The sequence below is a fragment of the Pogona vitticeps genome, chromosome 10, assembly GCF_051106095.1.
Source record: "Pogona vitticeps strain Pit_001003342236 chromosome 10, PviZW2.1, whole genome shotgun sequence".
Taxonomy (NCBI): Eukaryota; Metazoa; Chordata; class Lepidosauria; order Squamata; family Agamidae; genus Pogona; species Pogona vitticeps.
Window position 1 is genome coordinate 20,964,297 of NC_135792.1, and position 244,768 is coordinate 21,209,064.

The window sequence follows — 244,768 nt, forward strand, 5'->3', positions numbered from 1 at the left end:
TTTAATTACTCAGCTTGATAGCTTGATGATGAAAGCAAGAAGAGATTCCATTGAGACGTCTTGAGTTTGGGGTGAAATAAGGAGATGCTGATGTTTGTGACCTGTAATAGATATTGGGTTAGTTGTTGTAATATTTATTTGTTTGTTTGTTTGTTTGTGTCCTGCCTTTCTCCTTGAAAGGCCCCAGTTTTCTATACAAAGTGGCTTACAAACAAAAAGACTGTATTTATACTGTGCAAACAGTGCAAATAAAATTGTCAAAGCTTGAACTAGAACTAAAGGTTCAGATGCATCTCGAGCAAAGCTAATTAGATCAAAGCAATGGATGTCAGACCACATGTTAGAAGCCTTGCATAATATATAAACTATATATATCTTAGAACTATCAGAAGAAAAATTGGTCACTGAACTACTAATGCAGTTATTTATTTACACCAAGTCGATTCCAAACCTTCCAGGCCTTTCTTAGTTATTTATACACCTACCTTTTTGCAGAAAACACTTAAGGTGGCTTCTTAAAGAATCATAAAACAATGGAGTTGGAAGGCGCCTATAAGGCCATTGAGTCCATACCCTTGGATTTGAGTATAACTGAAATCTCCCATTGTGTCTCTTCGAAATTCTTGCAATTTGTCTTTCACAGATTTCATCCACATCTTCTCCTTGATTGGGCAGTCAGTTGTCCCACTGAGAACATCTGTATTAATCCAGATGCAAGCACACCCCACTGTACTTCTATACAGATATACAGTGGTGCCTCGCTTAGCGATTGCTCCATTTAGCAACGAAATCGCTTAGTGATGCTGTTTTTGCGATCGCAAAAGCGATCGCTTTGCAGTGTTCTCTATGGGGTATTTTTGCTTTGCGATGCTCGCTTCACTGTGATCATCAGATTTCAGTTATCCCTCTCAAGTCATATTTAACCTCCTGAACTAAGATTTCCAGTTATTCTTGTTTCCCACCACATTTTTGCACTGCTGATTGGCAGTTTCAAAATGGCCACCGGGATAAAAACATGGCTGCCCGCTGTTTTTTGGGATGGATTCCTCGCTTTAGAGGCACCGAAAATGGCGGCGCTATGGAGGATCTTCACTCAACAGTGAGTTTTAAGCCCACAGGAATGCATTGAAGGGGTTTCAATGCATTCCTATGGGCTTTTTAATATCGCATAGCAACGTTTTCATTCTTCAGCGATTTTTGCGGAACAAATTAACATCGCTAAGCGAGGCACCACTATATGTATTCTTGAGATGTAGTATGACTCCACCTCCCTTTTCATTATTTCTATTCTTTTTGAATAGTTTATTTCCTTCAGTTGCTATATGCCAGTCATGGGAGTCATCCCATCAGATTTCAGTTATCCCTCTCAAGTCATATTTACCCTCCTGAACTAAGATTTCCAGTTATTCCTGTTTCCCATATTCCTTTCATCCATATAAAGATGTGGGAGACTGTGTGAGCTGAGACCTGCTTTCCTTGCCCTCCCAACCCCGGAATTAAACGCAAGACATAGATATGGGTTAAATTTGGACAACACTTTATTAATATACATTCATATTCAAAATTACCATTCCTTTTTCAGAAGGAGGGGGCCTGCTGTAGTGCGGAAACAGTTAGATGACTTGAGTATCCAAATACTCCTAGATCCATGAAAGGGCGAGTCCCCAGCCCCCAGGCTCCAGCGATCTTAAGGATAGCCGGATCCTGGCCGGCCACTAACAAACACCCCCAGACCTCGATCCCCTTTAATTTGAGGGGTGATGGTCCAGAAGTGGCCCAGCACATCTTCCCGCCACAGGCACTGTAATTGCACGATCCGCAGTGCCAGGCGGTCAGATGTACTGTTGGCTTACTTGAAATTACAGCGGGACCCACTGTAAATACCTGTTTTTTCCCCACTACCCGCTAGTGTCACCAAAATTTATTCCACCAACTTTCCACAACTCTTTTTCAGTGTGGGATAGGCTAAAGCTCTCCCATCCAAAGGCCAAAATTCCTATCCAGCCCCATAACGGCAACCAGAATAACTCACACTAGAAATAGGGAGAGCAGGAGGGTGCCTGAAAATAAGAGGGCATTCTAGAGAGGAAATCCTCCTTAAATACCCTGGCTTTCCCCTCCCACCTAGGAGTCACATGAGACTAATCCGTCTTGCGAGGATTCGTTGTTCGAGGTCCGCGGACCCTCCAGCGGCTGGATCATTTGTACCTTTTATAAAAATCAGTCTTGGGCTCACTAGAGTTGTTCAGATTTTGCACAATCTCTCTTTACCTCTGAGCTTGTGTAACCTTCTTCTTTTTGTAGGGTGTGGGTTCAGTGATTCTGCTTGGCTGAGCTTGAACCTCTCTCATGTCCTCCCATGGGGGTCTCCTCTATGGCTTTCGCAGTATACTCTCTGGTAGACTCCTCTTCAAGAATCTGGAAGTGGTTTTGTAGTCTTTTGCTCCTATGACTCTTTTCCATGGTGTCTCTTCTATTATATTTGTTCTCTCCTCAGCATTTTCCTGTTTTGCTTTGTCTTGCTGTTCTTCCATCTCCAGTGTCTCTCTTGGTGGCGGCTGCCCAAGAATTCTATCTACTATGTACTCTTCGTCTTCTCATATAGCCTTGATGGTGGCCACTCATGGTTTCAGCTCTCTCACTTTCTTTTCCAACATTGCAACCAGTTTGCACTTGCTACACATGTACATCATGTTGTTCTCAGGCACAACATTGCAAACCCATTATAGTTCATCACCCACTTAAGTGTCTTGTCCCTCCATAATCATTGTTACCTTTTCAGTTTCTTCTGTTCGTCTATGAGTGCCTTTTCCTCTTGCCTTGTCTGCCTTGAAGGACGCTGTGAAAGTCCACTGATATATAAATCTCTGCCTTTGTCACCTTGGTGTCCCTTTGTCTTTTGTGCCCCTCCCCAATCCAGTAGACCTTTTCCTTACTAGCTTTATCATGTCAAATTCCTGTCATCTCTCACTGTTCACTCATCTGGTCATTCAATTCTTTGGGATTTCTTTCAGGTTTGTTCCTCTGCCGTGTTCTGTCAGGAGTCAGGGAACAGAAACATTGCTGTTAATATTGTCATTATATGCTAACAAGCACAAATTGGAAGCACAGCTGTCTCCACACCTCATTCCCACTACAACAACATGATGAGGTAGGTCATGCTAAAAGTGAGTGGTAAGCACATGGTCACACAGTGAGTTTCATGGAAGTTCAACCATATGAGATACGAGCCTTGCAGCTCCACAAACTAGAAAGTGGCAGGAGGATGATTGCCACATTGCAGCACAGAGGCCACCAAATCAAGCTCTAGGCCTGGAGTAGGTGGGAGGTGAGACTCTTAACAATGAATAAAACAGTTGTAAGTGACTCAATAAATCCTTGATAGACATGCAAGCTTGCCAAGTTTGCTTTCTCTAGAAATTCCTCCTTAATAAAAAGCAGTTCTTTGTGTCAGAAGGATGAACTCTCTGCTTTGGTTCACTCATAATAAAGAAACATTTTTGGTGTCATAAAAGATGTTGTTCGGTTCTGGTAATGAGCACCATACAATTTCATGATCCTACTGAGCTTCTGTTTGAGAGCTCCTTGGAAACAGTTGCCACTTTCTCAAAGGGAACATGAAGCGTAACCCCACCAATTTATTGAATAATTCATTAGAGGGAATAAATAAAAGAGGCTGCGAGAGAGTGAAAAAGCAAGAGAGAGATGCTCTGTGTGTGTGTGTGCGTGGTGGCTGAGGAGAGGCGGTGGTTGCTTTCACCGATAGCTGTACTCATTTGTGCGTTTTTCCCCATATGGAAGATCCCATTTCACCGATCAAGAATCAAACTCATCAAGAAAAGGAGATATCGAAGCGCAAGAAATGTGGAGTTTCTGAGATTGCATTCTCCTCTTCTTAAATCTTATTTTAACATGAGGTAAAACATGCCTTTGACAATGTGCAGAGAGTAAATAAAGATCAGAGAGGAAGAAGGAGAGGAAATTATTCAAGTACTAGAGGAAAAATTGCTGCGGGCCACTCTTTCACACATTGCTGCTCAAGTCAGGATTACGATATGACAGTTCTAACTCTCCTGCTGACATTCACAGAGACTCCATTATATTATTTACTTCTTGTAAAATAACACTCTATTACAGCTCCTTCAAGTCCTGCTGCTATTCCGAGTTCAAGGGGAAAAGATTCCGCTCGCCCATAATTCTGGGCTTCCAGCTTACTAATACAACTCTGTGGAGACTGCTATTAAGAAGACTGATACACAGCCTCTATTTCATGCCTCATTTTCTGTTTCGGAAAATACTGCGTACCTTGCTGGTTGGGCTTGCATTAAGCCACAATGTCACGATGAATGCATGTTGTCATGCCTTTGTTATTAAGAAATATAGTTTGCCCAAAAACACTGCACACATTTTCAAGGGTAATTTAGAGTATACAGGTTTGACATTGTACTTCTTCATAATTACACTCTGTCCTGAAAGCAGACACCAAGGTGCTTTCCAGATGTTATGGGATACAGTGTCCATAAGCCCTCAGTGTAGCTTGCGCTCAATAATGATAGTTAGTCCTGTCCAAAACATCTAGAGGGCATCAGGTTGCCTACTTCCGGGCTACACAATGAATTCATGAAATTTCCCGCTAGCAGGCTTTGCTTCTTCAGTTGGAGCACTGTTATCCTTCCTTTCTTCCAACCCTCTCAAGGAGGTTTGACTCTTCCTCCTCAGTTTATCTTCACAGCAACCCTCTGGCATAGGTCAGGCCCAAAGAACATGGCTGATACAAGGACACATAGGAAGCTTCACAACTCACTGGGGATTCAAAGCTCATCACAGTCCAACAGGGCAATCCATATACTCCTGTGGATGTTGACTTTGGGCCAAACTTGAATAAGACTGGGTGACTTCTGAACCAACAATTATTTTGGACTCTGTTTCCCACCCATCACCACGACCTTTTGTCACTGCTTAGACCATCGTTTTTGCATTCTGCAACAGTCTTCTTTTTCTTCCTGTGCTCACTCAGCCTAGTTTACTAGACTCTACCAAAATATTATTCCTCCCCTGCAGCTGCTGTTCCTGCATACTGTGCATCTGTAGAGCACAATGGAGGACCAGTTATCATTGTTTGGCTAACTTTTTTTGTTTTTTGCATTCTGAAATATTATTATTTTTTATTTTCTGGGTGAAAGGACTCACTCCACTTTTGTTAATAACATTTACTGAAATATTTTACACTACCGTGATTGGTTCTGCAAATGGTTGCAGAAGGATGATTGTTGTGAGAAGTTATGAATGAATGAATGAATGAATGAATGAATGAATGAATGAATGAATGAATGAATGAATGAATGAATTTAAGGCATTCAGGTTTTTCCTGCCTGTACTATCCCCCTTCCCGTTTAACTTTTTGCTGTGCAGCTGCAAATATCAGCCAGAAATATGATGAGACACAACAGTTTCTTTAAAAGATAGAAGTCCCCATGAACCAAGTTTCAAACGAAGATGGCAGGTGAAAGATGTCAGTCTAGAAGGAAGCAATCAGAGTCCTGTCAGTGGCCACATTCAAGGTTTCCATAACTTGCTGTCGCTAAGTGCCACTAATTGCTGAAGTGCTGGGGCAGGTTTCAGTCACATGCCCAACTATATAACCACCATTAGCCACAGTAAGCTATACACCAGTAAATTCACAGCCAGCAAGTGTCAGTTTGCCCTCCCCCCGTCCCAACCCCCCCCCCCCAAAGTATGCTGCTTATGTATTGCCCCATAGCACTTAAAGCACTCTCTGGGTGGTTTGCAATTTAATTATGCAGGCAACACATTGCTTCCCCCTCTTAGCAAGCTGGGTACTCAATTTACTGACCTCGGAAGGGTGGAAGACTTGAATGGACAGTGAAAGCCACATTTTTGGTCACAGTGGCAGGTAGTGCAAGGGGAAAAGTTGGGGTGAATTCATGGAAGACACATGGTGCAAAAATATTCCATCTCTCTGTCAGGTGGAGCCAATAGGGCCTCTGAGGAGAGGTGTGTTTTTTTTTTCCATAAGGGACCTCCCGCACAGCCGTTCACCTGGGGTCACGAGGCTTGGCGGGCTGAAACAGTGAGGGTACCCCTATCACCGGGCACCTGAAGACGTGCTGTACAGATGACAGCACGATTCATAAAGAGGAACTTGCCCTGCTCTGGAACGGTCCGGAGGTAAAGGCTACACCGGATTTGGAGAAATATTGCAACACGTAAGGCCCCCTTGTAGATGGGGGATTTAGTTTAAACAGTTAATAAAGTTGTGTCCCAAGTTTTAACCCAACAACCTGTGCCTCACCTCTTTATTCCGGGCTGGGAGGGCCAAGGCGGGACAGGCTCTGACTTCAGGGCCATCATCATCCCCCAGTAATTGATTTCTGAGGCAATTGACTCTCTTTTGCTCATAATGCAGCTGGACCTGCCATTAGCGGACAAGAAAACTGAGAGTAAGCCCACACAAGTGACAGGCTCACTACGTATGTGAAAATGTCACAAATAATGGGAATTCATAGTTAGGTTTTGGCATCTGGAGTAGTGGCTATGTACGGCAACCTACAAAATATGTAAATACTAGCAACCGGGATCCCCTTTCATTTATCGCAAAGGCTAGCACGTTCATCAACTTGCCTAATTAAAACTTAGCAATTAACGAGCAAGGGTAAAATGGCACCATGAAGTCAGGAATGACCGAAGCCAACCTATCATAAATGCAGGGCCTTTCGGAGCTTCTAAAAAGTTCATTCTTTGCTTAATTAACAGATCTAATTACAGTCCTGACATAACAGAATGCAAAATGTTCTCATCAAAAGGGAAGAAGTCAAAGGTTTAATGGAGCAGATAAACTTCGTAGTCAAACCCAGAGAGGAGCGGAAAGGAAAGTGGCAGGGGGCCGGGAGAAATCTTTTACCAAGCAGTCGACAGAGTTGATGTAATGGCTTTGATAGAAATTAAAGTGGAGCAATACACGGGAAGCCCAGCACAACAAAAGAATTGAGAGGAAATAAAAACTCCTGCATATCTGGGGATCTGAACTAACACCAAGTCAAAGGCATTTGATAATCTCCTTTCCTGGCAAGATGTTGGTTCTTATTTTGTGACCTCCACTGAGTAGTTGTGGGAAATACCTTTTTATGCCACAGCGGGAAGAAGTTTTGTAATTATTTCACTGAACTAAAATGCAAAAGGTAGAGGTATTTGTTTTCACTATCACCCTCCTGTTCATTAAAGAAGGATATATAAGGAGTAAACAACACATCAGACTCAGACTCCCCACCTTGTGTATTTGATGCTTGCTGAGTATAAGGTTTCAGAATCTCATTCCAAGAGAGATTATAGTGAATTCAGTTTTGTCCAGATTTAGCTGTGTGGTCTCGGAAAAAGAATAGAATGTTGATTGGAAACTTATAGGAGTCAAAGCAGCTTCTTTGCTGAGCAAACTTAATGAAAAGTAATTTATTTCAAGAGAGACAAAAGTTTTGAAACTCCTATGAGCAAAAATCACAGACACGGGTACTGTGCAAGTCACATGGTTGGCAACTAAGAATGCAATTTTACCTGAACATATCTGGGAGCAAAACGCCACCGACAGCCACAGGCTTTCCTATGTAAATATCAGAAGGATTGTACTGTTCATTAGAATGTGGAAGGTTTGGTGCTTGGAGGAGAAAATCCCAATATAGGGACTTCAACCGTCAACCCCTGGAGGGCCCATAGGAAGGTGCAAGCTATGGGCTTAAAGCAGGTGCTGAGGCCAAATCGCTGGCCCCAGGCAGAGAGAAGAAGCAGAGAACTCAGCAAGCTGAGGAGGTGGAGGCCAGGGGCCGGTGGACAGCTGTAGGGAATAAAAGGAAAGAAGGAGAGGGGCTGGACAGGAATGGGGATTGTGATTGAGACCAGTATGCTCAGAACTGGGAGCCAGGAGCCCAGAGCTGGGAGCCAGACTTCATTTTCTGCATGGCCAGCATAGTCCGAATAGTCAAAAGCCATGGTTTTTCCTGTAGTGTTGTATGGAAGTGAGAGCTGGACCATAAAGAAAGCTGACCGCCGAAGAATTGATGCCTTTGAATTGTGGTGCTGGAGGAGACTCTTGAGAGTTCCCTGCAAAGAGAACAAACCTATCTAAAGGAAATCAACCCCGAGTGCTCATTGGAAGGACAGATCCTGAAGCTGAGGCTCCAGTACTTTGGCCATCTCATGAGAGGAGAAGACTCCTTGGAAAAGACTTTGATGTTGGGAAAGTGTGAAGGCAAGAGGAGAAGGGGACGACAGAGGATGAGATGGTTGGACAGTGTCATCAAAGCAACCAACATGAATTTGACACAACTCTGGGAGGCGGTGGAAGATAGGAGGGCCTGGCGTGCTCTGGTCCATGGGGTCACGAAGAGTCGGACACGACTAAACGACTGAACAAACAAAGCATTGTTGATTATGCCTATGTGAAAGAGTCTTGGACAGACCTCCTCATGCAGATACAGCTTTCTGAAGGAAGGAGATGATGATGAACTGCCCTGAACCGGACACCCCTGAAACTACCCATGTTCAGTGGAGGTCTCAACCTCCATCCGGGTACTCGTCCCCATCCCCACACAGAGGAGGTAAAGGCGTCAAAAGCACTGGGAGCAGTGCCTTCGAGAGGGGACAGGGGCCTACAGATCCTACCTGGGAGCTGGCATTTCAACTCATCCATAAAGGGTGTCAGATGGCTTTGAACACTATTAAATCCTTGACACCCACCTCAGCCCAACACCGGGTTGATGATCCCAGTGGTACCAGCTTGGGGTTGAACAGAGACTGCATGACTTGGGGGACTACTGACAACAACTCAGCCCCCTGAAGGATTTGGGAGAGGAAGTGGCACCTCTTCTTTTCTTGCTCTACATTCCCCAGCCCTATTAAAGTCTAATCTTGAGTTCATGGAGCTCACAGCTTATGAGGCTTTGCCCATCACCTTGACATTTGGAAGTGGGGGCAGTGGAGGTCATAGTGCCTCAATATAAGTGAGAGACAATATGGTCTAGCGTATTGAGTGACAGACAACAACTCAAGAGACCTGAGTTTAAATCCCCTCTTGGTAACAAAAAAAATCACTGAGGGACGGCATCAGTAAAACCACTCCTTAAATATTTCACACACCTTGAAAACACTATTAGAGTCATGGTTAGCAAGATGCACTTTGACAGCACACATATAGATGTCAATGAGTGTGCGAATCTATGTAGGTAAACAAAATCTCTGAACATATCTCTTTTTCTTATGCCTATCTACCTCTTGAGGATGCTAATCATATGAGCTATATATCCTAGGAAACATCTATTAGATTTCCTGAATTTATGGGAGGGTACAAAGCAGCAAGTTCTGCTCTCAATCTCCCTCTCTCTTTGTGGCCCCCTCCCACTCTCCCCTCCCCCCTTTTTTAATGTTCTGGCATTGAAAAGCTTTCAGTTTTCAGACAGTATCATTTTTTTAATAGTAATACGAGCAAGCAAAGTTGTTAGAGATAACATATAGCCCAAGAACGCTGTATGAAAGGGCAATAAATTGGATTACAGTGAAAATAGACACTTATATCACAACAACAACAACCATCCCCCTGTTTAGTGATCAATCAGATTTAGCACTTTACCAGTTGATATATACCGAGTTTGGGCATGGGTAAAATATTTGGCTTCTCCGGTGACAGTCCTCTCTTCTTTTTATTGAAATGCAAGTCTTGCGGAATGACATTGATCAACCCCTGTGATCACTCATTTTCCTTTGCTTCCCTCTCTGCAACAATGGCTGTAGGAGAGCGATTATCATAGGATAGCATCTTTTTAAAATATGGTTCAATGTCTTTTAATGACTTCTTGCCCCTGTAATTGAATGTCTGTAACAGGACAAAAACAAAAAACAACAAGCAAGATGTTGTTGTTTAGTCATTTAGTCGTGTCCGACTCTTGGTGACCCCATGGACCAGAGCACACCAGGCCCTCCTGTCTTCCACTGCCTCCCTGAGTTTGGTGAAATTCACGTTGGTTGCTTCGGTGACACTGTCCGACCATCTCGTCTTCTGTCATCCCCTTCTCCTCTTGCCTCCACACTTTCCCAACATCAGGGTCTTTTCCAGGGAGTCTTCTCTTCTCGTGAGATGGCCAAAGTACTGGAGCCTCAGTTTCAGGATCTGTCCTTCCAGTGAGCACTCAGGGTTGATGTCCTTCAGAATGTTTGTTCTCCTTAGTCATACGATGTAAACGCCAGACCCTTCTGATGAAGACAGGAGGGCCTGTCGTGCTCTGGTCCATGGGGTCATGAAGAGTCAGACACGACTTAACGACTAAACAACAACAGCAACATGCTGGGGTATGGCCACAAAATTTTAAAGCAACTTCAGGATCAAATGACACAAGGCTGAGTTGAGATCCTTATGGAGTAAAGCTGCACATTCTGCAACAATTTACAGACTATGGCATATCACTGGTGCCACGGTGCTGGAATATGTTATCTTACCCATGCATAACTCTACATTATGTTGTTTTCCATGAGTCAGAAATCTTGGCATCAATCTTTTTAATGCAAGTTTGGCATTATGGCGTCTCTCGCCCCCCCCCACCCTTTCTGCCCCTGAGGATGTTGAGCTGCCAGCAGAATTGCTACTTAGAAAATATAAAATAGGATTTATTTCCCACTTGCTCAAAATGTGGGAAAGGGTTTTATCACTGCTGTTAACACAGGCAGTTAAAGGAAGACAGGAAGTGTGAAGAAGTCACATATTATCCTATGGTTTATATGCAGCAATGTTTTCTAGGTTTTAGGTATGTTTAGGGATTTGCCTGATTATAGATGCTGCTGCTGCTGGAAATGCATTCACCAACATACAAAGTGGTTGTACGCTAAGCCAGACAGTATACGAAGACCAATATTGTCTCTTCCGACTGGTAGCCATTCTCTAGAATGGAGCTCAGAAACATTATTTTTTCCCCTCTGCAACTCCAAGAATCCCCCAAGCAACATGGCCTTTTTCTAGCTCTGCTCCAGGTTCTTTCAGAAAACACTTCTCCCATCCTTTTGGCTGGGGATGGGAACCACTTCCACACGATGAATTTTGAAGGATACCATTTCAGATTTCTATGTAACTTCAAAAGCAGGTAAGAAAGGATCCTGCATTCTCCACCCACAAAGAAAAGAACGCCTCTGCATCGCCAAAAGAACTAGATCTGGTTAGGAGCGACTGTTTGATTAGTTTCACATTAATTTCAGGACAACACAATAAAAACTTTGTCTGAAAGTGAAGTCTTTAAAAAAAAGAGGTGTTTACTTCCTTTCACCCACTCGTACTCTCCTATAGGCTCTATAGTTCCAGAAACTCTGCTCTTTGTTGTGCTTACTAAGGAACCTGGAGATCATAATCTAAAAGAATTTAAAGTGCCAATTTCTTGCTTAGAGCAAGTTCTCATGGTGAAATGATGAGTGTCTTCTTTCTCGGGAGGAGGAGCATGGACTCACAGCGGTCTTCTGCATGATGCTTTTGTTCTTAAAGTGCCATGTTCCTCACAGACACTTATTGATATATTTCCCATCAGCCGTGTGATGTTCCTCCGATTTTCTTTGTCCAGTGCTTATTTTTCATGATTTCCCAGTTCTGTCTAAGCACCACAAGAGAGCTCTTAGGCAGTGTTTAGGCAGCAAGAAATTCCTGTTTAGAAACTTTTCCTGAGCACGAAACCCCAGCTCAACACTAAAACATAACATAGCAGAGAAGTTCATTTATTAAAGATTTCTTCAAGATGTGAAAACAAAACAAAACCAGAGGTTTCTATTTCCTCAATAGAACAGAATTTGCAGTGGATACTTATGGTGAGAGATTCCCAATAGGGAGATTTCGATTAACATGACATTACCACACTAAAACAACAAAACCAATCAAACACAATTATTTTAGAAGGTTTCCTCAAGATTTGTTGCAGATTGCTTTAAAAGATGCTCATTTATTCAAGAAAAGAAAAGTGGGGGTTAGAGAAAAGTTTGGACATAAATCTGAATAAACCCCTCACTCATTCTGCACCAATTTGCAGAAAATGAGGTGGAACAGATGCTGTGTGGAGAAGCCCAAAAGCATAGCACAAATACCTATTTTAATGCACTCAAATTCTTTCCAAAGAGTTATTTTCAAAGCATTGGATCAATTGATGCTTTGATTCTGTTTGATGGGGAATATAATTTATCATTAATATTTTAATTTTTAACACTTTGTTTCTAGACTCTGGGTAGAATATAGACATGTATGACCACACATATACATAGAACTCTTATAAAGTGTGCCAGTCAGAAATCTTGCCCTGTTCTTTAGCTAAGAAAGGTTCCCAAAGTGATGTATTGCAATTAGTGATAAGATTATGGTATTAAAAAAAATTAAAATTGCCTTATACAAAATCAGACAATTCACCAATCTAGTCCAGTATGATTAACTCTGGTTGCCCACAGTTCTCCAGAGTTTCAAGTAGGCCTTCTTTCCTAGGTATATCTGGATTTCTGTAGTATTATCTAAAGCTCTTCTATCTTAGTACTAATCAAGCTGGCATTGCTTAGCCCCTGCCATTAGTTTATACTGGGTGGATTTATGGCAGTACGGTGGAGCAACACAACACAAAAGGAAAAGTGAGTAAGAGGAGTGGGGGAATCAAACTGTGCCTTACATCCTTAAAGGCAAATATTACGGTAGCTTAAAGAGAAGACAACATCTAAGCTGGCTTTTCAACATTCATTTTGCTTCTTCATTCAGGTTGTCTGTGGCTCAAGCTACACATCAAGGAGAATGGCTCTTTTCACCAATCAAGTCCACCCCCCAAAAAAAAATTGCCACTGTATTTCCTCAAAGACAGATGTCTCAGTAACCAGACTTATTAATTAAGCCTATGTTCATCTTCAGTGGTCAATAACAATGCCAAAAGACCAATGTTCAAAATCACAAGTCCCTTCACCAGTCACAAAAAAACAAGGCACTTGAAATGCAGGAAGTAGGGAAAATGACAAAGTATTGTATGTTTTTTCATACCAACTAACGAATACCACTGCGCGGGGAGGGGGGGGAGATGTCAAATATGTAGTCCAGTTCTACCAAAACCATTGTTTACATTGTCACTTCAGCTGCAGAATCCAGCGAGGTGATCCACACACCCAAGAGGAAGAAAATAATTCATAGATCATTAATACACTAAAGCTAAATCAGTAATAAAATAAATAATAAGAGGCGGATGCTTTTTTTAAAGTGCTTTGAAGAAGGAAAATAGGTTTACGACGTATGACATTTAAACTGGGAAATGAAAGATAACAGTCTCACTTTGTTCTATCTGCTCCATTGTAGAAGTTGGGTTCATTGTATGAAAGGCAGAAGGACAAGATAAGCTATATGGTGAAGGGTTCTTTTTGTCTAGCCATCTATTCTTTTTATGGCTCTCATCCTTCTGTCTTTGAGCAGCTTCGTGATTGTATCAGGTGCCACTGTAAGTGCAGTTGCTAAATGTCAAGGAAGCTACATTGTGCTTGTCTTCCCTGTTTTCTCCCCCCTGCCATTTCTGTTAAAGGGGCATTTTGACTTGGAGCAGTGCTTCAAACATATGTATAAAGGATTTCACCCCACTGAGCATGATGAGGCTTACAACCGAGCAATCAGGTTTCGGATTAGAATGCATAAAATATGCTTCTGACAGGAAAGTCCTTAACTGAACCTCATCTAGGTAGGAAATGTTGCAGTAACATGGTTAAAATATTCAGAGCTTTCTATTTCTTGCTAGTTCCTCTTGAATATGAATTGAAACTTATTTAAAAGCACCAGGGAGTTGAGGTCGTGTTTGAAGCATGCCACAGAATGTAATTGTGATGGCTAAATGGCCAATATAATTAAAGAGATGTAAACCCAGAAAAATTCCCACACCCCCAAAACACCGTATTCCTTCCTTCCTTCCTTCCTTCCTTCCTTCCTTCCTTCCTTCCTTCCTTCCTTCCTTCCTTCCTTCCTTCCTTCCTTCCTTCCTTCCTTCCTTCCTTCCTTCCTTCCTTCCTTCCTTCCTTCCTTCCTTCCTTCCTTCCTTCCTTCCTTCCTTCCTTCCTTCCTTCCTTCCTTCCTGGTCAGGCAGTATTTCCAAATTTATGAGATTGTTATATGCACCTTCGTGGAGGTTATTTCCAAGCAATCAGCCTGTCCTTTTTTGCTAGCACTGTATGTCTACTTGCTTGCTTGCTTGCTTGCTTGCTTGCTTGCTTGCTTATTTATTTATTTATTTATTTATTTATTTATTTATTTATTTATTTATTTATTTATTTATTTATTTATTTATTTATTTATTTATTTATTTAACCCCAACTTTCTCTTTAGAAAAGGGCCCAAGGCAGCTGACCTCATTGAATGACAATAGTTAAGAACAAAACCATGAGTATACAAAGGTGGCGTGCATCGTTAAAAGGCAATATTTAAAGCTAAAAACACCAAGTGTAGAAATATTAAAACAAGCACCACTCTGAAGAATGGGAAACACAAGCAATACTAAAAACACAGTCAAAGCAGTAATGCTTAATAGTCAATTTAAAAAGATGACACTCAGGCAGCAAGTCTCTTAGGGAAAGGTCTTCACCTGCTTAAAAAGAACAGCAAAGATGGGGCCAGTTTGGTCTCCTGTGGGAGGGAGTTCCAAAGGCTGGAGGAGTGACAGAGAAGTGTCCCCACCAAATGCATCTTTGAATGTAGTGGGATCAAGAGAAAGGCCTCCCCTGACTATCCTAATACATAATTCATAACAGGAGACATGACCTTTGAGGTAGCTTGGCCCCATGCTGTTAAAGGCTGTCTAGGTTAAAGCCAAAATTGTGCCCCAAAACAGATTGGCAGCCAGTGGACCTGTTGCTAACTTTCCACAAAAGGGGAGGAAGACATTTTGTGCAAATTCTCCAACCCTGAAACAAACAAAAAGCACTGGTGCTCTCTGTCTCAGGCTGGACATGATCCTCAACATACCAGCATCCTCAACCGCCTTAAGTGAGACGCTGGCGACATTTCCTCACACCTGTTTATTAAAGTGAAATGTTTTCGTTATGTTTTTGCCATCCTGAGAAACGCTGTTAATGAAGTAATATTGGCTCCTGCCAAGATAATTATTTCTATCCCATTCATACCAGTCATGCTAATAGGCAGCACATCAGAGAACATGATCACAGCCATGTGGCCCCTTTGCATCCAATCATCAACAGGTCAGTAGGTCCTGCTTCCCCACCTGTAATAGCCAAATTCATTATGAACAGCTATTTTAAGCAAATATACCCATCAAAGGGTCAAGAGTGATCCGGGTACCACTGCTCCACCACATCCTACAACCCTGTGGCCCGTTGTGTTGGTTTTTGCAACTTTCTGTGTGCTGGCTGACTTTTGTAGTTAAAAACAAGAGTAAATACAGATCCCACTCGTGTTTTTTAATCAGTGACAGGAATGGGTTTCATTGATCAAATATTATTATTTTTTAATTCTATACTGACTTTTATTTAATCCTCAAGGGATGCATTGCAATTAAATCAAAAAGCAGAAAAGCAATTACTGGACACTAAAATTGATACGAATGCACGCATCATTTATTTAATCTCTTTCATGGTGAATTTGATTTAATAATAAAAATCTGAAATAAAATACTTCAAAGTATTTCATCATCATTATTTTTTAAATCTAAGCTCTTCCGACTTCCCCTTCTATTCTATTCTGGCTATGCCCAGTTTTGGAAATAAGGCTGCCAAGCAGTTTTGCTCAACCTGAAGAATAGTTTCTGGCCCTACAGAACCCCCACCCACACCCTTTTCTCAAGCTGTCTGAACTTGATGGGATACCTTATGATCCCTCACAGAGTGAAAGAAGGAGTAATTCTTTTTCCCAACATCAATGTGCCCACTGCATCAGTGTTTGTCTTATCTGCACAAAACAGGTTTCCTTTTTCTCTGGAGGTGAAGGGCACACTCAAAGCAAGCACACAAGAACTGGTTGTGTGTGTGTGTGTGTGTGTGTGTGTGTGTGTGTGTGTGTGTGTGTGTGTGTGTGTGTGTGAAATGCAAACAACTCTATCTAGGCTTCCAGTCCTTAAATATCAATGCAAGAAATCAGCAGCCACGTTTATATTGCTGGATTTGCACAATTTGCATTATTTGTGGGATTCGCAGAATTTGTCCAATTTCAGCAAAAACAAAAAAGAGTTCTTTTACCACAAAATAACTCAAATGAATTGTGATTCCTCTGCCTGGCATGAAAGGATGAGCCATCTCTAATGTTCATCTCACTCGTCCATGTAGTGAATAGAATCCACACTGGAGATATATTTATTACATTCATTTATGATTTTGCTCTTTTCATGCAGGGCATCTACCTAACCTAATGCCTGTCTGGGAAATGAGTACTGAGGACAGGACTGATTAAGTTGCAATTTGGCACCGAGGCATAGTAACAGATGGATGCAGGTAGCCAGGGGTGAGGCAGGCTCAGGAATATGCATGAATGTTACAGCAGGGCTTGAAGACCTGCTTCCCGTATGACTATGCAAAAGCAGCTGTCTGGTTCTTATGGACCCTAAGAGGAAATGCCACCTTTAATCCAGATCTGCTTCCCATTCGCTTGTCTCAGGAAAAAAAAATGTAATAAAATAGCATCTGTCGCAACTTAAGACAGGTTATTCGCCCCTGCTGAGCCAAAGAGAACGAATGGAATAAATAAAGAGAGCAGACATTCCCGGGGAGTTTAGCAGTTTGGGTTTGATGGATTGCATGTGAAAAGGAAGCTGTGGCTGGCAAACAGCATTCTACAGCTATTTGGCCAGAAAACAGCAAATAATTTATTAAAAATGAAGGCACGAGGCAGTGATAATTTTTTTAACAGCCTGATGGTGACAAGACATCTTTTTTTGCTCTCTCTCTCTCTCTCTCTCGGCAAGAGCTGATTATTAATACCTCAAACACATTTGGGTGAAAGTTGGAACTGAACGCTAAAGTTGTGATAACACATCTCAATTCTAGGGCTGTAAACGCTTTCCTCTCTCATTCTTCTGTGTGAGAATAAGAAACTGCTATTTTTCCCCTCCTTCTTCATGAATGGGGAAGACATTAGTTGTATGCAGAAATATTTTATGTGTGTTCTGGAATCTCCCTTGGGAGAGAGGGGCCTACTCCTTGTCTTGTGCTCACAACTGAAGGGACAAGATCTTTAGGGGTCAGCAATTTTTCAGAAAACTAGTTTACCTCCCAAGAGAGGTTTTCTCACCAGGAATGAACAATTAGGAAAGCTTTCTCCATGTTTATTTTGGTCCTCAACTATGGATTTTCAAATTCCCCCAAACTGGCCTTACTACGTGATAAGTTCAGGGCTATGCCCGGGGGGGGGGGAGCTCTGCAAAGCTCAGACAACGAAGGATGAGAGGAAAGATGCTGGAAGTGGGAAAAGGAGCAGCAGTGTCTCATACCAAGAAACTTTGGAGGAAGTTCATAGCAAGAAACTTTTGAGGGAGGAGGAATAGCTAAAGCCACCTGTTTGTCTCCTAGTCCATTTGTTCTGCCCCTCTCTTTGGTAGAGACATGCCTTGGAGACTCCTTCACTTCCTTCCCAACTAGCACTCTTCCAGCTCTCTTCTGGGCCCACAACACAGAGTAGTATCCAAAGTGATAGTAGTAATTTTAGTTTCCAAGGAAACATTGACCTTTCCATGAATTTTCACACAACCGGGCCACATTCTCCTTCGGCCGTTGCCGGAACCTCCTTGGCATCTTTCAGCTCCTTAAATCTACTCGCCTAAGGACCAGTAGGAAAAGCGTTAACCCAAAGGGACCGTCACCACGTCTAAAAGCCACAACCATCTCTTCTGCTCCCAACCTGATTCCCCTTGTCCCAAGCTGGTCCCTTAGATTACTCAGATGTTTAGTGTGAAAGGATTTTTCTATTTTAAATTAATTTTATTGATTGATTGATTGATTGATTGATTGATTGATTGATTGATTGATTGATTGATTGATTGATTGATTGATTGATTGATTGATTGATGGATTGATGGATGGATGGATGGATGGATGGATGGATGGATGGATGGATGGATGGATGGATGGATGGATGGATGGATGGATGGATGGATTGGATTGGATTGGATTGGATTTGTATCCCGCCCATCTGCTCTATACGACCACTCTGAGCAACTTTGTTCCTATTGGTAGAATGCAGCCTCATGTGACATTGGTGTTTTATGGTCTGTTTGTTGTAGCTTGCTGTATTTCTTCGAAATGACATATACATAGTCAAACATGAATTTGACCCAACTCCGGGAGGCAGTGGAAGACAGGAGGGCCTGGCGTGCTCTGGTCCATGGGGTCACAAAGAGTCGGACACGACTTAACGACTAAACAAAGTCGAACATAGTTATATGTTAAGAAGGGACAGAATTGTGAAACTATCCTGTTCAACCTGAGTTCTTATAATAAAGTGTATGTGTTTTGTTTCTCCTAAGCTGGTCTTTTGCTCCTTAATTACAATTCTGGCACCTTCCACACCTTCTGCATGTTACCAGCGTCAACTTGCCTTATCTCTCTGGACAACAGTTTGTTGAGTCTGTTATTCCAGCCAGATTATTTTTTGTTTTCTTCACTATGGAAGTACACAACTATTGAAATCTGTGTCTCCAATCCCACGCCATTGAGATTGGAACTCAGGATAGCTCCCTGGCTTGAAAAAGCTTGGCATGCATATCAATATATTTCCTAAGTGTTCCTAATAGGGTTGTGCACGCGTTCTCCAATTTGGTTTGTAGGCTACTTCATAGTTTTTTGCCATATAAACTGATTTGGTATGGAGTGATTTATGACCCTTGATAAACCCAGATCTTGGCTGGTTTGTAAACCTCCCTTAAGGTTACACTGCAAAACCAAAATTGCAATTTTTCTATTCTTTTCTTAAATAGACACATAAATGAGCATATATTCCCTACAAAAGGAGGCACATTTGTCTACAATTTAAAAATCTTGGCAATGTTTTTTCTAGGGAAATAGTGTTTCTGGGTCTGAGAGTCTTGAGGCATATCTCATTTCTGCATATCCTTAGATGTGTTTGGAGGAAAAATGTTCTCAATGTTGAGGATTCACACAACTAGCAAGACATAAGAGGCACTTGGAAAAATGAAGTACACACAAATCAGCACAAACATTTTCAAGTGTGGATGGCTAAAATGCATACAATATGAAAATGATCACTTATAAAGCCCTTAACGGTTTGGGACCTCAATATTTGGCAGATCGTCTTCTCCCACCCAGATCTACCCAAATCACCCGTCATCGCCAGCAGGGACTGCTGAGGGGTCTCACGCCAAGAGAGGCTCAGAAGGAAAAAACTAGAAACCGGGCCTTCTCGGCAGTGGCCCCTCGGCTGTGGAATGCCCTCCCAACAGAAATCCGGCTGCCACCCTCGCTGGGTGTCTTTAAAAGACAGTTAAAAACCTGGTTATTTAACCAGGCCTTCCCTCCAGTCAGCTAAGTCTTATATTTTTTTCCTATTTTATCCCATCTTGGTAATCTTTCCTCTAACTAATTGTATTAATTAACATATCAATTGTATTTTATGATTATCTGTATTTTATATTGACTTTTTATGCTGTAAGCCGCCCCGAGTAGACATGGTCTAGAGGGGTGGGGTATAAATGTAATAAATAAATAAATAAATAAATAAATAAATAAATAAATAAATAAATAAAGTATAAAAACATGGACACTTTCATCAATAGACTGGAAGGCATGGCTTATGCAAAATGCATAAATGAATGTGTACATTAGGAAAAATTTACCTGAATGTGTATGGATTTCAACACAGTCTCACAAAGAATCACAACATATGCAAACAAAGAAGAGAGAAAAAAATGAAATTTGCATTCAGAAAAACATGGTGAAATCAAAGCTGGAGGATATTCATATCTCTAGGATCTGTGAAAAAAATGTGTCTGCATTTATTTTCCATCCACAAGTGCATTAAAATTTAGAATTCAGTCCAGGATGTGCAAAAACAAATAAAGCTGTTTGGGAAGAGAGCAACAGCCGCAGTGAATTTATCATGCATCCCTAAATCAGAATGTCTGCAACGATTTCATAACAAAATTATTATCAGCTATTAACATTTACGGGCACCACATTCTAGGCTGTCTTCCTGATCTTTTAAGCTTAGCAATTGCTTCTGAAATAGAACACTTTCCTTTTAAAATAAAGACCACTCAACAAGATCAGTGAAGAAAGAGTTGTCTCACATGAAGAATGTGAAATATGAAAGTCAACAAGCAAAGCCTCTTTTATCATCTGATTGACCTTGTGGTGGCTGTTTTCACATTTTGCCAAGTTTCAGAAGCCTTGTGATTTCAGTCTCCTAAATTGCTGTTATACCACAAGCCTTTTCTCTGGCTTAGATATTGGCTGCAGTGATAGCTAAGACATCAACAGATGCTAGGTGTGGTGTGAGGTGGGGGTGAATATCATCTCCTTTGCCCAAATCATTCACCTTTTAGATCACATTCACAACCAATGGTTTTGAATCTATTTGTTTCGATCTGTATTGGAAGATTCTGAAATATTGGTATGTATTTGTATATGCCCAAATAGTGGGCGCGGGGAAGATAAAGGGTGGGAAGGGTTCTGATTAGAGAGGAACATGAATGAAAAAGCGAAGTTGAAAATTCATGGAAAATCACTAATTTGGCTATTCATATTCATCAAATGTGACAACCCCCAACAAATACGAATTGATGGATTTTTAGCAATTTTTGATTTGTTGGTTCGTCTACCCATGTTCATGTCATTTTTTGCCCCCGTTGCTGTCTGTAATCTCCTCCTGTCAATCGGAGGCTCCTGGAAACCATGGGAGGGACCTAGAGACTCCTGAATTGACAGGTCGGGCAGCCAAACTCGTGGCTCAAAAGGATCTGCGGCAACTGCTTGTTAAGAGGCTTTATAAGCAGTTATCTTGCAGCCATTTACCACTCTGAGTGGTTGCTGGGGTCTGTCGCCTCAGTCAGAGTACAGTGGTGCCTCGCTAGACGATGATAATCCATTCCACTGAAATCGCTGTTTAGCAAAATCATTGTCTAGGGAAAAGCATTTCCCCACTGGAATGCATTGAAACCTGTTTAATGTGTTCCAATGGGAAAGAATGGTCGTTGTCTAGCGAAGATTGGCCATAGGAAAGCCACTTTGCGAACCGCCAATCAGCTGTTTAAATCACTGTCTTGCGACGCTTAGGTCCCGAAAACACCTGTTTGCGAGCACGGAGGGAGCTGTCAACATCGTCGTCTAGCAAAAATCGGTTTGCGAAGCAGGGACCAAACACTGTCCAGCGAAATTCCTCCATAGGAATCACTGTTTTGTGAATTGCTATAGCGATCGCAAAAAGCCAATGTCTAGCAAAAAAACTGTCATGAGGGGTAACTGTCTAGCGAGGCACCACTGTATTCAGGCCACAGTTGTTGTTAGTCATACTGTGCTCAATGAAATTCATTACACTTTTATTTCATTCTTTGCAACAGAAGGAATTTGGGCAGGGCTTTCTTTAGCAGAATATATTTTACTTTCAATTTTTTTTTGAAAGTGTAAATTAGGATGGGTGAACTCTGTGTGTGTTTATTCACTAGGTCATTTTACCCAGTCCCCCCTCCCCCCAGCCTCTGGTTTAAGTGGTTTACCTAACCATACTTTTTAAAATTTCATTTCAAGTTTCTGTTAGTGATTTAAAAATCTCTCCCTGTGTGTGGGGGGGGGGGGACTTGGTGGGGCTTTATGGTATTTGGGATATTTTTCCTGACCCCTCCCATCCTGATTCTCTTCTTTTTTAAAAAAAACATTATTTTTCCCTCCATAAAATTTAACTTGGCTCCCGTTCTGAGTTAGGGTGGGTGCTTTGGGATATTTTTTTCAACTCCTCCCCTACCGTCCTGTTTCTCCACTCTGAGGACAATCACTTTTAAAAAAATATATCTTCTTTTCTCTCCCCTCCCCTTTATTCATACATTCAAGGGTGCCTGTGGTTCAGGTGTAGAGGTATTAGAGTACCTGAAAACGAGCGACATTCTCTAATCTTTAAGGGAAAGAACCCTTTCATTTCAAGCCACCACCATTCCTTCCCATTCATCAGGCGATGCAGGTCCTCCCATAGAACCTGTCAATCTTGTTCTTCTTCTGGTGGGCTTGGAGGTCCAAGTGGAAGCTCAGCTTCCTCAGGAGACTGAAGATTAGTAGCTGCTTTTCATCAAGAATTCTGAGGAGTTATTGGTGGAAGGGGGCCCACAAGCATCCTAGTCTCCTGAACTGGAAGAGACAGGCCATGTTTCCCACCGCCAGCAGCGCCCCCGTCCCCAGACGCCTCTCCTTGCAGCACACCCCAGTCGCCACAGACCAATATGTAACAAGCCAGCAAGAGACAGGTGCAGTCAGTGGCCCATCATTGCAAACATGGCAGAGATTCCCTATGGGACCATTTCAGCACTCTGAATGATGACCCATGGATGGCACGCTTCTGTTTGTCCAAGCTGCAACAACCCCCTCTACTTTGAAACCCACTGATCCTGGCTCCATGGATGAGGGAATGGAGGAGGGACCACCCATCAACCTCTGAGGGTACTGATGGGGCTTACTGCTCTTCAATCCTCTTTGATGAGTAATGTGCTTAATTTTTTTAAAAAAAATCTATTTTGTAGTATTTTAAATTATTTTATCCCGTGTTTCTTAAAATTTCTTTTTAAGCTTCCTTGGGTCCATTGGCTGGGAGAAAGTTGAGCCATAAATTAAAGAAATGAATGGATAAATAAGATCTGCAACTTTCTCTTCTTTTCTGCCACCCCGCAGCCTAACAGAAGTTCCTGATATGTTTTCTCAGGCTGTTTCTTGCACCAAACATTTGGCATGTGTTCCAATTCAGTTCAGTTTGTGGTCCCGTCCCGTTTGATCTGTAGCCTGCATCCAAGTCATTTTGCAAAATATCCATTGAATTACATTGGCTAACCAAAACAGCTGTAACTGTTTTGTGTTTGCATTGATATACATAATAGTTGGACAGTTTTTGGACTCTGAAAAGGGGAGTAAATCTGAGAAATTGCATACAGATAGCTTTGGCAGATTATATAGTAGCAATATCTAAATGTTGCTTTGCAAAAATTGGGAAGCAATCTGACTCAATTTGTATTCTAGATGTAAAGTGATTTGTAAATTTGCTTTGTTGTGCCCAGAACTGAACCTTATTCTGGACCTCATACTAATCAGGTCAATTTGTTTTGCAGTTTGGGCTTCAGCTAAATCTGGTGCACAGCTGTAATCCATATTGACTTTGTCAATGTATATGGCACCATTTCTCAGAAGAACTGTGTGTAGCTTCAAATTTCTGAAAATGCAGTCAAGCCTAGATTAGGAATGCTGAAAATCCAACAGGGAAGCACACTACCTCACCAGGAGAAAACAAAGAGAAGGTGGAAAGTGTAGAGGTGGAAGTCCTATACAAAAGAAATAAAAGGATGACAGATTCCTTCAAAAAGGAATTCTATGATGAAGGACATGCAGTTCTAGAAAGTGAAGTGAAAGCTGCTCTGAAAGCACTAGGAAGAAATGGATCACCATCAGTGAATGAGATACAGATAGAACTGTTGAAAGAGACTGAACCTCTCAAAATTCTAACAAGAATATGTCAACAAATATGGAAAGCAAAGCAATGGCCCGCAGAATGTAAATGCTCAATATATATTCCAATACCTAAGAAAGGAGATGCCAAGGAGTGCAGTAGCTGTAAGAACATTGCTTTAATTTCTCGTGCAAGCAAAGTGATGTTCAAGGTGTTGCAAGAAAGTCTTTTAACTTACATGGTGTGAGAAATGCCTGGTGCTGGATTTCAAAAAGGGCCAAATGTGAGCAATGAAAGATAACAGGAGTTTGACATAGAATCATGACGTTGGAAGGGCCTATAAGGGATCAAATCCAACCCCCTGCTCAATGTAGGAATAGAAATCAAAGCAGATCTGCAAGGTCGTTGTATAAATTTGTCTTGAACACGAGCACACACCACCTCTCAAGGTCATTGATTCCATTGCTGTCCAATTCAGTTTAAAGCTCTCCCGATGAAGTTCTTCATGCTGTGGCCAAACACATTCTTCGCAGCCCTTGTGAGGGGCACACCATCTCTTGCTAGCAGTCCATCTTCCAGGAATTTGCGGGAATCGTATGCCTGCATGCAGCACCAAGACTAAATAACTAGCCTGTGTGCCATGTGCAGGTATATGATTCCTGCAACTATTCCAGGAGTCACAGAAGAAGGCCAGAAAGTAAACAAAGGTTGCAGTAGCGAAGCAGATTAGATTGGATTCCCATCACCCCCAGGCAAGCACAGAAAATGATGAGAGAGAATCTGCAGCTCAACGTTCTCGGGCAGGCCATCCATTTTGCAACCTGGAAGGAGAGATGCGTGCAATAGAAAAACAAGAGTGTTGCAAAGTTGCCTAGGGTCAAGCAAGGACAGATTTGAGAGAGCAGGAGAAAAGGAGGCAACGGAATGAATGGGTTCCTGCTTGATCAACATGAAGACGACGAGACTGTTGGTGAATTACAAAACGGTTAATGAATATGCACAGTGACATATGAGGAAATGACATTGGAGGAAAGATAAGTTCAGTCCGTAAGGTATGATCATGGCTGGAATATAAACAACCACATGTATGTGAGAGTCTGGGTTGATTTTCCTTCAGTTATCTGGCAGCCTGCAGACACGCGCTGCCTTCAGCTGACGGAAAGAAAGGGCAGGTTATAACACAATGTAAAAGCTCTCACTTCAGTTTTTCACAGCCATTGCTCCACATGACCACATGGTGTCAGGCTAGGAAAACATATTTTTTCCACAGAGGGAAGGAATAATTTGAAAACTTAATTCCATGTTTTTCTCCAGTTGTGCACTAGAGGGCAGAAAAATCATGGAACGGCGGCACCATAAATTCATGCATCCAACGTTTGGTTCTGTTATTTGTAAAAACAAATACTTTGATTACCTCTTGGCAGTCCTTTCACTGGCAGGTGAAAAATCTTCCATTTTAAGTTGTCTTTTAGCCTGTAAAATATACAGAACTGTATTTTTAAATAAAGGAACGCAGCACATCTTTATAAATATATATTTCCTTAAATCAGGGATTTTGAATTGAACATTTAAAACTAATAATGTTTGTAATGTTCTTTTGGCTTAATTCAGTTTTAAAGCAGGCCTCTTTATTATTGTGGTATTTACATATATTGTGTGGCTCACCTGGGAGAAAAGGCTTCAGCTGGAAGGCTGTGAGGTTTGGCTAGGCCCAGCTCCACTCAAACTTCCTGTTCATGCCCTGATGCTAGCTGGGAGCTTTCTTCCTGAACAGGAACCTTTTTAAAACAAATTCCTGGTGGAATAGCAGAGTTGTCACTCTATTAACACAATAGTTTAATGCTCATATCCATTTCAGGGTCCTGTTGTGATTTGTTGTGGAATATTAATTCTTATTAAGAGAAAAAAATGTTTTTTACTTGTGTTATCCGGAGGGACGTGGTGGTGCTGCGGGATAAACCACAGAAGCCTCTGTGCTGCAAGGTCAGAAGACCAAGCAGTCGTAAGATTGAATCCACACGACAGAGTGAGCCCCCGTCGCTTGTCCCAGCTCCTGCCAACCTAGTGGTTCGAAAGCATGTAAATGCAAGTAGATAAATAGGTACCATCTCGGTGGGAAGGTAAAACAGTGTTCCCTAGTCACACTGGCCACGTGAGAAGTACGATGTTGCAGTAGTTGTTCCTCCATGCTTCTGAAAATGAGGACACTGTATCCCATCTCGAGAGTCCCCTGGACTGCAAGGAGAACAAACCTATCCATTCTAAAGGAAATCAAGCCTGATTGCTCCCTGGAAGGACAGATCCTGAAGCTGAGGCTCCAGTACTTTGGCCATCTCATGAGAAGAAAAGACTCCCTGGAAAAGACCCTGATGTTGGGAAAGTGTGAAGGCAAGAGGACAAGGGGACGACAGAAGACGAGATGGTCGGACAGGGTCATCGAAGCAACCAACATGAATTTGACTCAGCTCCAGGAGGCAGTGGGCCCAGTGTGCTCTGGTCCATGGGGTCACGGAGAGTCAGACACGACTTAACGGCTAAACAACAAGAAATCCCATCTTCATGCCTGCTGGAGTTCTCCATGCCTACAAGATAGCTTGCTATTCTGCTGGTTCTCTATTCCACTAATAAAAGATGAGGGAAATTTGCTTCCTTCCTGTATGGGAGTGACCCTTCTGTGCAGAATATCACCCAAAATGGTGTGGGGTTAAGGAAAACCTTGTTTGAAAACCACTTGGACTAATGCAAGAAAATTAAACCATTCTATTACAACTGATTAAATCTCTAAAGCTAACGCCTGAGGGGGATTTTTTTTTCCTTCAAAGCCAGTACAAAATGTGTTCTCACTTCCTCTTTCATTAGGGATGACTGCCAAAGGATACATGGAAATCAGCCTCTAGTGTTGTTCAGAAGGTAGTGGCAGAACCTTTGTTTTCAAAGCCATGTGTTCTAATCATCATAAGGTGCTCATCAGAATGGATTAGTGTAGGATTATTTGGTAGACAATGCTTCCCCCAGGGTAGAGGAACAATGGAAGAAATCAGAGTAAGCGTAGTGCAGAGTGTTCATATCCCTTAGCATTTAAAATACAAATAAAGTAATAATTTATCGGCAGTCAGAAACAAGAAGAACAGCACTCTGACTTAAATAGCTGGTTTTAGCTCCGTAGGTATGTTATCAGGAGTACTTTCTTCAGAGAGATATTTTGGGGAAATAATGGTTAGATAAAACTGGCCTGACACCAATTGACAAGCTGTTTAGAAAATGTCATAGCAGTATCAAGACAAAACATGTATTAAACAGCCAGCCCCAAGAATAACAACTCTACTCAGCTGCTCTCTGTTTACCTCAGGGGAGGAAGATTTGTACCATCTTAAGATAATGAGGTTGGTGATTTTGCCTTTTCTGATAGTATCTATTCTGCCTTTTTACGAAATGGTGGTGCTCAAGGCAGATAACAATTATCTTAAATTGCAATAAAAACAGTAGTTAGAAAACTGGCTCAGCCATAAAAACATTAATATCACTTTTTGCACAAAAGCAGATAAAATCATCACTATAAATACTGAACAGCTTCATAATCAAGTTTTTAGAACATGCTTCTTCATGATGCTCCTTAACACAGTAAGAGTGGACACTGATCAGACCTCTATGGGGCTGCTTCCCACAATATGGAAACAATGGACAGCTGTCCATCCAAGCTGCCTTAATTATACAATTTCAGAATTATATGCTCAGGCTTCTAAATTTCCATCATCTACAAAGACAGGATCTGTGACTATAGCTACAAAGTATACTTGTATAAACAAATCTTTGGCCCTCTGGATATTTGCTCTCTTGACATCTATCAGTTCCCATCAGTGTTGGAATACATAGTCCCTCATAGATGGGCAACAAGTAGAGATGGGGACAAATTTAAAAAATGGCAATTCGTTTTGGGCATTTATCCATCAAGGTCAACAGATCAATGAATATGAATATACGAATATTCTTCAATGAATCGCTGAATCAATCCATTGATTCATCTGCACTTTAAATGGTGATAACAGTGGTTCCCAATGACTTAGAGACACCAAATTTGAAGGGAAGGTACCTCAGATGCCTTTCTACAAGTCCTGAAAGATTGGTGAACATTGGGTCAAATACCCCCATGTTATTTAGTCACAAAGAGGACCATCCAGGAAAGCTTCCCCCAGATACTTAGAGACTCCAGAATCACAACGGAGCTTCCTATGTCTTTCCCCAACCAGCCTACCAACTTTGGTGAAGATTGGATATTAGACATCCGAGTTTCCCCAGGAGAGTTTACCACACTGTACAGAAGTCCATTCTGCCTACTGGCTGCGGATCAACTGATCAGAAGCCAATAAGCAGCCAGACCATGCGCACACAGCCAGCCACCCCAACAGCCTACCCCCACATCCCCTTCCTTTCCCCACCTTAGCCTCCACCCCACCGACACCCCCTTATCTTAATAGCTGTTGCCAATGTCTCCATCAGGCCTTCGCAGCCACGGCATGTAAAAATGAAGACTGGCTTCCCTTTGCAAAGATGGCAGTGGTGGTTTCATTTTGGGTAGGAAAGCTGCAGCCACCCTCTTTGTAAAGGGCAGCCAGTCTCCATTTTTACATGCATGGCTCCGAGGCCAGAAGACCTTAGCAGCAGCAATTAAGGTAAGAGGGTGTCAGTGGTGGTGGTGGTGGTGGTGGTGGTGTGGGGCCTAAGTTAGGGAAGGGAAGGGGTGGGTGGGTAGACTATAGTATTGGTTGGCTGTATGGGGTGGTGGCTGCCTTTTTGCGGCTGATCAGATGATCAGCGGCTGGTAGGCAGAATGGTGGGTTGTTGTTTTTTTTAATATGAAGGATGAATTAAAATGGATAAATATTCATCCCTTCATATTCATGAGGGTCTCTGGAACCCACAAATATGGATCGACAAATATTTAATGAATCGGCTATATTCATCAGAAAAAGCGATCCAGTTTTAGATTCATCCCCGTCTCTAGTAACAAGTCCCACCGTGGTCTTTGTCCATTGTTCCCTCTCAGTATCGTTGAAGGAGGGAGGGAACTTCCCATCATGCACTTCAAGATCAAGAAATCGCTTAGGGTAATCTTTATGCCTCAAGCAAAAATGTGATCTAGTTGAAGATGTAGATCCTTGGAATCTTTAAAAGTGCCTCGCCACATAGACACATATGTAATTTTGGTGCTGCTTTAAAAAAAAAAACATGGACACACAAGAAAACACCAAACCTTAGTAATTTTAGAAATGGATAAAATAAAGTTGGCTACAAGAAAGTGGTGAGAGGAATATTTTGACAGTGACTATATTTAAGAAATCTGAGACTCCAGGAGTGGTTTTGTGTGCTTCAAAGACACTTCCACTAAACATGGGTGGGTTTTGATAATAATACCAGCCATGCTCCAGAAAAAGCAGCATGGTCATTGGTCTTTTAAAAAAACACCAGTCGCTGTCCCTGTCCAATATGTGTGTTATTGTTTTGCAACAGATGGTTGCAGATGGTCCCTTTTGAGGGACACATAATTCTCCATTTTTGGAAGTTAAATATCAACCCTCGATGCTCTATTTGAATGGCTATAACATAAATTAAGACTGCGGGAACCTGCTGATCTGATGTCCTTGGACTGCTTATCTAATTGGCAGACGGTACAAAATTGGGTGGAAGAGCAAATACTCTGGAAGACAGAAGCAAAATTTGAAAAAATAATCTTAATACACTTGAGCACTGGGCTGAAAAGAACAGAACGAAATTCAACAGGGATCAGTGCGAAGTTCTACACCAAGGAACAAACAAACAAACAAACAAATACAGTGGTGCCTCGCTTAACGAGCGCACCGTACAACGAAAGCGCATAGCGATCCCTTTTTTGGGATCGCTAATGCGATTGCTCAATGAGTTTTAGATAGGGCGAAACTCGCTCTATGAAGGTCGGTAAGTGGTTCGCTTACCGACCTTCGCTTTGTGACTCGCCGATCAGCTGTTCAGTGGGTCCAAAATGGCCACCGGAAGCCCCAAAATGGCCGCACGCAGCGTTTTCGCACCCTCGTTAAGCGAGGGGAGGGCGCGAAAATGGCTGCCGGCCATCCTGGAACATCGCTGAACGGTGAGTAAAGGAGCCTTTTGGAACACATTAAACGATGTTTAATGTGTTCCAATGGCTTTTCCTCCCCGTTCAGCGATGTTTCGCTGAACGGAACGGATTAACCTCGCTATGTGAGGCACCACTGTACACACTTACAAAATGTGCCATCATTGGCTCAGTTAAAACTAGAAGTGAGGAGGATTGTGGAATTGTAGTAGATTGCAAGCTGAATATGAGCCAGCAGTGTGACATAGCTGCAAAATAGGCAAATGCTGTTCTAGGCTGCATTAGCTGAAGTATAGTCTCGAAATCCTATGAAGTGCTAGTTCCCCTCTATTCGGCACTGGTTAGGCCTCACCTTGAATACTGTGTCTGGTTTTGGACACTGTACTTCAAGAACAATGTTGACAAACTGCAACAAGTTCAGAGGAAAGCAAGAAGGATGATCAGGGGGCTGGAAACCAAGCCCTATGAGGAAAGACTGGAAGAACTGGGCATGTGTATCCTTGAAAAAAGAAGACTAAAGGGAGATATGATAACACTCTTCAAATTCTTAAATGCTTGAAAAGTAGACAACTGTCAGCTATACAGTACTTTGATCTGGATTCCTGTACTGAGAAAGGGGTTGAACTCAATAGTTTTATAAGTCCCTTTCAATCCCATTATTCTATTAATCTACAGTTTCCATTAGCCCTGGCCAGCACAGCCAACGATGAACTCTAACATAACAGGAGGTGCAATCCAGCATCTGGGATGGGGCACACATTTTTTAAATTTTCAATAGAAACAGTGGACCAGATTTTCTTTCCATTGCTTGATTGCAGATTTTCTTTCCACAGCACAGCACCCGTTCTGACCAGTCCAAATCAGCTAGCTATAGAAGCCCCTATAGCTGGGGTCCATGTTTGCCTGTCCCCTGCTCTGCAGGGAAGTGAGAAGAAAAAGGAAATTGACTCAGAGTGGGGAGAAGTAGGAAGGAAGATAGCCTGACAATAAGAATGTAACAAATAAACTATAGGAAGCAAGGGTGCAGGATATTTGGGCCTATCTCTCTAGCTATAGGTAAAGGTTCTAGCTATAGGTAAAGGTCCCTTGACATTTAGTTCAGTCGTGTCCAACTCTAGGGCGCAATGCTCATCCCTGTCTCCAAGCTGTAGAGCCAGAGTTTGTCCGTAGACAGTTTCCATGGTCACGTAGCCAGCATGACTAGACACGGAACGCCATTACCTTCCCACCGAGGTGGTCCCTATTTATCTACTTGCATTTTTACATGCTTTCGAACTGCTAGGTTGGCAGGAGCTGGGATGAGCAACGGGAGCTCCCTCCATTGTGTGGATTCGATCTTACGATGGCTGGTCTTCTGACCTTGCAGCACAGAGGCTTCTGCAGTTTAACCCACAGTGCCACCACGTCCCTTTTTCTCTAGCTAGACTGAACCTTTGCTGGTTCAGATCACTATCTCTGTGCCTTGGTTTTCTCTTCCAACAAATTAAGAGTTGTCAAATAATTTTAAGTGGCAACCCTAGCTAGTGGAATCTGTCAAAAGCACAGATCTGCTTGTCAACCAAATCATTTGCAGTGCAATACAAGCACCCTTCATCCCATGTTTCTTTCCCTAAAAGCCATCCATGCACAGATGTGTCCGTTTCACCATCTGCGCATTTTGGGCCAAACCACTCACCTCCTGTTGTGGTGCTTCATTTCATTTCACTGTGGCTGTCCACTTCTTTTATGGGATGTGGGTTCTCTCTGACTCGGACCTCTTGTTTTTCTTCAGGGTTATGAGGAACTCCACAATTTCCATGTAAGAAATGTAATATATGTTTTGGTTTGGTTTGGTTTGGTTTTGAGCTTTTTTCTTTTTTCTTTTTTGCCTCGGAACATCCTTGTAATGAAACAAGCTAACATTTAAGAGGATATGTAGTGGGCAGGAAATAATGTCTGCGCTGTAGAAAATCAGAAATGGATTCTGCTTCTGGAGGCTGCATCTATTTCTTGGTTCTACATTTCTCTCTTGAAAGTGTTTTTCTTAAACTTTAAGGTAACTCAAAATTCGGCAAGCAGTTGATAAAGAAGCACATGGCAGCTGAAGGCATTTCACATTCTGCAGACCTTACAGTGATGAAGAAATTTCCTCTCATTTTATATTCATCTTAGAACTGCAAACCCGGGGCCCTATTGATCATTGGGAGCCAAAGGTGAAGACATTGGGAATAACAGCCATGTTCAGGAGTGAGCAAGTTGTCTCTTCTTAGCCTCAGGGCATTTAATAAAGACTGTTTACTGGCTTTATCTGAAACCTGAACCACTAACTGAATTAGCCCGATACGGTTTATTTTCATGACATCTGGACTGAAGTGGAATGCCTTGATTCCATCCAAGTTTGAAAGCAACTGATTTTACAAATGAGTTTGGTTCTGGGTGACAAATCAGATTGTATGGGAGAACAAATCATATTAACCAGGGTTTTTTTTTAAAGGAAGTACAACATGTGCCTAGTATATAAACCCTAAAGGTAGTTGTCTGAATCCTGGCCGAACTAACCCCCTCGTTGGGGGTCTATGATGGCTTCACGTTTCATGTATAGCCAGGCAAAGGGGAAGGAAGGAAGGAAGGAAGGAAGGAAGGAAGGAAGGAAGGAAGGAAGGAAGGAAGGAAGGAAGGAAGGAAGGAAGGAAGGAAGGAAGGAAGGAAGGAAGGAAGGAAGGAAGGAAGGAAGGAAGGAAGGAAGGAATCGCTTATGGTTTCCCAGTGCAAGCAGATGGGAAGATGGCGATCTAAATTTACAATTTGATGTGGGACCCAAACTGGAATGGAGGAGGCACAAACAAATCAAGATCCATTCCAGAGCTCCAAATTGGTCTCTGAAGTGATGTTTCCTCTGAGAAGGGACTGAATCTATCCTGCTATGTGATTGCTCTTTTCACGTGGAAAACTCTAGTCTGATATGGGGACCACTTGCTTTCACGCTGTCCATGCAATCCCAAGCCATTGCTTATTGAATTGGAAAGAGGCTGCCTCTGTGAAAGGTATTTCCACTCCCTGCCTTCTGCAAACTCAATTTTAATACAGCCAACCCTGCAAAGTTTCTATTGGTTCTCTTCCCTTTCCGTTTTGGCAGAAATATGTCAATTTAAATGCATACATGGGGGAAGGAGGACAGGTAAGTAGCCTCCGAAGTAATATGAAGCCTAATTCTGACTGCATAGCACGATACGATAGGCTGGCTTCTATTCTCCAAGCAAATGGGAGGAAATTAAGTTCTACTGGGAGAAAAGAGCAGCCTTGAGGGACAGGGATGTGGCAACCCTCCAATTTTCCTTCATGGGACAACACCACACCCAGGTGCGGGAACTAAAGGCATGCACACAGTTTAAAACAGAGATAGAGAAATTACTTTTCGGGAATGCAAAACCCAGAAACCTCCAGCTAGCATGACAGCTGGGTGTTTTAGGAGTTGTAATTCAAAAGAAGGGGGAAAATGAGTTTTCCCATCTTTGCCTTTAAAAAAAGAGGAAGCCAGAACTGGATATATTGGAGCGACCTTAAGAGATGGGATTTTTATTGGAACCAGGGCGAAAAGAGGAATAGTTAAAATCCTCGGCACAATCTCAGAGCTGCTCAGGATCCCTCAAGAAGATTCTTAGTTCCTTACGAAACATACCGGCAGACCAGTTGCATTTGTGCAGTTCAGTGTCACAACTAGCCTGGTTCTAATATCAACCACATGTCAATTTCTTCTTCTTCTTCTTCTTCTTCTTCTTCTTCTTCTTCTTTTGCTTCTTTACCTTAAAGGAGATCTTGGGAAAGCCGAATATCTTATTTACACTCTTTAATGAGAATCCAAGTATGTACAAGGAGATGGAGTGTTCAGAGGGAGGTTGAGAGATAAGCCACCCTAATTAGTGATGCTTAAATTGGTTTAACCCACATTTGTCATGTTCTTCCCACCAAATTATAACCTTTTGATTGTAAGCCTTTCTGTGCCTGCCTCGGCTCAGCTGGAAGCTAAATAAGGAAGGGAAGATCTTCCCAGTGTGTGGCAAATATTCTTGGGTTGGAAAAAAAAGTACAAACAAAAATGAAACTTGGAAAGTGGCTGCAGAAAAGAAAGGAATGGTAAATGTGGTTGACTTTCAGCGACTGGACATGACTGGCATAAAACACAACTTTAATCTGTTGTGCAGACCAACTTTGCATGCAGGGTTTCATGCTGCTGCTAAACATCATGTGCTCTTAGAGTAGATCCACAAATTGCCAGCTTTTGAGCCTGCCCAGAAATTTGACATCTTTGGCAGAGGTATGTAGAGAAGGGCACAAACCTTGGTTTGTTGGACCAGCACCAGATGTGCTGTGTTCTCTTCCCCCACTCACTCCAACCAGCTCCCCCACTCATCAGCTGGCATGTGCTGCTCTTCTCCTCTTCAAGCATTCAACCAATCCCAGCAGGAGTGTGTGCTTCCCTCTTCTGCCTCCCCTGGCAGCAGCTCACTCAAAGGCGGGACTGCAGGAATCCCTCCCCTGCCTCCTTGTCTGAGTGGGTAGTTGCTGGAGGAGGCAGCGGAGGGAAACACACACTTCTGCTGGGACAGGTCAAACACCCAAAGAGAAGAGCAGCATGCACTGGCTAGTGAGTAGGAGAGTCAGCTGGGGGTAGTGCTCATTACAATTCACAAAGTAACATCAAGTGGGGGAAATCCCAGGACGTGACTCCTTTTTTTGAACAGTTAACTGCTTCTCACCCAAACACAAAGCAATTTTTTTTTAATTGCATTATAGAATGTTGATTTGCTCTGCCATACATTTCAACCATATGCACCATATGAAGGTGTAATTGTGTGGATAGTTTGGCAGGTTGAACTTTTGCCCGTTATGATGCTCATTCAATCATGGAATCAAGAGGAGGAAATGTAAGTCAGAAATGTGTATAATTATTCAGTTGGCTTCTGGCCATTAACGGATATGTTTTCAGCACAAAAGACACAAAACATGGACACAGATGATATCAGAGCTTCCATAGTTTATTCAAGACTTGTACAGGTACCAAACATAATGAAACAGAGTATTTCTTATTTAAAAACTTATAAAATAATTAAATAGTACACTTTATACTTTGCTTTTTTTTACTTTTACACCCTAAACCATACTTTTATGTAACAATCCTTTGTATTGCTGCCGCTTGCTTGAGAAGCAAGTGATGACATTTTTAAGAGGGTCAGGGAAAGCTACACATTAATAAATTAATTATTTTTTTACATCAAATAATAAAACCCACACAATTCTAAAACAAAACTTGGAATTTATGACAAGGAGGCAATGGTCCCCCAGAAATTTTTAGTTCAAGAAGGTATTTAGAAGTGAGATGTGGTTCTAGGAATCACTTCTTGAGTAATTAAATGATGAGTGTGTTTGTGTTTTAATTGGTACCAAAGCAACTGCTAATTTTAGTTGACCAAGTTCTACCATTAGTGTTAATATGGCTTATTTTCATCCGGTAATAATACATTACAAAGTAGTGAAAGGGAAGTTCATTAACCAAATGAAGCCGAGGGTTTGTGTAGAAAGATACAAGGAAAGAAAGTCCTTGTATCTTTTGAACTGTTTCTCAGAAAATTGCAACAGGACAAACGCTCAATTTGGTGAAACGTGTTTTGGCAGGAAAGAATTTAATTTGTTTAAATCCTCACCCTCTAGCTTGAAGCTATAGTTTGCAAAATAGATCTGCCCGAATTCTGTTACATATTTGCACCACTGTAAATCAAATGGTGTAAATCTGAGTGGTCAATTGTGGTTAGTTAAAAAGTTGGCGTTTGTATTCCTCACTGGGCACCACTCACACAACTTATTATGCAACAAGGAACTCAAGTGTTGACTTCTCAACTGGGGGCAATCTGATGCTGCAAGTTACACCCTTTGACAAAAGTAAGCCTATCCTATGTTCACAACTGGATACAGGCACAAATTGGCGGTTCAATGGATGGCCACCACTGCCAAACTGACAGTGCATGCCCATCTCTTTGCAATGCAGCAAAAATGACTGAATGTGACATAAAAACAAACACAGCTGTGTGTTACTGTGTTCAGAGACAGAATGTATGCTTTGCATGCAGAGGATCAGATCCTGGCATATTCAGGTAGGGCTGGAGAAAGGCACCCTTCAGAAGCATGGAAGAGCCGATACTAAACAAGGTTGAGTAAAAACATAGAAGGTTCATAGCTCTAAGGTAGATGCTGGTGTTTAATTAGAAGAAGACTTATGTGTGAGTGTCACAGCAGGAGTTCACTCACTACCCCCAGGGTTGCTTTGTTTTATGTCTGGTCTGCAATCATAAGAGTTCTTTGAAATGTCTATGTTCCTTAAAACAAAACAAAAACTGCCTGAATCGCGTCTCTCCAACACTTTGAGATCTAATTAAGCATCCTCTCTCATGGCTGGTCTTTCCTTCATATTCCTATGCCATTGTTTTAGAAATGACAAACCAAACAGATCTGTAAAGGCATCTTATACAAACTCATGCAAAGACTGTTTTATTTGCTGTCAGTCAATTGCCCTTTTGTTGCAATATGTCACTTCAGGTACCCCAGATTGCTCTAACATAGCAACCTCCAAGTGAATAAAGATCTTTCTTGGATGTCATAACAGACATAAGAATCCCTTTGTCACTGTGCCGTGCAGCTACTATCCCACAATATTCGCTGTAGTAGTGACAATAATTGGTGACCCATAGTGCCAGTCGGTGTTGGCCTTTTGCTGGCTGGTGACACAGTCGCACTGACCACAAGCTTCAAAGATTGCTCTGTTTGAGCAAAAGACACTTATGAGGCTGCAGTGGATGTTTACAAAAAAAAAATCAGCTTGATTTTACTAACATTTTTCAGAATTTGCAAATTTCTTCATTTGTTGGATGGAAAAGCAAATGATATTGCTTAAGAACAGCATGAAAATTAACATGATGCTCAGGGTCACAGACCATATAACTACCATTCCTCAGTTGTGGAAAGCTACACTATGGAGTTAATTCTTCTTTAAATAACTTTCAAGCTTCTAGGAGAAGTTGAAGCAAATGAGTGTATCCATGTAGTTGAGTACTCAGTTTCTTAAAATCTAGATTTGGAACTGCTGGTATTCATTTATATTTATGATATTAATTACAGTTGTCACTTCTTTTTCTCGAACACAGAAAAGGACTTGCTTGTCTTTAACATCTTATGGTAGGTAGGAATAATATGGCCCTCTCTGTGTTGCAAATAGAGGCATCAATTAAATTTGGCTAATGCATGTAAGGATTTTGTTCATTCACTAAAATTTGCAAATGTCTTCATAAGTGCCTGCTTCATATAAAGCATGCAGGGCTTGACAAAAACAAACATCAAATGAGAGGACGAGTGATTGCTTTTTTCCCCATCAGACAGACCCTCCAGAATAGCATTTTCAATGGAGAAAAGTTGGAAGAATTGGGGGAGGAAAACCACTGACTGAATTTGCATTAGCAAATATCCTTTCTGTTTATGCAACGATGGCTTGGATCAAGATGACAGTTATGCTAGTGCAGTTGTTCCCAATCTTGAGTCCTCAGATGTTCTTGGACTACAACTCCCAGAAAGCTTGATCAGCACAGTTAGTGGTGAAGACTTCTAGGAGTTTTATTCCAAAAACATCTGGGGACCTAAGGTAGGGACCCACTGTACTAAAGCAACAATCACAACTGAACCACATATTTCTCTTTCTTTTATATCTTGATGTTGCCCCTTGCAACTTCCACACCAAAACAGGTCAAATGGGTTTTCCATTTTTTTTAGCAACAATTGGGTTTTTCCACATATATTTTATGTTTGAAGCCTCAGGTTTTGTTTATGAAGAACCCCCCCCCCCACGTCTTTATTTCCAACAAACGACACCCCATTAGTCCAAGAGGCACTGTTTTTCAAAACCACGCTCAATAGTAGCATATGCAAGATGTTCGTGAAATTTTTAAAATTCTGACAAGTAATTGGTTTCAGCACTAACGACAACGAGGCATAACAGCAATTGTGTGAGTTTCATGAGTTAACTTAAGTATGACATTCTAGTTCACTTATCCTACACAGGAAAAAAAAAACTATAAATAAAATCTCTGTGGTGTTCTACTGGATGATCAACTCAAGGAGTGCCTGCCTCAAGTGGTTAGTAAAGTATGCCTCAGTTACTATTCAAAGCAGAAAGGGGAAGAAAATAAAGTTATATGTCTTACAAGATGTAACCCTTGCTTTCCCAGCAGCAAGTGGAATAGAAAAGCACCTTTTATATCCTGAATGAGGAACTTCAGGGCCTCCAGAGTTCTTGGTTTCAGTTCCTAGAAGGCCTTGCTACCATCACCAATGGTAAAGGATTGCTGCATGTGTTCGTACTTCAAGACCTCTGGTGGGCCAAAGATTCTTCACCTCTGGTTTATCTTGCTAGTGCAGCTCATGTCCTTACTGTTGATAGCTTCATGTCTATGTTATGCATGGCAATGCATGGTCATAGTAGCCACATAATAACCACCGTGTCTCTTTTATAGCGCTTTCATTCTGCTTGATCTCAGGCTCTGTGTAAGCTCTTGAGTAAAGTAGAAGCACCATGAAAAATATGTAACTCCGTTTTGGAGGCTGACTTTGGCCATGGGTGTAAGCAGGGATTTTTTTTTCACCCCACCTTCAACAGAAGACACTGGAGAAGACAAACTGAAGAAAGGCAGAACATTATTACATCTTCTAGTGTTCAAAAATACCCTGTGTGGTCTGGTAGTCATCCAGTCCTTCTACACTCATTGATCACTTAAATCTGTACCATCACAAAATATTGACCTATGATATCCTAGTCTGTTTCATCGGCAATTTCTGTGATGTTTGGCTTAAGTTGGCCCTATCGGAACATTTGTCATCTCCTGAAAGAGTGACTCACGCCATGGAAGTATCACACTGAAACCACTTCTATCAGTTTTTCTGTGTGCAGGATTTGCAGCATTGCTTGCCATAAAATTTGTGATTGCAGACACCATGTTGGGGGACCAGGTGGCACCAAGTGAAGAAGTCCACACAAGAGGGATCATCTGAAATGGAAAAATACCAGCCATGTTAGCTTCCAGTGAGAGTTCAGGCTTGATTTGATCTAGAACCACTTACTTGTCCTCCTAATGACCCATGGTGCCTGCAAATATCTCCTCCAATATCACAGTTTATGATAGACCACTTAATCTGTGTGCATCTATGCCTTTAATTGCTCCCAAGAGCACGTTGTTTATGCAAATCACACTGACATGGAATGAAAGTGTTCTGTGAAGATAGCAAAGTTACAGAGAACATATAATACAGTAGCCCCCCACCCCATATCTGCAGGGGATTGGTTACAAGTCATCCCACGGATACTGAAAACCACGGGCAATAATGAACACTATACATAGCATGGTAAAAGAAAAAAAAATCCAGAAATATTAATTTTCACCATGCATTACCAGAAATGGCCATTAGAAAGAGCCACAGACCATGCTTTATATTTTAAACAAAAATAATACATAGAGTGGTCTCTTGCTCCATCTTGTGGCCAGTTCTGGTAAATGCACGATGAAAATATGTATTTCTAGGGTTTTTTCTTTTTTCTTTTAATATGTTCAGACCACGGATAAGTGAAACCATAGATACTGAACCCACAGGTATGGGGGTTCTACTGTACTTCTGAAATGCCTACTTGCTTGATCCACAAACTTCTCCTAGTCTACTTTGCAGATAAAAAGCTCATTCTTGAGATAATCTAAATGCTTACATTTGCTAGTTTTCATTGGGAGACTGAGCTTTTTTCTCTTGTTGCATTGGTTGCCTCAGTCAATACCTGTCAAGCTCCATTGTGTAGCAATGGGTGGAGTAAGAACCAAAACTGGGTGGAGAGAGAAGCTAAGCAGGTAGGGTCAGAGTGCCAGTGAGCAAAATTTGCAGTGAGCTCAGATCTATGTGTAATTAAGGGTCAAATTACTCATGAAGGCAATTGTGTGTTTCTTTCTCTTGCAGTATTATCTCTCCAAACATTCAAATCTTTACAAATTCCATGCCTAAAACATCAGAGATGCAAATGGAGCTGTTATTATCTCTCAGCTGATCAACAAGAAAACAAAAAGCAGGCTAATTTGCAAAATGTGGACGGAGACAATGTGATATTAGTAGGGAAAAAATCCAGTAGTCCTCTCTTAAGGAAACTCCGCTTGCAGTAATTTAAATAAATAAATAAGCTAATCGAAGGGCTGTACTGTTACACAAGGGCTAAAATCCAATAATGAGTCCCAAATAGAGTATGCCCACTGAATCAGTGGGAATTTGATGTATCATTTCCTCCACACGTTCCATGGATTCAGTGGGCCTAATCTAGGGAGGGGTGGGTGGGTTTCAAATTGAGTCTAAGTCATGGGGAGGGGGACACGAGTCGAGTCTGAGTCAAGTCACCACTGTGACTTAAGTCCAACTTCATTACAAGTCCCGAAGGTCGGGTCCTCATCCCTAAAACATACAATTGCACTGATATGTTTTCTTGGACTGTAAGAAATGTTTTCTACATCCATATAACAACTGTCCAGAGACGAGCAGCAGATTTGAGACACCAAAGAACTGATAGTCATTTTATCACTATCTTAGTGTTCTAAGTGGAATGTGTAAGGGGGATTTTCTGCCCCATATGTCAAAATAATGGGGCTGCTTTAAAGTGCTATGATGCTTTGAAGGATGGCTGGGGGGGGTACTTGCTATCTGAGAGCTTGTACCCCCCAGTGAATTAGGATGTCATTGCATAGAGTGCAGCATCAGTGTGCCTGGTTGAGAGTGGTGAGGGGAGAGTAAAACAACTGTCTAGGGAGGTTGTAGGAACCTAGTCCTGCATTTCATTTACTTTGAAGTAGAAATGGGCACAAATTGAGTTGTGCCACATTTATGAAGCTGTCAGCATGGCACCACAGCCAACAACTCATTGTCCCACTTCCTTGTCAGAGTGGTCGGCTGCTGGAGGAGGCAGGGAAGGGCAGAGGGAGCTCCTGACCAAAATGGAGCACTACCAGAGAAGAATGGATGGTGAGTGGGCCAGCTGGCCCTCAGGGGGAGGGGAGGGTCCGTGTGGCATCTGTGCTGCCTCACAGCCATCATTGTACAACACAACATGACTGAATTCATGCCCATCTCTACTTTGAAGATGATGTTCACAAGTTCAATTGGTTTAAAATATCTTGTGGCCAAATCATCCTGCTGTACTGTCAGATTTGATTTATACTTTGCATTTTGTTCTTAAAGCACATAATAATGAATCAGGTGGATACTCTATAAATTTAAACATATTTTTTTTAAAAAGACTAGGAACATTAAAGCAGAGAAGTGAGGCTCAGAAAGATTTATGGCTAAGTTAACTTCTTACTGGAAAATGTGAAAAGCCCAACTACTGCTAGAGCTTATTGTAAAGAAAAGGGGAAAGGATTTGGATATTTTTTTTTTAATCCTTTCAACATACAGAGAGAAAGACAGACAATCCCATATACTTTGGAACAACAGTTTAAAAACGATGGCCCAGAAGAAAACATCTCATTTGTAAATCTCACTTAACCATTGATAGAACATATAAGTTCTGGGGCTCAAAGTTCCAAAAAATTTTCCTTCATCTTTAATAACTTTTTGGTAGAAGAAAGCCTATGTATTTCACTTTCCTCAAGACAAATCTGTATGGTGGGGAAACCCACATGGCTTTGCATCCATGTATTCACCCAGAAGCACAATATAAAACTATGTTATTTAATACCATTTTTGAGGGCATAATTCCATCAGATCTTGGGATCTGTAGTTTGCCAGGAAGGTCTAGTTCAGTGATTCCTAACTTTGGGTAACCCAGGTGTTCTTGAACTGCAACTTTCAGAAACCCTGGCTAGCACAGCTGGTGATGGAGGCTTCTGGCATTGCAGTCCAAGATGCAATGCCCAAGCTTGAGAAACACTGGTTAGTCCATAACACTGAACTACAGCACAGAATTCCAAGTACCCCACTAAACTACAAATTCCAGAATTCTATAGGATGGAGCCAATTAAAGTGCTTATCCAACCATTGTATCTGTGTAATGTAGCCTCCAATATTTCTCATGTTCTTCTGAACTGTCTCTATCCAGTTACATCAATTTCATAGGGGGGAAAAACACATCTATTCAATGGGAAGCTTGCTCTTTTATCTTTGGCCTAGCCAATGGAATGCATGACTTTCCTTTCAGTAATATTTTCTTTCTACTTCCAAGAGAACTGAGCTGACTTATAGGCTATGAATTACAGTCCCAAATAGAGTTGGTGAAAATGAGGAAAAATGAGCAGAGGACCAGACTTAGCTTGTCCAAGGAAGCATGTTAACTCTCCCTGAAAGGCTCATTTCTTTCCAATGATTTCTCCCCAATGACTCACTGGGCTGGAACTGTGTGGTGGGTAATTGTGAGTGATTGGCTTCACTACAGGTCCAGCACAGCTGGCCGTGCTCACTGGTGGAGACAGAGACTTAAAGCGCAGCAAAGAGATAATTGATCTCCAGGGTCCCGAAGACCTATTTACAATAAAGTCAAATGCACTTCTACAGCTGTAGGGAAGGGGAAAGGACCAGGCTGAAGGAAAATGAATAACAGGCACCAAGTAAGGAATCCGGCTAGAGGAAAAAGAAGGGGAAAAGATCATACCAATATAGAAATTGGGGTGTTAAAAGCAGAGAGACAGAAAATAAAGAAACCCAAACTCAAAGCTAAAAGGCACTGCTGGAGTATGAGTGTGTCTAAATATGATGGTCCTCAAAAGTGGTCATCTTGAGAAGGCCACCTCAGGCAGAAGCCCACCTGATGGGCATGCAGGACATGTCTTTTTCTTGTTTTGCTCCTGGCACTGTGATCCGTTTCCACTTTGGCTGCTTTTAGGAAGGCCATGTCATGATAGTTGGACCCTATACCCATTCTGCCATGCTACTCCATTGCCCCATCAGCATGCGTGAGGCCTTTTTCAATCTGGCCATTGAAACACTTACGAGTGGGAACTGATTATGGTGATGATTTCAATGGTGTTTTGTTAGATTATTTTTAAGTGATGTTTCTTAGTCATCATAAACATATTTGCCTAAGACAGAATGGCGGCGGGGGGGGGATGGAAATGAATGCATAATTCACTCACTGGTAGGAAGTGTGTGTGTGTGTAGACATGTACACAAAAAACATGTATATGGTATTGTAATGAATGAGGAAGGAATGCTATCAGGCAGTAAACTATCTGTTGATTCCTCAAGAGAAGTGAGGTTGACTCCCCCTGTTGCGTTTCTGCCAACAGATAAAGAACTCTCTGGTCAGATGAGCATTTACCATCTGATCAGTTGCCATGTGTCACAGTCCCACTGGATGAGTCCTCCAGCACAGATGTTCTGGACCCCCTCAAAGCTGAGAAGGCAATGCTGGATTCTACAGGCCCCGGATCTTTTGTAGGGCAGGGGGTCTGAACTCCTAGAAGAAGGGGGCTCTGCACCTGAATCAAAGGAGGATGCATAACTGCCTCTCAGTCTGTGATGATGCTACTGGATAAGGGCCCTGGATCAGGCTAGATTTTCCCCCAGGCAGAGCGCTCAGCGACAGAGAAAGGATCTTCAGGGAAAGAAGTCTCCTCAAGAGCAGGGGTAACCTTGAGGGAAAGCCCTCTTCCCAGGGAAAACAGCATGCTAATTCTATGGCTGTGTGTTCTTCCTAGCTGGCCAAGTGTCTGAAGCTGAACACTGGGTGGGTTCCAATTATATAACTCTGTTATATAAACCTTAGTTCAGGATTGTGACTTTGTCCTTGATGATAACTCTTCTTGCTTCAGACACTGCTTGCTTTGTATCCTGATCCTTTGACTGCAGACCACTTGCTGTGCATGACTTTTGGACCGCTTGGCTAGGCTTCTTGGACTTCCCTTGTTTCTTTTTTTGCATGGCTGGGCCATTTTTATTCTAGACTGCTCTTGAATTTTGCTTTTTTGGGCCTGAATTAGGATTCTGCTCCCGAAAACTCCATGTAGCCTTCATGCTGATTCTGGGCTCCCTCGGTCGGCTTTGTTTTTGTGCTTCAGCCTTCCAAGATCTTGCCCTTCGGCCCAGTCTGGCCAAGGTTAGCACACTAAGGAAAAAAAATTCTTGCCTGGGGATATTGATCTTCTCCAAACAAAACAAAACAAAAAACGTATTTTTAAATTGTCTTAAAATATTCATTGGCTTTAATACAACATTATGCATGCTGCTTTATAATAGTGTCATTTCTTGCCTTTTAAAAATTTAGTTGCTATTCAAGTATTTTGTAAGCCACCTCGAGTTCCTTGGGGATACAACTCAATATTTGGCCAACATGTGACAAATGTGATGAGCAAGCCAGCCATGGAGAAACAGACTCTTCTGCTTTGACATTTCCTGACCCAAAGGGGAAAAAGGTAGGCAGGAAAGATTTAGATACCTCTGGCTGGTGGATCTGCTCTATGTATTGGGGTCTACAGCTTGGGTGCTTCAGGTCTGAGGGGCCTCCAACTGGCATTGTGTTAACTATTTTGCCTCCTAGTATAGGCAGTAGGCTGGAGAGCAGAATGTTGAACAATTCACTTGATAGGTTTTTGGACAAATTATAATTTAGTGAAAGCATGTATGGTTTGCATGGAGATGATCCTAGATTCTACAACCACCATCCCCATTTTAATAGAGTAAGGTTGCAGATACCCACGTGAGCTGCTCTTTGTTGGTGCAGATGAAACTTTACGAGATGTGCAAAAAAGTTTGACCTGGGACCATCATGGAATGACCAATCACAGACGAATCTTTCATGTCACCCAAGATCCTCCGAAATGACTTAAATTTTGATAAAGACACCCCAAGTGTTCAACAACGACTAACAAGAAACACTCATAAATGGACACAACAACTCTTCACATGATTGCTATCCCAGGACCTTGTTGGTGATAATGTTGGTGACGTGGCTTCATTCCTCCACTAGTCGAGATAATTGCTATGCAAAGAATTTCCAAGGAATATTTCAATCATTGCTATTTAATTTGACACAAAGAAATCCCCTTCAAAAAGAATTTCAAAGGAGGAAAAATACTGATGGATGAGTGCCAGGATTCTTGTATTTACTTTACTTTTGAGGTGCCTGAGGAGTATCCATCAATCTCTGAAGCAGCCGTAAGTCCCCTCCCCCAGCCCCAGCCTAGAGAAAGATATCTTTCCCAAAAGAAAGATCAAAAAGCGTGAACACTCAAGGAAACTGGAGAGTAAGAGAGGGATGTGTAACAGAAGGAAGAGAGAAGTGCATAAATTCCAAAAGGCTGAGGGCAAATCGAGCAAGAGCCATTAATATCATCTTCTTCCTGAAGCTGAGCACAACGTGTTTCTTCCTTGTACCCACTCACTGCAAGGCTTACAGGGAAGTAGTAGTGTTATAACCATCTTCAGTAGAGTTTTAAAAAATGTTTCTAACATAACCCCTCAAAACTGAGCAATTTGAGGAACATGCTGAATCCTGGTGGATGAAAACTGCTGCTGAGCTGAGATTCTCAGCAGAGATTTTTCTGAGAAACATTCTGGGATGTTTTTTCCTACTCCTCCAGAAAGAGAAGGGAAGACCATTTTGGAGCTTGTCCCCAACTTCAAAACAGGTAGACCCGATACGTTCTACATCTCTTTTCTCCTCTCTGCATCCTCAGAGATAGCCAAACAGGTGTTCCCTGGTTTGATGCCCTGCCCTCTTTGGTGGTTGGAAGCAGTATCCGAGCTTCCCTGCCCTGCCTCCTCCAGCAGCCCCCTCTGAGTGAGTGCCCAACGGAGGAGGTGGGGCACCGAACCGCAGAACCCCTGTTCAGCCATCCGCTGAACCAGCATGAACCCTTGAGCCATCTCTACAGCTAAGGCTGCAAAATTCTGCACAGTAAGAAAACGGATGATTAAATTACTTCAGTAATCAGATTTAGAATTCATACTCAATTTTAATTTGAATTTCAGTCTGTTTTATAGTGATTGTAAATATTATACAATTTATTATTGTATTTTAATCTTGCATATCTAATTATGCTGACCTATGCTTATAATAATAATGTGTGCATAGGCATCCTTCAGTCTTGAGAGACTATGGTAATAATAATAATAATAATAATAATAATAATAATAATAATAATAATAATAATAATAATAATAATAATAATAATAATAATAATAATAATAATAACAACAACAACAACAACAACAACAACAACAACAACAACAACAACAATAATAATAATAATAATAATAATAATAATAATAATAATAATAATAATAATAATAATAATAATAATAATAATAATAATAATAATAATAATAATAATAATAAAAGTAAGTAATAAGGTATGAGTTTGTACTTCAAGCTTACCGAGGAGGGCTGCATTACATTCTATCACTATTCACTAACCCAGTTGCTATTGCAAATAAATAAATAAATAAATAAATAAATAAATAAACAAATAAACAAACAAACAAACAAACAAACAAACAAACAAACAAACAAACAAACAAGTAGGTAGGGAGGGAGGGAGGGAGGGAGGGAGGGAGGGAGGTAAGTAAGTAAGTAAGTAAGTAAGTAAGTAAGTAAGTAAGTAAGTAAGTAAGTAAGTAAGTAAAATTCAACACAAAATTTCGTGACATTGTTCCTGTACCTTACTTTTTTCTGCCTACAAAGATAATGGAGAATTTCAAAATGGCATTTGTGCACAGCTCTAAGTCTGACAGAATAGCTTTAAGAAATCAGAGATTCAGGTATAAATGGTTATTGTGCATCAACTCTGAGAAACAAGAAAAGCTTGAGGGATTCATTCCGGTATGGATTTGCCTTTGAAATGTACAGCATTGTTACCTTTTTTCTCAGGAGCAAGGCAGAAGTTTGTATTGCAGGCTCGAGACACGGCAGGCTTTTGATGAGGCAGACAACCTGTGGCTGGCTGACCCTGGCGGAGACACTGCACCCTCCGTGTTTGCACCCCTCCTCCACAGGTCACAGTACACTGCAAGGAGGGTGAAAACATAAGGGTTTGTCCCAGTAATAGTGGTCCTTTGAATCAACCAAGCTTTTGAATCACCAAACATTTTCATCTGTTCTTCATAAGGTCTTCTCCACTGTGAATAGTCTGGCATAGATTTCACACTGACCTCTACAACCATCGTCGGAAGAATTCATTCATTCATTCATTCATTCATTCATTCATTCATTCATTCATTCATTCATTCATTCATTCATTCATTCATTCAAATTTTTGGTCCACCCATCTAGTGGCCCGGACACTACTCTGGGCTGCTTACAATAGGAACATCCACAACATAATCTGCAATTCAATAATCATGAGAAATAAGACCTTAAGCAAGAAAAAAAATCAACCTAAACATGTAATAATATCTATACTAAAATACAAGATGGAAGCAAACCGAACAGATCAACTTCTAAACATGCTGGTCATCGAAAAATCAGATAGACAAAAATATAAATAAATTGGGAATTTGACCTTTGGGCCGGGAGATTGCGAGAAGGGACAGGATTTGGCAGATTATGCCAATCTGTCCTTCAGATGTACAGGCGTCCGGAGCTTCCCAGCCCTGCCTCCTCTGGCAGGTGCCCACTCAGAGGCAGTGCCTGGAGGAGGCAGGGCAGAAAAGCCTGTTCATCTGAAGGAGAAACCAGCACGAACTGCCAAACCAGTGGTTTGTGGGCATCTCTGTTTATGAGTCTATGAAGCCACCCTTATTAGCAGCGAACCTTATCAGTTGAAAACCTAGCAGTAAGTCATAACTAGAGTAGATTCATTAAATTAGTGGGGATATGGTGAATCAACTCCTCTGTAAATTCCATTGATTCAATAGGCTTACTTTAGTTGTGACTTGCTATTGGATTTCAGCTATAGTGCTTTATTCCCAAGTAAATAGAGTTAAGACTGAGATGGAAGTCAACTTTGTTCCATTGGCAATCTGATTTAACACTACTGGCTCAGTGTTTCACAGCTGCAGACGACAATAAACTCCAAGCTTTCAAACCCAATCATGAAACAGCCTTATCTGGAGTCAGAACATTGGTTCATCTAGGGCAGCTTTGGTCAAAATAATACTCCAGGATCGTACAGGCAGGTCTCCCCAACACACACAGACCAACTTGCTGCCTAAAACTCTGGAATTGGAAATGTTTAATAGTGAATGTTGACAGAAGATGAATTATGTGCCCTAACGCTGAAATATAGTCTCTCTCCTTCAGAAGTCTTCATCTGCTCTCCCTCACTGCCGAGTCTTGGAAGTTGCCAGCCCTGTAGCATGTCCTGATTCTGAGCACATATTTAAGTGTGGAAAGACAGGCACTTAAAAGTGTTGTTTATTTATTTATCCAAGGCAATTTATATCCCCAGGGCAGTGAAGACATTTTAGGAACTTTCCTGCTGTGCTAGACATGGCAGGAGTGGGAAATTGAGTTATTGCAAGCGATAGGAACACTCTGCTTTTATTTTTGCAGCACCCCTTGAAACACTGAAGCTGTCCATGAATCTATCCATGAACATCAACTGTGCAAGACAAATGGCACGGCTCCTGTCTAATTACAAAGCTTCGTGGTAAAGTTGCATATCTGTATGGCCAAGAAATGTTTGTCTCGGGGATATCTGAGTCATACAAGCCAAGCCAGTTCCCAAAATACAGAAGCCTGTTTGCGAGACTGGAAACAAATACAGCCCGATCCCAGGAATCAATCAAACGATTTAAAGAATTCCAGACAGTCTCTGCAGATCCCTAAGGACCCTGCACAGAGAGATGTGTCCTGGTTCAACTACAGTACAGCCATCTGACGAATGATATGGAAAGGAACATGGAACGTAGCAAAGAAGTAACAGCAGGAACATGGTTATATAAGTAGCTCTCTTTGTTTTCTAGACAAATGAATCTTATGCCAATATGATGCTGCTGTTATTATTGCCTCTCTGCTAGTACTTCTCGTTCCTGCAAGCAATGTGCACATACTTTAGCAATCTGGCCAAGTCTAACCCTACAAGGAGGCAGACTTGTGAAAAGGGTAGCATAGTGTCAGTTACATGCTATGTTATTTTTCTAATTCTAATGCCTGGGGTAAGTTGCTGGATAGCTCGGTGAGTTAGGTATCTGGCTGTGGAGCCAGAGGTTGGGAGTTTGATTCCCCCACTGTGCCTCCTGGGAGTAAAGCCAGCTTGGGTGACCTTGGGCAAGCTGCACAGTCCTGAGTTGTCCCCAGAAGAGGGAATGGGAAACCACTTCTGCATATTCTCGACCCGGAAAACCTAGAAAAGGGTCTCCATAAATCAGAACGGACTTGATGTCACATCATTATCATTTCACTGCCTGGGATGGAATGTATTTGCAGGAACTCCTATTTCATGTTCTAAGTAACTTGCTTGGCTTTGCATCTAGGCTTGAGTGAACAATGGGAAACAAACACCATTTGCTGCTCCATCTCAGGTAGAAAATCAGTCTTGGGCTGCTGTCTGGTTAAATCCTTCCTGCATGGTACCATTTTGCAATAGAGATGTTAAGGAAATGTCCATGCATCGGCTGCCGTTGGCAGGCAGCTGTGTATGAACAGCTGCTTGTACGTAAGTTCTCGATAGAGTGGAGAACCAAAGTGCTCCCATTCTGCGGTAACAACAAGCTGCTCTCTTCCTTTCAATAATGTATTGAGAGTGCTCAAATGTACTTTCCTCTAGAGTAGTAATTCCCAACCCAGGTATTCTTGCACTGCAGCTCCCAGAAGCCTTTGCCACTAGCTGTGCTGGCCAGAGTTTCTGAGAATGACAGTCCAAGAATCACCCAAGAATTACTGCTCTAGAACAGAGTTGGGTAAGATGTCATTCTGCTCCCTCCAGCCCTAGTAAAGGATGATGGGAGCTGTAGTCAACTAATATCTGAAGAGTCACACTTGGCCCACCCGTGATCTACCGATGAATGAAACACTGGGTCAGGATCCCATTCTCTTACCTGCTGCCAAGGTGAAGAATACCACCCTGATATTCTGGTATACAAATAGTGTAAAGGGCATGCTCCTTTGTTGCACACTTCTTCCAGTTCAATGTTCGGTTTCTTAAGATTTCGGCAACGTCGCTGTGGGAAAGTGATCAGCTTGCCACTGATGCTCTTCTCGCTGCACTGCATTTCTCGTCTCCTTATGCCTGGGCCACAGGTGACGGAACACTGTGGAGGGAAATCCATGGAAGTGACACGGAATAACTAACTCCATTGGTAGCTGGCAAGATTATGAGGCTGACCCAGAGCAGTTAAGGCCAGTCTCCAGAGGTCCATGAACTGTAGATGTCCATGCCTGGACTTGGAGAACCACATCCACTCCTGTGACCTCCTATACACACATGTACAGTGGTGCCTCGCTAGATGATGATAATCCGTTCCACTGAAATCGCTGTTTAGTGAAATAAATGTCTAGTGGAAAGCATTTCCCCATTGGAATGCATTGAAACCTGTTTAATGCATTCCAATGGGGAAGAATCGTCATTGTCTAGCGAAGATCAGCCATAGGAAAGCCACTTTGCGAACTGCCAATCAGCTGTTTAAATCGCTGTCTTGCAAAGCTTAGTTCCCCGAAAATATCTGTTTTGTGAGCACGGACGGAGCTGTCAAAATCATTGTCTAGCGAAAACTGGTTTGCGAAGCAGGGACCAAACATTGTCCAGCGAAATTCCCCCACAGGAATCACTGTTTTGCTAGTGAAAAAAACTGTCATGTGGGGTAACTGTCTAGCGAGGCACCACTGTATATGGGGCTACATTTTCCCTCTGGGTTTATGCTGTATGTGGCCTACATGCTGCATATTTCCCACCCTTGTCTAGATGGATCAGGTATGTCTGCAATGACGGGCAATGGCTCTCCCAGAACTTACCTCCTTCCTATTCCTTTTAAGTGATTTTTGACATGAAGATCTCTGCACTTTACCAGGCATTCTTCCTTTCTATTAAAGACATCAGTTCTGCTGATACTTCAGTGATGTCTCACAAAATGTATATTTCACAAACCTGAAAGTGTTTAGACTCTACAGGCCCTACTCTTCTAAAGTTTGTGGGGGGGGGAGTGCCAATATGCATTGAAAAATACAAACACACACACAAAAAAGTACACTCACTGAAAAATATACACAAGAGGTCTCTGCTGGGATTTATGGCAGTGCACTTCCACCAGCATAGCTAATCAACACGATTGTGGCTGTTAGGTTATCAGCTGATTGCCAGTGATGCAATATGGGAGAATTTGTAAAGGATTCTCTAGGATTCTTCTAGAGTTTCACTAAAACTTGATGTTGTTGTTCCTTTTATTGGGGGGGGGGACAGGCTGTGCCATGTGCCCCAATGCCTTTCTAAATAAGAAAAGAACCCCCTTGCCATTCAGGTTTATCATAAAAAGAACATTATTCACTAGCACATTTCTGCTAACGGAAGTCTTAATGGCAGAAAATCCTGCCAGTCCTTTGAATACAAAGCACAAATTCCAAGGTGAACAAACACAAGACTGTTTCCGGCCAGTCTCTCAGAACTGGGCTGAGCTTGCCTGTGATCTTACCTCGCTCCAAGCAGAAATCACCCACTGGAGCCGATCGTTCTTAGGACACCTTCCCAAAACACACATCTGTTGCGTCTCTGGCTTTGTTTCCCGGTTGCACATCTCCTTGGGCAGGATTTTCACTGTGGAAACTCCTACGCTTTTGCAGACAATGTCACGTTTCACGATGCCTCTTCCACACGTTTTGGAGCACTTTATGAAATTGGAAGAAAGTCTGACATTAGAAACTGATGCTGGCATTGCCATGTCACAGAAGAATAGTAAACTAAAAAAAGCCTCAAGACCGGCCATTATTCTACTTTTAGACAGGTCATAATCCTACTTTTGCTTACTTGTGAAATTCAGTGTAGTCCTCAGGGTTTGGGTTGGGAGATTCACCTATCCAGGCAGTGACCCCACCCCACCCCGATTTGCCTGGTTTCCTAATACTGAATACATTGTGTGACTCTGTACTATGCTAAAGTCTGTACTCAAGTTTAGTCATCTCCTTCAGAGCCTAGATTAGAACTGAGTATTGCTGGGTAACAGCTGGAGCCACCCTCCCCTGCAAGGGACCCTTCACTTCCCTGAATCTTTTGGAAACCAAAGAGATAAATTTGTTCACCAGCCCAAACTGGCGGCAGCACAGGTGGTGTTGGGCAGATGGGGTGACGATCTTTCAGGACCATCAGAATCAGAAATGTAAGCCCCAACATGGGCCTTCAAAACTCTCAGGGAGGCATATTTGGGTCCTTTTCCCAAGATTTCCCTTGGGTAAACCATCATTATCTATTTTGGGTTATTCAGATAGAACGTCCTGGTTTCTACCTCTCTCTAATGGCACCATGCGCTCAGGAATCTAAGATACCTCCATCACCTGAAATGCTCATTAAGCAAGGAAACAAACAAAACCCACAACACATTTTTTTCTTTCTTTCTCACTTTTACAGCTGATTTTTAGATTATGGCAGATGGTTTTTACATCAGCGCATTCACTTTAATAAATATGTGTGGTATGCCGGCCTTGGCAATGTTACAAAATACCAATTGTGTGTTTCATTTTAGTGTGAAGGCAGTCAGACTTGTAATACTTTTCTATCAGAGGTGTGTGTGTGTGTAAGTTGGAATTTGCCTGAGGCTCTCTGCTACCAGCTATGCTTCTAAGTGTGGTGTTTAAGTGCAATGTGATATTTAGTTCTTTGAAATGATACCTTATCAAAGACAACATCCATCATGGTTTTGGATGTTCACACTTCTCTCACAATGAAGATCTCCCTTTTGCAGGGTGAGAGGGTAGGATGTATTTGCTTCTGAAACCTAATAAAAACCCTTTCTACTTATCAGGTCTAATTCTCTAATTCCCATCAAGCTGGAGATGTTCTGAATGACAACTACCATAAGCTCCAGTCATCACAACCAATGGTCAATGATTATGGGATTTGGAGGCCACCAGGGCATGCACTGGAAGGACAGATCCTGAAGCTGAGGTTCCAATACTTTGGCCATCTCATGAGAAGAGGAGACTCCCTGGAAAAGACCCTGATGTTGGGAAAGTGTGAAGGCAAGAGGAGAAGTGGACAACAAAGGATGAGATGGCTGGACAGGGTCACCAAAGCGACTGACATGAATTTGACCCAACTCCGGGAGGCAGTGGAAGACAGGAGGGCCTGGTGTGCTCTGGTCCATGGGGCCACAAAGAATCGGACACAACTAAACAACAACAGGACATGCAGGCCTTCTGTAAGCACTACAACAACTGATCATTTTAGGTCTCTCTTTTTTTGTCCTTTCAGAGGTCTTCTTCCCTACATCTGCAGGACACACAACACTGTGGACACAAATGTTTCTTGGGTCTCAGAAAGATGGCCTTCTCCCCTCGCTTCCCAATATCTCTCCTAAATAATTATTGCTAATTTTTAAAAGCCATTTTCCACTTATTTTTTTGGGGGGGGGAACCATTCTGATTCTAAAAAAGGCCAGTGAGAAAACATCTGGCAAAATCACTGCCTGTATCTCCCACTGGGTGCCAGGGGTCTTTCTAAGGACAAAACATGTGTTTGTGTGTCTGGGAACACGGGAGAAATGTATAGTTCTTGAGTTGCACTTTGCTCATCCCTGATATGGCACTATTTCCACTTTATTACATACACTAACCTGATACATGAATACAAAGCTAACAACTGAATTGCACCTGCCCCCAAATTTTGCAGTATTGTTCTTAACTCCAAACTGCACGCTGTAAAGAAAAATGCATGCACACATGCATATGACAAGGATAATATGCATTTTAAAAGGTGCATTTTCGGGGACGGTGCAGGAAAGATGCATACGTTAAGGTGGCATATTCAGTTTAGATGGAAATCTGTCTCTGTTTTTGTTGTACGAAACAAGATGAAAGAAAACAATCAGGGAAAAATTACATGGACTGGAAATAAAATGATCTAAGGTTTCTAAGATGAGACGGACTTCTGGACTAGTTCAAGAGATCTCTCTGTAAAAGAACAGTGGGAAATGAACTAAAGCCTTTGTCTTAAGTACCTGTGACCATGGGCCGGGACTCCATTCTGGTGGGCAGTCCTGTGTATTACATGCTTGTATTTGTGCTGGGGTCGTCACTGGGCAAAGAGCATGCGCCACAATGTCATCCTTCTGAAAAGCTTTCTTCTGAAGACACTGGATTGGACGGGTTTGCTGCCCTCCACCACATGATTGGCTGCACACACTCCAATCACCTGTTGACCAACTTTTTAAAAAAAAGAACGTGCTTGTTAATTACAGTCGTCTGAGGAAAAGACAATGAAATTAAAATGGATGCTGGACCCTATGGGTCAGTTGTGGTTAACAGTGAATGAAGACTTATGACAGCAGCTCTGAAACTGATTTACCCGTATTTTTTCCGTGTATAAGAATGTCACAGGCTGAAGGCACTTTTCTAATCCAAAATTAAGAAAAATAAGTGGGGCTTGGCAAGTGTAGGGGGAAAGGGATCAAAGTGCTGCAGGATCGCTTTGATCCCTGCTTTCCCCTCCACTTGTTTTTGTTCTATCCTCAGCTTACTTCAGCATATAAGACGATCCTCAATTTTTAGTCTAAAGATTTTAGACAAAAGTATAGTCTTATACACAGAAAAATATGGTAACTCTGGTGTACCTCTGTGACTGGAATCATGATCAGGAAAAAAGAGCATTAAAACCCTGAAGAAGTCTGGCTACCCAATATATATCTTCTAGTTACCTGAAGAATGTATCCTAAACTTTTCACCTGTTCCAACTTGACAAGACACCTTGACAAGGATTTTTCAACTCCAGTGAGTTTCCTTTCAAGTCCAGTTGAGAGTGAGATCAGGAGGGCTATTTTTTTCCCCATTAAAGTCTCCGTAACATGCACAAACATGTCTTTGTGCAAAACGAATGGCCTTTTCTTTGGACAGCAAAGCACACACATGCAGCAAACACAGGGCTGGTCATGTTAAAAAGATACAAATAACCCTGTGATGCTTCTGGTTCATGCCATTTGATGCAGCAAACCAACAAACACAGCAGAGTTTTCTCTTCTCTTTTTCTTTTTCTCCTTTTTTTTGCCATTCACATTACTTGTGCAAGTATGTTCTGAAAATCATTCTTCCTGGGTTTGGCAGTGCCCCATGGTGACACTGCACACAGTTTAGGAACCCCTTACTTAGACTATTGTTTCCACCACCTTTAGAGGGACGTGGTGGTGCTGTGGGTTAAACCGCTGAAGCCTCTGCGCTGCAAGGTCAGAAGACCTGTAGTCGTAAGATTGAATCCACACGACGGAGTGAGCCCCTGTCGTTTGTCGCAGCTCCCGCCAACCTAGCGGTTCTAAAGCATGCAAAATGCAGAATGCGAGCAGATAAATAGGTACCACCCTGGTGGGAAGGTAAACAGCATTCCATGTCTAGTGGCCACATGACCACAGAGGATTGTCTGCGGACAAACGCTAGCTCTATGGGTTGGAAACGGAGATGAGCACCACCCCCTAGAGTCGGACATGACTGGATAAATTGTCAAGGGGAACCTTTACCTTTACCTTTCCACCACCTTTGACCACTGGCCAAGTTCCCAGTGGCTTCAGAGATTCCATTTTTTAAAAAAAAATCCCCAAAGAAAATCTGATGTGCAACATCTGAAGTATAAAATGGATTATAACATAGGTTTACTTTTCTAAGTGAAATTGTACACCATTTATTCTGGTAACACTGCTTTGGTGGAGCCAGCTAGAGCGGTAAAAATGGCCATGGGCCAAATAAGGCCCACAAGCTATACATAATATAACAACCTTTGAACTACAGAGCTGGGAAGGGACCCTATGGATCATCAAGTCCATCCCCTCTCAAGGAGGCCCGGTGGGGAATCGAACTCCCAGCCTCTAACTTTGCAGCCAGAGACCTAAACCACTGAGCTATCCATATTGTATTCCCCAGCATCAGCCACACAAAACTATCTCTGTGAGATAAAAGGGACATTCAATGTCACCGGCATTGAGCCCATCCCTAATGCCATTTTTCAGAAATGTGCTCAGCAAAGGTCTCCAGGGGTGGGCGGAGCTACCCCTATTTGTGGAAGATTCTCTACACGACTGGGACTTTGGACAGTCATGAAAGGGTTTTGGTTGCAGGGAGTCACATGTCTGCAAATGCAGCATTTTGTATCCACACACCCAGTTTTAAAGTGCACACAGTTTCCAATAATGGCAGAGGCATGCCTTGATAGCTACTTGTGTGGCTTTTCCACCGATTAAAATAAACACTATGTTTAAGGAGTTGCCAACCACAATTAAAAGGCAAATACAAACAACCCAGGGAAAACTGCAGGAAATGTAATAGAAGGCTGTTCTGTCTGCAGGGATCAGAGCCCATGGGTACAGAAATAAACATCTGGCAGAAGATTAATCACATGCAAATAGATTATTTGGCTAGGGAAATTACTTCAAATAAGTTTGCAGACAATGGGGTGGCTTCAGGCAAGACAATAAAAATTCTGAAGCTCTCACATGATCTGTCACCCCAATTAAGCATTATCTCTGCCTCCTTACGGTTCCGCCATAATATTGTCTAGGGGTTTATGCTAGACATGTGTGTGTGTGCCTATGCAGCTATATAATTATGTAAATATAGCTAGATTTAGACAAACATACATACACAGAAGCATATGCAGAGACACAGTTCTCTAAAATTCTACTCTGTTGGAGAGCTGTGTGAGGATATGTAAAATGTCCTACTGCTTTTACACTGTATACTTTAAAAAAAACAAACCGCAGAAAATACAGTTATTATCCATCTGTTTAAGGTGTTTGAGACGCAGAAATAATTTGAATTAGGATTATGCCAGTTCGACAGGGTTTAGGGGAAGAAACAGTTGGCTTAAACAGCCCCTGTTTAAACATCACCCTCTTTTGTTTCCCACCAGTAGTCAGTTGCCTTTCAAGAAGATGTTAAAATACCCCCATGAAAACCAACGGAGACACTTCATCCATTCTTTTATTTTGGAAAGGAAGAGAGCCATAGTCATCTGGCCAAAGTCTTCACAGAATGGCCTTTGGCGAGATGCGTGGTAGAGAACTCAAGTCATATCAATCAATCAATCAATCAATCAATCAATCAATCAATCAATCAATCAATCAATCAATCAATCAATCAATCAATCAATCAATCAATCAATCAATCAATCAATCAATCATATTCGTGCACGCAATTAAAAATATTTTTTCTTCCTCATCTACAAGATATTTTTGGTGCTTTGATGCATTTGAAGAAATAGGTAAAGGTTCCCCTTGACATTCAGTCTAGTTGTGTCCGACTCTAGGGGTCGGTGGTCATCCCCGTTCCCAAGGCATAGAGCCAGTGTTTGTCCGAAGACAGTTTCCGTGGTCATGTGGCCAGTGCGACTAGACACAGAACGCCGTTATGTTCCAACCGTGGTGGTCCCTATCTATATACTTGCATTTTTACATGTTTTTGAACTGCTAGGTTGGCAGGAGCTGGGACAAGCGACAGGAGCTCACTCCGTCCCATAGATTCGATCTTATGACTGCTGGTCTTCTGACCTTGCAGCACAGAGTCTTCTGCGGTTTAACCTGCAGCGCCACCACGTCCCTTACATTTGAAGAAATACCTCTATGCAAATTGTGTAAAATGCACATATTAATTTATAGTGTGTAAATTGCTCATCTGGGACTAAACTGTCACAACTGCACCCTGGTTGCATGGGATATTTTTCAAAAATAGAAGCATCATATAGATTATTTGCATCGTTAATCAAGTGACCAGTCTTCCAGTGCTCACGGTATGTGTACTTTGCTTCACAAATGGAAAGGAAGACAGTAACTCTGCAGAGATGTAATTTTGCCAAAATTACAGAGATGTTAAGAGGTGGGGGAGGGGACACCATTCTCTGGCTCTTTCCCATACCTGAGACAAGAAATTCAAAGAGGCTAGTGATTTCTGAACAGCCTTGAGTGGGATCTACCCAGGTGGGTGGCATAAGCAAGCTCAAGGTTGACTGCCTTGATCATCTTGAAAGCTTTTGCACATAGACTCCTCCTACTAGCTCCACTCCTCATCTCTGCACATCAGGCATTTAAGCTTTCTGAACACAAAGAAAAGAAAGAAAGAAATAGAGAATATGAAGTTGTGACACTTACTAGGCTGGGCAAGGATCTGCATTGCATATCTTCGTCTCCATCAAGGGTTTTGTCCTTGGGCCACAGAGAGAGGAATTGACCCGGGTACGATGATCTTGTAAACATACAGCTTTTGCTATCAAGTGCCCTGTGGAAAAAACCAAGAGAAAACAAAGCAAACCATGATTCAAATGAGGAATCTGAGAAAGAAAATAATTATTTCTGAAAGGTAAAAACACATTGCCCACAAGGTCACAATTAGTCAAGAAGTTCATTGAATTAGTCAAGAGCCATGTTTGGACTTCCATACCTGAGGAAGAGACACCCTTACAACCCTAAAGAGAGAGAGATTCTCAAGGCTTCAGATATTAAAGAGCAATAGACATAACAACTATGTTTGTCTCAAGGAATTCAGTAACAGATGATGGGTAGGCTACTAGTTAGCCTTAACTATTCTTAGTACTTTTAAAGCATGTTCTGCTTTGGGTCTCAGAATATCTTGAACACCCTTGTTTCCTCTGAGAAATACTTAGGTTAACTTTAAAGCATGATTTTCAGTAACCTGCAGACAATTTCCTGAGGTACTTTGGGGAACTATTTTTAATGCAATTGGATTTTCAATAGTAAACACCAATTTTAAGAGGGATTCAAGGATATCAAACCATTAATTAATGTTTTCAAGTACCTGTACATTGATTAATACCTTCAAGTAAAGAAATGTCTCACAGCAACTTCTTCAACCTTAGGTTGTCCAGATATTTTGGAGTATAACTGCTACCAACCTCACCCACTATGACAATGTTAAAGCCTAAAACATTTGAAGGGCACCCAGATGGGGGAAGTTGCTTCATAGATAGAGTCAACAAAGTGTGGCCAATCGGGCACCTGCAGAGATCCAAATGTGGCCCACGGTCCCCTCACACACACTGCTATAATCCTGGTCACAACACCACACCATTTTAAGTTTGCCTTAAATGGCACAAGAAGTCCCCTTATCGGCAACTAGACTTCTTTCTGATTAGGTTGAAATGTTTTGCTTCTCATCCATGTAGCTTTTTCAGTCTGAGGAGAGTTGGTAGGAGAGCCTTGATATATCCCCCATGTTTGTTTCACTTCCTGCTGGTCTGAATATGCTCATTAGATGGATGATGGATGGGGGAGGGGAGAGAAAATCCCACCTCTGCGGTCCTTCTCTACCCGTTGTCATGGGTCGTTAACAGTCATTAATGTGGAGGATATATCAGGGTTCTCCTACCAACTCTCCTCAGACTGAAGAAGCTACGTGGATGAGTAGTAAAACGTTTCAGCCTAATCAGAAAGAAGTCCAGTTGCCATGACCCAACTTCTAGATAATCTCACCTGGATGACTGAGAATCTTCACAGACCTTAAGAAGTCCTCTCTGGGCCTCTAGGGACATAGAAGAGTATTTTACTGTGTCTGAGGTCTTACTTGCCACCATCTCTCCTCCCAGACACAATTTGTCTTTTTTTTAAAAATGGAAATGCATGAAGAAACTACTTCAAATTTATTAAAAGATTTGTAAAGCAAAAAGCATTTTGGGAGTATGAGCTAGGAGATTGTGTGCAGGCCCTCTTAAGTCCAGGAGTGTGTTGGTGGAGCACTCAGTTCTGTAGCACTTATTAATCCATGCTAGAGTGGATTAAGCCGCCTAGAGTGGTTTTAACCGACCAGATAGGCGGGATATAAATAAATAAATAAATAAATAAATAAATAAATAAATAAATAAATAAATAAATAAATAAATAAATAAATAAATGTTCTGATAAATAAATTGATAAATAAATTGATGAATGAATGAATGAATAAATGAATGAATGAATGAATGAATGAATGAATGAATGAATAAATAAATAAATAAATAAATAAATAAATAAATAAATAAATAAATAAATAAATAAATAAATAAATAAATAAATAAATAAATGCTCTGTCATATTGAACTGCAGTAGAGGGAAGCTATCACTACTAAATAATAAAATATTGTAGCTTTTCCACAGATGATAAGCCAAAGAGAAGTAAATGGGCCGTAGAAAAGAGGGGAATGAAATTGATTGATTCAGAATGGACATTGATTCAGAATGAATTCACAACTTTTAGAGAGACAAGAATCAGGAATGCAAAGAGAGGTGGAAAGAAGAAGACGGTGAATAAGAAGAATGACACAAGAACTGGATGGTAGAAGGAATGCAGTGATGGAAATTATAGGACAGTGTGAAAGGAAATGTGAAGCTCTAGGAAAATTCAGCGCTAAAGTGGCAAGCAAAGGTAGGAAAAAGTCAAAGAGGATATCCAAGAGGAAAGAAAGACAATGGGTAGCAAGCACTGAATAAAAACAGTAACCATTAATTAATTCAAGCAACTATATAGGGAACTGGCTGAAAAAGAAAATGTAGCATAAAACTGAAAGTGTGAGCTATGGGGATAAGTAAGGGGCATTAATCAAAATTATCAGTGTCACTGTCTGTTGTGCTTGGAAGTGCAGGAAACTTGTGGAGTCTGTAGAGAGAAGGTATTTAAGATGAGTTCTGGTTTGGTTTTGCTCTTTATAGCATCGAAATCAGATGAGCATCACCCACATCCAAACTATACAGATCAGTTTGAACGTTGGAGGGGCCATATTGCATTGCGTGTGCCATGGCAGCAAAGAATACGGGTTTGAAATCATGGCAGATACCAGTCCAGAAATACTAGCCTAATGACAAAGATCTAAATTGCTGATACATAAGTTTAGATGGTTAACCATTCAATGCTAAGGGATGGTAGAGGAAAAGATGTTAAAGCAAGCCTAGTAACTGATAGGCCATAATTCTGAAGCCATTGCAGAGACATCAAAGCATGGCCCCTACCACCAAAGGCTTCACCACCAAAGACTTGAACCCAGCCAAATTTAAGCCTTTCTACAAAGGGTTACTATTTTAAGAGAGGTCTATTTTTCTGTTATTGAATTATCTGTTTCTTTGAATGGCATCTTTGCAACAGTAAACAAAGCACACAATACTACATGGCATATGGGGGGGGGAGAGAGAAAGTGAATGGAATACTGGTTTATACACCATGCTGTTGTTTTAACCTTAACTATGATGCTAATCTAGCAGCTAATGTTAGTGGTAAGCTTATGTGAAATTTAGAACAGCACAGTGCTGAGAACTGGTGCTGAACTTGTGCCTGTTCAACAGAAGCCATCATTCTAGAAATCATTCCACAGGAGGAGGAGGAGGAGGAGGAGGAGGAGGAGGAGGAGGAGGAGGAGGAGGAGGAGGAGGAGGAGAAGAAGAAGAAGAAGAAGAAGAAGAAGAAGAAGAAGAAGAAGAAGAAGAAGAAGAAGAAGAAGAAGAAGAAGAAGAAGAAGAAGAAATGATGAGGGATTATGAGATTTATTATCCCCTCACCACTTTCATTATCTCAGTTAATCTATTTTGAGACAGTGCAGGGGGGGGGAGTTATCTAAAGTTAATTACAGATCTCTAGAGAAAGATTTGGCGTAACGGCTGTTCAGACAGCCATTATGGAAAACCCACAGGTTGCTGCCTCTCAATGGTTAAAAAGGAGAGAGAGGGGGAAAGGGAGAGAGAACGAGAGAAAGAGGGAGAGGGAGGAAGAGGAGCAATGAAGTACATAAACTTAGAAGGAGAGGAAGGAAGGAAGCCTGAGATTAGCAGTCTGCACAAAGTTCATGGAAAAGACAATGGTGGAGCCAACATCTGCCTCTCTATACATTCATCACTCTCAACCAATTCATATAACTATCTGCTTTCGATGGCAAGAATTATCTGTAGGAATTGGGAGTGTAGGCAAAGCTGCATAATGAGCAGAATCTACACATTTAGTACATGACACTACAATGTGGTTTATTTGTTGGTGCACTTCCAAGTGATATATGAATTTAGGATCCAGGGGCAAGCCTCCCTATCCAACACTCATCTACAGACATTCATGTTGGTGCTTAAATTCCAGTGTTTGAGATGTAACGAATAAATGCATTGTGGACTCTAACTGCAAAGTGCACATGACTAAACTGAAATCTTTGAACTGACTATGAAAAGGAAAAGAAAAAAAACATTAGTTCAGGATTTTGTGGGTTTTTAAAGCTACTGGATTCTAAGATATCAAAACCGATTTCAAAGTTGTAAAAATTATCTGAAAGCAGTTACAGGGCAATAGAAAATTTCTTATATGGAACAAAAGTATCCCTTTCTGTAAGCAAGGTAATGCTCAGAGTTTTATTCTTTCCTTCATTCCACTGCTTCCCATGTTGTTGTTCTGATTTGAAAAGATATTTGCAGGGGAAACTCCTGTTGTTTTCCTGTTGATTCTTCCTTGCAAATGCACTTCCCCCTCTGCATCTTAAATAAACCAAACAAATAACGGAATACTACATACAGCATGGAGGATCAGTAGCAAAAATACTAAATAGGCAATAAATCAATTAACAAATTCAACCAGCAATCCAAGCACATCTTTATTAACTAATAAGAGGCATGTCTACTCAGAAGTAAATCCAGATGCATTCAACGGGACTTGCTTCCAAGTAGAAAAATATTCCTGTCATGATGACAATCCTGCAGAAAATGTTTCACTTGAAGTAAGGACAAAAAAGTTGAAAATCACATTTTGTGATAGTTAGAAATGTGTCTGGAATCCAGATTTTGTGAATAGGTTACTCACCTCCACCGCATGTGACTGAACATTCAGACTGCACTGTCACCCACGAGTAGCTGTGTCTTTGTGTGGAAATTTTGTTCTCGTTGATCGCCTTTGAGAAGGTGTACTGCCAGGCAATGCCCGGGTTTTTACCTTGCAACAGAAGCTAGTAGTGTGGAGAGAAAACATCATGATCAATTGAGAAACAAATGAACTAAACTATTAAAGATATCATATCCTAATCTGATCATTGAACAGACACTTCTTGAAATTCTAGATACTCCAAAAGTCATCTTTATTTATAGGGAGGAGATTCTCATATAGAGATTAATGGACATGAAAAGATCCACTGTTCACCTGTAAAGGATTTCTTTCTTCATTGAAGTCTGAGGTATATGTTAATCCACCCTTTCCCACCTCCTTTCAAACTACATTTCTTTCTGTCGGTCCTTTTAAAAATCTGTGAAAGTCTAGTAAATGCTACTAGCGGCCACCAGGGTGTGCTCATTTTACATCATTCTTCAAAGCTAAAACACAAATAGGTTTTTTTAAATGTCCTTACAATCTTAAAATTAGTCTCCTGTTGTGTGTTTTTCAGCATTACAGTCCACTTCCTCTGACATTTGGAGTACACAATTTAAGCCATAGGCTTATGTGCTCAGTGTACATGCTTGTGAGTAAATTAGAATGAAATGAGATAGCGTGAAATAACAATAACATTTTTACCATTGGCAGTATATCTTTGGAGTGCTGATTATGTAAACATCCTGGCAATAAGTACATTAGGAAATGCTAATTGTCATATATACCAGTGCAATTTTAGCAAATTAAAACCACAGCTGCAATCAGCACTGACATGCACCATGTTTTAAACCTCAAATAGCTTGTAGGTGGGTTTTTTTTCAAGCAGTGTACCAAAAGAGGTGGATGTGAATTTGGTGGGTTTGAAAACCTTCTTCCCCCATTTTGTTTTCATATGTCCAATGAAGTGGACATGTCCATGAAAGCTCCCATTAAAATACAATAGTGTCACATTCCCAGGGAATTCAGCAGGCGAAAGTCCAATATGCCAGTCCAAGGTCAGAAGTCCAGGAGATACAAAACAGATGCCAAATTGTCAAAGCCAAAACACAAACCATAGTCAGAAGTCAGAGTCCAAAAGCCAAGGGTCAAGAGAGCAAGGTTCAAGAAAAGCAGGAGTGTGAGTGCAAGCCAGAGAATTGACTTGTTGCTTCCACAAGCTTCCAAGTCACTGAGTACAAATTATATAGCAGCAACAATCATCTAATTCCTAGAAGCATTCCATCCTGTTAAAACTCTGGGCTGGTCAACCTGATGTTCCTGTGAGAAGCATGCATGTGAGTCTCAGTCCTCCATGTTGTGAGTCTCTGTCGATGCTTATCTCTCACTCTGCTAGTGGGGGAGGAGAATCTGGCGGTGATTCAGTAGTCTGTGATACTAATTGCCCAGCATTTTCCTCAGTTGATAATTAACCCCTCTGATTACATGCCTTTTTTGGCTGAACTCATAACAAATAGTTAGTCTTTAGGTGCCACATGTTTTTGTCTTTTTTGTTATTTTGTGTTGTTTTGCTTCTTTGCATTCTGCCTGATATTCCTCTCCCATGTGTACCTCCCAGAGAGGAAAATTCAAGTCATGGAACTCGCTGTCAAATAAGACTTAAGTTGCTCTGGTTACTTTATTCAGACTCAACTTGGGTTTTTTTTTCCCTTGTTTTTTCAATTACTTGGACTCAGCTCATGACAGGAAAACCACCCACCCTTCCTTTTTTCTGGGTAATACCTTGCTTTTAATAGGGACTCAGACTTGAGGCTTGGGACTTCATACCAAAGACTCGGACTTGGATTTGGAACTCAGACCCAAAGACTTATCAAGATTCCTGGTATCTCCAGTAAAGTTTGTTTTATAGTACAGATAGGATTCCCACTGAAGTAAAAGGCAAAGTACTGCACACAGGAACTTCTTCTGTGCAGTGGGCTACCTGGGATAACCCCATAATTTAAAAACACACGAATATACACACATCTCCTGTGCATATGCGTGGAATGCTACAGTTGGATCTGGCCCTTGTTTTACAGGGCACTGGTGATGTTCTATAGTATACACAGTGATGTTCTACAATAGATGGGAATGGCCATGGGCTGTTCATTCTGCTTCTCCATCCAACCATGGATTAACCGTCGCTATGGGGAAACATCGCTATACGGAACGGAAAATGCCATAGGAACGCATTAAACTTCATTTAATGCGTTCCTATGGCTTCTAAACTCACCGTTAAGCGAAGTTTCCCCATCCGGCCGCCATTTTTGCACCCTTGGTAAGCGAGGGCAGGGCACAAAAATGCTGCGTGTGACCATTTTTGGGCGTCCGGCGGCCATTTTGGAACCGCCAAACAGCTGATTTTAAAAAATCGCTATGCGAAAATCGGTAAGCGAAACGCTTACCAATTGTCGCAAAGCAATTTTTGCCCTATTAAATCATCGCAATGCGATCGCATTAGCAATTCCAAAAAACGGATCGCTGTGCGACTTCGGCGTTAAACAGTGCACTCATTATGCGAGGCAATACTGTACTTTGTAAGGTAGTGAATGCTCCAACACTGGATGCATTCAAGGGAAAGTCAGACAACCATCTGTCAGATCTGCTTTGATTTGGATTCTTGCATTAAGCAGGGGGTTGGACTCCATGGCCGTATAGGCCCCTTCTAACTCCATTATTCTAGGATTTTGTGATCCCACCCCACCATTTGCTGCTTCAGGCCTCATTCTGCCTGAGAAAAGCACAAATCCTGAAAACCATTTCTCTCAGCATTCCTGCCTGAAGCCAGCCTTGGCTTTATAACCTCATTTAATGACAAGACCTCTGTTTAACCTTTTTTCACAGAGATTGTGTGAGGATAAAAAAGAGATAACCCACCATATTGCCAGAGCTCCCTAAAGGAAAGGTTGGAGATCCATGTAATAAAGAAAGAAACTCAGGCCTCCCAGTTTATAAGCCCTGCACACTGTCCACTCTAAATGACATTTCATTTTTGCACATGTCAACATCTCTTTCTTTTCCATCATGGACCATTTAATTTTCCACAGTTCTAAATTTATTGGGTGGGGACAGGAAGGGAGAAAATGTTTCTCTTTCAGCTTGGATAAGAAGAAACCCAGGCCACACCATGCGGATGGAGGAACATTCCCTTCCATCCCATTAAAGAGAATTCCAATAATTTTAGATTGTGCATTTAGAAGATAGAATGAATAAAACTAGGTAGATGAAGCCTAGCAAATAATTCAAGTTTAAATGCAAACTAGGGAAGAGCCGATGTATTTTCCTACTCCTTGACACGTTCACATCCAGAACTGCTGGATAGTTCGGTGGTTTAGGTCTCTGGCAGTGGAGCTGAAGGTTGGGAGTTCGATTCCCCAATCAAACTCCCATGGAGTCCAGCCTCCTAAACGGGGGCTGGACTCAATGATCCATAGGGTCTCTTCCAACTCTATAGTTCTAAGATTCTAAGATGATGATGATTAACACACCGATAAATACATTCAGTTGTCTTTTGATATTAATATACATTCTAATGCAGTCTAGAATGTAAAAACCACTGGATAACTGAATTCTAATTCATGCATGGTTTTAGAAGGTGTTGATGAGGCCAGTTAACAGCATAATTCAGCAGGACTGATTTCTCTAATACAAATGCTTGTACTATTCGATTTACAATATAATTTTACTTCCCAAGAATTGTCACATTACAGTCTTTAACAAACCACATTTCATAAATGTTCAGCAGAAAACAAATACATTAGTCAGAAAACATGTGGAATTAGCTGTCAAACCCCACATGCTACTCCACAGCAACCTGTGATTAAATTTACCTCCCCATAAGATCATCAACCTATGGAAGTGTGAACTCTATGTACTTTAAAACTATCTCAGTGGACATTAAGGAAATACTCTATGGGGGTTTGCCAATATGAACCAAATGTTACCTTGATTAAATCTAGGGAGAGATGCAAGTTTTATTGCAGGACTAGTGAAGAGAAAAGCTAGTGAAAAATCACCAACATGGCTTAATTTTTTTTTCAAAAGTCCACTCAATTATTTTTAAGACCAGAAAGGTATTTAGCTGTTTATGAATTAAACAGAAATTAGAAAGCATAGAACAGAGAGTGAGAAGCCACCAGCCATGGCAATGAGAAACATCAACAAAAGTTGACATAAATTCCATGCCAATAACATGAAACAGACAAAAGATATGATACTTTATAGAAAATGTATTTGATGGGAGAAAAGATATAACAGGGGGCAATTTATTTTCCAATCCTATTAGTTAGATTAGATTTCAATCCAAGACTTCTGATAGAGATCAAAGCTAGAAATATACAACTGACTCCAGGAATATGCATCCTTCCCCAAAAATAAGAGCTTGGCTTTCTGCTTTATTGCATGACCTAGGGCTGATAAACACCCAATATTAGGTAAATATGAAACAATTTATGATATTTTTAAGGTGCTGGAGGCACAACCAGTTTCTCTTTGGCATGCACCTGCATTGAAAATAAACTTGTATATATCATATAGATTTGTGAGAGAAACGTGTGGAGAAAAATGATAATGGTAGCAATAAGAAAATCCAACCGTACATCATAAACCATAAACTGCAATAATTCTATGTCACCAAATGAATTTTGACCACTGGGGATCTTCTCAGATTTTCTTAAGTATACTCAGAAGGAGTTTATCCTACCCTTCTGGTGCTACTCTATAACCATGTAGTTTGCCCATGCTGATTCTAAAATCAGTCATTCACAGATATCAGACATCATTGCTGGAATTTTTATAACCACACATGCTGCCTATGGTTAGGGTGACTGGGAGGGACTTTTCTTGGCTGGGGTATCTGTCAATTTATCCAGCACTCACCAATCATTCCCTCCTGCCTATGAATTCAAAGAGAGCCCCGCCTCTCTGTTGAGTGTTCCTTTCCCTCTCTTTAGTCTGCTGCAAGTCAAAGTCTGTTTGCTGTTGGTCTGTTCACAACAGTAATGAAACACTCTATTCTTTCTCCTTTGGACATCTTAGAGTGAGTTATCGGGACCTTAATTACCAGTTAATGAGAAAGGAGAATAATCTGGGGAACCTGAGCTATTCTTCTCTGTGAATCTCTGTATTTCTACTGTGTAGCCTAAAGAATTTTATGAGAAATTTGAAACTCCACAACAATTATTTCACTGCAGTTTCTGTCAAGGAGAAGGTCATCAATGGCATAATTTTTCACAAGGTCTCCAAAACTGGGACTCTGGGAAACTGAAGGGACAGGATCCATATTCCACCATCTGCCATCACTGATAAACAATCTTGCTGGGATATTTATGTAGAATCTCTTTGCTGATGGTTCCCACAAACACGAGACCGTCCCTTCCTGGCGCCATGTTTCCTCTACATAATCGTTCACAGTCATAGTCATTCCATGATATGTCAAAATGCTTTCTATGATCTTCATAGGTCAAGCAGTGCCAGCCAGAGATGATTCTCAATAGCCTTCAGTGGGTTTTTTTAAAAGGAAAGACACCTAATTCTTTTCTATGGAGCAATAAATCATCAATGGCTGATGGAGAATCTATATACCTCAGGCAGTTACTCCCAGAGGCCTCGCCATCACCACAAAATTGGTGTCTTGCCAAACAGTAGAGCATAGTGCAATGTAAGAAACTTGAATTGACTTTGAGTTACATCCAAAATATAGCATAATATTTATTTTCCATTATGAAGGCAGAGCTATTGCCAAGGTGTCATTCTCATCCCCAAAGTGACAAGAACTCTCAGAATATTAAATATTATCTCTTCTGACAATAGTGTCAAACATTCGCTTGAAAAGAAGCTTTTCCACAGCAATCCTCGATCTACCGCTGGCGAACGTCATCATGTTATTAAACCTACAAATCTGCTTCAGTCTTCTTCACTGGATACTTTCCAGAAATACTCTGGCCAACTGACATTTGCTCCCAAATTTACAGCTGGGGGAAAAAAATTCTCCTTAAACATTTCCAGGTCCTTAATGCCTACCTTAAACTCACCAACCACCTGACTTCAGACACAACACTCGGCAGCTTTTAACCACAGGGCACAGAGTTATAAAATTTACTGCTTTGTACATTCAGAAACCACAGACTCTATGACTAAGATCTGCCAGATCTATTTGGAAGAACAAAACATCGCTCAGGGCAAAAGAAAGTTAAACAACAGCCAAACTGAACTTTCTTAAGTAAACAGTCCCTTTTCTTTTTCTGCTAATTTTGATTTCATAGTTAAAATAATATATACCCTAAACCACCTGTGTATCTATTTCTTTGTTTCGTTTATCTCCCCATTTCTGGGTCAGGTGAACAATTCCTTTGTTTCTGATTACATCATTAGGGCAATTTCTTTTCCGTGCAAGTCAACAGATTTGTTAGATTGTCAGCTTTCAATGGACTTTCTTTAGAGCGTTAGCTTCCTACCATGTCTCTTACTTTAGACTGCCAATTTCCTATGGATCCTTGTTGAAATAACTATGTATCTAGCCATTAGTGCTACAACTTATTATACTGGAGGCTCAGTACAGTAAACAAAATGGAAGGATGAATTCTCAAGATTGCTGGAGTACATTAAATTTGTTGGCATAGATACTAGGCATATTATATTTTACTTGGCAGTAATGACATATAGCACCATTGTGGGGCTGCAGTCTTAATAACTAAATAAGAAAGTGATGCCATTACAAATTTCACTCCACAGTGAGATCAACTAATGCTTGTCCAACCAAAGGGAAATGGCACAAACAACAATATTGTACACATATGTGCCCTAATGAAGATTTTTTTAAAAAAAGCATAGAAAAAACCTATGAAGAATTCAGAGCTGCTGAATTTTCTTGAGGTTTTCTTAGAAGTAAAAATGGCAGAATTTGCAAGAAGTGTGAAGAGGCACAGATTTCACCTTGGATTCAGATTCTGCATACAGGTACTTAGGCAAAGGTTCTGTGTCATAAATGCGGATATGTATATTTCATTTATTGACAGCCTTTGACAAAGTCTAACATGAGTTTACTTAATTGTTGATAAGCAAACATGCAAGAGATATCCATAAAATTAGTAACCTGTAGTGAATGGCCCAAAAAAAATCCGCTAAAAATTGAAGACCACATGACAGAGGGCATGCCAAAATGGAAAGTACAATAATGACGCATACTGTATACTCTTGCTACTGCTATTTGGGATACAATTTTTTAAAAAACGAAGCCCCCATTGGTTTAAATGACATACCTATGATTGGAGAAATGGTCAAAAATATCTGATTTTTAGATTACTAGCTGACAGTTACAGCAGTTGAGAGATGTGAAAGAATATTCAGGAATGGAACTGGGAATTGATTCATTGGTAAGATTCTTGCCTGGAAAAAATGTATATAATGATGTGTGAGAGAGTGAAATAGAGATTTCAGTTAATTATAAGTTAGCTGGATTCAATAAGAACTATGTGTTAGGGTTAATGCTATTAGTTAGAGGTGAACAACAGCTGTTTTTTGAAGAAGCTGAAAATAACAGCCTGGTCTTGTTGAAACCTGTGTCAAAACAAGTATCCTTTTATCAATATATATAAAGGACTGAAAGTGTTTAAATCCACAAAAGGTAAAGTAAAACCTTATGGATGTATGATAAAGAACATGACAGCTTGAACACTGCTCATAGAGTTTGTTTTTACCTGTTAACTGAACCTTCTTGCTCCATTGTGTGTTTGTTCTTAAAATAAACTTCTCTTTTGATTTACAAATCCTATTTATTATTTCTGAGGACAACAGTCACAAGACAATATATCCACATGTACTGCTTGACAGTGCCAAGCCTCACAGTTAATGTAGTGTTACCAAAATAACTATGGCTGTGTATTTCACAATAAGCATTCACACCTCTTTTAAGAGGACAGAGTAAAGTCATCTGTTAGCTTTGGCAGTAGGGTTTTTTTTGTATCAGTTATATGCCCCCTTTTCCCTGGTGAGAGGACCCAATGTAGGTCACAATATTAAAACCACAATAAATGACAAATCAAAAAGCAATTACACTGTAATAATTAAAATCCAGTATATGAAAACATGTTAAACTTTTTAAAAAGCAATTTACAAAAGTAAAGCCCAGCAACCAGAGACTCAGTTATTAAAAATTTGCCGGAAGAGATGGGTATTCAACTGGATATAATGAAGGTATGTGTCAAGGTAGCGAAATCAAGACATCTCAAGGAACGGGCAGAGCTGGTGCATCAGTTTTAGCTGTGCAGATGCACTCTGGGCCACCAACAATAGCTGGACATCCAGGCTCAGGGATGAATCCAGGAATACACCCAAGTTGCAGACCTGAGGTTTCAAGGGCAGTGAAACAGTATCCAGTACAAGTTGCATTCCTATTCCTTTATCGGTGTTCGAACACCAGTGTAAAATGGGACACTGGCTATTTGCCAGGTGAGAAGGACAATCCAGGAGAAGAAATACCTATTCACAGGTTAAACAGCAGCCCCAAATTTACCAAAGGGAGGTGGTGGTTGTTTGGATAGTGGTGCACATGGCTCAGAAGTTCTTCCTAACATTTAGTCAAAATCTCCTTTCTTGTACAGTCGTGCCCTGCTTTACGATTGCCCCGCATTACAACGAAACCACATTATGACAATGTTTTTGTAATCGCTTTTCCAATCGCAAAACAATGGTCTGAATAGGGGTTTTTTGCTTTGCGATGATCGGTTCCCTGCTTCAGGAACCGATTCTTCGCAAAATAACTATTTACCTACAGCTGATCAGCAGTTTCAAAATGGCCACCGGGTAAATAAAATGGCTCCCCGTTGTTTTCTGGGACGGATTCCTCGCTGCACAGACACCGAAAATGGCCACCCTATGGAAGATCTTTGCTGGACAGTGAGTTTCCAGCCCATTGAAACACATTGAAGGGGTTTCAATGCGTTTCAATGGGCTTTTTATTTTCGTATTACGACATTTTCGTTCTACAGCGATTTCGCTGGAACGAATTAACATCGCAATGTGAGGCACCACTGTAATCTGAATCTATTCATTTGCTGCTGCAGAAAATATGTTTGCTTCTTGGACTAGGTATTATTTGTTATGGGGCACAGAAGTTAGAGGATAGAAGGTCTTTGCACAATGATTAGGGGGCATGTTCTGAGAAATGAGATTCAGATGTCTCATGCTGGATTGTGTGAAGAACAGTGATTTTGGTTTGTCCATACAAAAGTGTTTCTGGACTTCAACCCATTGAGGGTTGAATGCCTTGGATTTTCTAGAAAGCATTTTAAAAGCAGTCTTTAAATGACATGAACATGTTGAGCGCACATAATCCTACCAAGGCATGGATGAGCAAATGTACCTTTGAAAAATCCTCCTATGATCTCATTCCTGCCTTAGCTGGCTTATATTTGTCATGGTATGTATTTTTCACTCTCTTTTCAGTAAACATCATGTGCTCAAATACAGCCGTTTAAGGATGCATCTCATCTAATCTCTTTTACTTAAGTGGAACCCTTTTATCCCTTACATTGAATTTACATCTGTATCTCATAAGCAGGGCTTTGCTTGGTCCAACACACCCTCTTTAGGAGAAATCAGAGTGAATTTATCATCTGGTAGCAAATAATAAAAGTAAAGCTTTCAAACGCCAAGCTGGCTTTCACCCAGCAGCCACTAAATTATCAGCAAAGTCCTTCCACCTGGTTGATTCCTCCATTTTTTGCATTTAAAAAAGGTCGGGGAAATGATTTATCAATTTAATTAGCCACCTTTTCCTGCTTTGAAGAGAAGTTCCTTCTGCTTCTTTGGAGTGATTGTCCATCTTTTACCTGTTGCAGTGGAGATAAACACCTCTTAGTTTTATGGGGACTTTCTAATTCTTCTGTTCTGTTTCAGACAGCGTTAGAATAAAAACATGAAGTTGGAAGGGGCCTATAAAGGCCATCACATCCAACTCCCTGTTTAATGCAGAATACAAATCAAAGGATGTTTGTCAAAGGCTGTATTATTCCCATCAATTCTCAAACAGATTGCAGTCTTAGAAAGCTAAATAAAAACCCAGCCACCTCCCAAATGATTTTGGCAGCAATATTTGAACAACAAAAACCAACCAACCTCAATGTTCTCCCTGTGGCTATTTAAATCATGTGTGATAAGTAAACCTGGTTGGCTTGTTTTATTCAGAGTTGCTCTTCCTAGCTATTTTGTTCTGTTCCAACTGGTTTGGGGACATTAGAGAGCTAACAAAGGAGTAATATGTGATTTGATTTCTAAATTTTTTTTAAGTGGGTCCATTATATCCTGACAGTTTGGGCATCATCTTTACTATAAAGCGCCCATTCTGGTCCATTCCATTCCAGCTTTTACCTGTTCCCTTGTATTTCATTGCCCTTGACACTATTTTGATATTGGAATTTATTGTGTTTTTTAGCTGAATCAATTTTTAAAACATATAAACACCTTGAAACCTGCAAGCAGGGAATGCAGGAGATAGAACGCAGGGTTAGGGCAACTTAGAGCAGATCCTAGAGACAACAAATCATCCTCTAGACATCTAGAGCTTGCCCATCCAGTATTACGCTGACACTAAAGAGTATTTTCCAGCAGGGATGTGCAGAGGGAAAAGTCCAGTCTTTCATTTCAGAAGGCTCCTTTTTCTTGGTTTTGAGTCCTTTCAGGCATAAACTTGTCTGGTAAACCCGAAAGTGCCCAAATCATTTGGGTTCTTTTGCTTCTTTGTTCTCATTCCGGTTTATTTATTTATTTATTTATTTATTTATTTATTTATTTATTTATTTATTTATTTATTTATTTATTTATTTATTTATTTATTTATTCGATTTATATCCCGCCCACCTGGTATATTCTACCACTCTGTTTCCAGTGCTAGACCCAATGAAGCCCCACAGAACACTCAAAATCAGATCCCACAAACAAGACAACAAACATCCATTTCAAAAGTGGGCGCCAACAATGGTACATGAGAAAGAGGGGGGAAAAACACATCCACAGACCTACAAACAATACTTTTAAATTCATATTTATCACCACATTGCTTCCTTCATCAATTCGTCAGCCAGCAACCTTACAGGTCAGAAAGAGAAATCACCACTGCCGTCATCATCAAACTAAAAGACACGTACACCCGCTAAGGTCAATATTATCAAACCTTCCCAACCCACAACCTCAAACTATGGGAAACTGGAGAGACAGATCTGTCTTCTGTCACTTTGGTGACTTCTGTTCAGCAGTGTTGGGAAAAGTCAGGCACTCCAGACAACAGTAAAGGAAATGAGAAATCCCTACAAATCTTACTTCACAAACAGATGGGGGGTAGGCATGGGAGAAAAAAAAAGTAGTATGAGTCCAATGTCGATTGCCCCTTCAATTGACTTTCTAATGCCTTGATTTCTCTAAGCTCCAGTTCAAGCAATGATGCACCTGCACTAAAGTCTTTTCTGTCAAAATCCATCACTACCCTGCATTTCTTTGAACAAGTTCTGCAGATTTAAACCAGATGGCCTTAAACGACCTATACCGGAATCCCAACAAAACGTTTCAGTGTTAAGCTAATTAGTACCTAACAAAATGTTTAAGTCTTGAGCTAACCAATTGTAAACTAGATTTATGATTTTTTTTTAAAAGCCTCCTGCCTGTCTTCATTTAAGACGACACAATGATATTACTAAAACCATATGCTAAAAGCTGGGATTAGTTTACAGTTCCAGATGATCATCATCCTATCACATGCTTTGGCCTTTTTTCCTCTTCTCTCCTCTTGCCAGAATCTGCCTCTTTTGCAGAGTTATATTCAGAATTAACTACCGTGATTCTGTGCTTTTGTTATATCATTTTTCACTGGCTTCTGTAAACTCTCACTTAGTTTGCTATACATAATAGCCTGAATCCTACTGTTTTAATTTGTTAATGGCCCAATAAAGGCATCACCTATTCCTGCATTTGTATTGTCTTGAGGATCATATGGCCTTGTCTTGATTTTTTTCTGAGCTTTGTAAGATACCGCCGGTCAAGGCACCTGAAGACGAGCATGAGTTCATGGACTTTTAAGACCAGACAAGCAGAACTGCATGCCGAGGAAAGCATCCACCAGGTAAAACTATTGATTTGGCTTTATTTTGGCTAAAATTGGCTTTTCCTGGTGGTTTTACTCAATTTTTAATCCCAATTCAGATGAAGCCTGTCCATGCTTCTTTCACCCTGCTGATTTTCTCTAGCCCAACAGAAATTCTTTGGATATTTCCATACAGGATCCCTGAGAATGTCAAAACCATCATGCTGTGATCCATTATATGAGCAGTCCCATTGGATCCAAGCCATCTTATGCCAGATCCCCCCTGCCAGGAATACCCTTTCTCCTTTCAGTTTTGCTGCAATCCTGAGTGTATCTGAAGTTAAAGAAAAAAGATTTTTCCCGCAGCAATCTATTGTTGTAAGGTGGGTCCCTTCTGCAGTGTTTTGGCCTTGACTGGGTAAATAAGACCCATTAGTTTTACAAATAAACTGTTCCTGGTGGAACTGACTACTTCTAGGATTGGTTTATTGGTATGAATTAATACAGCTGCCTGCAGGTTTGGATTCTCCATTATGATGTGGCTCTAGGGACTTCTCTGATTAGTACCTACACTTAAATTTACCATTCCACCATGGAGCATCGCTTTCCAATCAATCCCACACAGGGTCATAAGTCACTGCTCTTCTGTACATTTACTCTGTGGCACAGATGTTTCAGTGAGCAATAGCAATGTGAATTCTGAAACAGCAAGAATAAAATGGGGAGAAGGAAGCTTACTTCAAAGACGAGTGTCTCATTTGTTGGTCCAGCTGCAGAGATCCTTTCCAGATGGTTAAAAGAACGTTGATAGTCAAACACTGTCCCAGCAAAATAGAATTTCCCAGGCCAATCGATGGTCCAGTCTTTTGTTAGGTAATATTTCTTGCTCAAGTTCCGCACTGCAAGGTAGCTGGTGGACATCTGCAGTTCTTGGATTTCAATACTATGAGCTCCTGCTGGAATCGTCACAATGTGGTAATAATCTGAAAGGAGCCCAAAAATAAAGTGTGGTATTTCATTCCAGTTGTAATTTGAGTGGCTTCTTTTCATAATAGTGACACAGCCCGAGGGTTTATCTATTGTGAATATTTATAACGATAATCCCAAATTACAACATTATCCTTTGTTGCCCTGGTAAATAGTTCCAAAATTTGAAGAGAAATTCAGCAGAACAGAATGTTTCAAGCGACATGATCATCTTTTGAATTATGGCAAAAGCAAAGCCTGAACCAGGGCGTTCTTGAACAGAGTTCAGTCTCTCAACCGCTTTGCTGAAGTCTGTTGTGGTAACATGTCTCAAGATGTAGAGATGGGAAAACTACTTGAAAAGATTACTTGTCCTTGATGCCACAGTCAGCAGGTCAAGACTGCCCCTCAAAAACTGCTATCCTCCGAGTGAGGTCGAGACAAAAAGTTGAAATAGTGGAATCACCAAAGATATTGCAATAACTGCTTTTCCTGCTTGCCCTCCCAGGTCCCAAAATGAAGACGCGAGACAGTGATATGGATTAAATACAGGCCACACTTTATTAAATCAATTCTGATTATAGATATCATTGTCCTCATAAAATGAGGGGCCCTGCGGCAGTGCGGAGAACTAAATTCAGGGCGAGTCTCAGGCCCCAGGTTCCAGTAGTCTTGACAACAGCAGGAACCCGGGCAGCCTCTATTAAATACCCCAGACCTCAAGCCATCTATATTTGATGACTGTCGGTCCGAAAGTGGCCCAGCACATCTCCCGCCGCCGGCCCTGTAATCTCATGATCCACAGAGCCGGGAGGTCGGATGCGCTGTTGGCTTAGCATAATTATCAAAGGGACACAGCAAGACAACCAGTTTTTTTCCCGCACTACCCGCCAGTGTGACCAAGAATAACCACTAATCAAATGCCAACAACCCTTCTCCAGGGTGGGATAGGCGAAAAATCCCTCTATCCAATAGCCAATCAGGATAAAGGTCAAAAATTCCTATCCGGCCCCATAAAGACAACCAAAATCACACTAGAAAGAGGGCAGGCGAGTGGGTGCCCAAACAAGAAAGAGGACCCGCCAGGGGTGCCCATTCCTTTAAATAATTGCTCACCCCCTCCTTCTTTACACATGACCAGAGCTTGCCTCACGTCCTCCGGATCCGAGGAGGGCAAACCCGATCCTGCAGTTCAAGGACGTTGAAACGTCCTTCGTGCAGCCGGAACCTTGTGAAGCTAAGCACACACAGAGGAAGTACAGGAGGACTGTCTGATAGATCAAAAGGATGTGACCAACCCACTAAATGCCTGACGTTTGTAGAAGTCCATGAAAGAAGGATGTGGAAGTCCATGAACAAGATTGCTTGCCATTCCTACATTTTTTTTCTGCAATGCCCACAATTTGTATAGGTATCATTCTCACAAACGTGGTGATTCTTGTTGAGGGTAGCAGAAATTCTTTGTACCAATTCACAGGCAAGGAGAAACATACAGTGTTTTTGGAGTTTGTGCATGAAAAGAAGTCAAGGGATTACTTACATGAGTTCTGCTATGTTTCCCACTCACAAATACACAGATACTATATGACCAAACACATGTCTCCAACTGCTGAATCCTAAATTTATTATTATTTTAATCTGTGCAAACAGAAGCACTATGTAGGCTATAGTGCTAAGTGAATATAACGTGTACCCTTATGCAGCATTGCCCTTCGGAAATATTCCTGCAGATACAGTTACATAGACATAGTTCAAGAGAAGGACCAAAATAATACCTAACTTCTGTTAGTTCACTTATAACTGCTTGCAGGGATGAGGACTCGTGACTCGCAACTAGAGATGGACACGAATTTTTAAAAAAACCACAAATCACCAAGTTTGTTCAAAAACTGCTAATTTGTCAATTTGTATTCAATGCCCCCAATGAATATGTATCAATGAATTTTTGGCAATTTTGACCCATTGATTCATTTGGTTATAAAATGCCATCCTAGACACCAAGAGACACCAAAATTGCAGGGATATTTCACCTGACTTTCCTCTACAATCCCTCTAAGTTTGGTGAAGATTGAATTTCTGATACACCCACAAATAACACTCCTTGCATAGTTCATCCAGGCACGTAGAGACACCAAATTCCAGAGAAGTTTCTACTGATGCTCCTCCACAATCCGTCCAAGTTTGGTGAAGACTAGGTTCCCCCAAGCCAGCTGCTAAAGGGCACTTTCTCCTGGGGGGGACCCATTTTGTGGATGGACAACTTGGATACCCAAAACCCAATCTTCACCAAACCTGTAGGAATTGCAGAGAAGAGGCAGTTGAAGCTTCTCTGTAATTTTGGTGTCTCTAGGTGCCTAGGGGGAGCTTTCCTGGGGGCACCCTCCTTGTGGGTGACTAACTCAGACATCCGAAACCCAAACTTCACCAAACATGCAGGGCTTGTGGAGGAGAGTCAGGGGAAGGTGGTATCTCTAGGTGCTTGGCAAAGAGTTTTATAGTATTTTAAAATAAAAAATAAAAAACCATGCATTTGTAATTCTTGATTTGTTGACTTTGGTGAATCATGTATCAAAATGAATCACTATTTTTCTGATTCGTGCCCATCTCTACTCGTGACTCACAATCAAGTCTGACTTAAGTCTCACCTGACTTGGACTTTTTTTAAAAAAGACTCTGACTTGACTTGCAACTTGGACCCATTTTTCTGAGCCGGAAGTCAGCGGGGACCTCAACAGGAGGGTCTGCTACCTCCCAAGCCATGTCTCTTTTCTGTGTCAGAGCCTTTCACATTCATTAGATAGATTTTTATGGAAACAACTCAATAAGGCAAACTACACAGATTTTTGTTTGTTTGCTTGCATGTTTTAAAACAAAAACCTTCTATGTTTTCTGTGTGCGTGGTCTGTTCTCAAATGGGAGGGCCGCCAGTTTTGTGTCGGGACATATTGTGCAAATTGTACAGAAACTGATAGAAAAAAAATAACTCCTTATATTGTTCTTGTTCTGCAATGGAGGAATCTCAAGAAGCTTAAATGTTCCACATCAAAGTGGCTCATTGTATCAAGACAGCCTAAATTGATGACAGTGATTATTTTAGTTAGTGCTTTTTACATTTCTGGTCCAGATCCTTTAACACATGGAGTTAGTCTGTGTATTCAGTTGCCAGTTGCCAGATATACATCAGTGCAAACACACATGTGAAAACTGGCTCTTTTGGATGATCCCATGTTTGTACTACAGTATTCCTTTTCTGAATGTGGAAAGTCAGGAAGAATTGGTAGCCTATGATTATATCAATTAGTGCTGCTGGTTACTATATCCTCTTTTGCTGATGTTTTATTCTTTCTTCCTAACTATTCTATCTTCTGATTTTAGTGTAAACCAGGTCAGTAGAGAAAAAATGTGTTCTTTTATTGTCAGAGTCCTTGGAGGGTCCTTTATCATCCATAAAAATGATTTTTATCTCTCAATTTCTTTAGAACCGAAGAAAATGAGATAAAAATACGAAACAATATACAATTCCTATATGCACCTCTAATCTTTATCTCCATTTTCAACATCTGGAATCATGAAGTACAAGCAGTTATATTGAAAGAAGAGATTTTGGAGGGGGAAAAAAAACTGACTTATGTGCCACAAGAAATGTGTTTTCCCTTACCATTAGTTTTATGCTGTGTCAAATAACGGCCCGAGAAGAACGTACATGTAGAATTATCTCCTTTACAGATTCCGCAAGAATCCAGAACAGCTTTGGATCCAAGTTGATGGTCACATCCAACTGGCTGCAATAAAGAAAGCCAATGTCAATGTCTAAAAGGGAACACAGTATTCTCCTTTCTTCGCAGGGAAGGTCAGCTGTATGTCATTGCTGTTTTTCCTTTTAAAATGACACTATGAACATGGATGGAAGAGAAATAATTTGCCCAATATTTTAATGCAAGCATACTTAACATTATACTTTTGAACAAATAAGCATATAGAACTACTATTACCGAAATTCACACTTCTGCAGATTTTGTAATAAATTTGCTCAATCAAAAAGTTAAAGCAAAGTGTGCTGCTTATATAAGACCCCATGGTGCTTATAGCACTCTCTGGGAGTTTTACAAGTTAATTATACTCATTTCAGCAACCTCCAGAAGGATAGAACCATTGGTTTTCCTATACATGTCCATCTTTATCCATGATGAAATGAATATACAGTGGTGCCACGCTTAACGAGAATAATCCATTCCAGCGAAATCACTGTAGAGCGAAATCCTCGTTAAGCTATCAAACCTAGATCTACCCGTGTCACTCGCGCGAGCCAGGAGATAAGGCTGAGGAGCCTAACGCTGAGAGAGGCCCGAAAGGAAAAGACCAGAAACCGGGCCTTCTCGGCGGTGGCTCCTCGCCTTTGGAACAACTTGCCCCCTGAGATTCGCGCGGCTCCCTCCCTGGGCATTTTTAAGAAACAACTAAAAACATTGATGTATAGGCGGGCCTTCCCAACAGAAAACCCTTGACGATCTTTTTTCTTATTCTGTTCTTTATTTTTATTTTTTTTATTTACGTTTCTGCTGTAAAGTTTTAAAATTACATTGTTGTTTTTACTGTAAGCCGCCTAGAGTGGTCTAATATGATCAGATAGGTGGGATAGAAATAAAATAAATAAATAAAAATAAATAAATAAGCGAAATAAAAAATCCCATTGAAACGCATTGAAAACCCGTTCAATGCATTCCAGTGGGCTGAAAAACTCACCGTCCAGCGAAGATCCTCCTTAGGGGTGGCCATTTTTGGTGCCTGTAAAGGGAGGAATCCGTCCAAAAACACAGCGGGTAGCCATTTTACACAGCGGGCGGCCATTTTGAAGCCGCCGATCAGCTGTTTTAAAAACGTCATAATGCGAAGAATCGGATCCCAAAGCAGGGAACCGATCATCGCAAAGCAGATTTTGCCTATTAAAACATTGTTTTGTGATTGCAAAAGCGATCGCAAAACAGTCATCGTATGGCGGTTTTCTTTTTTAATAAGGCAATCGTTAAGTGAGGCACCACTGTAACACTGGAAAAATGAGAAACCAGGAGAAGTGAAAGTTGACCGATCTGTCTATTCTGCTTGTCAAGTAGCCCAATCCTGGCCCAGTCCATTGATCTATCCAGCTTAGCAGAAGCTCTTTCTCCTCTGTGGTGAGCATCTCTCCCAGCCCTGCACTTTGAGATCCTTTAACTATAAAGGGCAAAGGTTAAACCTGGGACCTTCTTCATGAAAAACATGCCCTTCACCATGGAGCCAAAAACCTTTGCTTTGGAGGGAATGTTTAGCTTACTTCACAAACTCCATCGATGCACACATCATCTCTATATGGGGAGCAGAGGGTTCCGTCTTTCACTCGGTTGGACATGGCAAAGAAAAAGTCAAAATCTTCAGCAGTGCAGTAAAGCTTGCATCGGTCTTCCTCTGGGGGAAAAAAACATGAAAAGTATGGGACCAGTTTTGGACAGACAGAGTGTGTGTGTGCGCGCGCATGCCATTGATATTCCATCTTGGAGACTGTGGGCAGCACAGAGGATTAAAAGTCAAAGGGGCGGGAAGGAATACATTTTAAAGATAACCATACTGTTCCTGAACAGACTGAGAAATGGAAATGCTTAAAATAACTTATCTGTTTTACAGTTTATTTCTGGATATAAATCAAAGTGCTGGTTTTGATCACTAAGGTCCTAGATTGAGATTAATGTAAGGTTCTTATAAAACTACTTTCTCCCACAGAAGAATGGCTATTAATATAATCCTCTGTCTTGGCGTGTGCTAGACAGGGTTGTCAGGTCAGTGCTCTTCCTAACAATAGCAGCAGTTGCTGCTAGAGAGGGAGTGAACGTGCAGGCTTTAATGAAATCTCACACATTAAAATTAAGCTTTGCCCTCCTCCAATGCTACTCACCCTGAGATTTCCCTCCCCGTCTGGAAACTGAATAAAGCAGAGCAATTTCCTGAAAGTTTATTCAGCATCCAAGGACCTTACGTGCAATTGTCCAACAAGGTGATCCATATAATGGCTACATTGCTACGGTGGCACCTTAATTGTGGAAAGTATTTCCATGAAATGCAATAATAAGTCAAGAGATGGGGACAAATTTTTTAAAAATGGCAATTCGTTTTGATCCGTTATTTGTCAACGAATACGGATATACGAATATTCGTTGACGAATCGACAAATCGATCTGTTGATTCATCTGCACTTTAAACCGCTATAACACTGGCCCCCAATGTCCTAGAGGCACCATATTTGCAGGGAAGCATCCTCAGACACTTTTATACAACTCCTGAAAGTTTGGTGAACATTGGATCATGAACCTCTGAGTTATATAGTCACAAAGAGGACCCCCCCAGGAAAGCTCCCCCCAGGTATTTAAGGCAGGCTAAGGGAATCCAGGCTGCCCTTTGCAAAGATGGCAGCTGCACAACTTTTCCTTCAGTAATTTGATTTCAAAATGGAAATAATGTATTTGCCTTGCTCTTCATGAAAGATATTTCACCATGCTCTTCCTGTTTATTATTAAATATGATTTGATCCTTCCACCCTTCTCCCCCTCCAAAATGCCTAACTCTGCTGGGTAGACCTCCTGACTCAATTGCAGGTAAATCAGCATAATATATAAAGCCTACGGATTTACTAAGGCTACTTTAGATAGAACCGCCACAGAGCTTTTAGGCTGAAAACCCTCCAGGTAATTAGCAACGTACGTAACTCAAAGCCCAATACAAAACAGACATGAAGAAGAGAAACTGGTAAGATAAAATAAATAAAACAAATGTTAAAAGTGCCTATCTTCTAAGGCTGGACAAAAAGATGGATTTTTAGCCATGGTGGTACCTATTCATCTCCTCACAATATTTACATTATTTATTGAGCATGTGCATGGTCAAATAAGGATTCAATTTACCCATGTGATTCTTAAGTATTTTCTTACTTTTCTATCACTTAAGGTTCCCCTTGACATTTAGTCCGGTCGTGTCCAACTCTAGGGCACGGTGCTCATCCCCCATCTCCAAGCCATATAGCCAGCATTTGTGCAAAGACAGTTTCTGTGGTCATGTGGCCAGCACAACTAGACACGGAATGCCGTGACCTTCCCACTGAGGTGGTACCTATTTATCTACTTGCATTTACATGTTTTCGAACTGCTAGGTTGGCAGGAGCTGGGACAAGCGATGGGAGTTCCCTCCGTCATGTGGATTTGATCTTACGACTGCTGGTCTTCTGATTTTGCAGCACAGAGGCTTCTGTGGTTTAACCCATAGCACCACCACATCCCCTAAATAATATTTTACTTTGACTTTTTAAAATCCTCTATAAACGAGTTTGCAAGTCTGTTAAGCAACACTTCAATAAGCTATATAAAATGTACAAGAAAATTAGCTGCTGGTGGTGGGATCAAGTTACCTTCTACTTTTGTGTAGGGTTTCCATTTGTAGTACCATCCCCGGAAAGGTTTGCTGTTATATTCCGCACATTGCTGGGCACGGAAGTCGGGGCCATTTGATAGGCATGGCTGAATGTTGCAGAGCTGGTAAATGCGACTGGAGCCCAGGCAGAACTTGCCTCCATACTGAGGCCTACAAAGAAAACCGAAAATTGCTTTTCCATAAATGAACACAGTGAAAGACTGAAAGCGTTTGTGTCAAAGGCGCTCTAGAACATCTGTGAACTTGAAGTAACAGCAGAAAAATGGCCAGCCATGATGTGGATCAATCAAAAAGCACTTCTTTATCATGCATATATGTTGGCCTAGTTTAACTTTCCTTCCATTATCAAGATCTTAACAATGCTGAATACATGCAGACACAGGAATGTATGCATAAAGTCTCAGTTTCCTAACCCAGTTTCAACCGACTGGCCAAAATCTTGTTGGGATTTTGCACGGCTAGAAGAAAAATTACTTAGGTTGTTGTGGTTCATTGCAGCTAATAGTCAAAGATCTTGATGTGTGCTGGGTGCACATTGCATGCAAAACAAGGAGTGCAATGACTGATAGCCATGAAAATGTATCAGCTAGCCATCAGTTAAGTTGTGCCTTTCCTTCTCCATGCATGCAAAATCCTAACAGGATTTTGGCCTTAACAAAAAACAAGACCTAAAAGCAGCCAGCATGTCGTCTCAGTTCCTTTTGAGAGGTGGTGCTGAGGGATGGGAAATGCATAGATTGTTTCCCACCTTAAAGCAATTCTGAGTTCCAACAGTGATATTGTTTAGATCATGGATGCCATGGAGGTGAAGAAGGGTCAACTCTGACCTTTGTCCTGATCAAATCTGGTTGCTCACACAGCTGTTTTTCAGGTAAAAAATAAACATGGATTCTGCACATTTCATACCTTCTGATGTGTGGCACAGAACATTGTTAAACCAAAGGAGCAGCTCAAAGAGGCCAAAGATATTTTGACATCACTAGCCAGTGGCCTTCTATGAATCATACAATCATTGGTTTCTGACTCTCTCAGAGGTTTGACTGCAGGATGAATTTATAGACCAAACGTTACAAATTTTTTCCAGCTTTTTTTCAGCAAACGTCATCACCCATCCAAGCATGTCTCCTAAATATACATATGTCATGTAATAATCTCCAAGCAAAGCTTTGTTAGGACTCATCTAGGACCTACTACATTGTACAAAATCACCCGGTTACATCATGGTTAGCGGGCGGGCGGATGTATTCAAACTAATATACAGTGTTTACACAATGATGTCTAAATCCCTCCATGATTAGTTATCCACCAGGCTCTTAGTCCATGACATTCACTTGTGTTCATCCCTTAATATAGTGTTCAATCCAATCCACAAGTAGTATTTGCTAAGATTTGTAACACAGAAATCCAGGTGCAGTTTAATACAATTGCAGAGCCCTCTGTACAGAATCAGCATTCTTATTGTCATATATTTACAAAACAAGCTGGTACATCTTCTCATGTTTACCATGCATTGAAGACTACGATACTGATTGAAACAAACTTCTTACCAAATGCCCTTCCTCTTACAAAGTATTTTGCAAAATAAATGCCTATTATAGGGGCAAGGGAGCACACCTTTGGTTAACATGGTCTCCTTAGGAATGGGGATCTTGGACTGTGGGAAAGTCACCCACACCCACATCTAGACTAGATGGGCATTTAGTGTGAACCACTTGAACATAGTTTTTCTTACATCCTTGTGGACGTAAGACTTTTAAAAACACATTTCTTCAAAGCAAACATAATTAAGACCAGGCCATTAAAGCTCTCTATATTTTCTATATAAAAGAAAAGGTTTACTGAATTCCATTCTCCTTCCATCTTTCCAGTATTAAATTAATTATCGTTATATTTTTGCACTCAGATTTCATTTTTAACTGTTATGATCACTCGTCAAGCAAAACCATACAAGAAATAGAAGAAGTACATATGTTGAAACAATTGTGTAGCTTGGTTAGTTTCTTAAAGTATATGGACATCTACAATTGCATTCTGATGTTTGAGAGAACAATGCGCTATTATGAAGCAGGTAAGGCTGAGCCCCACAGATATGAGTAACTATGACCTTACGTCTCCTGGGCACTCTTCATGTTCTTTACAGCCAAGCCATTAAATTATGTAATCTATTTCTTTCTCAGGAAAAAAAAAATCTAGATTGTAAAATGTTGTGATGTATGAAAAACAGATCCATGAATATATTCTGCAGCAGCTTGTACAAACATAATGATTTTAGCAAATCTGCATAGCCTGGTTGTACTGTGAATGACCTCCAAAGGTGTTGGGTGTTATAAGGATATGTCTACCGCTGAGAAATAGTCAGAATGCGTAACCAAATTTCTTATAAGCGCAACACATTCCAATTGGATTGGACATTCTTATTATAGAATGGCTGTTTATGCCCAGCAGAAGATCGTAATTGTATCATTTGACATGAGACAGTAAAGGGAAATAGTGGGTTTGGACAATGCATTTCTTCTAAACTAGGAGGAGATGCATTCACCATGTGGTAAGAATCAAGTGGATCTAGGATTCTTTGATTATTTGTGATATTGAAGATACTCTTTTTCTTTCTTTCTTTCTTTCTTTCTTTCTTTCTTTCTTTCTTTCTTTCTTTCTTTCTTTCTTTCTTTCTTTCTTTCTGATTTTTGGTGACCGTTTTCAGGATTTTCTAGGTCTACAGTACTCAGAAATGATTTACAGTCATGCCCCGCTTTACGATTGCCCCGCATTATGACGAAACCACATTACAACGACGTTTTTGCGATGGTCTGAATAGGCTTTTTTTGCTTTGCAATGATCGGTTCCCTGCTTCAGGAACCGATTCTTCACAAAATGACAATTTTCCTACAGCTGATTGGCGGTTCCAAAATGGCCACCGGGTAAGTAAAATGGCTCCCCGCTGTTTTCTGGAACAGATTCCTTACAAGACAGCCACCGAAAATGGCCCCCCTATGGAGGATCTTCACTGGACAGTGAGTTTTTAGCCCACTGGAATGCATTAAACAGGTTTTAATGCGTTTCAATGGGTTTTTTATTTTTGCATTACGACGTTTTTGTTCTACAGCGATTTCGCTGGAGCACATTAGCGTCGTAATGTGAGGCACCACCGTATTATTCCCTTCTTCTGGGGGCACCCTGAGATTATGCAGCTTGCCCATGAACACAGAGAGCAATCTTCTCTACAAACTCCCAATATCTGGATCCATAACCAGAAACTTTGTCTCATGGAGTTATCCAGCCACTCAGCAGACACCACCAGATATCAGGAATCAACACAACAAGTGTCAGCAATCAGCAAGGAAAGATAAGTAACAAAAACCCTGCATAATATGCTGCCCACCTATTACAGCTGGACCATGGTTAAAATGCATTCTACAGTAATCCTCCCCACACATAGTTGACACAATGTAAGATGTGTCGTTGAACTTCAAAGAAAGTGTGCTACACACTCACGTTGGTTAGAGCTCTACTGCCAGAGGATCCCAGGGCCATTGGTTACCACGGATCTGCCAGAGAACACACAAACAAACGCCACGACAATACCAGAAGATCACTTCCAGACTAAGGAAGAAGAACTTCCTTAAAAAGGAAAACAACTTTTCTGGCATGGTAAAACAAAATGTGTGTGGCCCACCTTGTTTAAGAGGAGAATTGGGCCCCAGAATCTTCGAGAGACAGAATTCTCCATTATTTTTCAAAGAGGAGGGGCAGTGGAGAAATCTGGGGGCCACAGAACAGTCTTGAGGTGGCACATGTGGGCCTTAAGCTGCACAGTTCCAGCCCTTGGCTCACAATACTCTGCACGTTGGCTGGCCGGAACCTGAAAAAAGTGGCTGTTGTTCTGTGCTGTCAAGTCAGAACCAACGTACAGCAACCCTAATAGGATTGTCAAGATATTTAAGGAGCAGCTTTAGCAGTTCCACACCCACAATGAATGAATATATTTAAACATTTTTGATGGCTCATTTTTATTATACATTCTGTTAGACCAGTGGTTCCCAACCTTTCACCACCAGTTATGCAGGCCACGGTTACTGGGAGTTGCAGTCCAAGGACACATGGATTACCCAAGGTTGGGAGCTGTTGCATTTTTCTATTACATCAGACACATAAAATATCTCTCTCATGCCCAGTCTGAATCTGCCATTGTGCCTTTCTCATTAGGATAACAAATAATGAAAACGATAATATCTTTTCAGTATCAATGTCTTACTTTGGATTGTTGCAGTGCCTCTCTTGGTACATCACTCCGCCCCCACATGTCCTGGAGCAATCAGACCACTCAGACCATGTGGACCACTGGCCATTGACAGGTTTGGGGCCATGGTCTCCATATCTTACACACTGACCTCTTCGACACCACTGTAGGAAAGAACATGAACAAACCAATATTTCATCAGAGTTTGCCAAGATGTCTGGGTAAGAATTGAAAAGAGCCAGATGTAAGCAATTATGTACTAGAATGGAAAGGAAGATAAAGGTCAGAGGAGGTGGGAAGGGGAAAACAAACTTGATTCAAATGTCTCTTGAAACTTTGCGATGAAGAGAACAGGAGAAATGGAGTTAGTAGCAGAGATCTGAGTCATGCTTCTTTGCCCCTTTTGTATGCTTGAATTTACTTGATTCCAGCTTCATTTTCCTTGAGTACTCCCATCAGGAGTAAGAATGCATCTCCTGTCCTTGCCTATCTGTTGAGAACAGTCTACCTCCAAGATCATGAGCATCGGTCGGCATATAAAATCCGACATGCATATGCCTGAATATGCATAGGTCTATTCCTGGACATTAGCTTGGATCAGTGCTGGACTTTTGCACAAGCTAAATTAATTACAGTTTAGAGATCTGGGTGTGTTTAGCCTGGAGAAGACTGACAGGTAGTATGATCGCTATCTTCAAATATTGGAAGGCCTGTCACATGGCAGATGGAGAAAGTCTGTTTTCTGCAGCTCCGGAGGGAAGCTACAGAATGGATTTTAATTATAAGAAATTAGATTGTGCCTAAACATTAGGAAGACTTCCCTTCCAAGAAGTGATGTTGGGCAATGGAATGGACTGTTGTGGAAGGAAACTCCTTCATCAAAGCTGGGTGGTCATCAACTACGAATGCTAAGTTGTGGATTTTCCCTTGCTTTAAATAGGAGGTGGATTTGATGACTCTTGTGGTTTCTCCTAGCTCTTGAATTCTATGTCTATGGGGAGCCTCTAAATAAAATAAAAACTATGTTATTTTGTAACTTGATAGGCTTTTAAAATTTGACACACTTTAGGGCCTCAACATCTTAATCTCCTCATGGTTAGGATGCTGTTGATAACATGGATCAGCGCCATGCACAATGGATTTTAAGAACATTTATGCTTCACCACGTTATGCTGAAGTGAGGATATTGGGTGGCCTTATCAATGCTTGACTATTGTTTTGTTTTCATGTGTTACACCCAGTGTGAGGATCTGTTTCTCCCTGCTCCAGAATTTCTTCCTCATGAAGAGAAAATTTCCAATCAGATTACCCATCAAGAGGTGAAAGCAAGAATCCAGTACAAAGGTGGCCAATGGGTACAGAGCACTGTTTATAAACTGAAACATATGGCCATTGCCTCCTGAGCTGTATCAATTTCTGACTACAGGTATGTGTGTGTATGTATAGGGTGATGCCATATTTCCATGCTTGTTCTAATTAGCATTGAGTCCTTGTACACAGAGAAACAGCATGGTATGCAGAAGGCTAGGCTAGAAGGCTAGGCTTTTGATCTGCTAGATTCCTATGTGTTTGAAACATGGCTGGTGCCTCCAGGCTGAGTTGGTGCACCTTGCAAGAGTAATATAATGCTATTCTGTAGTTCTAACCAGTACCCAGTTCCCATTCCTGTTTATCTGGAATTAAGCCCTTGTATTCAATGGTGCTTAGCCCTAAGGAAGATGATAGCTCTAGTAACTTACCATGCTTATCCCACAGGGGGTCCCTTCTGCAGCTGGCATGAACTTTGTCTCACATCGATGGCCTACTTTATGGCACCACAGTGATTTACATATATCCTGAAATATAATTTTTTAAAAAAAACAACATTGTTATTCATCTTAAACTCTTCTGCCAGCAATACTTTCATTTCCCATGTGTTTTACCCTCAAAAGATCAAAACCAACAAAGGAGAAAAAGAGTAGAGATTTGTAGTTGTTTGCTTAATATGTTTTTTTTTTAAAAAAAAATTGGAGTCTCTTTCATTTTTCTATGTTAATTACACAAAGCAACTAACAATACCAAATTGAGTGGGCTTTGAGGTACATCCTTTTAATCTATGTTTTTGTAGATTAAATGATGGTGCTTCCAGTTTTGCTTGAATTGTTCCAATCACAATTTGGTAAGCAACGCAGGACTCTAGATATAGGAAATAGGCTCCTCCGATGAACATCCGCAGGCACCTGTAGGTTCAAGGGTCACTTACATTGTCTCTCATTGCCTGCTGACTCAAGAGAATGAAAGGGGAAAGCTTCTCAGCCACTGTCCAGTGACATTGGACTGAATGAGTCAAAGAAGCCCTTGACCTTTTTAGTGGTGGTCAAGAGCCAAAACTCTTGACCACAATGGAGTCCACCTCAACACTTTAATCACTGCCCCACAGGCAATGAGGCAGTGATTAAAGTGTTGGGGTGGACTCCATTGCATCATGAAGTCACTATGTGACCTTATGCCTCTTGGTCTCAGCCTGACCTACCTCACACGACTTTTGTGAAGCTCCTAAATTCATTGCAGGGAAATTCAGACTAGAGGCTTCCTGAGCTACTTCTCTGACTCTCAGTTATGATGCAACACACATTCTTAGAGTTATATATCCCTAGCTTAAAATGCTGCAATAAAGGAAGCATGCTGGATAAAATCCTATTGATAATTTGTGCATGCACTAATTAGATCACATTAGTTTGCAGTGATAAATTTCCACAAATTAACAAGAGGCATGCATTCTTGAATATATTATTATTATTATTATTATTATTATTATTATTATTATTATTATTATTATTATTATTATTATTATTATTATTATTATTATTATTATTATTATTATTATTATTATTGTTGTTGTTGTTGTTGTTGTTGTTGTTGTTGTTGTTGTTGTTGTTGTTGTTGTTGTTGTTGTTGTTGTTGCTTTTTATGTTATTATATTGTTCTTATTCTGTTTTTATTGTTATCCACCCAGAGTAGACATATGTCTAGATGGGTGGGGTATAAATTTAATAAATAAATAAAATATAAATATGACAATCAGTCTGTTAATTAGCACCCATTTGCCATCCTGACTCGTACATGCATTAATCATCAATAGGATTCTGGGCATTCTTTCTAAGGAAGTAGCCATGCTACTCATTGGCAGAAGAACACCAAAGAGTATCATGGAACCTTTTATCATGGAACAGTTTATTTAGTCTGAGGAAGTGGACTTGTCCACAAAAGCTCACGTTAAAATATAGCAATCTGCTTTTAAGGTGCCACAGCATTTTTGTCTTCTTTAATTTTTTTTCTTTTGTTCTTGCCTGCTATACTACACCACACTGGCTCTCACAACTTTTTTTTTTGAGTCATGATGACCTTATTTTATATTAACTGAATAATCTGTGACCCCCTCCCACCATATTTGCATTAAAAAGTTTTTTTTAAAATGCGGTAAAGAAAAAACATGAAGAAAAAAAAAACAGATTTTTCAGAACATAATTCTAACTTAATATTTAATGTAATGTACTTGCATCTGGGCCATATATAAGTCTTTGGAAACCCTTGTGGTGAAATTTCCTATAAAAACAAATTCCTATTTTTAAAAAAATGTTCATGGCAACCCCCCAGAAAACACTTTGCGACCCCCTCGGGTGTCACAGCCCACAGGCGGGGGACCAGTGTTTTAGAGTAACATATTTTATTTAGTCTGAGGAAATGGACTTGTCCACAAAAATATAGCAATTTTTCTTTAAGGTGCTGCAACATTTTTGTCTCCTTTATTTGTTATTTTGTTTTGGCTTTATATAGCAAAAGTCTTTATGGATGCTGGCCAACATATCACATCATCCTAGTCCTGGTAAACCATGCTTTCCACAAGAATACATGGAATGACAACCTTGTTACTTCTCTGACACAAATATATTGTTGTTCCAACTAAGATGAGAAATCACATAATCCTCTCCAGGTCTAGTCAAAATGGGTTACAGAGAACTATACAGACAACAAATATTACTGCATTTTAATGGCACAATCTTCTCTATGAGTACTCCGAAATAAGACCCATTGAACTCAATGGAGATTATCCCCAGGAAACTGGATATGAGGGGTTGAAGCCTAAAATCAGTCTTAATGCACAATGACATCTGGGCATTCGCTACCCCACCCACCCCAGCTCCTTATGTTCCTTGCAATTAAATTTCACATCCTGGAAGCACAGTCTTTTCCTGCAGCTATGCTGGACCACCTTGACTTTCATCCAAGCCAACACCTTCAAAGCAAGCAATGTCTTTGCCAAGCAATTTACAGTTTAAAATAGCACAGAAGACCCTGGAGCTTATTGGAACCCCTCCACTCATTCATAAATTCGTATTTGCAACTCATTGTGTGCTATTCCCCTGTGCAAGTCCTAACAATGTCTGGAAGTACCAAAATAATAATAATAAAAAAATAGTACCTTTACAAAACTCAAGTTGCACAGTTTGGCTTTTGCTCCAAACTGCCATTTACACTGTGTGTCGGCATCGTAGATCTGCCCTGGGAGCTTATCAGGGTATTTGTATTGTCCGGCTTGCTTGGGTTCATCTATCAAGCAAGCTGCTTGAGCGGTACTGTAAGGAAGACAATGTAGGGAAGACAATGCCTCTATTAATGATGTACTTGATCATTGGGTTGCTGTTATTAGTTGGCCATAGAAGGACATGGTGTGATGTGCAACTCAAATTGTATTCTTTACCTATATTGTTTTCAAAAAGCGTAAGTATATTCTAGTTCAGTGCTCAACGCGAAGAGTGTATTTCTCATAATTATACCCTATCTTTTCACCAGTGAGCATCTCCAGCACATACAGTCTTCTCTACTTTATCTTCATAGCAACCCTGTGAGGTGATACAACCTGAGAGTCTGTGACTAACCCAAGATCATTCAATGAGTTTCAGACTCAACAGGCATTAGAATTCATATCTCCTGAGGCCCAGTCCAGCCCTCTAAGCAGTACACCTCCGGCTCAAAAGCTTAGTTAAGAAATCATTATATAAACATGTGGCATTATTTTTTTTCCCAGCCACACATTTCCAGAAGCTTTTTTCTTTATCATTTGATTCATTTGTTTATATTTATATATCTCCCAGTAACAGAAAGATCCCTGGGTGGTTTACAATACATAGAACACCAAGGTGAATGATATAGTGGGATTCTGCCCACTATTGGTTACAAGCAGAACATCCCAAAACGTGTCCCCCAAAAGCTCTGTGAAGGGGAAGAATGAACTAGAAAAGACATTTGGAGCATGAGATTCACAAAATGACTTGGGTAGTTGATTGTGTAACCTGTTGATTGTGTAACCTGCAAAAGACACACCCGCCTATTTTCTGTTTCCTGCCCATAAAGCAATTTTTAAAAAGGTGTGTGAGCATGTGTACATCAATCTTTTATGACCTACCACAAAATTTGCATAATAAGCAAGTAATCTGCATAAGTTGTGCACATGGCTGCCTGGATTCAGAGAAGACCGTGGCAGCCTTCAGATAGAAGGATTCCTTGAGGGAGAGGGGGAGAGAGAGAGAGAGAGAGAGAGAGAGAGAGAGAGAGAGAGAGAGAGAGAGAACTTATGGTCCTTGATTGGGAAGAGAGGTAACAGAGGAGAATACTGAATGAGAGGTAGAGGGAGATAAAGGGTAAGGAGAATGAAAGAGCAGGGAGAGAGAAAAAGCAGCATTGACATGAGGGTAATGAAAGGCTTTCTAACTGAGTCAAAATGGATGCCAGCTGAATTATTAGCAGTTTTTGGGGGGAGAGAAAGAGATAGGTGAGAAATAAAAGCCAGGAGGAGGAGAGAGGCAATGGGAATGAGAGTTTTTAACCCTGGCAAAATCTACGTCCCCTAATTATTTAGAAGTAGGTTCATGGCACCATGTAGTATTTCAAATTTCAAAAAACAATAGATTCAGGTTATCCTACCTGAGAAATTTGTTAAGATACTGCTGGCTGCACACTGACCATGAAAACACTCCGTTGTTTCCTGTGAGGGTGGGAGACATGATGTTACCTTCAGCTTTCCTGCAAGGATTCCCTTCTCCATCATGGATCATGCCAAAACTACAGAGACCAAAAGATAAAAATAACATAAACGATGAAAAGGATAATAAGAGAACTGAAGACCAAGAATAAAGGGGAAAAAATTGTCGGTGGAATGTAAATGATTATTGCAGCAACTTCATATGGGAAACTAGAAAGAAACAATAAGCGGTCCAGAATACAGGAACATCAACAATATTTCTCAAGGAATGTACAATGAACCACAGAAAATCAATACTGGTAACTTGGTTATTCCCATGTAATTTATATGCCCAGTTAGAAATATTGATTTGTAAGGTCCTGAACAATCTGAGGTCCGGAGGATATGTTAAAAACAATCTTTCCAATGTGAACTAGCTTCTTCTTTAGGAAGCTAGCATGATGTGGTTGTTGTGGGTTTTTTGGGCTCTTTCTGAAGGTTGTTCTTCCTGACATTTTGCCAGTCTCTGTGGCCGGCATCTTCAGAGGACTGGAGTAGGAACTCTGTCCATGCTCTGTCTGGAGAGTCTGTTCCATCTTTGTTTACTTCTAGAAGAAACACATGGAACATATGTATGCTATCAATTCTAACCTGTCCACAAAACCATAACATTACAGCCCCTGGGTTCAATCCAGTTGGTAGGCCCAAAAAAGAGCAAACCCACTGAGTCAGTGGGACTTACATAAATGTTGACTTATCTAAGTCCCATTGATTTAATGGATCTATTCTTGTTGGAGCTGACAATTGGATGTAAACCATGGGTTTTCATAATTCAACTTGAGCCCATCTGTGTTCTCCTTCATCTTATAGGGAAGGAAATTCTATTAATCCTTAAGTGACTTATTTGACAAAAAATCCTAGAACTCTTTCAAACACTCCCTCATGTCCTTATGTATTATCTCACTGCTACTACGATCATTAGGCAACATTTCTAAGGATCATCTGCCTCCAGGCATCTGAAGGACACAGCTGCCAATTTCTCATATTATCCAGCTGAAAAGGCACATGTTTAGACAAATGACAATGGAGGAAATTTTGAACAGCTATTGCCAAATGAAAGCATTGCAGTCTCTCCAAGATACTTGGGGGGGGGGGGGGCTTTTATAAATCCTTCCTGTCCGGATATCAATATGTACATGCCAAGCTGAAAAGAAACGTTATAACAGAAAAAAGGGGAGGATAATGCCAAAAAATGAATGAGAAACTAGTGAATATTACTGGAACAGCAAATAGAACCTTTAATTTTATTTATTAGCTATAGCCCAGTCTTCCCGCAGTGAGCTTAAGATGGTGTGGTCTCTCCCATATTCACTTTATCACCCAACAAACCTGTGAAGTAGGTAAACTGGAATAAGAGTAATAAGAGTAACTGGCCCAAGGCCCAAATACTTCATGGCATACCCATCTGGATTAGTGTGCTTAATTCTGAGATAGAGAATATACAAACCTCCTCCCTGAGTCGTATCCCAGGTGTTCCTAATTGTGTTGGATATGCACCCCTATACTTACAGTAGAAGTTGAAGTTGGCCAACTAGAAACCAGAGCATGGATCCAGACTCTAATATTCTGGTTATGGCAACTTCTTACCTGAGTTTACCTTAGTTATGTGTACCGTATGCTAACTGATTCCTATTCCAGCAAGTTTCTATCTCTGACCCAACGTAAAATTAGGTCCATGGGTATGTTCCTTGATTCTATGCTTGGACAGCAACAGGCCTGTGGAACACTTACCCAGAAACTTCACCATCTCGAGAAACAAAAATTCATCTTCCCCTTTGCCTCTTCCTCTTTGGCAAGTGGCGCCTTCCCATCATATGAGACTCCAACAGGTTATCTAACCACATTTCGATTATCCCGGATTTAATGCCCTACTGTCAGCCTTAAACATAGATTTCAGGAAATCCCACATCAAGAAAGACACTGTCCATGCGGAGGTGGTGCGCCCGAATTTCTGTCACATACTCTTTTGCTCTGTACATTTTACAAACAAATTGGGATCATCTGCTTTGCCACCAGCTGCATAAATGTCAAGGTTGCTCAGATACGTTGGCTGGTCTTATACTGCCTTGTCAGACCAGAACTCTCACAAAACAGCTCAAGTTGCTATAATTTTTTCCTAGCTTCAATATGAAGAAGGGTTTAGCTGCTTACGGATGCCTGAATACTGTATGTGTTCCTTGTTTCCTCTCTCTCTCTCTCTCTCTCTCTTTCTCTCTCTCAGTTTTTATAAGCCGAGACAGGCAAGGGTCTAGCAGACAAGAGGTAGCCTTCACCTGTCCAAGAGTCCTGTCCACATCATCGGGCTGCAAAAGCTGAAACTTATCCATCAACACAGGACAAGCAGGAAACATACAGTGGTACCTTGACTTAAGAACTAATCCATATTGGGACTGCATTCTTAAGGCGAAACGTTCTTAAGGCGAAGCACCATTTCCCATAGGAATGCATTGAAAACCGATCAATGTGTTCTGAGGGGGAGGGGGAGGCAAAAAGGCAGGGGGAAATGGCAGGAAATTTGAATTTCCCACCCTTTACCCCTGCCTTTTTTCATTCGTAGGTCGAGGCTCCGTTTGCAAGTCGATGCCAATTTTTGCGAACGGAGCCATTCGTAAGTCGAAATGTTTGTAGATAGGGACATTCTTCATATTGCCAGAGGAAGCAGTCCGAGTACACCAAGTGGAGGTGAGAGGGTGAAAGGCAAAATGACTGGAGAACCAACATAAGGAACACCACTGGCAGAGAAGCAGCGACAGCTAAAAGCCCTGCTGCCAGGTTCTCACTGGCAGTATCCCAAATGCCATTCAGCCAGTCGTCCTCCTCCTAATCATCTTTCTCTTGCACCTTGGTACACTGGTGAACTCCCTGTTGGTGCCTCCAGGGAAGTGTATCGCATGTATGCTGTAATTGTCACTAGTAATGACTACCAAGGAGTAGCAGGGCAAGGCACCTAAGCTACTCTACTCCAGGGACAATTGAGCGCCTGCATTCAACACTTTTGCTGAGGCCCCCAGTGCTTGGGGAACATGTGGGGTGTCTTGGAACTGGTAGGGGAGGGGAGGTTCCACACCTCCCAGTAAAAGAGGCTATTGTGGACTGGTCCCATTGATCTGAACTGTTTGGGAGTGCCATTAACTCCCCAGTAAACATAGGACTGTTTAAGTTTTGTTCTTGAGCCACACTGTCTTGGTTACTGCTGAGTTGCTCCAGTAAAAGAGCATGTTCCTGCAAACACTTCAGGTGTTTTCATAGAGGCCACTCATAAAAAAAATGGCATTGATCATGTAAGAGCAACCATATTGTCCACGATCCTTCTCTGAGGAAATGGACGGAAGCTGAATCGACATAAACCTAGCCCATCAGTGCTAACAAAACTGACCTCTTCTCGAGAACATGAGAACCTGAAACTGAGATGGAGGCTGTAAGGCTTCCTCTACAATCTCATCTCTGACAAATGACACACTTCTATCCACAAACTAAGAAGTTCAGTTCTGAAGTCCTTATTTTTTTATACATCCCCCCCCCATTCCACTGTTGAAATCCACAGCAAACCCACCACTGCATTTTGGATTAGCCTTTAATTCCTTATTTCCTTTCCAGATGGGCAGAAACCTGCAAAAGGGGGCCACTCGTGGAGAAGTGAGGTCACAGTCGATGCCGTACTGTGTGTTTACACAATGAGAACTGAATAGCCTCGAGCAGTCATGCAGAATCAGGGATTCATGTAACACGTGAATGGGATGACAGCAGCATGGCCATTGACAAAAGGGAAGGAGCTGAATAGAACTGTCAGCAAACAAAGGGGAGCTTCTGTGCGGGATGCGTTTTCATACAATGTCCCGAACAAAGGGAATGCTGGATTTAATCTTGCCTTCGTGCTCAGTGCCACAATTAGTCTGCTATCGATACCTTGGGAATGGTCATGGCATGGCAAAAAAAAAAAAAAACCTGATTTGCCTATATGCCTCACTCATCAACCCAAATTTCAAAATTTCCTATAGCCATTGGTTTTGAGTAAAACACCAGATAGTAACTTTAAACCTCATTCTCATTCATTGCTTACAACAAATGTAAGAAGAGCTGTACTGGACCAATATGGAGGGTCCATCTAATCCCTCTTCCTTTTCCCCATTGGGGGTGTGGCCATGAGGATCAAAGCAATGAGGATGAAGATGATGACCAGGAAGAGGAAAGCATTAGCCCTCACTGGCTGCTCTTCACCATGTCATAAAACTCTAGTAGGGTCACCAGTGGTGGACTTACATTTCTGGAGTCCTGAAGATTGAATTGCAGTGGGTTCCCTTTGCAACCAACAACAACGTGTGGGTAACCACTGTTAAATGTATTCTCAAAAGCTTTCATGGCCGGGATCTGATGGTTGCTGTGGGTTTTTTGGGCTCTTTGGCTGTGTTCTGAACACGGTCAAAGAGCCCAAAAACCCCACAACAACTAACCAGTTATCTTTTCCAGTTAGGTTGTCCCATGACAGATCACCACAATTTTTAAAACAGGGTGGACTAAAGTCATTTCTGGGGGGGGGCCTGGCCATGAACTTCAACTTCATTAATTTCATAGCAGGTCACCATAAATCAGAAACAACCCGATAGCACATAACAAGCATTGTGTTTTAGTAACTTGTAGAGGGAAAGACTCACGAGAAATAGCTTACTTGTGTCCAGATTCATGGGCAATAGTAAAGGCCAAACCAAGTCCAGTGTCTTCATTGATGGTACAACTACGATATTTACTGCACATTCCACTGATTGGAGCAAAGCCTGCCAGGAATTAGTAGGGAATGGGGACGGGATGGGAGACAAGAATGAAATTATCTACATATACATAAACATACATATCTGTATATTCTGGTCCATACCTTCATAGAGATTGAGCACACACTTCATAGAAAACTTCAGTGCATATATACATATATATACACATGGTTAACAGTGGGCCCAATAAAATTCAGTGCATGTCAACATATACACATGGTTAACAGTGGGCCCAATACAAGAAAAAATTGCACTCTGTCTGTAGCAGCTGGCTTACAAAACTAACATAGACTCTTTCTCTCTGCTGACTCAACATCAGTCCTGTCAGCTGGGAAAGCTATTTTAAAAAAGGGACGCCAACATATTTTGTTTTTGGAAGGTCAGCCAGAAAGAACAAGGTGGCTGCTGGCCAGAGATACTTTCAAAATCTAAAACAATATGACTGCGCACAGCAGCCATCCATGATTGGTCCTTCATAAGGCATCTCCTTTGGGTCCAACATAGTCGGGTTTCCAAAATTCTCCAAATTAGATAATACTGAAGGAATCTATGAAAAAGTGGGATCAACATGCTACATTCTCGTTGACTTTTTTACCCCATACTTTCTGGGTAGCTGGATTCCGCACAAAAGTAGGTGCAATATTGAGCAGAGGACCCAATGAAACGGAGAAACCCCTCTGTCGCCTGGTGGATTTGGCAATTTTCATCCCCTGATCCTCCATAACATGATCAAAGCTCAGAGAGCATTTCCAATTATTTTCCTCACATTGCTTCATTGTTTTCTGTGTTTGGTGGGGTTTTGTGTTGTTTTTTTTTAATGGCCTGGTTTGACAGACTCCAGCATGTTCACATATCTTAATTCCCTGATGCTCTGTACTGCAAAATCAGGCACAACTATTCATGCTTCCTGCATCAATCAGAATATGAGACTTTCTCTGATCCCACTACTGCCAAAAGAACACAGACAAAGAGATAGGCAGACAGAATCTGTACTCACTGCAGTTTTAAACTGGAACAAAAGCAAATGAATTTTTAAAAAGCAAACAGGTGAGCTTTATATTAAGCTGTAACCCATCCGATAATCACAGTTTCTTAAGAGTATTTCTACACTTAACCGTTGAAGCACTTGGCATAACTCTTATTGAAAACAAGAGCCTAAGGTGTGTTTTTTTGAGATGCACCTATATACATAATATGTAATGTGGCCCAAATATGTGTGAACAGTTCTGGTGCCAGAGAGAAACATGCACATGTCATTTGGTCTATTACAATAGGTTTTCTCCACTGTTGTCCAGGATAGTAGCTGTTAGTAGCAAATATATCACTCATATTTCTCTCTTATTTCTCTGCCTTCCTTCTATTGGTTGGAAAGTTTAATAAAATACAAACGTTCTTAGACAGCCACGCCATTGTACGATTAGTGTTATAGTACACTGTCGTATTTAATCCTGCAGGATGTAGCCTAAAGATCAATGAAGGCATTAGAAAACACCATCAAGTGTAAGGATGTGTCACTAGAGATCAAGATCAAGACCATCCATACCCTTGTCTTTCCGATCACCATGTATGGGTGTGAAAGCTGGACAGGAAAGAAAGCGGACAGGAAAAGAAATGGATTCATCTGAAATCTGATGCTGGAACTGAGATCTGAGGATAACGTGGACTGGCAGAAAGATGAACAAGTGAGTCCTAGAGAGAGTCAAGTCTGAAATAACTCTGGAAGCAAAAATGTTGAAACTAAGGCTATCCTGCTTCAGACACATCAGAGGAGACAGGATTCTCTGGAAAAGACAATAATGCTGGGAAAGGCTGAAGGGAGTAGAAGAAGAGGAATACCAAATAAAGTGGTGCCTCGCAAGACGATCGCCTCATGGGACGATTAATCCACAAGACAATGGGTTTTTGCGATCGCTGTTGCGCTTCACAAGACAGTTTTTCTTATGGACAATTTTCGCAAGACAATATTTGGGTCTATGCTTTGCAAGACTTTTTTTTTAAGACCGATGCTTTGCAAGACGGTTCCCCCCCCATTGGAACACATTAAATAGATTTCAATGTATTCCAATGGGGAACCACGTTTCGCAAGACTTTTTTTTTTAGACTGATGCTTTGCAAGACTTTTTTTTCCTCCCATTGGAACGCATTAAATAGATTTCAATGCATCCCAATGGGGAACCGCGTTTCGCAAGACAATGTTTTCTATGGACAATTTTCGCAAGACAGCGATTTTTCCCCATTGGAACACATTAAATAGATTTCAATGCATTCCAATGGGGAACCGCATTTCGCAAGACAATGTTTTGGCAAGACATCTATTTTCGCGGAATGAATTAGCATCATCTTGCGAGGCACCACTGTATAAGATGGATTGACTCCCTAAAGGAAGTCACAGGTTTTAGTTTAAACAGCAGAGCAGGGCAGTTGAGGACTGGGTATTTTTGGAGATCACTCATTCATGACGTCGCCATGACTTGTTATACTAGTTTCACTGCAAGGTCAGCATCATATTCACATAGGCCGTTTCTCTGGCATACCTAAAGTGTCACAGGGTTCATTCTTCCAGGAGCAGATATCAAATCCAGTAAGCAAGATGGCATGGTCGTGACGCTTCCCATTTTTTCCAACCAGAGCAGACTGCCACTGGCAAAAGCTGTTTAATGACTGGTCTGCATGGTGGTTGATCACCAGTCCACCCTAGAGGTAATTCACAGATAGTCAGAAAGTTCTATTCCCAGCAACAGAAAAAGAAGGAATTTTGGAAAGAAAATGGAAGTTATGTTTTCCGACCAGTAAATATCTTTTAAATTCGGGGAGACTTTGGCAATGACCTCACTTGCCAGTGATGCATTGTCACACAGACAATGTGAGTCTGTAGATACATTACCAAGGATGTTTTGTATTCAAAACCCAAACTCTTCAGGGGTGACAGAGAGCACCTTTCAGACCTTGGGCACAAGAGAGATGGCTGACAGGTATTAGGAATGGCCTCTTGGAGAGATTGCAGCAGGAATAGTTTGCCAAGTAAGCAAGATGAGCCAATAGGCCTTATCCATCTTTTGTGGCAGTGTTTGTCCACAGGACCAGATCCTCAGTGAAGGAGACAGGCATGTGGCTCCCTCCCAGTCAGAAGATCTTCTCCCCATGGGGATCCAGGACTGGGGGATTGACAGGTCTGTGCCCACCACAGACTTCTACAGCAAGTACCGATGGTCTTATGCCTTGACGGATACATATCGGCCTCTGGCTGCCAGTCCTTGGCCACCCAGCAAAAGCCTGGTAAGGTGGGCATTGGTTAGCAGGATCTCAATACACTTTATGATGCACCATAATATTATTATACATAATAAACAGATGGGTTTGGGAGATTAATTGGTGGCTTACAATGTCATAAGAATTCCTTAGGTGGAATTCCCTCTTCATTTATTATTTTATTTATTTAAAATATTCATATGCCACCTTTCCTCCAAAAGATCCAAGGTGGCTTACAGTTTTACAACAAAATGAAAGCCAAATAGTAAATTATCATTAAACAAGCATATTAAAATCATAATAACAGCAATACTTAAAAGGCGAGTAAAACACAGAATAAAATGTTCCCTTTACAAAAAAAATCCCCTTGGTCAACCAGTCATTTAAAAGGAAAGCCTACCTGAAGGGGAAAATTGTATTTGTCTGCTTGCAGAAGAACAGCAAAGATGAGGCCAGTCTGGCCTCCTTTGTGAGGGAGTTTCAAGTCTGAGAGCAACAGGGAAGTCGCTCTCTCATGTCCCCACCAAGTGCACCTTTGAGGGTGGTGGAACCGAGAGAAAGGCCTCTCTCTCTCTCTCCTGGTGATCGTTATACCCAGGTAGGCTCCTTATAATAGCTCTTCCCACCTCAGATGATGAGAAACCTTTTCTGACATATCACTTACAGGTTCCTGCTCCAGAAGAAGAAGGCTCACAATTACAATGTTGATGTCACTTCCAATTGTACCATCTTTGAAAAGGCTCGATACCTGTGTGAAGGTTGGCACAGACCAGTGAGTTGAAGAATGGGAGGCAATCAAAATAAATAGTGACAGTCCAACCCTGTAACTTCATGATGACAACATAAGATGGAGAGAGCGTCAACATATGCCTAGTTCATTGGAAAGTTCTCTTGTGCAGCCCTCACTAAAATGAATGGGAACAATCATTTTATACACGTGGGCAGGTACTTTCTTGAATTATGTCAAAACAACTTATTCAGAAACATTCATTTAATTGCTCAGAAGCAGGATGTGAACTCAGGTTCCTTGGGCTCAGAGCTCAGCAATTTTTTTGTCACAGAGAAAACTGCGAATCCTTGCTTGTCTCAATCTCACAGTTGAGGACGAGGTCCCACAAAATGATTCTTCTCGTCCACAGGAGGACGAACTACGTATGTTGCAACACTCTGGACAAGTGCAAATTAAGTTATATTGTGGAAATAAAGCTTTGGTGCCAATAACACAAATTTATAGGGGCAGCTGTTTTGTATGCATGGACTTTTAAGGATAAGAAGCATTAGATACATTGTTTACAGAATTTTTATAGACAATTAGCCGGTAGTTCTGTGTTTTTCTATGTTCATTCTTGCTTCTCAAAGTGAAAGTACATTAATTTAGTGCAGACACCAATTTGTGCAAATTTGAGAGACATTAATTAGTGAAAAAATTACACTCTAAGTTTCACCCGGACATGAATCTTATCGTTTCAAGACTACCTCTAACAACAAAAACTAGGGATATATGAATCTTGGCTAATTTTCTTCTTGCAGATGAGAAGGAAAAATTCTAAACACTCTTGCTCTACTGGGTTACCCTTGTTTTTGTGCACTTTTTGCATTTCAATACTTTTGGGAGAAAAATTCTCAGAAGCATGTTTTTCAGACATCTTACTTTTTTGCAGAATCACCTATTTTTGTTCCAAAATGCAATGTTTTCTGCAAACATGCAATTGGATAGGAACTTGGCCAATGTTTTCTGTGCACAATAAAACTTTTCTGAAAAGATGCTGCTCTTCCCACTCCTGTGTGGGAGTGAAAGATTTTGCATTCGTTAACAACTTTTCCTTGGATAATTTTATGGTCCTTTTTGTGGAGGGCAAGAAAATGTGTGAATGTTTAGTAGATCTTTAATGAGGACAGGAATTTAGCAAGCCATTTATTCTGTATACCCTAGTCACTCTACACCATGAACCTGATGACCATAAATTACAATGACTTTAGCCTAATTCCCTTTGGGGTACACAATTCTACATGCTTCCTGTCTCTAACACTCGGCTTGAAATGTGTCTAAACTGCGAGTTGTGCTTTGTATTTTTTGGAGTTAGTTTCCATGAGTCAGGTTATCAATAGACTAAAATGAGCTTGTTTTAAGGCCTGTTTTGAAACCATGATACAAGAAGCTGAGTTTAAAGGAAAGCAGAAGTGCGAAAAACCCTCCTCTTTTAAAAATCTGGGAGAAGACAAGCTTCGTTCACACCTTTACAAACCAAAATTTGGAATGATATGCAAATATAGCCAATCTGTCTCAATATCTCTCTCTATGAGAGATACATTATCTATACGATCCTATACTATTATCAGCCTCCATAGCAGTCTGAGCAAAATAACTATAGTACAGTCAGCATTCAGATTGGGCTCTGGAATTAACAGTGCTACTTTTTTTAATTTTTCCTTAAAACCTTACATTTTCCTCCTAACATTTACACAAATGTTGAAGGCATCATAAATAAACAGTAAACAAAGAAAATGAGTGCAAAGCAATTGTAGAATCAATGAGGGGGAATAAACCTCAACTAGTCTCAGAACTAGCTACCAACATGAATTTGACCCAACTCCGGGAGGCAGTGGAGGACAGGGGGGCCAGGCGTGCGCTGGTCCATGGGGCCACGAAGAGTCAGACATGATTAAATGACTAAACAACAAGTCTCAGGAAATCAGAACCTAAAAGCAATGTTTCATACACATGGTTCAAAGCACTGTCTATAGTTACCTACTACCCCTTGTATCACAATTTATCAACTGCTTAGGTAAATAAACAGACCTTTGTGTGGCATCTAAAAGATGCCAAAGAATGTGAAGTCATTCCATAAACAGGTTATCAAGACAGAAAATGCCTTGACCCAGCAGGGACCCAAAGTAGAATGAGTACCCAGAAAGTTACTTGGGCAAGTAGTCATTGTCAGTAATTTTCTGACTCTGATCATGCTGAATATCCCTGTCGAATACAGATGGGCACAAACCAGAAAATCAGGGGCTCCTGATGCTTCATGGTTCATGGCTACCCACGAGCCATGAACTATCATGAACCTCCTGGCAAGAACCCGAAAAATGAACCACAAACTGTCGCCTGTGTGCATGCACCCATCACTCAGCTGACAAGCAAGCATGTGCACACAGGCAGGAAGCCTGGTTTCTGCACAAGGGGCCAATCTCAGCATGGTAGTGGCAATGGCGGCGGCAGAGGATGCAGCTTCAAGACAAGATAGGGAGGCGATGGGGGCAGGGGAGGGGAAGAACGGGCATCCCATTTTGCAGAAGCAAGATGAAGTGCCAATGGGGAAAACAGTTTGGTGTTTTGTTTCATTTTGGGAAAATGGGATCCCCGAACTGTATCACGAACCAAATCATGAACCAGCCCAGCAGAGATGGGTTTGTGCCCCTCTCTACTGTTGAGACCTCCCACTAAAAAAGGGCTTCTGCTGTGAGTGGCACACGGAGAGAGATGGCTGCGGCTTAATCTTTTTCTGTGCGGAATCGCTATGATGAGACCTCTCACTACAGCATCATGATTTCCCACTTTCTGCCATTTTGTGGGAAAAAAACTATGGAAAACTTTTGCGGTCAGTCTAGGAGGGGTAGTGTGGAAATGACCAAAGAGGTTCCCCCCCCCCCAAAAAAAATCTCACAAGTTTTTGGATGATATATCTTAGAAAAGATATGTCACAGAAATTTTGTTGCATATCTCGCTGCAACAACAAAAAGAGAGAGAGAGAGAGAGAGAGAGAGAGAGAGAGAGAGAGAGAGAGAGAGACTTTTTCTTGCCAAGAGTGAGGTACTTTTAAATTCACATCCCTAGTAGATCTGCTTTTTTAGGGAGGAAGCAGCTGGAGCAGGGCTTCAGAAAATGGCCTTAAGATCCATCTATATTCAGACAGCAGAAGGTGATGCCTCAAGGAAGGGGTAGGCAGTTGCAAAGTGGCCAGGGTTGCACCCATCTCATATTCACTGAGGGCTCAGTGGGCCACATATGGCCTTCAGCTCCTGCTTTCAAAAGATTAATCCCAGGGCAATCACACCTTTAGAAATCAGCAATGCCAGCTCTCTAAATTTTGCCTAGAATCAAACTGGGCGCTTGTATAATTACATACGGTATTCCTTCATATTGGCATCCCTCCCCCTCTTTGTCCAGTTTCAAGTCCAACTGTCTACACACCATCCCTCACTAATGAAGGATGATTGGACTTCTTTCCAAAGAAGGAGGCATTCCGATGTCTGAGCAGCACCGTAGGCAGCATAAGCAAGGAGAGAGGTCAGGAGGGGAAAGAGGGAGCAAGTTCGTAACCTCGTTTCCTTCCTCACACCGGAGCAAGGCTTAATCACTCAAACAAGGCCTTGGGATTGACTGCATTGTGCTGTTTAATTTAAAATGACACAGCTCCTTGCAAGTACAAAGCTATGCGCAGCCCCGGCCAAGCAGTGCTGCGAAAAGGAAATGGTTTATGAAAGAAAAACACGTCTCCGCACTTATATTTCATTCTATCTTTACTCCGTGAGAGCGTCAAGCAGATTTTGAACAAGCGGCTGCCAAAGCTGCTCTCATTTCCATCTGTATTTTGAAAGCAGCACATCGGGCACTGCCAAATAAATGCCTGAAGCCGGGGGGAACCACTCTCTTTGTTCCACGTTCACATGATTTTGTTCCTGTTCAGGCTCTTTTCTCTTGTCCCCATCTTTCCTCCCCCGGACTCATTTTACAACTACCAGATTTATAGGGATATGAATTTATAAAGCCACCGTTTATGTGGGGTGCAGTGCACACCTCTTCCTTCAGCCCTCTACAAGATAGCACAAGCTAAGCCTGGTACTACCATAGCTTGTACGCTTGTACTGCTCTCAAGTTCCACAGCACACAGAGAACCATGTTTCAGATTATTCATGCTGAAATTCATGCACATACTGGCGAAAATCCTGGTGTTTAGCATAGCAAATTGCACTCGTGGAAGCCCACTGGATCAATGGAAATTTGGTGAATTATCTCCTTTGTAAGTTCCATTGATTCAAATGAGTCTACTCTTTGATTTACTTTCACATAGTAAGTTGGGATGTAGTGGCGCTGCAGATTAAACCTCAGAAGCCTCTGTGCTGCAAGGTCAGAAGACCTGTAGTCATAAGATCGAATCCACGCGACAGAGTGAGCTCCCGTCACTTGTCCCAGCTCCCGCCAACCTAGCAGTTCGAAAGCATGCGAATGCAAGTAGATAAATAGGTACCACCTCAGTGGGAAGGTAACAGTGTTCTGTGTCTAGTTACGCTGGCCATGTGACCACGGAAGATTGTCTTCGGACAAGCGCTAGCTCTATGGGTTAGAAACGGAGATGAGCACCGCCCCCTAGAGTCGGACACGAATGGACAAATTGTCAAGGGGAAACCTTTATCTTTACCTAGTAAGTTGCAGTCAGAGGGAGTCCATTTGAATCAATGGAACTTACAGAGGGGTTGACTTACCAAAACCCCATTGATTCAGTGGGCCTCAACTAGCATGATTTACTATGCTAAGGAACAAGATTTCAGCCACCGTGTGCTCATCCCTTTTGCACTGTGATCTAAATAGACCTGAACATTTCACTACTTTTGACCAATTTAGCATGAGCGGAGTTCTATTTTAGCTGCCGCACCATGCTGCCTTACCATGTTCATCACGGTTAAGATGTATGTGGTAATGTTTTCCTTGCTGTGTTTCTCCAGCATTTTCCTGTCTGCCACAACCAGCGTTTCAACATTCAGTGTTCCACCCTTTTGATTTTTAACGGGGGATCTTTTCAATCTTGTCGAGCTCCCATATTCATCATGCAGGATGAACGCATCCTCCGTGGGTGGCTTAGGTGTGTCTAAAAGGAAACAGAGCAGAGATTTGGAAAAGTCTGGGACCCAACACTCTCTCTCCCTCCCGCCCCCTTTTTAACAAGCATCTCCGACCATTCCTAAAGTGCCGAGGGACTAGAACCCTGAATGAATCTGTAAGATTGTGACGGATGCCAAACACTGATTAAAATAGCCTGTTAGATGCTGAACTCTTTTCAAGCCATTATTAAGTCCTGATTCATCCTTTTTTGTTGTTGTTAAAAAAGAAAAGAACTTTAATACAATAAGCTGTAGACAGGAAGACATTAATCTTGAAAAGAATAAGTTTCACATGCTTGGAAAGGGGGGGGGGGGTATTTCTGATTTCTGCCTAATTATTTTTATCCAACCATGGTGTGTGCATGTGAGCACACTCATACACACGCCTACTTTCCTCTCCACTCCATTATCTAGAGAGCAATTCAAATACCTACACTGTGTGTGGCCAGCTGTTTAATTTATTGCCCCAACTGGATTGCACACCAGTTCTTCTGATGAGCAGAACATCCTAAAAGTAGCAATAAAATAGCAGTTGGATAGCTGTGATAACAAGTAAATATGGGGTCTGTTTCTGCAGGAAAAAAATCATTGGCCATAAACAAGACACCATCTTGGCCAAAGAAAAAGACCCACGCAAATTTGCTCTCACATTCAACCAACTGATTTTCATCTCCTCTATCAAACAGCAGATTTCAAACGAGTGCTAAAGTCACACACACTGCTCTTACTCCCTTGATTCTAAATAGTATGGACTGAACTCCATGGGGATGACAGGAGGATGATTCTCCCTGGTTGCAGATACCTCAACCTCTGTTATTTGGGCCTTGGAATTCAAGACATTTCTAATTTCTTTAGTCTAACCCTAACTGGTCTGCATAAGAGTCTTGCAGAACAGAACTGAACTTGATCAAAATAGGACACTCCATGCACTATAGTGACACAAACAAACCGTTATGGCCTACCACTAGTAGATAAACCAATTCATTGGGTCTGCTCTAATAAAAACTAGCATTTAGATTTACGCTGGCATCTCTTGACTTATCTTATTTTGAAAAGTATGAATTACAAATTTATGATTTTTTTCTGATGAATTAACGAATCAGTTTGTCAATTTGTTTTGGACTTTGCAATCCTATAAAACAGCCACCCAAGCACCTGGAGACACCAAATTTGCAGGGACTCTTCCCCTACAAGCCCTGCAAGTTTTGTGAAGTTTGGACTTTGAATGTCTGAGTTATGCATTCACAAATACCCCCTCCCTGACTCCTACACAGGCTAGCTTCCTACGACTCTCCTGTATAATATCTTTCAGTCTGATGAAGATTGGGTTTCCCAAATCCAGCTTCTAAAGGGCACTTTCCAGGAGGGGGGGGGAGACACACTTTGTGGGTGTATAACTTGGAAAAGAAAAATACCAAATTAGAGATGGATTGACTATATCAAGGAAGCCACAGTCTTGAGTTTACAAGAGTTGAGCGGGGCAGTTGAAGACAGGACGTTTGGGAGATGACTCATTCATAGGTTTGCCATAAGTTGGAAGTGACTTGATGGCACATTCCAAAAACAACTGGATCCAAAGATTCCATTTGCCAAGATGGATTTGTGTACGAATATCGCAAATCATACAAATCAAGTAAAACTACAATAGCTGCAACCTTGTGGCACATACTTTTGAAAATAAGAAGCTGTGCATGGGTTCTTTGCATTTAAAAAAAAAAAAAACCTAAACCGCCAATATTTCTGTGCTTTCTGCACTTAGTGAAGCCTTGGGGCACAATGGCTAAACTGCACTACTGCAGTCCAAAGGTCTGCTCACGATCTGCATTTGATCCCACCAGGCTCAAGGTTAACTCAGCCTTCCATCTTTCCATGGGTTACTTAAGTACCCAGCATCCTGGGGGGAAGGAAGTACAATGTGTAGATTAATGTGTAGATTATAATTAGTTTGTAAACCCCCCAAGGGTGTTTTATGTGCCATGGGTGGTATATAAGCACCATACAGTCTGAAAAAAGGCAGACAACATTAATTCTGCACAGAAATTTATCTATTTTTTTCTATTGCAGAAATCTCAGGGGTGATAGGCATTTTTTTCCCCAGTCCTGCACTCGAGGTGAGAAATCTAATGGTGAATGCTTTGTTGCGCTGTCTTGTTATGTCAAAACAGCCTGGAAAAAAAAATTGAGAGCAAAGAACTTGCTCACATTTAGCCAGTAATTTTTCACTCCAGAGAGACTTTGCAGATAGCAGAGGCAGGAAGAACGAAGTTGTTCTGTTCACACAACCTCTAGGTCTATCCCTTATCTCTTGAGGTCCATCCACATGTACCAACAAAGCCCATTCCTTTTTCTTTTTTTTTTCCATCATGCAAGATTAAAAGATTTGTTTAACTGAGAGTATGAGATCATATGGTTTTCAGAAAAATAGAAAGGTTCATCACACACAGTAGGTTGATTTTCCAGACCACCTTGTCTTCAGATTAGCCTTGTATTTGCTGTAGCTATTAAGAGGTTGAGTTGAGTTATTTTAGACAGGGGAGCAGTATTATCAAAGCGTGACTTGCTAAATACGAACCGCTTGGCATGCTTGCTCTATAATTATGTACCTTCAGGAGAGTAACCTACAAAAATTATTGACTAAGGTTAATATTATAAAAGCTTTATATTTAATGGAATTATTTAGTAAAGCAGAGACGGACAAATGTTAGGCAAATGTCTGAAAAATTACACTGTATTGAAATCTTTCTTTCTACCCGCTCAACCCCCAAGACTGATGGTTTTGGTTATGCCTTTGTAGAACAGGTGACCAAACACAATAAAAGGAGAAATATAGTCATAATAGGAAAGTTCTGCTACCTTGATATCTGTTGGAAACAAAACTCTGCCAAGAATGTAAGATCCCACAAATTCCTCTGTTGCCTTGCTGACAATTTTATTTTCCAGGAGGTAGAAGATGTAAGAGGAAGGCTGTCTATCTTGGACTTGTTTCTCACTGACCGGGATGAGCTGGTCAGTGAAGTGGAAGTAATATGAACCATGGGTGAAACTGGCCACATCCCCTTGAGATTCATTATACAGCGGAAAGAAAAAGCCGAGTGCAGTCAGTTACACACTGTGGCCTTCAAGAAAGCTGATTTCAATAAGCGTAAAGAAACTGTGGGTGATACCGTATAGCTGGAAATACTTGGTGAAGAGGGAATTCATACTGAATGGCAGTTTCTTAAAGGTGAAAGATTGAAGGCACAATAGAAAATATTGCCAGTGAGGAAGGAAAAATAGGTAGTGTCTAAAGAAATCAGGATGCCTGCATATAAAGCTTATGAATCAGCTATGATTTAAATGGGAGCACACATAAGAAGATTTCCATTCTGAAGGAAATCAACCCTGAGTGCTCACTGGAAGGACAGATCCTGAAGCTGAGGCTCCACTACTTTGGCCATCTCATGAGAAGAGAAAGCTCCCTGGAAAAGACCCTGATGTTGGGAAAGTGTGAAGGCAAGAGGAGAAGGGGACAACAGAGGACGAGATGGTTGGACAGTGTCACCGAAGCGACCAACATGAATTGGACCCAACTCTGGGAGGGAGTGGAAGACAGGAGGGCCTGGCGTGCTCTGGTCCGTGGGGTCACGAAGAGTCGGACATGACTTAATGACTAAACAACAAATAAGAAGATTATGCATTATGAAATTCCCAGTATGGTGTAGTGGATACCTCACTTACCTTGAAAATACTATAAGTTGGTTTCAACTCAAATACACACACACATAAGAAATTGCTTCAAGGATATATGAAATGTATTTTTAGAACATGTGTTTGGGAAAGGGAAAGGAAATACTCCAGGGAAAGATTAGCTTAACTTTTGGAGAGAAATGGGGCATAAAGTATTAAGTAAAAATGATGACTATATCCTGGGGTGGAAGGGTGTACTTGATATGAAATGTACTCTGTATTCTGAGTTTTAAAAAATATTTTTCTTTTTCTTTTTCTTTGTAGTGTTATACTTGTATTGTATTTCATAATCTTTTCTTTGTATTTTTATAGTTTTATTTGGTTTAATAATTTTTTAAAAAAAAACAAGAAAAACAAATGGAAGAAAAATTACCAAAAGGCTGGAGAGCTCAAAATGGACTTGGTTTTACAACAGAGGTTAAAAACAATATAAAGGCTGGGAAGGTTGGAATACAAAGGTTGGAAATTGCTGGAAGCAGGAGGGAGAAGAAGGAAGTGGTGGGTCAGCAGCCTGGAAGAAATTATAAAATGCTGATGGGTGACAGAGTTGACAGAATTGCTCAGCACTCAATTTGCTTCTCACTTCACCAAAAAAAGGGGGAAACAGTGCTCTGTCTATGGCCAGCAGGATAAAGGAGGCAACGAACGGGCTGCCTTACACATAAGCAAAAGTTTGGTACAAGAATACCTAACTACTTTAAATGAATTCAGGTCTCCAGGATCAGATGAACTCCATCCAAGAGTGCTAAAAGAGCCTGTGATCTTTGAAGCCCTCTGTCCAAACCTGGAGTCTGTCTTTGAAGGAAAGGTGGGATAAAAATAAAGTAAATAACATTAATATACAGTGGTGCCCTGCATAGCGATGTTAATCCGTTCCGGATAAATCATCGCTATCCAGAAACATCACTATACGGAAATAAAAACCCCATATGAGGGATAAACTCACCGCTAAGCAGGAATCCTCCATAGGGCCGCAATTTTCGCTGCCTCGGTAAGCGAGGAATCAGCGTGAAAACACTGCGGGCGGCCATTTTGTTGATCTGGCGGCCATTTTGGAACCGCCAATCAGCTGTTTTAAAACATCGCTTACCAATCACCGCGATGCGATGTTTTACCTATTTAAACATCGCAATGCAATCTCTTTTGCAATCGCAAAATCCACATTGCTATGCGGATTTGTCGTTAAATGGGGCGCTGGTTATGCGAGGCACCACTGTATATTCAAGAGGTTATGCAGAACTAATTGCAGATTGGAAGCAGGTAAATATTCTCACCACTATAAAAAAATGGGGAGGTGGGAATGACCCCACCATGAACCAACCAGCTTGACGCATATAGCAGGAAAGGTCCAGGAACAGATCTTGAAACAGTTGGTCTAGGATGAAATGACCCTGAAGTGGCTACGATTTCAGCAGAGTTCTTTCAAAATCAAATCATGGGAATTTAACCTTTATGATATGAGGGGAAGGCTACACATGCAATCTGTCTTGTTTTCAGTAAGGCTTTATTTATCATTTTGTTTGTTTCATTCCCATGGTGCCTTTCTCGTGGCTCACAAGGATTAAAACAAATTAGGCAGAATGAATTATGAAGTTTTTTTAAAAATTAAACAGGTCATAATAATATAAAAGGTTATCTAGACATTTAAAACATCAAAAACTTTAAAAAATACACTTGGAAAAGAACATATGCCCAGCATCTAGAAGGGACTCAATTTTGCGCTATTTAGTTACTAAAAGCCTGCCTAAAGAGGTAAGTATTTAACTATCACTGAAAGGATAGAAGGGAGGCGGTCAACCTGACCTCCCAAGGGAGAACATTCCACAACCTGGGAGAAGCTGTGGGGAGAAGGCCTGTAATGGGACCAAGAAAAGAACCTCTTGTAGAGATCTTAGGAACCAAGAAGGCTTATTATGTAGTCCTTCTGACAGCCTGGACCCAAACTGTATAGGGCTTTACAGTTCTTAAAGAACACTTTGAACTCTGCTCAGAAATGGGCTGGTGAGGATGTGATAGCAGGGGAATTATAAGCACCCTATAACGGGGTCCAGTCAACGGTCTGGCTGCTGTGTTTTGAACCAACTGAAGTTTCTGAACACTCTTCAAAAGCAGCCCCACGTAGAGTGTGCTGTAGTAATCCAAGGTGTAACTAAGGCATGTGTCAGCATAGCCAAGTCAGACATCACAAGGATTGGGTGCAGCTGGCACACCGGCTTTAGCTGCACAAATATACTCCAGGCCGTCACCAAAAACTGGACCTTCAGGCTCAGAGGGATAAATCCAATCTGGGGACCTGGGTTTTCAGTGTAACCCTATTCAAGAAAGGTTGAATTCCTCTTCTCGTATCTGCCTTTCAATTGACCAGCTGCATCAACAGAAACAGAGTGTCCACGTGAAGGGAAGTACAGTGGTGCCTCGCTAGACAGTTACCCTGCATGACAGTTTTTTCGCTAGACATTGGCTTTTTGCGATCGCTATAGCGATTCGCAAAACAGTGATTCCTGTGGGCGAATTTCGCTGGACAATGTTTGGTCCCTGCTTCGCAAATCGATCTTTGCTAGACGACGATTTTGACAGCTCCCTCCGCGCTCACAAACAGGTGTTTTGGGGACCTGAGCTTTGCAAGACAGTGATTTAAACAGCTGATCAGTGGTTCGCAAAGCAGCTTTCCTATGGCCAATCTTCACTAGACAACAACGATTCTTCCCCATTGGAACACATTAAACAGATTTCAGTGCATTCCAATGGGGAAATGCTTTTCGCTAGACAATGATTTCACTAAAAAGTGATTTCAGTGGAACGGATTATCATCGTCTAGCGAGGCTCCACTGTAATCAAGTCTATTCAGCTATTATGGATCCACATGCACTGAAAGCAATAGGCTAGCCATGCTCCCTCCGCCTTGGATAAACTAAATAGAGAAAACAGAGTTCTGTTTTATGCAGAGTCTATCTGGGAACTGCATCTCTTCAATCACATTTCTGTGTTCAACACAATGTAGGCAGAAGGGCTAGAATATCCCCTTCAATACCTGATGGTTCCGCGTACATTCTTAACCATTGATTAGAGCTGTTGTCACACTCTATTCTGCTTTGGTTGAGCTTCACCTAGTGTAATCTGCCTACTTCTGTGCATCATAGTTTTAAGAAGAATATCAACAATCTGGAATCTGTCACAAAGAGGATGCACAAAATAGTAAAAGGTCTAGAAATTAAGTGCATTGGAGAATGGATGTGCAAGCTGGACATGTTTTGCTTGGCAGATGAAGATGGAGAGGTGGCAGGACAGCTATTTTCAAGTATCTCAAGGGCTTTCACAATCTTGTTTTCTACTGTTCCAGAGGGCACAGCCAGAATGAATGGGTTCAAATTACAAGGAAGTCGATTCTGACCAAATATTGAGGCTAACATTATTCTTCTGGTGGTAAGGACAGACTATCTCCAAAACCAGTAGATTCTGCTTCAACGGAGTTCTACACCTCATTTCAATAGAAAATGAAACACATTTCAAGTTTTCAAAACAATTCAAGTTTGGTTTTCATGAAGGTAAGAAGTGAGTGAATTGTCTCTCGTTAGACAAGCACTGCAATACTAGTCATAGAATCTTTCAAGGATAAATGATTCCATAGTTGGCATGATAGTGGTCTATCTCTGTTCTCTGTAAACTTAAGTGCCCTGTGGGCCCAAAGCTTGTGTGCACATAAACCAAAGCATGTGTAAGATTGCTATACTCAGTGGGAGTTGGGCACACAGGCTCTTAAACCAGCTGGAGCCTTATGTATGTGGATGTGGAGTGTGGAGCCACCCACTGTGACTTCAAACATGGTTACATTTCTGCAAAAGTGAAAACATGGACAGTGTTAGGATCTTGTAGTATTCCTAAGAAGGGTGATCACGTAGACCAGTGGTTCCCAACCTTGGGCCCCTAGATGTTCCTGGACTAAAATTCCCAAGCCTTCACCACCATCTGTGCTGACCAGGGAGATGGGAATTGTAGTCCATGAACATCTGGGGACCCAAGTTTGGGAACCATTGATGTAGAAAGTGCTGAAAACCACTCTCCACTGTGACCATCCCCACACTGTAAATCAGAGCAACTACCCCGCACTATTTTTAATATGCTTACAAGGGATGTCCACCAGTGAGATCTGAGATGGTTTTTCAGAGCTTGGCAATATAATTCCAAAAATAAATATGTGAACTTGACCCTACCCTTTCTTGATCAATAAAGTGGGAACACGATCTGGTTTTTGTGAAGCCCACCTGCTCCAAACTGTGTGTTGTTCTTAAGCACACGTGCATCTCTAAATCAGCAGAAGCTTCCTGAATCACTCTAATGTATGGAATACCTCCATAAAAGCAGTAGAACTACAGACTCTTACCACTACCGTTCAAGTGAACAGAAAAGACCTCACTGTCGTGTATCTCTAACTCCTTATATGTTTCCCCATGTCCTCCAATGCTGCTACACTGGGATTGAAAGAAAAGAATACTGATTGTCCTTTTTATCTGGGCAGTTGGCAAATCACTGCAGAAAAAATAAAATAAGCATCCCGTACTCTAAGAATTTCTATGTCAAAAAGAGAGAGAAAGTTTCCTTACATACATTTCTTGCGACGTCCACAAAAATGTTGCTTTTGAAACCTTCCATGGTGGTAATCATGGGCTTGAGCGTGATACTCGTGGGCAGCATGATTTCTGTGATGGCCAAGGGGAACATGATGGGGGTTTGTATCTACTCTGTACCGGTGAACTTTCTCTTCGGCTGTTCGTTTGTACAATACGTGCGGGTGGTGTCCGGCAGCGGGCGTGTAGTGGTGTTCCTGCGCTAGGTGTTGAGGTAATGGAGATATAAGGAAGTCATTCTCTTGTGTCCTTATCAAACCTGACTAAAGAGATAAATATAAAGAAAAGTAAAAAAAAGAGTTATAAATAGATTCACCCATGTAATTGGTGCTCAAACGCAGCTATAGAAGATGATAGAGTGGGTCACCAATTTGTTGCATTAACTTATGTGGAAGGTGAACACCAGGCCTTGATTCATCAACCAGGATTCCCTGGGCAAGAGTTAGGACGTAAACACCACAATAAGACCATATCCTACCTACTCAGAGAGGAAGCAGCAGAAAGCACAAAACACTATCAAAACTCAACCATCTAAACTACTGATTGGAAAAGGGGGAACGAATGCAACTGGAGAAGGACAAAATCACATCCATCAAGCAAAAATTTGGTTACCACAGTCATGATTACCCATAATTTAAAAATAATCCCAGACATTCATTGACTCCTCTATACTGGATTAGGTGTAGAAAATTTGTGAATGATAACCTTATTTCAAAGCACAAGAACAGCTTCAAAGGGCTTAGCAGATGTCAATGCACATCAATATCTAACTATTAATAAAATATCTGCTTAGGCAAAGTAAAAGTTCCCCTTGACAATTTTTGTCCAGTCGTGTCCGACTCTAGGGGGCGGTGCTCATCCCCGTTTCCAAGCCATAGAGCCAGCGTTTGTCTGAAGACAATCTTCCGTGGTCACATGGCCAGTGCGACTTAGATACGGAACACTGTTACCTTCCCACCGAGGTGGTCCCTATTTATCAACTTGTATTTGTATGCTTTCGATCCGCTAGGTTGGCGGGAGCTGGGACAAGCGACGGGAGCCCACTCCATCGCGTGGATTCGATCTTACGACTGCTTGGTCTTCTGACCCTGCAGCACAGGCTTCTGCGGTTTAGCCCGCAGCGCCACCACGTCCCTCAAAATATCTGCTTAAGCACATGTAATTTCACAGAGAAATCATCAGCACCTACACTCATACTTATGCACACTGATTTCAGTGAAATAGTCCTTCGTTTATTCAGACACCTCTCAACATCTGCATTTTTGTAAGTGTGGGGACAGGTCTATACATTTACTTGGGCCTAATAATGATGATAAAACCTTAAAAAACAAATGATACATTTCTTTTTCTTCTCCACTTGCTTATCATCAAGCAAACCGCTTAAAATAACATTCATCCTTTTTCCTTTTATAATATTCTGCAAAAACTTCTACCGTACAATATATTGCTCGTCTCATTTGGCTAACACAGTTATTCATATATATTTTGTGGCGTCTCTTTATTAATTAACATTATAGGTAAAGCACAACATTAGCTGCATTTTAAACTGCATTTTGCTTTTTTCTCATTTCTGTTTCACATCGTTTCTCATGAAAACTGGTACAAAACTGAATGAGTTACTTCTGTGTTATTATCTTACCAGTAGCTTTGTTCCAAAACAAGCTGGTTGTTTTGGTAAGTGGCGGACTTATTTTGCAAACAATGAAAATTACACCGTACTCATGTTTTGCTTTCACTTTTAAAGCACTTTAAAATCACTTCTCCCCCTGCACGTTTTGAAAAGAACTTTAAATTTTTAGGAAAACACCACTGCATCCCATAAGCTCATTTTAAAAAAAATCATTGACCGAACCTCACATCGTGAGTCTATAAACTAGAGCAGCACCTTGTTGAATCTGTGATATTCCCAGTTGCTATACAAGGAAGAATCATCACTGGGAGTCCCAACAACTTCAACAAATAGAAATAATGTTGAACACTATAAAGAACATAAGGATGCTAACAACACTATAGTCGTTGCACTGCTTTTAAAAACTGTGATTTTTAAAATATATATGCCACAACTCCTAGAATTATCCAGCCATTATAACTGTTGGCCATACTGGCTGGGACACCCTAGGAGTTTTAATCCAAACTTTCCCAAGTTCGATGGTTGTTGTGGGAGGTTTTCGGGCTCTTTGGCCATGTTCCAAAGGTGGTTTAGAACCTTCAGAACATGGCCAAAGAGCCCGAAAAACCCACAACAACCATCAGATCCCACCCATGAAAGCCTTTGAGAATAAATTTCCCAAGTTCCCTGTCATGATGCTGTTGTCCATTTTAACCTTTCACATTGATGACTATCATATACCTTGATTTTTGAGCAGGTTTGGTGTTCTTGGTGAAGTTATTCAAACCCACTATTAATACTGGAATTTGCAAATCACTTACTTGGGAAAGAAGCCACTTTGTTCATTTTTTAAAACAAAACTGATCCCTGATTCAAGGAAGTACAAAGATTTCTTTTTTACTCAGGCAGCACTTGTTAAGTTCCTAATTCACATCACTTTTCCTAATTCACATCACCTAATTCACATCCTAATTCACATCACATTCACTTCACATGGCAAAATTCCTTAAGGAAGAATTTTAAATCCTTGTGCGATTCACCAATATCCTAGAATAAGATGAGGGCAGGGATCCTCCCCCCCCCCAGCACTGTAATTTACACATATAGTTTCTTGTGTCCTCATCCTTTGAGAAGCAAAGGACACGTACACACAAAGTACAGGAGGGCTGACTGATTGTTAAGAAAGATGAAAACAACTCACTCAGTGCTTCAGCTTCTTAAACAAGGGCGCCATCACTCCAGATTTGGAAAGCTCGCGCAGTTCATATAATCCATGTAGATGTATGAATTGTGCAGTTTTGAGCACAGTTTGAAAATTTCATGTTTTTTCATCAATGTTAAGAGCTTTGTTGAGAGTACCAGGGGGGCTGGAATTATTGCAAGAGGATTAAGAATATTGCAGTTTGTTATCCTCTGGAGGAACGATAAGACAGGTAAGGATTTATGTCCCCACCTGTAGGCAACAGTGTCTCTGTGTTATGGGGCCCCTTCAGTCTCCCCGGTCTGCGCCCTGGGATTGCCTTTACCATGAAAGAGTTGAAACCATCTAGAATTATATCTTTGTCAGACCAAGTTTCTTGCAAAAGAATGATGTCATATTTGCTACGAAAGAAAGGAGTATCGTGGGTTTGGGAGATACATCTGGTCCAACCTGCCACATTCCATGATAAAAGTTCAATTTTAGATGCAGATGTTTGGTTGCTTTCTGGAGCTCAAAAATATTATAGGGACCACATGCCATTCTAGAGCTATACTTTGCTCACCTCTGTGCTAGAGCTTGCACAGTTACACAACTGTCTGTGCAATGGTGTGATTCAGAAGTCTGCTATCCCTTCACTGATTTTAGGCCCAAGTGGTTTCTTTTCTCGCCTCTTCCTTGCAAAAGAAATTGGCCGAGCCTACCCAATGTGATCTAATTCTTTTTCTCCATAAAACTTGGCTGTCAGTGAAGGAGCACTGGGTGCTCATCTCTGGCAAGGGTTTAATTCACTTGCTCTCCCTGTTCAATGAACTGGTAATCTTCGAACTGGCATGTCACACTAGGGCACGGTGATGCGTATCCCTACAGGGGACAGACCTGATATTTTAATCCTTATGATTTATGTCATCAGTTATTAAGAAATGACACCACCCATAGGCTGTTCTGCATAAAAGGGAGAAGGGGACCTAAGAATCTAGTATTCGGCACCAGTAAGAGAGCATCTGCTAACCAGTTCTGCTCCCTCCACGAGAAAGGGGAAGGGGGAGGAAAGAAATACAGCAAATCTGTTTTTTATTTTCACATTTTAAAGGCTTCCAATGTCTGAATTTTATTCCTAGAGGCTTCATTTCGTAAATGATTTGAACCATCTGGAAGACAATTGTCTGCGTTTCCCTTTTATGAACCTGCCTGTGGAGTTTGCCCCACTGTAGTCTCGATTATAATCTCAGCGTTTCTCATCAAAGTAGAGGGCTGAGAATTTCAGAAATATAGGAGGAACTCTGTTCTCATTAGGACAGTCCACTGATTAAAGGAGAATTAGTTGATTAACGTTGCCTTGCTGATGCAAGTTTTCTACAAAGCTTGGAAAAGGAACTTTCTGAAGGGGTGCGCTGGCTGGAATTGCACTACCAAAGAGTAACTTTTTTTTGAAGTTTTAATTCTCTGTATAGGAAAGTTGCTACTTTGGGGACTCCTAAGGTTAGCAAATAGGAGTCATTAACTGAAACAAAAAGAAAAATAGCCAAACAGAAATTAAAAATAAGAGGAACACTGGATATAAAACCCCCCAAAAAAGGAAATGGTGTTCAGTCCTGCTTATCGTTCAGTTGTCTTTACTAGAAATCTTGAGCACAGTTAAAAAGGAAAAGAATAATGAGGAGGGGAATAAGGAAAATGTGTAAAATGTACATACGTAGCAAAAGTGGAATGGGTACAGCTTCCCCCCCCAAAAAAGAAATACAAGAACCTGTAATCAGTGAGAATCAACCTCCAAGAGATGCTCAGGATGTACATAGTGCATAATTAAACTGTGGAACTCACTTCCTCAGGATGTGGTGAAAGTTGTTAGCTTAGGTGGCTCTAAAGGGAGATGAGACAAACTCTCGGAGGGCTTGAGGTATATTGCACACAGTGTTCAGGGACAGAGGTAAGATGCCTTTAAGTCCCAGTGAATTGTTTGGGAATGCAAGCAGGAAAACAGACTTACATCTGGTTGGGGGCTATGGGAACAGAATCCTGGACTAGATCACTTTTCAGACTGATCCAGCGGGGCTCTTCTTTTGAACATACTATAAATAGACATATTACCCCAAAGGTAGCATTTGGTGGATATTGAAAGAAATGTATGAATTGGCATGTACACCATTTTCAAGCAAAAGTGCAAAAATGGACTGCCTTGGTAGTATTTCTTTGATTGAGAATGACTGCAACCCCTTAGGTGAAGGAACACCTCAAACAGATCCTTTATTTATTATTGTATTTATTTAAAATAATTCTATCTTGCCTTTCTCCTTAAAAAGGATCTTTCTTATTGCAGAGTTCATGTCCGAAAATGGACATCACTAAATGAAACAGGGGGACCCAAACTGTCATCGCTATGCGAAGCATGGTCCCGAACATCGCTATGTGAAATTCCTCTATTGGAAACATCGCTAAACGGAGCATAAGATCGCTCCTAAAACCTCATTGCTAAGCGAATACATCGTTAAATGAAGCAATCGTTAAGCGAGGCACCACTGTACCTTCTTTTTTCGTGTTCAGCATAATTTACTAAACTTTACTTAAATGCTATGGCACTATTAGGACAAAGTGTGTGCAAGACTATGGAAAGACAATTGCTAAATGGGCTTTGAGCTGATAGGTCACATAGCTAGGGCTTTAAGGTCTGTCTCCCTGTCCAAATGCTATTTCCACTGTTTTTTCCCCTGTCGGCATGGCACCGCAAACACCAAACACTACTTGCTGGGATTCTGGCCACACTGTTATGGTCTACAATGCCACCAGAATGAATGGCACTATACGCCCCCATGTCATAATCATTGGGAATTTTCCCTCATTCATGGCTACAACTATGGAGAAACAGAAACAGAGGGAGGACATCACAGACACGAGAGAGCAGGGGATGGAATTGGCTCTTAAAGGACACCGGACAGGTCATTCCTGGTGAGAGAAATTGGGATGGGATCCTTGTGCACAATCCCACAAGAATAATTTAATCAATAAAAAGTTATTTGATGTTACTAGGAGTCAAGTCACCCTATCCAGCACACCATACTGGATACCCAGTGTGGTACAGTGGATAGAGTGACAGACGAGGACTCAGGAGGCCTGGCTTCAAAACTCTTTTCAGCCATGGAAGTTCACTAGGGTTGTGGAACTGGGAAAGCCATTCCATAAATATCTCACCTCACTTGAAAGCCCTATTAGAGTAGATACAACTCAATTTTGTCTTGAAGGCCCACAACTACAGGTGTCAGCACCACTGGCATTTATTTTTAATTTCCTATTGCTGTCACTATTGAATTCCATGACATTTTCATCAGCCATATCCCAGTTCTCAGCCTCTCCAACGGTTGTTGATTCTTGTCCATTAAAACAGATGGTCATCAATGAAACTTTAATTGATTAGTCAAGTAATTATACCAATCAAGCTTTGCAACCAGTTCCAAATAATAACTGAACTTTCATTTGGTCATCTCAGAACTGGGTAATTGCAAATGTTCCTATGCTACCCCTCCTTGCGTTCTAAACTGATGTGGCAACAGACAGTATCTAATCCTACAATCTTGTTGATTTTAACTTCCCTTCAAAGTATCTTCCGAGGTCACTGGTTTGGCAAAAACAACAAGCAATACTTTCCATTTTTGAAGATGTTCAATTAAAGTTTCTGCACCACCGAAGACACTACATATGTTTGAATTCACACACACGTGTATGCATGATTTTAGGATCATAGGGTTATACAGTCATTTAATCTTCAATAGTTTTCTTGCAATTTTTTTTCTAATGGAAATAGTTCATTTTTGCCCTCTAGTGGTCATTTATATTAAACCGGGGGGGGAGAGGATGTAGTGAGCCCACTGAAACATGAAAAAATTGCCTAAGGGACACAGTGGAAGCTTTTGAGACAAAAACATGAGAGGTGTTGATCCAGGACTACTAGGGACCACATAACCCACAGGGTGCACATTGAACATGCCCGATGTATAGCAAGGAAAATGGATATTAAAATGTACACAAATTCTGATCCAGGAAGACTCCTATGGGTTTCTGGAGAACACAACAGAAGCAAAACTGTTAGATCTTGTGATCCCTATGGACTACTGTCTGTTCCGCAATCTTCCCCTTGCACATGCTTCTTTTCTGGGCAGCTGAGCACACCGGGGAAGATGTTACAGTGGCAAGCAACAGGAAGATCCATGTAATGAGAGAAAGCACTGTGGTTGCTAGGTCTCAGAGTGCTTCTGTGAATTATGAGGGAACTGAGGTGCTTCCCATTGTTTCTGACATGAAAAATCTCCAAGTTTTTTTTGTGGAGGGAAAAAAAATTATTTTTGTATGTGATGTTAAGAACACAATGAATACTGACCAATGTTCTCCTTGACAAAACAATGGTGTTCTCGTCCGTTGACACTAGCCAATATGATCAAAGATGGTGATTTTTTTTTTGCTTCTGTTGCAGTATGAAAAGACCAGCACTTTTCAAACAGCAACAAAACAAAGGAAAAAGATAAACAAAACACTTGTTTTTGAAAAAAGAAATACAAAATTTTGTGCCAAATATGCTTCCACTAATTTTCCAGAAACAGGTAGAAAAAGGGGGGGGGTGTACTAAAACTTTCAGAATCTTTCCCAGGGAGTAGGAAAATTTTGATGTTTTTCTTTCTCATCTAAGAGAACAAAATAAGGAAAGACTTTATACCCCCAGAGGATAGAAATGGATTCCTATTTTCGGTCACCACTCAGAGAAAATAGTTTTAGAAGAGGTAGCCGTGTTAGTCTGTGCAAGCCTGATCATTCAGAGAAAAGTTGCATGGAAATTAAATGGATAAATCAGCAAATAACTGCCAGCTGATGCCAGGGCTCACCAGGCCCATTGTAAAGGTAACAGTATGTGTTGCACAACACTGGTGTGTAAAAAGAGCAAGTGTGAGAGGAAGCAACTGTGTAGAGAGATGGTAAGTGCATACACTAAACTATTTCATGCAAGAGGCTGTAGGGAAGCACTCTTGGTATGATTTACAAACTTTTTGATGCACAAACATACAGGCATACAGGCGCCTACAAACCCACACAATATTTTACACTTTTTACACAAGGCTTTGGCATGAATATCTTAGGGAATGAAGAGCTGCTGACCTGGCAACTGTGGGGACATTGAACTGGCCCCAGGTAAATGTAGGATGAAGAATACAATTGTGTAGGAGTAAGTATACAAGTCTAGGATGAAGAATACAATTCACACACCTTGTAGTAATCTGAAAACCATCTGGTATAATTAAACATAGTTCATGTCGTAATGTTCTATATGGCAGGCTAATAAGAATGCCATCCGTTGGATTACTGGGCAATTTTAAATAGTTCTTAAAACATATATGCCATGGAGTTCGCTTTTTTTAAAAAAAGAAGTTATTATCTTGTCCCAGTCGCATCAAAATCATGCACTAGATGACTAATTTCCACCCTCCGAATTCGGTCTTGTAGCGATGAATTTCATACCTGCAGGAAATCACCTTCATGAAGTGTTAATCAAATTACAAGCAACAGTTCATCAATATGCACGTTGGACTGACCACAAATTCGCATTCCAGGTGCAAATAATGAAATAGGAATTGGAGCCACATGAAATTCGCAACCTGGGACGTAAGAGGGCAATCAGACCAGTGACCTGAGCTTGGCGCTAGACAAACCAAGCTAACCGATGTGGTGTTTTCAACAATAAATCTCTCCTTGGTGTGATGACCTTAGCAACATTAGGTGCACTAGCACACTTGGGAGAATTCTGTCCTGAGGTAAATGATACCTCAAGGGAAACACCCACGCCACATTCAAGCGCACCGGTTCTAAAAGATAACCTAAGCAAGAGGAGGGAGTTTCTTGATCAGATCTCTCAGATTTTTTTTTTGTCTCCAAGGAAGTCATGAGAAAGCCAAACTCTGTCAATCTCAATAAAACAGAAAGGGGCTAATTATCCCCGCAATCACCACTTTGCTGATCAGTTTTCCCCAAGTTGAGAACACCGCTTTCTAAAATTAACTCGTCGTTAGTGTTGTTAAAAGTGACTCATGATATTGCTCATTTTCAGCAAGTTATTTTTAAAGTTTATTTTATTTTGTAGCAGGGGGAAAGCATTCTTGAAATACAAAATTCCCTCAAATAGACACAGACACACACACACACACACACCGTGTCCCAAGAGCAATATACCTCCTCAAAGGTCTGCATATAAACACAAGCATACACATAGATAGGAGGGAGAGCAGCTTTATATGGACATTTCTAAAAGGTTAGATTTCAGACAGTTTTAGCCTCACCCCCTGCCTATCACTGTCTTCATGTGAAGGAAGGATCGCGTGATCAGGAGCCCTGATTTCCCAGAATCTCCAGCCACACGGAGACCCCCTGATGTAACAGGAGCTGGCCTGCTATCAGTCTCCTTCTCCCAATGGAGACAGCAAGCATCAAGAGTGGAACTAGCGTGCTTCCCCTGCTCACGTGTCCAGATTAATCCTTTTTTTGAATAGGGCTGGTGAAGTCTGAGCTGACCGTATCCTGAGGTAAAGTGAGGCAATCATCTCAAGTGGTAGTCTTGGGATTCCCCCCTCCCACACTTTCCTGTCCTCTCTGAGCCTCCTATTTATTTTTTTCTCCTTTTGCACTACAGATTTTTGCCTGCCACTCTATCTTTCTGGTTCCTCCACACCAGTGGTCCCCAACCTTGGGCCTCCAGATGTTCTTGGACTACATCTCCCAGAAGTCTTCACCACCACCTCTGCTGGCCAGGATTTCTGGGAGTTGAAGTCTGAGAACATCTGGAGGCCCAAGGTTGGGCCTCCAGATGTTCTTGGGAAAACTATCCTTGAGAGCAGTAAACAAAGAGGAAGGTGGAATATGAGACTTGTTGAAGGAAGTGGCACTTGTCCATTTTCGAGACCTGAGCACGGCTGTTAATGACAGGATCTTTGGGGGATCATTTATTCATGGGGTCAATGTTTCTCAGAAGCACCTTGGCAGCATATAACAAGAAACCAGCCTGTTAGCCTCAGCATCATGAAGGGCCCTATGCCACTGACAGTAATTAGGAGGTACCATCACAAATCCCATCTTCGAAGGGAATGGTATGTCACACCATCTTGTCGCTCACCTCAGATAATGGAATACCTTGGACCAGCCTTGAGTGACAACGAAAGTGCTGAATTGTTAAGGAGGTAAATTCACAGAGCTCTTACTTGAAAAAAAGATAACGAAAGAGAAATAAAGACTCTGTTGCTTAGCAAAATAATAGACAAAAGTAAAAATAAAATAATAAACAAAACAATCTGGCAAACTTTGGGAGGATGAATGCACTATAAATGTCTGACTTTGGACATTTTGCAGAATGAGCATCTGCACACTGTGTTTGGTGTAATGACAAAGCTTGGTGGCACACTCTATATTTTTCAGCTTCAAATGTTCAGCTGTATTACACAACGTAGCATTTTAGTTTCTCCCACAAATTAAAGGATTGTCGACAGGGCTGAATCTTCAAACGACCATTCTGTTCTCTGGCTTCAAGAGCACTCAGTTCCAGTTAGTGCCACGAGAATGAGCACAATTTCTGAACTCTCAGCAATGGTTAAAAGTAAGGTAACAAAACTTCCCTCTAATTATTCAGATATGGACAGGGAGACGAGGTTGCGCTGAATAGGCTCTTTGTGCTTTGGCAGTTGACTGGATCTTTTAAAAACATCGCTGAAACATCCGCTTCCATCTTTGTGCAGCAATGATGCAGTATTTTAATCCATTTCCTGGGTTAAAAGATTTTTTTTTAAAAAAAGAAAAGCATACATTGTTTCTGTATTTGTAAGGCTGTGTTGAATATTTCACTGATATGCTCCTAAAGGTTTCTCTTTAATGTGAGATTGAAAACATAAGAAATGGCTGATTCCCATTCTCCCTGCAGCAGCTGAGAATCTTGATCAACTACGTGTTATATCTCAGGCAAGAACAAAAGAAAAACAAAAAATAAAGAAGACAAAACCGTTGTGACCCCTTAAAGGCTCACTGGTAAATTTTAATGTGAGCTTTCATAGACAAGTCCACTTCTTCAGACTTAAGAGTTTGAACTAACTAGGCTTCTAAAACTAGACGTTATATGCAATTCTTCCATTCCCTTTTAAAGGATTTTCAAAGCCAATCTTTACACAGCAGATCTGCTAAGACAGAAGACTGAAGTGATGATGGTACAGAAAAAAACCCAACAGCAACACAGATTTGTCAAATTAGCAGCATCTCATTGCTTGAGATTTCAGGACCAGCACTGGAAACTGGGGATAGAACCTTGTGATGTCACTAAGTCAGGGACTGAAATCCACAGGAACAGATGGTGGAAATCTAGGGTATCATTATATGGGCCTGAGATCCACACAAACATGGCTAACTCAGTAACAGGGCAACCTATGCCTGCTCGGATCCATATGCTGTGCAACCTTCTCTAGAGCAGACGTGGCAGAAGGGAGATCTTCTAGGATGTGCTCCACTGCTAGTTGGTGGAAGACTCCCAAGCTATGAACTGTTGGTGCCAATACTCCTTCAACAAGAAGGCTTGGAAGTCACAATGCTGGTGCTCTGCTCCCTACCCTGCTCAAAATGTGCATGTGAGTTCTAGAGTCTGGGAGCAGTGATGGACAAGGCTCTTTCCAGTGTCCCCATCAAACACACCTGTAAAGATGGCAGGATGGAGAAGAAGGCCTCTTCTGACGACTTTAACACCTGAGAAGGCTCATAAAGGGAGATGTGGTTCTCAAGATAGTTTTGACCCAAGCTTTTTAGGGCTTTATAGGTTAAAACCAGCATTTTGAATTCTGCCTGGGAATGGATCAGCACCCAGTGGAGTTGTTGCAACACTGGCATTATGTGATCTCTGTAACCATCCCCATTTAGCAATCTGGCTGCTTTGTTTTGGGCCTGCTGAAGTTTCTGAACACTTTCAACAGGCCAAGATATGGGCTAGGTCTTCAAAACATGGCAAAATTGTCTCCCATGCCCCTTACAGAAAATGAGCAGGCTTTTTAGCTAGATTGTCTTGCTCCCCCAAATAAGGTCTTTTGAGTAGTGGTGGAAGCAAGCCACATTTTGTCTCCTGCGGTCCAGCGTGGTCCATGACCACATGCTGTTCCCAGTCTTGATTTAAAAGGAACATACATTGGAATCACTTGCAGTTTAAAAACAGAAGAGCATAGAACAAGCCCTAATGTCAGTCTGAGTTGTTTTGGAACAGTGCAGAAAAACTGCTACTGACTTATTTATTATTGTACTTCTGTTGCTAGCAAAAGCAAGAACGATGTGCAAGGGCCTTTAAAAACACACATTGTTATGTTCCTTGAGTTGGAAGCAGGGTGTAGTTGCTCCTCAACTTCAGGAATCAGAATACCTCTACCCTGCTAGAGTTAAAAAGCTTCTTGTCCCCTTCCCATGACAGTCTTCCACTTCAAAATTGCAGGATATATGGCTACATTGTATAAAAAGGGTCTCAGATCAAAAAATTTGTTAATATTGTTCCCAAAGCCCCAATGACTACGGGGACTACAGAAGTGTGTTTCATCCACAAGCGAGATGTTTTGATTGCCATATCTCTGGATTTTGTTATCCCCCCCCCCAATTCTTTATTTTCAAACAAAAAATCAAATAAAGTCAAACGGTAACAGAAAGGAAGCTCCAAAATAAAAATAATAGAACCCTATCTTAGGGGCAGGAAGTTTTGAAAGGCGTCTTTATATAGCTCTGCTTTAGCAAGTTTTCTGAAAGGAAGGACGGATGAGGTCTGGAAAACAGATAGTGGGAAGGAATACCAAAGGGATGGGGCCACCACTGAGAAGGCCCAGTTTCCTAGTTGATGATCTTCTGCCCTGTCTCGATGTAGACACTCTGAGGAGCCAGGCCTGAGAGAAGGCATACTTCAGGAGAGATGATATAAGATACAAGGGTGTGATCCTTGTGGCCTTCATCTCATCTCGTTTGTCACCTATAGGGTTCGCTACCATCTGCCATTTGGTCAAGGAATGGATCACATGGATATGGGGATGCTACTTTACTCCCTTCTCAATAATGAGTAGGCAATGGAAGTATTATCCTGGTCTTTTTCTTTAGCATGCATCATCATCATCGTCATGAGTAGGCAATGGAAGTATTATCCTGGACTTTTTCTTTAGCATGCCTGATGATGATGATGATGATGATGATGATGATGATGATGATGATGATGATGATGATGATGATGATGATGCCACATTTCATCCAACAAGGGACCCAATGCGGCTCACGCCATTAGAATTCACACAATTTAAAAACACAATAAGTCAAATATTAAAAGATATATGATTTAAAATACAATTAAGAGATTTAAAACATGAAAAGATAAAAGTGATTAAAACTTCTGCTGAAATGGGGTTCAGGGATTTAGTTATAATTGTTAATCCTAAATCCTTACTAGCTGACTACAAGCCATGAGATACGCTTGTCAAAAAGTGGCACAAAAGCTATGGTCTAACAGATGCCAGATGGTTTTCATTCACATGTACCTCCTAAGTGTGTAAGTTAGCACTGGGATGGGGTACCCCGATGGAGTAGTCCAGTTATAATCTTCGCCCCTAATGCCATTGAAACTTTGGAAGTATATATAAACAAAGTTCTAAGCTATTTTGGAAAGCAAATATTTCAAACAAAAACCTGTGCTCCCTTTTCTGAAACCCTATTCTCAATAGTTCCAATTAGCTGAGAAAAACAGGCTTAACATAGACTTGACAGTTATAAGGACAGTCTCTGTTTAAGCAAGGCTCTTGTGAATACAGTGCAAATGTCTAGCTATTTCATTAGTAATGACAGTTTCAAAATGTATTGCAAAGCAAACAGGAAGCCATGGGATTAGGACATTAACTCCCAAATGCTTCGCTTGTTCTGTTGTGAAAGGAGATGGTACAGTATTTCTCACATGTTTGAAACAATACTCCTGCACCAACAAGAATGAACAATGCAATGTTGGAATATCTGTGAATGAAAGGGGAAAGGCGGCTATAAAATGTGGGCCACTGCTGTAAAATCAAAAGACAAATCAAGTAATTTACAAGTCTAAGGTTAATGCAGGCACTAGGAAATAACTCTCACAAACTTTAATCTTGGGTATCATGAGGAATGCCAGAGGGAGAAATAATCAGTATGCCCAGGGCCAATAAAGAACTGTTAGGTTTGTAGAAGCACAGTGTCTATCTCAGGATAGCATTCAGAACATGGTGAGAGGTATATAATAAGGGCGGGGGGGGGTGCTAGTATAGTGTAGCGGTGTGTAAGACTAGACTTCACAAGGCCTGGGTTCAAGATATGGTAATCCAATGGGAAGGAACAATTGTAAACCAATATGAGAAAATCTTACTTCAAAAACCCTATTAGGTTTGCCATGAATCAGGAATAATTTGATGGCACATAATTGATCTCAATCAAGAGAGTTAATCCTTGCTCATTTCCATCTCATGTGTAAGAAACAAAGAATGAAAAAAAAATCCCCATTTTCAAGATAATAAGCTATTTTCTGCTGGTCTGGATGAGAGTTTTCACATTGGTGACCACCATTTTTTGTTCAGATCTGGGCTAAATATGAAAGTTGCTGCATTGTTTTGAGAAAAAAAACTGAAGCACTAAATAGGTTGTTTCTGCCTTTTTAATCAGTCAGTCCTACATGTGCTCTCTGTGTGTGTATCTCTGTGCTTTGCTTCAGAAAGCAGAAAGAAGATACCAGTTTTGCACAGAAGTACGTTGTGCAAACTGTCAGAGGTTAGGCAGAAGAAAGTGGGGTCGGTTTCAAGCTGGAGGCAAGAAATGGTTCAGGGTTTAATGAACACTTTTTGGACATGCTGTCTTGGCATGCCAAGACAGTGTGTCTCATCCAGAGTCATTTGGTGAGATTTCTTCATATTCATAATTTAAATTGAAGTAATATTTAAAAAAAAATAGAATCTTCAGCAAAGAACAAGTCTGACAGTAAACTCCCCTTCCCTAAAACAACAATGGGGATCATATATGCCCAGCAACTGCAGAACTACAATGCCCATTCTCCTTCTCTAAAGGAGGATTCTCCCCTAGAATTCCGATCCTCCCATGCAAATCAGTCCACTGTCTACTCTTGGGTCCTGCTCCAACCATCAGTCTAACATATGCAGCTGAGAAACAGGGTCGTGATCAAGATCTTGACGTCTGCCCTTGGCTGTCCATTCCCTAAAGGAGCAGAAAGATCTATCTTAATCCATCCCCTTTCTTATTACAATGCCCCATAGTATTTCCTATATCGAAAACAATGGAGACGTTCACAGGATCCCTGTCATTATTTTTCCCCTCCCTAAATAAAACCAGTTTATTTGGCAGGTCTGTGGGAAAGACGGCAGGGGGAGGATAGTAAATGTCATCCTTCTCCAGCATTCGCCAACGTGAAAGAAAGAAACATTCTTGGCCCATATGAATCCCATTCTTGATATTAAAGGGTGATAAAGCAGTAAATTTCATTCCTGTTGGCCAGGATTCAAGGAGCGTTAAATTTGTATTCCAGAACACCAGTATTTCTGTTGTAGCTCAACAAGTTTTTAGAAACAAAAACAAAACATATCTCCATTATTGTTTTCTCCCTTCAAGGTTTACCTTTAAAAGACCTAGGTAACCACTGCAAAATGTATAGTAAGCCAGATAAACACGCTAAAACTTCCAGGTTTTTAAAGCAAACATAACCTAGAGTGGAAAACATAGCTGTTAATCTACACCTAAGTCATCATCATGTTGTCTGTTAAAAGGGGCTCATTTGAGCCAAAAGTCCAGAGTCATAAAACCAGCTTTAATGGGGCTCTGCTCACCTGGGGTTTATCTATTGTAGTACACAGAAACCAGGGTTTGGAAGTGATCTGTTATAAATGACAACTTACTTGTCATTAATTCCCTATTGCAATAACTAAAGCATGGATAAATTACTTTATGACTGTAATGTAATGATGGATACATTTACCCTTTTTTGCATTATAACTGTTTTTAATTTCTTTTGTTACAGGTGGTTTGGCATTGCTGCTTAAATGACTTTTGCACCATAGGTCACCAGCTCTAACTGTTGTGGTTACTTTTGAAAGAACAACTATAAAGGTAAATAATTACCATAGAGCTTTATAAATCATATAATAAAAATCTGGAACTGAAAGGGACATCGAGAGTCAATGAGACCAACCCCTGCCAGAGCAGAAGATCCATAGCTAAAGGATTCTTGACAAGCGGCCATCTAAAGCTGCTGAAAAACCTCTGATGCAGGACAGCTCATCACCTTCCAAGGTAGTCCATTCCGTTGCCAAAGAGCACTTACTTCCAAGATGTTAAAGAGGATGCTCAGGTAGAATCTTCTTTCTCAACATATGAATCCATTATCTCAGGTTCTACCCTCTGGAGCTACAGAAGACAAGCCTGCTCCATGTTCCTCTTGACAACTCTACAAAAATTGGAAGATGGCTATGATATCACCTCTCTTTTACCACACGGGTTGCTCTCCTCCGGACATGTTCCATCTTGTCAATATCCTTCTTAAACTGTGTTGCCCACCACCTCAGGTGAAGACTGACCGAAGCAGAATAGATTGGTATGGTTACTCCTTTTGTCAGTAATGTGAGCAAGCATTTTTTCCTCCCTGTTGCTTCATACTGCTGACTTGTGTTAAGCTCAATTGGCTGTATCTTCTTTCCCCGTCTTTTTTTGAAGAGGTTATGGCATTTCCTCACCTCCAGTTCTGCGGCATATCATCTGGTCTCCAAGAATTCTCAAAGATTAGAGGCAGTGGTCACACCTGCATGTTGATTTAATACCCTGGGATGCAGGGCTGCCTGACCCAGTTCATCTGGACACGTTCCAACTTGGCAATATCCTTCTTAAAGTGTGGTTCCCCAGAAAGGGAGACAGTGCTTCAAGCAGGTCTGGCTAAAGCAGAATGCAATGGCATTATTACATCTCTTGGTGTGGACTCTATACATCTGTTGACACAACTGAGGTCTGAATTTGTCTGTTCCACACGGTCAATTGACATTAAACTTTTGGTCATGAGATACAGGAGATATAAATGCAGTTAGAGCAGATAATTGCAGTGGTGTAGTCCTTTGCCATCCCGTCGGGGCTGGAGTGAAAGCACTTCGGATGGAAGCGAGAGCGCTGTAGGATCCCTTCCTATTGGTTCTGTCAGATCTCTCACTTCACCCACTCCTCTCAGGCAGTCACTGGCTCTTCTGGCTAACCCCTCCTTCAAAACTGCCTTCCTTTTACATCTCATAAAGACTTATAATTCTTTCCCCTCCCTTTAAACCAATTTCCCCTTTGCGTGAGAGAAGAATCTGGTCCTGTCTTGTGCTTCTCCCAAAGCTCTACATGGCTTGCCCTCTCCCTCCCTGCCTGCCTGGTCAGGACGGCTTGTGTGCTGTGTGGCTTTCTGCTCCCCAGTCTTCATCACAGTGTGCACAAAAAGGATCAACAGAAGGCCATAAAAGGAGCCATCCTGTAACTTATTCATCCATCAGACTGCTTGGCAGAGTTCGCTTTCTCCTCCACCCTCACCCAAGTCCCCTTTTGCTCAGGTGTTTTGCAGTGTCCTATGGCTCAGCCAGGAGCAGGGGTGAGGTAAAAGCACAGGAGGGATGTAGTAGTGCCGCTGCCCTCACATTTCCCATTTTGTGCAAGATGATGGGAGCTGAACTCTGGATGGCAGCTTCTTTCTCCCACGGATTCCTGCCTTCAATCCTAGGTTGTTGTTGTTGTTTAGTCATTAAGTCATGTCTGACTCTTCATGACCCCATGGATTAGGCCCGCCTGTCTTCCACTGCCTCCAGGAGTTGGGTCAAATTCATGTTGGTCGCTTCAATGACGCTGTCCAACTATCTTGTCCTCTGTTGTCCCCTTCTCCTCTTGCCATCACACTTTCCCAACATCAGGGTCTTTTCCAGGGAGTCTTCTCTTCTCATGAGATGAGAGCCTCAGCTTCAGGATCTGTCCTTCCAGTGAGCACTCAAGGTTGATTTCCTTCAGAATTGATAGGTTTGTTCTCCTTGCAGTCCAGGGGACTCTCAGGAGCCTCCTCCAGCACCACAATTCAAAAGCATCAATTCTTTGGCAGTCAGCCTTCTTTATGGTCCAGCTCTCACTTCCATACATCATTACTGGAAAAAAACATAGCTTTGATTATGTGGACCTTTGTCGGCAAGGTGATGTCTCTGCTTTTTAAGATGCTGTCGAGGTTTGTCATCGCTTTCCTCCCAAGAAGCAGGTGTCTTTTAATTTTGGGGCTGCTGTCCCCATCTGCAGTTATCATGGAACCCCAGGGAGTTGCAGCTAAATCATAATCAGGAGCCTATGGAAGTATGTGCGCATGGACACAGGAAGAAATAGGGCATGCATTTGGAAAGAGTGTGGGCTGAAAGTCCCAAGGAGAGTCCTGCACTTCTGGATTTGTTGCTACAGTACTAGCTAAATGTTCTCACGATCACATCTTTGCCTATCCTGGACAACAAGACCCTCCCTTATCCTTTATTCTACTTGCCCTTGAGAAGACAGTGACAAAGTAGAATAGACCTTTGGTCAAGATGGGTGGGGTAGAAGTCTAATAAATAAATATAAATAGATAGATATTCTAAAGGCTATAAAGGCCTCTTTTTCATCTTGAAAGCATTGGCCTTTGTGTGGGGAATCTCTCGTAGCCACCACTGTGAGAAACGAGAAGTTTTTAAAAAGTAACTCTCTTGGATCACAATGTCCACAATCCTCCACCCAGCATGGAGATCCAGTTCAAGAAAGTCATGTTTCCAAACTTTAAAAACAACCACTTTCACCAATGGGAACATCCAGCCTTCTCTTAGTTCTTCTATTGTAAAAAGTCAATGCTGAGGTTAATTCCTAGTGAGGTTGAACAGTTTTCTACTCATTTGAGTACGGCATCTTGAGGTTATTATGTTTTAAATGCTCCATTTAGCACAACGCATTGTGCTCTTCCACCCGGCTGTTCCATCGTCACATGCAATCCAGTGACACGCTATGACTTTGTGAACACATGCAGTTTGCTTGAGGACAGCTGTCATGCAAAGTCTGCCATCAACCGTGTTAGAGCGTTCACTGGTTTATTTCCATATATGAAGGTGGTCAGTCGTACACAGCTCTGCAGAAATGCAAGGCGGGAATATCACAACATGAAGCCCCAAATATGCCCCTTCCCCACATTGTATTTTCTGATATGTTTATAAACAACGTTGAGGGGTGGGCAAACAGAATCAGGAGAGAGAAAATCATGATTGCTGAACATTTTCTTTCCATATGGCAAACATGAACTCACTTATTTTTTTCCCCCAAGCTTGTGAATACTATTTCTTGATGAAAACCTTGATTTTGGAGGCTTTCCAAAATGTACTGCCTGGAACAGCATGTTCTCCAAAAAATGGTCTCTGGGACCACCAGTAAACTGGGGTGTTCATTCTTAGCTTACAAAGAACCATGAGGCAAGGAGGAGAAGCGACACAGGTTTAATAATAATCAGCAATTTGATATTACTTTACAGCAGGACGGGGCAAACGTCAAGCTTGCGAGATCTCATCTGTGTTTTATTACAATCCCGAGATCTGCCAGCAGGAACCAGGTGCAAAACCATGATATTGGTAGGTATATAGACCCTTCCTTGCCAAGGAAGCACAAATTATTATTCTTACTTACCCCACAAGAGTGTGAGGTGTTTTTTGCCACTCTTGACAAGAGAAGGAGAGAGCCAGAATGAAAGGATTTGTGGGTTTGGTTTGGTCTGTTGATAAATTAAAGAAAATTGCACAAAAGAAATCAAGTAATTTAACACCAATAAGAGAAGCCACACACACACACACACACAAAATCAGCAGTAGCTGGTTTTGTTGTTGTTTTGTTTTGTTTGAAAGATGATCAGCATAGGTGGGTTTGTTTGTGTTTTCTGAAACAGCCAACGAACAGGTCATCCTATGCTTGCTGTGTTCTTTGGTTCTCAGAGGGAAAGAAAATTAGTTTTGTCCAGAAACAGTTTCTGCAACTTACAGTGACCTTGAAGACAGAAAGAAGTGTGCCTTATCTCATGCTCACCTGGCAGCGATGAACCCCATACATTTCTCACAAGTCCCATCACAAGGGACCCCCCACACACACCTAATTCCACCAGGCTCTTTCTTAGCAGTCCAATTGAGTAGCTGCACAAAATATCTTTGGCTGTTGGCATTATGAAACGATTGTGATCTATCCTTTCCCCACCTCTGCTTTTGATGCTCTCAATGGTCATATTCTCAGTCAGCTTTACAAACAGCACGGTACAGAGGTCAGTATAGGATACCCATTTATAGACGATGGCATTGAGGAACATTAAACTCAGTGCCAATCAGTAAGTTTTTGTTTCGTACGGATATTTACTCCTTATTATGGTGTGCTACAATTAGGAGTTGCTACTGGGTGATGTCAACTTGGTGACCATTCCAAGTGTCCATATAGTTGAAAAAAATATCTTGCTTTTGCTAAAACCTTACTGAGTTGATACAGATAACAAAATGGCTCAGTGAATTGGGTGTTTATCTGCAGAGCTAGAGGTTGGGAGTTTGATTCTCCTCTGTGCCCCCCACCAGAGGAGCCGGACGGCTCAGCCTTGGGCAAGCTGCACAGTCTGAGGATGCCCATAGGAGAAGGGCATGAGTGCCTTATATCTAGGAAGCACTGGAAATGCCACACTGGACTTAATGGCACATTATTATTATACCCCTTGTACCTAGTTACCTCCAAGCTTAGCTCCAGAGGGCTTCTCCTGAATATCATACCTTCCAGACAGATTCATAACAAGACAGGTGGTCCCTTAGAGAGGTAACCCCCCCCCAAGCCATTTAAAGCTTTAAAGTTGGAAGCCCGTGTGGGCCCAGAAAGCAACTGGCAACCAGCACAGGACTTCCAATATTGGTGTAATGATGTCTGGTAGAGCCAGGGGCCGTCACAGCATGGAATCCTGCATGCAACTTAAACCGAGCAATGTAGCTGCAAGTGGCACTCACGAGAAAGGAAATTCTTTAAATTCAAACTGTGTAATCGGAAAACACCCAGATTTCCTAGCTGGGCAAAGATACAAAGGGAATGTAATTGTATGCTGCACGTCTGTCGCTATGAATTAGCCAGTCATTTCATAGACAAACACTCAACCCTTTGGGGGGTGGGGTGGGGAAGCAATGTAGGAAACCAGGCAGCAATAAGACTACTTTCCTATGTTCTCTTTCTATGTTTTCCTTCCTTCCATGACATCTGGTGATGGTGAAAGAAGATCAATTGGGACTCTCCAGAAATTGTGGGATTGTAACTCCATCTTGCCCTAGTAAATGTGGAGGAATGATGGGGTTATTAGTCCAGAATCGCCTTGTAATGCCACAAGTTGCCCACCCTCCGGGCTATGGGGTAGCATTTCAGCAGGAATGTATTCTTATGCGTTCATATGACAGCAGGAGAAGGAGGGTGTTCAGCTATTTAGATAGAGCAAGGGTGAGCAACCTTCAGAAGTCTGAACACCACACACAACACACACACACACACACACACACACACACACACACACACACACACACACACACACACACACACACACACACACACACACACACACACACACACACACACACACACACACACACACACACACAGAGGGCATTACACTGTCTTCCCCAGCATGCCTCCGTGTCTTCTTTTTGGCTTAAATAAGCCGTCTGAATCCTCTTGATGATGCAGGGGGCAATGCTACCATATTTCAATCCCCACCACCAAGACCTCTTCTAGATTCAAGGGTTATTTCAAAACCACAATTGATCAGAAAGCATTTCTGGTTTCAACTATTTGGATTGTAACAGGTTTGGAGGCAGGGGCTGGGAGAGCTGGAAATATGACAAAATTGCAACCGTCAGATGGTTGTAAGATTTTTTTAAAAAAAAAAAACCAAAAGGGGAAAAATAGCATGTTGGAGGCTCCTGCCATGTCACCCTTTGCCCTTCTCTGCCGTAGAGGTTGGATAGCCATAGATGGCTTGACCCATCAAAACTTCAGACACTGATGAAGGAATTCTAAATTGATGAGTCATCTTAATTCAGACTGCCCAAACCTTTGTATTACTAATTCCAAGGACTGGTGTCATTTTTAGATAGTGAAAGTGGAAGATAGCTTTCACTCACCCAGGTACCCCATTTCATGTTAAAATACACACGTGTGTGTGCTTTGATATATGAACATGATTTCACAAATGGCTATACCTCCTACATCTTTCCTCTTGTCTGAGAGTTCAGCTGTAGAGTGGCCTGAATTCTAGTTCTTTCCCTGTCTTCTTTTTCAATTTACCATGCTCTGGCAGCATGCGTTTTCAAGAAAGCAGATCTGGCAACTGTAAGGACCAGATGCTATAAGTGAGAGTGCATTGTGAGCAACAGCTGGTACGCTGGGAATCATACTTAACCTCCAGCCCTGCTTTCTCTGTAAAGTAGCCGAATCATGTATTTTAGTGCCACTGAAACTTTTCATGGGAGTGGAAATCTGTTCATTTTACAAGCAGATTTCTTTTTTAATACAAAGACAATTGCAAAGGTTCTTACATTCTTCAGAAAATTCTCTCCAGCCTAATTCTCCTCTAGGTCTACTCTTTATATCTCATCAGCACAACTATCATCAGTTTGGAGATGAACATATTGAACTTGCACATCGTCCAAATGTCAAAGGTTAGTAGGTTATCAGGGGGGAAAAGAAGTGGAAATCCTAATGCAGCACTGTGACTGAACACAAACCCACCGATTTTGCAAAATCAAGCATCTCGTACTTTGAGCCTGCATGGAGAAATGTATCAGTTTCTTCTTCTTCTTGCCTTCACAAAATATGAGTTTTATGAAGTTCTCTCATGTACCGTATTTTTCGCTCCATAAGACGCACCTTTCCATAAGACGCACCAATTTTTAGGAGAAGAAAACAGGAAAATATAATCTGTTTTCTTCATTCCATAAGACGCACAGACTTTCCACCCCCCTGTTTTGTGGGGAAAAAGTGTGTCTTATAGTGCGAAAAATATGGTATATCATTGATTTATTATGAATCAGAGACATATAAATCTCTCTCTCTCTCTCTCTCTCTCTCTCTCTGTGTGTGTGTGTGTGTGTGTGTCTAGCAGCCTCAGTATCTACTGTGCATGCTATCAGACTGATACTTGCAAACTATATGCTCTGTTTCCATACATATGCTGAATACCTGTTTTAAAGCTATCTTTGGACTTGAATCTGTGTTTTTTCCATGTATCTAAAAATGCTGCAGTGATATATTGAGAATACTTATTTCAAACAGAATTCATCCATCTCCTTGACGTCTAACTATTGTTCCCCATGCTTTGGAGTAAATTAGCCATTTTTTAAATTCACACTTCCACAGCTGTGATTTATTTTTGACAGTATAAAATATGTTCTCCTATATTTAACCGTGCCTGAAAACATTGTGTGATTTTTCTGGTTTGGCAGAACTACAGAGCAAAATATGGTGCACATCCACCCAAGAAATCTCAGTCCAAGAATGGAGGAGATATTGCTTCTTCCTCTTAAGATGGAAGCCACTCAAACACTTTTTTTTCTTTTATTAAACTACACAAAGTATGAATCCTTGAGCCAGGACGAGGAACCATAAGTCGTATTATAATAGTTTCATTAGTATCTTTGGAATTTTTTAAAATAGAAATCTAAATAATTGTAGATTTTAAATAAAGACAAGTTTGATGAAGTTACTCTTGGGGCTATGATTCTCACAATCCTGCAATCATCCATGGCTACAGATGAGCACAAATTTAAAAAATGAATCACCAAATTCATTCAGAAAGTGCTAATTCCTTGATTCATATCTGTAAAGTCAATGGTCCCTGACAAATACGAATCAATGAATATTTAGCGATTTTTGATTCATTGATTCATTGGGCTATAAAACAGTCCCCCAGGCATCTAGAGACACAAAAATTGCAGAGAAGCTTCCCCAGACTATCCTCTACAATCCCTCTTAATTTTGTGAAGACCAGGTTTCCCCAAGCCAGCTGCTAAAGGGCACTTTCCTGAGGGTTAGATACTTCTCCTCATTGGTGACTTCTGCAAATTCAATGAGCTCCTCCACAACCACACTGAATTTTATAAAGATGATGAATGACACTGGGTCCAATACGGAACCCTTTGGCACCACACTTATCACTTCTTTTCAAGATTCTATGATTCTATCCTGTTCCTTAGTAAGTTGCAACAAGAGGAGGCCCATTGAACCAGTGGGTATTTGATGAGTCAATTCTGCCATAAGATCCATTGATTCAATGGGCCTACTCTAGTTGCAACTTACTATGCTAGGCAAAAGGATTTCAGGCTATGAAAACAAGGATAGGGTTGTTCACTCAGAAGTAAGTCCAGCAGCATGTGGCCAATGTGCAATATGAATAATATGTGGCCCTTTAGATATTGTTTGACTGCAGAGCCCCATCAGTCCTTGTCAACACTGCAGTAGGGAAGAATACTTGGAGTTGAAGCTCACCATCTGCAGGACCTTAATTTCCCCACCTCTGCTGCATACATACTTTTTCCAAGAAATGGACAATCATGAATAAGAATATTTTTTTACAGAGCTTTTACACAGTGACATCAACAATGGGGCAGACTATGATGGTATTAGCCATGGTGCAGGGCAAACAGAGACTGGATTTGCTTCCATCCTCATTTTGCAGCAGAGTAGCAACACAGAGAAAACATGGCGCAGTGCCATGAAATAAAAGCCAAAGGAGCAAAGGCCAAGTGGCCCGGCCCGGCCACCACCACCATCACCACCACCACCACAAACCACCATCAAATTAAAGCTTATGCTGCTGTCTATAGAAGCAAAACCCACAGACCCAGCACTTACTAGCACAAGAACATGAATCCAAGACATAAGTTCTTCTGTACCTTCATGGAATGCCAACTAAACCACCATCAAATCATAGGACACCAAGATGCCCTATGATTTGATGGTGGTTTCGGGAGGATCCCTTGTTTAAAAATAGCCACAACGTAAAGATCCAGAAGTTTTCATTTGAAGGTAGTTTTGGGTGGATCCCATGTGCAGCTCTTTGATTCAGCCAAATTTAGCCTCTCGCTGGTCTTATCTGTAGGTATCCCTCCTCTCTTGCTCCCATCTTTCAGTTGGCAGTGGCACTATTAGGACAAGACTTTGGGGAAGAGTGTCTCAACCCCAATTCAACAGAATAAAAAAAGGGAAACTCCCAGTGTAGCACCACTGGCTTATAACAGTATGAAGTAAGTTGTGTAATAAACTTTGTGATTTTGAGAGCTTCCTCACATGAGAACAGTAAGTCCAGCATCTACAATTACCTGACGTGGTCCTTCACTCCTTTCCCCACTAACTTTGAATTTCATGCCATCACGCGCTATTTTCTCTGTGTTGCTAAGGGAACGCAGCACATTAATGCCAGTCCCACAAAGTCTGCTCTGGACGATTGCTAATGACATCATATGTAGATCAGTTGCTCATTGGGGGGGGACTCAAGCTTCAGGGCAGAGGTGCAATCCTGATCCCCCAGTAAGTACACACTGTTTGCCCTCAGTTTTAGAAGCAGGTGAACAGGGCCACAGAAGTCATCCATGAAAATGCATGCAACAGCCACAGTCTGGAAAGTCTACGTGTTTGGACTACAACTCCAAGGGCCCTTAGCTTTGCTGCTGGGGATTATTGGAGAGGCAGTGAAACACTTTCAAGCTCTCATAGGCACTAGACTTATATTCCATCACTTCCCCAATGAGCTCAGTGCAGCATGCAAGATTCTCTTCCTCCTCAGTCCTCTCTCAGCCTCCTTTGAATTCAGCAAATTACTTTTCACCGGTGAGCTTTCAGTGGCTGAAAGGTTACTCATTGCAATGTTGAAAAAGTAACTTGTGCCACATTACTTGTTGCACTGCTCTTTATTTATCCATCATGGTGGGGGGGAGTTTGCTTGAATATCTGAAATGCCTCTGACAATGCCCTTAAAATGCTCTTTGGACTACAACTCCAATTTTGGAAATAACTGGGAATCATTACTCATCAGGAAACGAGCTTCAGCCCTACTTCTTGCTTCGAGTTGTCACCTCCTCACACTCTCATTACCCAAAAAGTAAATAGTTACTTGCCACTCATTGCTTCTGAGCTCCACCTACCGCACAACATGGCTTTTGTTGGGACAATTTCACAATAACCCTGCGTCTTGGTTTTAAGGACACATCTTTAGGATCGGAATGCAAGCCATACCATTTTGAAGAGTGAGATCTTTCAGCTAAATTTGAAGCATGATTAAGTACTAGTCTTAAGCTGTCAGTCCCTAACCAACTTGGGTCTAAGTTATTTACAGGGCTATATCAATCCATTCCCTGGGCTATAAGATCTTCAGGGGAAGTGTTTCTTTTGGTCTTACCACCCTCACTGGCATGCTTGGTGTGGACACAGGCGAAGGATTTTGGGTGGCTGCCCCCCAAGCTGTAAAAACCCATTCCATGAGATACTAGGCAGCCCCCTCCCTCCTGTCCTACCACTGGCAGACACAAACTTTCCTTTCCAGATGTCAGCTATTACTGAGGAAGGGATATTAAGGGCAGAAGTGTTCTTTTTTATCTTTTAAAAATGTACTTTAACTTGTTTTAACAGCACTTTTATGTCACACTTTTGAAAAATTAAGTCAAAATCCTATTGCTTAGCATTGGCCCTAAAATCTACAGGGATTTGTTGGGTCGGCTCTTACAGAAGTCATATTGATTCAAATATTCTAACAGTGACCTATTATGGAATTTATGGAGGAGCTGACTTACTGATTTAATTTCTCATAGATTTGGTGGGGCTATTCTAATGTGATTTGCTATGCTAAACAATTGGGTCTGTGCCATTATGTTTGGGTTTTTTTATATTGTCACTTTGTTTTAATATTTGTGTTTTTCAATAATTCGTAAGCTGCCTTTACAATAACTTGTAAGCTGCCTTTATCTTTACAGAGGAAAAGGCAGGGTAGAAATCAAACACATGCATACATGCATACATAGATACATACATGCATACATACATAGATAGATAGATACATGCATGCACACACACATGCATACATGTATGCATGCATGTGTGTGCATGTGTGCATACTGTACATACATACATACATGCATGCATGCATGCATGCATGCATGCATGCATGCATGCATACATACATACATACATACATACATACATACATACATACATACATACATACATACATACATACATACATACATACATACATACATACATAGTTCAGCCAAGTGTATTTGCATTCGCTGGCAAACTCTCTAGTGAGTGCTAACTCTATTTCTTCCCAATTACAAATCTCAGAATCCTTAGAATGGAGCAAGGCAGTTAAAAGTGGGATCAAACAGCTCTGTTTAATGCAATCTCTAATATACCTGTACAAGTAACAGAGAGGGAGGGAGGGACAGCATTGCTCTTAGCATAACAGGTGCTACGCTTCTGAATTTTCCTTCCACACTTAGACTCTTTCCCAGCTTTCTCATCTGTCTGTTTCCAACTACTGGCAGATTGTTCTTAATGGTGCCTTTTCGAGATATATTTTACCTACCAGAAACATTTTCAATTACAACATTAACTTTAAACATTTCCTGCGGTTGGACTAGACTAATTTAAAGCATATGGAATGGATAACAACATCCTCTATCCCGAGATCCTTGGGTGGGGGGAAATCAGTGTGGCAGTAGGAATATGATGCAGAACACAAGTTATATTTTTTTTCCTGTGGCCCGTTCATCTCAGAGAAAAAGTGCATGTGAATGAGCGAGAAAGAGAAAAAGAAGAATGATATGCACAGAGAGTGAATCACAATTCAAAGGCTCATGCTATTTATTTATTTATTTATTTATTTATTTATTTATTTATTTATTTATTTATTTATTTATTTATTTATTTATTTATTTATTTTATTTTATTTTATTTTATTTTATTTTAATTTAATTTAATTTAATTTAATTTAATTTAATTTATATGCCACCCACACTACCCAAAGGTCTCTGGGTGGCTTACAACATTTAAAACATAGTAAAATGCTATGAATCTGATGGAGTGTCTATTTTGTTGGTGTGCCACTGGCGATATAAATAGAATTGCAACAGAGGTGCCTCCAAGAGCCAAGCTAGCAGGGATGTTGGCAAGTCTTTGTTTGGGTCCAAGTCCCAAGTTCGAATCTTTGGGTCCAGATCTTTGCTACCAATTCCCAAATCCAAGTCCACGTCTTTCCTACCAATCCTCGAGTCCCAACTTGAAGTCCCCAACTAAAAATAATCTTTTTTTCCTAGAAAAAAAAGGGAGGGTGGGTAGGTTTTGAGTCTTAAGTAGAGTCCAAGTCATTGAAAGAAAACCCCAAGACCAACTTGAAAGGGAGTCTTGCAATTTGGGTCCCCATCCTTGCAAACTAGATGGCAAATGGTGAGCAGAACTGCCAGCATCTTTGTGTGATGAGAGCATCTAAGAGAGCCCTCGATTTGGGAAGACTGTACTTTTGTTTCATAGGATGTTGCCAAAACCAACATTGTTGCTCCATCTCACTCAGTATAGCCAAAACTGACAGGCAACAGCATTCCAAGGTGGAGGAGTATTTCCATCCATCCCTGGAAATCCCTAGGACTAAACTTGGTACCTTGTGCACACAACTGCAACTCAGCTATGGCCTTTTATTATTAGAAACACCTAATAGTTGTGGAGAAGGGAAAACCCTGGTACAATAAACACAGGTTCAGCATTGGGGGGTGACTAGTTACAAATAACAAGCTATTTGCAATTAATTCCTCTTTCCAATCCATTTGCTTCCATGCGGTATGATCTCGGCATAGTGACTCTGTTTGGTCCACTGTACCTTTTAGAGAAAATTCTAAATATTTGAAACCTTCCTCCCAGAAATGGGAGGAGACAGGAAAAAGCAAAGAGGGGAACTTTTCTTTACTTTATAGCCCAGCAAGCCAACCTGAATTTCCAAAGATTAAAAAGAAAGGGGGAGGACCCTCCTTGCCCCTTCCTGCTTCTGGGAGGCAGGCTTATTTTCTCTCTCGTTCTCTAAAAGGTACAGCATATTAGAGCTGCCATTATTAGCTTCTTTTTTTAAAAGAGGTTTCCTCCACCTGTTCCATGATTATTAAGTGTTTCAGTGATTAAACTGCTTGTTTAAGCCACTAATGATATGGGGAAATTGAAACCAGTTGACTAATCGAAGCAGGAATCTTCAATTGGCTTGCTTTGGTTTGTTTCTAGAAATTGGACATGCTGGAAATGGACCAAAATGGAGCCGTCCTACCTGCACCAAAAAAGTAGAAGCCTCTGACAGGACCCAGAAAGGTGCCGGTAGGAACCCTCTGGAAGCAAGCTACTTCACTTTAGCAAAGAAATTGTCTGACCGCTAGCAAAAAGAGCAAAAGAGCACATCCCTGCAGTGGACCAAACTATGGCCTAAATGCCCATGTATTCACTCCCCACATTGCTTTTGAGAAATGAGAAAATAATTAGTTTCTTTTTGATATAAAACCATACAATTAAGGTGGTATATTTTTGGGGGTGGGGACTATATAACACTGCTTCAGATTTCAGTCCTAGCTTTGAAGTAGCTATCCAAGGTGCTGAATCTGTTATATAGGTGGAATTCAGCACGTTGAATAGATCCTTTAACATTCAGATTAAAATCCAAAACAGATTGGTTGCCTCCACAACACTGCAATCACCAGCCTCCACTACTTGTAATCAGTTACATTTTAAAAAGAATTGTCCAATGTATGCTAGGCCTGAGCTGGTCACTATTTCCAATTGTCCAGGGACTGAAGTGTGTGAATGGGAAGGACATCTCCACTAATTTGGAGGGAACAGGAGCAAATAAACTGGGGCAGAGCCAGTACCAGGTATGGTGTGATTGTTGTTGACACACACACACACACCACCTTGGACAGATTCCTCCACTCACTTTGCCCCCCCAACAGTCAAATGAGTGGTCTACTCAACAACAGGAATGCAAATCATTGTACACAAGGATGGAAAACCACAAAATTATTGCCCCCCCTTTGTGAGAGAGCAACGTATTTTGTTGCATTCACAACAAAGGGTAAGTATGATTTCCTTTGACAATTAAGCAGAAGTGAACAAATGTTTTAACATAAAAAAGCAACTCCTGCAAAATTGTAATGACTGCTGCTTTGCGGCATGAATTTCAAGGATTAGATTACAGCAGGGACAATTTGCATCTTTTTAAACAATCAAATGATAATTATATCTATGCAAAGCACCTTTGGCGCACACACCTCTTCAGTTTCCCTGGTCAATCAAGGATTTGAACCAAGGTCTCCAAAATCCTGGTCCAACACTCCACCACATGGGCTCTCACATATACATTAGCACGTACCTACATGTGTCCTCTCTTGCGGTCTTTCTTGTGGATCCATGGTGACAGGTAAGGGCACGGACACATTCTATTCTGAAAGAAGCCCTTATGGTGTGGGGGGGGGTGTGGAACCTAACTGTGCTCTTGCAATCTTCCTGCATATGTTGTGGCCTTCCCTGGCTCCACCACTGCAGATCCAGTTTTCAAAGGAGAGGGAGGGTCCACTACGTCCCAAATTGACATCTTTGTTCCCAACAATCTTACATCACTGTATCAACACTGGACTTCTTGAGCTGAGATATTCTGGAATCCTGTTGTCCAAAAAATATTGACTTTGGCTAGAGATCTCTTTGGGGAAACGGGTCTGAGAGCCTCCCTCAACCCAGTCACAACGAGTTTCAACAATCCAGTGTATTTCTTTGTTTTTCCACTGCTCATAGCTCTTTTCAGAAAATAAGAAGGAAGAAGAGATCTGGTCAACATTATCATTTCTTCAGCCTGATCTCATCTACAAACCCATGTATCAAGCTTCCCCTCCCCACCAGGAACTGACACATTAATATCTAAAGGCAGCAACCAGAAGTGAAAGGATGGCTGACTTCAGCAGTTTAACATTTGCTGTTATCAGCTGAAAACTGACATGGAATGCCCATATAACATGTTCCTCATAAGACTGATAGTACACACGTGTGGACACAGCTAGAAAGAGGGTGCTTTCTACCCAATACCATACTGTTTGAGGTCCAAGTAGAGATGGACATGAATCGGCAAAATGCAATGTGTCACGATTCATGCTTTATCAAGGTCCATGAATCATGAATCACAAATTTACAATTTTTTCCCCGACAAACTGATGAACCATTTTGTCAGAAGGCCACACTATTTGAAATAATGAAATAAATGCATAAGAATATAATTGCATGGAGCACAGAGTGAACACTAACTGCTGCCTGGCTACTCAGAGAGAACACAGACACCAGCAACCATCCAGAGCAAAACTCTAAGCAGAAGTGCAAAATTACTGCAAGGAAACTGATTATAAAGCCTCTTAACAAGCCAACTCTCCCAACTCTGAGCCCTATGTTTGGCTATGTGACCTGCCAATCCAGGAGTCTCTCGGTCCCTCCCATGGTTGCCTAGATCTTCTGATTGAAAGCAACAGGCTGCAGATGGCAAGGAGGAGTGAAAACGGTGCGAAAACTGGTTGACAAATTGACAAATTGAAAAATCGCTTTTAGAAATTGTCAATTTGTATTTGCCAGGATCATCCCATCTGACGAATATGAATTGATGCATCTCTGATGAATGAGTGATTCTTGACAAATGTTACCATTTGTTTTCTGATTCGCGCCCATCTCTATTTGAAACCCAAAGTAATTTAGTTTTCAGGAGTCCATACTTATAGCTAGTCAAATCAATGGCAGGGCCTATGAGTGCAAAAAAAGCTCGCTGTGTGCTCTAAATGTAAGACCTGCCAGAAAAGAATTTGGTACGGAAGAAGCAAAGGGAGGGACTGTTCTCCCGCATCGATAGAATCGGAACAGCAAAGAAGTGATGTAATGGATGGCTTTCTTATCCAAGCAATCTATGGTCTGGCTATGTTTATACAAATAGTTATTTCTTCAACTGTAGAAATGCGTGCCATAGTCAAACACTGAAACAGTAACTAAATCTGGGCTACTTGTACATTTCTGCACAGCCCATAGGTTCTTCATGTTAAATTCACCATTTCTTAAAATGATTTTTACAAATGTGATGCTATTAAAGGAGAGAGGAGGGAATAAACATAACAAGAGGTTTAGTTGGCATCAGTGGAAAAAGACTCACAGCTTCACTGCCCGATGATGCACAAGATCTCTCCTACATGTTCAAATTGGGAAAGATCTCTGAATGTGGTCATCAGACTTTACCAACCACTTTATGTCATTTTTTCCCCTAAAATCTATGATATGAAGTGAGGGAGATGTAACAGTGTAGCATATTGCTTGGGATTTACCTTTTCTCTTTGAAAAGCCCAGTTAGTTACATAGCAAGGACCGAGTGTGCAAGTATGTGTGTGTGCATGCATCCATGTGCATGGACGGATGCCTCCATTCTTGTGGTTAGATCAAAACTTTGCTTCAGGGCATTAAGATCTGTCTCTCCCACTGCCACCCAATTTGGTTCCTCTTTTCTTGGGGATGTAAGGGTATCGTTGTTATAGTTCATTGTACTGTCTCCAACAAGTTATTGCAATGTTCACAGAAGCAGACTTCAAAAGAAGTGAATACGATAACCAGTGGTCATATAAATCATTGCAGGTGTGAAATGCAACCATACACTACTGTTGCCTAGAGCGCAGGATGAATGTTTTACTGTGTGATCTCTGTATTGTACCCCGTATGTCTGAAAAACTGGGTGAAGTTCAACGAAAGCTTACATTAAAATATTACAATTAGTGCTTAAGACATTGCAGCATTTTTGACTTTTTAATTTTTTAAATTTTTTTTTTGCCTGATATCTCAGAATTGGTAAGAACTTAAAGATGGAGAGATGCTTGTTGAACGCATCCAAAAATGCCTGCAAACCAACTAGATGTTATTCCTTACATCCAAGAAACGTGCCTAGATGTCAACGTTCTAATTACCAGTTACATACAGTGTGTGTTCTGTGCCATCAAGTTGGAATTGACTTATAATGACCAAAGGGGAATAAATCCTTAAGCATATAGAATTCAATGCCGTCCTCAAAAAGTCTGTAGGAAAGCTATAGATCCTTTTCTAACTAGATTACACAAAGCATTTTTCCTTCTGCATAAGTCCCGATGAGGGCAAAAAAGCAGCGAGAAGGCAATGGAGGGATTGAATTCGCTCAGTTGCACACTCTCAAACACACACACACACCCAGTAATAAGTGAGATCAAAGAATCCCTGCAGTCTATTGAAATACAATTGCTTCCAAATCACATTGTGGTGTACCAGGCTTGAAAGAATGGGTCACGGCGGTTTTATTGTGGAGAAGCTACCACTAATGAAAGGAACAATGAAAAGATTAGTGCTACCAACCATGTAGAAGCAACACCACTTTTGGCTTAATTGCAGTGAACAAAGCAAATAGGAAAGAAGGGCAACCGAGTGATGAAATGTAGTTGGGGAAAGGGAGGGGACATGCATGGCCGTTGTTGTACAAGGGACACCTGGTCACAGCAGTGTGTTGAGACCCAAAAGCCTGATTCCAGAATCTTGATCAAAATCAAAGATGGCAGTGCTGCTGTGTGATGAACATCACCCATGGATCAAAGCAACAGCACACTGATTGTGAGTTCCCTTTGATTTATGCAAGATCAAGCCCTCCCAGCTCTCTAATCCCCAACCACCTTTCCCCAAGCCAGCATCACTCACATATAGGCCAGTGCACTGACTCTGGACAAATCTATATATACAAATCACATCAGAAGGGAGGCAGTGCATTGCTAGAGTGACCACAGGCCAGAGCAAACAGCTAATGGTCAACTACAGAGCAGCGTAATGAAAAGTTCAGGAAGACCTTAAAAATACCACCAACACCTTTCCCCTACTGCAAAACCATTGATTAAATCATCAATGTCATGGTAACATCCAGGGAAAGGGAAGTGTGAGGCAGAGGGAAAGGAAGGTAAAAAGCAGTGGAAGAGTATGCTCCCTGCATTGCCCTTTTAAGAAGGAATCTAAGACAACTGTGTTCATTGCCCTTTCAAAGTTCCTCACTCACTCCTTTCTTAAGGTAAAGGTAAAAGTTCCCCTTGACATTTAGTCCAGTCATGTCCGACTCTAGGCCGTAGAGCCAGCATTTGTCCAAAGACAGTTTCCATGGTCACGTGGCCAGCACGACTAGACATGGAATGCTGTTACCTTCCCACCATGGTGGTACCTATTTATCTACTCGCATTTACATGCTTTCGAACTGCTAGGTTGTCAGGAACTGGGACAAGCGATGGGAGCTCCCTCCATCATGTGGATTCGATCTTACGACTGCTGGTCTTCTGACCCTGTAGCACCACTCCCTTCTTAGTGCTGCCTTTAAAAGCCAACTGGAACGCTCTCTTGGTGGCCGGAGAAAAAGGGGGAAATAGAAATAAAACAAAGGGCACCCAACTCAGTAGACTCCTGCTGGCATCCTTCTATCCACCCTGTACCATTCGGTCTCTGACTTTTGACCCTGCTGTAACCATTTTCCCATTCACAGAAATGAAGCATTCATGGAGAGCCAGAAATCCTAAATAATGATATAGACCAAGTCAAGGATCAAGTTGAAGTGTCTCCAAAAGGGCACAGCAAGAGTTGGGCCTTGTTTCTTTCCAGTTTGAGGAGCTGCTCTCCCATTCCCTCTTCAAGATGACAGTGGCTTTGGGATAAATCCAAACCAGGAAATAACAGGACATCGCTGGCAGTGGCATATAGATCCCAGCTGAATCCACTGAAGCACAACCTCAGAGACCTCTAGCCATTTTATATAGTGGTACATCTCTGGCAGCCCTAGGTGGGCAACCCATGCTGGCATACAAACAGTCAACCACCCAATCTAAAGAGAATTCCAACCTGTAACAAGAGACTGTCCTCTAGAGAGTCACTGATACAGGAACCAGACATTGTGGCAAACCCCAACGCCCCTCTGCCCACACATTTACACAGGAAGCACCAGAAAAGGCTGAAACCACTTAATCCCCTATATTGAGAGTATATACACTTGTTTATCCTCTAATGTGACTCATACCATCTTTTGCAACCAATGCCCCACTGCATTTTATGTTGGACAAACAGGCCAAACTCTACCTAAGAGAGTACACAAAACGGACATCGGGAATAGAAATGTCCAAAAACCAATGGGTGCACGTTTCATTCATCCTGGACACTCATCCTCTGACCTCAAAGTTGCAATACTTGAACAAAGAAATTGCAATCATAGATTCCAAAGTGGGGCTACTAAGCAGGAATACATCTGAAGGTTGAGCACAGTCATTCTAGGGGTTAGCAGAGATCATTGTTTCCTGTGTCATTATATATATTAAACTCATAATCTGCACTTTGGTCATTCAGTCAGGCCCTAATCATCACTATTTGGACAGTTAATAAATTCCTATCTCCTGATAAAGATCTAATTCTAAACTGTTGGTAAGGAGAAGTGTTGGAATCTTAGAACTGTTGCCAGTTTAAAACCGGCAACAGTTTTATACTCCACCCAGAGACACGATCTGAAGAAGTGTGCCTAGATACACAAAAGCTCATGAAAAATAAAAACTTGTTAGTCTTAAAGATGTGACATTAGTACTTCTGGTATGAATTGCAATATTTGTATTTGTTGCATTTTAGTGTGACTGTCTTTTAACTATGTTGTGAGCCACGCTGTGTTCCATTTCTGGGTAAAAGGCAGCATAGAAATGGAATGAAATAAATAAATATCAATGGTCTGACTACCAAGGTTTTGTACAATTCTGCAAGAGAGGACTTCTTGGAGGCCTGGACCAAGTTTTCCCTAATCCAAAAGAAGAAAGACAACCTTGGATGATGGATTGTACTTAAAGGGTTAGTACACACTTACCAAGCCTAAACAGGTGGATACAGCAACTGCAGAATGGCTATCATTCCTTATAAATCCCTGATAGAAACATGGTTCCACTTCATGCTCCTGAGAATTAGTGATGCCATCTTTTCCAAGCACCTGGACAGTCAAACTGTTGCTAAAAAAGACAGAAGGCTTGAGTTCCAGGTGTAGTTCCTGTCCAAATACTGAAAATTTGTAGTGCAGGGAACTCTTTGTGCCCGGAGCGGATCTCTTTTTCCTAGCACTGTGCAAAACGTTGTGGGAGATATAAGATCCACTGGAATCCACCTCAACAGGAGTGACAAAGATGTAATCTGGAAAAAGAGGAAAGTGTGGTGTTAGCCATCTGCCTCAATCAGCTCAGGGCCTGTTGGTTGGCTGGCTTACTTGCTTCGTTTGTTCAGAAAGTTGACTGGAATAAGAGATGTCCTGACCCAACCAGACTCCCCCATACAGTGTCGTACTGGAAGCCTGTTATCTGTGTTGATAGAGCCATGCATGCTTAAATACATCTCAAACCATTTCAGCCAGCCCCTCAAGGATTATAAAACAGGACTCGTTTCCTCTCTGATCATTCCACCAGGCGAGATGGAGTGGCATAGCTGTGAAATTTCCCACAGTCATTCTAATGAAGACGTCACTATGCCTGTTCTCTTTCTATTGTCTTCTGTGTTAGCTGAGGGCAAATGGGAAGAGGGTTGAGTTGTGTGTGTTTTTCGTGCAAGTGTTTTTTTCTCCCTGTCCCTTCAAAAGCAGAGAAAGAACAGTCCAGCTCCAGAAGGAATTGCACAATTTGTTCAGATGGATTATAAGATTAAATTATAAATGTCTCAAAGGACTCTGGTCCCCCCCCCCTTCCATCTCATCCCACAGTGGCTTGGCTAGACTGGCCTTCGAGCTGTAACTGACCCCCTGTTGAGAAAGATAACCTTCTCCCTGCCAAACCTGACTCAGTTTAACACTGTTAATTCACAGTCAGATCAGGGTGATTTCTTGTCCCTGATCAAAGAAGCCAAGAAGTACAAGGAAGGGATGTAAGTGGAGATACATGGAAAAGATATTCCTAACCCCAGCCTGAACTATTGATTGATGGAAGTCTTAACACAGAAAATAATGGAAGGAATGGGGACATCCACTGACATACCAGGAAGTCTTAACACAACATAAAGATGGAAAAGTAAGTAAAGGAACTGGTAGATCCATTGATGTGCCAGGAAAATCTTAAGACAACATAAAGGTAGATAAGTGAGTACCTAGAGTGAGGTACATGACCCCCATCCAGGGCCCATGTCAAACACAACTCTGCATAACAATGTGAGACACCTCCGCTAAAAACTTAAGACCTGCATTTGGAGGCAATACAGTGGTGCCTTGCATGACGACGATAATCGTTCCATAGAAATCGCTGTTTAGCGAAAACATCATCTTTCAAAAACCATTTCCCCACTGGAATGCATTGAAACCCGTTTAATGCGTTCCAATGGGGAAAAATCGTCATCGTTTTGCTATTTTGGGCTTTATAAGTAGAATTACGGTCTCCAAATCCCCTCTATTCAGTACTTGTTAGGCCTCATCTAATTGGTGTCTGCCATCAAGAAGGATGCCAACAAATTGGAACAAGCTCAGAGAAGGGCAATAAGGATGATCAGGGAGCTGGAAGCCAAACCCTGTGAGGAAGGACTGAAAGAACTCAGCATGTTTAGCCTTGAGAAAAGAAGACTGAGGGGGAGATGTAATAGCACTTTTCAAATACTTGAAAGGCTGTCGTACTGAGGAGGGACGGGATCTCTTCTCAATCATCCCTGAGTGTGCAACACGCAACAATGGACTCAAGTTACAGGAAGTCAGATTTCAGTTGAATATAAGAACAAAAAACATCCTAACTATTAGAGTAGTATGATAATGGAAGCAATGACCTTGAGAGGTGGTGAGTGCAAGCAGTATTGGTGAAGGTTATAGAAGACAGTGCAAAAAATGAGATTATAATTACATGCAAAGGTGACAAATATAACAACTGCAGGAGTATTATCTAATTTTAATTCTGACAGTGAAGAATTCGAAATTTTTAGAGGCTTTCTATCCGTTGGTTCAATTATCAATCAAATCACAGATGGCAGCCAAGAAACCAGAAGCAGACAGACATCAATGGCGGTAAACAAACTAGAAAAAATGCTTAAAGGTTAAAAAAAGTACACTTATCATTGGCGACCAGCACCAACATGATCTATACAATTTCATGGCCAATTACTATGGGCAGATGTGAAAACTGGACAATAAAGGAAGATAAGGGGGAAAGATCAACTCAGTAGTTTAGGAGGAGCATTTTGTGGCTACATGAATTGCATAAGGCTCAATCCAATTTTGGTTTCAACTGTAGTAAACCCACTGAAATAAATGAGATTTGTTGGTCAACACTAATTCAAGTTGTACTGATTTCAATGAGTGGTCTGTACTTGGTACTAAAATTGGATTTAGTTCGTAGATAATATGATTGCAAGCTATTCATGTAAGTAGATCTATATATTTTCAAATCTCCTTCAACTTTTGAATTCATTGTAACTAAGCGGATACCCATGCCTCTAACTCCATCCTCCGCTACTGCTTCCCTGTATTTGTTTTTATTATCCCTTTTGTTTTATCTATTCTCTGTAGCAGTAACTGCAACAGTGTCTGGCCAACAGTTTTTGAAGAAGCCTTTCAAGAAATCAATACCATCCCCTGCTTTTTAAACTTCGGTGAAGACAGGCAAAAGGAAAACAGAATTCCCCTGCTCTTTTAATCCCACTATTAGAATCTTCTCGCCTTAAATAGCTTAAGTTGCAGATCTGATTGCAAAAATAAGCAGCCATTGCTTGCTTTGACCACAGACAGTAGAAACGATACATCAAGAGCTTTTCACTTTCCTCCAGAGGTGCTAATCAGTGGCAGAAGTTCAGGATGCTAAATAGGCTGGTAGCCAAAAATGCAAGCAGCTGCGAGAAAGAGGAATTTCCCAGCAAGCAGACACACGGCGCACGAGGATTCGCTTTTCCCACTCCCAGCACACACTATACTTGTTAACACTCTGAGCGAGTGCACCATATCTCTATCTTTTAAAACTCTAAAACATGCCCAGCTGCATCTCCGGCTGTACACCCTGGAATGTGTTCCGTAAGTGCCGAAACTGAATATAACTACACTTCTCTGTGTACCCAGAAAAAGCAATGCTTACGGAACATCATCACTTTAAATGTGAAATGTGTCAGACTTGATGATCTGCAAGGTCTCTTCCAGCTCTGTAATTCTAAGATGGTGAAGATGATTTTAAATTTTTGTTTAAAAAAACTCTCAATTTCCCTGTTCTTTTTTAAACCTTGGAAACCTGTCTGTTCACACATTTTTCGTAGAATGCTACCTCCCATTAGCTGGCTCGCTCTCTGAGCAGAACTTTAGAAGTGCTTTTCAAAGCATTTCTTTCTGTTCACATTCTTTTTTTCAACATTTTGTTTTAATTATGAGACTGGGTCTATCCTTTTCAAATGATTAAAGCCATATTCTTTATTTCACTCCCTGTTTTATTTCCCCAGTGGATTTCTTTTCCCATTGGTGGGACTGCTGCAAAAATTGTGACTACAACTTACTCCATCTCTACCTAGATTTGCAAATAAAGATATGCCCTACTGATTCTGGTGGATTTTTCCCAACTGGCCTTATTGCCCCTCCTTGATCTTCAGTATTGATCTTCAGTTTGTCTCCGAGGACACAGGTTGGAGAGATTACGAGTTTGCACCCTGATTTCAAAACCTGCTGACCTGGGAATCAATTCCATGCATACTATATAGAACTGAGATAGATAGAAATATGCATGGAACCAATAGATATATATGCATATATATCTATTGGTTCCATGCATATATATCTATTGGTTCCATGCATATATATATGCATGTAACCGATTCCCAGGTCAGCAGGTTTTGAAATCAGGGTGCAAATTCGTAACCTCTCCAACCTGTGTCCTCGGAGAATTTGAGGAAAAAAGAAAATCCTTAGAAGGACAGCTTTGAGGTGCTGCTATCCCAGCCTCCAGTCGTAAGGCTGCAAAATAATCCCGAACAGCTCAAATTATAAAGACTCATTATAATTGTAATCAATAGGCATGGCATTGTACAGACTACATGTAGAGAGCTGTGTGCCCCTGGAGAAGACAAAAGCAACAGTAAGCAGGCAAGTTTACTGTTCATTTTACTCCTGTGGGTTTAGACCGTTTCAAGAGGAAATGTTCATTAGAAGAACACCAATCCTCGGTCGGTTATCTTAAGCACCTGGTAATCCGAGAGGGGAATCCTACCACTGAACATGGAAGTTCCATTAAACACCGTGGCTAATGGCTGTGGATAACACCATTCTCCACTGAATTCTCCAGCCCTTTTAATCAAACCGGTTATAGAACCATCATCCACAGCCATGTTCAGCAGTGCACCCCTAAAGCGGAGAGATCAGTGAACGGTTTGCTCTGCGGACAGCCCTCGGACGGATTCTGTTCTACAGACTCTTCCCATGGAGGCACCTCCACCTGACCCTCGACCCATTCGGGCCAAGTCTGGGCTGGCACACAGACAGACCCTCCAGATCAAGGTTCCACCTCCTGCACCAGATTAGTGGCTTCTAAGAGGGAGGGCTTCCTACCCTTGGCTAGCCAACTAATATCTTGAACAGAGTTTGGGAAAGATAGTTCTCCAGCGCTAGAACTCCCAGGATCTCTCCTGCCGGCAAAGCCAGGTGCACTGGGAATGGCTGCGCAAGGTAGCCCGCCACCTTCTCTCTCTTGTCGTCCACCTCCCCGTTCCACCTGCCAGCTGCTGCCCACGGGGACACCTTCCCGCATTCCCACAGGACGAAAGGCGCACATCGCCAGAAGCGCGTACCGTGGCTGAAGCCGGCCAGGCGGCTGCTCTCCCCGGGGAAGGCTGCTGCTCCCGAAGACCCGCCGCAGAGGCAGTACAGCTGGAGGCTCTGCAAGAGAAGACAGAGGAAAGAAAGGAGGCAGGGAGCGGGGGGGGGGGAGAGAAAGAAACGGATTGGGGTTGGGGGAAAGAGCCCTGGGACCAGGTTGGCTTCCCAGGTGGGCAGGGGAGAAATGAGAGCAGAAGGAGCGCCTGGACTACAAAGCCCACATTCCCCTCTAGTTGGGGTTTGAGGCGTTGTGCATGCCCCTCTTCCCGGGGGGGGGGGGATGCTGTTGAAAGGGGATCAGGACCCCGTGTGTGCCCCTTACCTTACCTTGGCGAGGCTGGCCAGCCAGAGGACGGGCAGGGCGCGCATGGAGCGGGTGCGGTCGCCAACCGCCGCCGGGAAAGTCCACAGGAGAAGCAGGAGGCAATCCATGGAGTCTTCTCTCCGCGGCACATCTGGCGGGTGGGGGGAGCCGGTGGAGGGGCTTTACCTGCCGCCGCCGCCACTGCCACTGCCACTGCCGCCGCCCCCGCCGCCGCCACCACCACCGCGACCACCACCACCACCAGCAGCAGCAGCAGCTGTGGACACGTGCGGCGGGCGATCCCGTCTCCGCCACATGTTTAGAGCGCGCCGGGCTGCCCGGCTTGGCATGCCGCGCCTGCACCGCCCACCGCGGGCAACGAGGCAGGGCAGCCCATACAGAAAAGGGAGAGAGACCGAGAGAGGCAGCGAGGGGAGGTCTCCCCGCCTCCTCCGTCCGCCCTGGCTCGGCTCGGCGGCGGCGGCGGCTGCAGGATCAGCCGCTACGCCCGACACTCCGCGGGGCTCGAACTCGCGGACGGGGCGCCCGAGGCGCAACTGCGCGGCCGGCTTCCACGCGCGCCGCCGTCCCCTGGGAGCGGCCGCCGCTGCAGAAGCTGGAGGGTCAAAGGCTTGGGGTTGGGGGGGGGGAGGAAGGGCGGAGCGCTCCAATCAGAAGCCAGCGAGTTGGGGAGGGGAGGTGGGGAGACTCCCCAGATGGAGTCGGCTGGGTTGCTGGTGCGGGGTTGGGGGGGGCATTGCTTTCGACATCCACCTTGCCCTGGAGGCAGAGGGGAACTTTCTGCTTAGATCTTCAGAAGGAGTTGCGCTAAGGTGGCTGGTCTCCTTTTCTAGATCCCATCTTTCCTTCAAGGAAGCCCATGGTTCTCCTCCTCCTCCTCCTCCCCAGCTTCATCTTGGCGACACCCCTGCGAGGTAGGGCTGGGTGACAGGCGAAGAGACAGACCAGTTCAAGGTTGTCCGGCCAGCTTCCAGGCTCACTAGGGACTAGAGAGTTTGGCTCTTGCGGGCTCCGCTCTGTCTCTCTCTCTTTCTCAAGGATGGCACTGCTATTGGAGCTTTTAAAAAGATGGAGTTTTTTTGGCCTGTTGACTTAGAAATCAACCCCACAATGACATTGTGGGGCTCATGAGATCAGGGGATATCGGCCCTCAGGGAGAGCAAGGAATGCTCTGGAACTGCTTTAGAGTTAAGTAAGCTGGCTTGGGTTGTGGGTTCAAGTCTCCACTGTGTCTCATGGGGGAAGAGCCAGCCTGTGTAGTCATGGGCAAGCTGTACAAGTCACAGGGCACACCTAGAAAAATGGAATGGTAAGGCACCTTTGCGTACTGGGTACCTCAAAAACCCTACAAAGAGTAGCCATGAGTTGGAAATGACTTGACAGCACACAAAACATACAAACTTAGTCAATCAATGGCAATTTGGCTAGAAAGCTCAGCGAGAGCCAAAGGTTGGCTATTCTCTTCCCCAACAGTACTTCACCCGCTGTAGGAAAACCCAGCCTGTGTAGCCTTGGGCAAGCTGCAAAGTCCCCAGAAGAAGGGAAGGGTAAGACACTTCCAAATACAGTACTTCCATCACTCTGAGAAAGATTCACCGTATGTCAGAATCTACTTGACAGCAGACAGTGAATTAATTAATAGCACCCTAAATGTTGCCTCCCTTTTAACGGCATTTTAAAATGAACTGAGGGGGCTAGTGGTGAAATTAAACGTCCTTGCATTTCAGTAGCCATGCACCACAAACAAGGCAGAGTAAGTGTGTCATTTCTTAGAGAGCTCTAACGGTAAAGGCTACGCTTCAACAAACCTCACCTATTCTTCTTACAGGTGGAAGGCATGATCTTTCTGGAACAACAATCTCTCCAAATTTCATTCCAGGACACCTAAGGAAAAAGAAGTAGTTACAAGTAGTTAGTTTATCTCAATATACAGTTGTGTAGCATCAAGCATGATGCTTATGTACTGCCCCCTAGTGCTTAAAGCTCTCTCTGCATTGTTTAAAATTTTGTTTATGAAGGCTACACACACTCCCCCCTCCCCAGCTGGGTACTAAATTTACTGACCTTGGAAGGATGGAAGGCTGAGTCAACCTGGAGCCAGCTATATGAGTTTGCAGTCAAATTCAGATCCTGAGCAGAATCCCTACTGCAATACTGCAGTTTAGCCACCATGCTACAAGGCTCCGTCAATGTGTTCTGAAACTTTTTTGGCAGGTGTATCCCCTTTGTAAAAAGGTACTACACCCACAAATTACATCTCATTCCTGCAAACAAAAAAAGCTGTCCATTGATTTACAGCACTCACTGGGAAGCCAAACGACAATGAGATTCTGGTTTGGACTTAGATTAAATCAGGCAAATCATTTCAAATAAAAGGAGGCTGGTTTCTGAGTCCCCAAGGTGAGGTGAAAACTAATGATAGCAAATGGAGCAATGCATTGGGGAAAACAGTGGGTGAAATCCTGTTGCTTCATGTAGTAAGTCACAGCCGGAATAGATCCGTTTGAATCAATGGAACTTGTGGAGAAATTGATTAACCAAATCCCTGCTGATTTAATAGGCTTACTCTAGTCATGATATTATGCTGAGCAATAGGATTTCTGTCCCTGTGATGGATTAAATTGGACCTAATCCAGCAACCTTTTTTAAATGTTCTTGTAGGCTTAGATATTTCTCATCAATAACAGCAGTTTTTTTCTTTCTTTCTAGTCTTTTCCCTCTTTTCTTTTGCTTCTTCACACCTCCATTGGATTTAACATGTACTTTTTCAAATCTTCCTCCCCTACCGTTAAATTTCTTTATACAAGATTTCCCACCCGACCCACCTGAAACTACACAATAGCATACCAAATGGCATACCATATCTCTATATGACCTTAAAACACCCTGTTTAGTCCAACCCAGCCCTCTCCAATTTGGCTGTCTAGTTGCACCCTTACAATGCTATTTCATGCATGGATGGCATGAAGCAATACCAACAGGTATGTGCAGTTTTGAAAGATATGCAGAGTATAAGTAAGTAAATATTTCTATTGAAATCACACAGAATGTAGTGCTGTGGAACCAGGTATCATAGTGCAAGTCATGAGATGCAACCTCCACGTAGATATAACTTTTAACACTTCTATTTTTGACAATGAATTACTATCCTTTGTTGGGGAAATCCATAGTGTAATGGGAGGGAGCAACAGCTGCCTGTTGATGATACTCTTATCTCTTAATTTAACAGTGAGTTGAATTGGATGGCTGATGATGCTCCTTCCTATTCTGTGATGGCCTCGTGATTAATGGCACCAAAGATATGGGTAGGAACCATGGCAGATGATGGAGGGCTTCCGATTATTTAGTTCTTCAAATGTTAATGCCATCATGGGTCCAGAAGTGGGCTTTTAAAGTGAGCCAAGAATCAATCTGGTACCCCATGCTTCTGGAACAAGCTTTAGGAAGGATGCCAGTAAACTGGAAAAAGTTCAGAGGAGGGCAACAAGGATGATCAGGAGACTGGCAGCCAAGCTCTAAGAGGAGACACTGAAGGAACTGGGTATGTTTGCTAGCCTTGAGAAAAGAAGACATGGGGGAGATATAATAGCACTTTCCAAAAAATTGAAAGGCAGTTAAGAGGGGCGGGATCTGCTCTCAATCACCCCAGAGTGCAGGACCTATAATAATGGGCTCAAGTTACAGGAAGCCAGATTTAGACTGAGTATCAGGAAGAAAACATTTTAACTGTTAGAGCAGTACAACAGTAGAACCAACGACCTCGAGAGGTGGTGAGTGCTCCAGTGCTGGAGGCGTTCAAGAGACATTTTGATAACCATCTCTCAGATCTGCTTTGATTTGGGTTCTTGCATTGAGCAGGGGTTTAGGTGCACTAGCCTTGAAGGCCCCTTCCCACTCCATTATTCTAGGATTCTAAACTGTGCTCCATGCAGTAAGTCTTGCTTAGAATTATGACAGCAGCATTTTGCATCTTTTGATGCTCACCAGATATAATCAAGAACAGCCTGACCTATGGTGCGTCAGAGTTATTCAATGTGGATGTCATCATGACATGAATGATCACCTTCTCCTGAAAAGAAATAAAGCTGGAGAACCCAACTCCTATTTGTTATCTCCACCTGAGCACTATCAGATCTAAGATTCGTAATTTCTCAAGATGTAAAGCCTTACCCTTTAAGTAAGAATGCAATCATGCTTGCTCAGAAAAAAAAAAGCTTTATGCCTGTTCTTGAGTCAGCTGAATCTCTCTCCCCCCCCCCCGACAATGGGGCTTCCATCTGCATTAAGTTGTTGATTATTGAAGTCAGATTATTATTTAACTGCTCAGAAGTTAAAATAAATGTTGAGAGAGTTGACCTCACTTCAGGGCTGGAACTCCCAAGAACAAATTTTGCCTTTGTCCTGAATTTTTGTGGTCACCTTAGAAACAAATGAGATGCGGCTATAACAGGCAGGCAAGCTTGAAATCAGACAAGAGGTCAAATATCTGAAAGTTCTTCTCCCACTCCTTCTGTCTTACATACTCACTCTCTCGCACACACTCTCTCTCTCACTTTGTGACTTTTAAATCACTGCAGCCCTGACAGTATGAACTAGGCAACATCCTGATGTGGTTCACATAATGTTTTCTCATGCCAAATGCATAACTTTTATAGATGTTCTAGGACTCATCTGAATCATCTACAGCCATCAAAAAGACAGCACCAGTTCTTAAGAGCCTAATTAATTAATTAAACTACCACCCCCGTTAGTGCCCAGTACCAGTTAACCTGGTACAGTTAACCTTGGGGCTTAAAATGCTAAAATCAGCACATTGAATTGAGCCTGAAAATGGGCTGGCAAGCAGGGATGTGGTCTGAGAGGAACCGAGGGAAAAAAGATTCACACTTCCTCCCCTACCGTTAAATTTCTTTATACAAGATTTCCTACCCGACCCAGCCCTGAGAAATCTTACTGCAGGTTTTTCCAGATGCTTCATGACCATTTTTGCCAGTCGAAATGCAAATTGTTTGCATTTACAATGGTTACACAAAGTGTCATCTTTCCCATGCAGGATTTACCTGGAAAGAGCACCCCCCCCCCAAAAAAAAAAAACACATTAAGATGTGCAGGATTTTTACAATCCCTAGCAGAATGCATCTTTCCATCACACGATTCAATGGGAAACGACATTGAGCAGGGCAAAATGTGTTGGTTTTCTATGAAGGAAAACGTCCTTCCCCACCAAAAAAAAGGGGGAAGGATTAGACCAGAGTTGCATTTTTGTGTGATGCTTGGAAATGCGACTGATGCAGAAGGGTTTTTATTTGGGAAAACTGCTGGGGAGTTCAATTCCCCCACAGTGCCTCCTTGACTGGAGATGGGCTTGACGATCCATAGGGTCCCGTCCAGCTCTGCAGTTCTCAGATGACGGCGATGATGATTCGGCTTGGGATACTGAAGAGCACCAGACATTTTGTGAGTACTCATCACATCTTGGAACTCATGCACTAAGTATAATGTAGGCATCACAGGTTCTGACCACGGGGCCTCCACAAATCACCTCATGTTGTGTCTGTTAAAGCTTTCTATAAATCATACTGTCTCAGCCTGAAGATGCCACAGCAGGTGAGGAGCGCCATCTTTGTCACCTTGAGTTCACTGGAGAAAATGCAGGATATACAGTATCAAATGCATCAAATAAATCAATAATAGCCCATAGGAGCTGGAAGTGGTTGAGGAGGGTTAACACGCAGCTGCCATTAGACAAAAATGTGCAGTCGGGGGGATAAGTGCAGTTGGGAAAAAGGTGCAAATGGAAACTGGCAGAGTGTATTTGGAGAAACAGGGGGAAACAACTGGCAAGTGATGTACCTTTGTTGGTTAAGAAATTAAAGAACAGGCAGAGTACTGTAATGAAATTTATATAAGGGCTAGGAAGTGCTTGGTTTCCATAGTTACGTCAAACACTTTCTTCACCTGTGTCGGTTCTGAAAATCTGATACTAGGCGGCCATTCTCAACCTTTTCCTGACCACAGAGGTAAACACAAGATGAAAGAAATATAGCCCAAATCAGGAATTATGTAAGTCACATAAGATACCTTCTCGGGCGGTGGGTGGGTGAATTGTTTCCAGTCTGTGGCCCCCTTCAAATGTGTCAGCCCCACCCCCGGGAGCCATATGTCCCATATGTTTAATGCAATGGCTGCATTAAAGCCTGACCATTTCCAACTCAGCCTGACAATTTATGGAAAACTTACTTTTAAAACCCCTACAATACAGGTTTCAAACGGGCTGGGTTTGGAGTTTGGGCTGATCTCAGCAATGGACTGATCTGCTTTTATGGGGAGGTAGATTTTGCATTGTGACACTTGAGAGCAAGCTGGAACTCTCGCTCCTTTGAAATGCAGCAGCACAAGTTTGCTTTTTTTTAAAAAAATGAGGGGGAGAAGTTTTTTTCTGTTCTCAACAAGCCCTTGGGGATGTGGTGTGAAGAGACTTGGTGACAACCTCACATAGCTGTGAAAAAAAACACCTGGCTGAGAAGATGCCTATTTTCCTTTTACCACCAAGGTGTTTGTTTGAAATTGGTTTGCAATAGGAAACAGCAGAGGCAAACCCAGGCTTTCTGTCTCCTCTGTGTTGCTTCCTGTCCACAGTCACATACTGGGCAGGCAATTTCCCCTAAAATCCTCTGTAGATCTTGGCTAATTGCATGATGACAACTATGATGATGCCGTGCCTAGAGTGAACGACTGGAGAGACCTAGATTCAGATCACCGCTCCGTCATGGAAACGCACTGGGGTGGAGGTGGCAATGTTAAACCTCTCTTTGAACATCTGTTTGATACCACATGTTGGAAATGATCTGATGGCACATCACAACAACAATCTATAGAAGAACAGCCCCAATGATGCATCAGCTTAGCATGGCATCAACAACACAATTAGGACACTGACTTGCAAAAATTCACATATATTAATTTATCTGTATATGCACAGATTTAGAAATAAGGACTGTAGAATACTGTGTATCCTTCCACAGTGGAGAGACTTAAGTCTGTCTTGTGATTTTTGCTTTCTTCTGACTTCATATTGCAACAGATAAACCATTTATTTATTTACTTCAAATATTTGCAAAACGTTTGTCTTCACGCCAAGCGCTATTCTAGGTACTGTACGTAGTTTGCAACAGAAGAAGAAAAGAATAAACTCATGAGGAGGGCAACAAGGATTATCAAAGGACTGGTCACCCAACCTTATGAGGAAAGACTGAAATAACTCAGCATGTTTAGGCTTCCGAAAGAAGACCAAGGGGAGATAGGATAGCACTTTTCAAATACTTGAAAGGCTGCCATACAGAGGAGGGGCAGGATCTGTTCTTGATCATCACAGAGTACAAGACATGCAACAATGGGCTCAAGTTACAGGAGGGTAAATTTAGGCTGAATATCAGGAAAAATTTGTTAACTGTTAGAGCAGTACAAGAATGGAACCTATTAGCTCGGGAGGTGGTGAGTGCTCCAATGCTGGAGAAATTCAAGAGAAAATGGGACAACCATCTTTCAGATCTGCTTTCATTTGGATTCCTGCATTGAGCAAGGGGTTGAACTTGATGGCTTTTTAGGTCCCTTCCAGCTCAATTATTCTATAATTCTATGAATCCATCCCACATTGTCTCTCTGTTTCTGATTATCTGATTATGAATGTTATTCTTCATGTAGCTGAAATGGGACAATCCATGCTCCAGAGATAGTAAGAAGCAGGTTTGGGGTGCGATCTGAAGATCTTTAAAAAAGATGTTCAGGGAGGTGTGAGGGAAGCCATCCAATAGCATAATATGTACACTAAGAGCACTGTTGAAAAAATGATTGGGGAGAGATGAAAACAACTTTATGGAATGGTGTAACCTGAAAAGGGGTGTGGCACACTAGAACAGGAAAACTCCACTTAGTTGCACAACTCACAACTGCAAAGCTGGAAGGGACTCAATGAATCATCAAGTCCAGTCCTTGTCAAAGAGGCACAGCGGAGAACTGAACTCCCAACTACTCCCAAGCTACCGAGCTCTCCAACATTTGTCACTATCAAACTTGGTTTAAGACCATTCTGACACTCTGTTTGTCCAAACACACATATCTATCTCTGTATGTGCTTCTTTATCCATTTACTTTTTTAAAATGATTTCCCCCTTTGTCCCAGAAATCCAAGTCAACATCCTGAGCATTTGATAAAGGGTTCCTCCTGCCTCCCAGACACTTCCCACATGCCGAATTCATATTAACATCAGCGGGAGTGACAAGCACGCAGAACAAATAGGCTCTCAACTGAAATGCCCATTTATTTGCTTTGGCTTCTTTGTTAGACTGAATTCTTTGCTGCTCAACACATTGGCAACCACTGAGTATATCTAAGCAAATAGCTGGGAAGTACTCAGTTATGTGACAACGCCAGCCTCATTGTCTGACACCAATTCATGCCGGCTAAAACTGCTGTTCCTCTCACTCGTTTTTATCAATTGGAAGCACTCACAGCAGATTCTGTTAGGGCTGGCCCTACCGTTGGGCAAACTGAGACAGCTGCCCCTCCCGGCAGATGCTGGGCATGTGAAGGGAAGGGAGAAACTGTTGGAGCTGTGTGTACTGGGTGGCCTGCCCTCGTATCGCCTAAACGGGTGACTATGTCTAGGGATGTAAACCCTCCCCTATCTTGTTCTCGCATGTGAAAATAAGAAAATATTTTTCTGCCAATCTCAGAGAGAGCTTTCACGTTTGTGAAAGTGATTTTTGCACAAGGAATGCACATTGTGCCTTCCTTCTGCAGCAAGGACTTTAATAGGATATCTCTTCTGCATAATCATAACCGTTTAATACACTGTTACCAGCCACAGCTCCTTATGGGATCTTGGGACCTGCAGTTTGATGAGCACATAGAAGTCCTCTGCTGTAGTTCAGGACAGAAAGCTAGAACTTCACTGGCCCTTTTGATGCCGACTGGTGCGGTCAAAATAGGAGCCTTGTGGTGCAGTGCTTAAATTGCAGTATTGCAGCCCAAACTCTGCTCACAACCAGAGCTTAATCCTATGTAGCCAGCCCAAGGTTCATTCAACCTTCATTCTTCCGAGGTTGGTAAACTGCGTACCCAGCTGGCTGGGGAGACAATGTGTAGCTTGCATAATTAAATTGTAAATCACCCAGAGAGTGCGTTAAGCACTATGGGGTGGCGTATAAGCAGCACACTTTGCTTTTAAATAGGGTTGTTTGAGGTGGGGAAGAAGGAGCGATACACCATTTGGTGTGATCCCCGCATACAAATGGCATATTGACCTCAAGCAATCCTCCAGCTCCTTCCACCGCCAAGTGTGGATTGAATACTTTCCCTTTCCATTGAACACTGTCAATTGATCATGGTTGTGAATAGTTTCTTGATTAGCAATACACACAAAGAAAGGGGGAAAAATTTAATGCAACTGAACAATGTCAGTTGAAAGGGGGAAAAGATAAGAGGGTGAGAGATGTTTAGCAAAAAAAAAAAAGGATCGGCATCACAGAGCTGCGAAGGACCTCCTAAACCATCCAATTAGAAGTAGAATTATTATTTTTGCCTCTGCTAGACAACCACTAATGCACTGAATAACTTAGATTATTATTATTTTTTCTTTGCTTTATGAGTATTGTGAATCAATAAACTGTTGAAAGCCACAGTTTCAATCTTCACATGAAGGCAAAGAATTTTTAAAATATTAATCTAAGTTATTTAGTGCAACAGCAATGGTCTAGCAGAATTTTTTTTAAAAAACCATAATATTACTTCCCTTGGCCTTCTGCAGAGGATCAGGGGAACCAATTTGCTGATATCCTGAAGTGACTCACTTATTAAGCCATTTCATCGTATGACAAATTGATACTGGAAGGAGCCTAGGCAGTTTTAACAGCTGAAACGCATGATGTTATCCTGTCCTCAATGATTGCACAAATTGCGAGTGGACTAAACTAGAATGTTTCTGCCAAAAGATGGGATTTCAGCATAGTCCAAAGCCTTAAATCTAGCATATTTTAATGTTAGGAATTCACTTTACTAGAAGTTACCCAAAGATTTTACAACAGAACACAAATGGGAACCTGTTACCATCCTGAGGTTCTTCTTTCCAGGAAACCATGGCCAGTGATAAAAGTTGATGGGAGCTGGGGTCCAAGAACATTTGGAGGACCACATGCATTGCATCCTTCAACAGATCCCCCTCTCCTTTCATCATCATGGCCCTCTTCTACAAATTTTGGTCCAAAAACACCCACAGAAACCCAGAAAATTGCAGCTGGAATTCTGTTGATTTCAAATTCCAAAGGAAGCCCACTTATTAGCCCACTTATTAAAAGGTTTTGCAAAATAACATTGTCTTCGGCCGATAGCTTATGCTATAATTAGTTTTGTTAGTCTTTAAGCAATCGCCAAAGTCTTTCATTGGTTTTGCAGTGAATATTAGAAAGCAGTAGTTCAGCAAGACTCTTTCGGCAGAAAATCACCGCAAAAATGTTGATAAATGTAAATACCCTCTGGACCTTCAAGATCTTATGTAAGAAAAACACTGCTTAGAACGTCTGTAACCCACCACATAATTTTCCAAGGTTTACATCAGATTCCTCGGTAGAACAACCATCAATATAAAATAGAAAAATACACTATATAACAAGAGAACTAAAACTACTAGGGAAAGAATGTGAAACAGAATCCTATGATAGCATATCATTTTTGCTGTTGGAATGGATGGAAGCTATTCTCAGTACCCATCTTGCACCAGCTATTTATAGCAAGGGGTGCAGAAATTGGCAGAGGCTATTTTAGTTTGCTTGAGACTGAAAGGGTGAGTTTGCACATGGAAGCGTATCATTCAGCAGCTATAATAGCAATGGATGACTTGACGGTGGAGCAGTAGGCATAGCACAACAGATCCAAGATCCAATACCGCATAAGATGCTGGACTTGGCATAAAGGGATGCAGGTTCCAACCAGTCTGTCATCAAGCTTTGGGTAACATGGAGTGAGCCTATGGTTCTAATCGTAGTCTAACCTAGCTTGAAGGGTTAGAACTGCAGAGCTGGACAGGATTTATGGATCATCACCTGTCAAGAAGGAACACTGGGGAACTGAACTCCCAACCTCTGGCTCCCCGGCCAGATTTAGGTGAGCTAATCTGAAGGCCTATGAGTATCCTGGCCTAAGTTCCTTGGAAGAGTGTTTGGATGAAAACATGATAACAATAAATAAATTGGTGGAGGGCTGCGGTGCCGTAGTATTATCTAGAGAATTTGCCATAGTTGTGTTGCTGGTGTTGAAAAGAAAATAAGACAAACGGCTTCCAGTGCTCCTTACATGTTAAAGTGCAAGCACTTTCATTCATTCATTCATTCACTCACTCACTCACTCACTCACTCACTCACTCACTCACTCACTCACTCACTCACTCATTCATTCATTCATTCATTCATTCATTGTCTTAACTGTTAGGGATATTTAAAGTCGGTGCACTGTCAATGACGCCGGCTGTGCGCACCACCCACTGCTCTCTGCGTTACAAGTGGACCGGCGGATTCTGGGGCCGGGTGTTAATAGGGCTGGCCACTTGCGCTGGAGGGACTCCCTCATGTCTAGTCCCAGATCATCTAGAAATAACCAATGAGAAGCCATAGAGCGGAATTTCCCATAAATACAACAGCACAGCCGTTTCTTTGGTGCCCTTTAAAATTAGCTGAACTGTTGATGGGAAAATTTGAGGAGATCCACCATCTTCTTTACCTGTTTTCTGCCGCCAGCAAGTGCCGGCTGTCAATCCCAAGTATCAATCAGGATGCGCTCTTTCCCCCTTCCCTCCTGGATTCTATAAAGGAGGAAGGGTCTCCTACCTGACAGGCAGGTCCAATATATTTCAAATATATCAGACCACTTTTATCAACTACTGAATTACTTTGAAGGTATGCCTAATAATTTTACAGCTGGCTGGATAGCTCAGTGGTTTTGGCATCTGGTTGCAGAGCCAGAGGTTGGGAGTTCGATTCCCCACTGTGCCTCCTTGACAAGGGCTGGACTTGATGATCCGTAGGGTCCCTTCCAGCTTTGCATTTCTACGATTAGGACTGAGATTAGAACTTCTAGATAGTTCAGTGGCTTAGGCATCCAGCAGAATTGGAGTTTGGGAGTTCTGTTCCCCACTGTGCCTCTTTGACAGGGGATGTGCTCAATGATCCATAGGGCTCCTTTCTGCTCTGCAATACTATTATTATTATCTAATTTTATTTTTGTAGTGTTAGAGAGACTACTGCCAACTCTATGAGAAGTAGCCCCAACACAATTCAGCCCTGCAAGCCATGTATCCCAATGCCAGCTCAGGGGCTCATTGGCAATCAGTTTTCAACCTGTCAGGGCAAGATGCCTCAAAGCGCTGCAATAACTGAAATGGATTTTATTAATTGACTTCTTCTCTGATTCAGAGAAACCCAGTCTCTGCACTGACAAATGTGCTTAAAAGATAACTGCATCTCAGCTGACATGGAAACGGGCTGAGTAACAAAAAACATACCATTTGCAATGGTATGTTTCCTCCATTAATTTATGTTTCTTACGAGCCAGGAAAGCTCATTGAATAAAATTCCAACCATCTCCCTAGTCTCTGTATTAAATTCTACATTCTGCAGAAGCCTCGAAATGTAGTGTTAAAAGTGGAGGTGTTTTCCTCTAAAGGGCTCTAAAATTCACCATTTCTGGGACTAAGACCTAGAAATTCTGGCAAGCTCTGAGCAATAAAGAAGGATCTCAACAGAACTGGTTTTTTACCATATCCACTGTGTTGTTGTTGATGATGTTGCTGTTTTTGAACAAAGCATTTGGTTCGTTTTTGCATCACTTTTGAAATAATGTTTGCTGGAATGAAGTTCTTGAACCTGCATTCTCTTTTCCCTTGTCATCTCTCCATGAAATCAGCCGGCATCCTTGTTTACGTTCCCCCCCCCGCCCCAGTCCAATTGGTTGGGTCTCAAATAGATGCTTTTGATTGCTAATATTAAACAGCAATTTTCTGCTTACATGAATTGCTCTGTATCGCACAGCATGGTCAACCTAATTTGATTAGTTCTACACATTTATTTATGTTTGTTGGATATCCTTTTTCCTGGCACTAGGAATGAATTTCCAGCTATCCTGCTGACATCCCTGTATTGTATTTTCCGTGCCCCACTGCCTGATCCGGATTCCAAGGGCAAAACTAAGCCTACACCTCCATGCTGAGCGCTTAAGGGCTAACATGCAGGTCTCTTTACTGGGACGCTGTTCTTGCTCAGTGATTGCTAAAGGCTAAGCTGTGGAACTGAAAAGAGATTAACGGACTTGCTTTTCCAATGTCACCACCACCATTTGGGAGGGGGGGAAAACTGGAGGGGGAATTCCAACTCCGGAAAGCAAAGAGAGGCATCCTAGAGAAACGGATGAATACCATTCCTTTGGAATGCTTCCAAATATCACAAGTTTCTATCTAATGCACCAAACACTCTGATGGCTGAAAAAGGAACAAGGGAGAAGCTGTGAATTGGGCCATGGGTCTCTTTGGACACAAAGAGAAAACTTAATAATAATAATAATAATAATAATAATAATAATAATAATAATAATAATAATAATAATAATAATAATAATAATAATAATAATAATAATAATAATAATAATAATAATAATAATAATAACAACAACAACAACAACAACAACAACAACAACAACAACAACAACAACAACAACAACGATAACGATAACGATAATGATAATGATAATGATAATGATAATTACACCTCAGTTAGCAGAGAAGCAGGAGCAAAGAAAAGGGGGTGTCATTGTGGGTGGCCCAAATTAGATTTTAATTTATTTTTTCAAATGGCCTGTTTCAGAGGAGTTTCCTGGAAGCTTGCCCAGGACAATTAAAGAACAGGTAATTCTGAATGCACAGAACTGTAACAAAACTAAAAAAAATGCTGAATGGTGTCACAGGCATGCTCAAATACCTGGCCCTTTCTGTACAGTGGGATGTAATGAGACAGATTAAATTGAGACAAGTGACAACTATAATAGCATCCTTTACAAGGAGTGATGGGTATACTACACAAATGCAGTTATCGTTGGCGCAGAATAAACATTTTGGTAAACTTTCATAGTTGATGACACAGGGCCTACTTCCTAAAATAGGAAGGGTGATTGATACGATGCCATCAAATTGTGTGGGTGAATTGTGCCAATCATCCTTTGCAAGGCAATTTTTCTATTGGTTTGTTGGTTTGTTTGTATCATTTGTAGGCCACCATTCTTCCAGAAAAAGGACCCAAAACAGCTCACAACGTTAAATCAGGGAACACTAAAAACACAATAAACTACTGATTAGAAAGCAATGAAACCATGCTACTAATTGAAAATGCATTGCGTAATTTAAACAATTTGAAACTATAAAGGTAAGGGAAGGTTCCCCTTGACAATTTGTCCAGTCGTGTCTGACTCTAGAGGACGATGCTCATCTCCATTTCCAACCCATAGAGCTAACGTTTGTCTGAAGACAATCTTCTGTGGTCACGTGGCCAGCGTGACTAGACACGGAACACCGTTACCTTCCCACCATGGTGGTACCTATTTATCTACTCGCATTTTTGCATTTTGCATGCTTTCAAACCGCTAGGTTGGCGGGAGCTGGGACAAGCGACGGGGGCTCACTCTGTCACATGGATTCAATCTTACAACTGCAGGTCTTCTGACCTTGCAGCACAGAGGGTTCTGCAATTTAACCCACAACAAGATTTTAAAAAGCACATGATCACCATCCAGGATTCCGTTATTTGTTCAATATACAGCCAAATTGACACCAGCCAACACAAATGGAAGGTATCGGCAGGCTTTGGAAGTATAACTAAATCAGGCGGGAGCGATTCGATCAAGGCGGTTAGGGACCCCAAAGCCCCATGTGGACTGAGCATGCTTGGTGTTACAGAACAGTGAATCATATTTGTTGGAAGGAAGGACAGAAAATCAAGGTAATGATAATATTTTGGAGCACAGCATCTGAAACCAGAACACCAGCAACTCTGTACTGTAACATTTTGTAGCAAAGCAAAGCGTGCTGCTTATATACTGCCCCATAGTGCTTCAAGCACTCTCTGGGCGGTTTACAAGTTAATTATTCAGGCAACACATTGCCCCCCCCCCCAAGCGAGCTGGTTACTCATTTTACTGACCTCAGAAGGATAGAAGGCTGAGTCAACCTTGAGCCGGCTACCTGGGATTGAACCCCAGGACATGAGCACAGTTTTGGCTGCAGTACAGCGGTTTAACCACTGCACCACAAGGCTCTGTGGCTCCACTTGTCATTTAGAAGTACCTTCTGGAATCCAATTGGTGTCCGTGCAAGTTCCATGTAACTTGCTGTGGCTAATTGCCACTAATTGATGAGTCAACAGGCTGCATCTTGGTTGCACAAGGAATAACTGAGACGCGCCCTTCGCACCTCATCACTTAGTCTAAGTTATAGAACAAAATTAAGATTATGGGCAATGAGATAGACAATTCAACTTCTCAAGACTTTGGACTTTTTTAAAAACAGATTTTAGGGAACTTCCTCTTTTTGGCTACATTTCCTATAGTCTCTCAGACAAAGGTTTTTGGGTGATATAGCTGCCCCCCAAAAAAGTTTCTATCATCATTATCATCATCAGGTGCATATTTCTGATGCATCCAGGCTACATCTTCTGAATTACGAGAAATGTATTTTGAAAAGAAGGAGAGTAGGCTGGCCACGTTTACACACAAAAATGAGCCAAATATGTCCTCCCCATTGTCCTTGTCTCTTTAATGGAACCAGGGAAAGAAACCATAAATGATTTGTTTTTTCTACAGCCATATCCCAGGATCCCTATTTATTGCTCCCAAACAATCTACGATGTGTGAGACACTATTTTAAAAGATTATGAAAAGATGTTCCGAAAAACCTGTGAAGGATAAACCTTCCCCCCTCCTAAATAATGTCATTAGCTACATAGAACAACCATGTCCAGATATAATTTACCTTCAGTCCAGATGTTTGGAACAAACAATGAGGAAGGGTTCTTCTCTTTGCGTGCTTTTTAGAAAGCAGTAGGATATTTTTAGAAATATCTTACTTGCGTTCAAGGGCACACTTATCCAATCCAACAAGGCTCTTATTATTGTGAAGCTTCCAATACATGTTCAGTTCTTCAAATGTTTATTCAGATGCAGCGCCTTTTGATATTGCCTACCTTCCCACTTAGTATCAATAGGAGTTCTAAAGCAGTTTCTTCTGCTGAGTGACATCTTTAATACCATTTCATTCCAGCAAAGCTCCAGCATTTTCTTAGCTTCGGCTCTGTAGAATTATTTAACATTTCAACTGCCCTTACCAATTAAGGATTAAATTTGATCTACCCATTTTCCAGCCAGTACTAGCAGCTGCCTCCCCATTTTTCTTCCTCCAGAATGGGAGATAACTGGAGATAGGAAGTAGAGGCTGCCAAATCTCTACGAGTGGGATTTAATGCGTGTTAACCATCAACCGAGAATCATTCTGCAAAGGTTAGTGTTTTTTTTAAACCATCAGCAAAATCCAGGTTCAGCCCCACAGATTGGACTACAAATGCTTGTTGTCAGCTGATCTTCAGAGAGATGGGGGAGAAAAGAAAGAGATGTTTTGACATGTTTTTAATTCTCGCAATTGTGCCACACTGTCTTCCGAGGAAAGATGAGAGGAGTTACTTTCTGGACAACGGCGGGGGACGTTGGGGTCCAAAAATATACTTTCCGCCATTATGGCTTTAAGGCAAGGCTGCCCTGTGTTGCTCTAGAACAGTGGTTCTCAAACTTGGGTCCCCAGATGCTCTTGGACTGCAGCTCCCCAAAATCCTGGCCAGAACTTCTCGTGGTGAAGATTTCAGGGTACTGCAGTCCAAGAATATCTGGGGACTCCAGTTGGAAAACAACTGCTCTACAAGATCATTTGTGAGGATCCCACTGAACTCACCACTGTGGCTATCAAAACACCCCTTCAGTGGAAGAGCCATGCCTCTCTCCTCTGCTTCCCCTCCCCACCAAAAAAAGAATCATTCTTCTTTTCCTCCTTGTCTTCTGTCTTGATCCTCCCACCTGATGCCATTTTCCTAGCATTTCCTTTGCATTGGGCAGATCTAGCTACTTTGACATTCCCTATATGATCCCCCCATGGTTCATTCCCTCTATGATTCCTAGTGTGGTGTAGTGGATACAGTGATGGACTACGACTCTGGAGAACAGGGTTCAAATCCCCGCTCAGTCATGGAAACTGACTGGGTGAGTGGAACTCCTTAAATATCTCACTTAGTTCGAAAGTTCTGTTAGGGTAGCTGTAAGTCACTTCTGACTTGACAGTAAACACACACACACACACAACTATGGTTCATGTTCTCTGCATTCTAAAGCAAAGGTGTCTCTTGAAATATGCCCTTGCAAGTCTTTGCAAGATCCTAGATCAAATCAAACCTGAATGATCTAAGGAGGCAAAAATGTTGAAACTGAGGCTGTCCTACTTTGGACACATCGTGAGAAGGCAGGATTCTTTGGAAAACAGAGTAATGCTGGGAAAAATGGAAGGCAGCAGGAAAAGAGGAAGACCAATTAAAAGATGGACTGACTCAGTAAAGGAAACCACAGGCTTGAGTTTGCAAGAGCTAAGCAGGGCGGTTGAGGACAGGAGCTGTTGGAGACTGTTCCTTCAGAGGGTCGCCATGAGTCAGAGGTGACCTGAAGGCACATAATAGCAGCAGCAGCAGCAGCAGCAGCAGCAGCAGCAGCAGCAGCACTTTTGTGACCACTTTTGTGAAGCTCATTGCTTCATCGGTTCACCACTGCCGCTCCGGGGTTCCTCTTCCATGTACATAAAAACTCCTATAGGATTCTATCCAGGTTTTCTGCTGTAAACTTGGCTAAACCTAGCTTCCACTCACACTCTGTAGATCAGCAGTCTAATCGTCATCGCCATCAATTTTGAATTACGGCAATGGTTTTTAAGGTTTTCTAGGTACACAGTCCTCGGAAGTGTTTGGCTATTCCCTTCTCCTGGGGACACCCTGGGGCTGTGCAGTTTGCCCGAGTCCATGCAGGCTGGCTTCTGTGGGATGCACAGTGGGGGGATTGAACTCTCAACCTCTTGGCTCCGCAGCCAGGAACTTGACTCGCTGAGCTGAATTAATTGTTACAAGAAGCAAAGCCTGGCAGTTATTAGGTTTCCATTTTAACACAAATGGAAGATGCATCATTGTCTTCCATGTTGCTCTGCCCGGCATCATGCAACTGGATGTCAGCAACTGGTGAACAGTAGGATGATGGCATTCATAATATTCAGGTAGATACTAGAAAGAAGTGAATGGGTAGCAGTAGTAACTCTGTGTCTCTGTAAAAACCTGATTCTGCCTCCAATAATTTTATCCTTTTGTTGCCAAAACTAAATTGCATGGATTCACAGACTCCCATCCAATGGTCAGTTGTTGCCAGATCTCATTTTGAAGTGTACGGTCTCTGTTTTCAATTTGCAGTTCTTAATTTCTCACACATCTTCTTCTTTTCTTTGAAACAAAATTACTAATTTGCAAACAAACCCGACAATTTGACCGTCTCATGTCAAATCCCAGGGAGAAATGTTCTGGCATGCTGAGGACTTTAAAGTTATTTTATATACCATTGTTTTCAGTGGTTGCTGTGACAGCACTTCTTTAATTTCTTATTGTGTCTGGGTTCAGTGGAATGCGTTTGGTTTTGCCTACTTCAGCAACTGCAAGATCTGAAATTTCACAAGAGCAGAATGGACAGGAAATGAAATTACACTGTTATTCTGATAATGGCTCATTCCTAAAACACTGGAAATGACAACAGTTCTCCAGATGTGTTCAATGCAATTAGGACCACACTTAGGTTTTAGTAAATATATGTTTAACAAGTTAGATTGATAATTATGTGTTTACTTATCTACCTCTAATGTAAAGCAGAGAATGATAGTGGACAGCAGGTCTTATTCCATATTTTTCCTGCTGAGACGCTCACTCCAGTTGACTCCTCCAACAAATATTTATCAGGCTGCAGCAGAGAGAGGCAGCCAGTCCATGCTACCAACTCCGCTGAAAGACCAGCTCTGTACGGCTCTTCCTGTCCCTCATATGTTTCCATTCAAGCTTTATAACAACTATTTAATTTAAGGAAATGGTATATTTAAAGTTATTTTATAAACCATTGTTTCCAATGGTTGTTGTGATAGCACTTCTTTAATTTTTTATTGTGTCTGGGTTCAGTGGAAATGCAGCATTCACACCAGAATCAAAGAACATGAGAGACACTGCAGACTAAAACAACCGGAAAAATCAGCAGTAGCTGAACATGCCCTAAAACAAGCTGGACATGAAATTCTATTTCAAAATACTGAAGTACTGGACAACACCAGCAATCATTATGTTAAACTGCACAGGGAAGCCATTGAAATCCATAAACATCAGCATAGCTTCAACAAAAAAGAAGAAAGTCTGAAACTGAACAAGTCCTGGCTTCCATCACTGGAAAACACAGCCTGCAGAAGGCCAATAAACTCTACCCAGCCACAAGGACCAGGGATCATTGCACAAAAAAGACCAGCTAAAGACACCCATCAACCACAGTGTCAGATAATCTGTCCCACTTATCACAACAATACATCCACAACAAAAACACACTGATCACCCTATCTCCTGAAAAGGACATGGCTATAAATACTCAACTATGCAACAAACAGCAACAGAGCATGGACAGAGTTCATACTCCAGTCCTCTGAAGATGCCGGCCACAGAGACTGGCGAAACGTCAGGAAAAACAACCTTCAGAACATGGCCAAAGAGCCTGAAAAACCCACAACAACCATCAGATCCCAGCCATGAAAGCCTCAGAGAATACAAATGGTGACATTGCTTGCTTCTCTCCACATTTCCTTCCAATCTTCCTTCCCACACCCACTGCAGCATCCTTGTTCTCCTCATTATCGGAGTCACTGGCTTTACTTTGAGGTGCTCCTTCATCTTCTCAGTCACTAGCATGAAGATTTAGGTCATCTTCATTTTATGGAATGGGGGTAGACTGCTGACATGCCAGTCAACATCACAGGAAACTGCTATGCTCACTGGGTCTCCAGTATAGGAAGACAATTCTACAAATGATGGGTTCAGCAAGAAGGAAAGGTGCTATTTTTGTACACAAGGTAGCTTCAAAGCCTACTGACCCATCTTAATCCAAATCCAGCTGGTGCCTCCACTTAAAAGGCTCTTCTCTTAAGCCCAGTCTATTTTAACTCTGACTTCTGTCCACACTGGAGATCATGCTACAGGTCCTTTTCTCCTGAGCTATAGAGCAAAGTTTACCTGGTTTACTTGCAAGCAAGGTCCACCCAGTTTAATTGTGAGTAAGGAGGCAGCAGTGACAGGAGCTGAGGACAGTTGGAGCATGAGGGGAAAATGTTGGGGTGGAGGTTGGGGAGGCAGATGGGAGGTGACGCCTCTTTTCCCCATCCTTCTCCTCAGTCAGGGCTCTACTGGGGCTGTACCCATAACCCCCTTCCCCAGCTTTTCTCACATCCACAATCTAGCCAGCTCCAGTGGCTTTCCTTTCTGTGTGTGATTAGTGATTCTTAAGGTCCTACCCAAAAACAGATTCAACAAGCCCAAAGCCCTGTCTCTACTCCCAGCTTTCTGTCCTCAAGGATGGCAAACCCAATGAGTTCTGGATTTGCACATTGCCCACGAATTTGTCAAATCCCTTTGTAAAATTGAACTTTGAACTGCTTGCAGAACCGAACGTCTAAGATGGGGGAAGGGAGGGGTTGGTGGGAATGATACTTTTTTTTTTGTTTTGAAAAAGCAGTGTTGCCCCCTAAGGCAGACCTGGGCAAAGTGCAGCCAGAGGGCCACATCCTGCCCGCGAGCTGTTCCTGTCCAGCCCGCGGACAGTTCTGAACATCAAAACCATTTACAGCTTTTTGTCTAAAGTTGATCAGTTGCTTATCTTTAACATACTCCAAATAACCTTTTTAGTATTTGTGAAGATTAACAAGTTTAAAATAAAAGGAATCTTAACATCACTGTTTCATTTTATTTGTAAGTAAAGTTGGTTTGGCCCCCAAACACAGTTCAGATTTTTCATGTGCCCCCCCTTTAGAAATTAATTGCCCACCCCTGCCCTAAGGCATGAGAAGAAGTCATTTAAGCTGGGAAGCAAACTCTCATTTGGTGTGAAATAAAGAAGCACACTTACTGGGAGCATCTTCCAGGGTTTAATAACTGACAGGATTGCATGAAGCAAAAGTGAAAGACTGGAAAAATATCCTCACCCTCCTTCTCTGTTTGTCTTAGTTTAATCATTTTAAGCCCCAGTAATTTCGAATCCCCTACGTCCCACCCTGAGACGAACATTTGCGGCCATCAATACAGCCATCGCGTCTAAACAATATCATTCCTAGCCGTGCTCTCAAAGAAATAAAACAGCCCAGAAAGTATGTTTTTATCGGATACATTCTTGCTCCTTGCTGCCTCATCGCTGTGCAGCAGTGATGTGAGCTGAAAGCATATTGTGTTGGACCCAAGCCAGCCAGCTGGGAATCCTTTCCATGTACCTGAAATTGAGCTGCAGCAGGGCATACTGAGGTGAGCAGCACCCCGGTTCTACCTGAGCGCTCTGTTGGTGGCCGTAGGCCACTTGAATCGAAGCCAAATCAAGCACCTGGCTTGGGTTTGGACGCTTGCCAGTTTTATATCATGTTCTGTGCCTTGAATTATGGCGTCTTGGGACCCCTTTCATGGCTTATTGTTGTGCATCTTTTTCAGACTAATTCCTCACTGAAAGACGTTTGAAATCCAAAGGCTTGTTCCTCTCCTGCCCACCCGTTCCTAGCTCCCTCCCATATTCATAGCTGCTGACGCTTGTCCTGTTAGGTCAAGAAGACTCTGTTTGAAGATGTTCATATCTTGGGGCACTTTAAATAAAAATTAACTCCTTGACAGCCTTTCCAGGAAACTGCCTTTTCCAACAAGTGTCATGAAGTATGCACGCGGGGTTGGTGTTCATTTGAAATCCATAGGATAAGGTTAGTCTCAGTGATTGGAGTAGGAACTAGACTTAACATAGATTGGATCAGACTTTGGGAAACATACTTTTTGGAATTACAACTTGCAGAATTCAGTGTTCCAAAAACATGGCTTCTTCCCCCCCCCCCCCCCCCGGTTTCTCATCTAGATCCAAACCATAGTTTATTATCCATTTATGTCCACAAAAGCTCATGCTCATTATTTAAGATCAAGAAAAGAGGAATTCAGACATGAGACAGATCTGCAGAAATATGGTATAATGTTATTGTATTTTTGGTTGGAGTCCTTACCCTAGAGAACATCTGGTTAACATCTAAATCACTGGGAAAAAATATGTTATTTGAATATATATTTTTTCTAAACTGAAATAAATTACTAATAATGTAAAAAAAAAGGATGAGTAAGTGCTAGACAGGGCAGGATCAGTCCCGGTTGCAGAGACATGGGGGTGGAAATGTTGGTCATGTTATAATTGGTGATTTGTAAGTTCTTAATCATTGTCATGCCATGACAAATGTCATGAGCTATGTAATGATGCACAGCTGCATCTGTAACAGAAAATAATAATAAAGTCCTTTTTGAAAGGGGACAAAAACCATTTAGGACTTTCAGCTTAACTGTGGGCCTGTCCAGACTGGCCAGTTTGGGTGTGGGGTGGATGACAAGATGCCTTCTAAGCTGGGCATGTGCTTAAACACATGGGTCTCTGCCTCCCTGTGCGCAGCTGTCTTCCTCCTCTGTGTAGTGGTCACGTTAGGTTCCGGTCATGACATGCAAGGGGTGGAGTCACACACGCACCTAGGGGTGAATTCGTGCACAGGAGAGGTATAGCCCTGTCCAGCAGGGCTGCAAATTAGAGGGTACGTTGGTGGATGAATATGCCATTTGGCACACTCCTCCTGTCCCAATAGCAAATGACCCCTTGTAGTCCAATAGGCTATCAATTAAACACTTTCCATGATCATCTGTAGAAAGTCAGGGAAAGTTAAAGTGCTTTTTGCATCACTCCTCTCTCCCTCTTTCTCTACCATTCTAGTTTCTCCCTTCCGCCCCGCCCCCCGCTTCCCTTCTATTCTACACACACACACACACACACACTGGTGGAAGGAGCTTTCTCCAGGCAAAACAGAGCAAGCCAAAAAGAATGCATGACCTACTTCTGAGCCAGAATAGTGCATGACAGCTCTTAAAGGGGAAGGTTGGCTCAATTTAAATATAAGCACAAGTAGACACAGCCTTTTCTTTCCAAGCCAAGCCCTGCCCTCAATGATCCTTCGATCATACTGTATCTATATGTTACCATGGACAGGCTCTGTGTTTAGTAGCAATTGCTCAAATTAAGGACAGATCCGAGAGGTTTATCAGAATTTACAAAGTTATATTTTTTTGAAGTGGTTGCCAGAATTCTATTGCTGATTTACATCTGCATAAGGGGAATTATGTAAGCTTTGGTAGCAGATTGATGCTCACTAACTGTATATCGTCTCCCTGCTTATTCAATTTATATGCAGAACACATGCGAAAGGCTGGACTGGATGACTCCCCAGTCGGATTTAAGATTGCTGGAAGAAATATCAACCAGGGCCTGGAGTGCTCTGGTCCATGGGTCACGAAGAGTCGGACACAGCTTAATGACTAAACAACAACAACAAAAACAAGGTGCTGACTGTAGTCTAGGGTGCAGTTTATATTTGTGATTAAATCTGAATCTCAATCTGGAAGAGTTATGTCTCCCATTTGTACCTTCCATGGACTAAAATTCAAAACCACCAAATGGTTGCAAGAATTTTATGTGTGTCAGAACAGTAAGTACGTGTGTCAGTAAGTGATAACTAGAATACGCCCATTGAATACATGGGGATTTGGTGAGTCAACTCCACAGTTTCTATAGATTCAACAGGCCTATTGTAGTTGTGTCTTATTATGCTGAGCAACAGGATTTCAGCCACTGCGTCCAGTGTCATTATTAGCATTCCAAAAGGTCACAATTGGGCAGTCCATGGCAGGTAGGCATGATCTGAGATAGCACATTCTTTTACAGGATGACATGGGGGTTCGAGGACAGCAAATCCTTAGTGACTGATACGAAAGGACCAGGCAGTATCCTTTTCACAATCAGGGCACACAACACACTTTGGGTGGTGTGCTCATATCTGTAGAAATCCTTCTCCCTTCACTTGTGCAGAAGAAGAAGAAGAAGAGGAGGAGGAGGAGGAGGAGGAGGAGGAGGAGGAGGAGGAAGAAGAAGAAGAAGAAGATGATGATGAAGAAGAAGAAGAAGAAGAAGAAGATGATGAAGATGAAGATGAAGATGAAGATGAAGATGAAGAAGACGAAGAAGAAGAATGTCATTCTTAAATTCTCTGCCTGTCTGTATCCATACTGTAACCCAGTGACTCCCAGGCTTGGGTACCCAGAAGTTGTCAGACCACATCTCCCAGAAGCCTTTACCACTAGCTGTGCTGGCAGGATTTTTGAGAGTTGCATTCCAATTACATCTGGGGACCCAAACTTGGCAACCACTGCTATAGCCCCTTTTCTACTGGCTGTGTCAATCATTCCTGACTTGGGAGCTTGTACAGACAAGGCAATTGGGCAGAAGCAATCAAACCATATATATTTTTGGCTACCCTTCCCAAACGTCCTGGACTGAACGACCCATGGAGGTAAGCATTCCCCAAGTAGCTATGTTATGAAGATGGCCAGGCAATGATTCTGAAAAAGACCTACTGTGCATGAATGGACGGTTGCCTGTGCCACTGTTCTAAAAGCACTCACCATTACTTTTTTTCCCTCTCCCCACCTCCCTTTGCAGATTCAGCTGAAATCTGCAGTCGCGCTTGCCAGATGTGTTTATCTTAGCATGCACATTCATTCACCGGCTCAAGTGCCTTTGCATGCATTTTGCAATCCCATGCGGTCTTCTTTGGACATTTGGCACATGTCCACATTTTTTTACTCCACAGAGTGCATCATAAAATAGAAAGGGCATGAATTTCTAGCCAGAAATTGCCCCCATTTCTTTGAGTTTTCCCAATTTTTTTTTAAACCAAACCCTTAAAAGACCTACATAATTTCTCACCCATCACTATAGAAGCCATACGGATTGTTTAGAACTACTTCCCATTCTGATCAGCGGTGCCTTACCTAGGGACATTACTTCTTTCTCAAGAACCATCACATGGTTCCCAAAGTACAATATTGCTAGATGTTTCTTTTAATCCACACACCTGACAGTTTTCGCATAACCTCATAATATTCCCATCACCTCTCAGCAAAGATTTTTCACAGCAGCAGTATCAGGTTACAAAGAGCTTACATTTCTTTCAGGCTTTTCGCCGGGAGCATGAAGACATGTACTCCGTTGGTGTGAATTGACACAGAACCAAAGAAGTCACCCTGGCGAGATAGAATTTCAGTTCAAAAGTCTAACAAGTCAGAGCAGCTGCTGCAAGTGGCTGGCTGATTGGAAAGAAGAGACAAACCTATTGAGTTGAATTTACCACTGACCTAAGCTTCTTTCCAAAATCACAATAGAATTCATCATCAAAATGGCCACAAAATTGGTAGAAATCGCCCTAAATCAAGCTTTGTTTGCTCCAAATTAAGAAAAATGAAGGGAAAATCACTTTGTAACGCCACATGTTTTTGTGGGTAAAACTTAGAAGTGCTGAGTTGGGAGGTACTCTACGGATCATTGAGTTCAGCCCCTGTCAAGGAGGCACAGTGGGGAAACAAACTCACAACCACTAGCTCTGCAGCCAGATGCCTTAACTACTGAGCTATCCAGAATACTTCCATCTGTCTTTTTCTTTCTTTCTTTCTTTCTTTCTTTCTTTCTTTCTTTCTTTCTTTCTTTCTTTCTTTCTTTCTTTCTTTCTTTCTTTCTTTCTTTCTTTCTTTCTTTCTTTGTAAAACAGCATTACTTTTGTCATTGCTACAAGAATAAAAAAAAGGAATCTGAAAACTGTTGTGGGTTTTTCAGGCTCTTTGGCCATGATCTGAAGGTTGTTCTTCCTGACGTTTCACCAGTCTCTGTGGCTGTCATCTTCAGAGGACTGGAGTTGGAACTCTCCAGTAGGAACAGAGCATGCACAGAGTTCCTACTCCAGCCCTCTGAAGATGTCAGCCACAGAGACTAGCAAAAGTCAGGAAGAAAAACCTTCAGAACACGGCCAAAGAGCCTGAAAAACCCACAATTAAAAAATGGTTCGTTACTTAACATTTTTGTCTGTTTTCCTTCCTTCCTTCTCTTTCTCTCCTTCGTCTTCTCCTTCTCCTTCTCCTTCTCCTTCTTCTTCTTCTCCTTCTTCTTCTTCTTCTTCTTCTTCTTCTTCTCCTTCTCCTTCTCCTTCTTCTTCTTCTTCTTCTTCTTCTTCTTCTTCTTCTTCTTCTTCTTTTTCTTCTTCTTCTTCTTCTTCTTCTTCTTCTTCTTCTTCTTCTTCTTCTTTTTCTTCTTCTTCTTCTTCTTCTTCTTCTTCTTCTTCTTCTCCTTCTCCTTCTTCTTCTTCTTCTCCTTCCATCCAAACCAGCAAGCTTACTTGAAGTTGCTGCCACTGGGCCAGAAATGTCAGTCTCACTTAGATTGCCACACAAAGAAGCCGTCTTTGACAAGTAGGGCTATGGCTGGTATCTGATATTCGTTTTAGTCCGTAGAGTTTTGTTTTGTTTTTAACGCACAGAGTCCCTGACACTGGATTGGATATAGGCTGTGTCACATGTAGAGTAGACCCACTGAAAGCAATTGGGCTAATGTTTGGATGTAACAGTTATCCCACTGATTTCAGTGATCCATCTGCAAACACATTTGCCTCTAGATTCAACCCCACACTGCTGTTCTTCCTGAGCATTGTGAGTGAATAATGACAGCTGCCATCAGTCACTTTTTTGTTGTTGTTTTAATGCACAATCCAGGATGCGTTGAGGGATCAGAAATTCTGGCTGCCAAGGATAATTTGCCAAGTGAAGCTCCAGTTAATCATCATTATCATCTTATAACAGCAGAGCTGGATGGGACCCTATGGATCAATGAGTCCAGCTTCTGTCAATGAGGCACACCGGGGAATCGAACTCCCAACCTCTGGCTTTGCAGCCGGATACCTAACCACCAAGCTATCCAGCAGTTGCCATGACAAATAACCTTCCCCATGCATTAAAATCTGCATGTATCTGAATGGCAATAATCTTTCTTTCTTTCTTTCTTTCTTTCTTTCTTTCTTTCTTTCTTTCTTTCTTTCTTTCTTTCTTTCTTTCTTTCTTTCTTTCTTTCTTTCTTTCAAATATTTTTCTTTCAAATATTTTCCTTTCAAATATTTTTCTTTCAAATATTTTTACCCTGCCTTTCTTCTTAAAAAGGACCCAAAGTGGCTTATATCATTGAAAGACAACATCTAAAACTAAGAACAATGACTATAAAGAGGTAAGTTACATAATTAAAAGACAATATTAAAGCTACAACAATAAGTATGCCAATTATTAAAAAGGAACAAACAAATACCACTCTGAAAAATGGTAAACAGAAGCCATTAAAAAAAAAAACACAGTCAAGGCAGTCATGCATAATGATCCATCTGAGAAACCCACTCAGGCTGGCGGTCACTCCGGGAAAACCTCCTTCAAGAGAAAGGTTTTCCTTCCTGTACAAGGACAGCAAAGATGGGGCCAGTCTGGCCTCCAGTGGGAGGGAGTTCCAGAGTCTAAAGGAGCAGCCACAGAGAAGGCCCTCTCCTGTGTCCTCGCCAAACACAACTGTAAAGGTGGTGGAACCAAAGAGAAAGGCCACTCCAGGTGATCTTAACACCCGCGCAGGTTCGTAAACGGAGATGCGGTCCTTGAGATATTTTGGACCCAGGCCATTTAGGGCTTTATAGCTTGGAACCAGCCCTTTGAATTGTGCCTGGAAGCTGATCGGCAGCCAGTGGAGCTGCTGTAATAGCGGGGTTATGTGACCCCTGTCACCAGCCCCAGTCAGCCATCTGGCGGCTGCATTTTGGACCCACTGACACTTTCCATCAGCAGCTGCATATAGAGTGCATTACAGTTATTCAGTCGGGAAGTAACTAGAGCGCATGTCTCAGTGGCCAGATCAGATCTCGCAAGAAAAGACATACTGATGGACTAGTTTTAATTGTTCAGAGGCCCTCCTGGCCACCACTGGGCATCCAGGCTCAGAGATGAATCCAGGAGCACCCTGGAGTGAATTGTGTTCCTTCCCATATCAATCCATTGTTATGTTCCCGCCTTTATTTAGAACAAATGCGCTTCCTTCCCACATAGACGGACAAGCAACAGAATTCCAAAAAAAAGAGCACCATCCTTCATAAATTATCAACATAATCTTAAAGCCACTCAACTTTTTTTTAAAAAAAGACATGGCCATAGTCCATAATTGCAATATGAAGGAAATATAGGCCAGATTGGGATCGTGTGAGATGCATAACAAACCATATAAAGGTGGGGTATGAAGATTTTTTTTCCCAAACTTTGGCCCCCTTCGCATATGCCAAGGGCCCACCAGGAAGCCATACGTCCCCTTTGAGAATACTGTACTATGCACTGCAAATCTGTTAACTTGAATCACGGGCGGGCGTCACATTTTTGTAGATTCCAATGATTCAACGGCGTGACCGACGACCAAAATGAAAAATTTGAGGGAGATAAGAAACAGCAATAACCAGTCTGAACTGCAGAAAAAACACGATCCTGTTCCAAACTAGGATAATCCATAGCTGCCCTAGTCTTAATTATACCAGAATTATCCCTTCTGTCAGATAGACACAGTATCCTATCATAATTCTCAAAACCCCTTTGTAGATTATTAAACTTTTTTGTTTATGTACCCTTTCCCCCCCCCCCAGTCCTTTCTGGAACGGTGAGATGCAGTTAGCTGCTAGAACTTCGGATGTTAAATGTGTAATTGAAAATTAAGAGAGTCTCAAACTATCTGGACAAATGCGATCGGCGCTTAAACGTCTGGCGATTGTCCAAGAAAAAGAAGGTCTGTTATGATCTTTTGCTGCCTTTCCAACCAGAATCATGAAGGGGCTTTAAGAATCAGCATGACAAATTAGGAAAGAAAAATAATTCTGCCAGGGCAGGAAGGTTTTAGCACTACTTCAAATTAAACCTTCTCGGTTGGGTTTATTTTCCTATACATAAATTTGTTGCAATTAGCTACTGGACTGTGAGGGATTACCATTTTTTTTTAAATGAATACTTTAGAAGCTCTTATTAGAAGAGTAGGTTATTGACAATGAGGGCTAGGCATTTGCTCAATCATTTTAGAATATTCCTGAGACATGACATTGAAAATATTAAAGCCGATAGGGATAATGTCAGAGAACACACTGCTTCATTTCTATGGTCTGCGACAGGTGTATTTGGGAATACATCAGGCCTTCTTGGCAGTTGGCCACCAACTTTGGAACAGCCTCCAAACCCAAAATTGTCCTGTCTCCTTCACTGGGAACTTTTAAACAATTGTTAAAAACATGGTTTGTTTTTTTAAAGCAGGCTTTTCCAGACCTTTAACATCTTAATTGTTGTTTAGTTGTTAAGTCATGTCCGACTCTTCGTGACCCCATGGACCAGAGCACGCCAAGCCCTCAATGTCTTCCACTGCCTCCGGAGTTGGGTCAAATCCATGTTGGTCGCTTCGGTGACACTGTCCAACCATTTCATCCTCTATCGTCCCCTTCTTCTCTTGCCTTCATACTTTCCCAACATCAGGGTCTTTTCCAGGGAGTCTTTTTTAAACATCTTAATACAGTGGTGCTTTTAACACTTGACACTTACATGATCTATCCTGCCACCTTGTGTTTTTTTATTTTAGATATTATTAGTTAAACTCTGTTGATATGTATATTCTTAATTTTGATTTCTGTTATTATGTTTTGTTTTAATTGTTCCTCAAGATGTTTAACCGTGTAAACCAGTGATCCCCAACCTTGGGCCTCCAGATGTTCTTGGACTTCAACTCCCAGAAATCCTGGCCAGTAGAGGTGATGGTGAAGGCTTCTAGGAGTTGGAGTCTAAGAACATCTGGAGGCCCAAGGTTGGTGACCACTGGTGTAAACCACCCAAGGGTGGCCTTGGTAGCCAAACGAGCAGTATAAAAATCAAATCAATCAATCAGTCAGTCAGTCAGTCAATCAATGTACTGAACAGGGGGGGTTGGGAGGGAATCCAACATTATTCAGGCTGAAGGTTCATCTAGCCCAGCAGTCATTTACCAAACACAAGATTAAATACTACTGGACCCACACGCTTGGGTTGTCCATGCTCCGTAACTCAAACAATATTGAGGCACCGGCAATAATACAGCCAATGGATAGAGTTGCCAGACGAGCAGCATTCCCATTTCTTGGGACTTCAGAAACAAATGCTGACACAAGGAGACAGGTTCTTGTGTTCTTTTCACGTCAGACAAGGAAGACTGGGAGGGAAGTAACCACAATGTACATACAACACCTTTGCACTGAGACATGGAGCCACAAGGGCTTTCTCTCAGTCTCGTTGCCTCACAGGCAGACTTTGGTGTGGATACAAGACAAAACCTACACTCCTAGGCTGTAGAACTCCTTGGGAGATGAGGCTGCCCCCTCCATGCTGTCCTTTGAGTGCAAGAGGGGGAGAAAAGAACTTAACATTCTTGGTAAACTGCACTATGACCCTCTGCTGAGAAAAATGCAAGGTAAAGTAGGACCTCTGTATCCACTGATTCACTTATCCACGGTCTGAAAATATTCAAAATATGAAAAGAAAAAGTAATATATATTTCTAAAAATGAAATTACCAGAACAGGCTAGTAGAGGGAGTCAGAGACTATGCTATGTATAGTGTTCGCTATTAAAATAGTGTTTGCTACCATCCACATTTGGGAGGAAAGCGATGACAAACCTAGACAGCATCTTAAAAAGCAGAGGCATCACCTTGATGATAAAAGTCCGTAAAGTCAAAGCTGTGGTTTTTCCAGTAGCGATGTATGGAAGTGAGAGCTGGACCATAAGGAAGGCTGACCGCCGAAGAACTGATGCTTTTGAATTGTGGTGCTGGAGGAGGCTCTTAAGAGTCCCCTGGACTGCAAGGAGAACAAACCTATCCATTCTGAAGGAAATCAACCCTGAGTGCTCACTGGAAGGACAGATCCTGAAGCTGAGGCTCCAATACTTTGGCCATCACATGAGAAGAGAAGACCCCCTGGAAAAGACCCTGATGTTGGGAAAGTGTGAAGGCAAAAGGAGAAGGGGACGACAGAGGACGAGATGGTTGGACGGTGTCATTAAAGCGACCACCATGAATTTGACCCAACTCCGGGAGGCAGTGGAAGACAGGAGGGCCTGGCGTGCTGTGGTCCATGGGGTCATGAAGAGTCAGACACAAATTAACGACTAAACAACAAACAACCATCCACATTTTTCAGCGTCCTCGGGGGGGGATTGGAACCATTCCTCTGCGAATATGTGAGTCCTATTGTATTGCTTGCATAAATGCATAAACAGATAATTAGAACAAAACACCACCTCCAACTAGTTTTTTTCTGGATCTGTTTGAGAGATACAGTTAATCGCTAATATATACACAAACTTTAAAAATAGACTTATAAAACAAACAAACAAACCGCTTCCAGGGACTCAGTTGTAGTTATTAAAAACCTTCCAGAAGATGTGAGCCTTCAACTTTTGTTAGAAGGATAAATGGGAGGGGGCAAATTAAGTTCCCAAGGGAAAATGCTCCATCACTTGGGAGCAGCATCAGGGAATGCCCTCTTTCATCCCCTCATCAAACATGCCTATGGTTTCAGTGAGATCATGAGAAGGGCCTCCTCAGAAGATCTTAACGGCTTGAGAGGTTCATATGTGAATATACGGACCTTCAGATGTGCTCACAAGTCAATTGTCCTCTGTCACAATCCTCACAGTGCTTTCCACCTGTTGGAAGATGAATGTTTTGAAGAAGAACTTGGAAGAAATTGTTGATTAATGTCTTTTGTCATTAATAAAGTTTCCCATTGCAACCTTATAGATTGATAAAGGTGGTAGACACTGGAAGTTTTTAGCAACTCTCAGCTTTCTCACTATTCAAAAGAAAGAGATGCATTATTTTTGTCCAGTCGTGTTCAACTCTAGGGGGCGGTGCTCATCCCCGTTTCCAAGCCATAGAGCCAGCGTTTTTGTCCGAAGACAATCTTCCGTGGTCACATGGCCAATGCGACTTAGACACGGAACGCTGTTACCTTCCCACCGAGGTGGCCCCTATTTATCTACTCGCATTTGCATGCTTTAGAACCTTTTTAAGTACAGCTTTGAAATTTCTTGGTCTATAACCTGCAAATTCCCGCAGTCTTTGAGCCTTGTAGCTATGTTGGCCAAAGGATTCTGAGAATTATAGTCCAAAAAGAACTTTTTCTGCTTTAAGTTGCTTTGTAGAAGAAAGTTGCAAGTTACTTGCCCCTGGTACATGACAAGCTTCTGTAATGTGTAACTCAGACAGTTCAATCAAGATGCATGGAACAGTTCAGGTTAGCTACAAAAGGCATGAGGTTACTCCTCATTACATTAAAATGGTAAAGAAACTTAGATGAGGTATGTCTTATTTATTGCAAAAAGAAATTCATGTTAAGTAGCTTCTTGTTTATAACGAGTGCATTCCAAGCTCTGTTGAAAATACAGGTTAATGAAAAGAAACCCTAAGAAAGAGCTAATCAGAACCATATTTGATTATTTTTCCCCTTAAAAATCAAAATTAAAATCAAAGCGCATGAAAATATAATCTTTTGTATTCAAGCAGAAGAATGTGGTGGTCTCAAAGCACATGTTTATTTTTCAAACAGAAGAGAGACAAGCCACCAGTGCAGCTTTATTGCTTCCAATGTCTTCATTGTGGTCTAATTAATCAAGTCAAAATGAATAAAAAACAGTAACCTTTTGCCAAACGCATAAAAGAAATGTCTGCTGTTGACATTTAAATAAACAATGCTTCTAAAGAAAGGTTCATTTCTAAAAAGGGAGGGGCTTTCTACTCTTTTTCCCACATGTCGTTGTCTTACAAAGACTAAATATAAATGCACCCATTCATCCATCATAATCATTGCCACCCAGAAGCTGGAGATTTGGGGGATTCCTTTTGACTTTGGATGCAAGCCAGTTTGAGTGAAGTCCCATTGAGTTCCATTTGTTGCAATGGCTGTACCCAATACATGAATTTTGATCCATGTGTCAACATTTAAACACAAATGCTTGACAACCAGGGGCAAAATTCTGAAATATCCAAAGACTTTTTAGTGAGCGCTAAGTCAGTGCAGTGCTATGCATGTAAGTCCAGATGCAAGATGCACTGAATTCGTTGGGTCTTCCCTCCAAGCAAGCATGTCTAGAAGGGATTCTCAAACCTTTAGAAAAGGTACTCACATTTGGAACTTCAGAACAGTGTCATGGATGATATCACAAAACAACAGCCATTGAACTTTCCTGCTGCCTTCCACCTTTCCCAGCATGCTTGTCTTTCCCAGATAATCTTGTTTTCGCATGATGTGCCCGAAGTAGGACATCTTAGTTTCAACATTTTTGACTCCAGAGATAGTTCAGGCTTGATCTGAACTAAGACCCACCTGTTTGTCTTTCTTGAGGGGCCAGGGTATCTGCAAAGCAAGGCATCTTACATACTTCAAAAATCTTGTTCGAGTTGCTATCAGTCAGAAGTTGCTCGACAGAGCATAGCAACAAAACAAAACAAGAACACAGTAGTTATTGTATCTTTTTATTATTATTTTGTATTTTTAAAAATTCTGGATAGCAACCTTGGGTGATTAACTGTGGAAAGTCAAGTGGGGAACAATTAAGTAATAAATAACTTTAATATTATTATTACGACCATAGGTCTTCCATGTCAGATACACACAATCAACTGCAATAATAGATCATATAATATTAACAAGCAATATAAAACAGTGATTTAATTATCTGTTTTCTTATTAACAGTAAATTCACTTGAGGAGTTGGAGAGGAAAAAAGAGATGTCAGATTTATTGGGTCTAACTGAATACTGTTGAGGGAATAAATAAGGTAAAGGTAACCGTTCCCCTTGACAATTTGTCCAGTCGAGCCTGACTCTAGGGGGCGGTGCTCATCTCCGTTTCCAACCCAAAGAGCCAGCGTTTGTCCACAGACAATCCTCCATGGTCACATGGCCAGTGTGGCTAGACACGGAACGCCATTTACCTTCCCACCAAGGTGGTACCTATTTATCTACTTGCATTTACATGCTTTTGAACCGCTAGGTTGGCGGGAGCTGGGACAAGCAACGGGAGCTCACTCTGTCGCGTGGATTCGATCTTACAACTGCAGGTCTTCTGACCTTGCAGCAGAGAGGCTTCTGCGTTTTAACCCACAGCGCCACCACGTCCCAGGAGGAAATAAGTAGATGGCACAAATCTTTATGAATTGTGTAGTAGAGTTGGATATGTTCCATGGTTTCCACCATACCAAACTGGCAAGGGCAAAACATTGATTGTAAGGGATACATGAGTATCATCCCTCTAGCATGGCTGAAGGCAGATCATTAAGATGGGCCAAAGTGAAAGCTCTCTGATGTCTCCCAAATATTAAATTCTAATCTAAATTCTAATCTTTTGGGATTCCCAGACACTGACTAATATGGGACCCATGATCTGTTGAGTTGAAGGGCTGTATCCCAGATCTGTTCCTAATGGTCTCTTTTACTTTCATAAATCCCAGATGTAAGAAATTTGTAGGGGATAAAGCCATAAATAAAAGGATTATGTCAGGGCAGTGTAGCTATCAGAGCATTGGGTTAGGACTTGGGAATGGTGGATTCAAATATTAACTCAGCCATGAAACCCATTGGGTGTCCTTGGGCCAGTCATGGTCTGTACTTCACTGGGTTGTTGTGAGAATGAAGCTACTGCTGCTACTACTACTACAATGTCATATGGACAGTTCAGTTAAACATTACCGTAGATCCATACCAGTCACATAGGAGTGGTCATGTACAATCATGGCCGTCAAGAACAGACTGTCAGTCTATGAAGCAAGTTGTGTATCTTTTTTTGGGGGGGGTAGGTTTCTTCTACAGATGAATGAGGTAGTGACGGAGTCTTTAATTCAATACACACTTGAGCAATGTTTTGACTCATTAGAAGCACATCAGGATTTCCTCTGGAAGAAAGCTCCCTGAATTACTTCAAGTTAATAAATGATTACTAAGGAGACCCCACATAGCGTGCATGTTGTCCCAACAGGCGGGAGGAGAACGCAGCCCACACTCAACTGTTCAAGCCTTGGTCTGAAATGTCTGAAATGTCTGAACCTCTGGGTGGGCCTCAAAAGGCAAGGAATGAAATGGGATAACCCTTCAGTAGACAGGGTCTGATAGAACATAATAGAGGCCAAGGGTATTTTCCTGTCTCTGCTGCTCTGTCCTCCTTACTTAGAGGATGCCTAGGGTTTTCAGCCTTGTGCTTCAACTCTAATGCATGATGTGATTTTTAACTTGTGGGTTGGTTTCCTAAAACGAAGTACGAACCAGGTCCAATCCTGCTTACCTTCTAGAAATCAGATGAGATGGAGTGAGTTTAGGGCAGGGCGAGGCCACATCATTACACAGCTGTGGGTTTTGCACCCATGTTGATTTATGTGGCAGAGGTGCTGACACTTAACATGGAGATGGATGGGATACCTTTTTTTATTGTTTCCTACCTACATGGATTATCTAGATTGCACGCTTAACGTGTCAGTCACTCCTTATCTCCCAGGAAATGCAGACATTTCTGTCTAAAACGGAAGAATCCTGTTTTGTTTCAAAATGATGAGATCCAGGACACTTCTATAAAAGCCACCATGAGTTAGATGACCAGACTGTGCACAATCCGAGAACGGGCCTCTTCCTCGTTGGCACTTGTGACACCTCCGCGTGCTTTAGCCAAAGGCACACCCATTGCTCTCCTGCTAAAGGTCTCACGGCCCTTTCAGAGTTCTCTTTAGGGAACCATCTGAGGGTGGTGGAGAGAACCCCAAGGTGGACGGGTCACTGTCTCCTTCCTGCCACCCATTCCTCTTCAGGAGTAGAGACTGAGAGAACTGCTGTGCTTCCTCAGACCACCAGACACAGAGACAAATCTCCAAGCAAGCAAGACTGGGGAATGAGTGTGGTTGAGGTCTTTATGCAAGGTGACCTCAGGCCTGGTTCCTATCTTCACCTGTTCCCTGTCAGTAGTGAGGCCATTGCCTTGGCACCATGGTCTTCCTATCTACATTGTGGTTGCAAGCAGTAACAGTAGCAGTAACAGAAGCAGGATCACCGTCCTGCTCTCTCTCTCTCTCTCTTTCTCTCTCTCTCTCTCTCTCTCTCTCTCTCTCTCTCTCTCTCACACACACACACACACACACACACACACACACACACACACACACACACACACACACACACACACACAGAGAGAGAGAGAGAGGAACTCGAATCAGCCAAGGAATTAGCCAACCCCTTTGACATCACAAGGGCCCACCTACCTGGTCTGAGGTTTTGGCCCTTGACATTTCACAGAGTTGGGCGCTGCTGGCAACTTTTCTCTCTCTTTCTCCTCTGATTATTCCTCCTGAACCAAGTCGTTTTACTAAAAGTATGGAGGGATCAGGTGCAATGGAGTGCATTAAATTAGATAGGTAAAGGTAAAGGTTCCCTCTGACAATTTTGTCCAGTCGTGTCCGACTCTAGGTGGCGGTGCTCATCTCCGTTTCCAACACATAAAGCTAGCATTTGTCCGAAAACAATCCTCCATGGTCACGTGGCCAGCATGACTAGACACAGAACACCATTTACCTTTCCACCGAGGTGGTACCTATTTATTAATTGAACCCTACTGTATCTCCAAAAGAAAAAGGATGCGGGGGGGGGGGAGCATACACAATGGCCTCACTTGCAAGAATTAAGCCTTGGTAGAAACATTTTAAAATGGGAACAATTCATCCAAAGACTGAAAAACTTCCAGTGAGGGTCGTACATTGAAGGGGAAACACTGTTGAAAGCCTATGAAAGCTCAATTTATTTCCAGAGCAAAGGGTTCTCCAGTTCTACCCCAGAAGACTGCTTTATTCAATAGTTCATCTAGCCCATAATATTGCTTGGCAACAATGATAGACAAGGATTGTCTACAGTTTCAGGGGACATGGGTGCAATCTGAGCCCTTCTCTACTCTTCTGCCACCTCCAGAAGCGCTGGGGAACCCAACAGGCATATTTTGAAAGGAAGCAGAACCAAGAAGAGAGGAGGGTTGAGGGAAGAAACTAGCAAAGCTATTTTGTTTTTCCATGTTATGTGGTTTTACTAAAGCAACATCCCCCCCAGAAAGAAAATGATCCAGTCTCTGAAGCCACATCTTACTGTTTACATGTCCTTTCTGAACCGTAGCTGGGTTGCTTTGTCGTAATATTGCACAATTCAAAAATAGCCCCACTGGCTATGGGGCCCACTGATACACCAAAATACCAGAATTTGCTTCTTAACTTAGACCAGGTTTTCCTACTGATTTTTGACTTGTGTGGACATGCATTCAGTTGTTTTGCTTCAGGAGAGAGTTTCAGAGGGTAAATGTAAGGAGTTCCCAAGAATCTTTGGTTTCAAAGCTATATGTGTAGGGCAGGTCTCCTGAATTTTAGGGTGGCTTCCCTCAAAGGCCTCCTGCAGTGGGCACCCCCCTGGCAGGCAGGCAGTTGCTACAGTAGACAGAAGAAGACAATTTGTTTTTGTAGTATGATACAAATAAAGGCTTTTATTAAAGAAAATAGAAGCGAGGGAACTGAAGGCCTTGTCCTCTGCACATCAGCAAAAAGAAGAATTCGTTTAACTTGTACTGTGCTGAAATAAAGTTATTAGCACACATCATGGAAAGCTCACGAGTTCCCTTCTTAATTTTTCAGCTTCCACCTATTTGTGCTTCACTTGGAAAGTCTAACGGCTGTAATTATTTTAGGTAGAAAGGAAGTATGCAATTTCTAGTAAATGACCAATTGTTAGCATAGAATAAAGTTTCTGGAAGCTATTTAAGCTGTACTATCACTATGAAGCCTTAAAAACTTCACTAGAGGGTTTAATGATTCCTTTAAACTCCTTATTAGAGATGGGCACAAAATGCTAGTTCAGCAGTTCATCCTGGTTTATTTATCACTGCAACAGGTGTTTGGGCGTTTGGCATCCTGCTCCCTGCAGCGACATATGTACCCATTGAACTTGGCCAAAAGTTATGGGGAAGAGTATCTTGTCAGTTTGGTTTTAAAGCATCTACCACAATATCACCATGTCTTCATTCCTGGCATGGAAATAACTCAAGATTTTAACATATTGATTGTGGGAGAAAGTGAAACTGACAGATTTCTTCAACCACAGTTCAAAGCATCACCTCATGAAATCTACTACCAGATGGGGGTGAAATAATCAAAAACCAGTTCTTTCAATTAGTATTTCAGATAGATACATATTTCTCCTGGATCTTGATAATTGTAAAATAGTATGTACATCCAGTATGGAGGGAAAGGTCTAAACCATATTTTAGTCCCTACTAGAATAGACACATTGAACTTACTAGCATTGACTAATAAGTCTCATTCATTTTCAATGTTCAAATTAGGACTAAAATTGGATTTTGTCCGTATTTTCTAAAAGTAAACTTCAACCCCTCAGAGATTTTTAGAACTCCATCATTTGCCTCAACACAGCTTGTTTCCCTAAAGTGGTCTGTATGTTTTTTGACCATATGGGACAATTATGAACAAAGTTGGGTAAGTTGACTGCAAAAGTTGACAGGCGTGATTTATAAGCTTCTGATGGAGTCCCACTTAACCATACTCCATCTGACAATTATTCTACAGTGACAACAAAGAGATAATTTATAACCGTGGTTCTGGAGGAGTTCTGTTTGAAAACAGTAATAAGTGTAACTGCAGAACAGGCAGTATTATCCCTGCTAACTAAGTGTTGGCATGAGCAGGAAAATATCCTTATTCAGACATCTGTTTATCAAATGTCTACCTCTACACTTTGAGACAGAAAGATGGCTAAGAAGCATGAGTTCCAGGCAATCTTTGAGTGTGTATGTTTTCAAAAAATTGGGAAGCCATCATGTTATCAGCCAAAAAGAAAATAATACTGTATAATGAATTGCAACGATGTCAAGCATTCCTATTATAAAATCTTTTTTTCCCATGGATCTTTCCCATCCTAAAACATTTTTTAAAGACAAATATTTGGCCTACCTCTTTTGAATGTTCTGAAGACGGTGCTTATCTACACAGTTCAACAATATGTATTATCTCTTAATGAAGGCAATCTATCCTTCATATTGCAATGACTTAATGTATTCTTAAATGCTGGTGTCAAGAGGCAACTCTGACAGGAGTTGAGATCTCTAGAGGTTATGCACCATGTTATCTCAAATATAGTTTGAGACTGTTTTAATGAAAATTTATGAGCTTGTGCATCAATGTATGTGGGAGAAAGAAAGTGAAATAGTCATGTTGGTCGTTGGCCTATAACAATATAATGGACATCAGCTGCTTGGTCAGCTGGTCAGCGGAGGTCCTATGGGACCTCTGGCCATGTTGGTTCGGGAATTCTCAGAAGGATAGTTTTAAAAAAGAGTAACTTTTTCTCACTCAGCCATCATCTGTCACTTCTAATTTTTGGCTTTGACCAATAGATTAGTGCCAGAATCGAGGCCAGAGTTGTAAAAACTTGTGCGAAAAAGCTTTCTGAAGCAAAATTTGGGAACAACTGTAGCTCTTTTCAGTTGCTCAAATAATTCATAAAGCTCTATTTAGACTTTACAGAAGGCAGTTTCTTCAAAACACGTAGAGAGGAACAGCTAGCTGGAACCCCTGCACCATGCCTTTCTCCATATAAGCAATGCAAGTCTGGAGAGTAGAGATTCCTGCTTGAGGACAGGCCGCACCTGCAAGCACGAATCCTGAGAAATCTGAGTTCTTGTTCAGGTGTAGAGTTTCCACAAAGGCAAGAGCCTCTGTTCCTCAGATCACTCCCTGACTGCATGAAGAAAGTGACAACTGAGGTTGTGAGACCAACTGCTCCCTCCAAGTATATGAAATAAACTGTCCTCTTTAATATCTGAATAGTGCTACAGAAATGGAGAGGATCAAGGCGGTGCCTGCTGTCTCGGCTCCAAAACTCCATAAATTCAGTGTAACCTTACCTGGAATGATTTGTTATTAGGTATGTAAAAATGGGACGTGGTGACGCTGCGGGCTAAACCGCAGAAGCCTGTGCTGCAGGGTCAAAAGACCAAGCAGTCGTAAGATCGAATCCACATGACAGAGTGAGCGCCCGTCGCTTGTCCCAGCTCCCGGCAACCTAGCGGTTCGAAAGCATGCAAATGCAAGTAGATAAATAGGGACCATTTCGGTGGGAAGGTAACAGCGTTCCGTGTCTAAGTCGCACTGGCCATGTGACCACGGAAGATTGTCTTCGGACAAACGCTGGCTCTATGGCTTGGAAACGGGGATGAGCACCGCCCCATAGAGTCGAACACAACTGGACAAAAATTGTCAAGGGGAACCTTTACCTTTACCTATGTAAAAATGTTTGCTAACTTTTTCATTCTTTCCAGTTTATCTTGTCTCGACACAATGAAACATATCAGTGAAGAATTTTCTCTCTTCATCCAACCCCTGCCTTATTGCCAGGCTAAGAACTTTGCTTGTTCTTATTCAGGTCTCTGTAACCTGAGCAAACAGATTCCTTGCTGTTTGAAAAGCAAATCACACGAAGCAAGCAAAAAAAAACAGTTAATTTAAAAAAAAAAAACTACCAAAACCCCTTCAATAAAGTAGACCCACCCCCATCTGCAGGATCAGTATCCAGGGTTGGAAAATGCTAAATTAAAAAAAAAGAAATACCTATTTATATGTATTTCCAGGGTGTATTTATCAGAACTGGCCACTAGAGAGAGCCAGAGACTATGCAATGTATAGTGTCAATACTTCTATGTTTTTTAGCATCCATAGGGAGCTTGGAACTAATCCCCCATCCATTGATACCATAATCCTACTGTACTTCTATTCCTTAAAAATCCATGCAACAAAGCAACAGCCTTTGGTCATTTTGTGTGATTTGTGCTATTTACTCATTTGCACAGAAATGGCCTTATTCTTTATTTTCTCAGAGTGTCACAAAAGGGCTCTTTGCCTACACAGCCTTCACAGAAAAGCAAACCGAGGTTATCCTCTTTGCATGTGTCACTTTCATATAAATAAACTAACGGGAGAAAGGGATAGAGGAGATATATATGAGTTGTCTAAATATGGTACCCACTGTGATGTAGTCGCTAGAGTGAGGGACTAAGACTCTGAGGAACTGGGTTCAAATTCCTTAACTATCTCACATATCTTATAGGGTTTCTGCAAGTTGATTTTGACTCTACAGTACATAACTAATGAGTTTTCTAAATACATTGAGGCACCCTTCCATACATACACATACATGGACACATAACATGAACACATGCACTCCTCCCTCCTGTGGATAGTGCCGTGTGTCCAGGCTATGCCATAAAGCAAAAACAATTTCACTTCTTTTTTTTAGCGCAGGAACGAATATTGCTCAGATTATGAGCCCAGCTCATTTTGAGCAGGTTGAGGCCTGCATGACTGATTTCCTTTGCTTTATGTTTAAGAAAATCCAGAAGCCAGATTTACTGGAAGAAGTAAAGCAAAAAGATAGGTAGCTCTCACTGACACAGAGACAATGCAGAAATTCCAAATCAGCAGCAGCATTCAAGGAAAACCACTGGGAGCTATAGATCTGTCCAATAATTCTGGTCGTCTCTGTCTGGATCTTTTAGAAAGCCGGGGTATGCAACTTGATTGCATGTTACATTGTTCTTTCTGTCCAGCATCCACCGACCAATTAATGCATAAAACAACATTTAAAAGTAAGTAGGTTGGGTATTTTAAAAGAGCCAGATGGCTCTTAAGACCGACAAACACGAGAAAAGGGGACATTTATGGTGCTGGTTCGGTGCTGTCAGCCAAATTCTCCAAATGGCTTTTGAATGGTACATGCTCTGAAGAATGTAAACATTTTGTTGCTATACAATAAAGTTTGGAGAGGGATGGTTTACGGATTCCGGCATTCCAGAGGGGAAAATCTGCAACTTTCATCAAAACCCAATTCAGGTGTTTAGGATGAACCATGATTGTTGGTGTTATAATTATTCCAAATGCTAGTTGTACCTCTCCCTTTTCTCCTAAATTATGCTGTTCAAGGCATTCAGAGGTTTTCAAGATTCTGACAAAACCAATTGTGATACTTTCCAGAGGAAGAAATGATGAATAATTGGAGTACAGAGTGGGGATGGGCACAAACTGATGGTTCGTAGGTTCGTACTGGTTCGTTTGATGGCTGAATATGGGTTTGGTGCTCCCCAGCCGCACCTCCTCTGCCAGGCGCCCACTCAGAGGCAGCAGCATGGCTTCCCTGCTCCTCCTCCTCCAGGCACTGCCTCCAAGCACTTCTCCCATGCCCACAGAAGAAGGTGAGGCTGGGAAGCACTGAATACCATTTCCATATGAACTTAGTAGGCATCCTTCAGTCTCGAGAGACTATGGTAACGTGCTCTGTATGGAGGTCTTGGAACAGTGTCTAGTGTGGCTGAGAAGGCCAATTTGAGAGTGACCATCCCTTCCACACTGAGGACAAATCCAATCTGTCCCCCATCCAGCTCCCTTATTTTGATGCTTTCGGGACTGCCTCTTTGCCTCAGCCTGCTGGACAAGGGTCTCTTCAAATTGGGAGAGGCCGTGATGCAGCGCCTGCCTCCAGGCTGAATGCTCAGACGTCAAGATTTCCCATCTGTTGAGGTCCATTCATATGAACCTACCCAGCAGTTAAGATCTAGCCAGGGGGCCCTTTTGAAAGAGCCGTCCCTCAAGGAGGTAAGAGAGATGGCTTGTAAATAAAGGGCCTTTTCAGCAGCTGCCCCCAACTATGGAACGCCCTCCCAACTGAGATTCGTCTGGCGCCGACGCTGATGACATTTTGGCGCCAGGTAAAAACCTTCCTGTTCCAGAAGGCTTTTAATTGAAATAACATCAACTGTGGGTCCTGATGGCAATTTTATATATATTTTAATAGTATTTTAATTGTTTTATCTTTTTTATTGTATTTTAATTGTTGTAAGCCGCCCAGAGACCTTTAGGTAGAGTGGGTGGCATATACGTTAAACAAACAAGCAAATAAATAAATAAATAAACAAACAAACACCTGTTTGATGGGCAAAGGAATCAGCACAAACCCATCTCTAGTGTAGATGCCTTCTACACTCAGATGTACCTTTCCCTGGTTTTGTGGGATTCTTTGTGTTTTGGGTCTGTTTCTTTTGCTTTTATATATATTTTTAAACCTATTGCTAATTTATTTATCTCTTACATTTATGTACCACTCCATTATTGCAGTGCACGAATGTGGGCAGTTGACAATAGGATAAAATGCAATACTCGACTATAACAAATAAGCAACATGAAAACAGCAAACTTCAAGAGACATGAATTACAAGCTAAAATGCTGCATGAGGCATATAACAAACAGTGCAGCAGAGAAATACACCTGGCTGGGTTGCTTTTTTTTAAAGTCTCTTTAGAGTTTTCAAAACTTTAAATGTTGGGAAGGAGGGAGCCAGATGAAACAGATGGGCAGTTGATTCCAAAGTGTTGGCGCCACTGCAGAGAAGACCATGCTTCTAGTACCTGAACTTTATTTTTCAAAGTCTGGAAACCATTTTTACTGATCCCCGTGTTAAAATTAAAAATTACAAGCAGGGCAGTTCACCATGGCTTAGATTCCATTGGTAGCCCCAAGTGGAACAGACTCATTGAATCAATGGGTGAATGGCATTTACATGAATCCCATTAATTCGGTTGCCAAAATGCTGTTGTGCAGCTCCCCGGGGACAACAGGGATGAGGTCAGCAGCAGCTGATTAAAAGCTTCCTATGGTGATTTCAGGCTTTGTGTAGCTTTGTCACACTCTGCACCAGTTGCAAACAGCCGCTAATTGCCATTAATCAGCAGCAATTCATCTTGAATCAGCTACTGATTTGCCACTGCTGCTTCTGCCATTCCTGTTGCATGTCTGGATCTGTGCTAGAGAATTCCAGGCAAGGAGTCTGCTGTCACTGGGACTGCCAACAGGATTCGGAGCTCACCATTTTTAAATGCCCCCCCCCTTGACCTCTGCTTTTCTGATACTGTTTGAGACAACAGTTGGACGAATTTGGGGGAAATCCGTGAATTGGGCTTGTTGGCTTAAAAAACCAGCATGGGAAATGTAGTTTCTGAGGTTGCCTGTGCTCTTTAGCTGTAAGGCAAAGAAACTGCCTTTCCCATGATATCTTGCTTTCCAGGACCTCCTCTTGAAACCAGCTGTCAAAGTAGACGCAGAAAGTGGGATATGTGCCATTACTTTTTTTTTCTTTTTTTCTCCTTTTGTTTCTTTCTTTTGTTCACAGAAGTGAGCACTGTTGCAGGTTTGATTTTTCTTTCTTTTTCTGGCATGCAGAGGGTTTCAAGGGAGGTGGCTGCTGAGCACGGCTTGGCTAGAGGGCCCACACGGCACTCTGCTTTCCACTGCAGATTGGTGAGCTTGGGTTGCCTGACAACCTCCTTTGAGCTTGTTGCTGCCAAGGAGGATCAGAAGGGGACAAGGCAGTCCATGCCTCCTAAATTTGGCTCCCCAGAGCTTAGCCTCAGTTGCCTTACTCTGGTTATGGCCATGTTCCTCTCTTTTTTATTGTTTAAGGAAGCCTTTTATCTGCCCTTCCGTTTCAAAAGAGAACAAACAATGAACTGAAAGAACTGGGCCTGTTATGTACAATGCCAACACATGGACATCATCAGCAAAGCGTCAAGCAACACATCATGATTTGCTCCCCCCCACTGCAAAAGAAAAAAATTGCTACCACTTCTCCTTGGTTCTAAGAATTCCTACCATTGTTTCCTATAGCTGGCAACCCCAATGGAACATTGGGGTCATGAGAATTCAAAGCTGGGCAGATAAGCTGAAGTCAAGCTCATCTCTGCTGTCAAACAGTTGGCGTTGGCTTCAATCTTCCATGGGCAGCCAAATGCAACTTTGGGAAAGCCCCTTGATAAAGCATTCCCTCTTGCGGACAGGTGGCAGCTGCATTGCACAGGGGCTGGAAAAGAGCGAGAACACATGGGAGCGTGTACTGAATGTTTTCAAATGACTTTTTTTTCTGCCTGCCTCCCTCTCTCTCCTTGTAATCACTCTCAGTGCTGCTTCGCAGAATCAGGAGCAACAGCTGTTCCCATGGAACGGCCACATTTATAATACACCCCATCCATCCCATAATAACAGATGCATTTTAGAATATGGGGAGAGCCCGTCTTTGGAGATATGGAACTGCCCTCCCAGTGCCAAAACCCAAACTTTGAGTAGTGGAAGTGGGAACGATTTGCAGATTGTAGCTGCTTTGTTTGATGAGCTGATCTTAGTGTTTGTTTCCACCCTCCTCTCCATCCTTCCTTAACTTGTGAACGAATTTATCACAGAGAGGTAAAATGCAGTGTTTTATTCTGTCATGCACTCTGAAATACTATAACCACGGCAGACTTTTAGGGACGGGAGGGTTCGAAATGAATATACCAACTGCAAATCGAGCTGTCATCATGATGACCACAACTCCCACTTCTTTGGTTCTTATGATGAGATGAAGCTTGGACTCTGATCCTAGAACACCCCCAGCAACTTTGTCTACATGACTGTCTCTGTGCCACCAATAATGCATAGCTTCTTCCTTAGCTGCCATAGGTCTGCCCCACCAGTCTGGCATTCTCTGCAGGGCTGGCTTGACTAACAGGTGGACTGAGGCAGCTGACTCAGGCAAAAGATGTTGGTGGCCTCCTTGGAATGCTTGCATATGTGACTATGTGCCATCAGAGGGCATTAGAAATGGAGAAAAGTCTCCCTGTGTGCTCCTCCTTTCTCTTGTCTGCTCTGTCTCTTGTTCGCATGCAGACTTTAACATAAACAGATTTAGGATGTCAAATGTCTGATGCAAAAAATCTAGTGCCCCCCACAAAGTTTTATCCCAAGTCAAATAGCCTGGATAGCCTTGATGGCAAATCTCCTGGTGGTACTGTTCCTAAAGGCCAGGTCAGTGAAAAGGAAGACAGGACACATCCAGGGCACTACCCAAGCGTTTAACCTCCCCCAGCCTGTTCTCTCCCCAGTTTTGAAGTGGTGGGAGTGGTTGGGCACAGGAGCAGTAAGAAGGTGAGGAGCCATGTCAGGGAACGACAACAATGGCCTTTGTATGCAAAAGTGGCCGCAGGTGACGTGACTATGAGAAAATGGGATTGTGACTCAAGAAAGGTTGAGCATGCTGTGTTTTTGAAATTTAGATATTTCTACAATGGTTTTTTTTTTTTTTTTTTTTTTTTTTTTTTTGCAATGAGAAACCTTGACAGCATCTTATAAAACAGAGACAACACCTTGCCAACAAAGGTCCGTATAGTCAAAGCTCTGGTTTTTCCAGTAACGATGTATGGAAGTGAGAGCTGGACCATAAAGATGGCTGAATGCTGAAGCATTGATGCTTTTGAACTGTGGTGCTGGAGGAGGCTCTTGAGAGTCCCACGGACTGCAAGGAGAACAAACCTATCCATTCTGAAGGAAATCAACCCTGAGTGCTCACTGGAAGGACAGATCCTGAAGCTGAGGCTCCAATACTTTGGCCATCTCATGAGAAGAGAAGACACCTTGGAGAAGAATAAGTTTGCTTAAGGTGACCACTTAGAGCAATGGTTCCCAACCTTGAGTCCTCATATGTTCTTGGACTACTATACCCAGAAATCCTGGCCAGCACAGCTGGTGGTGAAGGCTCCTGGGATTTTTAGACCAAAGATATATGTAGGAACCACTGACTTAGAGTATCAGATAGTCTTCAAGAAGCATTTGGCTGGCAGATTCTGAGACAGGTGGTCCTTAAAAGTAACATATCTGAGGCCTCTCAGAGCCTCACTCAATGACGTACTGATTCATTGTTTATGAACACTGGTAAGTTAGGACAATATCTTGCCACATACATAAAACTAAAGGTGACTGTGGAGTCTCCTGTTCAAATGAACCTCACTTGTTTATCACATCAGCATCTCTGGACCTCAAAAATCCTATTAAGATGGCTATAAATTGGAATTGACTTTCACAAGATGTGCTAACGGATTTACTAGTTATACCTGTAATAATTTGTGAAAGGTATTTCAGCTTCAGCACCCATGTTGCTGTTGTTTGGTGCCTTAAAATCAGAACCTAATTGGGTTTTCAAGGTAAGTGAGATACATAATGAGTGTTTTTACCAGTTCCACTCCCCCAGCGAACTTCCATGGCTCCGTGGGGATTTGAACCAGGCCTCCTGAGTCCTAGTCCGTCACTCTGTCAACTACACCGCACTGAGTACCCCCTCCATATGTATACAAAACAAAACCTCCAACTCTTGTTGATCATTATATTTTCCCATAAACATAAGAGGTGATATTACTGCATGGTAATGCACTGTGATATAGACAGCACCATTCAATAAACTATTTTTTTTTTCTGTATTATACGACAAAAACTGTTCTACCACACTTCTGCATAAATTCTCCTCCTTATTCCACAGGATCCCCATTCTAGGGCCTATTTTGCTATAGAAGCTACATCCACTAAACCAATAGTCGGAGTACCTCATTAGAGCCACATAACAATAAGGATTAAAACTATTTTGTGCCATTTCTCTTTTCTTTTCAGCCTTAAGTTCATTTTGTCCCATTTTCGCATGGAGGGGCTTAAAGACAGCAGAAATATTCTTAGAAATGTTTGGGCACCTTTCTCCTGACATATGAATTTGTTTTTAACACTTAATCTATGTGTTTCTGCAGTCAAAATTTCCTGAGTGCTAATGTATCCATTTGTACATACGTTTTTTAAAATTAGAGAGCCAATTCCCCCAATTTAGGAACGTGCAACCACCAGAACAGTGTTAAATTTTGATTTGTTCAGAAAGTGCAAATTTGGTAATTTTGCATTTTGACATGAAATAAACCCTTATCTCACCTGTGCTCGGGTCCTGAGTCAGCACATTCATCTGTCTGTATTATGCTTGGTGTTTTCAATCAAAACTTAGAGCCCACCTTCCCCCAGTCCAATTACCGACAAATAATTCACCGCTGCCTTTTAAGTGGATTGGGTTTCAATTCTTCCAAATAATCCTTTAGAGAGATGCCCTTTGGAAAAACAAAGGAAAAGGGATATCAGTGTGCAATGAAAAACCCATCCTTCCAGCTAATAAAAAACACTTGTTAAAGCAAAGATGAGTCCAGGGTGGGAATGTGATTTTCAAATTAACTAGAATGTATGTATTGTGAAATGAAATAACCTCCCAGCAGAGAGGATACATTTTTACAACATACTCCTGTCATTTCTTGTTTTCGACAATACCGAAGCATAGGTTCCATCGCTGCACGCATGCGATTTTTCTGGCACAGCAACAACGGCAAGCAAGCTGAAATGCTGATGTAGCAGATTAGAACTACCTTGAACCTGGAGAACGATTTTCTCTCTTCTACTTCGCCAGTTGCAGAACATTTATCTTCTATCTGCATTTTGCTAGTTTAGAAAGTTGCAAGGATACAATGGCAGATATATGAATCCTACTGTTGACTTTTCAACCATGTTCTAGAGATACTCGCGGATGTTTTGTTTTGTTTCCCCCCATATTTAATGACAACATATTCCCTTTAACATAATAAAATCACTGAATGGTTTACAAGCAATATACTATGGAATCATACCAGAAATACAGATGTAGTAAAATATACACATTGGTCTAAATACAACAGAATACGAGTGGAGTGAAAAGCCATCCTAGATAGTTGGGCTGGATAGCACCATTTTGCAGCCAGATGTAAAGTCATTTCTAGTAGTTTATCTTTCATTTTTGAAGAACATGATCGCCAACAGATCTCCACCTCTGCACATGTGCTGCAAGGCAACTGCGTGTGTGGGGGGCACTTCCCACCGAAGGTGAAGAAAAGGCGGGCCCATGGTGGGACGTAGTTGTATCAAAGCAGCATCACATATTGGAATAGGGCAATGAGCTCTTATAGTGGACTCCAGTGGATTGAAGGGCTCACCTATCCACCCTCTCAGTCAGGATGATGACTAAAGAGGAATTTATGGTGCTGGGTAGGAATGGGGCTGGACCGGAATGTTGGGCTCGGGACCCCTGATTGCTCTATTGAAAAAAAGGGGCCCAAGGGACCGATCCATTCTGATTCTCACTGGACATGGAGGGAAGATCTGGGGTGGTGTCGAACTTAAATAGGTTACCACAGTGTGGTACAGGGCGAGGAATGGTAGCAGTGAGCAACTGGGCACCATTTGGCAATTAGGTTCCCTAAATGGGAGCTTAAGATTGTATGATTGAGGTATGCAAGCCAGGATGGCCACCCGAGACAGCCTTGGGAGATGAGCAATCTCCCTCTCCTTCCTTCCTTCCTTCCTTCCTTCCTTCCTTCCTTCCTTCCTTCCTTCCTTCCTTCCTTCCTTCCTTCCTTCCTTCCTTCCTTCCTTCCTTCCTTCCTTCCTTCCTTCCTCCCTCCCTCCCTCCCTCCCTTTCTTTAGAGCACGGTGTGCCGGAAGCCATATTTGACCACCTGGATGATGCACATGGCCCAACCCTGCTTTAAAGCTTGCCAAGGTAACATTTTATTCAAGGGCCTCATTTGTCCATCCACACGCCAGACTGTGGTCTACTAGAGGTTCTTCATTAACACCCCCTTCCCCAGAACACTAGCTCAGTTTGGAGGGAGAAGAGTATCTGGAGCATCTGGCCAGATTAAATCTTAAAGCAATCATAAGTTCTGATTTGATTAATCATTTTAAATGATTTGAGCAATCAACAGCCCTCCTATGAGGATAAATAGATTCAAGAATAACCAGAGCACATGACGGTGGAAAAATCAATGGCAGGTGAAGTCTGAGGATCAGGATCCCCTCGTCATTACAGATCACAGATCATCACATAGGAATCTGTAGCACTCTGGACCTGGCTTGGCACATTTCCCCTGTGCTTTGGGCAGGATAACTTCCCCTTTGTTTTTGAAGCTAAGGATTGAAACAGTGGCTTCCTGGATGGACACAGAATAGGTACCCAAGCACTAAGCTATACCCCTTGCTCTCATGTTGTGCTCTTCTATCCTGTTGAGTATCCGTCCAATTTCCCAGCCTTGTGTCACCTGGGATTGGGCTGGTGGTGGCTTGACCTTGACAGGTCATTAGAGTCGATCCGTATTGTCTCAGGCTCTTCCTACAGCCTTCCGAGGGCACTGTTCCTGCTTCCCCCTCCTCAAAATGTCTGCTGATGAGTCATCTGTTGATCTGGACCCTTCCGTCTCAGCTTAATAGACCTCATGACCCTTGCCAGGAATGCACAGGGTTAGGGCTGTGAAATCAGGCAGAAAACTATGCATCATGGCAAGCGCAAGAAAGAAACCGGCCATATCTACACAGTCATTGGCTTCAGCTTAGCGTAGGTGAACAGTGCAATCCAGTATGTGTCTACTGGGAAATAATGCCCATTCATTTCAATGGGACTTCCTTTTGAACAATGTGTGCAGAATTGATACCCAAATGGGCTTTAATTCCTGGAAAGCAGATGTCTTAGGTTTTTTTTTTGGGGGGGGAGCCAGATGGGCCCTGGCTCAGTGTTTTTAACAGTGGCTTTTGAAATTGTGTTTTCAATCTCTTAAACTACATTGGTCTTTTAAAAATTAAAAAGAAAACACAGCTTTTTAATCTGCTTCTAAAGAATGGTGGTATCTCTTTTATTGCATTTTCATTAGGAAGCCTTGGCAAGCAATGAAGAAATATTATAAATACGATCAATCAATCGATTCATACCTGCACGTCCAGCATTTGATGGTGATGGCATCAAAAGGAGAAGAACACCAGTTCGGCCATCCACCCAACCAGCAGTTCGTGACCATCTCCAATTGCAATGACCCTGCTTGAAGCCAAGTCTTTTGGCTATTCTTTAGAGCATAGGAAGGGGCATAACTTTCCAGACTATTTGTGTGCTGTTGTTTTTCCCCTCAGTGCAGAATTATCTTGGCTGACTGGCACTAGTTTCCAGTCTCTCAGGCAGTCTTCCTCAGCCTCTCCCTCACCTGAAAATTTTCAAGTTGTCCGTACCAAAAACTAAATCCAGGATTTCTGCGTTGAAAACATGGGCTCTACCACTGCGTCATGGTGTCTTATCAATATAGTTTCCTGATACGGTTTTACCATGAGTGCATTTTTCAGTCCAGATTGTATATACCATGCTAAGTTGTGTAGGGGGAAGAACAAGTTCGCTGTTGTTGTTGTTTATTCATTTAGTCGTGTCCGACTCTTCATGACCCCATGGACCAGAGCAAGCCAGGCCCTCCTGTCTTCCACTAATTCCAGGAGTTGTGTCAAATTTATGTTGGTTGCTTCAATGACCCTGTCCAGCCATCTTGTCCTCTGTCGTCCCCTTCTCCTCTTGCCTTCACACTTTCCTAACAGAAGGAAAAGTACCGAATACTAATTGAAAACATGTCTAATCTTTAAGATTGACAGGACTGAACCATGTCTCGGCAGGTTTTGGAGGTCCTGGGCATTGCAGGGAGCCACTCTCGGCCCTGGGCATCTGCAACCCTAACATCACCCCTCAAGAAATTTTTCTTACAAAAATAGAGTTTTTAAAATTTTGATTTTGAATAAGCCTGCCCCCATGCCCTCTAGTGTCCAAATTAGGAAAATTAAAAACTGGGAAGTATCAGAAGCCCAGCACTGTTGGGGAAGATCCTAAAACATGGGGGAAAGTACCCCTCCCATCCCTATAGGGCATAAGGATACCTTCTGAGTCAACTTTTTTTCCAATATATATAAATATATATTTAAAAACTGTTGGAGTTCTGGAGATGCTGGGTGATACAGACTGACAAAAACAGTGCTTCTACTTAATTGGGTGAACGATTTTAAATTAAGCAAAGTTAATTCTTTTGATGCAGCAACATACAGAGAGACAGATGCAACCTGCCTTCCTTTTCTTCTTCATCATCATCATCATCATCATCATCATCATCACAGAACTGCAGTCAGGGGAGACCCTATGAATCATTGAGTCCCACCTGTGTCACAGACAGAGTCGGGGAATCGAACTCTCAACATTAGAGCCAGAGAGACCTAAGACACTGAGCTATCCAGCAGTTCTGCCTCCCATGAGTGTACCCCAATTCATCTTCCTGCTCTTGTTCCCTCTATGTATTTGCATCCATTCTGGGCTCAATCCAGACACATCTTTGCAGGCAAGGACACAACAACTCTTCATAACACACTCCAGGAGTCTGAGGTTTCCAACACTCCAATCCTACACAGAGCTATCTAGAAAGGTCTCCTGAAGTTCAAGGAAGTTTCCTCCAAGGTAAGTAATATTGAACTGGAATCTCTGCTCTGTATTATGTTTGGGTACACCTTGGAGTAAAAACAACAAGGATCAGCAATCTTCATGCAGACAGCCTTGATTTTAAATATGGTAACGAATCCATTTGTGAAATAGATCTCATCAGTTTCGTCTAAACATTGCTGCCTTCTGTTTAATTCCACTGCCATCCGTGTACTCTGGATTCTCAAGAAGACGTTGAGATTGCATCAGCGTGCAATCATCTCAACTCAAAAGTAAGCCCTGTTAGTGTCCATAGGGCTTACTCACGGATAAGTGTGCATATAACCATAGCTTTGTGACTGCATTTTCCCCCCCTTCTCAGTGTGATACTTAAAACGGAATCTGTATTGCTGACATCATGAAGATGTAAACACTCCAAGCAAAAACACTCCAAGCATAAAGAATGCAACCCCATCAAAGAGGGATTTTTTCCTACAAGGTCTATCTAGTGGCTTTGCGGTCTTGCAGTGCTAAAAGCATTCTTCTCTCCAGACTGTTGAACTTGTTCTAACAAGGACTTTGAGTGTGTTTTAAGAGTTTACTGTACAACATATGCCCTTAGAAAACCACAGTGCATACAGTGGGCGTTTTATTAAAAGTCCCTACCTCAGCTTTTCAGAGGGGAAAAAATGGAATCATATAGCGTTTATCATCAGCACTCAAATGAAAGGTAGAACAGAGGGGGCTTCACAAAGTCTTTTGTCAAAGACTCTCCTTAGCTACTGTTTTGAGAAGTCTTCAGGGAAAATGTGATTTCAGCCAAAAGTGGAGGTGAAGGTGGTGGGCAAAACATCTTTATATTTTACCTCATTGTCTCAGCCGTCGTTGTTATCTGGTTATTAATGCTATGGTGTGTTCTTCTGTTTATCATAGCAACCCCCTACTTTAGATCACATATTTTAAGGACAGCTTGGATAAGTTTCAGTCTTGAAATGCTGTTCATTTGATTATTTATTTAAGCCTGGGGAGTTGTAGCCCCAAAAGGTAATAGTTACAAGATCTGAAAGTGGAGGAAAGAAAGTGTGGAGTACTGGATAGAATGACTGACCAGGACTCATGAGACCTGGATTGAAATTCCTGCCTGGCCATGGAAACTCACAGGGAGATGGAAATAGTGAAGCCACCCTTCAAATCCTACCTTGAAAACCCTGTTAAGGTTGCCATAAATCAGAAGTGATTTGACCGCATACAATACACACACAATAAATATTATTTCTCGATGATGATGATGATGATGATGATGATGATGATGATGATGATGATGATGATGATGATGATGATGATGATGATGATATCTTGCTTGTGGATGAAACACACCAGTGGTCCCCATTGTCATTGGGGCTTTGGGAACAATATCAAGAAATTTCATACAGTATCATAAGTACTTGCAGATCTCAGAAATAACACTATCAGAGCAAAAAAAAATTGCAGTATTAGAAACAATAAGCATACTGCACTGATAATTAACAGATACTTAGGTTTTGGGTTAAACCTTGTATCTGCTATATAATACCAGTCAATGGTTTTAACATTTTGATTGACTCTGCCTGGTATTTTTGAATACTAATGATAATTAGTATTCAAATTATCGTTTGGTTTAGTAGACGTCTAAACCAAACGTCTACTCAAGAGTAGATGTTTGGTTTAGATGGGTGGGATAGAAATCTAATGAATGAATGAATGAATGAATGAACAAATGAATGAAGTCAATTTTGACTTATGATGACATTTTCCCAGGTGTTCCAGGTAGAGTAATAATTAGTTTACCATTCCCTTCTTCTGAAGGTGCCCTGGGACTATGCAGCTTGCCCAAGGCCACCCAGGCTGGCTATACTAGTAGAAGGCTCAAATTCCCAACCTTTGGCTCTGCAACCATCTATCTAAACCACTGAGCTATCCAGCCAACTTCTATCTAACAGGTGCACCTAAAATCACTTATCTTACTAACTGCCCAGGAGTTTGAAGTTCCACACCAGCGTCATTCTCCCGTTTCTCCCCCTCCTTTCCTTTCATACCCTTCCCTTTTTTCACCCTGTCTCCACAACTTGTCTCTTTCCTTCCCTTCATATGTATGCATATGTCTGACTCTAGGGCCTGGTGCTCATCACCGTTTCCAAGCCACAGAACCAGCATTTGTCTGTACAGTTTCTGTGGTCACGTGGCCAGTGCAACTAGACACGGAACGCCGTTACCTTCCCGCCGTGGTGGTACCTATTTATTTACTCACATTTTTGCATGCTTTCAAACTGCTAGGTTGGCAGGAGCTGGGACAAGCGATGGATTCTTCCTTATGACCGCTGGTCTTCCGACCCTACAGCACAGAGCCTTCTGAGGTTTAACCCTGCGGCGCCACCACGTCCCTCTTGACTGTGGCATAAAATCTTTAAATAAAATCAGTAATTCACTGGAACAGGTCTGAAATACATCACCAAAGGAAGACAATCAGAACAGAATCCCCAGTGGTTTAGGTATCTGGCTGCGGAGTTCAATTCCCCACTGTGCATCCTGTGAATACAGCCAGCCTGTGTGGCCTCGGGAAAGCTGCATAGTTTGAAGGCATTTCCAGAAGAAGGGAATGGCAAACTACATCTGAGCACTCTGTTCCTGGAAAATCCTGGAAAGAATTTGCTTGATGGCACACAAATATTCTTCTTATTACTTCTGTGCATGTTACATTTTATTTCTTGGGTTCTATACCTCTTCAGCTGTTTTGTGTATATTCGGAGAGACTCCAACAGTTTAAAGCCTTAGTCGAAATGAGAACTGGAAATAGGGGAAGGTGAAAGATAGATCAGAAGAAAAGCGTCCAAGCTTTATTTCACTATCTTGTAGGTTTTAAGGTGACTTTTCATGGGGAGAAATTATTTTTAGATCTTACATTATAGTAGCATATTTAGTGTCATGATTAGTCCGTTATTTTTCTTCCCCATTCTTTTCCTCTCTCTCTCTCTCTCTCTCTCTCTCTCTCTCTCTCTCTCTCTCTCTCTCTCTCGGTCCCCCTCTTTGAATTACAAGGGATCAAAACATTTTTAGACCACACTGACCAGTCTCGCTAGCAAAACTAATCCTACCAAGTACATTTTTTTCAAGCCAATCCCCATGAAACCCACAAAGATGCATTTTCCCATCAATATCAATGACACGACCATCTTCTCTGGTGCTTACCAGGTTATCATTCCTGAAATGTCTGCCATTCTTTCCCACAACAAAGATGATCAACAAAGAAAATCTTCACACACATTACTTGATGAGCAGAGATTCTCCTGCATCTTTTAAAGTTAGCTTACCCACTAAAGCTGTAATTAGTTCTTATAAATGATTATGTCTCTCCCCAACCCCATGCTGATCCCAGCTTAAAGCCAAATCTGGGCAATAGAACCAGCCACATGGAAAATCCTGTAGCTTTAAACTAAGAAGTACCTAAATTCTACATCCAGTTCCTCCAATGTGCATTCATTTTTTTTCTCCAACAAGAATCAGAGACCGTTGGTAATGGTGTGGCTAAAAAAGCTTGCAAATATATAAATAAATACAATTTCAAATATGTTTCTTCGTTTCTTCAGTGTGCATAGGAACCCGGTTATTGTGCATTTCTTTAAAAATTGTAATAATAATCCTGTTCCCTGCCCTTTGTTTTAGTTTCTCAGATGTATTCTCCTCCCCCACAAAAGGAACTCAAAAGCAATGGGGGGAAATAGCAAATAATACAGTAAGTTATCTGAGGGGGGGAATCTGTAATGCAAACAGTAAGGAATTACTTTCTAGGGCATCCAGCCCTCTGCAGAAAGCTGCCAAATTATGTTCAGCTTAAGGCTGTTTCTGGTGAACAACCCTGGTGTAACAATCCTGCTTAACTTGATGTTTTTTTTCTACTCTTTCTGGCTGAATCCTGTACAGGAAAGATGACAATTGTAATATGCTTGTGCAGCTTGGCCTTTTTTTCCAGAGGTAAAAAAAATTACCACGGAACATCCAAGAAAGCTCCTGAGGTTTCTTGAGGGGAAAAACAATTGACAAAGAGAAATCTTATTACAAGGAGAAATTGCGTTGGGTTCCCCCCCCCTTGTTTCTTTGACAAGAGTTACATGGCTATTTCTGGCCAAACTGGGAATTGTAATCAAGAAAAGTAAGGTGGCCGAATAATAGACACTCCTGTTTATAACACTACATGTCCACCTGTTCCTCTTTTTCTTTCTTTCTTTTTTTCTTTCTTTCTTTCTTTCTTTCTTTTCTTTCGTTCGTTCGTTCGTTCGTTTTTTCGTTCTTTCGTTCTTTTGTTCGTTCGTTCATTCGCTTCCTCCTTTTCTTCCTTAATCAGCAACCTTTGTACATCTTTACTTCCTACTGCGTGCTTTTAAAAAATACTAAGCAATATATTCTAGAAAAAATAAACTTTGCTTAGATAGCCCTCCTTTTAAAAAACAAATGCTAAAGCATCTGTGATCCATTGAATTCCAAATTGCTGTGATTCTGGACATAAGTTCAAAAAAACAATTCTCTACTATATCTTCGGTTGAAGAATTTTAACATTATTTGCTCTCTTTCTCTCTCTCTCTCTCTCTCTCTCTCTCTCCAGGACAAGGCAAAGAAATACTGAGATGTACAATAATATTAAACTATGGGTATGGTTACGCTGCTGATTTGTATTCAATGTATTTGAAATCGATGTTCACTCCCGTGGCTTTTGTATCGCTGCACGCCTTCACTTTGAAAATCATCACTCCAATATAAAGTAGGGGCTTCTAACTGTTTCAGGAAACTATATCTGAGATTTTAAAATGTTTCATTAACCAGCATGTCTGCAGACCACACAGTTTCTATTGCCGCTGATCTTGGCCCATTGCTAATGTGTGCAACCTTCTCTTGGCCATTTGTTTTCAATATTATGCAGTATTCCTTTGATATTCAGGCATCCTTTGGAATGTGTGTATTTCTCTCTTTTTTAAAAATATATTTATTTATTTATTTATTTATTTATTTATTTATTTATTTATTTATTTATTTAATTTATACCCCGCCCCTCTAGACCATGTCTACTCGGGGCGGCTTACAACATAAACTAGGACAATATAAAATATAAATAATCATAAAATACAATTAATATATTAATACAATTGGATTAAAAGTTAGCAAAATAGAATAAGAAGAGAGAAAGAAAAAATAAAAGACTTAGCTGGCTGGAGGGAAGGCCTGCTTAAATAACCAAGTTTTTAACTGTTTTTTAAAAACACCCAGCGAGGGTGCCAGCCGAATTTCTGCTGGAAGGGCATTCCACAGCCGAGGGGCCACGGCCAAGAAGGCCCGGTTTCTAGTTTTTTTGTTTCCGAGCCTCTCTCAGCGTCAGACCCCTCATAAATAAATATAAATATTTATTTATTTATAAATAAATTTGAAGTGACATCATGACATGACTCTGGAAACACACTGTTGCCTACAAAGGCAGTATTGAATACAACAGGGATATTCACATAGGCCAAAGTGATTCATAAAGAATCTGTTTCACAAGTGTGCTAAATGAAAAAGCCCTCGCAGGTTTCTTCAGAAAAAACTCACTTTGGAGCCCAAATAAGAGCAGGCTTTGCTGTGCGGCGTGTTGTCGGGATTTTTCAAATCAATTTCGCTTTCGCAAAACCTGGTTCAAAAGCAGTTCATATTGTCGGTATAACCACACCCAATGTCTCCTCTTTTTCATGACTTTCAAATGAACAAACTGTTGAAAGCATGAAACGTCATTTCGGTATAACCATGACATGGCTTTCAAGGTTTCTTTCTTTCAGAGGATTTATGGCCGCATGTCACATATTTCAAAGGCATCTTGTTAGGCTGGAAATGCATGAGGGTAAGGTATGTGTGTTGATTAATGTTTTTCAAAGGCACAAGGGGAAAAGGCTCAGAGCTCAGAGTGTTAAAAAATATGCCTTAAGTTGAGGGTAGGATGGTATTCAGAAGAGCAGGATATCAGCTTGTAAAAGTAAATAAACAATAAATATTTAATATAAATATAAATAAATTGGATGTAGGCTAGGCCAGCCCCAACTCTGCTGTCCTTCCATGGGGATAAAACAACCTTTCTCTTTAGGCAAGCTTTCCCTGAGTGACTGGTTACCTGTGGGGTTTTTTTTAACTGGATTGTTATACTGTACTACTTTGAATGTGTTAAATATTTTTTTAAGTATGGTACTTGTTCTGAAGGAAGTCAACCCTGAGTGCTCACTGGAAGGACAGATCTGAAGCTGAGGCTCCAATATTCTGGCCATCTCATGAGAAGAGAAGAATCCCTGGAAAAGACCCTGATGTTAGGAAAGTGTGAAGGCAAGAGGAGAAGGGGATGACAGAGGACGAGATGGTTGGACAGGGTCATCGAAGCAACCAACATGAATTTGACACAACTCTGGGAGGCAGTGGAAGATAGGAGGGCCTGGCGTGCTCTAGTCCATGGGGTCACGAAGAGTCAGACACGACTTAATGACTAAACAATAATAACAACTTGTTTGATCCTTTTTAGCATTTCTATTCTCCCTGTTGTTAGCTTTTAAGGAGAAAGATGGAGTAAAAATAATTTTTGATAAATAAATAAAAGAAAGAAAGAAAGAAAGATAGATAGATAGAGAGAGAGAGAGAGAGAGAGAGAGAGAGAGAGAGAGATGAGAAATGTTTTATGCAAAGGAAAAGTTTGCATTTTTGCACTATGGCTAGCCATGTGGCCATAAGATTTCAATCACTGTGATCCAAAAACAGGCCCTTTTTAATGTCTGGTTTGGGGGTTACGGTGGGAGATGCCATTAGCCCAGGACTTAGGAACAGACCTTCAAGTCCTTGCTCCACAGCATGAGTAGGAATTCCATCAAACATGGCAGATTGGGCTTATCGCATGTTAAAGATAATTCAGAACTATCATCTCCAGGTGGGTGACCCTATCAGACCATAATATAGAATATTTTGTCAACCCTTGCAAAGTTTTGCTTCTTTTCAAAGTGAGGGGTGGAACTACAAGATTCTGAATGCACATTAAAAAAAAAAACAGGCAGAACAACTTTCACTATTATTTTCCTTTCCTAAGCATATTCAGACAACTTTCTTATTCTTGTACTACTTTCCGTTACTACAATAGTAACCCTGCTCTCTGAAATAACACAAGATTTTTAAAATGAGTAGTAGTTCGAATGCTAACAATTTGTTCCAAAAGGAGAAAAGGTTTAAACTTCTGACAAGAGGAAACTCAGCTGGAGCCCTTGTCTCCAATTTTCTGCCCTGATTAATGACAAAGACTGCTAATTGCATGTTGATGTTAGTTTAAAAGCATTTGAGTTTTTTTGTCTGCTCATGACGTCAGAATTTGGAAGATTCTGAAGGAAGGTCAAGCTCAGGGAATTCAATCGTGTTTTATTTCCATTCTTTAAGGTTCATTTGCCCTCCCTCCCTTTCATTTATTTTATGTAAATATTTGTTAACGTGTACATAAATCTGCCATTTATATGAATAAGTTAATTGTTGTTGGTCTATAAGAAATTTTTTTTAAAAAAATCTACATGCAGACAATACCATAATTAAGACTACTGTACAAAATTTGGACAAGCTTCAAGGTGTTAAAACAGCAAGGAGAGAAGCTATCTTAGAGTGCAACTACATGGTCATATATGGCAGGATTTCCTATGCTTATAAAACAGGTTAATTTGAAATATATTTTAGTGTCTGCAGGACATACAGGGTTGATTTCAGCCTATTTGAGCCTATTTGGTGCTAACGAGCCTGTTTTCCTTGACTTTTTCATGATGGGAGCATTTGCTTGTGTTTTGGCTCCAGCAGAGGTTCCTATAAAAATCGGGGGGGGGGGTGTCTTGGGTGGAGAGGGGGGATTTGCTGCTTGGGTAACAGCCTATCCTCCATACTACTTTACCCAGGCTTCATGCTCTGGAGAGGACACTTCTCGATACAGAGCATGTTACCATAGTCTCTCAAGACTGAAGGATGCCTATGATGATGTAGAGTTCCACTATAAAACAGTTGGGGCTTTGAAATGCATGTGACGCGTGCACACACAACGCAGTGGGATTTCCTCCCTCCCCACTCTTCCAAGTGCTGTGTACCTTTGACAGAAATTCTGATGGAAAGAGAGAGCCAAGGCAATCGGACAGCAATTAGGAAGAATGAAGAGGGAATCTCAATGTGGGGTGTGGGTGTGCGCAAGGTGTGCATTTCCAACTCACAACTGTTTTCCCTTGTGAGTCATTTTCTAACATTATTTGAAATACATGTGCATGCATGCATACACAACACGTTGGGACTACCTGACCCCTATAAGTCACACATCAGAATAGATCAATAACAGGATCATCGCTATCTGCCCTCACTTTCTCTGCTCTAGTTTTCTCACACAAAAGCACATAAGGATCACAGAGGTGGGACCAGAGGAAGGAAGGGCGGGCAAAGGTGGGACCAAGGGAAGGAAGGAAGGGAAGAAGGAGTCTGTGGGCTAGAATGCTACTTGCATCATAAGAAGTATAGATTGTGATATCTCAAATCAATCTGCATCCCCCATGTGAGCACTGATTATGATTTCAGACGTAATACAGACTCCGAATCAAATTGTAGCAAAGCTGAAATGTTCCGAGTCAGATCTCCTATGTAGCCACATCCTTAACATTCAATTCTCCGTGGTCAGATTTAACTCTTGTCATCAGATGAGTAGTGAAAGATAATGTGGTCTGGAAGAGATTAGCCTCTGCTTGGTGTCGTGAAGTTCTGGGGAGATATTTTGGAGTATAACTCCCATCTACCCCAACCAGTATGACCCATAGTAAACAATGCTGGGAGTAGTCCAAAAACATCTGGACAGTCAAAGGTTCCCCACTGGACTCTTATGACAAATATGAGCAGAAATAGTTTCCCAATTTTGAGCAAAGTTTAGCTCAGCTTCCAGTTCTTTTAAAGAGCGGCTAAACTGATATTCCTGAGAAGCATACAAACGAAGTAGACACTAGCCCCCAAAGGTTGCTAAGCCACTGCTTTCCATAGGCTGCTAAAAACCTAAGAATGATTACAAGAAAATATGAACAACAGTTCGATGTTACACTTCTATCGTGTTACTACAGAGAGAGTCTCTATGGCATATACATTTCAAATCTTCACTTGCAGCTAAGTTGCCATCTACAGAAGCTACATTTCCTGTTCTTTTAAAGATGTTATTGTAGCACCACCCAAAAACAATATACACGGGGATTTGCCATTTGCCAGAGCCCATATATCTACAAATCTGCTTTCTGCTCATACTCACTGATAGGCTTTTAGCAGGTTTAAGGGAAAATATTACTCTTAATTCAGATGTACTCGCAGTGATACCGCTTGAGACAAGAGGCTTCATTGTTCTAAACAAAGCCACATTAATTGAATAAAAGGATTTGGATTATATTTCATGCCCTACCAAGGTGCAGATAATGGAAACCTTTTCCCTTGCAAATTCCAAATGCACGTCACTCAAAGAAATGAAGGAAAGAGCAATGGGTATGAAATGCAGCAGGACTTTGTATGATACACATAGGCCTCAATATGATTAGGAATGAAGAAAAGATGGGGGATAGGAACAGTGTCAGCACAGGAAATGAAGGAAAGATTTGTTTCTACAGTTGCACTGCATGACCAATAAATAATCCAAAGCAGCATATAGTGATTAGGTTTATATTTAAATCAACATTTCTTCATTTTTCAAAGGGATGGAGTGGTTAATATATTACCTTGAAAGTTTCACTGATGGAAGGGCGATATGTATAACACAGGATAAGTGTCAGACTTGACAAGATGGCCAGTTTCTTAATCAGACATGAATGGCATGTTTTCCCTCCGGAGATGCCGTTACTTTAAAGCTCCATGTCTGAGAAATCAGGCTTGCAAATGAAATCCATGCTTGCCTTCTGATGACCCACCAGGAAGCAAAAGCAAGCTGAGCTAAACAGACATCTTTTACTTTTTTAAAAATTCTCTGCTTTTAATGATGCACTAATTTAGCACAGAGTTTCACCATGACAAAAGAGGGCGAATTACTCGATTATATTAACTTTTTTCTTCCTGTGTGCCCCACCCCCTTTACTCTCTCATCCGTCCCCTTCCCTGCTTCAGATAGGTCCATTTTTCCTTTTCTTTCTTTCTTCTTTTTGTTTTTGCTGTTCCTTTCTCTTCCACAATCTCATCGGTACCGCAAACCCCAGGGAGATGAAGAATATCTTGGAAATAATGTGTTTAGACTAAAATGTTAGTAGCAAAGTCATTATTTTGAACATCAAATGGGAGGGGGAAATATTCTATGAAGCCATTGAAAGGGATGTTCAAGTGCATGTAGTGTATAGAGTGATGGACTAAGACTTCCTATGCACTAAATTCCCAGCATAGGAAGCGGGAGTGAACCACCTGTCCCGCCAGTGTGAGGGCAACATTGGCCCGTCCTTCTTTCTGCATGAAGTGCTCACTTGTCAAACCTTTCTCCTAATGAAGGCCTGGATGGTCTCACGAGCTGCAGTCACAACTGTAGCTCCTGCTCATCTCACTTCACGGAGCAAGCAGAAGAGCAAACCCCCACCCCAAACTGCCAAAGCCAGCTGTCCCAACCATCTATGGGGCAGTGCCATCGGCATGGGTGCAGATTCATAGCTCTACTCCCTGACAATTGCCACGCTGCCTACTGCCACAAGAAAAGGGTCTAGGCCCCCAACTGCAGTGGTAAAAGTAAAACAGCCACGTATATGGCAGGTCAATCAGAGAACAGCCAGGCAGTCACTCTTCTCCTTGAAGTGGCTCCGAAAGAGAGGTCAAGATGAAGCCAAACGAGTCCCATGTGTCTGTGAAGGTGAACCATAGCAGGTGTTCCACAGCTGGGAGAAAGGATTGGTTGCTATGACCTGTAGGACAGTAAGGCTAGCAGGGGGTATTTGAGTCTTGTTTCATCACTCATAATTCTGTACTTTATGTCCATGAGCATTGTTTCTCAAAAGGGAATGGGCATTAATGTTGCAAAGAAAGTTTACTCTAGTTACAAATACCTCAACGGGGGGGGGGGGAACCATCTTTGACTCTTTCTTGCTAGAATGCAAGGACTCATGTGAGTCCTCAGTGAGTTCAAACCAAGACAGCCTAAACAAACAAGCGTGAAGAACAGAATCAACTGTTCTTTCCATCTCTGTTCCAGGACGGGCAGGGCCCTTCTCTCAGGTGACTCCCCCAACCAGTTCAGTAAATGATTTTGGGAAAGACAAAGCAACCCTACCATGACACCCCATCAGGGAGCAGATCTGCAGTATCGTGAAGGGGCAGTAAATTGTTACTTAATCTATTGTTACTGCCTTGAGGATTCCTCGTGGAGTTTTCTGGCTTGCGTTTCAAAATATCTTGGCTGGCCTTGAGTGTTGTTCACCTTGGCTTGAATGCGGCGCGGCGCACCATCTAGTGTTCTGCATCAGGCAATGAGATGCCTTCACTCCTGGGAAGAATAAGACAAAGAAAAACGGGGTTGCCTCCAAAATGTCAGATCCTACTTTCTGTTATGACATGGTTTCAGGTAACTGACCTGTGACATATGAGGTGGCAATGCTCAAATACTGACGGTCTCTCTCTTTCTTTTGTGGGGATCCACACCTGCAGAAAAATGCTGATAAGGAACAAGAATAACTTCGCCTTCACCCACGTTATCTCTGACATTCAATCGCTTGGCATGTTTCCGAGTCTTACACCAAAGGCATGACAAAAAATAAGTATGAAAAGTCCTTCGGATATACTTTCTTAAGGAACACCAGAGAAATCTCTGGACAGTCTTGGAACAAACTTAGCAGCCTCACAACATGCATGGAATCTTGACCCATCAGGAAGATTTTAGGGAGAATTCCTCTTTAAGAAGCAATGCAGGGCAACGCTGAAGGATTTTTTTTAAAAAGTAATTTAATTGGGGAAAGGTGGAAGAGAAAAAAAAAGGGAGAGTACAAAACAGTCACTTTTCCTGTGGATCAGATCACACATTGAGGCAAAAGTGTATTTCCTCCTCTTTGAACATTATCACTCCAGGTATGCAAATGTTTCCACACTACATGCCCAGTGCAATCCTGTGTTTTAGACTTTAAACACACTTGCACTGTGTTTAAAGTATATTGCCCTCCCAACCCCAGAACGAAGATGTGAGACAAGAATTATGGGTTAATCATGGGCCACACTTTATTGAACATAATCAATGTTGCCATCCTTAGGCAAAGGGGGGGGGGGTCCTGCTGTAGTGTGGAAACAGGTTTAAGCACAGAGGTTTCAAAGGACCCCTTAAGCAAGAAATGGGTGAGTCCCTGGTCCCACGTTTTTGCAGTCTTAAAGAGAGCGCCAACCCGGCTGGCCTCAACTTGACCACCCTTCGGGCCTCAAGCCAACTTCTCCTTGTGGACTGTTGGTCCAGGTGTGGCCCCAGAGCATCTCCCCCCCCCAGCACTGTAATCGCACAATCCGCAGCACTGGGAGGGCAGATGGGCTATAGCTTACCTGAGATTGCAATGGGACTCACGAACAAAACCTGTTATATCTGCACTACCCGCCACAGCATAGGGACCAGCCAAGCTAAGTCCCATGCCCACCATTGAGCCAATCAAGCTCAACAAACAAGCCCTCCTTGATGTCTTCCAAGAAGACATCCAAACCCGAATCAGACAGATGTACACCATCGTTCCAAAAAAACTCAGGCCTATCTATATGGATCTTCTGGTGACCAATCACCAATCCAAGGCCGCTCTGCAGGCGGTGTTAACGGAGAAAAAATTCCTGGCTTCTCTCCATGCCAACCGAGGTACAATTGTCAACCATACAATCTGCATGGCCGGATACTTGGCCTTCAACTGTGTCCAATCGTGCAACACGTCCAGGATCAACGCCTTTCCACGATACCTGGCCAGACCGTTGCCACCCAGATGTATCACCAACAAATCCGGTGGAAACTAGCCAAAGGCAGCCGCTCTGCATAGCTGACTCCAAAGCATTCCGCACAGCCCTCTCCATTCAATGAGGGCTCTGGCTCCAAGGTCCAGGCTGCTTCCCCCCATGGGGATGCCACCGCATATTGTGCTGCCCCCCAAAAAATATAACTGTGGCCCATGATCAAAACGTGCCTTTGCCTTGTTGTTGCCACATGACCTGAAAAGAGAAGACAAAACCAGGCCCCTACCTAGATATTAGATAATGCTCTGATATATCTATGATAGGTGGATGAAGACCACCGTCCCAAATGCTTGATTTCCTCTGTGTTGTATCAAAGGGCTGCTGCGGTGGATGCTGCACCCGGTTGCAACACCCCCCTCTTGCTACAACAATTTCCAGGCAACAATATAAATATTATAAAATTAAGCAGAATCCAACAATATTAATCAACGCTGAGTGCTCACTGGAAGGACAGATCCTGAAGCTGAGGCTCCAATACTTTGGCCATCTCATGAGACGAGAAGACTCCCTGGAAAAGCCCCTGATGTTGGGAAAGTGTGAAGGCAAGAGGAGAAGGGGGCGACCAAAGACGAGGTGGTTGGACAGTGTCACCGAAATGACCAACATGAATTTGACCCAACTCTGGGAGGCAGTGGAAGACAGGAGGGCCTGGCGTGCTCTGGTCCATGGGGTCACGAAGAGTTGGACACGACTAAACGACTAAACAACAACGATGAAGGAAAAGAGGTTAACTATTGTTAGCAAGAACACAATTGAACCAATCAGTAATCAAGCCACGGGGAGGGAGGCGATGCTATTCCCCCACCCAACTCCTTAGCGTTGTTCTCAACAGGCCTCAGACCGATGATGCAGCTCTCAATAGCACTGAGCAGTGGAGCTCTGTCCCTCGCTGGTACCAGGAAAGGAAGAGGGTGGTGAAGAGGGGGAACGCCCCTTAAATAACCTAATGTTCCCCCCTCTCCTCCTATGCCCTTCTTGAGAGACTAGAAGTCTCACACTATCCAGGGAGGGAGGCAAAGTTCAGCTCAGCAGCGGCTCAAGCAAAACACAGGATCACACCATCTTGTGGTTGTGCTACCCATCTCCATTCCCAGTGCTGGAGAGCAATAATTACATCCTCTCAAGTTGATTCTGATTTATGGCGATCCACTCCAGGGTTTTCTATCCCCACTCAGAAATGATTTACCATTTCCTTCAAGGGGCACTCTGGGACGGTATATCTTGCCTGAGCCTACTCAGGCTGGCTTTTCTCCCAAGAGACACAGCGGGAATCAACCTTCTGGCATCTGGTTCCATAGCCACGTACCCAGCAAACAGAGCTACCCAGCCACGGATTCAAAATCATACTCTGGGCCACCACGCTCCTCACCCTGAAATCCAGAGACTTCAAGAATGTTGTAGTGAGTGTTTGTCCGAGAACAAAAATTGCCAAATGCTCGGACGCAGTCTGCAACCATGTCACATCAACGAAAGCAACCTTTGCTCGGCGATCTGAAACTACACTGAGTGTGTGACAATAAATTAACACAGAGGGCTCATTGGCTGTTAATGCTTTTCCATATGTTCCTCCAACCCCATCCAGAAAACAGCATAAATAGTTTTGGTTGGTGTGATTGCATTCCTGTTTCCGACTCAGACTGCGGTGGAAAGTCTGTTTAATTGTTTAAGTGGAAGGGAGAAACCTTTGCTGACTGCTCAGGCACATTATTTTCAAAGATAATATCAGCAGCTGACATTTAGACAGGATTTGGGACTGGATTGATATGCCTGCTGATTAACGGACAGACACCGGCGTGACTCAAGCTTGATTTGGGAATGCTTGTCTAGCATTTTAAACAAGATTGGACATGAGGCATCCTTTCCACGCTGCCACGATTTTTTTTATTTTTGCCCGTTGTCATCACAATAAATGCCCTTATGAAATTGTTCCCGAGGACCTCTTTTCCCATTGGCCTTTTTAAGGTCATATTCTGGATGAATTAAACTAGAAACCAATGGATAAGCACTCAAAAACAGTGCAAAACCACTTAATTTTTTTTCCAATCAAGCTAGCACAGAATCCCCAGCCAGTCCTTTGATTTAGCTTTCCTTCCGCTCCTTTGGGATTGCCTCTCCTGCCTCCCTCCTTGCCTTTATATACAGCCTTTCTCCTAGAAACGAGACTCACGGTGACTTATAAAACAGTTTAAATCCAATAGAAAATGAAAATATAATAGAGTTTCAAATATTACAATAGGCTTCATTATTAAAATTGAAGCTGAAGTACTTTAACATAATACTAAAGCTAGCTTACCTTGGGGGAAAAGGGAGTAATTGCATTTAACAAAATATTAAGACCTTGAGGCATTTAATTCCTAATCCCCTGCCTAAATAAAAATAGTTTTTGTCTGCTCCTGGAGGCATAATAAGGAACAGAAATCTCTGAGGTGGCTACCAAGAAGGCCCTGTCTTGAGTTCTGAACTACTCATGTTCGTTATCTCATTACAAGTGCTGAGAATTACTTATCACTAGCTACTTTGTCAGGACTACCTCTTGAAAAACAACAAATAAGTCTTTACTTATTTGTTGTTTTTCAAGAGGTAATGCTGACAAAGCATGTTCATGATTTCTCTGTCAGTGGATGCTATCATGTAACAATAGCAAATGTATTCTCCAAGAGTTGTTTCTTCGGTGTAGACAAAATCGCATCAGGCACAAAACAGTGACCTCAACAGGTTCGCTGAACTCCCAAGGCTTTAAGAAGTGCCAGGCATCTATTTGAGGGGACGAGGGGATGTAAGGGAAGATAGACTGCCTTTTGATCACAGAATGATGTGTTTTGTAGCAGAGGGAGAGAAAACCTGAGTGAATTGGCCTGGAATGGAATGCACGCCAAAAAGGGCATAGCTGGCTGGTACTCTAAATAAAGGTAAAGGTAAAGGTTCCCCTTGACAATTTGTCCAGTCATGTCCTGCTCTAGGCGGCGATGCTCATCTCCATTTCCAACCCACAGAGCTAGGATTTGTCCGCAGACAATCCTCCGTGGTCACGTGGCCAGCGTGACTAGACACGAAATGCTGTTTACCTTCCCACTGAGGTGGTACCTATTTATCTACTCTCATTTTTGCATTTTGAATGCTTTCGAACCGCTAGGTTGGCGGGAGCTGGGACAAGTGACGGGGGGCTCACTCCGTTGCATGGATTTGATCTTACGACTGCAGGTCTTCTGACCTTGCAGCACAGAGGCTTCAGCGGTTTAACCTGCAGTGCCACCATGTCCTTCTAAATTAAGTACTTCTAAATGGAAGTACTTAATTTTTCACAATTCTCTCATGCTAATATCCAAAGCCATTCTCAGATGTAATTCCCACTCTTGTGTACGTACCTTATTATTCTCACTCTGTGGCTGAAATCCTGTTGCTTAGTGCCATTAGTCACAACCTCAGTAGGCTCATTGAATCAGCCTAAATGACAGACAGTTGACTCACCAAAGCCCTACTGCTTCAATGGGCCTACTCTAGTTGAAACTCCCTCTGCTAAGCAACAGGATTCAGCCCATTTATTATACAATATGGAAAACCATCTTGGCACAATGGTTCCACTACAGAAACCTCTGAAAATGTCTGCTTGGCTATGCATCTGAATTTAATCTCAGCATCTGTATGGGTTTCCCTTTTCTTCTGCGTGCACTGCAAATGCCTATCTGTGGTCTCCAATTAAGGCTTTCCCATGTGACTTTCTTTTTTCCGCTGTTGAAAAGATCATCTGTTCCAAGCTCTTTGTAGTGAACTGTCTGCGTCTCGGCTCTTTCAGACATTGGCCTTTCCCCTTTGTGATTTGGCTTCTCATGTGACGCATGCACATATAGGATAACGTCCGCTTGCTTCCCAAGCACCTTCAGGTCAGACAACATTTCTCCACATTTCAGTTCAGCTAAACTGCTTGGGCTAGAAGATATAAACATTACTGTTGTCGAGAAGGTTCACTTACTAAGTTCAGCTTGTACTCTAGATGTCTACCTTACCCTTGTTGAAAATAATCAGAGAAGACAGACAGTGTTAATCACTTACTGATGCTTGTTCTCTTGTGTGGTTTTGGCAAGAGCCAAAAGACAAGTTCCCATGGTTTAAGAAAGAAGGAAATATATTGTAGAAGATAAAATGCCTTTGACAAGGAGCTGAGACCCTTAATGTCCTCTGTTGGCACCAATCCTATAACTACAGCCACAGAAGGGTCTGGAGAGGCAAGACAACCAAGGAACATGGATGTACACACTGATGTTCCAATGGTGGCCACCCCTTTACTGATTACAGCTTACAGAGGTCCTGGCACAACACAGGAAAAGATGCTGTAACTGGGCAGCCCACCTGCCTGCCTACTGAGAACCACCAATGTAGTAGCAGGCTCTGATGAGGCCACCACAGGAATGCATCAAAATGTGAACTCCTTTCAAACAAAGTGAGGCTATGTGGCATCATATACAGTGGTCAGGTAAAAGGGAGTGTCGGAAAGAGGGTGTTGTGGCAACAGGTGCTAGATAATGGAGGTCAGAGGGTTGGGGAAGAAGGGGGAGGGGATAGAAAGAAAGGGGACGGGGGGCATTTTGTTCATCGAGATGAAAAGCTGATCTCACCACTGGGGGAGAGAATGACTGTGAGGACAGGCAGGGATAGAGGTTTAGAACAGACCAGTTTAGAACAGACTATTAAGAAACAAATGGCTGGACATGCAAAGCATGGAAATCTTGCGTATGCACACAGTGAATTCAGCTGTAGGGTCAACAAGAAGGGACAGGATGTAACTCTGTCAATGGAGAAAAGGAGCATTTATTTTTAGTTGTTGTTCTTAAATATTCATTGCTGTTTATTTAAAATCCCAAAGAGCTCTATCATCTCCCACAAACTTATCCAAGATGTTGAATTCCCTTTTCTGGTCTTTTACTTAAAGGAACCTGGCATCTCATTGCCACACCGGATGGCATTCTTATTTCCAGGCAAGCTGGTCCCAGGAACAAAATCTGTGCAAGGCAGCCCAGAGCACCTGAAGCAGCAAGCAGAAATGTCCTACCCAGGTACGCCACGTGGGGTGAGCTCCGAAGCCAATAGCCATGAACAGGCGAACAATTAAACCAGGCCAGTAGTATCAGAAAGCCAACAGAAACAGTCCAAGAAATTTGGTCAAAGAGTCCAAATGTTATACGCATTGACATTCAAGAGACATGGCGGATGGGTTGTGGAGCAAGATAAGACATTGCCTGCAAAAAGAGGGTTCAATCCCTCCCTACTTTGAGGTGCTGAAGCCTTCAGCTGCAGGATATCCCTGGGAGGAAGATCTTTCCCTCTCTTGAGGAGACCTCTTCCCCATAGAAATCTTCTGCCTCTGAGCATTCTGTCTGGTGGCTTCTTACTAGGCTTGTGCTTTTGTCCTGTGGGATTCATATGGACTGGGAAGAGGCCCACACTTCTCAGCTGATGCAAGCACATAGCTGCCTTCTTTGAGGCATCTCACCTCGCTGGCACCTGAGGATCCCAGGGTCTTCAGAATCCAGAGTTTCCCCAGTTCTATCTTGCCAGAAAGCCCATCCCAGCAGATCTATGAGATATGGTTCCTATTCCAAAGATCCTTCTAATGAGACACTGTGTCGTCTTTGGCTAGCATCTCAATGGGCTTCCCCCTGAGCAGATGTCCCCATAACATCATAACATGAGATCCTGCTGCTTGGGCCAATGTCATTGTTGGGCCAGCCCAGGGCTTGGTTTCTTCATGGAGCGCACCACTAGCAGAACAGCAACACATCACAAACAAGATAATCCCTCATTTCTACTCTGGTAGGACTTTCTGTGCTGGCCTTTGTTTCTAGCTCTACCTGGACCTCAGAGACATTCCTAGAAAGTATACATTGTGTGTGGTTAGAGCTTGGTGATTCATTCTGAAGTGTGGCCAGATGTACAAAAAAAAATGTGGATGCATACCAAAGGGCCAGAAGGAAGTCTCCTTTCTCCAGCCAGTGTTTAGAGAAAGCATCTTTCAGGGTATGGTGGGAGACGGGCAGGAAGTAAAGAGCCATTTTGTCTATGGTATACATGCGGTTGGGGTGTGCATGTTGTTTTGCTTTGTTTTTTAAGGCAGTGTGTGCTTGAACTAGCATGTGCTGGTGGCTGTTCAACCTCTTCGTTTCTCCAATTGGCACAATGCCTCTTTTGAAGAATAAGCATTTGTCAGCATTTGTTGGGGCACCGTCTCAATTTTGCTGGACTTCTCTGAATTCTACTTACATTTTCTCCCTATCTTGTTGCTAGATTTTGTAAAAAAATTTTCTTTGCATGTGCATTTTAATGTATTTTACCTTTGTGTGCATTTATATCACCTAATTCATGCATTTCTCCCACTGGCCAAAGTATTTGTTCACTTTTCTCCCAGTTGTGCATAGCTTTAACTATTTTTACGTCTGCATTGTTTTGTGTGTGTTTTCTTTCCCTGAAAGGCCCTGTAAGTCGTGAAGGGGTAGATATTCTCCAGGCAAGATATGCTTCTTCTAGCAATGAGTCGGGGTGTGTGAAAAGACTATTTTTTGCAACACTGGTGGCATTCTTTCCATCTCTTGTGATTCGGTAATGGGGACGCCGACCCTCACCTCTCCTGTGCAATCATTTTCTTGACCAAAATAATTGTCTCGGAGGCTCATTAGTTTGCCTTCTGTGAAATGTGTACCGGACCAGAAAATTGTAGATTCAAATGAGTTGGTTGTAAAGTTTCTAGAGCTCAGGTTTCACCTCTGTGTTTTAACTTGCTTAGGTACTTCAGCAAGCTACTTCTTGATCCTCAGGTCTCCTTCTGCAGGGCTGTCAATAAGGCAGAGCAATTGAAAAGCAACGACTTCCTTTTTTTGGGGGGGGGGTGGCACATTCTGCTCTTTTGTTTTTCCTTGGGTGGACTTTGTGACCATGTTCCAGGACTAAGTGAGTGAGAGATGGTATCCTTTGCTCCAGGTACCAAAGGTTCTGGTTATGTCTCTGGACTTCTAAGAAATAGTCATTTGTCGCGTGCCACGTTCGCCGTGGCAGGCATTTTATGAACGCATGTCTGACATTTTCTCAAAAGTTGGAGAGAACAGACAGCTTCATGTACTAGAACAATGGTTTGACTCAGGATAAGGATGTTCCTTTGGCCCCACAGTATTTTTGCCATTGGGCATAAAAACATCAAGCGACCAACAGTGTAGACATATTTTAAAAAATCATGTTTACAGCACTACGTGTGGTTGGGAAAAAATAGAGAATCGAACCTTGTGCATTGTAAGATTATAGACCTTTCATATTTTTCATAGTAAATTTTCTGAGTTCAGATAATGTCTGGTGAAGAGCAAATAGGGACGGATTTGTTTATGTTTCTAATGTCCACGTCCATCGGTTGAGCCGATGAATCAAAAGCAGGCATGAGGGAGATCAGGATCAACAGGTAATAGAGTTTTGGATGATTAGTAGAGATTTAGTCATTCAACAACTAAGATTACAAAAAAACATTCTCCTCAATTAGCCTGCTAAAACTAAGAACACTTGGGTCAGGGGGAACAAGTGCAGACTTGGGTATGGAAAAGTTTGAGCAGGGTCAGTTTTGGAAAAGAAAACACATTTCTGGGCTGCTTGTACAGAACGTTTAGGGGCACTTTGTTCCACAAATCATCCTGTTTGCCATTTTTAAGCCACTGTGTCGTACATTGCTCCAGCTGATCTGCCTTGGGGTTACAATTAAAAACAAATCAGATCCTACGCTTGTGAAAGATGAAGAATTTCTCCAACTATTGTTCTCAGCAATTTTGTGTAAAGGTTATTTTTCAGTGGCACTTATTGGGGGGAGGGAAATAAAATCCAAATATGAATCTGAGAGTTAAATTTCCTGGAAGGGAAGATATATTGCTATATTGCTATATTAAAGTGGTTTCCAGATATGGGAACTTGAATCATGTCATAGGAACCGACTCATTAATGGGCCAGGAAGTTCAAAGGAATCCATCCAACAATGGAAATACTTCACGCTTTGTAGCCCAAGCTCAAAAAACGCTTTATAGATCATTATCTGCAGTTTTACAAAAATCCGGAAACAGAGATATACCGAGGTCAAGTTACTAGCCCAAGGTCACCCAGTAGGTGGTTATGGGCTGCTGACATTGTCCACACCCCACAATATGGGATGACGTTCCCTTTTTGTACATTTCAGAGCTTTGGAATGGGCTGCCAATGAAGGAGAATACAGTTTTCAATGTGCAATATTAGATCAAGGGATGCAGGTGGTTTGGAAACACCCTTTGGTTTAATCCTGTAGACCCTGGACCATCTTTCTCAGCTGCATCAGAGATATAGCTGGGGAGGATATTCATTTGTGGCCCCCTACCCCCAGTGTTTGTTCTCTCAAGGTTGTCCGTAGGCACTTCATCTTTGCATCTGGTTCAGTTTGGAGGGGTGCCTTTTTGTCCTCTTGCAAGATCACGGCTTGCTCCAAGACTAATAGCAAGTGAGAAATGGGACCTTATGTGAAAAACAATTAGCTTTAGTGTCCCAGACAGCTTCCTGCAGGAGATTAATTGACAAACTTCAAGATCAATTGGCTCAATTACTTCTTTTGGAATGGCATAGAAAGATATGTTATTAATTGTGAGCTTCCCATAACAAGCAAACATTATTAGCGTGTGCACCATGATACACAACACTGTTTGCTTATTTTTGTGGTTGTAGTTCTTTTTGCTGTTGTTCTTTGCTTCTTCATATAAAGCAGCAGGGGTTTTTTTGGAGACTCACACTGGCTTCTGTTTAAATCAGTCTGTAGCCAAATGTTGTTTTGGCAGGATCATACTAATAGTTGCTTTAAATGCTTTAAAAAACAGAGATAGCTCAGTGAGTTGGGCACCAGAATGTGGAGCCAGAGGTCAAGAGTTCGATTTCCCAGTGTCATTCCAAGGGGAAGAGTCAGGTAGTGTAAAACATGGGCAAGTGAAGCAATATCTTAAAAATGGCAAACCATTTCTGAGCATACCTAGAACATTGCAGGAAGGCTCAGCATAAGCTGGAATCTACTTTTGATTATTATTATTAATTCGACACACTAACGGAAATCCAATTGGCACAACTCCATCAGATCAATGATGATGACATCCTTACCTGGTGATGTTAATCTTTCTATCCAAAACATTACAGGGTTCCTTACTCACATCCCTGTGAGGCTCCCAAAGGCTCCTCCAAATGATTCTGCAGTGCTGCAGATGACCATGAATACTGACAAGCTATTTAATGTTAACAATGAAGAAACTGAAAAAGTTAAAGCTGTCGCAATCATCAATCCAAATGGAGAGTGTAGCCAAGAAATCAGAAGATTGAGAGCCGGAAGGGCATCGATGGAGGAATTAGAAAAGATCATCAGGTGCAAGGATGTGTCGCTGGAGACCAATGGCCAAGATCAAATTATTATATAAGGTGTGAAAGCTGGATGATAAAGAAAGCTGATAGATAGAAAATTGATTTATTTGAAATATGGTGCTAGAGGAGAGCTTTGCAGATACCCTGGACTGCCAGAAAGACAAACAAGTGGGTTCCAGATCAAAACAAGTCTGATCTCTTGGAGGCAAAAATGACAAAACTGTCATACTTTGGATATGTCATAAGGCAATAGTTCACGGGGCAAAAAAACAATAATGGTGGGAAAATTCAAGAGCAGTAGGAACAGAGGAAAACCAAATAAGAGATGAATTGACTCCCTAAAGCCTTGAGTGTACAAGACCTGAGGAGGGCTATAGAAGACAGAGCATCAGGGGTGACTTTATGGCACACAACAACAATGTTGGCTCTATCTTCAAAAAGGGCAAAACAAGAGGCTGGCTAGCCTGACATCAATCCAAAGGAAATTTTCTAGAGCTTGGACAGTTGGGGTTGCAGATCATCAGCATTCTGGTGGCACCAGACCACAAAATTTTGGATAGCCTCTTTCAGGTTTGCCATATATATGTGAAATGGTGTGCGGAATCATGGAATTCTGAGACACTCCACAGGTTAATGATCAAGGTGTTCAACAAGCTGGCTCCTTTTTTCACCAGTCCACAACTTCTCACCGAAACACAAAGCAATGGTCAGGGCTGTTTTCCAAAAAGTGTGAACGGTAGTGAGTAGAAGAGGGGATCCTGTAGACCATCTTGACTGCTGCCATTGATGATGTCAACATTCAGGCTGCTCTTTGCTATGTAAAGCTTGGCACGCTTTTTCCTGCCGGCAACATGGGCATGATATTTTGCAGTCATACTGGGCTATTTCCTGGCTTTTTGAATCATGGATACAGAAGCACAATACAGTGGACCCTTGACTTACAGACGGCTTGGCTTACAGACTTTTTGAGTTACAGACTTCTCTGGCTGCAAAATTTAGGTTTGACTTGCAGACTGAGATTTGACTTACAGACCAGAAAAAAACCAAAATGGAACAAAAACGGCCTGTTACAGGATTAATCGGTTTTCAATGCACTGTAGGTCAATGGAGACTTGACTTACAGACTTTTTGACTTGAGAACCGCCTTCCAATACGGATTAAGTTCTCAAGTCAAGACCCCACTGTATCCCACATTCATAAACCAGAGGCTTTCTTGAAGAATTGAATCTTCAATACTGTGTCCAGGTCTAGACACTGCACTTCAAGAAGGATTTAAACAAACTGGAACAAATTCAGAGGAAAGCAACAAGGATGATGAGGGGACTGGAAACCAAGACCTAGGAGGAAAGACTGAAAGAACTGGGAATGTTAAGCCTTGAGAGGAGAAGAGGAGGAGATAGGATTGCACTCTTCAAATACTTAAACAATTTGCATTTTACAGAAGAGGAGAAGAATCTGTTCTCAGTGCAGGACGTATAATAATAGATTCAAGTTAAAGGAAGCCAGCTTTCAGTTGAATATCATGAAACATTCCCTAAGTGTAGAGCAGGACAACAATGGAGCCAATGACCTCGGGAGATTATGAGCGCTCTAACACTAGAGGTATTCAAGAGAAAATTGGACAGCCCCCCATCAGATCTGCTTTGATTTGGATTCCTGCCTTGAGCAGGAGGTTGCACTCGATGCGTGATAGGCCCTTTTCAATTCCACTAGTCAATGATCTCTGAAAGTGGCTCCAGAAATTCTGAAGCATGTTTGGTTCTTTCTTCTTGCCCTTTTTGCTGTTTCTCCATAAGTGCCGCTGCTGGTGGGTTTTCTCCTCAATATATTATATACAGAACCATGGTAATAGTTATTATCTAAATCCTCCCTTTAGTATTCATTCATTTCCAGCTATTAGAAGCTTGGAAAGAAAGAGACATGGCAAGGTGCATCCTCCATCCAATCATCATAATATTATCGTAAAGATATTTAATAAAATTGCAAAAAGCGAACAGACTGGTCCATCTCATCTGTCAAGTATCAATCATTAGATGCCATTTCTCTCTTTTGTTTACAGCTTTTGATATGATCTGCCTTTATATCTTTTTTTTTCTAGCGATATTGCAATTTTTAAAAAAAGTTTAGCAGGGTTTGTTTTTGGAATGTGTTTTAAATTAGCCTGGTGTGAGCTGTAAAATATCTAGACCTAAATTAAGCTAACCAGATCCCAGCGAAGGCACATACCAAATTAAAGAAAAGGAAAAAGCTTCAGACTTCAAATATTTCCCAGCTTTTATACATTAGATATAGCGCTTGGAAGAAAAGTACATTTTCTGTGCATTGAGACATCCGAAATGGTTTGGCAGGAACCTGCACGGAAGCTAGATGCACAGATTCTCAAGGCGAGGGATCTCCAGAGATCTAGCCGAGGGAAAGGCACAGTTCCAGTCCTGGACCAAAACGATGGTAGCATGTGAAGCAAAACATTATATTGAAATCGAAGGCAAAAGGGCAAGCAGAGAAAAGGATACCCTGATCCCGAACATCTGTGCCATCATGAATGCCTTTGACACGGCAGCTGTGCAGAGGCAAGTAAGTCAATCCTGCTGGCATGGGCCGCTGCTACCTCTCCAAGACATCTCCTTTTCATTTTGTTTTGTTTTTTAATTGGGTGCCGGTGGTCATTTGCAGGGCGTTCTGCTGGGGCCAAAAGAAACAGAAAACTCAGGTCTTACAACACCAGGGATGTTGCCAAAATGCTGAATTCTTTGGCTTAGGAGCTGTAACGCTTGCCTCCGATATGAGGTGAGTGTGAACGCTGGCCAGAGTCATTCTCCGGTATGAGTTGTAATCCGAAGGGTTCCGCTCGCTCTTATCTCCTATCAACCCATCTAATAGTTCGCTCTCCCCTTCTCTGTTTCCTTACCTGTCTGGGATGGATGCTGTGGTGATAGAAGTGACCAGTAGGTACCTCCCTCTCTCTGCAATGCAGCTGCATCTCATGTGCCAGGAAAGGATGGTGGGCATTCCTGGTGAAGCCCATCACTGGTTTTGGATAGCTGAGGATAATAAGCCTGGGTGTTTCTAATGATCCGCGGTGATCTGGATCAGGAGACCTGATCAGAACTGGGGCCGGGCATCGCCCTGGGAGGGTGAGCAGAACAACTCCTAGGCCAGCACACAAGAGGTGAAAGAGACTCAGGGCAGGAACATGGGTCACACACACACACACACACACACACACACACACACACACACACACACACACACACACACACACACACACACACACACACACACACACACACACACACACACAAGCTATAGGTTGGAGTGAACGACATGAGACTAACAATCCTTACAAAAGTTATCACAAAAGGTCATACATAAAGATTTGGAAATCATTAAAATGTTGCACTGTCGACTTTCATAGAGCACTTCCAAAAACATTTCCCACACTGGACTGAGTCATCAGAGGGTAAGCACCATAAGTATGAAATGTAAGAAGAGAAACTGGCTGCTGTAATAAAATGGCCACCTGTCTGTTGAAACATTTCAACGCATCACCTGGGGCATATTCAAAACATTTTAAAGGTGTTCTCCATTGAATCTTCTCTGTGATCCCTTCACTGGATGCTGTGCTTGCATCCAAAGAAAATTCCCCCAAGCTAGATATTTTACAAATACCTTGGCTGGCTGACAAAGACGGTGTGTTATTTATTAAAGTTAGGATTGTCAAAACTGACTCCGATACAATTTTATTTGAATGCCGAAACGTGTAACCATGCATGAGAGATATACGGTGACTTTGCATTCTGAAAGAACCATAAGCTCCCTTCGTGAAACAGAAACACACTTTTGAACAAATTTCAGACTTCTTTAAAATAATAATAACACAGGGAGTGTTTTTTATTATGTCCATTTGAAAGTAATTAAAAATCCGAAGCCAAGAACAAAACAGTAGTTGATGAGAATGGAAACAGACTGTAGATGCCCCTTAGCTGCTAATGACTTAACGTGCTGATATCTTTGAGTGCCAAAATAATCATTTTCCATGAATCAGAGCACTTACATAACTCAAATAAAGAGAGAAGGAAAACAGGCATGTCGTGGGTCTCAAATTCCAGGCTATCCCCAGGCCCTAATTCTTTTGCTGGAATATGCCAGTTCTGGGGTTTATCCAATCAGTTCAGAAGGCGCCCCTCCTATAAACTCAACAAGATGAGATCTGTGAAATGAACAATGCCTCCTGCTAGCTATGTAATTATTATGGCAAGGAATGCTGTTGAAATATGGGGAGGGAGGGCACACAAATGGAGCTTCCAATACTTGAAAAGGGCCACCCTCCTTAAGCCGATCTACGCAGCCCTTATTCAACGATGAGCTGGTTGTAGGAAATGAGGAATCAGCATATGCTCCTTCTGCTGGTGAAAATCCCCCAACGCCAGTCGACTTCAGAGATCTGCCGAAAGAGCAATCTTCCAGCAGGACCCCTGTGGTAAAATCAACTCTGAAAAGAGCTGGAAAGGGATGGGAAGAGACAACCATTACAAGATCTAAACCTGCTCTGCTCCAGGGACACAAACACATTTCTAGCACAAAGCTAGGCGAGGATAACCATAGTATTCTTGAAGGCTTTCGCGGCCAGGATCCGATGGTTGTTGTAGGTTTTTCGGGCTGTTTGGACGAGTTCTTCAGGTTTTTCTTCCTAACATTTCACCACTCTCTGTGGCTGCCATCTTCAGAGGGAAGGAGTCAGAACTCTGTCGGTGTCCTGGTGCAGTTTGTGGGATACTTGAGTATTTATATACAACTATAATCGTAAATAATCCCGAATACCTCAAGGCTGGGAGGGGCTTGGATTTAGCCTAGTTTCAGCTGGCTGAAGGCCAAGCTAGATAATACAGTTAACACCTCATTAGAAACAGTCTATTCTTGAGAGGAAAAGGCTGCTCATTCTAACACAAGCTTGCCTCAACCTGCACATAGCAAATAGTCTGCTTTTTTAAAAAAATTGGCCAGCTGGGAGATAGCATGGCTTCATTTGCATGTCTGAAGCTTCAGAAAACTAGGTTGGGGGGGGAAGCATGCCTTTCGGGATAACCTTGTAGGAGAAGCAAACAGATGCTAGCCTCTAAGGTCAGCTCAGCTTGTCCTTGACCACCTTGGCCAGTTTGTACGGTGATCCTCTGTCAAGTTCAAACCCAGGCATCCGTTGCATCCTTCCTGTTAAGCCCATGGGTGAGTGAAAACTGCAAATCCCATTATCCAAGCAGAGATATTATTTCATGATTCCATAATGGTGAGACCCGCACAGCCAACAGACTGCATTCAGTCTCAAAGCTGTTATTGCATCCTCTGGAACCCCCCAACCCCACTTATTTTGGTAGGAAAGTAAATAAGTAAATAAAAAAGGAACACTCTCTGATGCTTTAATTGTCTTCCTCCAGTGATGTTACCTAGCCCAACCCACCGCTCCTTCTAGAAGCAGACAAGGCATTTTTGTGTGGCAAATGCTTGCTGTCAGGGCTAAGTATGGCATTCTTTTGATGGGTGAGGGCAGAGCTATGCCAAACCTCCTTATGGCTCGCTGTCCCCCTTGTTAATCTTTATTTCCATCCTCATTTGTCATCCTCTTCTATTGGTTTTCTACCTGGGCGTTAACCACAGGGACCTCCTTTATGGAGTAGAAAGACATTTTTGTCACATCAAAGAATGGTTGACCATTGCCCTTCAGCCAGTGAGGTTTTGTATCTGAGTAGGGATTTGAAATTACGAAATTAAAAGATGCCTGCTTCTTGGGAGGAAAGCAATGACAAACCTCGACAGCAACTTAAAAAGCAAAGACATCACCTTGCCAACAAAAGTCCACATAGTCAAAGCTATGGTTTTCCCTGTAGTGATGTATGGAAGTGAGAGCTGGACCATAAAGAAGGCTGACGGATGAAGAATTGATGCTTTTGAATTGTGGTGCTGGAGGAGGCTCTTGAGAGTCCCCTGGGCAAGAAGAACAAAGCTATCCGTTCTGAAGGACATCAACCCTGAGTGCTCATTGGAAGGACAGATCCTGAAGCTGAGGCTCCAATATTTTGCCCATCTCATGAGAAGAGAAGACTCCCTGGAAAAGCCCCTGATGTTGGTAAAGTGTGAGGGCAAAAGGAGAAGGGGACGACAGAGGAGGAGATGGATGGACAGTGTCATCAAAATGACCAACATGAATTTGACCCAACTCCAGGAGGCAATGGAAGACAGGAGGGCCTGGCGTGCTCTGGTCCGTGGGGTCACGAAGAGTCAGACACGACTAAACAACAACAAGGGATTTGAATCCAGCTCTCCTATGTCTGACTCAGTCACTCTATCCACTACACTACACTGACACTCTGCATGCATTAATACTTAATGTTCAGCGTGAAGACTGCAAGGATAAAGGCTGTTTCTGTTGTTGTCAAGATGCCTGTGATTTGTGAAGAGAGAAAGTCCCTGGGAAAGGAGATTAATGCAGTGGCCATGTGGGATATTTGAAACAGAAAACCAAAGCAACTGAGTTTTGTTGGTACGGAAAAAATATGAATTGCGTTCAGCATCAGTCAAGCAACACTGAAGGAAGATATGCCAGTATTTATTAGGGAACATGAGAGGGGAGGAATATGATTAACAGAGGGCTGCAGTTATGTTTCATTCCAGCATTCTTTACTGAATGTTTGTAGATTTGTGTGTGAAGGAGAATTGTACGTTGCTGCTCAGCTAGATATATTGGCAACAAAAAAATAAATTGTATTATGCATTGCCATTCATGTTTCTAATTTGCTTTCTTTCTTCTTTCTACTGTGCGTTCTGCACATCTGCACGAGCCTTGTTCAAACCCAAGCGTTAGAAGGAAGTTGCATGAGTTGACTATCCTGAGGATGAAGTCAACTGTGCTCAGAAGCCAACACTGTTCTCTTTTCTTTTCACGTGGCACAGAAGTGCAAAAATGTTGAGGCCAGATGGAGAAATTCAGAGAGAGTGTATGTGCAGTTGAAGTCTGTCTTTTATTTCTCAGATGTCAGAAAAGGACACAGAGACAAACATTCAAAAACCTGTGTTGGTGTCATTAATAATAATAATAATCACATGTAGAGGTGGGCTTGAACTGGAAAACAGGTGATTCAGGATTACCCACAAACCATGAACTATCATGACCATCCCCCCAAAAAAAACACCTGGTTCTTGAAGTGTTTTTCGGGTTCATGCCCAGAAACAAGTTTGATGTTTTGTTTTGTTTTGTTTTGTTTTGGCAAAATGGGTTGCACAAACCAAACCACTAACCAAATCAAAAACCAGCCCAGTTTGTTGTTTATTTTTTGGTTTGTAGTTCAGTGTGTGCCCATTCTAATCATGTGCCGTCGAGTAAAACCTAACTTACGGCCATCCAGAAATGGTTTGCCATTCTCTTCTTCAAGGGGGGGGGTGCCCTGGGACTGTGCAGCTTGCCCAAGGCCACCCAAGATGGCTCTCCTCCCAGGAGGCCCAGCCAGGGAATTGAACTCCCAGCTTCTGACTCTTCAGCCAGCTTCCTAAACCATCGAGCTAACCAGCCAGCTGCTAGTTTCATTAAGGATTATACATTTTTCCTGCCAACACTCTTCTGCTTGTTGTTAGCCCAAGCCATACCACCCTTACTCTGCATAAGTGAGACTAAGAATACTTCTTTTACTCCTTGTCTGCTGACACATTCCTTTCTCTATCCTTACTTTTAATGATGAATGAACTGATCCTGTCCACTGGCTCCGTTTGGAAATAGGCAAAGCCATTTTCCATTCAAAGAGAGAGAGAGAGAGAAGGAAAGAAAGAAAGAGAGAGAGAGAGAGAGAAAGAAAGAGAGAGAGAGAGAGAGAGAGAGAGAGAGAGAAAGAAAGAAAGAAAGAAAGAAAGAAAGAAAGAAAAAAGAAACAAACAAACAAACAAACAAACAAAGAAACAAAGAAACAAACAAAGAAAGAAAGAAAGAAAGAAAATGGTTGAATTAATTCTGAGTCCATTTAAACACTTTACCATGATTATACTCAATCCTTTCCTCCTTTTCTAATGAGAGCCCAAACTCTTTATTCAGGGTATAGTACTGATGGCTTCTACCACTTTTGGTACTGGAGGAAAGAGGTCTTGTTGTCCTTTCCCTCATGTTCCTTTATCTCTTTGGTGTTTCTAACACTATATTGGCAGCCCAGGCACTGAGATCGCTGAGAAATCTAGATTCCCAGGTCACCCTTTGCCTGTTTAAAAGGTAGTCGTGGTGAGAGCATCCAATTAGGAATACGTTATATCTGTGGTTCGATAACCAATGTTCCCCAGATGTTCACAGAAATCCTGGACAGCAAAGCTAGAGGTGACAGCTTCTGGAAGTTTGAGTCCAAAAACATATGGCGTTCCCAAGTTTGGGAACCACTGCACTACCAACATGATGTACAAGTACACTTAAAATGTATTCTGGACTAATTAATGACAATGCCCATGGACATCACCAATTACTCTATTGCTCAGCATTAAACTTGGTGGAGTATTCTTTTGGAGAATATTCTGGTTGAAGATACAGTGGCCAATAGCCTGCTAAGTTACGTGATCTTGGAACGACAATGGCGTAAGTTTTCTCAGCTTTGCATCCTGCTCTTTCATGGGTGTGTGATGGGTTGCGCTATATTTCTGTGAGCAACAATATAACATGGGTTACAGGGAGCTGCTGGACTGGGAAGGTGCTTAACCAGTTGCCCTTTAGTTCTGAAAAGGATACTGGATATCAAATGAAAGGCACATTCTACAGTATAATTGTCTTCAAGAGGCAGTCTACGCATAAAATTTTGCAGTAGTCTAAGTCCTTGGACTTCTACAGTGTAAGTACTACCCACGGGTACATCTAACAGCTTCACATCTTGTACCATTTTTATAAAAAGCCCTCAAGTTCATAGGAGGAAATGTGTAAATTGGCATGTCCTTATTATAAAAAAAAGAGGAATGACATTCTTAAACATCTCCTGTAAATATTCATCTGGCTGTCATTTGTGAAGTGTGCTGCATTCAAAGTCTTCACTGCCCAATTTCAAATCATACAACTATTTCTAGCAAGAAGAGAGCTCTATTAATGTCTGCTGTGGTGGATTAAGGGACAGCCCCAGTTCAACAAGGATTGTGTGTTCAACAAGGATTGTTGAACACACAGAGTTACAAAGCAAATTTTGGTGAATTCTTTTCAAAAGCACTATCTGAACAAAATCATCACTAGCAAATATGCATATAAGGGTAGATATGGAGGCATGCTTCATTTAAAATTAAGTAGACTTCTAAGTAATGTGATGTAGGCTAGGACTGAACTATAACTTGCCTCTAAAGTAGCTTCTGTCTCTCCTGTTTTGGATGGGATATCTTCCTTTCCCAGCATTCTTACTGCAAGACCACAGTAAAAGAGTCATACATCCAGCAAATCACAAAGTGTTGCCAAGGGAAGAAATGAATGCATACAAAAAAGACCAGCTAATGACACCCACCAACCACAGTGACAGATAATCTCTTCTCCTTATCACAACAATACACCCACAACAAGACACACTAATCACCCATCTACAGAAAAAGACAAAAGCCTATCTCACAGCCATAAATACTGCACTCCCAAAGCCAACTACACGAGAGCACAGAGTCCTGTCCTCTGAAGATGCCGGCCACAGAGACTGGTGAAATGTTAGGAAGGACAACCTTCAGAACATGGCCAAAGAGCCCGAAAAACCCACAACAACCAATGCATACAATATTAAATTCTTTCCCCCAAACCCTCTTGCATACGAATGTGGAATACTGCAATTCTGTAACCATGATTCTAAAAGCCAGGAAATAGCCTAATAATGCTACACAATATCATGTCGGTGTTGCCATCAGGAAAAAGAATGCCAAGCTGTACATAGCAAAGGGTAGCCTGAATGGTGACAACACCAATGGCAGCAGTCAGGATGGTTTACAGGATATCCTCTTGTGCTCACTAGCATTCACAAAGTGATACCATGCAAGAGAAAAACCCAAGGCTACATGGGCTGACTCTGCTCACAGAAGGCACAGTGGGGAATCAAACTCACAACCTCTGACTCCACAGCCAGATACCTAAGTCATGAACTCCTACCAAAATCTTAGCCAGCATACAGCTATCCAGAGCAGAGAAGTGGCATAGGTAAAGGTAAAGGTTCCCCTTGACATTTAGTCCAGTCGTGTCTGACTCTAGGGGTGGTGCTCATCCCCATTTCCAAACCATAGAGCCAGCGTTTGTCCGTAGACATTTTCTATGGTCACATGGCCAGTGCGACTTAGACACAGAATGCTGTTACCTTCCCACCAAGGTGGTCCCTATTTATCTATTTGCATTTTTACATGCTTTCAAACTGCCAGGTTGGCAGGAGCTGGGACAAGCGACGGAGGCTCACTCCGTTGCATGGATTCGATCTTATGACAGCTGGTCTTCTGACCTTGCAGCACAGAGGCTTCTGTTGTTTAACCTGTAGCGCCACCACGTCCGACTGAGAAGTGGCATGCAAATGTGTTAATGCACACATGGATCTCCCCTTTATGGCCTTCCTATTTAAAGCTTATACTATATGAGATTGTCATGACTTATCTATCATCTAGGTGTGCCTTCCACGGGAGCAACAACAGCTCATGGGCCATGTTCATGTTTTACATACAGAAGATCCTGGGTTCAGACTCTCCAGTTTTCTTTCATTTTAAAAGACCCCAGTAGCAAATGATGAACAAAATCTGTGTCTGAGCTTCTGTGTCTCTGCCACTCAGTGGAGACAATACTAGGCTAGAAGGACAAAAGTCAAATCGTTTGACTTGGTAGGAGGCTATTTCCAAAGCAGATTTCCAGTGCTTCCGGTTGACTCAGATTTCCTTCTGTTTGACTTTAGAATTGGCACGCCCAGCTTTGCAGCACTTCCCAAGTCTAAGGGTGTGTAGGTGGGAGCGAACACCACAGGGTGGGAGGAGAGAGGCGGAGACCCATAAAGAGGTCAGAGTTGGTGGAAACAATAAACACCCTCACCAGGTCCCCACCCACCTCACTCCCCAAATTTATTTATCATGGTTCGCTTTCCTCCAAGTCCATTCCAAGCGGGAGTCCAGCTGAACAGAGGTTGCAGCCCGACTTCCTCCTCACAAAGAGAACTCTTCACAAAGGAAAAGGCAGTTAATTTGGAATGAAACAGGATACCAACACATGAATTAAGTGGGTCGCTAGGGGAAATTACGGTTCGTAGTGCTATATCATTCCGGTGATTGAAGTTGATATTGCCTTCTCTGTCTAGAGCTGGGAGATATATAATATCCTGTTTGCAACCATTTCCAACACAGGACATGCACTTCCCCTTCTCAAAAACTCTATTGTCAAATTAAACAGATATAATTTTACAGCCATTCATTTTTTTTTATTAGATTACAGTTCATTTATCCCAGCCCTATAGATACGTATCAAGTCAACCTACAAGCCGCTCCACCAGTGGCCTCCAGCTCCCATAATTGGCCTTATCACAGTTTTTATTGCAGCTCAAGCTGACAGCAAGTCTGTCCGGCCAAAGAGAACTTGGAATGCAGTCCTATTTATGCCAATGGCAAAGATCCCGCTGATCTCCACCAGACCCAGATTTGTCTTCCTGCATTTATCTGTCTGATCTGTATAACTGCAAACATCCTTGGCTGATTACACTTATCTGGATTCTGTCCTCCCCCTCTTACAAAACCCAAGGTTCGCCTCTGTGTATTTGCATTTTTGCATTTCAGGATTCAGATGCCAGAGGCATTTGTCCCACTGTAGTGGCTTCAAGACACACTCACAGGCATTTAAATCCCTATGAGGAACTTTGTTACTCCATTCTAGGGATGCTTCCATTTACAACTCCGAGACAATGTACTTATCTCAATGCGCACTTCCCACCAAACTGTTGGCTGAAAAGATGCAGTTTGTCCTCCAGAACCTTCACATCGATGGAGAGCTGCAGACACACCTGAAGAAATGTGAGCAGCTGAAAAGGTGCATGGAAAAATAAGCATGCTTTGCGCACACAACAATGATCATATTTCAAATGGGTGCAAAATATTGCTTCAACGTGCATCAGTCGCCGTATTCAAGAAAACACGTACAATTCCAAATACGCACACAAACAACACAGCATCTGGGAAGACGTAAACCAAGAAAGAGAAGGATTTTGTCTCATTAAAAACGACAACGGATGGAATCAGCCGTGGACCAGATGTGGAAATTCACAAACTTGGTACTTGTGCGTTCCATAAAGTGTGCATCTGTGGGATATTCTCCAATGCCGTCACCAAAGAAGAAAGCCCTGTGATTCATACAAAGGCTGAAACCCCAGACCTTTGGATAGGAAATTTAAAGGGACATTGCAGAAACCTGATCTTTTTTAAACAGATGTGTTTTTTAAGGGAAATTGAATAATTTCACACTGTGGTATCTAGCATTGTATTTACAGTTACAGCATAGCAACTGCAATTTAGTACAGTATAAGTAGCCAGCTTCCCAATATCATTTGCTTTTTCCCCATTTTCTGATGAGTCCAGGGGAAGGACATGAAGAATACTTGCTAAATTATTTGGTCTGGTGTGTTTAGTTTTTGTTGTTGTTGTTTAGTTGTTAAGTCATGTCCAACTCTTCGTGACCCCCATGGACCAGAGCACGTCAGACCCTCTTGTCTTCCACGGCCTCCCAGAGTTCGGTCAAATTCATGTTGGTCGCTTTGATGACACTGTCCAACCATCTCATCCTCTGTTGTCCCCTTCGCCTCTTGCCTTCACATTTTCCTAACATCAGGGTCTTTTCCAGGGAGTCTTCTCTTCTCATGAGATGGCCAAAGGATTGGAGCCTCTGCTTCAGGATCTGTCCTTCCAGTGAGCACTC

At 41.9% G+C, this 244,768-nt stretch overlaps 1 protein-coding gene across 2 annotated transcripts; it reads right to left on the reverse strand.

Moving 5' to 3' along the window:
* Positions 1–35,979: 35,979 nt before the first annotated feature.
* Positions 35,980–157,032, reverse strand: ADAMTS18 (ADAM metallopeptidase with thrombospondin type 1 motif 18). Of its 2 annotated transcripts, XM_072980461.2 has the most exons (23): positions 156,836–157,032; positions 156,481–156,568; positions 151,574–151,890; positions 115,704–115,986; positions 107,160–107,359; positions 102,157–102,240; positions 100,778–100,937; positions 98,144–98,249; positions 93,381–93,518; positions 91,879–92,032; positions 89,156–89,251; positions 87,432–87,580; positions 83,157–83,329; positions 81,039–81,169; positions 79,386–79,509; positions 75,500–75,744; positions 62,653–62,794; positions 57,987–58,113; positions 53,862–54,066; positions 51,345–51,536; positions 49,758–49,970; positions 46,636–46,783; positions 35,980–38,809 (listed from the first exon to the last, which is right to left on the reverse strand). In XM_072980461.2, the coding sequence occupies exons 1-23, from the start codon at positions 156,938–156,940 to the stop codon at positions 38,694–38,696; spliced, it is 3,696 nt and encodes a 1,231-aa protein (XP_072836562.2). In that variant the 5' UTR covers positions 156,941–157,032; the 3' UTR covers positions 35,980–38,693. The 2 variants fall into 2 exon arrangements, with proteins under 2 accessions (XP_072836562.2, XP_020670938.3); XM_020815279.3 differs by lacking the exons at positions 151,574–151,890; positions 156,481–156,568; positions 156,836–157,032 and having other exon boundaries at positions 115,700–115,965.
* Between the last annotated feature and the right edge of the window lie 87,736 nt (positions 157,033–244,768).

Excerpts from the sequence above, each read along its gene's own strand:
- ADAMTS18 (XM_072980461.2), bottom strand. The coding sequence starts at position 156,940 with ATGGATTGCCTCCTGCTTCTCCTGTGGACTTTCCCGGCGGCGGTTGGC. Across the intron at positions 75,745-79,385 it reads GACACAGCATAAAACTAATG|ATTATTACCACATTGTGACG; the intron begins GTAAGGGAAAAC and ends GGCTCCTTTCAG. Across the intron at positions 54,067-57,986 it reads GCAGATCCTTGCCCAGCCTA|TTGGTCAACAGGTGATTGGA; the intron begins GTAAGTGTCACA and ends TTTTTTAAAAAG.